The 288,358-nt window shown below is 44.1% G+C and overlaps 2 protein-coding genes across 2 annotated transcripts; one reads left to right on the forward strand and one right to left on the reverse strand.

The window, feature by feature from the left end:
- Nucleotides 1-1,255: 1,255 nt before the first annotated feature.
- Nucleotides 1,256-135,853, reverse strand: Ankh (ANKH inorganic pyrophosphate transport regulator). The gene is made up of 12 exons (XM_047555662.1): nt 135,365-135,853; nt 57,513-57,729; nt 47,371-47,489; nt 43,999-44,082; nt 38,035-38,205; nt 36,177-36,311; nt 34,022-34,114; nt 30,307-30,402; nt 7,670-7,799; nt 4,982-5,105; nt 4,283-4,382; nt 1,256-3,213 (listed from the first exon to the last, which is right to left on the reverse strand). The coding sequence occupies exons 1-12, from the start codon at nt 135,458-135,460 to the stop codon at nt 3,100-3,102; spliced, it is 1,479 nt and encodes a 492-aa protein (XP_047411618.1). The 5' UTR covers nt 135,461-135,853; the 3' UTR covers nt 1,256-3,099.
- Nucleotides 135,854-135,861: 8 nt separating this feature from the next.
- On the forward strand, nt 135,862-140,976 carry LOC124986967 (collagen alpha-2(V) chain-like). The gene is made up of 5 exons (XM_047555815.1): nt 135,862-135,901; nt 136,018-136,331; nt 138,279-138,409; nt 139,511-139,537; nt 140,413-140,976. The coding sequence occupies exons 1-5, from the start codon at nt 135,862-135,864 to the stop codon at nt 140,459-140,461; spliced, it is 561 nt and encodes a 186-aa protein (XP_047411771.1). The 3' UTR covers nt 140,462-140,976.
- The last annotated feature ends 147,382 nt before the right edge of the window (nt 140,977-288,358 follow it).

Here is a 288,358-nt window from a genome sequence, read left to right on the forward strand (position 1 = left end):
CTTGGAGTCTGAAGACCTATCCCAGCTTTATTACTCCCTAGGGAGCCCCAGGTGCCCTTCCTCCTGGGCTTCTGGTCCCCTGCACTTCCAAGGTTGTTCTTGGGAAGACTCAGTGAAGAATGAAGTGCTGCAACTGCCACATCCAAGTTTCACTGAGCCTCTGATACAGCTTAGCCAGTGGAAAGTGTTTACTCCTGAGGCTCCCTGGGCATTCCAAGCAGAACTACCTGCTAATGCTGAAAACCAAAACCAGACCAGCAGCTTTGGCACAAAACAGGCCCAATGCAGGCAGCGAGTAGGGGACTGGCTTTTACTCAGCACTATAAACAGGGGGCCTTGAGTGCCCATGAATGAATCCTCAATGGGTGAGGGTTTTCCGCCAACATGCAAATATCTCAACCTCTCTGAGCTGTGGCCAGCAGGTCCAATCTTTTCATGACTTCTTGGAGCAGGCCTCATCTAGTTCAGTTTGCTCAATTCTCTGGTGCCTTAAAGACACAGTGTGCTCAGAAAATCCTTACCTAAGGCTTTGTTTCGAGCCACACAAATTCATTTCTGACTATTTAGATGGAAATCTGCTTTGTGTCCTTGTAGTTTTTTTTTAGATTGCATTTGGCTATAAGCAATCTCTTTACCTTGAGAAAGACACACAGTCTTTCCACAGTCCTTGTGTGAATCTCACAGGCACAGTGCTCTTCTGAATCTGTCAGCTGAACGAACTGTACTAAGGTAAACATGTTGGAACATTTCTTGGGTTAGCAAATTTGAAGGATTGCCCCTAATGACTGAAAAGTGGGGAGAAGTGCCCCCTCTCCCCTGTCCCTTGTCCCTATCTGGATGATGAAATTATTGGTGAAAACAGAACATGCCAGCTCAGGGTTCTGCCTTCAGAGTTGAGATGCTTGTAAGGTCAAGCTGTCGCAGCCAAGGTGAAGGAAATGCATGAAGAAGCCTGTGCTTCAAGGTAGAGGGTTTGAACAAGTGCTACACAGTCACAGCTCTGGAGCTGCGGTAGGGGACTGTGTTGCTTCTTGGGTCCTTGGGAACTCCAAAGTAACATGATGGCCCATTCATCTTTATCACTGAAGGTGTCTCTGGAGTTATAATTGCATGTCCTAATTGCATGATAAGGAGTCTGATTTCCCCTGGATTGAATGAGAAAGGGTTTGCTTTTTCATTTTGCTTTTTAACCCCAGAAGCATGAAATAGTCACACATGTTAAAAAATACTGCTGTTTAATTTTCTAGTCATGTACTTTTAAAAAGCCAATACAATTAGATTTTTTTTTTTTCATCTTTTCAGATCTGCCCCTGAAACCACCCTGAAGCAGCTATACATCCTAATGTTCAGCACTCATACACGTAAATGGAGGAAAAGCCACTCTGAGGAAGCATGTAAGGACTTGTCCATGTGGGCACATCTGAGGGGCACGGGGTGCCCAGAAATGAGACTGCAACCCTGTGAGGTTCACAGCCAACTTTATGCCCTTACAGTATTTTTTCTCTGAGGAACAGTATGGTTACACAGCACTGAAAACAATAAACACAAAAGGACTGACTTTTTTTTTTTTTTCCTCTTTTGCCTTCCAGCTTACACTTTCATTCCCACTGTTGTCCACACAACAGTTTATTCCTGGGTTACCCATGACCCACAGTAGTTCTCTGGTCATTTACGGACCCTTACATTCATATACAAACAAGGGACTTGGCAAAACTGCTACAAATAAGATACAATGGTCAGTGATACAATACGATTCAGCTGCAGGTATGTGGAACACGCAAGCAATCACCGTATCGTATTAGAGACATTTTATTGAAAATGCGAAAATAGGAAATGTATTATAGCCTAAAATAAATTACATAACATATACAGCATATATTTATATCTTTAAAATATTTTTTTTTGTTTAGGTTCTTTCAGTCTAGTTATTTTGACTAAAACAAGAATTTAGTGAACTGTGTCCATAATTTTTTAAAGGAAAAAACCCGCTTTCCAAAACTTAGAAAAATATACTGCACTAAATGGATTTCCAATGCATTATTTCAGGGAATATCACATAGTGACTTTGATAATTGTTTATAAAATGTCTTGCTTTATGGTGTGTGTGAGGGAAGTACCATAGTACACTCCAAATTACCTGTACCGCAGAGGCGTGCCTAGGAATGGCAGAACCAGGTAATAAATCTACTTTAAAAGTTATGAGACAGCAACCTGGCATTAGAGTGCTAGATATGACTTAAAGCTTCAGTTCATCGTAAAACTACATGGAAAGTGAGAAGGCTCCGTTTAGCTCGCTCTAGTGCCATCTTCAGGAAAGGGGTGAAAAGCAAGCCTGGGGCAAGTCATGCGGAGGGATGCGCTTTTGTGACGGCTGTAAAAAGGTAGCTCGTGTACACACACGTGGTGGGGTCTGACAGCCCACTCAGATCTAGGAAAACGAAAAGTGAGATGCTAGTGATCACGTCAGTTTGCTGCTCCGTCGGCGTTGCAAACGCTCCGGTAGAGTATTTCCGTACGTTGGCCTCGTGTGGTCACAGATCTGTTCCTCAGTGTGCACGGCGGCTCGGCTGCAGCTCGTTGCTCACCGTCTGTAGGTCTAGGACTCCATGGTGGGAGGGAGGTGAGGCTGGCTGCCGGGCTACATCTCTGTACAGCCTTGTCACCGGGAAGCAAGTCAGAGGCTGAACTTCAACCTGCTGATTCTTAAAGCGACCAAGTGGGACAGGAAAGAGTCATGGCCTGCTGGGCAGTGGTGGCCTGAGAGGCGATGGCACAGCCGCAGTCCTTTGGTTCTGAGTGGAGATTGTCCGAGGGAGGAGTAGAAACTCTGACTACAAGGCAGCTATGTCTTCTGGGTTTTCAAGAAGCAGGGGCAGGAGTCGGTGGTTTTGTCTGTTTATAAAGCGGCAGTAAAGACCTTCCTTTAGGTCCCCACATCAGTGTGAGCATACCCAGTATGCTAGAGAATTTACATGAAACCTTTGAATCAAGGCCTCTCGTTACCAAAAAAAAAAAAAAGAACAAAACACATGGGAGAGGGAGGGGATGCTGCTGAAGTGCCATCCAGCTGTCCCTGCAGTGCCCATGGTGTCCTGTGCCTTAGTCATTCTCCTCTCTCATTTCTACGATGTCTGTCACCTCCTCTGTTGGAGGCATGTCAGTCATGGCAGAGTCTTCCCCCTCGGTGGCCGACTCGTTCTCCATCTTCTTTTTCTAGACCAAAGAAGACTCGTTAGTGTGGGGCTGCCACAGGGGACAGGAGAGACTGCCGGGACCTCTCACTGCAGACGCGGGTCTCGTCTAGGGTTGGGGTGACTCATCAGCTGCATCTTAGCTCCACACACTCCTCTCACCTGTGGTGTGCCTGAGGCAGTGCTAGGCACTCAGGGGGACGCCATCTCTCACCTCCCTACCTCTGCGCTCTGGAACTCTGACACTCCTTCCTGCAGCACTTTCAACTGGAGGCTGTTCTTTGCAGTTCTGTCGCCATTGCTCCCTGCTACCCTCATGGCCACCTGCAAACTATTTGCCTCCTCCCCTAAAGTCTGGAGCTTTGACTCTCATGTTCTAGAATACTCCTCCCTGTTCTGTCATCAGTTGGTCCTCTCTGGGACAGCTCTGAGCTGTCACTCTTGCTCACACCCCCGCAGGGCTTGGTGACCCTGCCTGCAGGGTAGGCCAGCCGTGTGCCAGCATGTTGAGCATGTACCCCTGCGTGGGAGAGTGCTGAGGCAGCGGGGAGTGGGGTCTAGCAGCGGCAGGGAAGGCTTCCTGGAGGAGGGCTGAAGAGGGAAGGAGCGGTAGAGGCAAACACAGGGAGAGTGTCCTAATCACCTCACGTTTTCTGAATTAGCCACACCTTGGTGATTCGGCCTGTGTTTATAAGGACTAGGGAGGAATCTGGCTGTACGAAGAGTCACCTTTCCAGGATTTTTTTTTTCATGGTCAAAACTGTTACTTAGTCGCTACGTTTTTCAGTTCTCTAGAGTTAATACCAGGAGGTAGAACTGTACGCGTCCATCCTTTGGTTGTCTCTTCTGAGAAGTATGGCTGCCTTTTGAAACAGGGTGGGATATAAGGAAGAGCCTATTTCAGAAGCGTGGCTTCCCTGCTCTGTTACTTAAAGCTGACCGAGGTGACGTGACACTGGCCCTGAGGGTGCAGCACCCTGGAAGGATGGGATAAAGGTGGAGTGCCCACCATCGTTGTCCCTGTGCACGTGGGGCGCAGACTCAGGACACCTGGGAGGAGGCTTTGCGGTTCTGCTGCCATTGTGTCTCACCTGTTTCCGATAGACGTAGCAGGCTGCAATGGCGACCATGGTGGATTCTCCCACGAACCCTGCGAGGAGGGAGCCCACACCCAGGGTGGCTCCATGCACCCTGGAGGCGAGAACACAAGGTGGTTTATCTGTTAAAGCCAAATTGAGCCACAAAACAGCAGATGCCAAAAACCAACTGAGGTTACTGGAATCCAGGAAAGGTGTAGCCTAGAGAGGGACAAGTGAACCACATTCTTGATTCACTGGGGTCAGAAAGGGCTGCACCTAACAATCACCCATCTGGGAGGAGGAACCTGGAACCCAGGGCTGAGCTGTCTCCCTTGGGACCAGCAGGGCAGGGTCCTCCATCCTCAGCTCAGCCATGCACGGCTCTCTCACTTGTGATCCCATAGCATGTCCCCACACCCAGAGGGATGGGAGCTCTAGGGCAGGGACAGTTCCTCCCTTCCTTTTGGCGTTCACCCTCCTGCGAATCCTGGGGGCCCAGCACACTGCCTGCAGTGCCACAGCAGTGCTCGGCATCCCGTGGGCTGGCATGGGCCTCAAGAGCCTTTTCCTGCTGCCAGTCAGACAACACCCTGCTGAGCGTCCACCTCTAAGAGGCTCAGGGGTTTCACCTGAAAGTGCAGATTTTTAAGGCTCTGGGCAGAGTACTTAAGTGGCAGAAGGCCCCTGGCTGCAAATCCCCCAATGCCATACCCTAAGTAGGGCAGGACCACGAGGCTGGTGATGAGGACGATGATCCGCAGCACGGAGCTAGGCGCCAGGACAAAGGTTTTCTTCAGTGTCATCAGCCACCCTGTGAGATGGGCCCTCACAGTGACTGTGGAGAGAGCGAAGGATTTGTCAGCTGTGCCTTGCTTCGGCCCTGCTTCTCACCTGTCACCTTGACCCAGGGCAGCACCTCCAAGACCCAGGGACAGCCTGGGACCCAGGCCTTCCTGCTGGAGTTGCTGATACCTGCTTCTGAGTCAGGTTGGGCTCAGTCCCCATTCCACCCAGGCTTCCTGCCTCCTCAGAGCCTTCAGTGTCCACATGGCTGTGTGCAGGCAGGACTCTTGCTCTGTAGTGATCACCATCTTCCTGCGGACCCCGCTTGCCCCTGTGATATAGTCCTGCCACCCCTACCCCCATCCTGACCATCCACTTCTAGAAGGCAACTCCCCCCCCCGCCCCCCGCAAAAAAAGCAAATTTTATGCTGGGTGAGCTCCGGTTGGTCCCACAGTTGTCACCACTCAGTAGAGAGGTGTGGGATGTGAGCAGTGGGGAAAGAAGAGGGAACAGTTATTACCCCACTTCCCATCATGTCCCCAGAGCCAGTCCTGTCCACTCCAACCCTGGGCATGGCTCTTTCTCCTCCCCTTCAGGGTGCAGCCACAGTTGGATCTACTGCCTTTTCACAATGACCATGCACACATTCACTGCACCCCCTCCCCACCTAGACTGCAGGAGGGCATGGCTGCCAGCCTGAGTGTGAAGGAGGCTGCAGGTGGTCAGGCACTGCATGGCGGGCGCCAGTGAGAACTGCCCTGGAGTGCAGATCCAGATGGAACTGGACGGGGCTTGAGGGAGAGTAGGGCCAAGACCTGGAAGGGAGGGGAGCCTCAGTCCATGCAGGCAGCACCAGCAAAGGCTCTTGGAGGAGGAAGTGCTTGCTCCTGGGTAGCACTGGCTTCCCGGGCTGGTCTGTCTGGAAGGCAGAACCTGCCCCCAAGCCCTCACGGAGTAGGGCATTGGACCAGGGCTAGGCAAGCACTCTACCCCTGAGCTCACCCCTGTTCTTGCTGTTGTCTTGGTCTCACACTGAGTCTGCCTTCCCAGGAGGTGGAAGGGTTATATCAGTGAAGCTCATTTTCTTCTTTTAGGCACAGACCCACTTAAATTTGGCCAAGGGAGAAGATAAGGGTCAAGGCCTAGGCTGATCTGGTGGTTCAGACACAAGATTGCCACGAGCAGAGATGGGGCCTGACAGCTATCTGGAAGCTCTTCTTACAGGCAGGAAGTGGAGTCAAGAAGAGATTGAAGGTGACTCACACACCAGAGATAGCCTGGTCCCAGCTGGAGCTTCCAGACTCCTTGGCCCCTCCTCAGGTCACATCTGTGGGCAGTTCAACACTGCCTCCCCTGAGTGATACCACCTTCCAAAGCTTGGCTTGGCCAGTGTCTACCCCACAAAGACCAGACACCATCCCACTGTGGTGGTCTGGGTCATTTCCTCCATTCCAGCCATAACCCTAAAAGTGACAAAAGACTTGTCCTCCAAGAAGACTTGGCACCTAAGAGTGGGGGCTACCTGCTGCCTAACTTGAGAACCAAACAAGACTGGGAGATGTGCTGTCAGCCCTGGCCTGGACTAACTCTGCAGCTCAGATGTTAGGCTAATTGCAGCCTTGTAGAATCTGGCTTTGAAGTTTACTGACGTAGGTGGAACTTTTGGCAATTAATTTTTCTTTCTTTTTTAGTTCTGGGAATGAAACCAAGACCTTGCTCATGCTAAGCACATATTCTACCACTGAGCTACACCCCAAGCCCTGGAAATTTATTTTTGACTAGGTGACAGGCACATACTATAGGATTTAAAAGGTACAAAAAGAAATAGAGTATGAGGCTCTTCCTCTGATCACAACTTTCCGGGCCCTTGTCCTGCTTCCCACATGCAACCAGTTACCGACTAGGCAAATTCTAGAAATGGTATAGATATGCAAGCACTTGTCATATACAAACTATAATACAGTACACATATATCTGTGCTGTACGTTTGTTATAGCAATGGTGAAATGCTAACCACCATTCCCTGACCTATTTTCTCATTTTATGTCAAACTACCTCATTTTGTATAATATACCTAATGTTACTAAATCGGCTTAGTAATTTTCAAACTGGCTTATGTTTTCACTCGGGGTATATTCTTTTCTGATCATATGCAAAGTGGCCTCAACTTGCCCCTGGAATCTTTGGTCTAAGAGTTCTTTATTTGTACATCTCCAAATTTTAGCAGTAATTTTACTCTATTTTCCTTTTTAAAAAATTTTTACTTTTTAAATTATCATACTGTAAAATTGGTTTAATATTTAGTGTAATTCATGCATAAATATAAGTAACCACAACCACAATCAAGACTGACGGCAGTTCTCTTGTTGACCCAAAACTCCATATGCTACCCTTTTGGGTCTACTTTCTTTTTATTTTCTTTGCAACTAAAAAACATAAAATAAAATTATGCCTCATTTCTTGAACTCTCTACCTACTGGCTAATATCTTTGCATCTTTTTAATCCACTGTGAAATTTTATATTTCGTTGGTGATGTGGTCACAGACTTTTCCAAAGGAAAATCTCACTGGGCGTGAGGGTCAGTTGGAATGCTCCTTCATTCTCCGTCCCTTACCTGGCACCGGGAAGAAGGAGAAGATGCGCAGAGGAACGACGCAGAGTTCTGCGAAGGCGAAGTCCACACCTATGATGTCTATCAAAATTTTCTCAGAGACGTTGGGGGTCCAGAACATCACAAAGCAGAGCTGAGGGGAAATAATGTTGAGCAGGGTTGTGAGGAAAAGGCATAAATGGGTGGAATAACAGTCCCAGGTGCCATGGTTCCTGAGGAGGTCTGGAAGGTGGCAGAACTGCTCCATCAGGTGGCTGTCACAACAGGCCATGGCTGCACGGCCCTGCCTTGCTTACCAGCCAAAGGAGGTGCTCATCCATCTGCCTCCCCAAAGAGAACCTGTGTGGGACAGAGGTGGCACATCCACTGTGGGTCACATCTGAAGGAGCAAACTGCGAGTGAAGACTAGTGTGCTCTTGTGGAGGCTTAGCCAGTGCACAGCTCAGTTCTAGGTAGACGTGTACATTAATTTTATAACCTGAACAGAATAGGAGAAAGTGACCTGAAAGCATCTGAGCTTGCATAGAACCAGGCTGAATGAGCACCCATGATAACAAAGGAAATACTAATATTCACAGTAATTACCCACTGCTAAACTTTCAGGGCCTAGTTAAGAGAATAAGGGAAGAGACAATAGCCAAACATCTGGAACTTTGGAAAGAAGATAGGCAAGTGGAAAAGAGATTTAAACAGACTCAAGAGAATGGAATCCTAAGCTGACAGGAAAGCCGAGTTCTCTTTCTACTTCCCCTCTCTATAGATGAGGAAGTGGAGGTAAAGGCAGGCCAGAGCCAGCCCTGAAAATCTAGCAGTAAGCAATTCAGGCACAGTTCCCCTTGCATGGCTGGTGGTTATGCCTCCCAAACAGCAGGACGTGGGCTTTATTGCTGGATAAGATAAAACATGAGGTTCCTGGCATGATGGAAGGCAAAAACGGGGACTGAGGGAAAGGGGACATATTAACTATCCCTGCCTTCTTTCACTTGACTCCCAGGACACAGGAAACCAGTTGAGTCTCCCAATAAAGAGAGCCAGAGTAGTTTCCAAGGAATCTGATCAGACCAGGAAGGACGACCTGAAAATTCAAGGCTCCTGAAGAAGCAGCCCCACTGGACGAGCCATCAGTGAGAGATCTATGCAGGTGATAAATCACACCCCAATATCTACAGCTTCTAAGAACTTTCTAAATGCTCCACTTATAGACAACCAGAGGCTCCTGAAGAGGTCAAAACAAACAAAGGAAAGGGGGGGGGGAAAAAAAAAGAAAACAGAATATATACAGAGGAAGAAATAAAATCTTCCCTGTTGACATTCTCAGAGATGAGAGAACTACATCCAGGAAACAAAAACAAAATGGAAATGTTATTTTAAAAAAAGACACAGGACCAAAAAGAACTGGGGTTAGAAAGAAAGGAGAAATGAAGTCATTAGTGACAGTAAAATGAAGTTAGGGAAGTTTACCACTTAGCACTAAAGATGTGAGGAGTACAGGAGAGTCAATTACAATAAAATAAAGGTCCACTATTCAAGGAATTCCAGAAAGAGGGAAGAGTGAACCTCTCAGAGCTGAAAGACAGAAAGGACCATGATGCAGCGGTGGTCCAGGAGATGGAAGACCCCCTAGGGTACATTGCTGAACAATGGTGGGGCCAGAGGAGATAGATTCAAAGAGCTTCCAACCTTAGGCTTCTGAACAACACTAAAACAAGAAGACATGGAACAAAAAGTTTGAAGGCAAAATGATTTCTTAGAACTCTAAGAGGTCAATCAAGTTTTGTTTTTTTTTTTTCTTTTTACTTTTTTTGTGCTGAGGATTGATCCCAGGGTCTTCTGCATTATTAGGCAAGCACACCACCACTAAGCCACACCCCCAGCTGAAGGCTATTTAAAAGTAGGATATTTTTACTAATTAAGGCCTCAAAAATTTTACCTTCCACCGATACTTTTTCAAGAAGCTACTGGGGCCTGGGGGCAGTGTTACATCTGTAAACTCAGCAACTCAGGAGGCCAAGTTTGAGGACAGTCTCAGCATCTTGGTGAGACCCTTGGCAATTTAGTGAAAACTGTCTCAAAAATAAAAAGGAGGGGCTGGGGAGATAGCTCAGACGGTAGAGTGCTTGCCTTGTAAGCACAAGGCCCTGGGTTCGATCCCCAGCACACACACACACACACACAAAAAACAAACAAACAAACAAAAAAAAATAAAAAGGACGGGGATGTGGCTAAGTGGTAAAGTGCCCTTGGGCTCAATCCCCAGTACCAAAAAAAAAAAAAGAAAAAAGAAGTTGGTCCTGGGCGTATGCTCTGAAAAAGCCGGGGAGTCACAGGGGAAGAAGGAAATAACACAGGCTCAGAAGGCAAGAAAAAAGCAGGGGCACCTCATCTCTAGGATGGAGGTGACCGGCAATCCCAGGAAGGCTGCTGCAGGTGCACAAGTCATGGATTTGCATGGGAGCCTGAAGCAAGGTCCAGAGGGTCACTTCCTTCAGAGGGTGGGACAGACAGGAAGCCTACTGCGGCTCTATATACGACAGGCGACTTACACAAACGAGGAGAATGGAATAATATACTTAAGCACCCGAACGGCTAAGAAAAATGATCATTAAGACGAGTTCAGAAAAAAATTAAAGATGTTTGAGAAAGGAAGGGAATCAGGACTCAGCTGTCATGGTGCAGCAAAATGATTTCCCCTCTTATTCCAAGTTTACATAGTCGTAATCCGTCTGAAGAGCTGAAGGAGTCGTGGAGGAAGTAGGGCCAGAAGAAAAACTCTGGGAGAGGAGGGCTGGGGCAGGGCTCTTGGTAACAATCCTTAACAGAATCTTTAAAACTTTGTGCTGATTTTAAAATCCTGAATGAAAAAAAGTCATGATATGACTTTGGAAGATAATGTTAAAAACATGCCAGTTCCATCAAATACCTCTATCCTGATCCTAAAACAAGTGATTCTTCTCTGACATAAAACTGAATATATTATAAAGTGAATTACAGTCATGTATGAAAACAGAATACTGAAATTTTAGAATATAATATCCTTTATGTTTTGGGTAAATTAAGTTTCATGGAATAGGCTGGTCCTATTTACTATGTCAGGTTTAAACATTTAAAAAATACCTTGCAGGATCTGTTATAAATGTTTCACTTTATAAATGCACTAGAATGTTCTGTTTGTATTTTCAGCATCCGGGAAGTACATCCCAGCGGTTTTCAAGAACAGCAGATGTGCTATCCTTTAATCCTATCACTTGCTGCCGTACTCACGCCAATTTTGACAGGAAGGGAAAAATACTCCCTCAGATCTAGCAGCTTGGAGCTCAGGGACTTTATTACTTGAGAGCCCTGGACAAGTGGCCTGTCATCTTTTCCCACTGCAAAGCTACTGACCTAAAATGATATCACTCATGTCCACAGCCCAAACGTGGCAAGAATTTCATATAATAACTCCAAAGCAACCCGATGCATGGTGCTGGGATACAATTTATTCCTGCCTATACCCCATCCTCCAAAATAGGATGATCAACCCTCCTACTGGCTTTTACGTTAGGCCCTAATTTTTTCCCATAGCAGTAAAGCTCTAAACAATTGAGATAAAGGAGCACCATCCCCAAGTGTGGGATGAATCGGTGCCTCAGGACCTAGGGAGGCTGAGCCATTCTGTGTTCCTCTCATGGTTAGAATGACAGACGGAGGCCATATTCCACTCAAAATTTACGCTTCCAGGAGACTCATTAGCAAGCTTTATCTTGTAGCCAAGGATAATCTGAATGTGAGATAATGCCTCAGACACATGTTGCAATCTCCCCGGGGTTTGCAAAATCACTGTAAAGTGGCTTTTAAATTACAAGAAACTAAGGAGAGAGGAGGGTGCGACTGCATGTCAGAGAGAAGGATGCCGAGCGCGCTTCTGCAGCCAACGAGCCAGGTGAGGCCTCCCCTCCTGGGTAATGCTTACCTGGAGGCTTTCTGCTGTCTCATAGGAAGCGAGCAGCTATCCTTTGGAGGAGGGAGTCTAATAAGAGCACACAATGGTGGTGGGCATGCTCACGTCACTGGACACACATACATGAATGCCAGCAAAGCTGGGCGGTGAACACAGATCTGACACTTTGATACAACCACAGTGTTAGGGCTTGATGGACCTTCATAGGAGCTTCCTGGAATGGTGGCTCACAGTGTTCCATGTCTAGAGTTCCACCGTGTGACTCGGACTTCTAACTCACTGTTTTCTATCTAGTATCCGCCTGTGCCAGGCATACCCCAAAAGCCTCTCATCAAGGTCACACGCCAGAGAGGCACTTCTTCAGAGTTTTCAACCACACACACGCCTGGGGCCCAGACTGGCTCGTCCATGAAAACCGTCAGTCTGGCCTGGGACTGAACAATCACTAGTAACTAAGGGGAAGGAACACTGTAGTTATCATAGCTCCCTCTGTCTCTTCCCCTGGAGTCTCTGAAGCCTTTGCCATGCTTCTGCTATGAAAATCTTGCCTTGGTGCCTTCCAGCAAGTTCCTCAACAAATGCATATTTCCTGCAACGTCCTAAATGGAATACAAACAACTTAAAAGCAGGCATGGTGTTTGCTAAAAGCTAAAAGCTGACCTATCTGCAGGACAGCTTTCCCTGAACAACACACTGACTCCTAGCATAATAACTGGACCATTCTTTCAGAAAATAAGAAGCCTGAAAAGTTAACTTGACAAAGAATATTTCAGGCAAAGTGTCATTCTGAGTTCAGCCACCTAGAGCTGCCTCAGAATTTATGTCCTCCCAGTCGACCAGGACACGCTATGTTCTTCAAATATTTGCGGAGCCTGGTGACACCGACTTTTCCAAACAAGAACACAAACCTCATGACCTATTGACAATGAACATGGTTTGTTTCTCTGAACAGCTGAGGGGTTGGGTTTTCTCACTAGGAGGCAGCCTTCAGAACAGGACAGCCCACCCTGTGCCCAGGTCTTGGTTTTTCTATTTATTCTCCGATCAAAGGAAACAGAACTCCTTGGAGAAATGACTTATTCTAGGACTAGGGTTGGGAATATACAAGCGAATCAGCCTGGAGTGTCTGTTGTGCCAGGAAGCAAGAAAGTGCCTACAAGACAAATGGGACATGTCCAGGGGACAAAGGAGCCGGCCACAGGAGCTTCAAATAGCCAAAGCTGGAACATAGTACTAATTATAACCCAAAGAATACAATAAATACTCACGAGTCCATGGTGGCCTACAGCAACAAGTGGAGGAGATGGGACAAATCTCCACAGAATTTTAAATACTCCATTAGCTATTCCTCTGGCTGGCACGCTCCTTTCTACCCACCAGTGTGACTTCCTTCCAAAGAGCCCAGAAGGCAGAGAAGGAAAAAGTAACTTGATGGTGCAGAAACCAAGGTCAAGATCAACTTGACTTATGTGGACAGCAGTTGGGACTAGGACTGGGGAAGCTGGTTCTTCATCAGCATTTGAACTCAGAGAACAGAGACCCAGCCATAGCCGACAGCCCCTTCCTGCCCGTCCTCAGGACCACTGAAGTGCAGCTGGTGCTCTGGTTTTGACTTGATTTCCAAAGGCCGATGGCCGTAGTTCTGGGGAACTCACCAGGCTTTCCCCACTACCCTGAATCATCAGGAGATTCTTATCCCCTGCAGTGAGAAAAAGTAAACCACGTGCCGCTGTTTGGCCCTGGACATCATTTTTACTTGGAGCCTTTACCTAGGAAGGTTCGATATATGTTTAATCACGTTTAAATCCCCACTGGCTTGCCCGCAGCACAGGGCAGAATGAGGAGGGGCTGCGGCTGACCCTGGCTCTGCAGCCTGCCTGCCGGGTTCACTTATGACCTGCGTCTCCTCTGCATTCGCCTCAGGTGTTTCCCAGCGTTCTGGGCCTCAGCCCCTCACCTCTGCAATCACGCCTCCTCACAGGGCTGCTCTCCCCAGGGGAGCCCGTCTGCCAGCTGTTTGGACTGGTCCACACAGGGGTGAGGACTTGACTCCACAAAGTAAATCAACGTCCCAATTCCTCCACTAAGAAACACGCACACAGCACCTGGCGTCTATGCTGGAGCGGGCACATGCGCATGATCCCTCAATGTCCACCGTATGGTTGTAAAAGGTTTCCTTGGAGGGCAAGGAAATGTCGACAGTGGAGTCCTGTGTAGGTGGTGAGATGAGGAATGACCCCATTTTTTCACACTTCCCCATTATTTCCACAAGAGTGTCCACATGTGCACACACACATATAAACTTGTTAAACATGTATACACCTTAGCAGAAAAAAGTTTTAAATAAAACAGACCCCTGTAAGTGTCTTTAAGGGTCAAGTGGATCTTCACATGTGCTGTGTCCCGTTTCAAAGGGAAGGGAAAACTTCAGGAGGTGGCTGACGGATGGGTGTCAGCATTCAGCATCCTGGGAAATTGTCCTGAGTCACTCAGTGTGAAGGCACACTGATTTGCTATCTTTAGAGCTTCTTAGGAAGATCCGGCAGGCAGAATTTTAGCAGACCAAATGAAGTATAGTAAACGAATATATTACTGAGAGAATCCAATAGAGTTGAGGATATGTTTTCTATGCTAGGAAGCTTGGAAAAGCATATGAAAAAGTAGTTGTGTATCCAATATTCTGCTTCTGGCTTGTGACAGTCATAATTATTATTACTCATCTACCTTGAATACTTCTATAAGGGAATAGGATATAACCATCACCTGTTAAACCACGTTCACGGTAAAAAAAATAGGCATTTTAAGATGTGGTTGTATGATCCTTTTTAAAAATATGAAAGCTTAGTCAACCCTTCTATGGTTTAAGTTTAATGAAATAGTCAAATACATGCACTTCATGAAGTTACGGGTATCTTTCAGATCTAAGACAAAATTCTTGGGCACACAGTACCAGTTGGAAGAAATAACCCACCTTAAGCAGCAGGGGGCGCCATGCACCAAGCGGTACAGTACACCCACACAATGCTGGATTCTTTCATATTCTTACCCGACCTGAAGAATATTTAGAAAGTTCCACATAACAGCTTCTGTTAACTTTTCCTTTTCCTTGATTGTTAACAGTCAACTTGGATTTTGACTTGGGGGGTAGAGTTTCAGTTTTGCAACATGAAGTGAAGAGTTCTTTTTTTTTCTTTCTTTTTTGTGGTATTGGAGATTGATCCCAAGGATGCTTTACTGCTGAGCTACACAGTGCCCCGCCTCCTGCTTTTTTTTTTTTTTTTTTTAACATTTTGAGACAGAGGCTCATTAAGTTGCCAAGGCTAGCCTTGAACCTACAATCCTGCCTCAGCCTCCCCAGCTGCTGGGATTACAGGTGTGAGCCACTGTGCCTGGTTTTTATTTTTTATTCTGAGACAGGGTCGAGTTGCCCAGGCTGGTTTCAAACTTGGAATCCTCCTGCCTCAGCCTCTGGAGTAGTTGTAATTTATAGGCATGGGCCTGCTGCCCTGCAAGGTGGCATTCTGTGACTGTGGGGTGGTTATTGTACCACGACTGAATAAGTATATTTAAATGTACAGTCAAGAAAGGTTAAGATGGTGAATTGTATGCTATGTGTATTTAACCACAATTAAAAAAAAAAACACTAAGGAAACAAATTACAATCTGCTCATAACAGTACAGCATGATTACTCATCTGATAATTTTTAAAAATACACATGTGGACTTGCACTGGCATTTTATGCTCAGGGTTTAGGTAGAATTTTAGGCACTAGTCTTAATTATTTTAATCTGTCCTGAGACGCCAATGAATGAATCAATCTCTCAAATCTACAAGGCATGCTGACTTAAAAAGCGAATGTTGGACTATGGAAGCTTCTAGAAAGAAGTATGAGGGAAAGAGTTTCCATGGGAAGAAACTCTTACCAATTACTTTGCACAGGCCAAGAGCTTTCCATGTTTTCTCATTTGATTCCCATACAATCCCGGAATAGTTGAATCATTCTTTGCTCATCTCTGATGAAGTCACAGACTCTACAGGCATAGGGAGACCTGCCCCAGGTCACCTTAGGGCCAAGAGTTTAACCCAGGCCTTGGGGACTTGCAGATCTCAGTGGCTCCCTGTCTCCTGGATGTCCTAAGGCGCGGAATGTTCCTGCCATAGGAAGGCAGCGCTTGGTATGAGAAAGCTGTGAATTCTGTTCATTTACCTTTGCTCCTTTTTGATCCCCATGCACAAGAGAGTTATTTTCTTCTGCTGGATAATGGGAACAATGAGGCAGCAGTCGCCACCTCATGGCACGCGGGCGGGGCACCCAGCAGAAACAAAGCCTGGAACAGGCTGCCTTTGTTCTAGAGCAGTGGCCAGCATGGTGCCACGGCTGGAACAGGCCCGGGTATGGCCCAGGGTGGCTGAGTGACAGCCACGCCTGAGAGTAAGTTTAGGGACAGGAAGGTGAGACCGGGTCATTCTCGGGAACTCAAATTTTAAATGGAAAACAGAGCCACCGGGATGAGGTCCTGTGGGGCAGTGGGCTCTCTGCCTTCAAGCACAGAGGACGGGAACCCACAGGCTTTACTGGGGTGCGGCTTTGTGTGAACAATGGGATGCGACCTAGGCGTGACCCAAGCACTGGAGACCCTACCCGTGAATCATGGACAGCCGGCAAGATGGCAGCTGAGGAGTTCATCCTGAACTGCGAGGGGACGCGGACCAAGGCTGTGGGAGAAGCCTCCTGCCTGGGGAAGCTGAGGACTGCTGAATACCCAGGCAGGTGTTCCAGTCCCGCTGCCTTGTCTTCCAACGGCACCGCAGGCGCCCGGCGCAGACCCGGAGGAGCCGAGGATTGGAGCGGCCTGGCTCTGCTGAGGGCTAGGCCACCATACAGACTGCACTGTCCTGCCCTGCTGCCCCTTCAGCAGGCGCTGCTTCCTGAGGAGTTGCCGAGCAGGAGCATGGGTGAGCTGCTCGGTCACAGGGAGACCCCGGCCCAGCAGGTTTTCCTGAGGCTTCCACTCCTTCCTGGCTGGGTTCCTCTGAGACCTGAAGTCCTGAAACTCTAGGCGCAAGATGATCTAAATACCAAACACCTCCACCTTCAGTTCTGTGGGGACCCCCCTCTCCTTCCTGGCCTGGGGCAGCTGGTCAAGCCTCAGAGAGAGACGGCCGCTGTGGCACGATTCCAGATCTGGATTTCCACGGAAAGAAGGAAACAGGGATCTCGGCAGGTCTGGAGGCCTCATCCCTTCCAGACAGTTGATCAGGAGAAGCGAAGACAAGCCAGGGGACGGCCTCGCTGGACTAATTCTGCCATGAGAGAGGGTGATCATAACCCCTCTGAATTCACAGGGCCGGGGATGGCGGGCAGGGGCGGGGCACAAAGAAAGCATTTCAAAATTTGTCCATAAGAGGCAAGTGTGATCTGAGAACCCAGAAGGAGACTAGAAAGCGCTCAAAAGAGAACTTCTCTCCATATGACCTGAACAGGCCAGTGAGGAGGGAGACAAGCACCTGAAGGCAGCCCAGGGACCACAGTGGAAGGGGTATGGATGCAGCCAGCAAACACGCCCTGCACAGGTCATCTGCTGGGCTCGCTCCCAGTCCCGGCAGCCCAGACGAGTCTAGGACTGTGGCTGTCAGGCTTCTGATCTCCTGGACCAGGCCAGGTGCTAATGTGCCTGACCCAGGTGCTGGGGGCACCTGGGCGAGGTTAGTAAGGAGGCACCTGCCAGCCCAAAAGCATTTGAGACAGAGGCAGAAGCAACTGATGGCAAAGCAGAGTGATGGGCCACCTCTGCCTGAGGAGGGTGGGAGGTGGCCCCAGTGGGGGCAGGCATTAAAGGGGTTCATTTCCAGAGGACCGCGGTCATTTCTGAGTTGACCCTTGTAAAAGGACAAGTTCAGCCCCTTTTGCCTCTTTCTCTCCCACGCCGTGCCCTTCCTCCATGGGGTGATGCGGCAAGATGTGGCCCTACACCTTGGATTTCTCAGACTGAACCAGAAGCAATAAATGTCTATGGTTTATAAATTACCCCGTCTGAGATGCTCTGTTAAGGTGGCACAGAGCAGACCAAGACAGGGGCCACCTTAAATCTGGGAGGGGTAGGAAACATGGCTAAGAAGAGCTGAAGAGGAAAGCGGATGAGAGGGACAGCAGGCTTTTTGCTTGATTTGAGAAGCACAGAGGCTCAGATCACAAACACCCATGTGGTGAAGGTACTCGCAGCTGCGACGGGGAAGCACAGGCTTGGGGAGAGGCCAGGAGGGCCCTGCTTGGCAAACACCCAAAAGATGAGCTCCAGATGGGGCCAGTCCTGGACTGTCACAAGAGTACAGTCAATTGGATCTTACCAGGTGTCATGATAATGCTGGCGAGAGTGCCAAGTGGCTAATTCAAGAACACAAAACAGCGTGGCCTGACTCGTCATTAATGAACAGCGTAAGTCAAACTGGACGGCCCTGGTCCGTGAGGCCCGACCCGGTCAGGCCTGATCCGGGTTGTGCTCTGAGTACTCAGGGAGGCTCAATGTGAAAGAGAGGAGGAAAGGGGAGGAATGCGTCTTGGCACAGAGCTGGGGAGGAGCTGCAGTGATCCTCCCGGCTCTTGCCATAGGAACAGTGCGACCTTCTCCCTCAGGGCCACCTGCAAGGGGCACACAGCTGCTCCACACCCGGGTGGGAGGGCGGGCTGTGTGGATACGAGGGACAGAGGGAAGAGCCACGCCCTGGGCAGGACGTGAGATCTTGGTGTGAAGTTCAGAGGGGCACACAATGTAAACTTAGGCATCCCTTCTTTCTTAAGCCGATCCCCTAAAACCAAAGGTGAACTGTTCTCTCTGACATGCAGAAGCTGGCACACAGAAGGGGGTGGGGGAGGGAAGGACAGAAGTTCAGTGATTAGCCAAAGGGGAATGAAGGGAAGGGAGGGGGAGGGACTGGGAAAGGCAGTGGACTGAATCGGACCTCACTTGCCTGCGTTCACACATGAACACCCGACCAGCGAAACTCCACATAACGCAAACCACAAGAATGGGAAGCTGTACCCCACGTATGCATATGTCAGAACACACTATACTGTCATGTATACCTCAAAGAGCAAATAAAAAATGTAAAAAAAAAAAGAATTATTTCTGTAAATTTTTCCATTTCGTATTTTTAGAAGGTGGTTGACTGCAGGCGACTGAAATGACAGAGAGGGGCTGTACTTAATATTTGTCTCTAAATCATGTTGACCACCCAAAAGACTCACTCCCTATACCACAGTTAGTAAATATGCTTTTTCTGAAGCTATCGAAGGTTCTATACCTCTATTTATCGAGGCACTGGTTTTTTAATACACCCTCAAAACGAATCCACAGGAATTCAGAAGGATACATGGATATTATGCGTCGCCATCAAGTGTACTGATAGCCACTTATTTCCACTCCTCACCATCTTCTCATCATCTAAATTCTGTGTGTTGGGGCTCTGGACCACCAGGTGAGCCGGCAGTCTTTGCTTACAGGATATGCCAGGCACTCCACTAAGCTATCACCCCTTGTCAAAGTCTTTACGAAGTGGGTAATTCGTGCCATCTCCACGTGGAGCTGGGAAACCAAGGCTTACCTCTTTAAGTTGCTTTCTTGGCATTCTCAACGGGTGAATGATGGAGCTGGGAATTGGACCCAGGCCCTGTGATCCCAGGGCCACCTCCGTAAGCACTGTGCCCTGCAGCCCTGGACAGGAGCTTGGACTAGGTGCCCTGGCCTTGCCCCTTCTCTTGCATCAACAGAGAGGCAGTCAAGTGTCAGGAGAGACCCAGGGCTGCACAGCGGGACAAGCAGTCCTGCAACGGAACCAATTCCAAGGCCAGGGATGTGTGAGAGGAGATCAGAGATGGTGACTCCAGTGAGTGCACCTGGCCCTCTGGAAATTTCTTTTTGGTAAGGGTCAATTCACTCTTCAAGGGCATCCGTTAGGGGCCCTGCCCAGGGAGGATCATGGCACCTGACTGGTGGCCAGCCGGGTTCTGAGGCACCATTATTTACCACATGGGCTGTCTTTTTCAGCAGCACATTGTGGTTCTTTTGGGCTTGCAGTGGGCTCAGGAGGGACAAAAAGACCCTCTCATGGCACCATGAAGACCGTGAACAGGGTGGCCACCCGACCCAGAGCTGCCAGTGCAGTGGCGTGCCTTAAGAGGAAATGAATGCTGGGAGCGGAGGCTTTCTTGGGGCGGCCAGGCTAAGTGCAGCCTGCATGACCTGGACACACCCAGCCCCTGGCAGAGCCAACCTGGCGAAGCCCTCTGCCCCTCTGCAAGGCCAGGGAGCTTTGTCATGGTTTCTTCTGTCCAGGGTCAAACGATCGCTTACTGAGCCAACGTGCACAGGGCCCTTTTGGATTCTAACCGGAGGTCCTCCTTGTGCTCAGAGCACAGCTGCTTGACGAACTCCGCCTACTGGGTCGTTTTTGAGATACTGATGTGCAAGTGAATCAGTCAAGAGTTTCAGGCTGCTAGGAAGAGCTCCCAGGCGGAGCCCAAGTGGCCCTGAGCCCCGGGCCAGCGGCACTCCACCACATCCTGTGTTCTCCTCCACGTTTCCCGTGATTGTCAGGCCGAGCCCGGGGGATCTGAGGTCTGCTTCCCACACTGTCACCCCCGCCACGTGCCGCAGACTGCTTTTGTTTTTCTACAGTTAAGCTGAGCTCATGAAAACGATCTTTTGAACAGTCCCGCGGCCTTCTTCCTGAAGCCCGTCATCAGGCCCTCCAGAGGCCCTTTGCCATTGTGTGGGGCAATGGCTCTGGTGAGCCACACTGGCCCTGTGTAAACCTGCTCTGGCTCCAGTGGAGCATGGAGGGGGGCCTGTGGAACAGTGGGACTTGGGTGGGGCCGCGCCAGGCCTTGTGCAGGGAGGCGTGGGCAGACCTAGCCTCCCAGAGTGCGGAGGGGCTGGGAGCAGCGCGGCTTGGCAGCCCAGGGATAAGCTCATTGTCCCCCTGTGCACCTCACGCCACTCAGCACACATGGGGACTGATCCACTAAAGTGAAAATAAGTCATTTTTATAACTCAGGCTATGATGTGGATACGGTGTGCATATGCCCCAGCGGTTCCTGTGTTGAAAGCTTCATCCCCACCGTGAGTACTGAGAGGGTGGAACTTAATCTGACCATGGTGTGTGGAGGGGGCCTTGGGAGGTGACTGGATAAGGTCATCAGAGTGACCGATCCTGACAATCCAATACCGGTGCTATGTAAGAAGAGGGAGAGGCCTCTGGTCACACAGATACATGGACTCCTACCTAGCACTAAGTGACCCCTGCACCACCTTGAGACTCTGTCAGCAGAAGATCATCACCAGATGTGGGCTCCTGACCTCAGGCCTCCTGAACCATAGGCCAAACTAAACCTCCTTTCATTAAAACGTTCCAGGTTTGTGGCATTATGTTATTGGCAGCAGAGCATGTACTGATACAATTTATAAGATTCAAGTGGGAAACAGTGGAAGGATCAAGATTGAGATAATTTGGGAGAATAAATACAACTGGATAAAATACTAGCAACTTGCTTCGTTTTCTAAAAACTGGAAAAAAGATGTCAGCTTTTCAGTGTTACTAGTGGCATGGGTTAGTCCTGGGCTCTGTGAGGGCCCAGTTGCAACACACTGGATTACTCAATTAATGAAAAGAAGAATGAAAACAAGCCAAATAATCTAAATCTACCATTGGTACTTACTTCTATCAGATGCTATGATGCCAATAACCCTCTACCCCAAAGAACCATCAGCAAAGTTACAATTAAACCCATGAATGCGGGCATAGCCCTGCACTGCATGGTATTTCTTAGCGAATCCTCTATTCACATGGAGAATCTGGAAATAAAATAATAGTGTCTTATATAAACTAGAGGAATGGAGAATTTAGAAACAAAAGTCAGTTGAATAGCTAAAAGTCTGGTTAATCAGTCCATTTGGTCTCAGTGATGACAAAACTCCTTGGTCTTGGAAACATCAGCGTATTAGTTTGTCAGGATTGCTGTGACAAATACAAGTGGGTGGCTCAGAACAACAGGAAGTTAGTATCTTACAGTTGTGGAGTGGAAATCACCTGTGGGCACAACCATGCTCCCTCTGCGGACCCTGGGGAAGAGTCCAGGCTTCCCCCGCATCTGGAGTTCCTCGGCTGTGGTCACTGAACTTCAGCCTTTGCATGACGTGCTCCCTGCACCTGTGCCCAAACTTCCCTCCTTAAGAGAACGTGAGATAGCAGTTAGACATGAACAGGGTCAGGATTAAGAAAACACCTAGCACAGAGCTGCTCAGTTAATGCCTCAGTGGTGCCTCAAGGTCTGACCCGATAGCTGCTTCAGGACCCTGGCTGTTCTTTCAGCTCTATAAGCTATTCCTCTTGCAACAGGAGAAAAATAGATAAATTCAGGGGAGGACAAAGATGTTTGTACCGAAGGGCCCAACTGCCAAGATGTCTTAAATTTAACATTCTACATGAACACAGACGAGAGATTCCCAGAGAGGAAAGCAGGATGATTAAGATAGAGCCCACCCACCATAAATAAAAACCACTGCCAGCCAGGACCCGTCAGCCAGGCCCAAATGGCCAAGAGTTGCCCTTTGGTTGTTAGCTAACCTAGAGCCCAGTGGTGAGACTTGGGTGGGAACTTCTAACAATCTCCCTCCTACTTCAGTAAAAATCCGGGCCACAAAGAAGTAAGTTGTCACAAAAGAAGTGTGCCGTCACTCTCCTCTCTGGGTGGATCCACCCTCTCCCTGAGGTGCTCCCTCTTCTTCCTTCTCTTCTAATAAACTTTGCTATACTTTTACTAAGTCTCACTTGAAATCTTTTCATGCAAGAACGCAGTGCAACCTCTGGTAAGTTACCATCTCTGGTGTCATCTTAGCTCCCTTACTAGGAAAGTGGGTCATGCTGGGTCAGGACCCCCGTCACCTGCCAGAACCTCTTCTCTCCCCCCTCTCCCCAGTACTGGGGATTGAACCCAGGGGTGCTCTACCCTGGGCTACATCCCCAGTCTTTTTCATTTTCTATTTTTAGATAGGGCCTCACTAAGTTGGTTGAGGCTATTCTCGAACTTTCAGCCTCTGGAGTAGCTGGGATTACAAGTATGCAACACTGCTCCCTATCTCAGAACCTCATCAAAGCCCTGTTTCCAAGATAAGATTACATTTGAGGAAGTGGGTTTTAGCACTTCCATGCATGGATATTTGGCAGACATAACACACTGTAACCCATAATAATCAGAATAGAAGGTCCTAGGATTGGTTCACGGTCTCTTTTTTTTTTTCTTCTTTCTTACTAACTGCAAAAGGCAAGACTCAGAAAGATCAAGAATGAAAATCTATTTTAACATTCTTTAAAGAATCAGATCCTTCAACAACCTCAGAATAAAACCAGAAAATGCAAATGCTACAGGAAAACTTATAGGGTCAACACTGTAACATACAGGCAGGCATGACTTCCTTGGTAGGACCCTGATAGCTCAGGAAATAACTCCAAGAACCAATAATAGAATGGCATCAAATTAAAAAGTTTTTACACATCAAAGGAAACAACAGTATGAAGAGAGAACTCCAGAATGGGAGAAAAGTTTGCCAGCTACTCTTCCCACAGAGGATTAATATTCAGAATATATAAAGAACTCCAACAAACTAAACAACACCAGGAAACTAAAACAACTCATTCAATACATGGACAACTGTACTAAATAGATACTTCTCAAAATAAGTAATACAAAGAGCCAACAAACATATGAAAAAAAGCTTCAATTTCTTGAACAATCAGGGAAATGCAAATCAAAACTACACTGAGATTCCCTCTCTGTTGGGAGAAATCCTAGTTCTTGGCTCGCAGCAGTTAATGTCTCAAGTGTGTAAACTTGCAGAGAGGAGCATTCCGCTCTGACCACCTAGGAATGTAAACAACTGCCCCCGAATTGACCTAGTGTTACCAAGAGAACCTGTATAGGGGCCTGGTGGTCTGATCCCCCGTGGTACAATGTGATTGGGTTAAAAGTCTATAAAATGTTTTGTTTTTCCTGCAATAAATGAGTTTGCAAGTTGCTCACCACAAGCCTGCTTTTACCCAACTCCTGGGGTCTGGGTTCTGACTCCGTGGCTCTTACCTGCGCCTGAGCTAGCCTGGCACATCCTACACCTCTCCAGTCAGAATGGCAATTATCAAGAATACAAATTACAAGGAATGCTGGCAACTATGTGGAAAAGGAACACTTTTACACTGTTGGGGACAGTGCAAATTAGCATAGCCACTATGGAAATCAGTAAGGAGATTCCTCAAAAACCTCACAATGGAACCATCATAGGACCAGCCATAACACTGCTTGTATTTATTCTAAAGAATTAAAGACAGCATATTCAGTAGTACAGGCCTACCCATGTTTACCAAAACTCAATTCCAATACCCAAGGATGGAACCAGCCTAGGCGTCTGCTGACAGATGAAGGGACACAGAAAATGTGGCATATACACACATGGAGTTTTATTCAGCCACAGAGATGAACAAAATTATGTCATTTTCAGGACAATGGATGGAACTGGAGAGCATCATGTTAAGCGAAATAGGCCAGACTCAGAAAGTCAAGGTCGGATATTTTCTCTTATATGTGTAAGTTAGAGAGAAAAAAGGGAAAAAAAAGAGACCTCATGAAAATGCAAGGGAAAGCCAGTAGGGTAGAGGAAGCCATCAGGGGAGAGCGGGGTGCGGGCGAAAGGAGGTGCTGGTGTGAAATTGACCAAGTTTTGTTTAATGCGTGTTCGAATATGCCGCAACCAGCTCCTCATGAGGTACAGTTGATGCACCAGTAAAAGTTTTTTAAAAAGGAACTGGATCCTTAAATACTGACAGCCACTGACCTCGGATGCCCCTGGGTCCAGCTGTGTGGGGCACTGCAGTTGGACGGCATCTGGGAGGCTTCCCTATGGGCCTTCCCTCTGACAGCGACACCCCCACCCCACACACCCCTCCTCCTCTGCTGAAGTTGAGCGAGGCCAGTTCCTGGGTGGCCCACAAGATGCGGTCTGAGGTCCTGGCACAGTCTCATGACATGGGCATAAACTGAATGTGCATGTGCAAAGCCTGCTGGGAGTTACATACCATGCATGCACTATTTTTTTTTTTTTTTCCAGTTCTGGGGATTGAACCCAGGGCCTCACACACCCTAGACAAACACTCTACCATGGAGCCCTTTTTACTTTTTATTTTGAAACAGGGTCTTGCTAAGTTGCTGAGGCTGGCCTCAAACTTGAGATCCTTCTGTCTCAGCCTCCCTAGTAGCCAGGATGACAAGTGTGTGCCGCCATGCCTGGTCCTCACCCACCTTCTTGGAACAGGTCAGTACGCCAAAAATCAGTCTGCGGAATTGATTTGCCAACTGACAGTTTGTCAAATTCATTGACTTTTTAAAACTACGTCTTTCTTAAATTCTTGTAAGTTTATAGCAACTTGTACTGGAAGGATTGGCAGAGCTGCAGAGGACTGTGAGAGCCTGGAGCCTCTGGCTCTGCATTCCCCCCGCCTGTCTGCACCCCGTTCTGCCCTTCTTTCTGTGGCAGGCTCCCTCTCTTTTGTGAACAAACACTGTCTCTTTCTCTTCTCCCGGCCTTTAGCCCACTCAGTCTCCCTTTCCTGATCTCTGCTCTCTCGCTCCTCTGACTTTCTTGGGGTTGGCATCCAGGGGGTGCTGGGTATGGTTGTGTAGGCTGTCCACTGCATAAAAGTGCCCTGCTGGCTCTGCCTGCCAGGATCCATCTGGACGAATGCCCATGTCCATTGTGTATAGAGGGACTGGGGAGGCCTTGGCGGCAGCAGCCTGTGCTTTGCATGGATTCTTCTCCACGTCCTGAACCAGAGGGGCCCCCGCTCTTGGCACCAGTTCTCTAAAGCTGAAACAGCAGGGAACTTGAGAAGAGAAACACCAAATGCTCTTAAAACGCTGTTGGTGAAGTCAAAACGAAAATTGGTCAACTATAAGCCACCAAAACCGTTCAAGCTTCTCCATTTAGCACGGGTGTCACGAACTTCAGAAAGTTAAAAAAAAAAAAAAAAAAAAAAGACATGTTTTGGGTAAACTGGCAAATTTGGTCAAAATTTAGCAGCCTGATTTGTTGACTTTCACCAAAATGGCCTGAAATCCAGGCACTGGGGGGTCGGTGACCCTTCCGGACCCTTCTCCCCATCAGCAGTCCTGTTGGAAAGACGTACCTCACCCTGGCGCAGCCTGGAGCTCACCCTCAAGTCTAGAGTCCTGGGGGATCAGGATGGGCCTCGCTGGGGCATGCGGAGGCAGGTCCCATAGCTAGCGTGGCTGGTGTCCTTCCCTGAAGCTCCCCTCTGGGCAGCAGGTCGCTGACACCCTTCTCAGCTCACCATCCTGACTGGCTACAGACGCACAGCTTCTCAGGACACTCTATCACTGTGTCTGCAGCCGGGAACACTGGCAACAGGGACCTCCGCTCTATAGGCAGGTTCAGGGCTAAGAGGCCATCTGCCAGGACACCGTACCAGCGCCTCTGCTGCTCCAGGTTCTGCCCTCTCCTCTGAGTCTGGACGGCCGTCTGTAATTGAGTCTCCCCTGCGTGGCGACAACTGGCTTGCTTCCTAGAGCGAGCACACCCTGTGAGGCTGTCCTTCCAGATGGCTTTACTCTGTATATATTTTTGGACCGTGATGTCCTTCACTTCAGACAGCAGCCCGCCGGTCTGCAGTCGCCTTGCTAATCTCAGTCTGTATCGTGCCCACTCCCTGGTGGCTCTCGAGGGGGTCCATTTTTGTATGCCAGTCTACCATTTTAAAGCTAATCTTTTGAACTAGTTAAAGATGCCCCTTTCCCTATCCTCATTCTCTTCGGATAGTGAGATCAGTCAGCACCTCCCGTGGAGCATCTTTGAAGGACTGAAAGCAAGATGCTAACAGAAACAGAAACTCCTGTTTCTCTGCTCTAGGCTCCTCCTGAATTCACCAGTCCTTCCAACTGGGCAGAGGATATTAGTCGCTTTTCTTGAAACCTAGTGATTAAAAAAAACCTTTTTGGGTAAAAATATGAGGGCGGAAGCAACTTTTGGAGTAGGTAGATCCTTCAAACTTAAATGGAAGATCTATAATAGGGAACACATGTCATCGCAGTACACTGAAATATCAGTCTCTCATTGTCAAAAGTGACAGTAGTATTCTTCATAGGTCAAGCCAAAATATCACGGCCTGAAAAGGAGTCCTTTCTGATGGAAAGGATGAATTTTGTTCTGGACAGTAAAAGTTTCTCTTCAAAATGCAGGTAGTGCTGAGCATGGTGGTGTACAACCACAACCCTAGCAACTTGGGAGACTGAGGCAGGAGGATTGCAAGTTTGAGGCTAGCCTCAGCAACTTAGAGAGACCCTGTCTCAAAATAAAATATATAAAGGGCTGGGGCTGTGTCTCAGTGGTTAAGCACCCCCTTGGTTCAATCTCTGGTACGAAAACAAAACAAACTCCCAAATGCAGTTGGCATCATTGTGTCACGGAGTGTCTACAGGGCCAGTGGGTCAGCCCTCTTTAAGACTTGGGGACAAGAGCTAACTTCCCCAAAGAGCCGAGCACAGGAAATCATATAACTGTTCAGTGATTCATAGGAAGCTGTAGAGTCATAATGAGGCTCACACTTTATACACAGAATCACCCCCTGGAATAAACAGAGAGCTCTCTGCGCCTGAGTTTGTCTCCATGACCCCTGCTACGTTAATTTCCACACATTAAGATGTTTTAAAAGTCAAACAATAAAAATAGATTCAAGAGTAAAGGGCTTCCTAGAAGCTTTAAAAATAGAATAACCTGAGCATAAGTTAAGAGGCTGTGGCTCAGGAAGGCAGCGGGGTGGGGTGTGTCTTGCTGACCCTTTCCCCCGTTGAGAGCTGGCTGGTGGCCCACCTACTGAGCCCCTGCTACCAGGCAGGAAGGTGGACCCCAGGGACCACGTGGCAGGCCCCATGGAGCTCAGAGCCCAGGAGCCGCAGCGAATGTGGAAGAATGAATCTGGCAAGTGAAAGCAAGCGTCACGTCAAATTTGTAAGAACCTGGCTTTATGTTTTCCTACATGTGTTTGGATGGCAATTCCTCTAGCCAAGTCGCGGGATCGACTGATTCAATCACCCTAAGGATACCGATTGTGAGAACTTCATAAGCTGCAAACTCCAAGCGCAGGGCTTCTCACGTTGACGAAGCCACCATTTTGTTAAGTATGATGTCAAGTGCTCCGGTCTGGGGCCTGAGGACCAGTGTTTGTTCTGACTCTTTGGGAACAGCACAGTGCACAGGGCAGGGCCCAGGAGGGCTGAGTTCTGACCAGTTCTACTACTGGGTACTTGGACAAGCCGCTTGTTCTGTCTGAGTCATTTCCTTTTCTGAAAAATTATAGGTTTTGACTAGTTCATCTCCAAGTTCTCTTCCAAAAAAGAATTCTGAGTCTTTTATTTCTCAGGTGAAAATTTTCTGAGATACTTCTAGTTATAGATGGCTTTTCAATCTAGGATTAGAATAATTAAATACATAAACCTCTCCACCTCAGAGACGTAAGCATTTTTCCAGATCCCAAGTCCACTTCAAGATAAACTCACTATGGAATATTTTTTTCTATTTTCTTTTTCTCTTTCTTTTTTTGGGGGGAGGGCAGGGTCTCCCCATGTTGCCCAGGTTGGCCTTGAATGCACAGTCCTCCCACCTGCGCCCGAGTAGCTGGGATTGCAGGTGTGCACACCACGCCCAGCACTATGAATGTGCACGTGCAAATCATTCCCCATGAACCACGGGACTGTCCTCAGACTCAGCGCAGTAAAGCTCTCATCACAGGCCATTCCAGCTGTGGGAAGGCGTTCACGTGGGGAGGAAGGCAGGAGGTGGGCCTCCATGGCAGGTCTGGCCTGGGCAGGAGCCGCTGGCTTTCTGTGCGCATGAAGTCCAAGTCACAGAGCCGACTCAACCTTCAACTCCCAGTCATTTAACAAAGTCTCCAAAAGCTGAGGTCTGTTCCTAGAATAGAAACTTCTCTGTTTTTTCCTAAAATACTCTTTTAAACAGTTTCAAAGTTGTTCAGTGTTTTGCTAATATTTTGGGGAACTATGGAAAAACTTGCACACCATAGGAAGAGAGAATGCCAACGGAGGGGCAGGGCTGCCCAGGGTCACCAGCCCCACTCCGGCCGGCCACCAGGGCTCCTCCCAGGTGGCAGCCTGAAGAGGCTTTGGACAGCCCCACCTCCCAAGGGACAGACGGGTGTGAGGGGCCCCGTCAGTGGTGATGGGCAGTTAAGGACACGGGCCGCGACTCAGAGGGGTCAGAGGCCTTCCGCGATGGGCCACTGTCCCGAGCTGTCCCTGTCACAGCCTCCTCAGGTGGTGGATGGGTGCATCGCATATGCAGCTGCAGGCTGGGAGGCAGGGTCTGGGAAGGCTTCCAATGTGTGGGGCTTGATTTTCAAGGCCACTAACAGGCGTAACAAGCTAACTGGTGGTCAGGGTGGGGTGGCCCTCACTGTGGTCCTGCTCTCAGCACCACCGGGCACCTTAGAAAACTTCAGTCCTCACTGGTGGTTGATGACGACTGCGGCGCACCAGGCACTTGTGCAACGCGCCTACATACACAGGGACATATTCTACGGGACTTAACGGGAAAGGGGCAGCCGCGGCACAAGCAAGGAAAACTGAACTGGGTTCAAAAGACCCCCCCCTTTTTTTCCTTTGGTACCGGGGATTGAACCCAGGTGTGCTTGACCACTGAGCCACATCCCCAGCCCTTCTTTTGTATTTTCTTTAATGACAGAATCTTGCTGAGTTGCTTAGGGCCTTGCTAAGTTGCTGAGGCTGGCTTTGAACTCCACTGGAATGACCGGTGTGCGCTACCATGCCTGACCCCAAAAAGTTTTTTCTCCTCGTCTCATCTCCATCTTTATAACCCAAGGGCACAGTTTACCAGGTAAGGTTGCTTAGACATGTTTTTTGCTACAGTTGATAGATGTTATGAACCACCTGAAATTATTTACCATGTCCCTGGATTATAAAACATACATATTTTCCCCATTTTTTGAACTTTATCTTATACATTTGAATTCCTCATGGGACAGTGATAAGAGAAGGGTGTGTGTTGTCATTTAACGATGTGCACCTGGTCACCCACAGATGCCTGAAGAGCCGTCACCCACAGTTGTTCACAGCTCTATCTTAGGCAGACAGGGCTTGGGATCCAGTGGGGGCTCAATAGAGAGGGACAGATTATGGCGACATCAGTATAATATAATAGGAAAGGAACTTTTACTAGGGAAACAGAAAAAATGCCAATTAGATTTGGGAAAGGGACAGGAAACGGTTATAAAGCTGGTTTTGGATGTTTAAAAATTGGGCTGGAAATAGTTTAGCAAGACAAGAGTATTTTTCAAATTGAAGGCAAAGTCTGACTTTCTTGATCAGTTAGAAGCCCCGAGAAATGCCAGAAGGAGGGAACCTTTAATTCTAGATTTGATGGCCTCACTGAATAGCCATTCACATTTAGGGAATAAAATGTTTCAAAGAGGGTATTGATGAATTTGGCATAGCATAGCACCACATTATGGAACACATGATGGCTTCCTTTAAAACAGCAATTCCCCTATTTACAAAACGGGGGTGGGGGAGAGGGAGGGAGAGGGGCTTGCACACTCTTCCCTTACCGTCAGAGACAAGGCCATGCAGACGAACGTGAACTTCTTGATGTGGGCGGCCGTGACGGTGTTGCTTGTGTTCACCAGTTTATTGCTGGGGTTATTCTGGGGAAAGAGAACGAGAGAAGGCCGTGGTGGCGGGGCCCTGGGTTATCCTTGGCTGACCCCCGACCCCCAGGATCTCAAAGAGCATCCGGTTTTCCCTGATGAGCCTGAAGTACCAATTTCAAGTGACAGCAGGGAAGGTGGCTGTCACCTTGGGTCTCTCAGACAGCTGTCAGGTTCCTCCATATTAGCCAGGGCGAATTCTGGACTCACTCAGTCCTTTGCCGAGCGCTGGGTCGCTCACCTCGCCCCGCCAGGAGCGGCTCTGAGGCTGCCCCTCCAGCAGCTGCTGTCTGGCCCCCAGGGTTGCCTCCCTAATTGTCGCGGCTCTGTTCCCTGAGGCTGGGCTCCTCTCCTCCCTACCAAATGGACGGAAATTCCCGGGCACTCAAGGCCCCGCACAGCCGGACCCAGACTCACTTTCCCACTGTCTCTCCACCCGCCTCCCCGGCAGACCTGTGCTTTCCTCCTTCTTGCTCCTGCTTCTCGAACCGCCTCTCAGGAGCCATCATCTCCCCAGCCCATCTGTACCCAAAGCCTCTCTGACCTGCGGCCTCCAGGCCATCCTTCCGATCTTGCCTTCTGGACTGTTGACCGCAGGGCTCTCTCAGGGTGGAGCCCGAGCCCTGGGACACGTTCCGTCCCCGTGAGGCTGCGCACCTCTGTGCGTCTTGCCCTCTCCGGCCCTGAAGCTCCGAGCACAACCTTCTCGGGTAGAGAAGGTCTTCAGAGAGCATTTGCTACACTGAAGCTTCAGCAGTACTGCAGGTGGCTCAGATGTCCTCTCACAGGCTGCTAATCGAGGTCTGCTGAGGCTCTGGCAGTACCACTGCCAAGTACGGTCCTCACCCCATCCAAACCAGTGTCAGCCCCACAGCCAGGAAAATCAGCAGAGGGAACGAACCTCTGCCTCGTTATGGATCCAATTAGTCCCAGAACTGACAGACAAAAACAGTCCACACACCTGGCTCTGCATCCTGCCCAATGAGACCCGCGCACAGCGAGCACAGGAGCTCCGAGGAGATGCCCGCGATTCCTTCACTGTGGAAGTTCAGGTCATCTCCCCTCCCCTCGTGGATGCCACCAGCACAAACCTCTGAGTGACTGTACATTTTAAAATTCTCATCTCTAAAGCGCGTCTGCTTTTCTGAATGAGAGACCACACACATCCCACCGTGCCGGTGACCCCTCATCCACCCCAGGGGCCTGTAAGAGGGTGCCCTGGTGGTGGAGTGGAGGGGGGCCACACCCAGGGGACCAGGCCACCTCACAACACACTCCACCCGTGCTGATGGCAATGTGCTAGGCTTCTGCAGGGGCACGTTTATGGGTGAAACAGCAAATATTTTATTTGTAAAATAGCAAACATTTCTGCAAATATGACTGAAATGAACTCACATGCATCATTAAATTAGCATGGTTCTTTCGTTTTGTTGGCCTGATGTGTTCAGAAGCATACTCCTTCATGGATGATAGCTGAACCTTAGAGAAAATTTAAATCTCCTAATCTGGACCCCACAAGTCTTTTATTCTTGACTTTAATGGTCAAGGCAATAAATTCTAGCAGTTCACCCAGAGGGTCCAAGATATTGGGGCTAGATGTTGGTATTCCCGTCGTGGTTTGGTGTCCTCCCTGGAATGAGTGGAAACAGTGGGCGAGATTTTAAAGGGATTCTGAGTAACTCAAGTTTCTGGCCAGAGGTGCACTCATTAAAGGGATATTTTCATAGTTCCTAACCCCTGTGATTAAGAACAAAGCAATGTTTCCCTTGGATGCTCTTACTAAGCCATACAGTGTGATATTGTTCAGCTTTATTATTTCAAGATGGCCAAAACCAGTTTCAGATGGGACTTTCCTCGCCAGGAGGCTCTGCCGTTTCAGCACCTGCCTATGACATCAAATTCCAGTATATAATCCTATTCTCCAGAGCAAGAACTGAGAATTAGCAAGAAGAATGATACCCATTTTGGTTTTCCTCTATATGCCTGGTCCCTGAAATGAAAAAAGTGATTTTTATCCCTAGACTGCATAAACCCGCTCAACACAGGGTGTCCCCTCCTCCTGCAAGTGATTCAGGCCTCCTCCAGTCCAGTCTCCCCGTGGGGCTGTAATCAAGAACATTCCCAGAAGCTCTGCACCTGGAAGCTGCGTGTGACTGTCTGCGGCAGGCGGTGGGCGCTACGGACAGGCTGCTGAGGAGTTCCACCCGCTATCTCATGCTGGCTTGCCCGCTGGGATCCCCGCTGTGTGGAGGGGGATTAGAGTTCATGGGTGAGCACGGGCACACAGGGACAGCAGAGGAAGGTGACTGGGACACAGAAGACCCCAGGGGGCTGTGCAGTGTGGAGGAACGTCAGAGAGGAGGTCAGAGAAGGGGGCGTGTGTTCTCACACAAGCACGAACTAACATGAACTAAGTCCTGCCTGTGGCCTCCAGGAGCAGAGGAGGAGGTGGCTGAACAGTGAGTGGTCCCTCTCTCTCCATCTCAGCTCCGTCTGAGATGCTCTGTGAGGTGGGGGTGAGGTGGATTTGGCATCTGCCCGGGTCTCTACTCCACAGGTCTTGGCCCCTCTCAGAAGCTCAGGCCCCATTTCAGGGGGGGGATTTTAGAGGAGGTGGCTATGCAAAGGAAAGGGGAGGCTGTAGCCTCTAGCCTGGCCTTGCTTGTGTGGCTCCCCAGGGTCTTGTACCCAGGGGAAATTGGGGTGAAGGAGGGGGGGCAGGAAAGAGAGGGTCCAGTGTTAGCCAGATTCAGAGCCCAAACTGCCTAGTCGGCCAGGCCTGGCCTGCAGTGGACACCGGTCAAGGGCTTTCCTCACGTCCCAGAGCTGTTGTTGGGCTAAGATAAAGCGGTGTTAGCAATGGCTCTGAGCTAGGAAATTAAAGACACAGCAGCACTATTAAGGAAAGGTACCAGGGGCAGGCTGCTTGCTTCTTCTCATTTTTCCTTTTAAAACCTTGCATGTTATTTTTGATGTGTTTGGTTAGTCATTTGGAAAGGCTTATAGATTCAAATCATGTAGCTGTCATGAAACAGATATTTGCTGAATGATAAGCAGGATGGTCAGAAGGGTTAGGTGCTTCCCATGGTGGGGCCAGCAGCCGGGGAGGGACAGAGCTGCTGCCGCCGAGGCTTTTAGCAGGAGTAAGTGGGCTGCATCAGTCTTGCTGCACCGGCCGTGTGGGCGTGCGTGCACCCAGTCACAGAAAGACAGCCACCTATCTGCCTGTGAGCGCAAGGCCCCAGGTTCATGGCTGTACCTTAGCCATCTGGTACCAGGTCAACAAGGTAGTAGTTTAAAGAAACAAACCACAGAAACAAAATACAATATGTTAAGTGTTTTTGAGAGTTTGTTTTTCCTTTTGCAAGCAAACAATTTCTCAATAGGAATAACCTAAAAGTGGCCATAGGCGTATCAGTTTGGAGAAGCATCAACGTAAGCTTAGTGTGCCCTGTTTTCACAGGGAATTCCCCACAGTGGCCGTCAACACCCCCAACCCTGAGTTAACCCTAGAAGGGACGTGGGTTGAAAAACAGCCGTGCTCCTCCTCAGAGACCCTGTCTGTCAAATGGTCGTGTGGAAAGCATGTTCCTGACACCAGCCACTCAGGTCTCACCTTGTCAAAAGCAGGATAGACAGCACGGATTTCTGTCAACCAACCATATGGCATGTGACCCACGGGGTACGTCGCTGTCAAAATTGCCACCGCCTGCAGGAGGAAGAAGGGCAGCATGAGCGTGGGTGTCCACAAGCTCTCCAGTGGCCACAGCACCACGTGACGGGCCAGCAGCAGATCCCACCACACTGGGGAGCAGCATCCTGCAGCCACAGGATGGCTCGGAATGGAGCAGAGGTGGCTCCAGGAGGAAGTGACCCTATATGAATCCAGGGAGACGCGGGTCCGGAGCACTGGCTGGGGAAGCTGCGGTTTCAGCCTGGGTTCCTCAGAATCCAGAATCTTTGTTTTTGCCCTTGGGCCCAAACAAATTCTCTCTATTCCAGGCCAGTTGTTGGGTCTCAAAATGAAATTGGGAGCCCCCGCTGCTCTCTGGAGGCTGCTCAGAACCCACCTTTCCAGCCCCATTCTGTCCTTCACCGTGACTGACACTGTGTTTGTAGCTTTGAGCTACTTTCTACCTCAACTCATTCCATGATACTCAGCTAGCATGGCCCAATTAACATTTTTAATTTAGTAAAATTAATAAATATTCCATATAGGAAAAGCTATCCATATATTTCCACAAAAATGAAAGTTCCTTTTCTTATGTGAATGAAAAGGAAAAGTAGAAGACGGCACCTGGAGCTCCTTCCTGGCCCAGCTGGACTCTAACGCACCTGGAGGAAGAAGCCTGCGCCTTCCCAGTGAGCAGAGCCGCAGGGCCCTGCATGCCAGGAACATGCATGTGCTGCCATGTGGCAGGTGTGGTGAGTGGGGGGCACAGTACAGAGCCGTGAAGAGGCACCCCTCATCCAGCCTCCACCCTGCAGCTCACCAGCTGTGTGACATGAACCCTCCAGGGACTTCCTCTCTGTTCCTCCAGCAGAACAGTGAGAATATTAACACCCATTTCACAGGGTTGACGGGAGTTGATGAAGTGCACACAGATGCCTGCCACATAAGTAGACACTGGCTAAGTGCCAGCTGTGTACCCGGCACGCTGTGCCCCTGTGCCACTGCCGGCAGTTTTCCAATGGCTCTAACACAGAATTTGTTATTTATTTTTGTTTATTTGTTTGAAGGGGAAGATGGGATTCCAGTACACAGGTCATGGGGGTCCCATACTTTTTCTGGGAAATCTGAAGCATTCAAATAAAAAGTGGCTGTGTACAGAAGCCACCCAAGAGGACATCCATGACTCAGAAAACAAAGTCCAGGAGCAGGCCGAGGGGAGAGAAAGCATTCTGCTTTTGATTTACGGGCTTCCCCTGCCAGCCAATGTGAGCAGCTTCCAGGACATGGAAACTGGCAGGATGCTCCAGGCTGGAGCCCTGCGGACAGGCAGGCCAGGGCTCTGGGCTTCGGCAAAAGCCACCCTTATAAACAGGAGGCCCTAATGAGCAGCCACCAGCCTTCCTCGAGAATCGGCCATGCCAGGGATGAAATTAATTCTCCAGAAGGCTGAGGAGGAGGAAACAAATGAAGTCATTCTATTTGTTCATACAGCTTGAAAAGAGGGAAAAAATGAGTCAACTCCGTCTTTGGAGTAGCTGCCAGTTTCCAGATAAACTTCTTGAGTTGTGAGTGAGTAAATACAGGACAGCCAAGAAGCACGGTAGGTCCTGATGGGTGGGTGCACGTGCTGCAGGGGGTGACACGCAGGTGAGGGTGGCAGGGTCAGAACGGAGGCACTGGCCCTGCTCCCTCCGGTACTGTCCCACCTGTGACCATGTGACATATTCCATCATTCTCTGCAATGACAGGGAACAGGCCACGTGCCGCCACCATAGAGGCATGGCAAGCCACTGTGCGGGGGTCAGAAGACCTAGCTCTAATACTCACCCGGGGGCTAGCCACTCCTGTCCCTTCACCTTTCCTTTCTGGGCCTTCTTCTGAGAATGAGGATGAAGCAGATGTTCCATAATCATAAGGGCTTAAAATTACGTGGCCATAAGTCACAGAGCGAGCCCTTCCTGGCTTCCTACTACGGCTTCCATGATTAATATTGCAGAATCACTAGAGCTCTTGAGATGAACTGGAAATCAGTTCTAATCCTCTTTCCCCCCAAGAAGGTGATTGCAAAAGCCCCCCATCCCCACCCCCAAGTGCCTACCTCTGTAGCTGCAGAACTGCCACCAAGGTCCCGGGAAACAAAGAGGTTGACGATGGGCCTGCTGATTCTCTGTGTGGCCAAAATCAGAGCCAAAGGCCACCAGAAGCTCAGCATCTTTCGTATTGTCGCATCTCCCTGCATTAAGAAATGGAGATAAAAGTTTGCTAAACCCTAGAAATACAACAGAAAAAAACAGCTTAGAATCAAAACTTTTCCACTTTATGCTAATCATGAGTCAATTCACTACACTTCACAGTAATATAAGGAAATCTGTAGACAAGACAGATTGAATTAAAATAAAATGGATAGTATTATTAGAAATTAATTCAGACGGTTGGCAAGCTAATGTGAAATCAACACAGACATGGAAGCTTGATGGTTCTCAGCCCCAATCCTCCATACAGGGAATCTCTAGCCAAGGTATAACCCAGGCCAACGGCCTGAGAAACGGATTTGAAATTAGTCTTTGTTTATATCACCACACTGACTGGCTAGAAGCCATGTCAGTAGGAGGCTGCTCTTAGAAATAGAAAATTATTATGAACTATTTTGGAATCAGTCAGCATATATCAATGTGCCTAATTATTTCTGCACTTCTGAGAATTGACTACAGAGGTTCTTACTTTCAAAGTTTTCACAGAAGGCACACAAGCTACTCAGAAGTATAAGCAAAACAGAAGAAAGAAAAGTAATTTCCTGAGACCTCTGAAGCCAAGGTATGTGCTCCTGGTAAAGCCTGGCTTTCGCCGTTCTCTTTGGGTTTTGATTCTTCGAAAGGGTAAGTGTTACGTCATGGAATCATCTCAGCCACTTTGATTCATTTCCCTTTGCTGGTGGTTGAATGTTGAGAGATGGATTGTTACTGTAAGGACCAATTTGATGTGGTTGACCCAGTGGTGGAAATAACAGGGGAGGATTCCCCTGAGGGGCTGACCTCAGGTGGAGGTAAGTGGTCAACGTGATTAGTGTTCTGACATGACAAAAGTGATGTGTGGTCTAGGTGCGGTGGTGGTGGAGAATGGGGAGTTATTCAGGGCTACACAGGGGCATGCTCATCTGCCTGACAGCAAAATGGAAAGAAACCCAACGATGTTTAACACCTGTGGGTGGAAAAATAAGCGTTAAATACATCAGATACTGTTCATACTTGGGACGAACAGACTGGCCATGGGGAGAAGATCTGTATCTGACTCTTGCTTGTTTCTTATTCAACTTCCAAGGCAAGGCCAAACCTGACTCCTCCAAGGAGCTTCCTAGACAGTCCTACGTTCCTTCCCTGGCTTTGGAGCCTCTTATACTCTCATTAAAGCTCAGGTGCTGTCTCAGATTCATGTCCGATGCTGCTTCTGTGTTGGTCCTACCTGCCACGGGGGTTAGAAAGCTGCTCAAAGGTAGAGGCTGTATCTTAAAACCCCTGCTACCCTGAGCTACCTAAGGCTCTGTTCGGTCTCTAGGAAGTAGGTTCGTGAACAAGAGGCTGAGGCTGGCTGAACGGACATTACGAATAGTCTAGATGTCTGCTCTGAGACTAGAAGTCATACAATGTGGACTCCAAGGCGCCATGGGTCCTGACACTTTCTTGACTGCAGAATAACCTACAATGGAGAGTAAACGAGGCTTGAGTGTGGTTCCCGTCTGCGGCCTGACCCAGGTGCTGTGTCTCGGTCTCCTCGCGGGGCAGCGGGGAGGCTGCCCAGTGACCTCTGAGATCACTCCTGGAGTTCACTAACCATCTTTCCCTGAGGACACCGGGCACCAGGCTGCTGGGAACCACCTCATGGAGCAGGTGCCCATGGTACCGAGTGCCTACTGCGTACAGGTGTGGAAAGCAGCCTTCCACTCGCAGGTGAGGACGTACCCCCAGCTCCGGTCCGCTCCGGTCAGGGATGATGTCGTGGATGTTCTTGTAGTAGCCCAGGCACAGGGTGGTGCAGCGCACGAGGGCACCCATGTACAAGGAGAGGATGGGGATGAGCAGGGGCTCCCGGCATTCCAGGTGGCTGTGAAGCAAAATGGCTACGAAAACGACCTGCGAGAGGGGAGGAGGGGCTGGTCAGCGGGAGGAGAAGCCAGGCAGCAGGGCGCACACCCAGCCTCCCCAGCGAGGACCTTGACTTTGATGGAGAGCCCTGAAACAGGAGCGGGGCTCCACGTTGCTCTCCTCCAACTGCAGTGCAGGTATTGGGGTTCACGGGAGGAACTTGCCTTGGTTTTGTTAGATCCACCATTAAGGTTCCTTTCACAGTGCCTCTGGTTAAGGATAATGCTTAAGAAATATCTAGAATCTCTGGCCTCCCAACCTCCCTCCCCAAATGTGGTAGAGCTTCCTCCCGTGGAGGCTGGTGACTGGGCTGCACATGTAACTGGCACCTGAGGAAGAAGCACTGGTGGTCAGTGGTGAAGCACAGACAGATGGACACGAACATCCATAGAATGGAAGTCACTAAAAATGCTGCCAGATGCACCCCCAGGAATTACTATAAAATACTTAAAACTTAAGTACTGACTTATACAAGTAGGACGGGTTGAAATTATCAGAGCCATAAAAGGTGAAAATCATAATAAAACACCAATCTCTATTGAATGGTACAATCTCCAGAGCAAATCTAACAATTTATTAACTTCCCCATCCAGCAGAAATCAGAGAATCAGTGGAGCCTCTGCCCAGAGACTGCCTGGGACCCATGCTCAGAAGATTCTGGAAGCATACTTCATGAAAAAATAGGCTTATTGGGCAGGGGGTTTATTCCTGACCGACAACTTCCATGGCCAAGTATCCATGGGAAAATAAACAGGTCAGATCTGATGCCACTGGGCCATCCTGGCCCAAGTGTCACCGTGACTGCTGCATGATCAAGACGCAGTGAGGAAGCAAGTTGCAAAATGGGCCGCAGCCAGGCCAGGATCTGTGGTCCCAGGAGTCTGCGATTCCCACCGCCACAGGGAACTCGGAGCAGCAGCCATGGACAGAACTCCTCTGAGCGAAATCCAAGTCTCAGATGCCGGGGTGGTTCACTCTTGGCACAGACTGATACTGATAGGCTGTTGTTCTGAAGCCCCGTGAGGGTGACCATGCCCCTCAGTCCTCAGGGCAGCCCAGAGCACAGAGGTGCCACATGGATGTGACCAGGCTGCCAGGAGCACAGGCCACGTGAGTGGACACACATCGGAGCGGCACTCACACTCACTCACACACACTTGCCAGGGACACTGTGCCACTCACTGATGGAAGCAGGATGCCCACGACGCTCCCTGTGATTGCTGCTTCCAAGTGGACCCACCGTAGCGTTAATGGAAAGATGCCTTGCCAGATCGCACGTGTGGAGCAGAGGATTGGAGCTTTGTGACGCAGACACAATGCCGGCTGATTTACCTGATCTAAGTCCCCTAGGGTGCCCTCACGTGCAGACCCGGAGGAAGAATAACCGCAGCAAGCTTCACATTCTGCAAAACCCACAGCCTACACCACAATGGGACGTTTAGGGGTTGCAAACTGTTTGAAAAATGAATACATGAAGATCAATGCATCCTCTGCCGAGTCCAGGAAAGCCCAGGCTGTCAGGATGGCCGTGCAAGACAGAAGCCTGAGGAGCAAGAGGGGCCAAGGAGGTGGACTTGGATGAGAGGAAAGGGAAGACACAGCCAAAGAGTAAATAAGTGGGGCGATGACAAGACAGCGTCCCGAAGTGCCGAGTGGACCGGGTGGGAGGGAGGGAGGGTGCAGGACTCAGCCAGTGGAGCTCCCAAGGCCACGGTGAAGATGTCGCCAGCTACCCTGACTTTCTGACAGATTGATGCCATGTGGCCCAGCACGTGTCATAGGGCTCATGTCTTCAGGGCAGAATGTATCATTTATCACCTCAAAATATCAAGTGCACCCTTTGCATTTCAACCCGGAATTACAATTCTGAATTCGATCGAGCCATCAAAAACACGTCAGGTTGTTTTCCAAGGAAACCGGTGGACAGCATTTTCCCAGGGAGAGCTGGCATCTGCTGGCCCTGTGCCAGGTGCCAGGTTCAGTGATAATAGGGTCTGTTCTGGGGCTGTCAGTCTGATGGAGACGGCAGACACGCTCATCATACAATGATCCAGTGAGTGTCCCCAGCCAGCCCGCAGTGAGGCAGATGAGGTGGAGAAGGACAGAGCGTGGAGCGGCAGGGGAGGAGGTGTCCCTGCTGGGAGCTGTCTGGGCCAGGAGTGGGCAGGGGTCAGGGTGGGAGGGAGGTGGGAAGCCCAGGCAGAGCCTTCCTCCTGGGCAGAAGGAGCAGACCCGCAAAGACCCTGAGGGGATGGCTCTTCCATGCCCAGGCCCTGGAAGGAGGAGCTGTGGTTGGCAGACCAGAGAGCAAGGGGAGAGGAGCATGCTGGGCTGCAGAGGCTGCGGCCTGTCAGTCTTCAGCACCCTGTGAGGCCAAGATCAGGGTTGGGATTTTTATCAAGAACGCCAGGAGGCGATTTTTTAAGCGGGTGGTGAGACGGTGAGAATTCCACTGGGAAAAGTCCACTATGGCCCTGGGGGAAGAGTGGAGGGAGCAGGGGAGGTGGACAGAGGCGAGCCGGGGAGCCTCTTGGCATTCAGCTGGCCAGGGTGGCCCTCAGACCAGGCAGAGCAGCAGAGATGGCAGACCAAGACAGGTCTAGGAGTAACATCTAAGTCCTGGTGCTAAAGGGCACCTTTCAAGGGTGGCTCCTGGGTTTCTGAACAGATGGCAATGCCACCAATTTACTCAGCAAAATGCTGATTTTTAATTCAGGCCGAAGATACCTCTGAAGGATCTGAGTAGAAATACCACCGAGACACTTGGATAGCCTTGTTTGGGACTCTGAGGAGAAGGGAGAGGATGCAGATATTTAATAGGGGAGCATGTTATAAATGTTATTAACCTAGAGTATAGATTCAGTCTGTTTTTGTTGTTATAACAAAATAACTGAGGCAGGCTAACTTTATATGTATGAAAGTTTAAAGAGGTTTACTTAACTCACAGTTCTAGAGGCTGAAAGTCCAGACAGCATGGTGTGGGCTCTAGCAAGGGCTCCATCAAGGGCCCCTCCTCCTGCTTTGGCTGTGCCATATTACGGCTATTATGGCTGATGGCAACCACGGGAACATGGGTAGGGGAAAATGATCACCCCTTGAGAACATGAAAAGAGAGACACTGGAACCCCACAATCGCTTCCAAGGGCATTCCCCCAATGACCTGAGCCCCACTAAGCCCACCAGCACACAGAGCCAGGCCTCCAGCACATGAACCTCTGGGGGACACACCACACTGCTCCATAGTGGGCATAAGTTAAGTTCAATTTTCTCCGTGACGCAGGAATGGAGGTCTTTGCTGGAAGTGAGTGGTAGGTGGAGACCCTCTGAAACAGTTCCTAGGAGACAGCTGTGGGGAGTGAGGAGGTTTGGCACTTGTGATTTGGTCCTCCGTGCCCTGGGCAAGTTTCCGTAAGAAGCATTAGCTTCCCGGGGCAGGTGGAGGAGGGTGCGCAACATGGGTTCCATTCAGGGCTGGGATTTTGCCGGAAGATAAAAAGAGAGAAAAGAGTAGCAGATGAAGGAACTGACAATAATGCTGGAGATTCTGATCTGGGGTCCCGCTGACCTCAGGGCAAGGGCAGATGACAGCACAGAGGGCAGAGGACAGAAGGTCCCAGGGAGCACAAATGACCTCAAGCAGATTCTCACTTCAATATTGAGCAAGCTAAGAAAGCCAAGATGAACATGAAATAAAGCAAAACAGAAATATTTCTCATAAGTCCCTTGGCAATCCCATCAATCCTAACAACTGGAACCATGTTATAACAATGGTGACCCAGAAAGTAACCCGTCTGAACCAAACCAAGGACTTTTTTTGTATTATTGTGTGAAATCAAGTAGCTTAGGGTAGTTGCTATTATTATTTTTTTTTTAATGAGAGTTGCCACTGAAATTCAAGGCATTATTCACAGATTTCATTTTATCACTGGCGATAGCTCACTAGCCGGTGCTGCCTAGATCCAGCTACTATGTATCACCAAATCACTTAACTACCAGACGCTTTCAGGTAACGGGAGAGGTGAAGCTTGGGAAGCGGGAGGGAGACTCAGAACAAAAATGGAATTTACTCTCCCAACCAAGTTGCGGTAGGAACTCAAACAAGGAGGTTTAAAATAACCACTCCACCAGGAACTGCCTGGGGCCAGATGGCATCTGCCGTCAGCCCCACTTGCTTCTTCTAACCAGATCTGCTTATTCCACAAGCAGGGCCAAGATCGGCCGAAACCAGCCAGGAGACGGCTGGGGGCGTTTTCGGGAGTAGCTGTTTCTTCTGCCCTTGGATGACTACTGTGTTTATTTTAGGCAAAGTGACACGCTTTCTTCTGTTTTATTTTTCTTTTTGTCTTCAAAATAATTCACTTGTACAGGTGCTCGTGAGTGGCTGATGCCGAGGTGCTTTCTTCACCTCAAATTAAGGAGCGAGCAAAGGAGTTCATCTCTCAGCAGGTGCTGCAGGCAAGACGGGATGGAGCCTAGGAGCGGGACGCCTATCGGAGCCCAACGCCAGCCGTCCCCAGCCGCGCACCGCATTAGCAAGGACTGATTTAAATGACGCCAACAGTGATCCACGGAGGAAATGCAATTAATTTGGAAGTTTAACTTTTGGTCTATCGGGAGGTAAATCTAACAGCTCAACAGCAGATTATTTCAAAGAGGTGGCTTAGAGATGAGGGAGCAGGCGAGGGGTAATGCATGGGAATGTTCTAGAATGAAGTTTGAGAATTTGGAAGGGCGCTTAGAGATTATGGTCGAACCTCCTCCATAAGAAATCATTCTACTGAGTTCCTGATTGTAGGAACTGAGCCTGACTGACAAATTATAGGAATGAAATATGATTTTCCACTGACGTTTTTGTGTGACATCCTCAGTGGAAGAAAAAGGGAAGAGGAGAAAAGCAGGCCGGGGTGTGGCCCTCAGATCTGGACCCAGCAGGAGAGGGGCAGCCTCCTCCTCAGACATCAGGAACAGAGAGTGAAGCCACTCCTGATTCTTTTTTTTAAATATTTGTTTTAGTTACCATTGGATCTTTTATTTATTTGTATGTAGTACTGACTATGGAACCCAGGGCCTCACACATGCCAGGCAAGTGCTGGGCCACTGAGCCACAACGCCAGCCCCCCCGGTTCTTTTAAATGTGAGAATATGACACCTGAACGGCAGCTCTCCATGGAAATCCGCATAAGAAACACCCTTTAAGAATAATTCCTAAGAGCTCACTCGGGAACTGAGTGACGGGCTGCATACGGCTGGACCATGCCGAGGGCACTTGGCCAAGCGCCCAACACTGTGATCGTCTACCATGTACCAGGTGTGAGGCTGAATTAAGTCTGTTACATGCACATTCTTCAGAAATAATGGTCAGGAGGTGGGGTGTGGTGGGCACATGGGTAATCCCAGCAAGCTGGAGGCTGAGGCAGGGGCATCGCAAGTTCAAGGCCAGCCTCGGCAACCCAGAAAGGCCCTGTCTCAAGATAAAAATGAAAAGACTGGGCGTGTGCTGCAGCGGTAGAGTGCCCTTTGTTTACAGGAGGTTTCCTTCTCTTATCATCTCTGGTTCATCCAAGTCCACGTTTGATGTAACAGTGCTGCTGAGCTAGTGTGAATGCACCCCTCCCACCGGCCCCAGCACCGGGTGGAACCCAGGCCCTGTGCATGCTAGGCAAGCGCTCTACCACTGAGCCACCCCCAGGCCGTGCCTGAATGTAAATATGGCACCCTGGGTCAGCTCTGTTACACCAGGTGACCTCGAGGACCTCTGGTTGACACAAAGACCGCAGTTACCTGAGCTATGACGTCTGAGATTGAGGCACATCCCACCAGGAAACTGTATTTGTGTTTTAAGAGAATGCCAGCATGGGTCCACGCCTGCCAGAAAGAAAAGAATCTGCCATGAGATACACGGTTGGGACTCTCCTGCTTCTCATTATGATTTACTGGGCATTCCAGAAATACACTTTATACCCCCCGTACCCAGTCTTAGCAGCATGGGTTTTGTGTGTGTGTGTATGTGTACGTGTGTACCAGGGATTGAACTCAGGGGCACTTGACCACTGAGCCACATCCCCAACCCTGTTTTGTATTTAGAGACAGGGTCTCAGTGAGCTGCTTAGGGCCTCCCTAAGTTGCTGAGGCTGGCTTTGAACTCAAGATCCTCCTGCCTCAACCTCCCAAGCCGCCGGGGTTATAGGCATGCGCCACTGCACCTGGCAGCAGCACAGATTTGATAAATCTTCAGCTAGCTATGGATCTGGAGGCTAGCTCCACATTCGATTTTTAAGTGGAAGAGTGAGTACAGTTAGATGCAGACTAGTGTACTCATTCTGTTTGCATGCCTGGCAGGAAGCTAAATAAAAAGTAATAGGGGAGAAAACACACTCTTGGAGCAGTGTGAATCCCAGATGCAACCCCTCTTTCCAGGAAGCAAGTTACAACCAGGGCTCTGGCTTGGTTAAGCGGATTACAGCCATGCCTGTTCTCACTAGCTGATTGAGGTTCTGCTATTTTCTCGTTTTCAGGTTTAGGCAAGATCTGATCTGGCCCTTTGTGTCTTTAAGGGAAGTTAAGATGAAAAGAGCTACAACAGTAGGCAACCCAAAGCCCTGCAGCCGGGTTGGAGAAGGCTGGGTGTTCTCGATAGGATCCGCTTAGGGACTGATGGTCCTTCTTACCTTTGGACTGATTTAGAAATAAAATTCCATCTGAGATGGACACAATCAGATAAGTCTGATCTATCCCCCAGGTCTGTGTCTGTGTCCTCAGCTCAGAGGCTCAGGATGCCAAATGTTAAAAGAAATACAAACTGTAGATAACATTTGCAAACATCACCTGTGGGCTGACTGTTGTCGAAAGCCATCTGGATAATAAGCTTCCCAGCTTCCAAATATTATCTCTCCAACTCTCGGGTACATATGTGTGTGTAGGTGGGAAAGGACAGAGATGACCTGCTCATTGTAAATGCTCATTATTTTAGATTTTATTAGCAGTTCTCTTACTGTTATGTTAAGGTCTTTGGGGGACTTCAAACACGGAAGAAAAGTTACCAATCAACAATGTGCTGGTGCTATACAGACTGAGAATCCCTCACCAAAATGCTTGAGACTAGAAGTATTTCAGATTTTGAAATTTTTTAGATTTTGGAAAGTGATCATACATTAGAATGAGGTATCTTGAGGTTGAAACCTAAGTCTGAACATGAGATTCATTTATACATACCTTATATACATAGCCCTAAAAGTAATTTTGTACAATATTTCAAAAAATTTGTGCATGAAACATAGTTTCGCCTTAGATCAGTGTGGAATATTCCAGATGGGGTGTTATGTTGGTGTTCCAGAAATTTTGGAGTTTGGAGCATTTAGGATTTTGGATTTTTGGATGAGGTATGCTCAACCTGTACTGAGTTTTTGAAATTCTCTCTCATGACAAATAAACAGAATTGAAGGACAGCGGGAGACAGAGTATTTTGAGAGTCTGCGAGTCACTTTTGCTAACAGTCCCTGTTCCTGGAATTCACTGTATAATTAGTGCTCTGTATTTAGGTCCCTACTTCCAGCTCAGAAGGAGGACAGACAGTACAGTGGCATGGTGGCCTCAGCCAGGGTCAGGTCTTAACTCTTTCAGAAACGTGACAAAGGTGCTTCGTTCAGTTCTCTAACCCCTGACAAAGGCCTGTGCTCCTGGAGGGCAGGACGGACTGTGGTGATGGTGCCCCCACCCCACTTAGCAACAGGTAAGAAGAAGGTACAGGTGCAAGTGTCCTGATGACCCAATCTCTCACCTACAGGGACATCCCCACACTGAGAACCAGAACCTTTGTATCACAACTAGTTTAATATTTAAGGTTTCCTTGCAGACCAGTAGAAAGTCATCGGAGCCACCGAGGCCAGGCAATAATCTGACCACGGTCCACCTAAGACTTCCGAAGGTCTTCAGCAGGGATGTTTGACCTGCCTGTCTGCTCCGGGGTTTGGGGTGTGGCCTCACCTCTACACAGAGTCCATCTACTTCTGTGTCTAACACACGTGAAACCGGAGGTAGGGAACAATAAAGGTATGCAGACCAACGTATTCTTAAGTCTCCTTCCAAAAGTAATTTAGAACAAAGCCCAAAGAAAGGGCTTATTTTCCAGCATCAGACATTACTGGAAATTTTTGTGTGCTAAGTCTCTTTATATCTGTACCAGATGGAAAGAAAAACAGCACCATTTTTGGTATCGAGATTCACAGACATGAACAGTCCTTAGCTTAACGTAGTAGAGCTGGTACCAAAGTAACGAAATCCTACTGGTTTGTTCAGGAGATTCTTATTTTACAGCTTTGGGAATGTAGGCTACACAGTGGTAAGTTATCAGAGACCTATTCTGATGGCTCAGTCCTGAAGATATCAGAACAGAACTTTATATTTGAATCAAATTTTTCAAATGGGCTTTCTTTCTGCTTGGCAAAACTGGTGGCAAATACAGAAAATTCTCATAAAATAAATTGAGAAGTTGAACTGCTTAGAAGTCAAGGAAATCAGTATTATGGTTCCTCTAAAAAGTAAAAATAGATTGGGATGTAGCTCGGTGGCAGAGTAAGTGCGTTATGAGCACACACAAGGCCCTGGGTTCATCTGTAGCACCAAAAAGAAAAAACAATTACCATATGATCAATTCCATTTCTGGTTATGTATCCAACAGAACTGAATGTAGGGACCCACAGAGGTACTGGTACACCCATGCAAATAGCAGTGTTAGTGGCCACAGACACACAACCATGCAGAAGGAGTGCAAATGGATGGATAGGCACAGCGTGCCATACCCAGGAAGGAAATCTGACATATGCTTCCACATGGATGGACCTTGAGGATACCATGCATAGTGAAATAAACCAGCCATGATTTCACTTATCTGAGGTATCTAAAGTTGTCAAATTCATGGAGACAGAAAGCAGAATGGTGGTCCAGGGAAAGGGGGAAGGGGAAATTAGAATTATTGTTTGATGGGTATGGAGTTAGGGTTCTGCAAAATGAAAAGAGCTCTCCAGATAGATTGTACGAAACCACGAATGTTCTTCATGCCACGGAGCTGTACACATAACAGTTAAAAATGGTACGTTTCATGTTATGCATATTCTGTCATTTAAAAGAGAAAAGTGAAGAGTTTCTCCCACTTACCATGGCATCCATAAAAGGGAAGGCAGCGAGATACAGGAAGGCCCTTCTGGTCTTACTCCCCACCGACTCGTCCACATGGTGCAGTTTGTTGATAATGTAGTAGCCTAAGTCACTATAAGCTGCAAAGGGTCAAAAGACATGTATGAGACTATTTAGAAACAGATATTTTCCCATGCCTTTTAAGAACTTTAAAATAATTTTAAATGTGACATGTGTTTGCTGTAAAAAATTAGAAAAATGATAAGAAGATCATCTATCATCTCATCCCTCTACCCAGAGAGAGTCACAACAGCTAACACTCTGGGCTCTCTTTGCCCAGTTCTTTTATGGTTGGGTAGAGTTTGTGTGTACCTTGACATAATGATGGGATCCTACTACGTATGCTCTTCTGACAACCAGACCGTGTTTCCATGATATGCCTCTGCATGCCAAGTCACTGAATTCTTCTCCATGAACTGAATTCTTTCATGTAGGTTGACTTACTAGCAACCTCCTACTGTTGCACATTTACATTATTTTGATACTACAAAAGAACGCTCGATGGACAGATCTGAAGTTAAATGTTTGCACATATTCGTTATTTACTAAGAGGAAATTTCCAGATGTTAACATGCCTTTCCATACAAGTTCTAAAGCAAGCTTTTCACACTTGTCAGTCCTACTTTGTTTTTCGGCAGGAGAGTGGCAACTCTGGGTGAAGGCTTGCGTGCTGGAAAATGACGTGCAGGAGGTGCTCTGGAAGTCTCTCCTGTGTCAGGGTTTGCCACAGTGCCAGACTGGAAATAGCCGGCCCTCCATCCCTGTGGGCGGTTCAAGGTGAACATGCCCAGTAGTTACGGGAGAAAGACGCACGCCGTCCCAGTGTGTTAGCTCAGCATCCTGACAAATACCATCAGCAAACGTTCAATGAAACATGGGCAATTTTCAACCTCACTGACGTAGCTAAGGCTGTACGTGAAAATACTAATCTATGTGCTTTCGGCGTTTTCCAAGTGCTGCGACACTGTGGTCCCGCTGCTCTCTCTCGTGACTGGGATGTGCATTTGACAACCACAGAAGCCAATCTGAAATCAGGTGGAGCTAGAGGGCAGTCTCACTTTATGTGAAATAGGAATCCTCCCACATCTCAAAATTTGGAAGACAACTTATTACCATCTTAATTGGCAAAGTGAAGTAATGCTCCAATCTTTATGAGGATTAGCCTTGAATTACAGGAATTCTGGAGCACCTGAGGTCATGGGGATGCTGAAATGCTCCCAGAGGCTGCAGGGGGCAAGCAGGTGGCTTCAAGGTAGTGGGCTGGGATGGCCATGGTTTCCATACAGCGAGGTGGGGCTGGAGTCGGCGAGGGCAGGAGGGGTTGGAGGAAAGTTCCCATCCTCCAAGGAGGGACGGAAGTGTAAAACCAAGAGGCCAGTGGCAGGTGGGCAGGGTGGCGAGGCCATGGAGGCCACTGTAGGAGCAAGAGGAGAAAGCTGGAAGAGGGGGCATCACTGGGCAGAAAGAAGAGACGGAGAAGGTGGACGAGGCACGGCAAGGGACGGCTGTGATGTCCCTGTCATTTGGGCCAGAAGTCCTACAAAGATGGGGAGTGGAGAGAGGCGGCCTGAGCTGACCCTGGAAGGCAGCATGGGACAGCGTCAGTCTGTCTGCAGGTCAGGGTGAACCCCCACAGTGCTCTGCCGACTGAGGCGCAAAGCCAGAACGAAGACGCTGCTGAGCCATACACAGGTCTACTCTGGGTGCTGAGCTGTGGAAATTCTGCCTCAAAGTTTGTCGCTGCTGTTTATTTGTGGAGTTGTTTTCATTCAGTCAACAAACATTCACTGTGCAGGAACCTGCAGGGGACAGTTCACCTACTGCTCCACTGTGTCCACCCTGGCAGGGGCGACAAGAAAGGCACCGGGCTGGGGGAGAGAGGGGCACACAGTCACATGCAGCAGTGTGTGCTGGCTGCGAGCAGCTCGTGAGCCACAGTTCCCTGGGAAGGTTACAGTCAGTGCAAAATGCCAGCTGAGTGGCCTTGCCTGAAGTGACCTAAGCGGGGACATGGGACTGGGGCAAGGCGGAGGCCAAGAAGGTAGTGTTGTGGGTCAAACCAGGTCTCCTCAAAATTTAGACGCTGAAATCCTAACCTCCAACCTCAGGATGTGACCTCATATGACAAGAGGGTCACTGCAGGTGTAATTAGGTAAGTGGTGTGGCCTCCCAATCTAGTGTGATGGTGTCCTTATCAAAAGGGGAAATCTGGATACACACAGGGAACCACACCAGGATGAAGGCAGAGCTGGGGTGACATCCTTACATGCCAGCAACACCCCCCCAAGCCAGGGAAGAGGCACAGGACAGGGTCTCTGAGGAGGAGGAAGCCAGCGGCAGGTGGAAGTAGCCCTGCCGACACTTTGATCTTGACCTTTCAGCCTCCAGGATTCTGAGACAGTACATTTCTATAGTTTAAGTCTCCCGGTTTGTGGTACTTTGTTACAGCAGCCCTGACAAATGAAAACAGGCCCTTCTGAGAAAGGGAGGGAGAGTGATTTCCAAGTTAGGTTCTGGGGTGGTGGCAAGGGAAGATGGACACCTGGGCTTGCGGGATGGAGAGCAGGACTAGTGACCAATTGAAGCGAGCTTCTCCCCTCCCTCTAAATGCAGCTACTTACTGGGTGATTTTGACTAAGACATCAAAATGATGCTCGTATGCAGGGAATTGGAAGAGGCTCATGGAGTTTATGGGGAACTGGAGGGCCTCAGGGTTCCCCACCCTTTCTTCCTGGGAGGAGCTCCTGGGCTTTCTGCCCCTGGGAGACATAGGAGCCCTTCCCTCGCTCTTAGCGCAGGGCCTGCGGGCTCCTCCCCACCCCAGGTGCCAGGGCACAGGGGACTTAAGGGCGCAAGGCTGCGTTTGCTTCTTTTCATTTTAGTCTCTTCCCCTTTCAGTTACTTGGGAGAAATTTGGAGGCCAAAGAAAGAAACTTTTCCTCCTTTTCATGGTAGATTTCTGATTTCTACTACAGAGGTTGTTTCCACCCTGGGAGCGGTGAGTGTAAAATCCTAGCACCTGCTTCCATGTCTCCTCCGCCCCCCAACTCCCTCCCTCCAGTGCCAGCCCCTGGCTCCTTCCAGCTATTTCCAGTGAGAGCAGTTGGCTGGGGGTGATTTGCTTGAAGTGCTTTGATGGAGTCCATAATTACCAGGCCAGCTGCCTTAGCCACACTGAGTGACCTTCAGCTTCCATGGCTGCCCTGCCAAGACTGTCCTGAAACAACTTGTGTGTTCCTCATGAAGGGCAGAAAGTTATAAAACTAAATTAAATGAGGGTTCTGAACAGAGGTAAGCAGGTTTTATGATAGTGAAATGCCAAGAGGACGCTGACTTGACCTGTTTACAGGTAGGTGGCTCCAACCCTGCACAAACAAGGAGAGACAGGAGGGCCCTTCAAGTCTACAGCTCCTCTGACCTCAGCCAACCAGGACAACAGACCTTTCTGGAATCAGTGGTTCCCAAACTTGCTCATCCAGTGGTTACTAGCACTTATTGTAAACCACAAAATATTAACATTGATGACAATAGTCTATTTACATTTACTTTCCCATAGGGACTGAGAAAAAGTCCTCCCCTTCATTGCAGAAACAGGATAATATGGGCGTTTCCAATATACAAAATTGACTCCCCTTCTTCTAATTCAAATTCCCAAGTTGTCAATGCTTAAAAGTCTCACCAGTACTGTTTACTGACCCACCAAGGCTGTTCATAGGAACAGGCAGCTTCACCCCCAGGTTTCTAAAGCATCATTTCCAAAGTGTGGTATTTATTTATATGGCTAGTAACCACAATTAAACCACTTCACAAGTATATGTTGAATGACTTTTATGTATTAGCACTGTGCTGACTAGCCCAGCTGTGAAGGTGACGGTTTTCTACATGGGACGCTGACATGTCACCCAACTAGGATCCGTGCCAGGAAAACCGGGGATGGGAAGTGCAAACATGGCCCAGGCCTGGAAGCACTATCATAAACCTGTGCCTGATATAACTAAAGTGAATGTGAAATTCTAACACAAGAACAAAAATATTAAGACCTAATAGAGCCGGGCACAGTGGTGCACACCTGTAATCCCAGCCGCTTGGGAGGCTGAGGCAGGAGAAGGCAGCCACAGCAAATGCGAGGTGCTAAGCAACTCGGTGAGACCCTGTCTCTAAATAAAATACAAAATAGGGCTGAGGATGTCGCTCGTGGCTGAGTGCCCCTGAGTTCAATCCCTGGTACCCCGACTCCCCAAAAAGACTTGATGGAGTGGGATCATACTCTATCATTGGTACCTGCTTCTGTCTAGAGAATGAGTCTGATTCATGCCTGAATACCCACGATTTAGGCCAGTGTTTACCAAACGCACAGGAAGTGTTTGATAAATGTTAATCGAATAAATGTACAAATCCATCATCTCCAAAATGAGTGACTATAAAAATTCTCAATTATCCTTTTGTCCTTACATCTCCACCTTTTGTTTTCCTGTCAAAAGCTGGAATTTATATTCCCACCCCTGGATCCTGGCTGGTCTGCCATGTGCTCAGTTGGGTGGTGTGCACTGGAGGTGATGGAGCGCCACCCTGTTTCTTGGCTTCAGGACGCCTACTAGCCTCTATCCCCTGCTTGGAGTCTGGACAGGGCATCTCCAAAAGTCCAGGCAGTGCCACTAGACCACAGAGACTGTGTGGAAGAGAGCTCAGCTGCCCAGCAGAGTCATCTGGGCCAGCCTGCGGCCAGCTGAGCACACCTAGGAAGCCCCCCCAAGATCTGCCCAGCCACCTCCTGACCCTCAGTTGACCACAGAGGCAGCAAGTAGCCCAGCCAAGCCCAAAAGAACCACACAGTCGACCCATGGTCTGGTGAGCAAAAATAAATGCTTGTGCTTTGAGCCTCTGAGTATTGGTATGGTTTTTAAGCTAACAACAAATGGTGATAGTCTACTGAAACTGTTCATCCCCAGCACCTTTTCAAATGTGAATTATGTTAAATCAGACCCATTTGGACTTTACAGGGCTTGCTTATAACACATGAATAAGGAAAAGTTTAAAAAGAGAAGACTGGTACACAGAACCTACGACGTTTAGTTGCCCAAGTCCTGCTGACTGCCCAGGCTGCTTGGGAACACGGGCGAGGCCTCGCAGGACACTGTGGAGAATGGACGTGGAGAGAAGGCTGAAATCCGCAGCTCTGGTTCCTAGTGCTCTGTGACTCAGGCGGTCAGAAAAGACTAATTTCCTTGCAGGTAAAATTAGTGTGGATCCAAATGAAAGAAATGCAGGGTCAGCCAGTTTTCCTCTCCTAGATTCACAAGAGTGAGAAACAGGGTCTCACCTGCACTGTGACCGCTGGCCTGAATTACGGTGCCGTGGCAGCAAATTGCTGCTCTGTTGCTGTTAGAAATGGTGTCTCACGGGTGATCCACGGCAGCAGTCATGCCTATAATTAAGCTTAAAAGGCGATATTGACTGGCAGTTGCCCAACAGGGCCAAGAAATATTCCCGAGGCCCCTGTCATCTGGTAGCCAGAGCCAGGCTGTGGGTGGGCAGAGAATGGACAGGAGCTTTGGGGCCAGTGAACCTCCTAGGCTTCAGTTCTGTCAGATGCAGCGCAGCTCCGAGTGCCTGCTCATCTGTCCCACTGCCGTGGGGTGGGAGGTGCTGCTGAGCACTGCTCTGCAGCCACCTTCCTGTGAGCCCTATGGGCATTCCCGGGGAAGCCTGCGAGGACATGGAATCTGCTCCAGCCACGCCTGGGGAAACCCATACCTAGGTGCCCATGCCCCAAAGATGGGAGAGTGCTGTGCTTATCTGTGGGGTCCAGAAAGAAAAGTAATTCGGAAAAAATATGAAACACAATGCACAAGAATTCCTTAACTACAGCAAATGTAATGAAGAGAGCCCAGCAAAAGGTCATTTCCTATGTCGGTGGCAAACACAATTAATACCGGATGACACTACCAAAAGCTTTTAGTGCCCTTTGACCTGAGCCTACTTCACTTGTCCTTCTGTGACCCATTAGCTGATGAGCACAGAGGACATCCTCTGTGAAAGGGAGGAGCTACATATCCTGGGGATGGTCACATTTGAAATGGTTTCTAAGTGACGACGATCCCCCAGGGATGGCTAGATTATTAGTAAATACTGGAAAATACTAAGAGCTCTTGTTCATCTGGACTGGTGAAAAGCTAAGCTAGAGAAGATCACACACACTGGGAATCAGAATTTTTCCAAGTCCTAGAAGAATCATGGGAATACACAGACCCTGAGAGAAATCACAGAGAACCCAACCAAGGCACGCGTCTACAACCAAGAAGACGGGCAGACAGACACTCTAATTCCTTGTACAAAGAAACCATGAAGTTATAAATGATGTAATTAAGAAGAACACATTGACCTCTACTGGTTGAAGCTGTGTTAAACATATGTGAACCCAAGAACGGATTTGCCTTATTCAATAAGGTTGTCTCTGAGATATTGTAACAAACAAACAAACGAACAAACAGAAAAGCCCACAGCTGCGCCCCCATGCCCTCCTGATTGGCTCCCTCTCTCTACACTGTGCCTCCTCTGCCCCTCCCTTTGGCTTCCCATGGAGTCAACAGAGCTCTTTCTAGTCTCGGGGTCCAAATCCCCTTTACCTGGTTACCCATCTGCCTGAGCACAGGGCGTCCACTGTAGCCCCTGCTGCCTGCAGCACTGGACTCTGCTGCTTCTTTCCCTCTGGCCGTGAGGGCATGGACCCGCCTGCTTCCCATCGTCTTCTCACCACCCGGGCCACTCTGCTCTCTCAGGGGCAGGAGGGCGTCGAAACGCCCCCGCCCTGGCGGTCCTTTACTTCTGCCTTCTCTGAACGCGCTCACCGGCTGAAGACAGCTTGTGTCGGGGTTCCAGAAACCACACTCGCTTCCCCTCAGCCACATCTGAGCAGGGAGAGGGTGTCTCTGGCCACCCTCTCTTTTGTTCCTGTTTCACGTCTAGTCCCAACTTTTGATCGACAGGCCCTGAAGTGACATGCGCGACTATGTGTTGCTGAACCACCGCACAGGACAGCGAGGACAGGACCACTGCAAAGTGACTGAAACGAAGGGCCGTTCTCGGTCTCGCTCTGGTACAGTCGGGGATGGTGATTCGTGAAATAAAAACCCCCACTGTTCAGAGTAGGCTGGCGAGCTCTAGTGATCCTAATGACGTGATCTTTGTAGTAAAAATGTCTCACTTCATATTTAACAATACCACACGGGGAAATGGATGCATTTACCAGTTTTATAATATCTAAAAAGAGAAATATTCATCAAATGTACAGGAGGCATTATGCTGGGAAGAGAAACTAATACCTGAAAGGGTAAAACCAATAGGTAAAGTAGAAATCACAACAAAAAGGAAAGAAGATTAAACTGAAAAAATGCAAATTGCCATGAACGGTCATGAACCAAGTCTGAACCAAGTCTGATGCTAGACAGAAACAGATGTGAAGTAGGCAGGAAGGGCGACCACTGGGAATTTCATATGGATGTAGCAAAATATTAATTTAGAGCACAGGGTCAAAGGCTTGACTCCATTTTGCATCAAAGAGAAGGCAAAGATTAGAAAGGGTGGTGCTGAAATCCAACTCATCCTCTCCGAGCTAATCCACAAGGCCTTGAGGACCAGCCCTGAGAGAACCTCTTCCGGCTTTATGCCCTCATGTGTCCTTACATAAGTGCCACTGAAAAATGAGACGAACTTGAGGAAAGGAAATAAGTTCTTTAAAGTGATGGGGAAACAGCACCACAAGAAATGCATAAGGCAATCAGACTGTATTGTCTAAAAAAGGAATATAGAAAAATTAAGTTTAAAGCTAGATCTCTCCAGTACACATTTCCACTCTGTGAATCCAGCATGGTGAATCTGTAACGTGTAACTTCTTGCTAACTGCAGCCCCCACTTGGGGGCTGTTCACGCAGAGAATACATGCTCATTTCACTATCAGTCCAGAAAAAGATGATTAGGGAGAAGCCTGAGATCATGCAATGGCTTCTCACGCCAAGCACATTTGGAGTACTTGTGTTTTTGTTTTATCTATGTCAATATTCCCCTGTCACAAGCACAGTTATCCAAGAGCTGACTGTCAAAGAAGAAATGTAAGCAGCTGTCTTTGGTAGTACTAAGAAGTAAAAAGGGGACTAAGTATCTTACAGTAGGTGGTACGTAGAGTAGAGACTGGCATTGGAAGGGGAAATGTTCACTGATGTAGGAAACGGTAACAGGAAGAGGTGGCGGATGGAGAGATAGCAATGTCCCATTATGGATTTATGGTCACGATTATGGAAAACAAAGAGTGGACCAGATCTTACATAGCATTAAAAAAGGAAGTGGGAGAAAGACCAGCATAGACAGTAGAAAATGAGAAAGCAAATGAATAGTGGGCATAAAATAAAATGAATCTGGCAATCTAGGAGAGGGAAAGCCTTAAAATTTGAGTTGTAGGTGTTCAAAGAAATTAAGTACTTTCTTTGCAACTCAAGAAATCATCTGTTTGAGGCAAGGAATAAAAGTTTTAACTGTAAAAAGAAATCAAATGTGATAGAAGTGATTATTAAATGTAACTGGAATGTAGAACCCTTTGGGTTTAAATTTAATACTTTAGGATTCTACTTTAAAAGCAAGAAACTTAGATTTGAGTTGGATAGTGATATTGAGTTTTATTTCAATGACTACAATTTCCTCCACCAGTTTCAATAACACAGTATGCTCAGCTTTTTTCCTCCCCAGTTATTGACAGATAGTAATTTACTATTTATCTCAAAGTCTCATTCACCCATGGTTAAAATAGGAAATGGATGGGTTTATTTAAAGATCCAAGCAAAAAGGGAACTAAATTACTTATTTAGATAAGGCCCCTTGCTTTAAAAATGGATGGAATTTTCTCAATACATACAATCATCTTTGGAAATGGCCCAGATCAAATCTAGCAGCAAAAATTTTCTCCAAACACTCATGGTTGGCATTTAGGGCAAAAACTGAGGGAAGGAGAGGAGACACTCTACCTGCCCACAGCCAGAGGCTCTGAGCTCAGATGGAGTGGTCAGTATCAGTGCTGGCTGGAAGACTGACCCACTGGCAGACTTGCTTCTGCACACCGCCCTCGGAATAGAATTCTATGCCATACGAAGAAGGAAAACCACAAACAGCTCACGCCGTGTACTTTGAGATTCACAATTAAGTGAGTAAACATTAGCTCCTGCAAACACACCGTAAGCGGTCTGGGTTCATCTTCCCACTTCCTTATTCACCACTGACATCCATGCTTCTCACATGACCAGCAACATTTTTAAGGTACACATGGGTTTATGCAGCCAGTTTATGTGACCAGCTTCAGCAGATGCTATGCCAAGGGCAGCAAGGCCGTTTGAAAGCCCAGAAATTCTGAAATCACAATCTTGGGGTTTTATGACCCAGAAGGCAATGGAATGAGAACCCCACCGTGAAGGGATGAGCTTTTCCCTGTCCCGGTGAAGCTGTAGGCAGTTAGTTACTGTAAGTGTGATCCAGCTTGCTTGTTTCAGGGAAAGAATGTTAGGCTTAGTCTCTTGGCTTTGAATAAAACAGCATAGAGGAGCCCTAGGACGAACTGATTTTAATAAATAAAACAACGTCATTTGTCCTCACTATTTTTTTTTTTTTTTTTTTTTCTTTCAGTGCTGGGGATCGAACCCAGGGCCTTGTGCTTACAAGGCAAGCACTCTACCGACTGAGCTATCTCCCCAGCCCCTGTCCTCACTATTGATCAGTATTAATTCTAAATAAGAATCATTCTACTTTTATTCTCAGTGCAATTACACACGCATGTCTCCAACAAATGCTGATATTTTGTGCACCTTACTAGGTACAATCACCTATTGATGAAATTTTCTTCTCTGATTTCAAGAGTCAGAGACACAAAACTAAAGTTTTCCAGAAAAAATACAGTTATTTTCTTGAGCTGGGAACACAAACTCCCATCCTTCTCTCCCCTGAAATTTTCATGAAAATTTGATAATTGCTGAAGAAATCATTCATTTCAGGATGTACGTTCAAATCCATGAAGAGGAGTAAGAAATGACCAAAGCTAGTTGCCTGGCTCCGGCAGAGCTTACCGATCAGGGTGTGAAAGACAGCGGCCACAGCGCCGGCCACCACCATGCACAGGACGGCTTTGGTCCTGTCTCGCTTGCTGTTCACAAACACCAGGCCCACGTTCTTAAAGTCACTCATGGGGCCCGTGAAGAACTTCATCAGGGAATAGGCCAGCCCGTAGCTGGCCAGCATTTCGACTGCATCTTCCTTGACAGCAGCAATGCCCCGGTTCAAGGCCTGTGAAGCGGAAAAAGCCACAAATGGCATTAGAAATGGAGTCTCATCTCTGCGGAATCACACCTCTAACATGACGCTCTGCGGATTGTGTTCCTATAGAAACGCTAAGCAGCTTGTAGGGTAAAGCTCACTGTAATTTGATAAAGGTTTTCATTTTCATCCATATTGGCTTCAGTTTGAGAATCTTTCTGTGGGGGAGATACCTGCTCATTGGGGCTAAAGTAAAAGGGGAAATAAAAACCCCAGTAAGTATTTTGTTAATACTAGAAAACAATCCTATAAAATTTTGGTTAAAAGTTGATCTTAAAAAAAAGAACACCTTAACATGTTAAATTTTATTAGTAGGTTGAATGTACTTAATAGCAACAGGATTCTGGAAGTGAACCAACCTGTTTAGGAGAGTGATGATTTTTACTTTAAAGAAGGTGTATGTGCGCACGTTCAAGTGTTCCTGGGTAAACTGACATACTATGTAAGTGTCCTTCCTGGCAGAATGAGTCCTATGCTATGAAAAAGGCATTGCGTAGAATCATCTGATTCTTGCTGTACTTTAACTTGAAATACGTCTCTGGACTCTGTGCAGACCAATATGTGTGAAAAGAACACCTTTGGAAGGATTACAATGACATTCAGGATGATGCAGTCATTGAATGTTCTGACCACCTTATCATCCAGATACCATTTCTAAACTAACTCTCCCACCTAGCAGACAACTAGATAATGCTGCTGATGGTAGGAACAGGTGTCCAGGTGGATGGCACTCTATGCCTAAAATCCCTCCAGAACATCACCTATCCTTAGGACCAGGCAACAAAGCAAGAAAGTTAGCATCCAAAAGAGTGGATGTTTTTACAGACTTTTTAAAAAAAAATTAATTTGTTCTAATTAGTTGTATGTTACAGTAGAATGCATTTATGCATTTTGATAAATTATACAAAAATGGAGTATAATTTCTCATTTTTCTGATGGTACATATTGAGGATCACATCAGTCATGCAGTCATATATGTACATGAAGTAATAATGTCTGTTTCACTCTACTATCCTTCCTACCCTCATACCCTTCCCCCTCCTTTCACTCCCCTCTACCTAATAAAAAGTAACTCTATTCTTCCCTAGCAGCCCCACCCCTTATTGTGAATTAGCATCTGCATATCAGAGAAAACATTCAGCTTTTGATATTTTGGGATTGGTTTATTTCGCTTAGCATGATATTCTCCAACTCCATTCATTTGAGCAAATGCAACTTCTTCGAAGTTGAGAAATATTCCATCATACACGTGCACACACACACACACACACACACACACACACACCACAGACTTTAAGAGCAGTTTTAGATTCATAGTAAAACTGGGTGGAAATTACAGAGTTCCCATTTACCCCTAGCCCCACATTGCTGTATTTGTTACAATTGATGAACCCTTGCTACATCATTATCACTCGAAGTTCATAGTTTACATCAGGGCTCACTCACAGTATTGTGCATTCTGTGGATTTTGACAAATAGAATGGCCACCATCGATGACATGCTAAAGTCTTTGCCTGCCATTTTCATTCATTCAATGAAGACATTCATAAAACCCATATTCAATCTCTACTTATATAAACTCAAAGTAGAAGAAATGAAAGAAATGCATTTTTTCCTGTCTGCTCTCTATTTGTATTAAGTAGGTAACAGTTCATGATTTTCCCTACGAACATAAGATTATAGTACAGTCTGAGTGCTACCGTGCTATACTTGCTAAAGTTTATTTGCAAACACTAAGTGAGCCCATAGGAGCTTGAAGGAGTGAAGGCTGAATATAACAAATAAATTCAAGGATAAATCTTCAGATGCACATAATATTTAGGAATCATACTATATTACAACGAAATAAATAAACCCAATCTATTGTGTTTCATTGACTCTAAGACACTATCGATCATAAGGTACATTACTAATATACCACCAAGAAAGAAAAAGTGCTCCCAATTATGATTGGAGGCCAATTGTAAGACACATCCAGACTGCAGATGCTAAAATGTGTGTGTGTGTGTGTGTGTGTGTGTGTGTGTGGTGGGGGGAGGCTCAGAATCTATGAAAGGAGGTATTTCATGTACTCTGAAAGCATTCCTCAGTGTCAAAGCCTGATCTAGGTTTTGGTCTCTCATTCAATACACTCCAGCACGCACTGACCCAAGCACAGGTGGAGTGAGCCAGCAAAACCCAAGGGCCCAGTCTCTGCCTGTGCTGTGTTCCATTCACTTTCCCAGGAGACATGCTGACTGATACCATGGACACTGACAAGAGTTGAACAGTCTTTGCAGAGTCTATTAGGGGAAAAGAGATAGAGGGAAATACCAATATGTAAAAATGATTTTGGAAAAGACTACAATAAAAATGTATGCTAGCTGTAGGGAGTCATTGTTATCCTCCCGACAAAGGTGGCATTACATAAGCTAGCTCCTGATAATTGTTTCCAACTATGTCTCTAATTCTCCTTCCCCTTTTTTCCCAGTAATAACCTGAAAACCTCTATGAGCCCCTTCTTTTCTTTTCTTTTTTCTTTTACGTACCAGGGATTGAACTTGGGCACTCCAACACTGAGCCACATCTCAGCCCTATTTTGTATTTTATTTAGAGACGGGGTCTCACTGAGTTGCTTAGGGCCTCACTAAGTTACTGAGGCTGGTTTTGAACTCGAGATGCTCCAGAGCAGCTGGGATTACAGGCGTGTGTCACTACATCTGGCACATGAGCACCTTCTTAGCCTCTGCAGAGCACCCCTGCTATGATGCCTCCCTTAGAAACAAATTTTCCCTTCTGTCAAGCTGACCGAACACCTTAACACCCTAAAGCAACATAAAAGCAAGAAACTCCCTGACAATAAATTCTGTGTTCAACAGGCATATCTAGTTCAAGGACTCCTGCTATGTGTCAAAACTTATCACTTAATCAACGACCAAATCAATTCCTTTTGGACTTGGTACCCCACCTGGACACCCAATTCCAGGCAGTGCACCCATTCCCAGCTGCTGGGAGCTGTGGTTCACAGACGTCTCCTTCTCAGGAAGAAGTACCCAGCCCTTTTGCATGGATTAAACACAACTGAACCCCAGACAGCAGGAAGGTAATGACTGACTGACACAGGGGAGAGAAGATGAGCTCCCTGCTTCTATGTGAGCCACTCTGCTAAGGTTCATGCCCTGGAGTCCCTATGAGACCAGAGGGAAGTCTCCAGGGAAGACCAATCTTTGCTTAACTTCTCCCCAGAACCCCATTCTGACTGCTTCTCCTCCTCCTGAAAGCACTTGCTCATTAAATCACAATGCACAAGAGGCCACGCATACCGATTCTGCTTCTAGAGAACTCTATTTAGGACAGCTTCTAATTACTTGTCTCACAGACATTGAAAACTGTGTCTAGTTTTATTCTTTTTCAGTCCCATCTTCCCCAAATCTGAAATTGTGGATTGTTTACTTGTTTTTACCTGTCAAATGCAAGTTAAAATTTAAACAATAGATATTATTTGACACAAGTTTCAAATGCACCTAGTAGTGCAACTAAATAATACAGGACTAGATTGTTTATGTGTCTTCTTGGCAAAACTTCATTTTTTGCTTAAAAAAAAGAAAATCAGCCCTGGCTGGGGCCTCTGTTGCAATGCTTTCTATTTCCACCATCAGTTCCTTGATTTAAGTCCTAAACCTAGCACTGAAGGGTCAGGGGAGGAGAGAGAACACAGGTAATGATAGCTTGCCCGAAAGCCGAGTGAGAAAGTTTCATTTAGCTCAACAATTATGGCAATTTCAGGAAAGAGCACAAGGTTCAGAGGCATGCAGCCTTGAGATGGAATCTGCTTCCACGCTTAACTGCCGAGTGGTCAAGGAACTTACTCTCCCTGAAGTAACCCTGCTGATCCTAAATGGGATATGGGCAGGTGGCGTACAGGGCACCAAGCAGTGACTGGCTTAGACAAGACATCTGAAAGCAAGGGCTTTTGTCTATTTTCTTTATCAGTAAGTGAAGGACATGGTAAGCCCTCCAATATCTACTGAGTAAACAATCAAATTAGCTGTTTTCTACCAAGAATGTTAATGTTCATACTAATTTTTACAAACTTTTAAAAATCAGCTTTCAACTATGAGATGGTATTGCTTGGAAGATAAACCATTGACTTAATGTTTTTCATGATCAGATAAAATGTGTATATCATCTATAAATCTCATCCTGATTTCAAGAAATATTAAAATGCAGGAGAAAGAAATTTCAGAAACGAGGACAAGCAATATAGTAATGTTATTTGCCTTTTTTAATTCCCATTTATAAAGCAAGTCTTTCCCCCAATTTGTCCACCTATAATGTCATGATTTTATTTTGATACCAGGGATAATAATATGATGTCTACCACCACTTTGTGGAGTAAGTTTCCATACTTCCAGCCTTTGCCTTTCTTACCCATCCTCATATAAGATAACTTCATTCCGGTTTATGGCTTCATTTGCACACTTAACTTTTATTTATTTATTTTGGTGCTGGGCGTTGAACCCAGGGGTGCTTGACCACTGAGCCACATCCTCAAGCCTTTTTCTATTTTTTACTTTGAGACAAGGTCTTGCTCATTTGTTGAGGGCTTCAAACTTGCCATCTTCCTGCTGCAGTCTCCTGAGTTGCTGGGATTGCAGGTGTGCACCACTGTGCCCTGCCTTGCACATCTAATTTTTGACTTCATGGAACTTAGGATGTGAGAGAAGAATCGAAATTCGTTTCCTTAAAATAGTTCACATTTCTTCAGAACCACTTATCAAATCGACCACCCATTTATTCGAGGCGGTTTCTTACCCGTCCTCAGATCCTGCCTGTCCTCAGGCCCCTACTGTTTGCATCTCTTGTCTATTTACTTGTCCTGCTTTTCTTCACAGCCTGTTGTTCACTACCTGACGCACCACGTGCTTCTCTGATATTTGTCTTTGTGTCCACCTCCTCTACCTGAATGTTAGCTCCAGGGAGCAGGGGGCTGTGTTTTACTGCAACACCGCAGACCTATGACACGACAGAGCATCACATGATATATGATGCACAAACATTGAACGAATGGAGTGACAAGCACACAAGCGGTATAATCCTTTACTGTGATGCATCCTGAAAAATAGAAGCTAATCAGCTGGATATTCCTTGAGGAGCTTACGGACATAGACAAGGCGACCCCTCTACAGAGGTGACATTCAAGTTGAGACCCAAAGAACAGGAATGGACAAGAACAAGGTGATGAGCTGAAGGAGACCAGAGGCCTCCAGGAGGTTTGGTGTTGAAGGAACAGAAAGAGGCCAGAGTGAGAAATGAGGGGGAGAAGGTGAGTTTGGAAAAGCAGATGATGTTGAGATCATTCTGGGTCAGGCGAGGAATGTGTCTTGTGAGGATTCAGGAAAGGCCATGGCAGAGGGGCACAGAGGCTCTTGCCAGCTATAGGGACAAGAGTGGTCTGGAGAGGGACGGGCAGAGGCAGGCGGTCAAGAGCTCTGCAGGAATTCAGGCCAGGAAGGAGGAGACTTGGATGAGGTGGAGCAGAGGAGATGAGAGAAGTAGCTTGATGGGAGGGTGTTTGGGCAGTGGTCATCAGATGTGGAGGTGGATGACGTGGTGGGCATGAGGGCCAGGGAGAGACCGTGGATGCATGTTGAATCTTCTTAGTTTGAGTCACTGGACCAGTGGTGAAGCTCTTTACAGAGGTGGGGAGACGGGGGTGGAGGTCAGGAAAGGCCAAAGTGCCCTGGGGAGACTAGTACTGCCTTTGAGATGCCCACTAGATGCTCAAATAGAGAAGTCAAGTAGGAGAGTTGGTTCCATGAGTCTGGAGCGCAGGGTTGCTGGTTGGTGGAGCATGTGCGATGCAGATGGTATTTAAAGTCAGAGAACTAAGTGAGGTCATCTGAAAAGGATACAGAGAGGGAGAGAAACAGCCTAAGACTCAGCCTTTGTTGGGAGAAATCCTAGTTCTTGGCTGGCAGCAGTGAACATCTCAAGTTTGTAAGGAAAACTTGCAGAGAGGAGCGTTCTGCTTCTCCTACCTAGGAAAGTAAACAACTGCCCCAAGTCGACTCAGTGTTACCAAGGGAACCCGTATAGGAACCTGGTGGTCTGATCCCCCGTGGCACATTGTGATTGGGCAAGAAACCTATAAAATGTATCACTGTTCCCGCAATAAATGAGTTTGCAGGCTGCTCGCCATAAGCCTGCTTCCACCCAACTCCCGGAGTCTGGGTCTTGACTCTGCGCCTTTACCCCACGTGTGGGCGAGCCCAGCACAAGAGAAGCTACGAGCCCTGAGGCTCTCTGGAAACACGTCAAGGATGTGTAAGGCTTCTGTGTGAAGTTGTGCGATGGGGCTTCCATTTGGTGGCCAATGGCTAGCTCATTTTCCCACCAGTGTCACCCCCAGCACAGCTGTAGCTCTAGCCAGCTTAGGAAGGACAGGTGCTGCGGCTGGCAAGGAGGACTAGCCGTGGCCTTGAGACTCAGCTGGCAAGGGTCTGAGAGGTCTTTGGAATGAACGAGGCCCTGAGGCAGGGTTCCAGCCCAAGACTTTCATAAATACAGAAGGCCACTTGCTGTTTAAAGGGAAGTTCCTAAATGTCCTTGTGCTTTGCAAAGTAAAGACATGTGACTTCAGATTAGAACAGCTGGGTTCTGATCCCGGACTGTGCAGCCTGGGCCTTTTCTGATACATCAGACCCCATGCCCTGGGGGTGAGGGCCGGGAATGTTTGAGAAGCACAGCTGCCTCTAGAAAGCTCCTAGTGGGTCACATACCCCTTCACATCATATCTCCCAGGTTCACGGTGTTCTGCTGCCCGATCTTTCCCCCCACTGTAAGATTGCAAAACGACAGGATATTAAAAAGTAAAAACTCCAACCTCCATGGAAATGGCTACCAAATAAATCCCCCAGGTATGAACTGATCTCTCTGGTATGAGTTGTCTGGCTCAGTGAAGATTTCCTGACATTTTAAATTTGGAATCTGGAGACCAGCAAAATCTCTACACTACAGACTGAAATTCTTTGGGACAAGTCACCAACTCCCCCCAAACCTGCCAGTCATTTTATGCTGATGTCAGTGCAAAGATCCCTTCAAGGAGGAAAGAAGGTGGTTTTCCTCTGGGGCCACATCGGCAGAGAGTCCTCCCCGAGAGCAGGTCTGGTGCACAGGGAAGACTGAGGTGCTGACGTGTAGACGGGTTATTTTTCTGGACTTGGTACGAAGTCAGAGCCAATGAACTGCAAGCATGCCAGATTAACAGAGGAGCAGGCTTGTCTGGTGATGACCTTCCTTTGCCATTCTCCCTGGGGTGTTGACCTGGTGAGGTCCCTGGGGTATGCCTCGGTCATGCTCATCAAATTCCCACTCCTCCTGAGAGTGGCCTGCACAGCCTTTGGTCCACCCACCAGTTGAAATTCCTTACGGGGTCTGAACAGCTCACCAGAGCTGAGCAAAAGGAGGGTGAGGGTGAGGGCAAGGGCCCCGCAGCTGCTTTGGGCTCAGGTTCCCCCACCTTCCAGTTCTAGAGTGGGGTGAGCAGTCTGGGTTCCCTGTCGGCTTCTAATCATTCCTTCTCCGCTCTTTTATAGAATTGCTGCTTCTGAGAATCTCACCCCACCCAGTCACTTTCCCATCTAATTTCAACTACCCTCAGAGATGCCCCGTAGAACGTCAGATAGAGGAGGCAGGTCCCGTCTAGTCCCTCTGACCGTCACCGGGCATCCTGCCACACGACTCGTGACCCGTCTGCACCTCAGCTCTGGGGGAAAGTTTCAAAAGCTGACAGTCAACCCGCTGACAGCCTGTCAGTTCCACGCCAGTGACCTTCTCTGCGACACTCAAGCCACCACCCTTACGGCGACACCGGCTTCTTTACTTAGAGTTGTTCCGCCACTCAAATCTGGATGCCAGCGGAACCCTCTGGCTGTAATCTTTGACCACCTCGTGGGTCTAAAGTTCATCAGCTGGTCACACTCGACTCCTCCCTCTCGGGTCCCTGGTCTTCCCTCCCTGTTCCTCTAGCCTCTGTTTCACGGTTGTCACCGGGCCACACCCCTCCCACCCCGACACTCGCCTCGCAGACCTGGGAGCTCCACCCTGGATTCACCTGAGCTCCCCGTTCCACTCTCAGAGCTGCTGGAGCCACGCATGACAACACGGCCCCACGCCCCTGCACACGCCAGTCTCGGCCTCAGAGGGGCTGACGGCTGCTCGGCTGGCCTGTGGGCTCCCCTCCCGTCCCTCCCTGTTCCCAGGTGGCCCCACTTGGCGGATGGCCTCAGCCCCTACACCATCTGCAGGAAGGCCTCGTCGGGTAGACTCGATTGCTGGCGGTTCTTTCTCCTAAAACAAAAGAGACCACCTCCCACAACCCAAGACACGTCACCTGGCCCAAACCCTCCTCACCGCCTCGCTGCCGAAACAACGGAGAGGCCGGTGGGACCAGGCGGGTCTGGGGCCACCCATCTGGGGCTCAGCACGGACGTCCCGCTGACCTTGTCAGGAGACTCGGTCAAGCTCAGCATCTTCCCTCCTGTCTGATCTTTGGGACTTGGTGGCTCCTTCCTTTCAAGGTTCACGCTGCAGACATCTCTCCCGCCTCCAAGTCTCAGAGAGGCCTTCTCTCACCTCCACCCTCCCTCCAGTTACCCCGTCCACCTTCCCTCCCTCTGTGCCCTGTGGCCCTCTGCCCACACCCCAGCCCCCGTGCTGCATGCACCAGGGTGAGCCCCAGTGGCCTGTCCACTTGGTGGGCCACCTTTCCAGGCTGTTAATGCCTGGGGTGGGGACTGGTTTTCCTGCATCTGCTGACACCATGAAGAGCTGAACTCGGCACGTGAACGAAGCCGTGCCGCCTGCCCTGGGACTTACACTGGGTTATTCACGAACAGACTCCGCCAACTGCAGGTTTAGTTTTCAAAAGCCACCCACATGATTTCTGGTGGATTCCACATGCTTGGAATAGGCCAAGTGGTGACAGTACTGCTGTCCAGGCTCCTGTAGTTCTGGGATGTTCTCAATGGACAGGCAGGGGCCTGCCTTGCTAGTTCCGGCTGGGCACCCAGGAGGCTGCTTACCTGCAGACCCACAGGCACAAACGGAAGGCAGCCTGGGGCCACACCGTTAGCCTCTGAAAGGTAAAGCTTAAGCACAGAAGTTTTTCGACTCTGTTTTTGCACTTTCTTTAGATATCAGTTGGGATACAGGACAAACTGCCCTTTGTGGAGTCAAACTTTGTAGCAGAAGTTAACTACTGTAAGAAGAAAATCAGGTCTAGATTCAAAGGACGAGACAATTTTTCTGACTGGACCCTGGAAATCCCAGAAAACCCTGTGCAGGGTGGAGTGTGTGGCGGGTGTGTCAGGGGCGGAGCACTTGCCTCGCACGTGTGAGGCCCTGAGTTTCGTCCCAGCACCGCCAACTAAACAAACGAAACACAGGTCTGGGCGTGCCACTGACTGATACCAGGGTGGTAATCTCCATATTCTGAAAAGTGGGTACGTGTGAGGGCAGCTGATATTCAAGCGATGGCTGTGCCACTGAGGAGGTGCAAAGGACCTGGGGCCTGATCCTGGATCTGACATCCACAGTCGCGTGGGGAAACAATCGTGTCGCTCAGATGGAAATGCTTTTCACATTCTTCCACAACAAGGTGTCCAGCTGGAAATGGGTACTGTTCCTTAAATACCAAGAGATTATTATATGAAATACGAAAAGTCCCATTTCAAGATTTTCGGTAAGATGAATCTTTCCTTTGCTTGCCTCATCCTGCATTAGAGAGACTGTTCTCTTTTGTCTTGCCAGGAAATAGCCACACTGTCCTCTAATTCCTTTGATAAAAGATGACTCCCCGTCTACAGCTCCCATCTGTCTGCTATATCTATTATGCCATGAAGTCAACCCACCACTGTAGCAGGTAAAAATAGTTAAAAAAAAAATCTCCCTTAAACCCATGGTAATTAGAAAATTCACATTTGTGGAAGTGTGGGAAATGCAGAAGTCCACATGTAGCTGCAGCCACCTGAGGAGACAGCCTCTTCCCAGGACAGGGGAGTCGGTCACTTTGGCCTACAATCTTCTCCAGAGCTGGGTTCCTGTAATTTTCCACTATTATTGTTCTGTGGGTCTGTATTTTAAAAAGTGGTTTGGGTTAAATTAGATCATTTGTCTTCCCGGTAGTTTTCCAGCTCTGTCTTAGGTCCTCGAGGATCCACACTGCTCCAGATGAGACAGCCTGGCTCTGTTTAGCGGGTGCTCCAGCATGAACTTGACACCCACACAGAGGCCGTGGCCGAGGGGCTGGCAGCCGGGGAGTAAGGTGGCCGCTCTGTGCAGTGCTGTCCCCAGTTAATGCTTCCTGAAAACCCCGATGACCCCAGCAGGCCCAAACACGTCACTTCGCAAACCCAAAGGAGAGTCTACAAAGGACAGAGACAAACCCTTGAACAGATGTGACGAAGTGTGGCTACCTCAGCTTCTCCTGCTGGTCTCTCCTGTGTGTCTGGGGACAAAAGAGGATGCCCTCTTCTTCCCATGACAGGGTATATTTTAGTGTCACAGGACCCTCCCCAAATCCTCCTGATCTTTCTTGGAAACATGAACCTATTCATCTGACCACATTCAATCTAAATTGGAGACGGTGGAAGGCTTAACAAAAAAGGAATATTGCCACAAAAATTTGAGTGTCCTTTTAAACCCAAATGCTTCTGTGCCACCTGAAAACTTGTACCTATTCCTCACCTTGAGCTCACATCTTTACTGTTACTGATTCCCATGTTTTCTGTTAATCTTTTAGATTTTTATTAAGATACATGGCCCCAAATGATATTTCTTGGTTGATATTTCAAGATTATGTCGATTCACTTCAGAACTGAGTTTTAAATGACTTTATGCTTAGAAACAACAACAATAACAACTCTATAAATAATAGTCTGGAATAAAAGATTAACTCTGGGATCCTGGGAGTCTACCATTGTTCATACTTACTTTTCCCCAGGGGGTGACAGATTTTTTTTCCTTGGTTACTCTACTACCTAAACCTTGGCGAGGGGTCTCTGAGCAGCTCTGAACCTCCACTCCTTTTTCTGACTTAGCTGCAACACTGAGCTGTGTCACCTGTAGCCTTCCAATGACTTTCGTAAATGCGTGTGTACCAAGTGAAGGAAAAGGGACACCTATTCGCATTTGGACCTCGTGAAATCCAATGACGCTCACGCTCCCTGGCCTGGGCAGCCACCGCTGTGTGCTCTTCGCCTGAAGACCCTGGGAGGGAGCTGCCATTATTCCGACTTGCTAGTGATGATCTGTTGCTTGGAGAGGCCAGGCCACTTGCCCGGGTGGACATACAGCTGGGAGAAGACGCCACAGAGCTGTCCACTAGCGCGTGTAAGCCTCCCTCTGTTAGCTGAAGACCAAATCCTCCTTTCACTTTGATTAATACTCCAGGTGGGGCCCAAGTCTGCCTCATACCCATACTTTCAACAGAGAGGACTAGCCATCAGATCAAAGAGAACTTTTGGAAAAAGACCATTTTTATGAAAACAATCCCAAAGATCCTAAAGTAAAGATGACTTTAAAAATAGTACTATATGACGATGTTATAGTATAACTGTGAAGGATGAGCCAAGTGTGGCTGAAGACATCACGCATCTGAGTCACCCCGAGAAATGAACAGAAGAGACCAGGTCAGTGATGTTCTGCAATCAGTCTTGTGCAGCTCAAAAGAGCTCGAGGCCTGTGAACACAGCCGTGTGCAGGCGACCAGCAGGGCTCAGCACGGGCTGCGCCATCCACAGCAGGTGGGGATGCTGAGCTCTCTCTACGGAGGCCTGGTAGAGATGTGGGCAAGAATGCTCGCGGGCTCCTTGCCACGTGGGTGAATGCGTCATCCTATCAGCCTCATGGCTTTAACTTGCTTAGTGGTGGCTTTTTTTTTTTTTTTTTTTTTTTTGGTGGGGGGGGTACTAGGGATTTAGCCCGGGGTACTTAACCACTGAGCTACATTCCCAGCCCCCACCCTCTTTAAAAACTATTTTAGTTGTAGATGGACACGATGCCTTTATTTTTATGTGGAGCTGAGGATGGAACCCAGTGCCTCACACATGCTAAGCAAGCGCTCTACCACTGAGCCACAGCCCCAGCCCCATCCCCAGTCCTTTTAATTTTTTATTTTGAGATGGTCTCACTAAGTTGCTGAGGCTGGCCTTGAACTTAAGATCCTCTTGCCTTAACCTCCCACGTTGCTGGGATTATAGGTGTGAGCCACCAGGCCTGTCTTATTTAATGTTTTTATTTGCTTCTCAGTTACAGGACTCATTTACTTCTGCATGGGGGGTCCAGTTAAACTCACTGTTGGAATTTAATATACTGGCACACACCAAGCCTTGTGAATGAATTGCAAGGATCTGGGACTTTTGACACAACTGTTTTTCAGAGATGAGTACGAGAAAGTTACAAGCGGTCACTGAACAAGCTTGTCCATCTGTCCCATGATGAGCCCTACCAAGCCCAGTCTGCTCGGAACAGAACATGGCCCATAACGGTAAAGACAGGAGAAAGCACCACAGAACAAAGCAAGGGCCCTCTGTTCTACACACACGACATGCACACACAGAGGGGCACACGCTGGACAGGGGTCCCAGTGAGCCTCAGACAGACGGTTAATTGTGACGAAGCTGCTTCAGTGTTTTCTACAGGAGGTCTGTCATCCCCCCACCCCTGTGTTACCACTTCCCCACCCCCACTGCCGTTATTGGTCCAAATGATTGGTTTATGGAATTCAAGGCCAAGTAGAATCATGCTGCTGAATTAAGCCATCCAGAGCATGTTCCAGGAAAGAATGAAGGACACTGTCAGCCACAGACGAAGCACAGAAGCAGCCAACAGCCTCATTAGCTGCAGCCGAGATTTGAGAGTTACACAGCCTAAATTTGTGTTGTCTTTAAAGCTATAACCATGGTTTATGCTTAACATTTTTCACCCAGAAAAACCTGATATAATAAAGTAATAAGCTAAAGAACAAGGTAGATAAAATTAAAGTCCTTGAAAATATCTAAAGATAGGCAAATGGACATGTTTCTCCATTACTGGTTCATACACACAGTATAGGAAGTAGCAAATGCACATGCTGAGCTTCATTCTGTCAATCCAAATTCCCTACCATGTAGCACTTGTATCTTTGAAAATCAGTAGCCCAGAATGTCATGAAACCCTCTTGCTCTAGTCCTTTCACCTACGAGGGTGAGGGGACAACAGGACAGGGGAAGGAAACATCTTCCAACCGGGTCCACTCAGCCCACCTGCAAGGGTGCGGCTGCGTCCGAGGGAAATCTGCTGGCGGGGCGCAGCGATCCCTTCCAGGAGCGCTCACAGGTCACAGGAAGGAGGATAGCTTCTTGGGTAGCCGCCCTGCAAGATCGGACAGGAGTTCACTCATGGTCTCGCTGGTTTGATCTAGCACCAAAACAACAGGTTAAGTACTGAAAACTCCCCAACTGTAGACAAGGAAACTGAGGCTCAGAGAGACTCCAGGCCTTGCCCAAAGATCTTGGTTCCTATATGGGCCTGCCTGTCTGGTGTTCGTCCTCCCTCCAACGCCAGCGGGAGACGGTGGAGGGGAAGAGTGCAGGACAAGCACCTTCAGTGCCATGAGCCTGGCCAAGCAGGGGAAGGGGTGTGCGTGTCCTCCTCACACAGCAAGGAGTGTGACCTTCCAGACATTCACAAGGAAATGCTTGTTTCTATAACATGGCTGTTTCGTTTGGGGACCTGGAGGCCCTTACAAAGAACCTGTGTTAACAATGGAATATTACTCAGCCTTATGAAAGATTGAAATTAAGGCATTTGCTGGTAAATGGATGGAGCTGGAGAATATCATGCTAAGTGACATAAGCCAATCCCCCAAATCCAAAGGTCGAATGTTTTCTCTGATATGGGGATGCTTTCTCAATGGTGCGGGACTAGAAGAATAGAGGTACTTTGGATTAGGCAGAGGGAAGTGGGCATGGGAGTAGGAATGATAGTAGAATGAATTGGACATTATTACCCTATATACATATATGATTACACAACCAGTGTGATCCTATATCATGTACAACAGAAGAATGAGAAGTTATACTCCATTTACGTATAACGTGTCAGAATGCATTCCACTGTCATGTATAACTAATTAGAACAACAAAAGAACCTGCATCCAGTTGAGTGAAATTTCCTAGGAGGCTTCGCTCTGAATGCAGTGAAGAGCAGGGTCATGGGATCTAGTGATGGAAGCCAGGCCTCGTCACTACCCTATGTCTTGGCAAAGAAGAATTAATAGGACCGGCAGCTCAATAAAGCTCTTTGGACTGAAGCTCCCAGGATGGTCTCCAAAGAAAAGAACTCAATGTCACGTTCCTCTTCTCTGCCTTCTACTTCTCACTTAAAGGAGCAAGTGAGTCCCTGGAAAAGACACCATTAAGGTCAGTGCTGCCCCAACCAAGCCTTACTGCCTCCATTCAGAGGACAATTGTGATGGTGGTCCCAGATGCAGGCTGGTGGCCCAGAACTACCTGGCTAGAGAGGTGTGTGCTCGTGCCCAGGGTTCTTGTAGTGGCCCCAACACAGGGCTGAATCTTCCACACACAGTAGGTTTGATTTTTCCTCAATTTCTGTCTGTCTTTCCATAACTGAAGCTCCCAAGAACAGTGAAATCCCCAAGAAACTACCCACTGCTGAAAGGGCTATCAAAGCCTTTGTAAGTCCTGTGACATTTCTATTCAGAGTAGAGAATCCAAAGCAAAGCATCCTAACATATACGAGTTCTAGATCTTACCAGTTGAAACTGAAACTATTTTAAAGCATCATTAATATAAATGTGTGCTAGGAGAACAGCATTCTTGGTGTTCCATCAAAACTCCTGTGTGTTCCCTATTTAAAAGCCATCAGTGTCAAGCAAAAAAAGAAAACTAGAAGTCTCTCCATGTCTGATGGACACACATTCTATGTCTCATTAGACTGATAAACTTATTAGAACAACATCAGAGCCTTATAAAAGAATGAAATTAAGGCATTTGCTGGTAAATGGATGGAACTGGAGAATATCATGCTAAGCGACATAAGCCAATCCCAAAAATCCAAAGGTCGAATGTTTTCTCTGATATGTGGATGCTAATTCACAATGGCGCAGGACTAGAAGAATAGAGGTACTTTGGGGGCTGGGGAGATAGCTCAGTTGGTAGAGTGCTTGCCTTGTAAGCACAAGGCCCTGGGTTCGATCCCCAGCACCCAAAAAAAAAAACCCAAACAAACAAAAAAACAAAAAACAAAAAACCCAAGAATAGAGGTACTTTGGATTAGGCAGAGGGAAGTGGGTTGCCTCTCTACCATTACAAGAGAGACAAAACCCTAAATTTCTTGGGAATAACTCAACAAGTATTCCTAAAGGAAAAAAAAAATAACATTTTTGTCAGTATACATAGGGAAAATCCAAATAAAATGAAGAAGCACCAAAATGTGTTTACCGAGGAGCAGACAACATCATGAATATGTCAAGGGATCTTTCTGAATTTAGATGTTCACCTGGACCCAGGCAAAATGATTTTTAACTTCATACGGGAGAAAAGTCAAGAAAGACAAGGAGTCCAGTGAGGGATACTGGCCTCACCTGTCGAAGAACCTGGAGAAGGCAGCTCACGGGGCAGCAGGGGGTGCGTCCACGGGAAAGGGGGCCCACCTCAACCGCAGGCACGGGGACAAAACTGAGGTGAGACTGCTAGCCCATGAAAAAATTAAAACCACTGATAAAATCTAGTGCTCGCCTCGATAAGGGTGACAGCGAATTTCATATTATTGGCAGGTGTGTAAACTGCCATGACGTTGAGGAAAAAGAACATGTCAGGAGGTATTAAAGTGTGCCAACTCCTTGATCCGGTAATCCCTTTGGAAATCTATCTAAACACATGCACCAGGACATGATGACATGCATACAAAGATGTCATTAAAGACTCTTTGTAATGTCAGACAGCTGACAACACCCCGACTGTCCACCACGGGAAAGGCTGAGTAATCATGACAGATCCCTATAGCGGGATGTTACACAAGAAGCAGGAAGTGAAGCCAAGTGTACTGAGCTAGCAGGACCCCCACCACACAGTGGCAAGCCAAGGAAGTCATGCCTCAGGCAACAGAGTGCATTCTGTTAAAAAAAATTCCAAGACTCTCAAGAACATGGAAATACATACATTTGTGTAATGGAGAGAGAGAGAGAGAGAGAGAGAGAGAGAGAGAGAGAGAATCTGAACCAAGCTGCTACAACTGGCTATTTAAGCTCGGAGTAAGAGGCGCAGGAAGGGGGAGTCATTAACTTTACACACATCTGCATTGTTTTACTTGTTACAAAGAGAGGATGTTACTTTTATTGTTTATAATGATGAGAATAAATGCACTTTTATCAAGGCACATAAAATAAATGAAATATCTAAGTTGCAAAGCCAACTAACCACTCCACAGAGAAAATGCTGACGTGTTGCAGCGGGCATGGTTTTAGCGATCACTTGGGAGGACAGCTCCAAGCAGAGGCCTCCCTGTTCCCCTCCTTGATGATTTCCAACGGGGGTGAACACGAGGCTTTGGGCGCTGGCCAAAGGTCAGCAGAGAGGTTCCCAAACCTACATCTTTGGGCATGAAATGCAGGAATCTCCTCTGTGCTCCACTTCCCCTCCTGCTGACACTTGTCCAAACTCTTCAGGGCCTGTTTCCTCAGTTTTTGATGTCACGCTTAAGTCAAGATTTGTTTACAAATAGGTAAAACAATAGCAACACACTTCGGAGCACAAAGTCATCTAACCCAGTCTGCAGGTCACTGAAGGCTTTGCAGAGTCTGAGGAACTTAACAGGACTATCAGTCCTGCCTGGTTAAACCTCTAGATTTTAAAGCCCCCTCTCTGAACTTCCTTGCTGTTATCTTAACCTGGTTGAAATGCCAGCTGAATGTCTGGCAGCACCTGCTGCCCATCCTCCCAGCACAAGATCAAGTCACTGCCCTCCCAGGAATTCCCTCTAACCCAGCTGAGCCCCTCAGCTGTTCTCAGTTCAGGTACCACTGTCATGGTTCAAAGATGCACAGAACATTCTCATTCATTCATTCATTCATTCATTCACTCACTCATTCATTCATTCATTCAGGTACTGTTGTAGTCAGCTTTTCCACTGCTGTGACTAAATGACCCCATCAGAACAATTGTAGAGAAGGTAAATGTTTGAGGGCTCAGCATTTCAGAGGTCTCAGTCCATAGGCAGTTGGCTCCATTCCTTGGGGCTCAAGGTGAGGCTGAACATCATGGCAGAAAAGTATGGTGGAGGGAAATGGCTCATATGTTGATCAGAAAGCAGAGAGAGAGGATCTTCACTCTCAAGATACAGAATACATACCCCATAGACACACCCAATGCCCACCACCTCCAGCCACAACCTACCACTTCAGTTACCACTCAGTTAATCCCTATCAGGGGATTAATTCACTGATTGGGTTAAGACTCTTACAACCCAATCGTTTTTCCTCTGAACTCTCTTGCACTGTCTCACACGTGAGTTTTTGGGGGACACCTCACTTCCAAACCATAACAGATACACTTAGCGAGTGTGTCTGCCTGACACCAAGGTCATGCCTGATCCATGCCCGTGTTGTCTTTCTATGGCCACCACCTTGTGGACCGGGGTCAGTAGAGAGTACAGTCCCAGGCAGACAACGTGCTCGCAAACCTTAGAACTGGGGGTCGGTACGTAACAGTTGCTGATTGATTAACTGTCACAAGGATCAGGACACATTTGTATGAGAAAAAAGAGAACAGACTCAAGGAGCTCAAGATGCAGAAGATGGGGAGGAGACGGGAAAGGTGGAGACAAACACACATGGGACTGCCGCTGAAACAAGCTCAGATGTGGGAGGAAGACTAGACAATTCACAGGTGGGATGAGAACTCCAGTTGACCAAAATGACTGGAAAAGGGATCTTCAGAACTAAGGTTTATGAGCCAGGTGTGGTGGCACACACCTGCGTCTTAGCAGCTTGGGAGGCTGAGACAGGAGGACCACAAGTTCAAAGTCAGCCTTAGCAACTTAGTGAGGCTCTAAGCAACTCAGCAAGACCCTGTCTCAAAATAAAAAGGGCAAGGGTTGTGGTTCAGTGGTAAAGTGCCTCTGGGTTCAATCCCTAGTAAAGAACTAAGTTTTATGGAATGCGCTCCAAATAACCATGCAAAGGGGGGGAAATGCATGTTTCCCATGTCATGAGGTTAACTGGGGCTCTTTAGGTGTAACTTCAACTAAACCCACTTGGCATTATATAGGACCACCTTTCTTTAGGATTTTAAGCATCATTCCAATCTCGATGTTAGCACTATTTAACCAAGTCTCACTCTGGGGCTTTCTCTGGCTTAAGTGTACTTTTTGAAAGCAAATTTAGTAGTCCTGAGTCTCACTTGGGTCCAGTGCAGTTACTCTAAGCCAGTGCTGTGCCTCCAGATTGGCAGGGATGAAAAAGCTGAGCCCCCTTTCCAAGCTGTGTCTCTTCAGAAATTTTCTGAAGAGTTCAGTACTTTGGCTTGGCAACTGCTCCTGGACACTAAGAAATACACCAGAGCAAACATTCCTTCTTATTTTATTCAGAGGACTCTCTCAGGGTTATTTGTTAAACTTCAAAATGACCAAATGCAGCTTTTTTAAAATTGCACTTTAAGGATGAAAATAATGATAATTCTGTACCTTGTGTAGGACACAGATCTTCTCATTGTGTAAAATTAATCATGCTGATGATACAGTTTACATATGCTTTAAAGGAAGCTTTCTGATGCCTTTTAATTCCACAATATAGCATACGATGCTTCTCACAAGTTAAAACACATTAAGATTCCCCCCACCTAGTCTTTCAGAACAAAAATACTTCTCTATTGTTATTTACTCCCAGTAAAGATGGAAGTAAACTAAACAGATAAACCATGACAAGCTATTTTATCACCCTGCTTTTAATCCTCTCAAGCACACAAGGAACCGGAGACTAGTCCTGTGTGACTGTTACATGTTTTTTTGGCTGGTGCAAAAATTGAAGAATTCAAAGAGAAAAACACTGATCTGGGAAAAACAGGAAGTCCTAACTTTGAAAAACACTCAATCCACCTTCTACGCAGACCACAAAAAGATTAGACTAACTAAGTGTTTGTTGACATTGGCTGTAAATTTTGAAGAGGGATAGAACCTTAAAATATATCTGGAATCAGACCAAATTACTTATTTACTCTTCTTGTTCTCTTTTTGTCAAATATCTTTTAAAGAAACTTGCTAAGTAGAACTATTAAAATTATTTTCACATTCATCCCTAAAAAGATTAGCAGAATTGTTTTCAAGTACCCTTAGATGTATGTACAAGGGTCTACGCTGGGCATTTTCTCTTGAGTTATCACATTTTATTTGATCTGAAAATCCAGTAAGAATGGGGTCTTAGCTCTTGTGGGGAGACTGGGTTTATAGGGTTTTGGTGTCTAAATCCAACCAAGGAGTTGAAAAGCCTGTGAACTCCAAGGTTTGTATCTGAGTGTCCCCATATTCCAGCTGTGCTATCCTAGGTGTATGACAACTTCTCTGAGAACCAGTATCCTCAGTGAAATAGGAATGCTTTCCCAAATCTGTCTCCTGGGAGGGGGGTGCGGGCAGAGTTTTGGGTTAGTTAATATTATGTACCATGGAGGCAATCATCAACCCTCAGCCTCCGTGAACAAGGACAGTGGCAATGCCGGGGTTTGGAGGCCTGAGTCCTAAATGAAAAACTCTGGCTTGTCAGGAACCCCAAGGATCCTAGCAGATCTCAGGATGCAGTTTTGGCTCAGGGAAGATGGAACACGAGGCATGAGACCTCTGGCATATCTGGAAGCCTTCTGGAAAGTATTGACTCCTAAGAATGCCACAGCCTAGGGACAGGTTCAGACCAAACGTCACTTCCCCCATCTCTTGGGTCACACTTGCCTAACCCCTTAGGGTGGTCTGGAGGGGGATGGGGAGGCCCCTAACTCTGGGGTGGATGGATAAGCTGAGCCCTCCAGGAGTGCCCATGCTCACCCAGACTGCTTGAGATTTACTGATCCTGCTCTGCAGGAAGGAGAGGGACAGCAAGAAGAGGAACTGCAGAAGCCGACTACATATTTCCTTAAAAATGCAAAATTACAGACTCAACGAAGTCAGTCTCAAAGTGCCTTCTTTCCCCAATCCCTCTGCAGCTTAGCTGGGGTCCTCTAGCTTTGCTGAGCCTTTGCAGATTCTTTCTAAAAACATGGCTCTCTTGCTTTAAAAAGTGAGTAAAACTCAGTTTTGAATAAATGCAGCCACCCAGACAGAAGTTAAGCAAAACCAAGCAAACTTCTCCTCAGTCAGCATTTCTCCTCATGGATCTGACCGCTTGGCAGGTGTGCAGAGTGCGTGCAGTGAAGCACTGGTTTCACGTTGGCAAAAGCAGCTTCCGCCATACCTCATGAAGCTAAGTCTCCCCCAGGCTCTGCGGGGACCAGCCCAACTCTCCCCTAAGAGGCCAGCAAATCTCTGCCACACAGGTGCCAGAGTAACACTGGGCCATGCAGCAACCACTAAACGAATGAGTTTGCTCAGAATCTATCACGTGCCTGGTGCTGTTCAAAGCAAGGACCACAGAGCAGACTCTGTGCCTTTAGAGAGGTTGCAATAATAATACAGAACAGACCAAGGACACTGAGCTGCTGAGAGCACACTGTGTGCTCCAGGAGCACAGAGACGGGTCCTGGATCTGCGGAGGAGGCTGAGGGCTTTGAGCGGGGTGGTGGGAGCGACCAAGCTCAGCCTGCTCTGGGCTCAGGGAGGGGTGAAGGGGAGTCTGGTATCCAGGTAAGAGAAGTGTGCACAAGGGCAGAGTTCAGATTCAGTGTGACAGGCAACAGGAAAGACTGTGGGCCTGGGTGAGGAGACTGGGCCAGTGGGATGTGCACAAGGGACACAGCGGTGAGTCAACAGAATCAGAAGCCAACTCCTGTCATAGCACCCAGGCAAGAGAGGCTCCCCTGGGACCTATGCTGAAGCTGGGAAAGGGAAAGGTGACATCATGTGTTTTTATGTGAGGTACAAGTCTGCAGCCAGCACCCCCTGCCCTGTGCTAATCTCCCCCAGGGAGGACTGTACCCGCTTCATCCTGCATCAAGGTTGTCAATGAACACGGACTAAAGGAGAGAATATTTCAGGGCTGCTGGCAGAGGCAGCAGCAGGGTATCCCCACCTACGACTGGCTACTGGGGAACGCCAGCTGGAAACTTTACCTGGGCTGACTACCCATTCTTGAAGTCACACAAGATGAAAAACAAACCAATACTTTGTTACTGTGAAGCCTAAAATAAAGGAGAGGTGGGCATTCTTATCCAAGTGTGAAGCGGGGCGGTTCAGTCTGCCTTGACCCTGACACCAATCTAAGAACTCTGGGTTTAGAAGATGCTTAGAGGGACACTGTGAGATGCTGAAGACCCAACAAGGACATGCCTTTGTCCTCAGTCAACTCACAACAATTCTGCACATGTGCAGCAACAGTTCACAAGATCCCACTTGTCCTGGACCCCAAGCATGGCCAACACCAGACCCCTAAAGGCTCTTTGCCTCTGGTGACTTCACCCAGTAGCTCATGGGAATTTTCCAGATTCCCAGGGCGCAGAGCCCATGCAGAACTGGCAGCAGGGTAAGAATTGTAGGATCGGAGGCCAGTGAGACCACTGGGCATCTAGTAGAAGAGTTCCCCAGAGGGGCAGTGGTAAAAGATTGAGGTGGAGATGCCTAGGGGAAGAGGAGGCAAAGCAACAGGTAAAGGTCGAGCAGCCAGAACCAGGATTTACAGGAACGGTTGCTACAGGTCTCAGCGTGGCTGTCCCACCTTACTGCCTCAGCAACTCTTGTCCTGGAAAAACCCCCAGTCCCAGATGAGTCTTTTGGGGAAGTTTGCAAGTGGTGACTGTGGGGCTGGTCAGCTGGGTGGCCCGGGAGGTGGCAAACAAGGACCTGGCAGGAGCTGTCTCCTGTCCCTCGCCTTCTTCCTGGGGAAGTGAGACCTCTCCCTGGACATCTGCTATCATTGCATTTTTGTGTTGCTGACTGTTGAACAATGAATGGAGCCACCGCCCACGGGATGAAAAATGTTTTTCTCTAAGTGGAAGAAGTAATGCTAACCAATGATCCATTCTGGCCTGCAAAGCAAATGTGTTTGCTAAGCTAACACTTATCTGATAGCAGACTTGTGCTGGGATAAACAGAAATATCATTAGGATCTGTTTACACGGGTGAGAACCAACTCTCCAAGGCCACGGAGGGAGTCAATGCCACTAACTGCAGGACTCCATTCTTTCAAGCAAAGGATAACTGGTGTGCCAACTCCAGGGAATCCTTGCAAGTTTTGCAGGAAAGCACTGTTGGGGAGTGTCTGGGGAACACCAGCCCATTCTGGGGCAGCAGAACCTATTTTCCAATGACACTGTTTTAGCCACAGTGGAGACTTGAATTTCTCAAGCTGGAACTGAATGCAGCAGCTGCTGGTGAAGGATCCAAGGCATAGTGCACTTCCCTGGGAGCAGGGAAGGGGGCAGAGAGCAGCCCTGACCAGGAAAGGGAACTAGGTAGCTAGTGCAGCACAGGGAGGATGTGGGGGTTTGGGGTACCTGACGAAATAAGTGCCTCTTCTCTCCCTCTCCTTTCTTCTTTCTCACGCTAATTACCTAACAGATTTCCTACCATAAGAACTCCTTTGTTTACTGTTAGATCACAGTCTAAAGATAAATGTCCCCAGATTTATTAACTGCTGTAATTTGGAAATGTGCCGTGGTTAAAAGTTGGCTCCCATAGGCAGATCACTTCTTAAGGTACAGTTAATTATCTTGCTCATGAAGTTGACAAGCATAATAAGCCCATGAGAGAGCCCGCTGCAAGTCATGGTATAATGAGCTTGCTTTTTTAACAGATACGGCTTTCTAATTTGCAATCCAAAGCTTGGAAGCGACCAGTTTTCTTTTCTGGGAATTATGTTAAGGCTGCATTTAGCATTACATTGTCCTAGGACTTCAAAGAAATATATATTGCGTTTGCTTCTGTACAAGGTGAGCAACAGAAATGGAATTCCTTCTGTGCTGTGGAAGGCAGACTCCTATGTTTCCATGGCTGTCCTGTGCATTTTCCAAGATAATGGAACTAGAAGGGGGTGCAGAGAAACAGTGTGTGTCTCATACTGTCTGTCGGAGACAAAAATGCCTGACCCGGCCTGGTCCATTGTGCGCCCGCCCACGGCATCTCACTGGCCATACACCAGGGCAAACAGCTGCTCTTTTTTTGGAGCCGAGTCCTTCATGTTTGTGCACAAAAATATTTTCCATTTTCTTGGTGGCATGCTGATGGCAATCTGAAGTTTAGTCACCAACTTGGAGTCATTACTGCCAAGCATAAAAAATATACTTAACAACACGAAAAAAATGCGCCTTCAACAATGACAGTGAAATTCAGTTGTGACTTCTGGCCACTGTTTGATTAGGCAGAATTTTCTGCATTTGACAAAATAAATAAATACAGCTTTTATCCTGAGTTCAAGAAACCCCTGTAACAACAGTTTGTGGTCCCTAAGTTCATTTTAAGTGAAAATAATAACAAAATCATGAAATTGATTAATAGCAAATTTAAAAATCAAGACAGACAATGCTGAATTTCTTTTTCCTTTTTTTTTTTTTTTTTTTTGACCAGGGATGGAACCCAGGGTGCTTAACCACTGAGCCATATCCCCAGCCCTTTTTTAAAAATTTGAGACAAGGTCTCACTACACTGCTTCGAGCCTCAGGAAGTTGCTGAGACTGTATTTGAACTTGCAATCCTCCTGCCTCAGCCTCCCAAGTTGCTGGGATTAAAGGTGTGCACCACAATCCCTGGCAGAAATGCTGGGTTCTTTAAGCAAACCCTCACTCTTTTCAAATAAGGATTGTACAAGGGATGTTGCAAAAGCAGATTACAGCTAAAAAATGTAGAAAAGCAAATATTTTGATCTGAGTCCAGAGACTGTAGGGTTGATTAATTATTCATTACAACCTGATACCTTACTAGTGTCCTGTTTCACAGAGCCTTTTATAATTAAAATAATTTTGGACACATGTTTCTTCTAGATGAAAAAAATCCAATGTCTTGATTTGATATTTTACAAAGAAATTTATATCTATGCCTTTTGAGATATATATATATGCGTGTGTGTGTGTGAGTTGAAGTTACTGTAGGAAATTAAGTTAATTTTTTTTTAAACTACAGAATTTCTCAGACTTTAATCTGCCAATGTGTGCTTTAAATCTCCAAAGGGACAATGGCATTCGTTTCCCATGTTTTTGCCTTTAGAACCCTGTCTTTGAGGTTATGTCACACAATCATCCTTGGGACACTTTGGGAATGCTGTCCTGACCTCAGCTCCACTGTGAAGCAAGGCAGGGTGGGGCAAGAGGATCCAACTGGAATGCCAGGAAGGAAGATGTCTACACCGGCCCTCCAGAGCTCGGGTCTCAATTTCCATCACTCTCCTTCTACGTAAAGTTGGTTTGATGGGCCCCTTCCCACACTTGCATATTGTTTAGATGCTTGGGTGATGCTTGGGTGTGCACGTACACTGAGTTGCAATGTAAGCTCTATTATTGTCGGGTGGTCAAGATGTTTGAAAGCCCTGTCTATGATGGAGCTGCTTTGTAAGGCAGGAGCTGAAGGCCCAGGACTTTAAGCTCTTTAAGGTCTTTAGTGTCAATGTCCTATTGTATTATCTTTTCTCTTTAGCCTTAAAGTATTGTATCTTATACCTCTTCTTGTTTTACACTCCCCTGATCTTTGTCCTATGACCATGGTGATGTTCACATCTGTTCCCTCTCCACCCAAGTGCTCCTTCCTGAGCTCCTCTTCTGACACCTCTCCAGCTCCCTCTAACTCTACACTCCTTAAAACTAACAGCTGCAGCAGCAGCAGCAGTGGCAGAGGCAACAGCAATGATAACCATTTGCTATCAGCAAGGCACGTGTGACGAGCTTCACCACTTGTCCTACGATGATCTTACGATGAGGTTGGAGCTGTAGCTCAGTGGTAGAGAGCTGGCTGAGCATGTGCAAGACCCTGGGTTCAATCCCCAGTACTGCCAAAAGGAAAAACAAACAAACAAACAAACAAAAAAACATACAGAGTAGATCCTATTATTTGTCTCATTCCGTATGCCAAAGACAAAGAGGTGCAGACCCTACAGAGATCACCCCAGGTGGCACAACGCAGCTGAAATCAAGAGAGCCCGTCTGAATCCTGGCCTGTAGTGGACTCCTCACCTCCATACCTGCCCTCTCGGCTACTCTCTGATGGTGTGCTTGCTGCCTTTGCAGGTGGCTCAGAGTTCCAGGCGAGCAGAGCTGCCTCTATTTGTGGAATGGCAGAATGAAGAGAAGTTTTCTAGTCTCTGATTGGGAGACAAGAATGAAGCAGGGAAGGAGGTGGCCACGGTGAGAGTACGTTCCGGCTCTGATTGCTTGGCTTCTTCAGTGAAGTAAAGTAATTGTCAGGGACGGACTGGAAATGTGGTTGGAGACTCATCAGGGTTGAAGACGGAATAAAATTTTGTAAAATGACTTTGGACTTTTCTAAACAGAATATACTCTCTCTAGGTGTGTATACGGCAGAGGAAATGGATACTTTCATATTACTTGAGCAGGGGATGAAGACTCGTGGTCAGTGCTCACTGACGGTTCAAACAGGGGATGCAGGGTGGAGAATCAGCAGGCCTAGGATCTAGTTCTTTCTCTGCCACAAGTGGTTTTGGGATACTGCGGAAGTCACTGGGTCACCTTGTGTGATTCTGATGTCCTTTGAGGTCCTCTATTTGATTCTCAGTATATGTGAAGGCTAGCCTGAGGCCACTAGAGATGACTAAGGACTGACTTTTCAGCTTAGCCTTTCTTGCTCTCATTTTCTAGGTATCTAGCTTGCAAGCATAGCATTGACCTGACCTGCTTTAATGTCCTTGTTGTTGACTATGGACCCAATGTGTACATTTTCCCCCGCAATCAGACAGTGGTTCACACGGACTAGTTGGCATGTTATCAAAGCTGGATATATAATAATTTTGTAGATGGTTCTAAACAATGCAAAATATCCACCTTCCCTTGTCTCAGAAGTTGAAATAACACTGCCTCTGAACAGCAGGCACTGCTGCTCGCCTAAGTACAGTCAAACTCCCTGTCTAACCAGGGGTGGCTTAGGCTGTTTGGAAGTCTTCCAGATCCAAAAGGCTGTGTGTCTAAGTACCTGTGTTATCACTTAGCTAAGTGTTTTGAGAAGATACATGTAACATTAAGAGGTCATTTCTGACTTGTTTACAATCTAGGTAAGTGTATAAAACTTACATTATACAAAGTAGATACACAGTTAATATAAGTATATAACAGGTAGACACATAGTTAATATAAGTATGTGACACAAAGTAGACACATAATTAGTACAAGTAGATACATAGTTAATATATATATAACAAGTAGATACATAGTTACATACAGCTTGGGAGCAGCTTCATAATCACGAAATAGGATTCTTCCACTCTTCTGCCATTTCAACATTCTTGCCCTGAAAACACTTAGGATACAACCTGCCTAATTCAATAACAACTGAATAAAAGTAAAACATTGGTCAGTTAAAGAGGCTTATCCCCCATGAAGCATCTCTTCCTCCTTCCAACTGGGCTCCTCTTTCCACAAACAAAGTACTCCAAACACACTTCCCTATGTGCATGTATGGACGTGGCATGGTGGATCCCAGCATCAGGACAGGACACTAATGAAGGGAAAAACCGTGGACTGTAACTCTTCAACCATGAGTTGAAGAGGGATTAGCCGAGTGGAGGGAGGGGGTGCGGGGGGGGGCAGGGGAAGTGCTGGGGACTGAGCCCGAGTGAGCTGGGGTCCGTGCTTTTGTTATTATGTCAAGGCATATCCAGGTGTTGTATCATAACTAAGAAGAATTAAAAAAAAAAAAATGGGCTGAGGGGAAAGTCAATCCATATAAGCCTACTGTTTATTCAGGATTAAAACAAGATACTTGAGTGTTTTAAAAGGAATGCTCACCCCAAATTTAATAATTACTACTCAGCAGTTACCTGGGAGTACAACAGAATCCGCTCCCCCCCCCCCGCCAACGCCCATACTGGTCTCTGAGGAAAGCTGCTTCCTTCTCATCTTCGGGCTACGAACGCTCTTCTTGGTGGCTGCAGCAGGTCACCTCCCTCTGCTAGGAGGGCAGGGATGCCTCTGAACTGCCAGGAACAGAGCAGAGTTCCTGTGTCTTCCTCTTGGTGGTCCTGCCAATGGGAAGGGGCCGTGGCAGCTCCTCTATTAGATGTGACCCCTCCTAGGACATTGTTGGTTTTAACTGTCCTCTTGTGACTACTTGTAAGTAGAAAAAGGAAACACTGGATAAGGCGGTGAGTCCCTGAACCGATTCCTGATAAAGTAACAAGAGGAAGAGGAAGAAACATGGCCTGTGGGGCCTTTGCACTGGAGAATTCTCTGCCTCAAGAAGTCCATGCAATTTTTAAAGGTCTTTAAAACTGGTGCATTTCTGATCATACGTAGTAGCGGGATTCATTATGGCACATCCATACGTGCACATGACAACTCCCTCGATCTCATTCCCAGGCACCTTCACTTGCCCTCCCCTGATCCACTTTCTCCCTTCTATTATTATTATTTTAATTAGTGCATTACATATATTATTATTAAAATTATAGAATTAAATAGATTCTATAGACCTAGATTGTGGTATATTTATACATGGACATAGTATAACTGGGTAGACTTCTCCATGGCCTCCCTCCCTCCCACCTTCTTGATTTCCTTCCTCTACTCTATTGGTCTCCCTTCCATGTTGTTTTAGTTATAACAAAACAACATGTTATTCAGAATTAGTTATTCTGAATAACACTGGTTGTCATGTATTGGGGAAATATAGTTTTAACTAAAACAAAAAGAGCCTGGGCATAGTGGGGTGCACCTGTAATCCCAGTGACTTAGGAAACTGAGGCAGGAGGATGGAAAGTTTGAGGCTAGCCTGGACAACTTAGCAAGACCTGGTCTCAAAATAAAATAAAGGTTTGAAAGACAGAGGTCCATAGCACTCAGTGGTAGGGTGCTTGTCCAGCAAGAGTGAGGTCCAGGGTTCAATCCTCAGCACTACACACCACCAACCAAGTCTTATTTTTAATCTTTGATTACAGGTGAGAAAATGTTTCTCGCACCTCCTCTTTCCCAGGCACTACACCACTATCAGCAAGTCTCAGTTACCCAGTCACACCTACATGGCCGTCCTGGGTGGTCTGTCATGATAACCCCCATCATGTGGTCAAGTCAACATGGTGAATCTATGAGGGCTTAGGCATTATACTATCAGCTGAGCATTTTTTTCTTAGGTACCAGTCAATAACCAGAACAGGCTGTGAAATACATTCCACTTTTGTGTGCATGTGTTTACAAGCACTTGCAGAAGGGTCACTGTATAGATGAGAAAGCCCTAGGAGGCACGCACGGGGTCTCCCTGCAGAAAGCCTGCATGCCGACACAGTGGCACACGAAGGGCGAAGGGGCAGAGTGGAAATGCTCTGAGGAGATGAGCACACATCATTACAGAAAGCGCTTGATTTTTTTTCCCCACCACTCTCTATTCCTCCTTAAATCCAGTGTTCATGAAATGAAAAGATGATTTTCCGTAGGTTTGCGATGCAGAAGTCTACAGGACCTGTGAACACTGGATTCTCATCTTCCTGGGTTGCCCCGACCTTCCAGGCTAAGTTCAGGCAGCATTGCAAGGGAGGCCTCCAGAGAAAACTCAGGACCCACAGGAAGTGGGGTGATGACTCAATAGGAGGATCCTTCCTCTGAGTCAGCCTGGTCTCAGGGTGACCCTAGAGTGGGCACTGGCCTTCTGCAGCCAAAACAAAATTAAGATCTGAAACCAAGATTTTGCTCACAAAGCCTACACAGGAAGTTAGTTTTTGGATGCCAGCTGAATTCAAGCCACAGACACGGACTCTGTTTTCAGTCCCTGGCTGCTCCGGTGGCTGTTATTCTGACTTCCTGGGCATTCTGAGCCCCTCTGAGGGGAGGAAGATGCAAGTCTGAATTTCATGGAAAAGAAGAATAACTATTATGAAAGCCTGGGGGTTTGGAACTTTTAAAAATGTAAGCTACAATAGCAGGGAGCATACTTGCCCACGGTTGCACTGTTAAGTTCAGAATTAACTTCCATTGATTTGGAATTTAAAGTGCCTAAGGGACATGACTTACATTAACCATAAACTTAGTGCCTGGTTATTTATCCTGGTAATTTCAGGTTTTGGGAATTTTTTGCAGCCCCGAGAAACCACAGAGACAGCTACATGTTTCACATCTACTTTCTGTCCCCTCAGAAGCCATTACTTGTCTGACTCCCTGACTTATTGTTCCAGGATGGACTTTTCATATCTAAATAGAAAAGTCTGCAAAAGAAAAAGAGACTTAGGGAGAAATGGAACCTTGCAAATCACTGTCAAGGTCATGCTTCAACCTCTTATTCGCCTAGCCCACTGGATGGGACAGTGCATTCATAAAATTCCAGATTCAATGCTATCATTTCCATGGTGACAAAAGGCCATTTTACAGAGAATTATGATCTCATGAGGGCACTGTGGGGTGAAGAAGGTAGGCGAGGAACAAATGGACTATAAAAAATAAAAGATAAATCATGTTTGTGCAAGTACAGGTCACGATCCCTCTGGTGCAGACGACACATCCTCCTAAGTGAATCGATGCATTGCCCTGAGTCGCAGGCTGCGCTGGCAACAAAGCAGGCACTGGGCTTTCCAAAGTCTCCACTCTGCTGGAGACAGAAGCTCAGTTACTTCATGTCCATCTTCACACACAAGGAAAGTCAGGGATGACCTAACTCAGCACAGAGATGGGAAGGGGACAGGAGCAGGGCTTTTCTCTGACAACTGCACCCCCCACACCCACCACACTGCCCCCGCCAAACCTCCGTGTCCACCAGGATGGTGTTATGACCTGCTGGTTTCAGGTCATAAAAATCCCAGTATACTGGGTTCCTTTTGATTTGCCTTGTGGGTGTGCACTGCTGGAACTAACAGCTTAGGAGCATTCTGATTGTGTCACACGTTGTCCTCCAGTATAAGCAAAGAATTAACCTTGCATAGTAAAACAACAGCAAAAAGAATAACTGACACTTTGATTTGCAATCCATGGAAATTTTAGTTTACTAATAGATTAACTCACTTGTATTTCAGGTGAAACTTCAAAACTCCTTCCCCTGTAGTCCCTGGGTTTATCTCAAGGAGGAACTTTATCACCTTCTCCTGGACTTCTGTTTTCGCCTAACAAATGACTGAGCATGATTAAGCTTTTTCCAACCAAAGCACCCACAGCAGCCAGGTCCCAGAGTTGGGGTATCACCTTCATTGTTCCTAAAGAGCCCATGCTCAATGCAACCCGCCTTAATTCTATTCCTAATTCTTCAAGGTTTACAAGCATCAGGACAAATAAATGGTACCACCGATGCTCACCGGGAGTACTTTTTCAAGTCTGACTATAGAAAATACTACATGGTCCTCGTTCAATTCACAGTTCTATTTCTCACGGTTCATTCTTCCCTACTTCCATCTATAAATTTTTTGCTGAGACACTTTTCATCATTTGATCCTGAAAGTAGTGTCTTTGTCCTTTAACAGAAAATAGAAAAGGACCTAGAAAGTTTGAAAATTATGAAGGGAAAACAGATTTTTCTTTAAGGGTTAATGTTTCCTTAGGTTAAAATGAAAACTCTAAGCTTTATTTATTTATTTATTTTTTTGCCAAAATGTCAGTAAAATGAGTCATCGAATTTGGGGCAAGTGCTTCTGATGGGGGCCATGCCCTAGACCTTTCTCTGCCCATGGTAACACCTGGGACATGTGCTTCCCAGAAGCACAAAGTCTATGACACATCCTGGTCTAGAAATAGTACCTGGGCAAGAAGGAACCTCCAGAAACACTTGTTTGAAACACTGACTTGTGGTTGACAAGGCTCTCCCCTTGACTAAACTTCTGTCGGGCTCCCCTGAGCCCCCTCCTTGACTTGCCCTTGGGCCCAGGCTTCAGCTTGCCCAGTCCGGTGGTAGCAAGGACCTTACTGTGTCTATTTTGTGAGAATGCCCCACCTTTAAAATCCAAACACCTTTGCTATTTGATGAAGTTCCTCAGCCCCTTCTCTTTAAAAAAAAAAAAATATATATATATATTTTTACCACTGAGCCACCACCTTGCTCATCCCCTACTCCTGATGCCCAAGCCCTTGATTAGGTTGGTTTAGCGCGAATCTTCCTGCACTCCATGTCTGCTCTTCGTAATCCTCCATTACTGACACCTCACTCTGCTCACCGCTGCCAGGTGCCCTCCAGGGGCAGCAGACTATCAATCTCTACTTCTTCTGTTTGCGGTTGGGATCATCTTGACACCTCTGGAAATGGTCCTGAATATCCATGGTCCTTACTGTTTAATAAGTGTCAGAATTAACTTTTCCCCTTAATGTGAGGAAATAATTTTTCTTTAACTAAAAGAAAGTACCGGCTTGCCCTCTAGTCACTGACAGTCTATCTGTCAGGCATGCGACAAGCAGTGTGAATGCGGGACAGCCTGAAGTGAGTGCTGTCGTGGTGAGAGAGGCCAGGGTTCTCTTCTGTCCAGTGTGATCACCTCAGTCATATTTACACAGGGAGGGGCAGGACCGTGGTTAGCACGACCCATTTCTCAGTACATGTAGCTCCTAGAATGATAGAGGGTGGTTTAAAATTAGGTCCACAGATAAGATAAATCCATAGGTAAAGAGGAGGTCCATATTTAAAACAGATAATTTTGGCAAAAGCATTGTGCAGATTAGTAATAAATCGTCACCTGAATTTCTTAGGAAAATGTTAAGTTCAGGTGTTATTAAAGAGTTTTTTGGCCAAAATATACATTCAGAATATGTATTAGGAAGAAAAAAGAAAGAAAGAAAGAAAGAAAGAAAGAAAGAAAGGGAAGGAGGGAGGGAGGGAGGGAGGGAGGAAAAGGAAGGAAGGAAGAAAGAAAGAAAAAGAAAGAAGGAAGGAAGGATAAACAAATTAAAATGTGTAACAGCCAGGCCCAGCTACTCAGAGGCTGAGGCAACAGGATCACTTGAATCCAGGAGTAAGGGACACAGCCCAGGTAAGACAGCAAGACCATAACCTAGGGGAAAAAAAGTGTACTAGCATCCTCGGCTTTGTATTGTTGAGGTGGAACCCCTGATGTGCAGAGGAGAAGAAACACACTGGTGGGCACCAGGATGGCCGCGAATGCCTGGAGCTTCCCTGGGACCCCCTGCAGGGCACCTCTCAGAGGCTGTGCTTCAGGAGGACAAGACCCCTGATCCGCATGTTGGCCACAGCCTCTCAGTTCCGTCTAGTCTCCCGGCTCTCTAACTGCTTCACGGTGCTCCAGCATCTCCTTCCCCAAACAGACAAGATCCCACCACTTCCAGCTCCAAAACTCTCGAAGGCCTCCCACTGCCAACAACATATGTCAGCTCATGCCGGTGGGTGATCTGTCATGCTCTTTCAGCTTGCTCTACGCTCTGTCCCTGTCTCTGCCCCTGTTCTCCCTGACTACCACCCGGCCCAGGCATACACCTGCCACTGGCCCCTCTGAACTTGGATCACTTCCTCAGGTGGCTACCCTCCTCCGCTTTCCTAATTTATCCCAGTCCCACTCAGACTTACAGTCCCTCACACCAGAACCAACACTGCCTTTCTCAATGTCTTCATAGACAACCGTCAGTCTCTGCATAACTTTATGACCTTTATTTCATTCCTACATGGGCTTTTAAAAGTAATTCTGGGGGCTGGGGAGATAGCCCAGTCAGTAGAGTGCTTGCCTTGTAAGCACAAGGCCCTGGGTTAGATCCCCAGCACCCAAAAAAAAAAAAAAAAAAAAAAAAAAAGTAATTCTGTTTTCCTCCTTCACTAGATCACAAATGACATGAGGGCATGTGTGTGTATGTGTAAGAGAAAGAGGGGGAGCGAGAGACACAGACATCAACATACTAGCTCAGCTTCTGGCAAATTATCAGGTGTCCAAAAATGTAAATGAATGAACCCCAAAGTGGACGGTTTAAGTCAGAGCCTATTTTTTTGCCAGCTTAATGCAGTCTGTTTCTGACACCAAGATGCTTCTCACAGCAGTCCTAGACTCTAATTCAGGGACATGCCTTGGACCCGCCCATCTAAGACTCTACCTGCGCGGCACTAACTTCAATCTCCACACCTCCTGGAGCCACTGAGTTCACTAACAGTAGCCTAATCCAGTTTTCACTCCCTCCCCTCTCTAAAGAAAAGTGTACTTCCTTCAGATTTTATGGAGAGGTTTCTCTTAACCTCAGAATGCCAATATTTACTAAATAAGCCCTTTTTTCTCTCTCATACTTACAGACAGAACTGGAGTGTTTGACAGAGTTCCAGTGTTTCTGGTCTGAAGATTCCTAACCCTGGAAGTATGTTCGTATTTGCTAGCCTCTCATTTCTATCCTTCTGAACATGTCACTTGGCCATCTGGAATTTCTGTAATTCTACCGGGAAAAATCGGGCCCAATGTTCTAGCTCTGTGACTTTCTGGAGCAGTATGAGAACACAGTTTCACCTTCATACCTTCCACATAATGAGACCTCCTGGGCTGGAGCAGTACTCTGAGCTGATTGATGCTTTATAGACAATGTGTCTCCCAGGCCGACCTGCATGCAGACACTTAAGAGCAGATGCCTGTCGTGCTGTTGTGAGAGGCTGTTTATCTCACGGGTCCACCGGTGGGGCGAAGCTCATCTGCATGTATGAGTGTGAGTGAGCAAGTGTGCACGTGTGTCTGGCGAGCCAACGGCCACTGCCTGGCATCTGCCCACTGAGAGTCACACGTTTCATCTGCAGTCTTAGCTGCTTCAACTGTACTTTCTCCACTTGTTATTATAAAAACATAAAGACCTTAAGGTCTGCAAAATTTCCCAGAGAACCTTGTGGTTTCTACATTTCCCAACAAGTGTGCCAGTTCTTTGCTTCTCATGCCTGAGTCAGTTTTCATGAAGGACAAAACATTCCTGAGCTCCTACCAAGCAGTATTCCTTATCAGATGAGTCCCACAGCTGGGCCTTCTACACCAACAGAAAAAGGAATGCCAAGCAAATCCACAGAGACAGGGGCCACGAGCAGAGAGACACAGTGACCACCAGTGTCCAAGAGGCCTCAGCAGATGCAGACCAAATACAAGTCCTCCCTTGAATTGGCTGCAGGACCCCTGCTTGGGTACCAAGATCCAGAGGAGCACAAGTTCCTTATAAAAATTGGCTTAATATTTTCATATGACCTATGTACATCTTCTTGTATACTTTAAATCATCTCAAGATTACTAATAGCACCCATACAACTAAATGTTCTGTAAATCTAAACACTCTAGTGTTTAGAAAATGACAAGAAGTCTGTACATGTTCAGCACAGATACCATTTTTCCCCCCCTGGATATTTCTGATTGGAAGGTTGATTGAATCTGCAGGTATAGAAGCTGTGGGATATGGAGAGTTGACTTTACCACTAAACTCAGGTCAGAAAGGGTCCCAATCTTGCCTGATTGAGTCCAGTCACTCTTGAGGTAAAGATCACGGGCTCTGGTCAACAAACCAGTCACAAGGTCCAAGGTGGACAGATTTATTGTTGGGAATGCCAATTCTGAACTCCAGTCCTCTATTTTTCTTTTTGCACATCCTCATTCACAAGGCTGCTCAATCCTGGTTTCTGACTGAAGGCATTTTTGGTATTAGTTTGAAAAGCTCTGAAGATAAACTGGTAAAAAGTTCTTAACTTAGGTATGAAATATCTCCAGTTCTCATTCTCGTGAAAAGCATGCTATGCTGAATTTCTTTATTTTTCAAACCAAAAAACATTTTCCTTTACCTTGTTGACTTAAAGTGGCTGGAGGAAAGAGTTTGGTGTCTTAGGAGAGACATTTCACTGCTGGATCTGCCACAGTTGAGTGTGTTTCCTTTGGCAAGTCACATCTCTGGGCCTCAGTTTCCTCAGATCCAAGATAAAAGAGAGCTTGGCTTATAAGTTTGAAGAAATGAGACAGAAGCCACCTTCAGAGGATCTGAGTTGAATTCCGTCTGAACCTCAAATCGCTGTGTTGATGATTCTTTCTTTCTCACAGCGCTTTCGCTCCCAAATTTGATTTAGCACCAGAGTGACTGGAGGCATGAGAGGAACAGAACTCGGCAGGAGAGGAGGAGAGTGGTTCAGCTCAGCAAGTGTCAAACTTAGAAGTGAGGATGAATCATGACCATCTGAAGAGAGTCTGGGAGCTGACTCGTGCCTCTGGCTCTACTCGATCACAAAAGGTTTTCTCCTGAGCTGTCAATACCTTCCGAGGCCCAAGTGTTTCCGCCATGTTTCCTGGAACACTCATGTCAAGTGCACCTGACTGTTCCTCAGCAGGCTCTGTTGCAGGCTGGTCTGTCTCTAAGAAAAGCCTCTCAAAAATTCTCCCAACCAAGTGGTAGGGCAGTCGGCACTGCAGGCTCTGCCACAAGCTCTGGGCTGATAGACAATGTGACTGCAAACAAACTGTCCCACTGGGGAAAGAAAAACACTCACTCAGGATGTGACGGAACGGAAGGGAGGGCCACAGACTGGGAGTGTGTGCTTTTACTTTAGTCTATGGATCTTTAATACACAGACTGCCCCACGTTTCTGTTGGGTATAGTTTTTAAATTAAAAATGAATATGAAATCTGCTTTGATGATTCTGGGGTGTGATTTTTTTTTTCTAAATTCAAACATTTCACTGGATAAAATGCTTCAATTCCTTGAGACATGAGTTCTCCTTTTTCGGTTGTTTTTGCCAAACAGGCAGATGGAAAGGATGTATCGTGCGAGAGTCTAGGCTTGGACACTGCAGGGCAGAAATGATGAATCAAAGCTCACTGATTCTGTTTGGTTTTCCGCGGCGCACTCTGGCACCCTGGCGTGAGATGTGTCAGAGGCTGTCTGGCCCCGCGTGGTGCTGCTTGATGGTGGTAGGTGCCTACGTGTGATGCACAAGTGATGGAAAGTGTTACACACGAGTGGAAATCAGTGAAATGCAAGGATCAAAAGAAGAGCAAAAAAGGACTGAAAGGATAAAAAGCTAAAATGAATTTAAGGAGGAATAGAGGTGTTCCTGAACTACTGTAAGAACACATCTGTCGTGTTAAATTGATCTTCCCCCATTTAGACACTGCCTGGAGACAGTCTAACCAGCTTTCTTCTTACTCTCTAACCTCCTCCTGTATTTAACCTCCCCAGAGCCAGACAAGAAGACAGACTTGGCTTCACAAAGTGTGACACCTGCCATCGTTTTATATGTTTAGGTTCACAAGTGTGAAGAATCAAAAGGCTGCTTATTTCCCCAGGGGATTGTGTCAAGAAAGCCATTTTCCAGTGGCAGCCATGTCTCCGACACAGCCACATGCCCTGTAGCATTGGCACTCAGCAGAGACAAGTTCCACCTGGATAGAGGTGTCAACTCGCCACTCCACAGGAGCTTGTTGTAACAGGAACGGTAAGATCTAAAACGCAAAAGTTGCTGCAGAAAGAGCGGGATTTAAAGAAACCCACTGCCAGGAATATTTTGCTCCTCGTCTGCACCAATAATTGTAATTCACTGCATGCTTCCAGCTCACATCTCCTTCCTGCTCTCTTCAACATGGAAGCCCAGAGTTTGACCATCTCCATATTTAAGTCTTAATCACTTTCTAGCAGAACCAGCAGGGCAGATGGTAAGTCCCCCATCCACCCCATTTCTTCCTCCTGGCACCATCTTTTTTTGTTTTTTTTTTAAAGGAGCACAAGGAGAAAAATAAAAGAGCCATACATTCACGTACATTGGCTTTCACATGACCTTAGTCTCAAGTTGCCACTTTCCTGATGGGAATGTAGCAATTCTGCCCTTGATTCTTCTTTTTCACAAAGGTATAAAAAGCCTCAGTGAAACATTATCATTCTGGTCTAGGACATTTTGAAATACGCACACAATGAACACTTAGTAGGGGATACCTTGAACAAATGCCATCACCTACAGTTTAAATTTAAGTTCTGCTTTTGGAAAGAGCTAGTTTCCTGAAATCGTGAAATACTCTAGTCTAAAAATAATTGCACAGCATTTTACTGAGGTTTAAACATAGTGATTGAGAGTGGCCTCACCATGAGGCACTAATGACTCAACTCTGATTAGGAAATTATTGATCAGGCTGCCAGCATGAGTGAACCCCTCGCCCGTCAGGGATGGGCACTGCACCCTGCATTCTGAAGGAACTGATACAGTCTTAAAGAGTAACTCTCTAAGAAGTTTCCATAATTATCTTCAGAAAAAGAATATACCAAGATTACATTATTATTCTGCTCTCTCCACCTATTTCTAAGATAACTATGCACTGAGTAAAGACATTTGGCAGGAAACTGGCCGACACACAAGTCTGTGCATCTGTGTCTATCTGGGATGTTAATACTGTCACATGGTTGTGAAAAACAAGGGCCTGAACTTTCCAATGAAATAAACACTACTAATATTTAAATAAGGAGGTCTTCTCTGTGGTAAAAGGGGCTCTCTGAGGTTACCAGGTAGTTTGTACCACCTTCACTTCAGGGGTGGATTTCTAGAGAGAGCCACAGTGCATGCGCCCTCCCCTGCCCCCTGTGATTTCCTACAAGTGGATTAAAATACACTAAGCCTAATCTAAAAATCTCTGCAACTCGGTGTACAACATCAGCAGGTGATGCCTGCTGAACACCAAGTTGTGAATTAAGGACAACTGATAGAAATGTGCCATTTTCCCACTAAATCAAAACAGTCTGTAAGATTAGGAATAGGGAAACTCAGCATTTCCTAAAAATAATTTTTAAATCTTTAGGTCAGTTTTTACCCTTTCATTCAAGTATAATAAAATATGTATATATATGGATTGATAAACAGTGAATTTTCTAAGTGTGGGCTTCATATCTAACCACAGAATTTATATTAGCCTGACTACGGTAGTGTTTTTTAGCTCCTTGAATGGGGTGAAATAAGAACTTAACTGTGTATTTTTCTACAATAAAACTGTCCTGAAGTTTTAATACATGTGCTTTTTATGCAACCTGTGAGTCATTTTGTTAAAGAAAAAAGGTCTTTTGACACTTGTTAAAATGGTAAGGAAGACTCTATTGTAGTAAGGGTCAGCTCTATGGGACTGGGCTGACTAAATAAAAGAATACGTGGGGATCTATTGTCAACCAGAAGAGTGAAGGGATCTGTGGATGGAAATTACTAAGAGGATATGTGGGGGTAGAGGAATTCTTCCTGAGGACAATCCATGACTGGGAACTTAATCAGATACCCAGGGTGACCAGATACCAAGGGTGGGAGGATCCTCACTCAAGCAATTTTTAGATTCTTAGCAGGATTCTTGCTATAGGCAGGCCAGGCAAGGACAGACCCAGAAGGTCAAGGTTGAAAAAGCAGCTCAGAGGAGCCTCCCAGCAGTTCCATCAAGGAATCATTATCGCTTACTTTAAGAACATGCCAAGATGTTAGGAGACCCAACATCATATGGGAGACAGATTTGTGGTTCCGTAGATACATTTCAAGTTACTTCTGAGCAGATACCTCTATTAATAATCTCTTGATGATAATAATCTAATAAAACCTCTACCTCCAGTCAACAGTCATGAACTCATAGCCATGAATCAACAACCACAGCTTCTGGTTGACAACAACCCTAGGAACTGGCTGGGGAGTCAGAGTTAGTTATCCCTTCACTTGGAATGACCCTCTGAAGATGAATGGCATCAAATAGCCAGCATTCCAGAGACGCCCCGCGGAGGACAATGGGATCAGATAGAACTTGTGACTAGTTCTGGTATGAGTAAACACTCATTGTTTTCAGTAAATTATGGTTTACAAGTATAAGTGAGGGCTTTGAAGCTTTTGAAAGCAATCAAACAGAAACCTTAGTAGGGTGCGGTGGTGCACGCCTATAATTCCAGTGGCTTGGGAGGCTGAGACTGGAGGATCATGAGTTTAAAGCCAGTCTCAGCAACTCAGCAAGACCCTGTCTCTAAATCAAAAATAAAAAAGGGTCTGGGGATGTGACTCAGTGGTCAAGCACTCTGGGTTCAATCCACGGTACAAAAAAACAAAACAAAAACAATACCATAAATCTATAGATGTTTAAGCATGCTTTTCTATTTTCAGGAGAAAAAGGTTGATATAATATAAACAGCCTTTAGTTGAAAAGTAATCTAATAAATAAAGAAAGTACTACACCTATAACTGGAGTCTCGAACTCCTATCCTATCCCATCCATGTGGCCATGACAAGAGCAGACCCAGGTGAGTGAGTGAAGAAAGGAATACTTTACATTAAGGCTCTCTGATGTGAATTTTTAATTTCCTTGAGGAAATGACTAATATTAAATCAGAGGCTTCTTTTTCTTCCCTTTTTTTTTTTTTTTTTTTTTTTTTTTACTCCTTGAAAATAAAGTCAGCTCTGCTGTGGAACAGCATTCAACCTGTGCAAATAAACACCAGAAATAGTTATATTTTCCAGAAAGCCCTGTCAACATTTTCCTTTTCAAGAAGTGACATTTAGTTTTCTGCAAATGAATGGACATGTCACAGGCTCCCTCTCTTCCTCCTGAGGCTGCCATCAAACCATCTGAGGACTCACTTTCTGAGACTAGCAGACTTGTGCTGCCCAGCACCGCCCACAGCTGACTCCCGAGCACTTGAAAAGTGGTCAGTCTGAACGGAGATAGACTGTAAGTGGAAACACGCGCTGGATTTCAAAGACTTGTCTTAAAAAAGGAATAAATGTAAAATGTTTTGATTGCATGTTAAAATGATCATATTTTGGATATGGTGGGTTTAATATAATATTAAAATTTATTTCACCCGTTTACTTTTTTTTTTTTTTAATGGGGCCACTAGAAAATTTTGAGTTTCCTATGTGGCTCATGTGACATTTCTGTTGGAGAGTGCTGCATGAGACATTTCCTTGGGGGAGGTTGTTTTCTCGTAGCCATATGAACAGAATGAATACTTCACACTCCAGAAATAGCACACTAGCAGAATCACATAATGACCCTACAATGGGCCCATCTGCTCTGATAGGGATTCAATTCTGTTATATAATATTTTTACCATAAATAAAAGGTAGTGGCCTTTATTTTTCATGACATACAGCATGCATTTAGAACCAATACTAACCACAGTAGTAAAAACTCTGCCAACAAACAACGGAAATTTTCAAATCCAAGAAGTACACAAAAGCCACTTTTGCCCTTTTCTTGTGCCCTATGTATCTGCCATGTAATACCACTAGTACTAAAATTAATATGAGGTTATCTGGGCTTGGTGATATTAATTACACTCTTATGTAATTTTACAACACTAAATAAAACCTAACACTCACACATTTGACATTGACTATATTTGCCACAAAGGGCAAAGTATGAACTTCAGAGATTACTGGAACAGTTGCCTGGATAATCAGACAGCTGAACCTAGACTGTTTTCTACCACATTATTAGAAAATAAGCTTTGTTCAATTATTTTATTGCTTTGAACTTAAGTGTCAGTGTATCATTCACCCCAAATATCAGGAATAACAAGAATAATTAAAGATAAATATTAAATATGAGAGGTTATTTATAACATGAATAATTTGCCCTGGAAATAAAGAATTTACAAGGATATATAGCAAGAAAGCAATACAGCATGGAGTTGGAGTGGGTGATCCTCTTATAAATAATTCAGTAATTGGGAGAATGATAGAGGAAAAGCAGACCTTTTCCAGAAAACTGGAGATCGAAATTCACAAATGACTTCCAAGTTCATAGCCTATGATGCATACACAGTCGTTTCCACATTTAAACATGCCTTTCTTCCTGTGCTGCTGTAACCCAAATAAACAGCAGCAGCCAGAAGCCCACTGAGCAAGTAGGTGGTTTGTAAGAATATCTCACACTGACCAGGAGTCTGCAGAGCCCCACGCCAGACTGCAGGACAAAACCATCTCCATTACATTTGGCTCCACAAATATAAAGGCCAAAATCATTTTTTTTCCCCCAGCAGGACCATCCTTCCTTGAAAGAAGGGGGGAAAGGTTTCAATGAAATACGAATAGGGAAAAATTTTTAAATGATGGATTTTCCCTCAAATTTTTCATTGGAAAAAAAAATATATGTATATATATGAAATAAGGAAATAGAATTGAGCAGACCTGGCCTGGTGTGATTTATCTGCTGCACATAACTTATTCTTGCTTGGAAACCAAAACCAAAACCAAAACTGGACAAGAGCCTAAAGGGCAATAATGACTGGTTGACCCCCTCCCCAAGAATAGAAGAAAGGAGATATGTAAGGTGGTTTCTTCCTTCCTGTTAAAATTAAACTACATTTGAATTAGGAAGAATAATGCAGGACCAGGTTTATGAAATCTAAAACTCAGCAGCTCGTTATGCCAGAGAACCAAACAAGATCCTTAATACCAGTTCATGGAATGAGAACAGCCATGTTGTAACAATGAAAAGGGCCAACAATGGGGTTAATAAATATGACGAGAAGTCCCGCAGTGTGGGAAGTTATTTAATGACTGATATGAGTAATTGCCGACACTCCTGTTTGCCTCTGTGTTGTAAAAGGGACCCTGGCTCTAAGAATGAGGTCCCAAGTCCGAAGTCCCCACTAAATTACCATGGCTTCAGCCCAAGAAGTTGGCCCTGGAGACTTCTATTTTCCGCCTGGCCCCTGACCTGAAACCTGGCCTGTCAAATATCCTATCAGTGCCTCATGGCTAGATTCCCTTTTCAACTCAATGAAAATTACTTCTTTCAAAGAACAAATGTGATAAAGAATAATAACTTCACAGTGGAAAATGCTTTGATATCTAGAAGTGAACAGGGCATGGGGCTACCAGCTGTTAGTCATGTAGAGATTGGACAGTCTCTAATTGTTCCTCAGGTTTTTATAAAATCTAAACAAAGCAGCATGGAAACCAACAACCACCACCCACATGGTCAAAGAACAAATTCTGAGGAACAGGCGCTTTCTGCATTTGGCTGCCCTTACAGAGGTTTTCAAAAAGTAGATGAGGCCGCAAAGGATAGGGCCGCCCTCACCTGTCCTGTGACTTGGCCAGAAGTGTTGAAGTAGATCGGCGAGCACATAGAAACTCTAATTACTCAGCTATTCCACGGCCTGCCAACGTCTTTGTACTATTACACATCTGGGGCTGCTTCCATCTGACATCTATTTAAATCTCCATGTCTCAGAGCTTTTACAAACATTTCTTAGTTCCATAGAGGGACCTGAATCAATGGAACTGATAAAGTCAGCAAAGGGCTGACTCATCCTAACCGATCAGGCAGAATCTTTTAAGAAATAGGCACCTAATTCTAAGATCAGTCTTAACACTGTCCATTTACAGGGGTTTATACAATTGTGCCTTATCTTTCTTTATCTGTCATACTGTATGCAAAAAATTACAGCTCAAATATCAGTGACTTGAGTCATTTAACTCTATGGTTAAAATAATAACTGCAGATCCAACGAAGGGTGATTTTTTCAAGGAATAACTAAAGAGCACAGTTGTAAAACCCTAAAGCCACTTTTTCAGATAAGTGCAATATATGCATGGTTAACCCGATAAGCAAATAAATGAAAGTAAACCCAATGACAAAGTACACACTACTGTGTGTTTTTCCACGCACATGTGCATTAGATTTTCTAGACATGCCAACCAGCTCATGACAAATTAATGGGAGCTGTACCAGAACAAGTGAACACCCTGTACTGAATAAAGTACTTTATATACACTTTTGCAATATAGCTGGTTTTGGTCTCCTCTAAACAGAAAACAGAGTAAACAACTAAAATTCTCTCACTACCAATTTTTTTTCAGGTTATGGATTAAAGGGACAACAAACAAGATCAACTAACAGCTCTATTAATCCTGCCTGTGATTCTTCATTAACTCACATTCTGTCACTTGGATTAATGATTTCTCTGTGATTCAGTTTCTTCATCAAATGTAGATAATTCTTGTAGCCACCTCATAGGAGCTACAGTGGGAATTAAATAAGTTCAATCTTATTAAAGAAGATCAAACAAGTACGTAAAGTACTTAGTATTTCAGTGCACACCAAGTTCCCCATAGATCTTATTTTATTCATAATGTAGCTGAATTCCCACATGAACATTATAATTTGCATGTTGCCTGCCAAATAAGGGCGATTTTAATATTAACTCTTAAAATAAAACTGAAAAAATTACCCATGCTTTATAGTGAAGCCATTAGTGAAGTGAAAAATCATCAACTGGCTATTGGTTTATCCAAGCTCTCCTCTGCTTCCTGGGTACACAGTTAAGCTACATTTCCCAGTTTCCTCTGTGGTTAGGGGAGGCCAGTGAAAGGTGGGAAAGGTGGAGGGAATAATGCAGTAACGAGCCAATGGAATGCGGGAGGTGTGGGAATGGGGGCCTGGCCCCCACCATCACCCTGCCACCCACTGACTGGCTTCTGCAAATGAGTGCAGAACTCAGAGGCCCTAGAATGCAGAACTATTATATTCAAGGAATCAAGATCCCTGGATGCCTGCATGGAGCCAGGTCACCCCAAATACCCAGGCTATGCCACCAAAGAAGGAAGCTTCGAGTATGCTGGATACCTGAGAAGTCAGCCTGTGGGCTCTGACGGTCAGCAGGGTCAACTCCACAGTTTTCCCTTCCTTCCCTCCCTTAGGCACGACTCAACCGCATTTCAATAACAGTAACAGCGGATGTTTTTACTGGGTGCTGAACATCTCTCCAAGTGCCTTACACACAGCTGTGCACTGCATGATACACTTTGGTCAACAATGGATTGCACACAGGACAGTGGAGTAGTAGGCTAGCCCAAGTAGCCTCGGTGTGTCATAGGCTGTACCATCAGTTTTGTGCAAGTGCGCTCTGGGGTGTTCAGGAAATGACTGACAAAATCAGCTAATGATGCATTTTTCAGAACATATTCTTGTTGTTAAAAGACACGTGGTGCATTGAAACTTTAGGATTTCTCCAACTAGGAATTAAGAGTGTTGGCTGTCAGTTTGGTTTCTAGGCAGTTTTCACCCTTTATTTTTAGGGCTCCTCCACGGGTCTCCTGAGTTAGACACCAGGATGCCAGCTCCATCTGTAGCCCAAACAGGACCTCTTTCACAAAAATGGTCCTGTACCATTCTTAATTTTGATCAATTCAAGAGGAAGTCCTTGGCACCAAAATTCAGGTGGGAACATCACTTTGGAGTGGAGATATTTTCTGAGATTGTTTTTCTTTTCTTGAATCCCTGATCTCTGCAAATGATTAGAATGTATTTAAACATTCACTGAAAGAAAGAGTTCTGGTTTCTCCAAAATTGGTAAAAAGTCTTGACAATACTCAGGCATCCTGGGGTCACTGAGGACCACAGGGGTGATCAGAGGCCTGGGCATTTTGCTGCAAATTTTTGGGGCAAATCATGGTGGTTCCAAGATAAGGAAGTCAGCGCGGTCCTTCCTGGAGGGTTCGCTCTGCCGGAGTCTTTATCATCGTACATTCGCCTCCTCTTTGAAAGCAGGAGGAAAGCCACAAACATGGGAAGCTGGCGTCTCTTGGAGGAGAAAGGAGAGGGGAAGGTTTCCAGGACTGGTAAAGGGGGCCTGGATCCTGGGGATGACTCAAGGGCCGGTTTGCCTCTGACTTGTCCCCGCTGCAGGGCACAGTTCCACTGGATGCTGTGTCTTGGGGCAGCATCTTTTCCAGGGGTTCTCTCGAACCACAAATCGCAACACTGTGCAGGTTTGAGTTGAAAGGAAATTGATTGTGAACATACCACTAATAGTGTCATTAAATAGTAAATCTTAATGTAAAAAAATACTTGAGAGGCTGTCACATGCCTTTAAACACATTTTGGGGATTTATCACCTTAGACATGGTTCAGCATAGGGAATAACTGAAGACACAGTTTCCTTTGGACATTCTCATTACCAAAAGACATCACTTTAGCTCAAAGTATGTCCACAAAAAGAAAAAGGAATGTTTTAACCACCTTTTCACTAAGCTGTACTGAGAAAAAGATTTGACGGGGGTCACCTTGAAAGTGACCAGCTGACCGACTTTATTGAGGGCTTGCAGGTATGTGGGACTTTCAGTGCTGAAACCAGGCTAGTGCCAGGTAAGTCAGGACCACTGGTGGCTTCTGAATGCCAAGCAGGTTAGATGCTGGGGGAAAAGTGGCAATTCCATGCTATACCAGTGAGGGTCAACTAGATTCTTTCCTGGACAGGGATTATGAAAATCATCAGTGGGAGGCAGTTTGGGGAAGAGGCCAACAATCCTAAGATCCTTCACTGCTTCTTGCCATCTTGGTTGAATCTATTGTTGCTGTTCTCTTTTAGTTATGACCAAACTATTTTTCTAAGTTAGCCATGTTGCTTTTTGTCACTAAAGCGGCACACGTACACACAAACACACATTCATTCCCACTCCACTTTTAAATATCCTAACCCATCAGGGAATATCCTTCCAGCCACTTCCTTCCCCCACAGCCCAGAGGTGTGTTTGCTTTGGCCTCTTCCCTGGGCACGGGGGCATGCTTTCCTGACTTCCTATTCATGTCGCCCCCTCCTTGGGTTATTTGTGTCTGTATGAGTGAGTGTAAATGACACAAAGGAGCCAACACTGGGAGCAAGCCGCAAGCAATATATCCTCGGTCTGATATGGCACTGTGCTAGGAAAACACGCTGCTCAGTGAGCCCAGGTATAAAAGAAGATCCTTTTGAAGGGCAGCCTCAAATACACGGGAAAACTTCCATGTAGCAATTTCCGCTTCTACGCCCATTTAGAAGTACATGCTTACGAGTCATCCTTCAGTGATGTCCTCAGTCTCTCCCAGGGCTGCAAGTGCAGCATTCACACTCACCCAAGTGCACAAGGTACTTTCCAAGTTACAACACTGGGCTTCCCTCACGCTAACTTATCCCTCCATCCACCCGGCAGGTCAAGAACAGTAATTGGTCTTCCCCCTCACCTGCAGAAACTGCAAAGCCAGAATCAACCGCACGGTGATAATTCTCTGATTTATACAAAACAGCCAGCTTTCCACTATTGAGAATGAACACTTTAGAGGTGAGGCTGGTGTTTCTGTCTGAAATTATTATTCAGTTACAAGATGATGAACTCCAATGAGAACACTAGGCTCCTTTATGAATTCTACCTTATGTATCCTGAGGATTGGAAGGACAACCTATGTTGTCTCAGGTCCCTGATGAAGGAATACACAGGGAATGTGCTACAGCTCTTCCTATTTAGTGAGATTCTGGGAGGAGGTTTTTTCAACACTCATGATGCGTAATGCCTGAGCAACACTAGCTTGGCAGAAGTGAATTCTAGATCGCACGTCAGGCATTCCTGTTGATTTGCTGCAGGAGAACAGGCAGCTCGCCCAAACACATCCTTCCTAAGCATTTGGCAGTTTATTTATAAAGCAGGGATTTGACACTTTTTCCTTTCGTATCTCAGATCCTGTACTATTTGTACAACTTTGACATTTTCCAGTAGAGGCTGAATCTTAACTGCACGGTATAAGAGTTTTTGATGGTTTGATTGGATTATTTCTAGAAACCTGACCACCACAATTGAGAAAGAAAAACAGAGATGACTTGGGCATCTCTTTATCAAAATAAGCTGTTTCTGGTTACACGCAGTATAATGGTGGCTAAAAGTGAATTAACTGAATTAACTTGAGTTCAGAGCCTGGCTTCACCACCTGCTGGCCACGTGAGTCTCCACATTTCCCCAGCCTGCTTCCTCCTCTGTAAATTGATGGTAAAGAAGTAATAGTGAAACATATTTCATAGAGTCATACTGAATTTTTGACTAGATCAAGCAAGAAGAATGCTTACCTGGTAGCAAATAAGTACTTCTGAATTCTGTTGTTTGCCTCTTTGTAATGGATAAGAGGAGTCATCGACCAACTAAAACTGTAGTTGAGACCCAGGCTTTGGAACGGCTTCCTCTGAATGACTACCACATAAGGACACAGACACGGACTTGGGCAACACCATTTCTAACTTATCCTTTTACTTTTGATTTGGACACAATGCAAGGTGCTGTGCATAACTTTAATAAACTAGTATTTTCCACCATTGTGTCTAGAGTCTAGGCCATGCAACGTTTTCACAAGCATATTTTCCATATCGATGATGGTTTGACTCCATGGTACAGGCCCAAAGAACTGCACTATGATAAAAAGCAAACTTGCTAGGAAATATCCCTGCGCAGTATTCATGCTGACCAGTTGTGTATGGTTAATCTCTACTTGGGAAGTGAGTTTACCTGGGTGCCTTTTCCAAAGTAGCATAAAGTAGATGGTAGCTTGAAGCAGTGGGGTGTGGCTAGGGGTGTAGCTCAGTGGCAGAGCACTCGCCTAGTATGTTTGAAGCTCTGGGTTCAGTCACCAGCACCACAAAAAGAAAAACAGAAAAAGAGTAGGATGTTGCCACAATGCTTGGAAACGTGGTGACATATCTGCAGTTTGTAGGTAACAAGCACACCCTGTGCTGGAACAGGGGCCGTGGTGTGATATGAGGTGCGCACCACGTTCTCTCTGGCCACAGGTGGCTCCTCCACCTAGCTGGAGACAATGACAACCATGTTACCATTTCAGACCCTACAAGCACACCCTGGGCTGAAACAGGGGCCGTGGTGTGATATGAGGTGCGCCCCAGGTTCTCTCTGGCCACAGGTGGCTCCCCCACCTAGCTGGAGACATTGGGAACTGCTGGCAACCATGCTACCATTTCAGACCCTGGCACTGTAACCTAAAGGCCTCTGCTGAAATAAAGATAATCTGAGTGAAGGAGAACCTTGACACAATGTGTCACATTGCAAAGTGATCAGGATCCCAAATAAATAGATCTTAGGACAGTGGTTTGGATAAGTGGAGAACTACAACAAAGGCTGAGACTCAATGCTGTCCAAAGACCATCTTTACAGGGGAGTCTCAGGAAGCCAAAGGAAATGGTGTGCTGTACGTTTATATTTAAAAGTCAGTCTAGACTGGTGGTTGAGGGTATGAACTCTAGGGCTAGACTGCAGTTTGCATCCCCACCCAGGATCCTCAACTTGAATGACTGTGTACTTTAGATTTCTTAAACTCTTTGTGTTTCACTTTCCTTACCTATGGGGGGTGGGAATACCTGCCTCATAGCATTGTGGAGAGAAATAAAAGAGAGAAGATTCACAGTTCTGGGTCACTTAATGATCAGGATAGGTTCTGAGAAATGTATCATTGGGAGAGTCTGCCACTCTATGAATATCAGAGAATGTTCTTTACATGAACTAAAATGACTACAATGTCATTAGACTATGTAATTGCTAAGGGACCACCATCATACATGCAGTCAATCGTTGGTCAGAATGTCATTATGCAGCACCTATTTATAGCAGTGATTACCATGGTGCTAAAGGTGTATACACCCCAGTGCCTGAGGAGGGCTCTGCAAGATGTCCCCTGAGAATCCTATGGCAGGAAACCATCTTTACTGCAGTCAACAGAATACTGCCCAAACTACCACAGGGGTCAAAAAATTTACTATCCTACTGCACACGTAGGAAACATATGCAACTAAGGTATTTGCAGAATTGAAAACAATCTTTCATCAACTAGAAAATTAATCTTGCTAATTGAGAGAAAGAAGTTACCAAACTGTAGATTATTTCCCATAGACAAAAGTCATTCATCGGGGCTGGGGTTGTGGCTCAGTAGTACAGCACTTGCCTAGCATGTATGAGGCACTGGTTTCGCTCCTCAGCACCACATATAAATTAAAAAACTAAACTAAAAAAAAAAAAAAAAAAAAAAAAAAAAAACCATTGGCAACTAAAAAAAAATTTAAAAAGTCATTCATCACTGAATTAAACTATTAACAAAACAAGAAAGAGAAATAACCTTTAAAGAACAAAAATTTATAATTTAGACAAGATATTTTGCTTTTAAAACATTCCCTAAATTTTTTCTGGGAATAAAAATCTTTGCCCACTGAAATTTCCAATTCTCTATGGTATTTCTCAACAGTTCATAATAGCAACTGTGCCAGTTCTACTCAAGATCACAGTGAAATTTCCTGGCAAAGCCCTTCCAAGAACAGGAATTTTTAGATTAATAGTGTTATACCAAATACATGTTTTTAAAATATTTTCTAGTCTAAGAATCATAGTAAGATATCAGTCTTTAAGTAGTGATCTTTCCAAAAGAGAACATACTTCTAAAACCGAAACACATAACAAAAATATAAAAGTGATTAAAAGGTCGCTGCCATGGACATAAATAAAATTTGTCTCGGTGAAAATTCTGATAGCTTTCCAGTTGCAAATAAATATTATTTCTACTATGTTCATGTGTTCTAAGCTCCAAAAACAGACTCAATGAGGGGAAAATATTCCTAGATTGTAAGCAAGCAGTATCCTTTCTAAAAAATTCAACAACTGAAGCCAATCATCAAATTGCCAGTTAATATTTCAAAGGGTAGTTAGATACAGGGGGAAGTAAAAACTAACAGATTGTACTCAGAAAAGAAGCTGATTTAGAGACCTGTTCAGGTCACCTAGAATTAATGGGATAATCTAATAGACTTATTTAAAAGTGCTGAAAGAAGAGAGAGAGTGGGTAAGTTTCCAACAAAGGTTAAGCTAGGTTTTAATTACTATCCATGCTTAGTTTTCAAGCTTGTACCCAGTGCTACCCGTATAGCTTGTGGGACTGTTGGAAACACCATCTTTCTAGGTAACATCTGGAGCCGAGAGGCAGAAACAGGTTCAAAGGAGGATGCAATGACAGCTGTTCCCCTGCCACAGCTGTGAAGAAGAACACGCCATCATCGAGACACTGGAAAACATACTAACACCTAGTCTTTTGGAAAAGGAGAAATTCAATCCACAAAAATTATTTCCAGCCTACCTTCCAACAGACAATTAAAACCTGACTAGCCATACATGGGGGACTGAGTGAGGATTTCTGGGACTACTGCTTCCATCCGTCCATGAAGTCCCAGTGCTGCTCTGCTGGACACAGGGCCTGGCAAGCCTGCTCTGTGGGACACTCCAACAACAGGCCCTGTTGGTCCACTGTCTCAGGTGGACTGCCCAGCAGCACACAGAACCATCACAGGCGATGGTTCCCTCCTGCGCATGGTAGCGCTGGTGACGGGTCGTGTCTTCGGATGTCCCAGAGGCAGGTGGAAACACCTATTCCACTCTTATGTCCCAGCACAGCCACATATTTTGGAAGTTCTACCAGAGAACCAAAACTGAAGAGAAGAACTGGCTTAATAATGAGGTACCTGTCTCAGCAGTCAAAAGCCTCTGGTCTGGAAAGCTCAGGTCATCAGTACTAGGCGTGGGCTGTTCACGGTAACCAGCAGCAGGCTAGCAAAGGCTCTCATTGCTGCCCTGCAGAGCCTGTGAGGCTGTTAGAAAAGCCAGCCTGGGAAACACTCGGAGCAAGGGACATGGAAACAAGATTCTTGCCCACTCTTTCCCTAGTCTGGGTATGGGGTCCAGGATCAGTTCAGAATTAAGGGGGAGGATTCTGTTCGGCATTCACTGTTGCACAATGCCAAAGGCAAGTGGGGATACGTGCCAGAGCCCTTCCAAAATAGCCAAGATGTTTTCCTTTGTGGACTGGCCGGTGTGGGGCTGGAGGGAACGGGGCCAGGTTGGCCTGCAGGCTCTTCTTAGCTTGTATAATACTAGGCAAAATAGCAAACTACCTCATGCAAAACCACACCCCTTGGTGGATCATTCCTTCATTCAGTGAGATAACTACTGATGTGCAAGGGACTGTGGGGGCTCTGTGTCCTCAGCACCATGCCACCTTCTCTCTTCAACTGCCTCAGAGTTGGCAGCAGGAAGGAATCAGGCAACCCAACAGAACAGCCCGGGATTGGGTGGGGTCACGACGGCACGCTCTCACTCTGCACCCACCTGGCCCACATTCAGAACACACTCCCCTCCTACAAATGCCAGCCATCTGGAAACCACAGAGGCAGAGCAGGGCGATTCTGTACGAAATTTGAAAGTACAATGAAAGGACCGTGTTCTGTGACCGTTAGCCTGCCTGGGCACAGATAAGAGCTCTGCTGTCTGACCCTGGACACGTTATCTAACAAATTAACCTAAGTCTCCCCATCTGTAAAATGAGATAGTAACAAGACCTGCATCAGCCGGGACGGCAGGCTCACAATGCCCAGTTTGTGCACTGTCAAGAGTCACATGCCCTTCATAAGTGACCATGGCCATTATCACCACTGATGCCAGCAACAGTAAAGGCAACCAGGCTCAAGGACGACAGGGAGAAGAGGACATTGTTATGATGGAGGAAAGCCCCATATATTCTGGGGATTTACTAGGGACTTTCTTGAGATTCTCAAAAAAAAAAAAAAAAAAAAAAAAAAAAATCCATTGTGAAGTCTTAGGCAAGCCCACGTTTTGTGCCTTGGTGTCCTTATTTTGAGAAAGGATAACAATAGTAGCTGCCCCGTGGGGTTATTCAGAGGCTAAGTTGGTACACAGAAGGCACTAGACCACAGTCAGGCTGTGCAACTGTAACCACTGTTATCACTGCTCTTGAGAAGACAGCCAAAGTAGAAAGAAGTTGCGTTTTTATTGTTAATGTTACTAACTTCAATAAATCATGCAGGATCATCATTACTTCTGATACTAGTGAAATTCATTTTCATTTTTATGGGGATACAGTCTTTTTAACAAGGTTTAAAAAAACATTGTGGATTTGTACTGAGCTTTTTAAATTTTAAAGTGCTTCCACATATATTTTTAATTTTGTTGAGACTAAAGGAGATGAATGTTGCCAGAAGAGATGGATGTGGCACCTCTGGTTAAGCATCAGAATAATTTGTCTCTTGACAGAGCCTGTCCCACTGTAGAAGGAACCCTTTGAAAAACCTGACAGTTCCTGCCCATGGCCAGCATGGTTCGTGTTAAAAAGCTTTCCAAATCCAGCACTATTGACTGGAAACCCATTTTTACAATCGGGCCATTAATCTTGCAGATGTCTTGGTGTGTTTGGTGGCAAATGGAGCGCGAATCCTGGTTTCCATCAGAAACTCTGATACCACAGTGCTGCACATTCTTGGCTGCTATGCTCCTGGCAGATGCTTCTGCTGGCTACAGGTCACTTTTCCTGTTTGTCTTTCTGCTTACCCAGCCGCCCTCTGCCCTCTGTCTCCTGACAGGATCACGTTCCGCAGTCGTCCTTTCCAACTCCCCAACCCACACGTCTCTCCGACTCAGGAGCCGTGCCCTTCTCAGGTGCGAGCTTGGAATGGAAAGGCCTGAGGTGGCAAGTGTGGGCTGCAGCAGCCGGGGCCACACCCCTGTGCGGGTGACCACAGAGGAGACCGAGGGGACAAGCTGCAACAAACAAGCAGGCCCCGGGGGCTTCCGGTCCACACCAACAGGACTGTTTGATTTGGCAGATGACTCTTTGCATGCTTTCGGATAAAGGAAAGTTTAGAAACAGTTTATTTTGTCAATAAGTCTCTTAATGAGCATAACAAAAACGCTCCGTGGTGTGAATTTTTCTGCCAGTGTATACAAACTGCAGGTGTGTCCAGGCAAAAATCCGGCCAAGTCCCTCCTGGCCCCTGAGCTGTGTGTCTGTTGGCCAAGGGACAAAATCACTATCCACATGAAGGCAATGATCACCCAGGGCCTGAGCCCTGGGAACCAGGGGTTGTGAACAACATCACACCTTCTTTCAACAATAACCCAAGTGAAAAGTGATCCATGAAAATCTGAGTGATTCTGACCCAGTGATCCTACTCCATCTTTATGGCACTTTGAGCAAATGGAGCCCCATGCTGTGTTTGCTCAATGCAGCAAATATCTTAAAAGTCACCCAGGGCTGGACAAGGGAGTGATGTGTAGATGGAGCCAGTTTGGCCACCTTGCATTTTCACCTCCGGCCTTGAATCGTTAGACTTAGGCCTAAGAGCTGAGTTCAGGAAGATACGGACTGATGTTTCATTCCCGGAACGGAACAATTACGTTACTTTATTTTAATCCTTAATATCAAATGTAGTGAAGACAGAAAAAAGAGCGCTAACAGAGATGAGCTGAAACTTTATAAGGTGAAAACACACACATGGTTCAGGTCTCACTGGGGCTTCCTGAAGAACAGTACAGGTGTATCGGCAGCTCTGCCATAGCCAAGCATCTGGCCTCAAATCTTACAGTTTTATCAGTTAAGAACAACAACAACAGCAACAAAAACACAGGTTCCTTCCCCCGCCCTTCAGCATAATAAAGGACTTTTGTTCAGTTTTTTTCCAAGGCTGTCTAGATTTTGATCACTGTCCAAGCTCATGTTACCTTCATGTTGCAATCAAGGCTACAAAGCGCCATCCCTAGATTCTCTTTTTCCTAGAAGAAACTATGGAACACAGGATGACACAATCAGACTCCTAATGGCACTTGCTTTTTAGCTTTTCATCCTCCATATTCTAATTTTGCACCATGAATAAGATACTTTATGTACGTTGGGCTGTCTGTGGGACCCGTGAAGGGATATAAAAGTGGAAGCCCATTCACTTCCCATCAGAGGCCAAAACTAACTCAACTGCAAAGAACCATCAAACCAACATCAGAACCAACCACAGAAAGTCACCAGTATCGTCCTTTCTGTGCTTGAACCTAATAAGTGTCCTGGTGGCCTTCTCCAAGACATTCAGCCACCCCTCTATGAGTGTCAGAGAGGGTCAGGATGAGTAAGGGAATACATGAGAAGTTCTTCATGTCTTAAGAAGGTGGCTCCTGTCCCAAGAGTGGCGGGGATTACACTTGCTTTGCTCCTCATCTATCAGGTTTGCTCCTGAAGAGACCCCAACATCTTTTATCCTCAACAAGTGGAGGGTTGGACCAGTGCGAGGAATTTCCACAGCATTTAAATATAAGAGCTTCTTTTTTTCTTTCTGTATCAAAAATAAGGTTTAAAGATTTTAAAGAAGGAATGTTATGTCATTGTCACAGAATATATCTGTCTACCACTTTCCATGTCAGCTTAGGACAGAAAGTTGCTTCTAAAAAACAAAATTGCTTCTGCTATGATTTTCTGGGAAGGAGACTGTTGAACATGGAAAAATCACAAACAGAAATTATTTTCTGGATTCAGAGCTCCATCAAATTTCGACTTTCCTAATTTGGTTTCTACCGTATTAGATTTGGGATCCAAGGTAAATCGAGCTGATCATTTGTTGATTTCTAACAGTTGTTCTAAGGGTTTGTTTACTCGCCTGTTTCAAGCAAAATTCAAATGCTTAGGAATTTGCTTTGTAAGATGGTTTCTAGAAATGACGAATGACTTGATTTAGCAAGTACTGCATTTTCAAATTCTCTGCTTTAAAATTCTACTGATTTCTCAGGTTCAACGAGTTCTCCCTGGATAACTAACAGGGCCGTGGCAGCCTTGTTCATCATCAGCCCAAGAGGAGACACCTAAAGGTAGCCAAGGTGCATCCTGGAAGGTGACTCCAAGGGCACCTACATCATGGAAAATGACTGGAGAAGCGGGATTTCTGAGGGAGCCACAGAAAAAGGACCCAGGCTGCCCCACATTCATGTGCTGTTAGCTGTTTTGTAACCCAACAGTCCGACACCCTCCCTGCGACTGCTCTGCCTTCACCCCTCAGAACAAACATGCTTGGAACTGCCCCGGGAGCTTGGCGGGGGACGTATGTGACGGGTATGCAGGATCCCTCACATGCAACACTGAGGCCACTACGGAGGGGCAAGCACCACCCCAAGGACACTGGCATGGCAGGTCTGAGCCAGTTCAACACTGTCCCTGGATTACAGGACGGTCTTGTGGCTCAGTCCTGGCCGGCATGGCTAGGCTTATGGGACATAAATCCCTTCTAGAATCTCCCCTAGGAACTGGCTATGTGTCGATCTGCACAAAACTGGGGGAACAAAAAGAAATGGATGGTCCACATATGGAGTGGGAAAGGCTTCAGTTCAGAGCGTCCTGAGAAAACACTCAGCTAAGTGTCTTGGGCTGGACTTGGAATGGGTCAAGCTGCGGGGCAGGAGTGGGAGTCTTCTGTCGAGCCCAAGTCTGAATGACAAACGTGGAAGAGTCTCCTCTGTTCACGAAGTGCTCCTGAGCCTGGCAGGAGTGTCAGGTCATGCATGAATGGTGACTATCCACCCTTTCTCTTCTCGGTAACAGCACCCAGAGCAGAATGTTCTGAACATTACAAGAAGTACACGTGAAGATTCTGAGATAGGAAACCCGTCCGCCCAACCACCTCTACCTGGGCATGCTCTGTTCCCTCATGGTTGTGCTGCAGGACCACTAAGCCTGCTGAGAGCTGTGAGGTAAGGGGCCCATGAGTTGAGCTGTGGCCAGATGCTGGGCAGCAACTGAGGTCCGCAGATGTTGCCCCCCAAGCATGATAAACGCCTGCAGATCAACAGCTGAAACTCTCCTGGGCCACTCAGCCTCCTAACAAAGTCTGTCCCACTGGGCTTCTCCTTTTATAAAATGCACCAGACCCTAGCAGTGAGCTCCCTTCCCAAACAACCATCAGGGATTAGCCAAAGAGAAAAAAATAAGGAGCCCATCTCACTGTCACAGAAAAGACGAAGTATGAAACGCCAAAGCAAGAGCGGAGGAGCAGACCCTGATCAGAAGACGAAACTGAACAGGCGGAAGGAGGAAATTCAAGATAGAGGTGGGCTCTCTCCTCTTGTCTCATCCTAACAACCCTGCACTTACTTCCTCCATGTGCTCTAGGCTTGTTCTCGAGGTGAGGGAGGAGATGGACCATCACTACGAAAGAGTGGATAAGACAATCAGAAAGGAAGGACAGCTTAGGACAATAATAAAGTCCTGACTTCCAGTGGCAGAACTTCCACAGCATGGTTCACACAGTGGGCACTCATTTTGCATACAGGGAAGTAGGGATAAGCTCTTTTAGATGCCCAAATGTGATCTTTCTGTACCAGATACTATGTTATAACAGCACCACAGTAGAGCAGACGAGTAAATGGACTGTGGAGCAGAATCACTTTGTCAGCTGGATGGCAGTGATCTGTCTCACCCTGCCTCGGGCCGGAGCTCTGGGAAGTCAGGCGCGACCTAAAGTCTACTTTTTAAACTATCCCGGTTGAATCTTATGTACCTTTCCAATAGTCCATACTCTCTCTGCACAATGAGCAAATAGGCTTGTTTTTTTTCAAAAGCAGAATTTTGTTCCACTTACTAGGTTTCTCTGACCTTACTGTTGACCTAAGGTGTTTCTAGAGATACACAGCATTTCAAAGCTTTTGCCAAATTTCTTGGCTACCAGTTTCAAAAGACGCAAACTTCCCTTCCTTCTCATAAAGACATTAGGCCATTACTGCTATTTCTACCTAAATTGCTGTCTTCCAGTACTCCGCTTGCTCTCACTTTGCTAAGCTTTCACGGTAGCTGTGTAGCCTTCATTAGCACATCTTAGCTACAATTCAGAGATCTGGAGAAACAGCAGGGATCAAAGGTAGCCTCTCTCTTTCCAACTGCCCAGGGAAGCTGGACCAGCTAGACACAGGTGCTGCTTAAAGACAAGACTCTTCCACCATTTCTGACCTTCTGCTTCACAGGGGCACAAAAGAAGCTTGCAGATTCGGGATGCGGGATGTATGTCGGCACTGTCCTCAGACTTTACGGATATGTCGTGTTCATTTTGAGTCTGAGAGTTTTTCTGTCTGTCATGTTCCCCCACTTTTCTTTATACAGAGCAATGCTTTTACCTTGGTCTCAGTTTCTGGGAGTCTTTCAGGGAAGATTGGAACCACAGGGTTGGTATCAATTTTCTACTTAAAAATGTTTCTTTGGGTAGGGGAAGAAATTCCTACCAACCTATCATATTATCAGTTTCTTCCTGCAATTCTATTCCTGCTTACTTAAGCATGCAAGGAAAAAAAAGAAAGAAAGCTCTTTCTCTACATCTGAACTTTCAAAGAAGACTTTTATGAATAAGCTACCTACCCATTTACATCCAGATTAATGGTGTTGATAGGAATATGCTTTCTAATAGACCTACCCCCACACACACATTTTATTTTGGGAAAGAACAAAAGTGAGTATTGTTTTTACCTCTGTTTAATTAGTAAATGTGCCAAGAGTCTAGTCTGGATGAATAAATGAGCAGAGTCCACCTATCCTCTGCCTGAAACCACAGTATGGATGTCTGAAGGTGTCACTATTGGCAGAAGAAAAAAAAAATTTTTTTTAAACCTATTTAGCTTCATTTAAAAAAAACAAGATAGCATAATATGAATTAAACAGAAAGATTTGTGTGTGTTTAGTTGTGTTTGTGCAGCAAGAGCTATCGTGGGATTTCCTTGTAAGATCGTAGTGTCTCCTGCCCCCACCACATGGTCCCAAGCTTGCAGGATCTTCTGAGCAACCTCCATGAGGACTTGAGTTGAAAAGAAGTCTAGTCCTCGGAGGTGCAGCACAAAGCTGGTGTTTCCCTTGGTCTAACCCTAGTTGAGGGAGCCAGGCTGAGCCTCATTTGATTCTCCCTGCACTGGACTCTCAGGTACACCAGAACCTTTAATGACTTAGAACACTGACCAAAGATCATAGATGCAAGATGACCAACTAGCTACGAGTCAAAGATGATACATTACTATGCCAATTCTGCAAACATGGCCACAGAAAACCCCTGCCTAGGCTTCTCACTAACTCTGAACTTCTAGTAAACCTCCTATTTTGATGCAGCAGTGTCATGCTGCTAGGAAGTGGTTACAATTTTAAAAGTTTAAAGACTGTTACCTCAGTGTCTGAGAATACTATTTCTACAAGTCAGGTACTTAAGGCAGCATTGCCACAAGTCACCTTGAGTTTTCCCTACAGCGAGCAAGGCCTCATGCACAGAGCACAGTTAACAACTGCCTTTATAGGCATACAGCCTAACAGCTAGTCAAGTCTGGGCTATGACTACAAGATTTATTTAAGAACTCATGTTATGCGATGCTGAGTCACTCTGTTTTTTAAAGGATTTGTCTTTGAACTGTTTCCCATGTGGGCAATGGAGTGGTGGTAGCAAAGCCCAGGTAAGCAACTGACTGTCCCTTGAGCTGTCTCCACCAGAGATCACATTCACATCAGTCACCACAAGTAACTTCTGAGAAAGTATACGCATCTGACGCATAGTGGCATGTTCTGCTAAGAATGACACTCGGGCTTGGGATTTTCCAACGACAGTTTCACAGTTTACCTTGTAAGGTGCAGGGCACAAGCATTAGGAACTGGAAGGGAGCTGACAAATCACAAAAGGCACGGAGTTGTTGACAGAAGCACAAGGTGCGCTGTGTTATTTTCAACCATATTGGGGGAAAAGTGGACACCTCGAAATGAATGATGAAGAGGCCAGGAGAAAAGACGTAGGGGTCCCTAAGGAAAAAGGGGGCTGTTACTGGTTTTGAAGGAGCCTCCTTGCTGTGGAGCTGAGGTGCTCCGTGATGCCTGACTGCAGAAGACCCTGGGGTCCTCTGGGAGCCCAGGCTGCAGTAGATCAAGGAGCAAGTTCACAGGGCTGCTAGCTGAACAGGGGTTGCCGTCACGGAGGGCGCATCAGGGCCTCCTCTCTGTTCCTGGAACCAGCTCTGGCAGGCTGGGCCTTGGTTTCAGCAGTCCTTAGGCTCATAACTGCTGCCAGGGGCCACCTCAACTGAGTGACAGTCTACTGCTCAGGCTGCCAAAGGATGTGGATTGGCAGACCAAGAGTTGGTTTATTCTGCACCTATAGATTGGGACCCAGTCTCCTGACGACAAAGAGATTTTCTCCTAATCAGTGTAGGAGAACCATAAACTTTCAAAGAACCACTGCTCACTACATGACACTAGGAAAATGAGAACAGAAATTTCAATTGGTATTTCAATTTTCTTTTTTAAACTTATTGCTCCATTCAATGAACTAGAGAAACTTCGTCATTAATGTACCTTTTTGCAAGAAGCATTAATAATTATCAGGAAGAGAACAGTTTATTGTGAAGGAGAGATAAGTTATAAATTATTTTTAGTTATCTGTTGAAAGAGCTAAATTTATTTATTCCCCTTCATTTTGCCCCCCATCTCACTCCTCTCCCTCCCCCCAAGTAAACAAAGACCGATTGACAAACACGCTCCCAAAACCTCTAAATGGAGATGAAGGAAGAAAGATGTTTTCACTGCTGTCCAGCCCTGGGAAAAACAAAAGCACATGGATAAATGTCATTTCTACATTTTGGGAAGTCACAGTGATGTCAACTGATTCTACAGTGTGGAGTCTGGAGTCCCAAAGAACCTGCCTGTCCTCCAGTCTTGGGGGAGCTTTATTTCAGAAGCACCTACTGCTATGTTTTCTAAGGTCTCGTTTTTGCATTAAAACAACAACAACAACCCTGAACTCCATCCCATTTAAAAAATAATCTGAATTATTTCACAGTCTGTAAGTATTTTATATCATGCTCAGGGAAACCTTATACAACAGAAAACCTTCAAAATGTTTCCAAGGTTATGTAACCAATGATTTAATAACCTCAGAAAGGAAACATTGGTTTTAAAATAATCCCAAACAAGTAGGTATTACTGCTCTGGGTTGGGGTGGGGAGGGGCAGGGTTTAGTTTACAAACAGAGCTATGTTGTAAAAACATACGTGCTGATTTCTGCCCTCGTACCTCTGGATTTACGCCTCTACCCAGGCGCTAAGGGACTGGCTCCTGCTAGGGATCAGCTTTCTTCTCTGCTAGACTTGCCCACAGGTAAGTCCCAGCTCTGCTTTCTTTCATCATGCCATCTAGACTTGGGGGCGGGACAGTGTTCTGGTTCTATTTCTGGGCATGCTCTTACCTTTGTGCAACTGTAAGTGATGCAACAAAGTCAAAATCCCTACAGCAGAGGGCTCCCCCCGTGCGATGTGAACTACATACAGCGAGTCAGTCCGCAACCATGGCTGTCCGCAATGCCTGCACCAAAAACTACCACAGCTCACTAAGCCGCACGGTGGGTGGGGGCTCTGTAAGAAGTATTGTTTGCTAGCTATGAGATTACTGTGACTTCAGTGTTACTCATGTCCAGATCTCATTGCTATGACAGTTGATGACACATTAAAAGCTTCTTGGTTTGGCCACAGTCGTCCGGAGGACTTCAAGCACAAAGCATGGCACAGAATGCACTTAGGGAAGACAATGACAAACACAGTAACAACCCTTCCTGTGAATGTTGCCTCTCACACCTGGTTATTCAGTCTGTGGAACCGCAGTTGGATGGGACCATCCTTCTGGCCCAGATGAAGATTTGTACTTGTCACTCAAACAAGAGGGCCATCCAGGAAGATACTGGTTTCATGGTCACCTGGATGTGCATGCTCAGGAGAAGCTGGTCTTCCCTGTGGCCCTTCAGGACTGGGTGGTCCTGAGCCCTCTCTGCATCCCCACCTGCTTTACCCTCTCCCCTCCCCTTGATGGACCGCCAGGGCTGACTTTCTCCTGAACAGAGAGCCCTTCTATAAGCCACAAGTCCCCTGACTTTATTCCCTAAGGTGAAATTGCAGCACACAAAACTCATGTTTCCTTTCACCAGAAAATAACTTCTCCGCCAGGCATGGTGGTGCATGCCCACGATTCCAGCGACTCAGGAGGCTGAGGCAGGAGGATCAAAAGTTTGAGGTCAGTCTTAGCAACTAATTTAAAAAGATCTGGGAATGCGACTCAGTAGTAGAGAGCTTGCCTAGCATGTGTGAGGCCTTGGATTCCATCCCACTACAGCAAAAAGAAAAAAATAAGAAAGGCAGAAAAAAGAAATCTATTTCTCACCAAATACAAGAATAACTGTTTTTCACAGGGGCTGGTCTCACTGGCACCTATGTTAGGACCGGTTAGCAAATGTGTTCAGGCCACCACTAGCTCCCCATCTGGTTCCAGATTCACACTGAAGGGAGCTCCTTGCTGGTGGGGAGGGAAGGAGACGTCCAACTTACACAGTAATGTGCTGTCAGCTTCTTGGCCACGGACCCCGCGCTACGTGTGTGCCAAGGTGTGCGGTTAGGAAAACAGCTAATAAACCCTCCGTGGGGATGGAAGACAGGAGCCTCTGCGCTAGCCTTGGCAAAATCACGTGGGGTGCCTCGTTTCTCAGGCAGCCCTTCGCCTCATTCACTCAAGCCCTCCTGAAGCTCCTACTGTGTGCTGAGTGCGATGGGTGGGAAGGTGGGATCCTACGGCAGCTCTGCCTTGGGCTCATGGGAGATGGGGACAGAGGTGTAACGTCCCGTGTAAGAGGGGGTGCTGTGGCACTGCCCGGGAGGGTGGCAGAGAGCAAACGCAATGGCTCTGCCTCCTCTGGAGCCTCCTGCTGTGGAGAGAAGGCGTGCCACCCGGCGGCGACACGGGGACTTGATCTGAAGCTAATGAGTGCTTGGAAGGAAAAAAAAAAACCCTTTAAAACCCACCTGATTTATGACAAGGTGCCGAAAAGCAGGGAAATGGCCACGTCTGCCAGAGTCGAGGCGACTGAAGCCCTGAGCTCACCTCGGCGTACTTTTCACCCGAGGGTTAGAGTTTCACAACACTGGACTCGAGTCTAGATGGGGAAAGGATTCGTGCTCACCTTTGGGGAAGGGCAGGGGGGCAGGGGCAGGCAGGGCGCAAGTCGCAGCCTTGAGCTCAGAAAGCCTAACCAGAGAGCGACAAAGGTGAGGTGACTGCGGATCCCCGAGCACCAGGGCTGTCCCACCAGCCATGCCGCGTCCTGTGGAGGCTGTGTGGAGGCCACGGCTCAGTGCGGCAGCAGGGACCTCGCTTTCTTCATTGTGATAGAGCACAGCTCTCGAGAGAAGAGGGAGAGGGGACTCAGGACACCTGCACCCACAGAAAGGAGAGGCCGGCTGGGAGCTGGGAGCCCGACTGCAGGCTGTCAGCAGCTCTCCGCTCTCCTGGTCAGGTCTCGGACACCAGCACCAGAGCCCAGATTCCCCACCAGGCTCAGAGAGGAGCCCTGTTAAGAAGCACCATGCAGGCTGGGGATATAGCTCAGTTGGTAGAATGCTTGCCTCACAAGCACAAGGCTCCACTACTACAAAAAAAAAAATTACAGTAAGAAGCACCATGCAGGGTGGAAGGGAGAAGGGCCTCATCTCGAAGGAGGGGAATTAAGGTGGTCTGAGGCCAGTGGACTTTCCAGACGCCCCCTCTGTAGACAGCCTCTGGGACAGCCTGCTCTGCTTCTGGGCAGACCATTGGACTGTGGAGGAACTACTGCAGTTAATGAGAATACACTCCACAAACTGCGAAGAGCTCTACAAATGTGAAGTAGGCACCAGGCAAGGAGGGTAATGCTCCTTTTGTGGCATCCTGAAACGACTGTCTACTTCCGCTGAACTAAAAAGATAAAAGAATGGGTTAAGTAATTGTTTTCTACACCCTCAGTTCAAAACTATTTGTCTTACATTGGAGATGACATGATTGATTCTTAAAAAAAAAAGTATGGCTCACAATACATATAACTAGAGATAGTCCTTGTACAAAATGGATATGGACCAGTTACAAAAAAGATTTTTCACTTACCAAATTCTCATTTTTAAATACTGAATTTCCTAGTATTTTGGGGACCTCTCACATTAAATGTTTCTATTGCCCTATTTTGCAAAAAAAAATACATATGCATATATGTATACACACATACATGCATATCTATCTGTTTATCTGTATCTTAACTGAATGGAGATAACGGTAAGCCTAAACTGATGGATACAGGTATTTTAAAATTTTACTCTCACTAGAAAGCACAGCAATCACACACACATAGAACTGAATGCCACTGAAGGGCTGGTTAAGGAAAATGAAACCCAAGATGGAAGTGGTAAGGTCCTTGGAAACTTGCCAGGCACACAGGACATGATTAGTTCACAAATCAATTACAGGGCAGGAACATGAATTTTAAAGTCCAAGTTGCTACCGATAGTGAAAATCAGAGCAAGCAGTTCTCTAAGAAATGGGAGTTACCTCCAATGCTAAGATATTTTAAGCTGCTTCACATGTGACTCAAGCAGCAGAAACTCATAGCTCCAATATTTTATACTGCAGCAAGTTACAGGCCATGACTGGTGACCCTCAAAAGAAGGTGCTTCCCTGCAAACGGCAGAAGGCACATGCTCTTTCTTATCTCACTTCCCATTCTGGCACACCCAAGCTGCCCTGGGTGCAAGACTAGCAGGCGAGCAGATGCCCTGGAATATTCTGTAGGGCACCCCTGCCCCCGAGACGTTCCCTCAGTCCCACCTGTGAATTCTACTGCAGGAGATCTGTCTCAGGACCATCCTCCTTGCCTCCAAGTCGTGCCCAGGTACCCCTCTGGGAGCGTGACTCCCATTCCTCTCTCCGTTCTGAGCTTCCAAATGATCTTGATCACAGCTAAGAGTCTCGTGCATTTAGATCATCTCTGGATTTTACTTATCTATTTATTCATCTAGCAGTACTGGACACTGAACCCAGGGTGCTCTCGACCACTGAGTTACATCCCAGCCCTTTTTATTTTGAGATAGGGTCTCACTAAATTGTCCAGGCTGGACTTGAACTTAGGATCCTCCTTCTTCAGGCTCCTGAGGAGCTAGGATTACAGGTGTGTGCCCCTGAAACTGGCTTGGTTTTAAATTAATTCAATCTCTAAGGCCTTTGACACCAAACCACTCCCCACAAACTGCATCACCACCTTATATGGTAATTAAAGCAACTTTTTTAAAAGAAAAAAACATAGGTATTTATCAATAATACTGCTTTCCCAATTACAACTATTCTAGCAGTATGGTTTGCTACCACTACTCATTGTAAATGTAGTTTAATAACATTAGGGGGTTACACAACTACAGCAGAGTAGTGTAGAAACCTAATCACAATGTATAACATTATTTTAACAGGGAAATGTATTCCAAATGAATTTTATGTCACCAGTACTAAACTGTAGATAATACTAACAACAACCAACACCTAAAACAAAACCATAAAAGGAAATCCTCTAAGGTGAGTCCACTCCCTACTGTTTACAGAGCAAACATTTAATATACAGAAAGACAGAACAAACCAAGGAGATTGTAAATTTAATTCCAGATGGCATCTCTCTGCTGTCACCAGGCACCTGGTCCAACTGTAATATTATCCTTAGCAGAGCATGATGACGATGATGCAGATAAATTTGCTTTCTCCAACGTCCTAATGTATTCCAATGCCAAATATTCACAAATAGTTTTGAATTTTCCTTATCATTATTTCATTAAGGCTTTGGCTGGGAACTGACAGTATTATAAGAAAGCGTTTTTATATTTTAAAGGAACAAATGAATATTCATAGCATTTGCATTTAGGTAAAAAGAAGATCTAGAAAAGCTTTCATTTACATGGAAGGTACTGAAGTTGTTACGGGGAGAAAGAGAAATCCAGATACTAACTATTTATTGTAATTGCCATTGTTCACTCTCCCTAATTTGCACGCAATTTAAAACATTTCACTAAACCTATTAACAAATTAACAATGGTTGAAACAGGACTCTTCACTCTCACCCAACATTTTAAAAATTCAGTGTTAGGGTCACATACCCCATCCTCTCCCACCCCACCCAAGCCAAGGCAGGGTCCATTTGATTCCAGATTGGCTTCTCTGTCAGCTCCTCCTCTGCCTGACTCTATTCCAGGCTACTGCCATTTCCCTGGTGGTTACCACATACCTCCTAATTGGTCTCCTTGCCTGAGTCTCACCTCCCTCTAATTCATTAACCGCACTGAAACCAAAATTACCTGTGAGCACACCGCACCCTCCTGAGAACACTTCGGCATTCCACGTCGCTCAGGATCAAGGCCCAACTCTGCCCTGACGGGCCCTCCCAATCCAGTCTCCTTCCCCAGTCATCCTCACCTCCTGCCACTCTCCTGGTCCTGTTCCTGCTCCAAGCACACAAAGCATCATTCATTCCTCAACCGGGGACATACTATCCCCTTCAGGTCTCAGCTTGAACACAACATATCCCTAGTCCTTCAGAAGGGGTAAGGACGCCTCCGGCAGGATTCCAGAGCAACCTTCTGTCCTGTCCCTCTTAGCGCCAACCTTATTTGCTGTTCATATGCCCTACTAGATAGAGTTGCTATCCTTTTCCCAAATTATTTTTTAAAAAAATGTTTGAGATGGTGTTTCACTGTGTGGTCCAGGTTGGCCTCAAACTCCTGGCTCAAATGATCAGCCTTACTATGAGTAGCCGGGACTACAGGCATGTACCTCCACACCCGGCTCCCAAACTCTATCTTTAGTGCCTAGTACTGTGCCTGGGCCACTGTACATAGTTGTCCAAGAAACTTTTGCTGAATGAATGAGTTCTGAATGCACTCTTGCCCTCTGTGCTCCATATTTCCCATTCTTTAACAGTAGAAAGACTCCAAAATGCACAAGTGCCTGGGAGAGTGAGTTACATCTTTTAGTTCATTAAGCAGGTATCGTATGTTGTTTAAAAGTATCTTTGTGCGTTACTGTCACAATTGCTGATAAAACTGAGAAAGGTTTGGTCTCAAGGGGTCCATGGACCGAGAGCAACCCTACTGCCATTTTTGCATCAAAAGCAGCCTATAATGAAAAGGAAATTTAACATTTCAAAAAGAATGCTACTTAAACCCTAGTAAACTCAATTAAGAAAGAACTTTACTGAAAAAAAAAAAATCCAGCCTTAAATGTCTTTTCCCAAAAGTGGAAAAAAAAAAGTGACATGCTGACATACATGCTACACAATTTACACAATTTCATTGTCCTCCGCATCTGTCATCTGTATGGTTTTGCTTGTCCCTGACCCAGACGGCGTTTAACAAATCCCCGTAATGTGAATCATTGAATGAATTTTTTTTTAAATGGGGTAGTCCAGTATGTGCAAAAGTAAACAGGTCAACAGGTGTGACTGCAGCGAGCTAGGCTAGGCGGCTTAGCAAAGCTGCCTTCATACAAACTACACTTCTTATTTCTCAAAGCACTTTTGCATCCGTTTGGTCTACATCCAAAAAAGTGGTTCTATCCTTTATCCCCACCATTGGACAGTTAGGAAAGCAGAAGCCCATAGAGGTCAAGTTCTTTGCTCCAGGACACAGTCAGTGGATGCAGACACAGAGGTGGAATCCAGGAATCTGGGTTCTTTCTGTACCCTGTGCTCTGATCAGCTTGCTCACTGCTGCTGGAAGCAGAGAAAAAGCCACAGGAACACAGATGACTCCCTCATCAGCAGGAGCCCTCTCCTGTCTCCCTTTTCTCAGTTCCCTTTCCTCCAAAGTAGGCTCTAATGGGCAAGACCAGGGAAAATGGAAGCCAAGACCAGTGTGACAGAAAAGAGAAAAAAATACCTTGCCTTCCATTTCCTCTAACTATCACTAACTGCATTTCTCTAGAACGTTGTCAACACCAAACATTCCCCTGGGACTCTGAGCATGAGCCATCTATCAGACAGGCCTGGCTCCACAAGCTATGTCCTTGATCCATTCTTCTCTAAGGAAGGGAGGGGGACTGTCCACAGTGGAGGCCCCTTACCCAGGGCAGGGCCTGGCTCAGAGGAAGAGTTGGACCTTTTGCTTTCTTCCCACCTATGTGTTCACAGGGAAGCAAAACTTCCTGAGCATCCAGGAACTCAGAGGAAGAAGGTACTCTTCTCTGCCTTGAAACCTGCTAAAAACTGACATCTTCTCAGGTAGAGGCCTGTGGAACTAACTGCATTTGTGTCTGGTCCTCAGGCAGGACATATTTGTTACCAAACATGCTTACTGAAAAGAAGGAAAGTCCAGGAACAGTTCTAAAATGTTATATTGTGAAATAATCAATTGATCAGCATTAAAGCATGCTTTTCATAAAAGCAATTATATGAAGAAATTCAACTTCCTATGGCTTGAGAACTAAAATGCAGATTCTCCATGTAGAAGTGACATGCCATAAAATAGATCCCAGGGAAGGAACATTCACTGTGTGCCAGGAACAGGAACACATCCAAATTCAGTGTCTCCAAGGGATACCAGGGCAACTTTCTACAGCGAAATTCAGCATCACTCAGCACAAGCCTTGAAAAGGTGCATGCATGTGACCGGGACTCCTCGCTGTTAATCCACAGGAACAGACATGTACAAAGATTTGTGTGCAAAAAAAGTTTCTTAACACCATGTGTAATAAGGAATGAAACAGAAACCACCTGAACATGTAACTCAGAGACCTGGTTAGAGGAACAGTGGCATACCATGTGACAGAATGCCACCCGTCAACCATCACATCTCAAATGAGTATTTCGGTCAAAGGAAATTGCCTATGATGCAAAGTAGAAAAAGGTTACAATTCTGTTCTAACGTGTCTGTAAGCACAGAAACGAGATGAGACGGTGCCCACAAGATACAGGTCTCCAGGGCTGGGCTTGCCTGAGATTCTTCTTTTCTTCTCGATAAACTGTATTTTCTTTCTTTCTATAATAAAAATGAACTATGTCCATAACTAGAATAAAATTAATAAGTTTTATTTTTAATGGGCATCCTCTTTAAAAGGAAGATAAAAGGAGACACTGCATGTTATTACAGTAGCTTATGATGTTACTTCAAGATTTTTTGAGAAAATATACATAATATAAAAATTTATCATTTTAATAATTTTTAAGTGTACAGGTCAGTAGCATTGAAGGCATGCACATTATGGTACAACCATCACCACCATCCCGTCTCTAGGACTTTTTAATCATCTCAATATAATAGGGAAACAATTCCCTATTCCCCTTTCTCCCACCCTGTAAGCGCTGGTCTATCTTCCACTTCTCTGAATACTACCGATTAAGATGCCTCATACATGGAGAATCACACCACAGTTGTATTTTTGCATCTGAATTAGTTCACTTAGCAAATGTCTTCATGGGTCTCCAATATTGTAATGTACATCATAATTTCATTCCTTTTCAAACCTGAATAATACTCCCTTGTATGTGTATGCCATGATTTGTTTCACGTTTGCTTTTTAAAAACAAATTTAATTTTTAACTATGTCTGAATCTTCAAATGATCAGCAGTTCATAACATTTAAGACATTTATCACAGGAGAATTTAAAACATCAAATAGTGCAAATTAAAAGAAGTTAGGCCAATCCTGGTGGCCCACACCTGTAAACCTAGTGGCTCGGGAGGCCGAGGCAGGAAGATCGCGAGTTCAAAGCCAGCCTCAGTGAGGTGCTAAGCAACTCAGTAAGATGCTGTCTCTAAAAAAAATACAAACAAGGACTGGGAGTGTGGCTCAGTGGTTGAGTGGCCCCGCGTTCAATCCCTGGTACCAAAAAAATAAAAAAGAAAGAAAGAAAAAACTCTTTGTCTGCCTAAATGCTACTAAAAGCCATATTTTGGAATAGGGAGGGAAAAAGGCGCTATACACTCTAATAACAAGGAGCAGCCCTGCCCCTGGGTATCCAAGGTGTGCCACTTTGTACAAGTAGTGACAAAGGCCGAGACAGAAATCAGAATAGAGGGGAGGTGGTCAAAAAGTCCTTAAAGCGGGGTGAGGTGGCAGGTGCCTGTAATCCAAACTACTCGGGAGGCTGAGGCAGGAGGATGACAAGTTTGAGGCCAGCCTAGGCAACTGAACAAGATCCTGCCTCAGAATAAAAAATAAAAAGGACTAGAGATATAGCCCAGTGGTAAAGTGCCCATGGGTTCAATCCCCAGGGCTGAAAAAAAAAGGGCAGTAGGGACACCAGGGACCAGGGAACCTTCTGGGCTGATGGAAATGTTCCGTATCCTGATGGGGTGTGGATTGGCATGGCTGTGCATTTGTCATCTCTTAAAACTAATGGACTGTACACTTAAGAGCTGTGTATAACCACTGTATGTAAATTATACTTCACTTTTTTTTAAAAAAAGAAAGAAAAGCAGTGTCCCCAGCCCCTCTTTGAAAGAACCCACATCAGAGTAAACAAGAACTTCAGGAAAACAAAGGGGATCCTGCAATTCAGCTACGGATGCTCACAGCGGATGCTCACAGCGGCCTTAGGCCCGGGGTGGGTCTCTGGTGGCCCTGGAAGTAGGCCCGGATCCTTTCTATTCACTGCCAAAGCTCTGGTTTCCTGGGAGGGTCTGGAAAACATGTGGTGGGCTGACCACCTGCAAGGCCAGGGCACCAGCCCACGCTGAGGAAACAGTCCCAGTGTTGTGAACCTGGGTGGTGGAACGTCTGTGTGGGAGTGGAAACGGGTGTGTCCTGTTGCAGGTCCGGCTCCAGGACAGGACAGGTGTCTTCGCAGGTGATGCAACGCGGCATCCCAATCCGCCCCACCCCAAAGAAACAATGAGGTCTCTGGAAGGCATGAGGGAGCCCGTGCTATCTGGGCGTCAGGTCTGCAGCTGACTCCCTCATCAGGTTGGCTGCAGGCTACCTTCTGGATTTCTGCGGTGCTGGACGTGGCTAGGACCACCAAGAGGTGACTTAGCGCTTTCCTATTAAGCGTGGTTATTTGTTACTCTCCTTTGCACGGTTTGTCTTTACAAAATGTCAAGTTTGGGCCACATATTGTGGGAGGCCGCACATTCTAGCTATGGTGAATCTCCTGCCAAACCAAGACATTTAGAAGTCAGGTTTTGGGGTGTGTGTGTGTGTGTGTGTGTGATCTGCTATTTCAGATTCTCCAAATTAAAATGCATGACCCAGTGGCCAAGAGCTTGCTGAGTTGTTTATTAAAGAGCACACCAACTTCTTATCATCTTAAACACAGTCTTAGAAACAAAACAGCCACACCTAGGCCAAATGGCAAATTAGAACACGACAGTCAGGGACTCAAATACTTCCCTTGACTTAATGTCATGTTTTATAAAAACAGAGCAGGGACTCTGAGAAGCTTGCTGATGTGGACTCACTACCATTTTAGTTGAAGAAAATAAATTGAAGCAACCAAGCCTCGGCATAAACGCCCACACAGAATTACAGCACCCGAAAGCTTCCAAAGATACTGCTCTTTGGGTCACTCACAAAATAAGCTACCTTTACAAAACATTCTTGGAAACTGTCATCCCAAAGTTGACTTCTGCCCTCCTCGTTCTAGCCTGATCTTGCTCCCTTGAAAAGCCTCATTAAACTACCCACAGATTGTTTTCTAGTCATTTAATTCTGGCTAGATGTCTTGAGGTGTCTTGGCTTCATCTCTCAAGTCACCTTCGGCTTCCTATTAGGCATTCCTGCTCTTTAACTCCCGCCCCCCAAAGCCTCAGTCAAAGGTCCTCACTGCTGCTCATCTCGGTGCAGGTGGGAGGGGCCGAGGGGGCCAGGAGGTGACAATCCCGTGTTGCAGGATAAGGAGCTTTACACATCTTGCCTTGAGGCCTGGGAAAGATGTCATTCATGTTGGGAAGAAGACTGGAGATAATTTTTTTCTTTTTAAAAATATTTTTATTTAGTTGTCAACAACCCTTTATTTTCTTTATTTATATGAGGTGCTGAGAATTGAGCCCTGAGCCTCACACATACTAGGCAAGCACTCTTACCACTGAGCTACAACTCCAGCCCAGAAGACTACAGATTATTACCCAAAATGTGACCTCTGTGCAGAAAAGCAGTCCTTTCACAGTGCCAAGGATGTCACAATCACCAGAAGCCTCGCCAAACTAGTCCCATGAAAACACCCTTAAAAATCTAAAAATAAGCTGGGTGCAGTGGTGCACACCTGTTATCTCAGTTACTCTGGAGGATTGAAAGTTCAAGGCCGGCCTGGGCAATTTAGTAGGACCCTGTTTCAAAATAAAAACTTAAAAGAACTGAGAATGAAGCCCCTGGGTTTCATCCCCAGTCCCACAAACAAATGAATAAAAAATAAAATAAGATCAAGAACCTGCAAGCTAACTTAAAGCAAAATGCATACTCCCCAAGAGCTGGTCAATCTGTAGCAAAGGACCCCGTGCCATTTCCTGAATCAGATGTATAGGCTGTTTCTAGGTAAGTCTTTATCTACGGTAATAAATACCTGCTTTGGCTCTGACAAATAACCAAGCCATCTGCCTTCCCAGGATGGGCTTAGAAACACGCTTGGTACAAAGAAGGAATCGTTGTGGAGCCTATACCTTCCAGTTGACTGAGTAAGTCTTCAATGTTGTCTGTTTCACTTGAAGCTCATCTCTTCCCACAGTACCATGAGTGGTATTTGCTTGTTGGACTAGGACCTAAATGACCCCAAAGCCATGGAAATAGCAAAAGCAAGCAAACAAAAACAACCTGTGTCTGTACAGCTTCACAGGAAGCTGCCTGCGGACCCATCCTGTCGTGTCTTCATCTCTGTAGATCAGTGCTAGCCGTCTTGATGACCAGAGCATCGAGAGGGAAGAGGCAGGGCTGCAACCTCCCAGGAGAACTGAACCCTGTCCAGACACCTGGCTGCTTTGCCACCAGCCCCAGACTCACCGCTGGGCAGCAGTGGCTGAGCGCCGGGCACGTGCTGCGCTGTCCAGTGAGACAGCTTGCTTTGGCTCCCTGACTGCAAAGCAAGGCTTCCTAAGTATGGTTCTGTTTGTTTGGCTTTTAACCTAGATCTAAGCAATTTGAGGGTGGGGGCTGTGTCAAAGATGGCAATGCTCCCTTCTCTTGTTCGAAGGATCCTTTAGTGACATTAACTTTAGAACTTTTCTTGAACAGAAGTAAAATTAGTGAAGGAAAACCTGGGCATGGCAGGACATGGACACCTGTAATCCTTTTAAACCCAGCAATTTGGGAGGCTGGGGCAGGAGGATGGCAAGTTCAAGGCCAGCTTCAGCAATTTAGTGAGGCCCCAAGCAACTGAGCAAGACCCTGTCTCAAACTAAAAAGTAAAAAGGGCTGGGGATGTGGCTCAGTGGTAGAGCACCCCTGGGTTCAGTCTCTGATACAGAAAAAAAAAAAAAAAATTAGTGAAGGAAAACAAGTGTCACACTGTGGTACATGTTCTTTCCCAAAGGGGGTCTCCAAAGTTATTCATTCTTAATTTTTCTTGGTATTTTAGAGAATTTTAGCCTAGAGCACACCTGATGAAGAAAATTTAAAAGAATTTAATGCATATTGGCTATTTTTGTTCTGTTTTTGTTGTTGTTATTGAAGTGGTTAGGTGAACATGCCATGCAGCAAGAAGAAAAAAATTAATAGTCAGCAAATGGTTAGGAGAAAAATGATAAAATTGGATACATGACCTCAAAATATTCTTTTAAAACCCCCACCACACATCCAGTGGTCTCACAAGGCCCATAGGAGTAATGGCCACACAGGGCTCAGGTCTGGCCAAAGTCAGTTCCCTCGAGCTGTCAAACTCTGCTCAGTATTTTGCATGTCACTTGTCAGGGTATCCTTGACTGCTCAGCACAAGACAGGCATTCACAGGTCTCCAAAAATGTTACGTCATATTTTACATTTATTTACTAAAGTAGAGAAGTATGCAATATAGGTTAAGATGGTCAACATCATTAGTTCTCATACTAAAAAAAAAAAAAAGAAAAGAAAACTCAATGGTTTACACTTAAATGGGTCAACTTCAATTATCAAGAAAATTCACTCATGTGGGTAGCTCCTATCCAGATAAGGCTGCAGAAAATAGGGTTTTCTACATAGCAACTGGAATCACAGGTGCTCAAAAATACCTGATTTATTAAAAAAAAAAAAAAAATCCAACTTGAGTCACTCAGGTACGTTATGCCAGGAGTTTAAAGATTTTTATTTATTCCAACTCACAGAGGAGACACTCCAGGGTCTCTCCTCCCCACAGTCCAACATGACCTGGCCTATCACTCAAATCCAAAAAGGAAATCAGGGTGCAATGGCACACACCTGAAGTCCCCACTACCCAGGAGGCAGAGGCAGGAGGAGCACTTGAGCCCAGGAGTCTGAGGCCAGCTTGGCTCATTTCAAACAAAACAAAACAGCCGGGCTGGGGATGCAGCTAGTGGTGGAGGGCTTACCTAACAGGCTGAGGCCCTGGGAGCAACCCCCAGCACTGGGAACCAGGGTCGGTGGGCATGGGATCACACACACCAAGAAAATGAAAAGAAATGGAAACCAAATGAGTGACCACTAATGTTAAAACTAGGCTTGTCGCATCTGACAGGTGCCGCGGCATGGGAACAGTGTTGTACCACATGCTTCAAAAACTGCTGTTAGAAAGACACGCAGACCTGTCTCCAGGTGTGATGGACACTCCTGGAAAGAAGCATTCTGACAGAGCAGCGTTTAGGCTGGTCATCAAACCACCTCAACAGATCAACAATGAGTCAAGCTACTAACCACAGGATTATACCTTTGTGGCTCTTGAAACAACCTACTTACCCAAGCCATCTAAAAAGAAGTAACTTTTAATTGTAGATGGACATCCAAAGAGACTTGGGAAACACAGCTGGGAAGTCAAGATCAACTGCACTGAGGAGGTCACAGTGTCCTTGACTAAGTTCAGATAGCAAGGAAGGTGTGACCTCATTTTCTATGTGTGAACGAGAAGCTGAAATAGGGACCAAAGCAGGCTAGGCAGAAGCCCAAGGCGGATGGAGAAAGCACGCCATGCAATTGGCACAAGGATGTCCACTGAAACTTTACATTACCCAAGAACAAACAAGAAACCTCCGCATTTAAACAACAGCACAATACACAGCAAGAGGGATTGCAGCACGCTCAGGTCATCAAATATTACGCTGCCTCTAAAAATCATATTTAAACATTTTAATGACTTGGGAAGAACGCTTGTGTTCTTTGATATCACACACACACACACACACACACACACACTTCCTCAATTTGATTTTAAAAAGCAGGTTAGTAAGAGAGACCCAAATTATTAAAGGAGTTTCTCTTCAGAGAATAATTAGAGGTACTGCCCCCCACCCCTTTTCAGTATTTACCAAACTTTAAACAACAGGCATATATTACTTTTATAATGAGAAAAAAAAACAATTATTTTGAAATTTACTTCATTAATAGAGATTAGACTGGGTGGAAGACAAAAACAGAAGTCTCCCTACAGTACTAAGAGAGAGCTTGAGATTCATATTCCTGTTTTTAAGCATCTTGGAAAGTGGATCAAAAAAGGATGCTTGGATTACTATTACTCAAGGCAAGCTTGGCCTGGGGTAGTCACTCCTCTGGCTCAGTGACCCTGGATGAAGAGCCCCTTCCCAGTAAGGAAGCCCCAGTAAGCTGCTTCCCATTCTATACTCACCCTCTTTCATTCCCATACTTCCTGGTCTAATGGGAATTTTTTGTTTGTTTCTGTTTTTTTTTTTTTTTTTTGGTGTGGGGGGCAGTGTGGTTCTCTACTCAGTAGACAGGAAGAACATGCATTAACCTCTTTTGGGGGTGCTTCTCTCCCTCTCTCCCTTTCTCTTTCCTCTTCCTCCCTTTCTCTCTCCTCTCCCCTCCTCCCCCCTCCTCCTCCTCCTCATTCTTCTCTCTCTCTCTCCCTCCCTCTCTCTTTCCCATTTTTGTGAGATTCATAATTTGAGACCCTCTTATACTTGGAAACCTGACTCTAGAGTTCATTAGAAAGGGTGGGCTGAGGAAACGTCTTAACATTCTTGTTACACATCTCCAGTAACTGTAACAATCCATATGCAAAACTCTTCATTCACAGACAAACACCCTGGATCTTGGAAGGATCCTACTGGACCCTATCAAATTCTGTGACTCATTCAGAGCCATCTGAATACGGGACATTACCTCGTGAGGCTGGAGAGTGGATTATGGGACCCTTTGAAGAACAATTTTCCTCTTAATTGAGAGCAATTGCAACTTCCTTTCCTTTTTCAAAGTCTTTACAGCAAAGGAGTCCTTAACGTTTTAAGTGCTACTAAGTACCTTTCAAAAGAGTTCTCTAATTTATTCTACATAATCTGGTGGTTTTGGCATTAAAGGAGATCAGGAATTTTGTTTAAAGTTTAATTTTAAACAAACAATAGTCCTTTGAGCATGGTGAAATCAAACAGACCCGAGGGTCTTTAAAGTATAGGCAGAATCATTCTTCTTCCCTTAGCAACCTGTAACGACCTAATGATAAACATCAACTTTAAATAATTTTATCTTGCGGTTATCACTTGTTCATTTTCTCCCCTTGATCAATGGCTGTGCCAACTTTTTAAAAATAAGATATAGTTTTGATTTAATTATTTGAATAACAAACATTTTGGTATAATTTTCTTTTCTTGGGAGTCTTTTCTTTCAGATTGTCCTATATCTGTTGAGTCTTCAAAGTTCAAAATATAACAAGATTCAATTTAGACCTAGGCTGAGAATCTGACAAGCTCAAAATTATTTCGAAGTTTCTAAGAACCCTAGATAAATTTAATTGTGTAAACCTAACTAGAGGAAGCACACAGTGGAGGGATAAGGGCCAGGTGGGTGTGAACTTGAACTTCAGTTCTGCCATTTACTGCCTATGTGGTCTTGGGCAAATGTCTTGCCTTGTTTAAAGTTCCTATCCTTCCCTCAGATACAACATGTGCTGAAATATTATAAGCACATACTAGGTGCTCAATGAATGTAAGTGAATAATGTTTTAGATTTGCAACCTGTAAAAATGGAGCCAAAAGGATAATTCCATATGCAGTTATCATAAGGTGTTTTACATACCTAGAAGATCATTAGTTTCTGCAATAATAGATATGTTCTCATTCTTTCCTATGGTATTTATGTTCAATATTAAAAAGCAGGTCATTCTATTCCATATGACATTTTTCTTTGGTATAGAATTCAAGCCCACCCTCAACCTCTGTGTCAAAGCCACAAAAAAGTGATAATACATTTTTTGAGAATAAATACTCCATAATATGGATTTCCTTTCTGATCGAGCTATAAATAACAGAGAAATCTATGTACATTATGATAATGTTGTCTACGCAGCGTCTGGTTTGCATGATCATACAGAGAGATGATGTTGGTGGAGACTGTCAGGAGCACCGCACAGAACACGCTGCAAGGCCTCTTGGTAGCCCCCCCTCCACACACGCTAAGAGCTCTGAGACCATCAGCGTGTGATTCCTTTATGTGGCCACATACGTGGAGCTTATTCAACTTTCAGTGTAATCTTGCACATAGCATTTCCATTCTAAAAGTTCTGTTCACATTTTCTGAAGGCATCACAAATTGGTGTTATAATCATAAAAAAACCCTCAGCCAAGAAACATTAAAATCATTTGCTGTCCTTTTGTTCTTTGACAAGTCAGAGGCGTGAAAGATAATGAGATGCTTTAATTTTTAATTCTGCATTTCTTAACCATCTCCAAAGCATGCAAAACCGTGGCTGCATTTATCTTTGTACTCCCCAGTCACCTCTCCAACTTAGGGTTTGTATATTACTTATTAACCATCACGACAGTGAGGCATAGTACACCTGCCCACTGGGTGGACCGACCTACATGTGTCCATCCCTCTAGAACTACAATTAAAGAAAAAAAAAAAAAAAAAAAAAAAAAACTCTACCAAATAGAAGAATATTTTAGTCTAACTTCTTTGAAGCACAATAAAGAGGAGAAAAGAACCAATTAGCAAAAAGTAGTTGTATGTTAGACTTGTGAAAATATGCAGGTCCCATCCCCATATTCTCTTCCTGGGCCTTAGAAAGCAATTGCATCCCGCCAGAGGCCCTGGGGAAAAAAAAAAAAAAAAAAAAAAAAAAAAAAAAAAACGGTCCCCACAGGCAAAGCGCCTGGTACAGTACCCTGCCGCTTGAGAGCCTGCAGCGCTAGATTTGCAATGACGCCACATGGAGAAAACATAAGAAACAAGGACGGGAAGGCAACACCAAACACAAATGTGTTCCCCCCTTTTTAGTGATCCAAGGCGTGGGGGCGAGTGTCAAAAACCCCAGAGTACAGAGAAAAGAGTCAATGGTCGAAATAACAAGACTCGTTCGGGACACCCCTACTCCTAGGCTGTGTTAACAATTTAAAAATTAGAAGTACCTGGAAAATTAAGTTGTACACATTATAAGACAAAATCTCCCCACCATCCTCGTCCCTAGCAGCCCTGGGTAAGTAAAACCCCAGCACTTAAGCTACTAGAAAGTACATTTGAGTTGAGGACCCGGGGTTTACATAATCTCAAATTACATAATACGCCTCCTGTGCACTCAAAATCCTTCTATAGGTGAAGTTCACACCACCCGGTCTTTGGTCTTTTACCATTTTCCAGAGAGAGCTGGAAAAGTCCCTTGAATAACTGGGAGGGAGAGAGGGAACGGGGTGCTGGAAAAGTCATCCTTGACAAGCTGCAAACCCAACCAAATGTTCCAGGGGAAAAGGGTCTCGGAGCAGGTGATTCCCCTCTGGTCCATCCCCCGGCGCCTGGCGTCTAAGGCCCAGGCAGAGCTAGCAGGGCGCAGGGTGCGGGGCGCGGGCGGCGCTGCCCGGGCGGGCAGGGGGCGCGTCCGGGGCTTACCTGCTCCCCGAAGTCGATCGCTATGTTGGTGATGCCCAGGGGCACCAGGAACCGGATCAGGGGCCAGTAGTGCGTGAGCGCCGGGAATTTCACCATAGTCCCCACCGTGGGCTGACCCCACACACATCTGCCGCCGCGAGGGGACTCTGCAGGGAGGCAAGGGGCGAGCGGGGGGCGCGGGCGGACGGAGGCCGCGTCCGGCGGGGCCTCGGGGCGGCGGCGGCGGCGGCTCCTCCTCGCGGCTGCGGCGCCCTCTCCAAGCGCGGCTGCTCTAGCAGGAGATCCGCAAGCTCAAGTCCATCCCTGCTGCCCTCCCACACAACAAAGATCTGCCGGGAAAAAAAAGAGGAGGGACGGCGGCGGCGGCGGCGGCGGCGGCAGCAGAAGGTTCTGCTGACAGCGGCTCCATTATAAGCGCTCTGGGGCCCGGAAATAAATAAATAACTGCGCGCACGAGGCGCCGCCGCTGCCGCCGCCGCCGCCGCGCGGAGGAAATCATGGGCGGGCGCGGAGGCGCGGACACCGCCGGCGACCCGGGCGGGGCTGGGGGCACCGGGGAGGGGGCCGGGCCGGGCCGGGCGCGCCGCGGCCTCCTCCCCCGCCCGCCGCCGCCTGCGCTCCGCTCGGCCGCCGGGGGCGCTGCGCACGCACAGGCCGCGGGCCGCCGCAGCCGCGTCCGGGCGCGCGGGGTGGGACTCGCCGCGGTGCCTCTGCCGACCCAGGGGCGGCGGCGCAGCCGGCAGGGGAAGCGGGGCCGGGGCGCGGCGCGGAGGCCCGGGGACCCGGCGCGCGCGAAGGGCGGCGGGGGAAGGCAGGGCCCTGGGCCACCTTAAGGCCCCGGGCCGCCTTGGCTTCGCGGCCGGCCCTCGTGTCTCCGCGCCATCCCGGGAGGACCAGGGCCTCGGGAAGACCGGGAACCCAGACAGGCAACCAGAGCGGGATCGCGCGAGTTGGGGTCCGGGCGCAGGTCCGGAGGCTGCGGGACGGGGAGGGCCCCCGACCCCTGGGCGGGCGCCGCCGAGCCCCTTCCGAGGGCCGCTGGCCTGGAGGTGGGCGGAGAGGAGCGGGGAGCAGCTCCCGGCCGGCGCTGCAGACGGCTTCGCGGAGCTGGGGAACCGGGAGAAATGGAGGTGCCGCGGGCCAGAGAGCCTAAGGTTGCCGGGAAGTAAGCCTCTCTTTCAGGATTTCCAGGGGCGGCGGTGGCCCGCTTCCCTTTGGGGAAATAGAGGGCAGCAGGGACCCTGCAGGCTCCCAAGCCCGGGCCGGCTGCCTTCGGAGGAGCTCAGACTTGTCTCTAGCAGTTTGCTAACATTGTGCAACTATTGTTCGAAGAAGAAAAAGCCACCTCAGAAAGCCTTTCTTTAAAGAGAAAGAAAGAAAATTCCGTTTTATAATACTGTGTCCATGGTGATTTCCAGATAATTAGTTGACGTGCTGAGAGGCTCACCTAAAACTCAACTGTACGCCAAAGCCAGCATCCGCCCCCACCCCAGCACACTACCAGGGGAAGGTGCAACCTGGGGAATGACAAGGGCCTCTTTGCAGGATTGGCTTCATGGGCATGTGACCTGTGCAGTCACCTCGGGCCTGGCACTTAGCAGGACTTGTCATTGGTGTAGCCCTCTGCTGTTGTGCTCTTGAAACTCTTTAATTTGAGCACAAGGGGCCTTGCGTTTTAATCTTGTACTGGGCTGGGCAAGTTATGTAGGCTGCCCTGCACTTATTTTGTAACCCCTTACATTATTTTTAAGTTTAATAAGCATAACGAATTAAAGTAGCTTATTATTGAAAATAATGATGTATTTTATGCTTAGAAATGAACCTATTACCTCACATTTAACTTTGTAAAGCTTTATGTGAATAGTGAGCTTGAGACCTCAAGGTTCTGATGCAGGTATTTCACAACAGTATTGAAAGTGTTAAATATTGCCGAATTTTTTGCCCTTTGAAAATACTCTTTAAATTCCACATAATCTGAACAAGGAAAGCTAATTTACCTCCCAAGGGCATGTAACCCCACATAATATTGCCTATAATCAAAATGAAGCTTTAGTCGTTATTTATTGTGTTAAATGTGTCAAACAGTAACATATAAAAGATTTTCCAGCAAACCAGGAAGTTCTTGTGTAGGTTACTCTCTGTAGGAGCAAGTTCCTGAAAGGTGTGTTTCAATGGAGTTGACTGTGACTTTAAGTATACAGAATTATTTAAAGGAATTCTCTGGGAAAGAATTCTTTTTGCAAAGCAAATATGGCCTCCTGATTGAGTCATTCTTTTAGTCTAGGTTTTCACAGGCTCATTTCACTTAAAGCGATCTAATGACACGACCTTTGTGTAGAATATAGGATTGATGAGGTTCTAGATCGATCCTCATCAAGACCAGTTTGCTTTCACTGGTCTCTGGACAGGGTCCGCCACTTCCCTGCAGTTGGTAATGTAAAAGCACACTTTTGATCAGAACTGTGAGAAATTTCTAGTGATTCAAAGGCTGTTATCCAGGGCTGGGATGTAGTTCAGTGGTAGAGTGCTTGTCTAGTTTGCAGAAGGCCCTGGGTTCCATTACCAGTATCAAAAAAATAAAAAATGTTATCCTCGTGTATTTTAAAAGCATACTTTTAAATGAGTGATTACACGTCATCTTTAATTAAATCAAAGAATACTTTTGAGGTTTGTGAAAGTGAATGTAGCATCAGTCAAAATCAGATAACAGAATTTAAAGGGAGTTCTGTCTGCTTTAAAACTTTGCAGTTGTTTGAAAAGATAACTCTATAATACAAATAATAACAATGAGTGGAAAGTTTTCCAAATTACTCAAAAGTCAAGAAGAGATCCCAGAGTTATTTAAATTAGATTCACCTTTTGGACGATACGGCTTTGTCTTCTCTTTTTAAAACTTATATTTGATTACTTTTAGCCAAGTACAAAATTTAAAGACTCTACATTCAACAGTGTACATATGTACATACAGGAAAAAATGCTGGGAGAAAATAGAAAATATGCTCAACAACTTACAGTCATTATGATAACTGTGTGGAATGAATACAGGTAATTATTACTTTCTTTTTGTACTTTTCTATGTTTAACATAATGAGAATATGTAAGTTTATAAAAAGACGTTTTTAAAAAATATTTTTAGCTAGGCTTGGTGGTGCATGCCTGTAATCCCCATGGTTGAGAAGGATGAGGCAGGAGGATCGCAAGTTCAAGACCAGCCTCAGCAATTCAGTGAGGGCATAAGCAATTTAAGTGAGACTGTCTCAAAATAAAAGGGCTGGCGATGTGGCAAAACACACACACACACACACACACACACACACACACACACAAAAAAAAAAAAAAAAAACAAAGAAAAAAGTTTAGAAGACCGAAAGAGCAAATTAGCATTGATTCTGGAGCATGAAAAGTTTCTTTTTGCCAAACAACTTCATAATGATCAGCAATATCATATCATTTTAGTGCCTAAAATTATTGTTAAGCCCAAATTTTGAAGAAGCTAATGCAAAAAGAATAAACATAACAAAGGTCTGATTCCCCACCCCCACCCGACACCCAATCCCTCACTTGCTCTTAAATGAATAAGTTCCAGTTACCCACAAGGAGCAATCTGTTCTCAAGGACGGAATTCAGTATTATGCTTCTGATTCTCCGGTTCTAGAACTCTGTAACTCAGACCTTGACACGAGTGACCCAATGGCATCACATTGGGATTGAAGTGGTGAACGTGGTTTGGAAGCAGATGCCATGCAGGTCGGTATAAGCTTGATCGGATGGAATTATCTACACTGGGCACACCTAATTACCCTATATTCTGTATTTAGTATAATCAATGTATTTAACAGTTCTGATGGAAGACTCAGTCCTGGAGATTGATGTCTGATTTTCAAATGCGTCATGAGCTGCCCACATAGAGTGGACAGATATAAATCCAGGCCTCAGAGCTCTGCACCTGGACCTAGTACGGTTTGCTCCATGGCAAGGGAAAGTCTTCAGTTCTAACCTATTTAATGGTGTCCATGAAACATCATCCTCTAGATGATGTCATGATTTCTGTCCAGATTTTAGCTTCCAGAGAGAGCGAGCAAGAAGAGAAGTGTCTCCCTTTCTCCAATTGTAACTTTTACTTTTGCTATCTCTGTGTCGTTTCAGCCCAAATCCTAGTTGCAGTTTGCTGGGGTGAGTGATCAAAGTCAGTTTTTATACTCCCAACACATGTCTATAGTTGGAGGCAGGAGGTGATTGGCAGGAGTAAATTATCCCCAAACTGAAATTTTCTGTAGATGAGCTAGAACTAGCTAGTAAAATTCTGCCAAGAGTTACAGTTCTTACTTTTAATGATCTTTCTCTCTCCCTCTCTTTTTCTTTCTCTTTGGTCCTGGGAATTGAACCCAGGAATGCTTTACCACTGAGCCACCTCCCAGTCTTCTTTTTTATTTTTTTTATTTTAAGGCAAGGTCTCATCACTAAGTTGTTTAGGGTCTTGATGAATTGCTGAGGCTGGCCTTGAACTTGTGATCCTCCTCACAAGTTCAAGCCTCCCATGTCACTGGGATTATAGGCATGGGCTACCACACCGGGCTTAATGACTTCTTTAATAATATTTCAAAGAGATCACACAAAGGCTTCAAAATGTTGTGCTTTCAAAAGAAACATACTGATTTCTACATACTGATAATGGAGTGATCTACAGAATATTTTAAGTGAGAAAGCAACATGCCAGACCATAAACTGACATACTATTGGGGGGTGGACAAAAAGGGAGAGAAATATGAATGTAGGTGAAAAGAGCATGTGTGCATGTGAATTTGCTTATATTTTAGAAAAGACACACTAGAGAATAAGCCCAACATTGATTACATGTTTATCTATAAGGGGAGGAAAAGAACAGAGTGGAATAAGAATGGAAGAGAGACTTCTCTGAATGTACCTTATTATCTGATTTTGGCTTTGGAAACATTCATGTTTTACATGTTGAAAATAAAATTAAATAAATAGAAAAATTGTGGATTGCAGATGAAAACATACAATTTTTTTTCCCATTTTATCCCAAGGAAAGGATTTGACGCAGCTTCAATCAAATCACAGATATTTGCCTTATGAACTTTTATGAATTTTTATGTCTTTGTAATTGCTAGACAATAAAACACTTGGAGAGTTACGTTTGCCAGGTCATTATGTAACCCGACAGCATTGTGCATTAGTAAACCATTAACTCACTCCTACCACTAAAAAGTGGCCTAAAAGCAGAATCAAATTTTGGAATGATCTCTGTCCTTGCCACACAAAAATGACACCACTTCCACAAATTGACTTGGGATTTTGGAAGTAAGTTGCTTTATACAGGTGAGTATTTGATAATTCAGGGCTTTGTATTTGGCTCATTATGGTGAAATATAAAAGTAATTTTTATGATGAATTTTTATAATTCATCCTGGCTGTGCAAACCTGAGGTTTGGCAATTCTTCATGAACGGAATGGAACAGAGAGTTGTAACCAAGATCAAAATATAAATGCTTTCCATTCTCCTTTTCCCTCTCTTCATCTTCTGCTGGTTTTATTTAAATGACCAGGCTAACAAAAAAGTGCTGTATTTAAAAAATATTTAATAAAGCTTAAATTTTTATTCTTGCTGTATCCAGGGTCTGTTAATTTTTAAAAGCTCTTTGAAATATTATATCTTTCACAGAGATACCTTTAGCTTCACTTTGATCATTTCTTTTTCATTTTATGTTTTGGCAAAAAGAGTAATAGCTGCATTAGTTTCTATTTCTAGCATATCAGTCTGCTGTCTACCCCAAAATATTAACTCTTGTGAGGTGGGGCCTATTTAAAATGCTCTTCCATCTCCTTTCACCTCCTCCTGCTTCTCACAACAATAATATATGTGAAATAATACATTTGAGCTCAGTTTTCCATAAGTTTTTATGTTTTTACCTTTAATCTCTGGATGACAAGTATGTTATCTTTTTTACCACCCAGTTAATACTGACCATGTCTCTTTAGCATTCTGATAATAGATAGAGACCAGATTCTCCTGCTCCCTCAGACTTTGGATCTCAGGAAAGAGATAGAGCAGCCACAGTTTTCTGGACTGTCCCTGCATTTTAATCAGAACTGTTTCTCCTTTTCAGGGTTACTAATTCGGAGTAGGTGTGAATTCATCAGCCAAGCAAGCCGTGTAGTATCAGCACACGTGACGCACATGGCTTATCCCTAAATTCCTGAACCCCATTAGGAGATTTTTTTTTTCCATTAGAGGATTTTTACACTTGGAACTGCTCCTGATTTCAAGATGATATTCCCCTACTAATTATAGGATTTTATTTGTGACTCGATTGGTTTCATTTACAATGAGACCAATGTCATTTTTATTTCTATATAGATCAGTTAACTTTGCTTAATTTATTCAGCAACTTCTTCGGAGTTGCGCTATGTGCCAGGTGTTGTACAAGATGCCGAATGTGTTACAGCATTGAACAAATCAGACGTGATCCCCTAAAATGAGGAACAGGGCAGATGGGCTCTCTGAGTACTCCGATACTGTAGTGAAGATCCTAGCCAGTGAAACCAGGCACATAAAGCAAACAAAAGGCAAACATTGGAAAGAAAAACTAAGTTCTTATTCATAGATGACATGATAATTGACATAGAAAATCCAAAAGATTCTACAAGAAAGCTACCAGAACTAATGTGCACTTAGCAAGGACAGAGGGTGTAGTTTTGTAATCTCGTTAATCCTCAAAGTAATCCTATGAGTTTACTACCATTTCTTTCTTTGTGTGAGTATATATTTGTGTAAGTAGAAGTATTTGTAACAAGGTTAATTAAATTGTCTAGAGTCTCACAACTAATAAGCAGCAATGTTGGTACTCCAATCCTGATATTCATGACTTAAAAGACATTAATTGCTGTGCTAGGACTTCTTAAACTTTGTACGTTTAGTGTGCGGTTTCAACCCTCACCTAGGGTTGGTGATTGAGACTCTAGGATGGGGGTGAGTCCTGGGAGAACTGCATTTTCACAAGAACTGCAGGAGATTCCGATGCAGGTCACACAAACAACCTCAGCTGTATGGTCTGTGGATTCTGTTTGCACCTTCCAAGACCCTGCGTGGAGACCTGAAACCTTGGGTAGCCCTATACATACCTATGACAAAGTTCAGTTTATATATCAGGAACAGTAAGAGATTGATAATCTCTTGTTTAATAATGAATATTATTAAATATTATAATAAAACAATTAAAAAATATACTGTATTAAAATTATGTGAACGTGGGTTCACTCTCAAAATTTCTTCTGGACTTTAAGACAGTGGTTGGCTGTGGGCACTTGAAATCATGGAAAGCAAAAGCATGGGTGGGGGCGGGGAGTTCTGTGCCCTGTGTTCTGCATACAAATGCTATTTTAAATAGTAACTCTAAATGGGGAAACAGGATCTCTCAGTGGAAGTTGGATTTGACAGGAAGCAACCCAACCCTGCTCAGGTCTCATCAGTAGATTTAAAGAGAAACAAGAGGGGCTGGAAGAATCCACAGCTGAGAAGGCAAGAGGTGGCAATGTTTCCAAAGATGGTCCCTTGGTGAAGCCCACCCGGGGCTCCTGAGCATAAGCTCGGTGGCAAGGACCTTATGGAGAATACTCCGACCCACAGCAGGAGGTGTGTTACGTTTCCATCACTATGACAGAAAAATCAACTTACAGGGAGGAAAAGTTTATCGTGGCTCAAGGTTTCAGTCACTTGGCCCTGTTGCTTTTGGGCCCCTGGTGAGGCAGTACATCACAGCAGAATCGTGTGGCAGAGGAGGGCTGCTCACCTCATGGTGACTAGGAAGCAAAGAGACACAGAGGGGCTATTTCTCCAAGAGCAAATCCCCAGAGACCCATCTTCCTCCCACAGGGCGCCACCTCTTAAAGGTCCTATCACCTCCTAGTAGTGCCACAGGCAGGTGACCCAGTCTTCAACATGTGGCCTTTCGGGGACTTTTAAAACCCAAACCATAATAGGAGGGGTATCACAGCATTAACCAAAACATGGGCGGGTCAGAGAGAAAGGGGAACCTGAGGAGTGAATTCAGAGCTCAGCAAAGGTGCCAAAGGAATGAGATTATGGAGCTGCTATTTAGCACATAGGTGGCTAGCAAAGGACCAGTGAGGCTCAGGAAAGGTTGGAATGTAAAAGTGTGCACTGCTATTTCCCTGTTATTGACAATTCCTGGCCTGAGCATTTTTTACATACCAGGAAAAGTGCTATGCACGTCACAGTCATTGTTACATGCACTCCTCGAGAACCTCCAACGTAGGGATTATCACCCCCATTTTGTACGTGATGAAATTGAGGAACGGAGGCATTGATTGAAACTACACATTCTTCCTCTTCTTCTTCCTTTTTTTTTTGTACTGGCGATTGGACTCAAGCCACACCCCGAGCCCTTTGTCTGTTTTTATTTTGAAACAGGGTCTCAGTAAATTGCTGAGGCTAGCCTTGAACTTACTATCACCCTGCCTCAGTCTCCTGGGGTTGCTGGGAGACTATGCACTATGACATCTGTCCATAGCGCTTCTTGTCTGAAATTACTTTGCAAGGGAAGCTAGACTCTGTGTTGCTTAGAAGGGAAGGATTTACTTGAGAGATTCCAGAACATGTGCAGCTGGAAATACTTAGGAATGACTGGTAGAGTGGTAAGGACCATGAAAGAGATTCAGAATCACAAAATAGCAAGATTTCCAGGAATTTTATTTTATTTTATTTTTTGCAGTGCTGGGAATCAGATCTGGGGTCTTGCACATTCTAAGCAATATAGACTGAGCTATATCCACAGCCCAACTTCAAAGAATTTTAGAAATGATTTAGTCCAATAGTATAACCTGTGCTTTAGTTTAAAAGGAAAAGGCAAGGAGAAAGAGCAGCCACGGAGGTGGTGTCTCAGAAATAAAGGAGAGAGGGACAACTTGCAATTAGACTCTGTGCTGTTGGCATGGGAGAAGAGACAGGAGGGAGTGAGGGTTTCCCAGAAGGCAGGGGTCACCGGCTCCAGCTGGAGAAGTGATGAGGTTGCCTTGACCGTAGACCTACCCTCGGCCTTTCCAGTGTCTCTTCATGTTGGTCGCAGGCGGGAGCTGTAACTCCGGGGTAGGGCACTTGCTTAATGTGCTAAGGCCCTGGGTTCAATCCTTAGTACCACACACGCTCGAAGTCACTCTGACTTTCCATAACTAACTTAGGAAAAGAATCCTTGTTGATTCTTTTGATAGAAGGTAAGAGAAATCAACTAGTTCTAGCTTCTAATAAAGCCCAACTATCCCAATTATACTCCGTCCACCAGAATGAGTCAAGGTCACAACCACTCACCCTGTACATCATGGAGATACTGACATCAGGTTCATAGTCAATCTCAATTTTTTTCCATAAAAGGAAATATTGACCCTTTTTCCACATAAAGTGACATTCTCAGGTTCTGGGAATTAGGAAATAGATATGCTTGCATGGCAATATTTAACCTACTGCACCTAGTTTCATTAAAATCATAAAGTAAAAAGGGTAGGATTAAGTTTAATGTATTTTGTTTAACCAAATGTTCCAAAACATTATCATAACATCTAATTAACATGGAAACAGTAATGGGGGAAATTTCACATTCTTTTTTTCCTACTTAATCTTCAAAATCCTGTGTGTATATTTGCAAAGACTCTCTGTTCTCTCTTCATCTTGTGGTGATTCATTCTTAGGTTGGACAGAGCTGTACCCACCATGGGGTCATTTTCTAGTAGAGGGACCCCACCCAGAATCTCTCTTTTTACAGAAGAAGCAGAACTAATCTAATCATTCCATCTCCAAACCTTCTTGCATTGTCTCACACCTGAGCTCTTGGGGGACATCTCACATCTAAACCATAAGTGGCCACCTTCAGCTAAACACATAAGCAGAGTGCCTAGTGACTGACTCTTCTGCATTTCCATTTCCTGGTAATAAGGTAGTAGGATCCAAGGACTGCACCCTGCAGACCATCCCCTACACACACACACATACACACACACACACACACACACACACACACATACACACACATGACTGCCAGAGAAAGGGATTGCACCTGAATTCAGCTACCCATGGGACAAGGCATGGCCAAGGTGTCCACAGCTGACCTTTCACACTTCCCCTAGATAGCTGGCACAAAACATAGTGTTCCAGGTTACTGAGCCCAAGGTGTTTATTCCTCTGCTTTCCCTTTTTCTATAATCAATGGCTTAACCCACTGATATGAATTAACTGGGTGGTAACTGTAGGCACGTAGGGTGTGACAGGAGGAGGTGGGTCACTAGGGACTTGCCTTTGGAGTTTATATTTTGTCCCTGGTGAAAGAAGTACTCACACCCACCCCCCTTCCTCTGCTTCCTGGTGCCAGGTCCTGAGCTGCTTTTCCCCACCACACTTTTCCACCATGATAGTCTTCCTCACCTTGGGCCCCGAGCAATGGAATTGGCCATCTGTGGACTGAGACCTCTGAAACTGTGGGCACCAGATAAACGTTTCCTCCTCTCCTTTGTTCTTGTCAAGTTTTTTGGTCACAGCAGTGAAAAAGTTGACTGACACATGGTAGAAATGAGATTTTTGGTCTCCAATTCCAAAGCCAGCTCTCTCAGCTGCTAGACTCTTCTGCTCCCCCGACTTGACCATATACATCCATGCAGGGTTTGGGCCGTATCTGGAGGTGGATTGCTTAGGGAGGCAGCCCCAACCAGACTGAGGTAGGACACCACACAGGCGGGGGGCCAGGGTCGGGAGCAGGCCAGAAGTTGGTACAAGCCGGGCTGTGGTTCACATGGTCAAGGTGAGGACTGGAGCTTCAGGAAGAGCCTTCAGGTGTGGCCAGACCTGGGTGGAGGCAGTGGCTGGGCTGCTCACAGGGAGACTTGTTTTGGATGGAGATGAACCGTGAAGTTGTTTGTTTTTCAGTAAAATGTCCAGCCCAAAATGTTCCAGTCATGCTTTAAAGGGATCAGCCCCTCCAGAGGGTCTGGTTTCCTTGAGTCACGGCCAATTTGTCTCCCCAAGAGTGTTTTGTCCTCAGGGTAGATGAGGGATCAGCTGGCTTGGGGCTGTAGCCAGTCCTCCTGGCCTTTGGTTCAGTAACTTTCCAGGTCCCTCCCAGCACTGGGCCCACAGGTGGGCGTTTGATTTGAACCTGACACTAGACCGGACACTAGCCGGAGCTGTCTGTCCGTAACGGGTGTCCACGAAGCACGTTGACTGACAGTCGTTATCTTGGGGTGGTTTGGCTGCAGACCAGCTTGGAGGGACTGATGGTGAAAGGTCACATCCCAGAAGGAAAGAGAAGCATCTTGTCCCTGCTCCAGTGTCTTTCAAGGACTCTTCTATGCTCTTTGAAAGCAATGGTGTGCAGAGTATGTGCTTGCTTCTCTTTGATTTGTTTATGCAGAACAAGTAGCACAAAGCTCAAAAAAAAAAAAATGCATGGATCAATAATGAGTTAGATTTTTATCCCAGTTACCAATGTGCATAACCCTACAAGTTTATTTGGTTTGCTTTTCTCAGGGTTTTTCTAAGTTAATCCCACAAAATTCCACATATTTAAATTTATACAATCTCCAAAACAGCATAATGGTCATTAAAAGGAAGATGGATTGTGTGTTCTGAGCAAAAAATACCATTTTGGGCTACTTTTCGGCATCAGTCTGGAAGGCATCATGGGAGGCAGAACTATTTAAGTTTTGGCTAGTATATAAAAATCACAGAACACATTATTTATAGTGAGGCTGTTCAAAAAACACATTCAGGGGCAGGTGGGTGGCATACACCTGTAATCCCAGCAACTGAGGAGGCTGAGGCAGGAGGATTGCAAATCTGAGGCCAGCCTTTTCAGCTTAGTGAGACCATGTTTCAAAATAAAAAATAAAAAGGACTGGGGATGTGACTAGTCTATAGTGTCTCTGGGTTCAATCCTTACTACTGCAAAAAACCAAAACTAAACCAAAACCAAAAAAGCCACAGAAACCCACATTTGGAGCATTTGGTGATTCTACTTGAAGGCCATCTAGTCCCACCATCCGATTTCTGTGTCTATCTGGCAGAGTCAAACCTGGTGACAGAGGGCTGTCACCTGGAGAGGAGGGCTAGCCAGGGACATTCTTTCTTGCCATAGTAATCTCTGTCACTTTCTTCTTACCATTCTTAGCCTCTAGTGGAGAAGAATGGGCAAGAGAATGGGAAGGCCAAATAGTTGTAGGGCTAAGAGAGCAGGCGAGGTGTGCAGAGCTCCTGGGCACATGATCACTACAGATAAAAACAAGGAGGCCAGCAGCAGGTGACATTTATCAATTATATGCTTCATGCCAAACTTTACATGCATTACTTCACTCATTCATTCATGCAATTGACCAACGGTTAAAGTATCAAACAGTTTTCCAGGTTCCAAGGACACAGCAATGAGTGAAAGTCCCTGATCTCATGGAGCTTGAGTTTTAGTAGGGAAAGAAACAGACGACAAACACATACATATACAATACCAAGTAGGGGAGTTCTAAGAGGAAAAATCACTGGAACCAGGGGATAGGCAGACAGGGGCTCCCAGGGAGGTTGCTCTGTGGAGTGGGTGTCCGTGTGCTTTCCAAGCAGAGCTGACAGTCTGACCCTGACTGGGAAGACTTGGCAAGGGGAAGGAAGGTGGTGGGGGATGAGTCCCTGGGGTGCTGAGGGTCTGAGTGAAATGCGGAAGCCATTAGAGTGTGTTGATCAAGAACATACACGGATGCAGATTTTAAGGAATCACTCTGCCTGCTTGTGGGAAAAAAGACAGGGTAGGCCCAGGGGTTGGAGATAGGAGGCATGTGAGAGGCTACTGCAACAGTCTAGGAGGGAGATGTGGTGGCTTGAAGCCCTGAGCTAGAACTTCGGAGGAAATGAGGAGTGGCGGATTTTGTATATTCTCCCAAGTTGCAGCAAGAATAAAGACGGATTTGGACTGGGGATTATAGCTCGGTTGGTAGAGTGCTTGCCTTGCATGCTCAAGGCCCTGGGTTCAACCCCCAGCATCACAAAATATATATGTGAATATGTGTGTGTGTGTGTGTGTGTGTGTTAGCAATAACTATAATACATAAATCACAGCTATGAATCTCCAAGAAGATGGATTTGTGGATTTGACCCCAGTAGTCAAGCCAAACCAAAACCAAACCTGTTAAGATGGATTTGAATGTGGTGTGAGAGCAACAGAAAAGGCTCAGATGACATCTACGTTTGGACTTGAGCCCAAGCTAAGGGTACCATTTCCTGTCATGCTTAGCATGGGAGGAGGAGCTGAGCCAGCCTGGAGGTGGAAATCCAGAGTTTGGAGCAGATGTGTCAACTGTGTGGCTTGCTCGACAGCAGGTAGAGCTGTCATAGAGACTTGAGGGGATGAAGTAGCCTGGAGCTCAGAGAGAGGCGGGATCCCAGTGCAGGAATCTTCACTTGGAGGTGACAGGTAAGGCCACAGGCTAGGAAGAGACAGCCCGGAGAGGGAGAAGATGTGGGGTCCAAGGAACAAACGCTAAGTGCTCCCATCTCCACCTATAGGAGGGGCACAAATGCTAAGGGGATTCAAGGAGGTGGAAAACCAGGAGAGCTCGTTTTGATAGAAAATGAAGAAAGTGACCGAGAACACTAATAAACTAAATGAGAACTGAGATTGACCACAGGGTTTAGCAACATGGATTTCAAAACTTTATGAACACTATTATTATCTTTGTTTTACAAATGAGGAAGCCAAGACTCAGAGAGGCTTACGTAACTTGCCTGAATGGAAAAAAGTATGGAGGTTCCTCAAAAATTAAAACCAGAACGACCATAGGATCCAACAATCCCACTACTGGTTATATATCCAAAAATCTAAAATCAGTGGGATGAATAGATGATCTCTTCTCCCATGTTCACTGTAGCATTATTTACAATAGTCAAGATTGGGAATCCACCTACTGTCCACCAACCAAAGAGTGGCTAAAGAAAACGTGATATACACACACAATGGGATACTATTAGGTCTTCAAAAAAAGAAGAAAATTCTGGGATCTTAACATAAGTGAAATGAGCCAGTCAAAGGGCAATAAAACACCACCTGATCTTACCTATAGGGGGAGACTAAAAATGTCAAACTCAAAGGTACAAAATCTATTAGCCAGGAGGAATAAGTTCAAGAGATCTATTACACAGCATGTCGACTATAGTTAATAATGACATATTGTATATTTGGAAATTGCTGAGAGCAGATTTGAAGTGTTCTCACTAAAAAATAATAATAAGAAGAATATGAGGTGATACATATGTTACCTAGCTTGATTTAACATTCCACAATGTATGCCTATATTAAACCTTATGTTGTACACAAAAATATGCGATGTTAAATTATCAATTAAAAAACAAAATGCTGAGTGCAGTAATCCCAGAAACTTGGGAGGCCGAGGCAGGAGGATTGCAAGTTCAAAGCCAGCCTCAGCAACTTAGCAAGGTCCTAAGCAATTTAGCAAGACCCTGTGTCTAAATTAAAAATAAAAAGGGCTGGGGATGTGAATCAATGTTTAAGTGCCCCTAGGTTCAATTCCTGGTATGAAAAAATAGAAAAGAAAAGAACTTGCCTAGGACCACGTTACTAAACAATGAGGACTAGAGTCACACTCGGACTTTCTGACCCTGGAGTCCCCTGCTCTGGGACCAGGACTACCCAGAGACACACATTCCTCTTCCTACTTCTGGTTTGTGAGTTCTGGGACTTTGTGACAACTCCCAGGTAGCATGTGGCCATGCTCCAGTGAAGAAGCCTAGCTCAGCTCCGTTTGGAGGATGAAAGATTATTGCAGAGTTTCCTGAGAATGATTCAAAATGAGGCCAGAGTGAAGAGAATGTAGAGCATTTAGGAGAAGCCTGCTTTACCACTTATCTTCCGTTTTAGCTCATGATTGCTTAAAAATTTCTTATTAGCATGAGAGAGAAAGGCTCAAAATAAAATGTGTTTGCACCAAAAAATTCAGCGGGGGCTTTGCAGGCTTTTCTGACAGATTGCAGGCTACAACACAGATTTGTGGGTGAAATCTAAGCTCTTTCTGTTGGTTTTGTTTCGTTTTCTTTCCTTTATGCTTAGTGCACATTAAAGAAAAGCTAATTAGGATACTGTAGGAATAGCATCAATAATCCTCATTCCTAAATAATGTTATCTATGCACTATAAAATATTTTGCATAAAAAGGCATTTTCTGTTTCCTCCTCTTGAGAACAAAGTGGTTAACAAACTGCCCTACACACACACACACACACACACACACACACACACACACACGCATGTATATATACACATATATACATATATTAATTTCTTACTGTATTTCTTACTGAAATTTCTCAATATTTTGAACATAGATTTCCAAATCTGGGGTTTCCTATTCCAAAGATGAATGGATTTAGAGTGAGTTTTATAGGCTCTTGGTGCCAATATAGATTTTTAGATGATAGTTAAAAAATGAAAGATTGTTAATTTTGGTGTTGAATGGGTTTTCTAGGGCTGGCTGCTGTAATAAATCACTACAATCCTGATGGTTCAAAGCAATAAGGATTTATTCTCTCACAGTTCTGGAGGTCAGAAGTTCAAAATCACAGTGTAAATAGGCCATGCTCCCTCTCAAGACTTCCAGGGAGAATTGTTCCCTGCCTCTTCCAGCTTTGGGTGGTGACAGGCATTCCCTGGTTCGGCCATAGAAATCCAAGCTCTGTCTCTGCCCTCACAAGTTTTCTTCTCTGTGTCTCTGTTAAATTTCTCTCTCTGTCTCTCTCTGAAAGGACACTGTGATGGTATTTAGGGCCCACCCTAAATCCAGGACCATCTCCTCTGGAGATTACTAACTTAGTTATCTACAAACATTGTTCATTTGAATAAGGTCACGTTCACAACCTCCAAGACTTAGGATTTGGGCATATTTGAGAGGCCACCATTCAACTTACTATGCAATATTATACTCCGAAATAATGGGAGCCAGGCATGGTGACTCATGCCTGCAATCCCAGCTACTTGGGAGGCTGAGGCAGGAGACTTCCAAGTTGGAGGTGGGTCTGTGAGACCCTGTCTCAAAAAGCGAAATAAAAAGGGTTGGGGCTCTTTCTCCTCCTCCTCCTCCTCCTTCTTCTCTCTCTCTCTCTCTCTCTCTCTCTCTCTCTCTCTCTCTCTCACCCTGAAGGCAGACACTCTGCCGGTCCGCTTAATAAAATCTCTATGTGAAAAACAAAACAAAACAAAACAACAACAACAAAAAGGGTTGAGATATAGTGCTTTCCTTTCAATTCAAGGCCTTGGGTTCAACTCCCAGTACTGGGGTAAAAAAAGCGAGGGGAAGGAATTAGAAGTTGATGGTGTAGTCTTCTTCAGGTGTCTGCTCTTGCAAGCATTTGTATAATCCCCATTCAAGAGAAAACAGTTTGAACATCCCATATCCAGAATGCTTGAGACCAGAAGGGTTTCAGATTTGGGATTTTTGGAATATTTGCACAGATATTCCTGGTTGAACATTCTTGATGCAAAAATTGGAAACACTCCCTGATCTGAAATTTGGGTGCTGGAAATTGAACCCATGGCCTTGATCATGCGAAGCACATGATCCACCTCTGAACTACACCCCGACCTACAGAATATGAGCTTTTTTGAGCATCATGTCTTCATGCCAGAGATTCAAAAAATTTTTTTTGAACTTTTTTGATCCCTCTGCAATCCCTCCTTGCAGGTCTCTGTGTCCCACAGTGAAGTGGAATGAGAATGTGCTCAGCATCAGGCCCCTGCGGGGAAACTGATTCTGCCAGTTACTGCTTGTCTGACCTTGGCAATTTCCCTTAATTTAGCCTCAGCCTCATGTGACATGTGAGTCATAATACTGACCTTGGAGTGTCACAGGGAAGTCAAAGAGGTGCCAAATGTAAAGCCCCTAGCTCAATGTCTAGATGATTCTACCAACATTGAGGTCCTCCTTCTGCCTGTGAAGAGCCAGGGTGCCTGGATTCCCTTCCTGATGCCATGCAGCATTCCATTTTAATCCTTGGAGCCCCCTGATATGGCAGGAAGCAGGAACCCTGGCTTGTTTCCTCAAGTCCTACCTTTGCCAGCCAGTCTGCTCAAGTCTCTGAATTTCAGGAATTTAAGGGCACTTAACCACTGAGCCACGTCCCCAGCCATTTCAAAAAAATTTTTTAAATTTTGTCTTACTGAGTTGCGTAGGGCCTCACTAGGTTGCTGAGGCTGGCTTTGAACTTGAGATCCTCCTGCCTCAGCCTCCCGATTCCTGGGGTTTACAGGTATACGCCATGGGGCTGGCTCAGGGTGTTTCTAATTCACTCAGTCCTTGACCCTGCTGCCCCCGCCCCCATGTTGAGGATGCTTGCGTGTGCAAGGTGAGCACTCTGCCACTGAGCTACACCCCCAGCCCCAGTTCTTGCCCTTACTGCTTTTGCCTCTTGTCCAGATTGTTGCAGCTTTTCTGGTTTGTTCAGTAGCAGCCCTAGTATCTGTCAGTCTCCACTACTCAACTCCGCCCCAAGAGACAAGAAGTAGGTTTGTGAGGAACATAAAGAGGAATCCCATAAGGACCTTGCTAACAAAATTCAAAGTCTCTGAGTTAACCAACGAGGCTACCAAGAGCTGGTTTCTGGTAGTCATATGTAAGCTGTACTTAAAGGATGAAGAATTGGAAGTAGTGAGGAGAAGGCCTGTCAGGCAGTTTAGAACCCATGGACTGAATGGTGCTGATAATGGAAACTCAGGGTCTGAAGATAGGGGCAACAGGCTCTGAAATTGACTGGTCCTGGTTCACATGGAGTCTGAACCCTGCAGGTGGGGCCATTTTCTCAGCTTGGCAGGTGATGGTCTGCTTGGCTCAATGAAGGAGCCTGAACTTGAACCAGAGGACCCGTGTAGTCCCAGCAAGCCATGTAATGTCTCTGAGCTTTGTTTTGTAAAAACAAAAACAAAAGAGTCAGAAATTATAGGTGGCCTAGAAATATAAATAAGGTCATGGTGGGAGTGGTAAGTAGCATAGAGTCCTTCTCTGTTTGACAGCCATTCACCTGTAATGCATGCAGACAGCAATAAATACAAGCAAGTTAAGGTTAGGTCCATCCAAGTCAGATTGAAGGGTTTTCATGCTGCTCACTTTGGGGTGATTTTTCTTTTATTCTCCAAGACTTGGGCTGTGGTGCTGCTTTTCAACCCAGCGCTCGAGGGATCTCATTTAGATGCAGACTTTTATCAGTACTGTTGGCTGGGCTGAGTTCCGGGTGATACCACACTGCTCGACAGAGGACCACCCTGAGTAGCGAGGGGCCAGGTACCCTGGGGCTCAGTCTCCCAGATACCTGGTTTTCCCTAGCAGTTTTATGTTGAGGATTTCCTTTAAAAACTATCCACTGCAACTTCTCTTTCCTTTTGAACTGAAAGCTCACTTCTCTGAATTGTCAGGGAGGGATTTCCTTAAGGCAACTAGAATAGAATGGAGGCTAGGAGGCCACAGAAATGGTAGCTGTGATGAAAACCACTTCTTCACTCAGTGGCCCAGGATCACGGGGGGCACTCAGTCTGCCAGACCTGCCCATTTTGGGCATAGCAAATTCTCAGTTAAGAGCCTAATTGGTTATTACTGTTTTGTTTTAATCTTATGTCCCTTAAGAGTGTGCCTGGACCTCACAGTCCCTGAAAGGCCTCTTATTCACTTTTCTTTACTCTTAACCTCTAAAGTCCCCTTGGTTTCCACAACAGCATTTGTCTCTGTCCTAATGCTGGTTTTGATATCTCTGGCTGTCCTCGGCAGGGGCCTCCTGTAGATGGTGGACTCTTTGAAGGAAAAGATCCGTGTTTTAGGGGTCTTAGTAACATTTGTATTTACGAATTACAGTCCCAGTAACCATTTCCAGACAGTTCTAGTTACAAATTACTGATTTGTTGAAGCAGAGAACTCTGGCTAATCCTCATTTACTTTTTTATTTTTTAGGTACTGAGGATTGAACCCAGGAACAATTTACTGCTGAGTCACATACCAGCCCTTTTTATTTTTATTTTGAGACAGGGTCTTGCTAAGTTGCAGGAGTGGAGGATTTGGGCCTCCCAAGCAGATGCATTTGTCTCTATTTTTTGAAACTTCCTAAACTCTTTGGGATGTCCAAATGAGTAAATGCAACCACAGTGAATCTCGTTCACCATTAGCTGCAAAACAGAGGTGGCTAATCTTAGCTTTGGCTAAATGTGCTGATATCCTGATATCCTAATTCTGGTCCATGGGTCGGTGCCAGCTCAGAACCAAGTATTCATCAGTCCTTGATGAGGGGGAAATAGCAATATAACGTTAAATTTCTTCAATTAAAGAACTACCTTAACTATGGAATAATGTCCATTTTTTTTTTTCATGTAGTAATTGGCCGTGGTGGTTGTTTCAAGCATTGTTTTCTTTGTTTCATTCTTTTATTTTTTGTTAAATTTTGTTCCATTTTGGAGATGGAAACCAGGCGTGCTACATCCCCAGCCAGCCCTTTTTATTTCTTATTTCCAGACAGGGTCTCTCACTAAATTGCCCAGGCTGGTCTCCAACGTGTGATCCTCCTGCCTCAGCCTCTCGAGTCACTGGGATGACAGGTGTGCGCCACCCTGCCCAGCATTTCAAGCATTCTTACTTGGCAAAATAGACTGACCATACTCATTTGGAATCCTATTGTTCTTTTTTTAAGACTATGAAATCCCAGTGTCTAGGAATGACTACGCTAGAGAAAGCAGGAAGCTATAAACAGCTGAGCGCCTGTTTGAGAGTAAGTAGGCAGGTAGCTTTAGTGGATGATTTTGAGACTGCAGTAAAAATTCCTGCTCGTAAATAGCCCTCTTCCCACCATACCTTTGTATTCTGAGCAGCCCTTGTTTCAAAAGCCAAATCCACTAAAGGAACACCCCTTTGATTTGAGCAAAATGGCTGAGGGCTTTTTCTTTGAAAAGGTGCTTTTTGAGTGGGCCCCTTGTGAGTGTGGGCTGGGTGGGAAGAGGACCCTGGGTGTCGTGTGCCTTTCTTCCACCAGCACGGTGTCTTAGTCTCCTTGGGCTGCTATAACAACACAACCTAGACCCGGTTAATTTGTCATTCACAGTTCTGGAGGCTGGGAAGTCCAGGGTCAAGGTGCTTGCAGATCCAGGGTCTGATGAGAGCTCATACTGTTCTCCAAAAAGCATTTTTTTACCCCGTCCTTCTTACATGGTGGAAGGGACAAACTAGCTCTCTGGGGTCTCTGTTGTTAGGACACAATCCCATTCATAAGGGTGCCACTGTCATGACCTATCACCTCCCCAAAGGCTCCACCTCCAAATGCCAAACTCTGGGGTTAGGTTTTTTTTTTTTTTTTTTGGTTGTTGTTGTTTTTTGTTTTTGTTTTTATTTTTTAATTTTTTTGTAGTTGGACAGCATGCCTTTATTTTATTTGTTTCATTTTTATGTGGTGCTAAGGATCGAACCCAGGGCCTCACACATGCTAGGCAAGTGCTCTGCCTCTGAGCTACAGCCCCAGGCCCTGGGGTTAAGTTTTAACATATTTTTTTTTTTTTTTTTTGCGGGGAGGGATATAAGCATTTAAACCATAGCCCACAGACTACTTCATTTTCTTGGAAGGAATAGAAAATTCCTGCTTAGAGAGTTTCATTTATAGAGGTTTAGAACAAGGCAGCAAGAATTTCTGGATAGGGTGAAGGAGAAGAGGTGAGGAGAGGGAGGGGAAGGGGCACTGCCTGAGCAGGCCAGGATCTGCAGCTGAGGGAACAGGGCTGGCAAGAGTGTCATCCATAAGGGGAAGCCCAGATGAAGCTGAACAAAAAGGATAAAAACATGGGGAAGGCAAATTTCACCTGTTGATCTACCTTGAAGCAAAAACCCAATCCAAAATAAACACAAAAACCATATACACACCACCACAATCAACCCCTCATGAGGTCATCAGAAATAGTCCAGTTTCTAAGTGGAAGTGGCAGAGGAGCTGATGGAATTCCTAAGGTTTCTCTAACCCAGAAAGGGTAGGGTCACGGGCCTGCCTCTCTCACCATCATCAGGTGATTGGAATGACAGATACAGGTGATCTCGGGTTCCCTTGCCCACACTTCACATCCCTCAGCCCAACAGAGCAAAATTAATCTGGTGTCACAACTACAAAAGAATATGGTCATGTAAGTGGTAGCGCAGAAGATACACTGCCCGGTGATGCGCTAACCATGACCCAAGGAGGCCTCTGTGTGGGCTGACCTAGTTTTTATTGTCCCCCAGGTGAGTCATGAATCATTGTACCCAATAAACTCTTGACACAGTTTATAGCCAACAGTATTCTATGCCATGATAGTAAAATTACCCCTCATTGCTAAGTAGCTCAAAAGTTAAAAGCCACCTTTATGAAGCTTTAGAGCAGCATTGGAAAGATTGAATGTGATTAAATTCTCTGGGACGATGATGTGATGTAATGCTGTAATGGGTTTATTGTTTCTGTTGCATACTGGTTCCCCCCACCCCCACCAAACCAGACGATGTTGAAATTACTTATGGTCAAGTGTCAAATCTGGTAACAGTCACATCTGCTTTTCAATAATGATAGGGTTCTGGTTGGCAAAAGAGATAATAGTCCAGGAATATCATTTCACTGTGAGAGATGTGATCCAAGGATAGGGACCAAATTTATATTGTTTTCTTGACTCATAGGGGAGTGCAGGATTGAAGTATTCGTACATTTTGAATACAAGTGTTCTCTGAGTTCAAGACACCAAGAAGATGTATGCCCTCAACGTCTGTCTCCCCGGAGCGAACCTGATATTTGACAAGGTGGTAACAAGTTAGATGGAGCTCCTGCTCTTAGGGGACTCACAGTCAAGAAGGGGTATGAGACTCATTTGTGCGTAACTCTAGAAAAAGGTAAAAAAAGGATGGAGGGCTGAAGAGAGATGCAAAAGAAGCGAGAAGGCCGAGGTCTGACTCAGCTGGGACAGGAGGATGGCTTCACAGAACACGAAGGGTTTGCATTGAACTTTCAGGAATGGGGTCCAAAAAGATGACCTGAAAATATTTGCTATCTTAGCCATTAAGTAGGGCAGATCGAGTTGTAGTGCGTCTCTTTCAGATGAAAAGGAGTGCGTATGAAAGTGCAGGGCTTTTTCTGTGGGATCCTCTGGGGCAGATGGAACACAGGGTTTCCTGTGATGCCGATTGCAGTGTTTGGTTGGAAGACAGGAAGGACTTAGACTCTGAGCACCTTTGAAACCAGACCCAAGAGTCTGATTTTTATTCTACATGTTATTGCTGCAGACAGACACTTTTGTTTGCCTACCCAACAGGTACTATGCCCTTTTTTCTTTGCTAACAGGGCCATAATGATCATGAGCTTCACATTTTATAGTCTGGGAGGCTTTGTAAAGTGTTTTTGCAGGTGTTTGGCTAGAAAAATGGGGCAGCAGGCTGATTAGTCCTTTATATAACCCTGGAGACAGAATGGAAAGACTTCAGACACCCAAAAATCAAAACGAAGCTGTGAAGAGTGGTAGAAATAGGACACAGCTGAAACCTTCCCAAAGAAAAAGCATGCACAGAAGTCACCGCCCTAAATCCGGGAAAGGCAACGGCATCCTGATTATGATAAATGGTAACAACACATTTACTTCAATTTGTGGTGTTCTAATGGACAGCTTAACTCCACTGAGGAGCTGAAAGGGTGGATGCTTGGCTTCTTGTTCCCTTGATTGAGGATATACGAGGAAGGTTCTTCCTTGAGCCTTCCAAGGAAGCAAAGTCCTGCCGCCCCCTCTCTTTTTCCTCTATGAAAATAGTAAGTCTATTGGTTTAAAAATGACTGCATTCTTCTTGTATTTTTAAATAATCTGCATACTTCATTTTATTCACCCACACAGCAGAAGCTTTGGAAATGAGAAAAAAGGAGAAAGTGTGGCCTTTAGACAGTTAGCGCTGCCACCCAGTAAGTGCCGGTCAGCCTCTGACTCCGCTGGCCCCGGGAGGGCGGAGGACCTGTTCACTTGGAAGGCCTTCACGTTCAGCCTCACTCCAACTCCTGGGGCAAATGGGGCTTCTTGGTCATCTGAATCCTTAGGACAGGTCAAGACTTCGATGAAAGAACCTAAAATGTCGCAAACAATTGTTAACATTCCATGGTGTTTTTCCATAAGGAAGGCTTAGAGGCAGGAAAGTCACCTGTTCTTATTCCTCTTTTTTATACACTGTTAGTTTGGATATTTTAAAATTCATTTTGAGACCGGGTCTCACAAAGTTGATTAGGGAAACTTTAAAACCAAACAAAACAAAGCAAAAAAAAAAAAAAAAAAAAAAAAAAACCAACTAGTAGCTGGCGCAGTGGTACACGTCTGTAATCCCAGCAACTCGGGAGGCTGAGGCAGGAGGGTGACAAGTTCAAGGCCAGCTCCTGCAACTTAGTGAGGCCCTGTCTCAAAATAAAAATTAAAAAGGGCCGTGGATGCGGCTCAGAGGTTAAGCATCCCTAGGTTCAATCCCCAGTACCAAATTAATTAATTGAAGAATAAAGAAAACCAGGAAGGTATCTGGATAAACGATTGTTCATCTGGAACAGCCTGGCCCGGTAGAAAGTTCCACCTGATCCAGTGCTGTCACCACTGCACTGTACAACATGGGGCCCTATTTGGGACATCTTTAGAACCTGTGAGAAATACTCTAGAAGCCACTCCTGGATGACTAGAAACACTTTCTGAAACAGGCTAAAGATATCTGGATAATAGAGCGGAGAGTCCCTTCTCAGGCACCAGATGAGGGGTGGCATGAGCAAGGAGACTGAGCTCCAAGGCTGGGCACCTTCCTGGAGAAATGGCAGGGTCCCCTCCAGTTCTGAAGAACAAGCTCCCCCCAAATTGGAGGCTAAGTGCTTTATATAGTCACATTGCACACGTGGGCTAAGAATTAGAGTGCTTTCTTGGGTGGAAAATATTTTACAGGGTCTTGCTGAAGCCAAGTGCCTCAAGGAAAAAAGTTTAAAAAGAAAGGAGTTCCCACAGTCTCCTGCCTCAGGGTGTTTTTGAGGACAAACACATAAAAAGACAATAGGTACTTACTAAATTCTGCTTTCCTTTTTCCTCTTCCCTTCTCATGAAATGGCAATGGAGTCTAAAATTTCATGTGCCACACCCCGAAACTCCTCTTCTGGGTTTCTTCTTAGGTTCCACAATGAAACCAAGACACAGGCAATCAAGAAGACGGACCCACAATGTATTTCTGGAGGAGGAAGCCAAAGAATTCTGGTGAAATCCCATGTTCCGAGTCATCACAACACCTTGATTTTGGATTTGCAGCACCCAGAGCCCAGAAGAATAAATTTCTGAAGTCACTGAGTTTTTGGTAATTTGTTATGGCAGCCCTAGGAAACTAGGACAGGGACCAAAGACTGCAGTTAAAAAGACAGAGATCATTGTGCTGGAGGAGAAGCAACTTCAGGCTCTTTATATGACACATACTTTATTCTTTTTATGTTTTCAAAATTAACTTATCTGGAGACGCAGAATTGAATATAAAAAAAGTGGAGAATAATAAAGCACGAAACAATAGAGGAGAATATGGAGAATAATCAGCAAACCAACAGAGGCTGCCGTGGCTGTTAGTGCCAGATCGAGCAGACTGCAGGTAAGGCCCGTCAGGAAAAAGGGACGTTTCTCGCTGGTGAAATGAGCTGGTCCAGAGGAACTCAGAAGTGACCTGAAGTGTGTCCAACTAGTAAAATAGCTTTAAGCCATGAGAAGCTAAAAGGGCAAATAAACAGACCACATCACAGCTAGGATGTTCACAGCACTCCTCTCTCAGTAACTGATAGAATAAGCAGGAAAAAACCAAACTCACTACACATAAAAGGATTTTGAAAAATAAATTTGAGCAACAGGACTGCCCAACTTTATCTTAATGACTGACATCAAATGACTGACTGCAACTGATTTTTTATTTTATTTTATTTTTTTACATTTACTGGTTTATTGCAAAGGATGTTACAAAGGATATGGGTGAACAGTACAATGGAAAGCAATGTATGGTGTTTCCATGACCTCTCGGTACACAATCCTCTTAACTCCTCCAAATGTTCTGCTTTCCAAACACTGCTCTCTTGTTGTTCCTTAAATGGAGTCTTCCTCACACAAGCATCTTGATTAAATAATTGGTCACTGGCGAGCAGCTCGACTTTTAGCCTCCCTCTCCTCCAGGATAGCAGGGCTGATGACTGTAAATCTCCAATCATTTGCTTGGTTCCCCTGGAAACCAGTTCCCATCCCAAGGCTGTCCATAAGCCCTGTGTTAGTCAGTTTGTCATCACTGTGACAAAGTAACTGGAAGATCAACTTAGAGAAGGAAATCTTTATTTTGGTTTATGGTTTCAGGTTTCAGCCTATGGTCACCTGACTCCATTGATCCTGGGCCTGAAGTGAGGCAGAAACATCATGGCAGAGGGGCAAGGCAGAGCAAAGCTGCTGACCTCCTGGAGCTGGGAAGCAGAGAGAGTCACAGGAAGGGGCCAGGGACAAGATAAGCCCTTCCAAGGCATGGGCCCCCAGTGATCTACTTCCTGGAACTAACCATACACCTACAGTTTCTACGACCTCCCCAACTGTTAATCCAGCAATGGGTTAATCCATTGTTGATGTTAGAGCCCTTATGATGGAATGACTTCCAGAAGTCCCACCTCCGAACACTGCTGTGCTGGGGACTAAGCCTTTAACTCACCAGCTTTGGGGAACATTTCTTTGTAAAAACAAAACAAAAAATCAGATATGTGTCTTTCTCTTCCTCTCCCCCTGCTCCTCCCTCATCTCTCCCCCTCCCTAATCTCAGGGGAAACAGGATTTTTTCCCCATTCCAGGCAGAGTCATCTGTCCTTGAGCACACACCTACCCTCATGGAGACAAAGCAATCCAGGCTTTGGGGATGGAAGAAGATCTCAGAAATGATCCTCTCTCAGATTAACAACTCTGACAGAGAACATGTGGAATGCAGCCTTTGAGTCACCTCTTTAAAAGTCCCTATTCCTGCTGATGGGCAGAATCACAGCCTCTGGAACAGGAGTCCCCTGTGCATCTCTTTGCCAGCAAAGAAATAAAACTTTTTTCTTTTTCTCAAAACCCCATGTCCTTGTGACCAGATTGGCATCCTGGGCAGGTTCCAAGTTTTCAGCAACAAATTGAGCAATGAGCTCGACCACCGCAGAGGAGTCTCTGACCCTGACAGGTGGATGTCACGGCACGTGTCTCCCACATGCTGGCCTGTTTTTTATTTACTTCCGTTGTCAAGGAGATTCCTCCTTGCACCATTTAGACAGACTTTCAATGAGGACCCAAGGATCACCTGCAAGTTTCCTGCTTTATTTCCTATTCTCCCCTGTTTGGTGGCATGACATTAGCACCACAGGAGAAAGAACCAGGACTCTGGTCCTTGTCCCCAATGCCAATCCAATAATGAGGACACAGTTTTGAGAAAAAGGAAAAAGAAGGTGTGTTGCTTTGCTAGCAAAGAAGAAACACAGGGGACTCCTGTCCCAGAGGCTGTGATTCTGCCCATAAGCAGAAGAGGGGGGTTTTTACAGAGTTGATTCAGAGAGGATAAGATCAGGGAGGAGAAGTTTAGGGAAAAGAAGGTTAGGGAAAATAAGATCAGGGAGGAGAAGTTTAGGGAAAAGAAGGTTAGGGAAAAGAAGATCAGGGAGGAGAAGTTTAGGGAAAAGAAGGTTAGGGAAAAGAAGATCAGGGAGAAGTTCAGGGAAAAGGTTTGGAAAAAAGAAAAAAACATGTAAGTTTCAAAGTGCCAAGGGATATAGTCAAAGCATCACGTGAACCCGTGTTACACACTCAGGATTTGAGTGGTCAACAAATACATAAATTCTGCAAGATTAGAATTAAATACAAACATAGATTCGGGGGAGGTGTGGGGAATAGTGATCAAGAGGACAAAGCAGCAATTTGAGCACAAGTAGTTGGAGTGGTTGATAACCAAGGAGAGGAGCCAGAGTCCAGATCCAGGATGGCCTCGCTCCTCTCCCTTCAAGCAGGGGAGAGGCGAAGCTGTAAAATAGAAACTGAGATAAGGTTTGGGCCTGCGGAACATTAAGGGTGGCAGCACCGAGGTTAGGAATGTGGACTTTGGAGTCACTGCTCCAGAGGGTTTGAGTCTAGCTCCACCTCTTACTGGCTGTGTGACTTTGAAAAAGGTCTTAACCTCTCTGAACCTCATCCTCTATTGAAAAGTGGAACTCACAACAGTACCAAGTCATGAAGTTGTTGTGAAGATCCAATAAGTTGATAAGGTGGTTGTGTTTCACATGGTCTTCAGCTGTTTACAACTTCTGGATGGAGGCATGGGGGAGCTGTTCCAGATGTCCAGGCCCAGCAGTGGCTTGGAAAGTGAGTAAAAGCCCGGACTGGGGAATAGGAATGTTCCTTCAGTAGGCTTAGCAGAATCCTCCGGCACCTCTCCAGTTTAGACTGCTGGTGTTTTAAACCTAAAACTCCTGGCCCCTGATTATGGAGACTCTGAATAATTGCAGCATTATTTGTAATAGGTGAAAATTGGAAACTGTCCATGAGCCAGTGAACGGGTAGGTTAAGTGTGGGTTATTTGTTTGATGAAGACTCTGCAGCAGTTCAAATAAACGAGTTGGTCTGACACAGAGCACATGACAAGGCTCACAGAGGCCTTATGGTTAGTGAAGAGAAAGCCAGAAAAAGGAACACTGTCACACTGTTGGCAGGATGTAAATTAGTACAACCATTATGGCAATTGGTGTGGACATTCCTCCAAAGACTAGTCGTGGAACCCCCAGTGACCCAGCTATATCACTCCTTGGTGTTTATCCTAAAGAGTTAAAGTGCTCATACTGCAGTGATAAATGCACACACATGTTTGCAGCAGCACAGTTCACAATAGCCAGACTATGGAACCAGCCTCAGTGTCCATCAGTGGCTGAATGGATAAGGTAAATGTATAGAAATACAACAGTTTTATTCAGCCCTAGACAAAAACAAAATTATGTCAGATATAGGAAAATGGATGGAACTTGAGAACATCATGTTAAGTGAAATAAGCCAAATTCAAAGGGCAAGGGTCATGTATATTTTTTCACATGTGGAAGTTAGAAAGGAAAAAGGAAAAGAAAGGTAGAGGGATCTCACGAAAATTAAAAGAAAATCAATAGCGTAGAACAAAGGGATGGTTGGGGGAGGAGGGAAGGAAAAGAGAAATACTGGGGAGTGATAGGATACAGGCCAAATTATATAGCTCTATTGAAAACATGTATGGATGTGTAACAAAATACCATGATTATGTACAACTATTGTGAACCAATAAAAAATGTAGAAATAATAAAATAAAAAAGAAAAGAATAAGCCACAATGTGAGAAAATTTACAAAAACCTTTGAAGAATACAAAGAGCAACATTATGTTTTTTGTTCAGTGCTGTGGACTGAACTCATGACCTTATATGGACTAGGTAAGTGCTCTATCACTGAGCTATATCCCCGGCCCTTTTATTTTATTTTGAGACAGGGTCTTGCTTAGTTGCCAGGTTGATCTTGAACTTTGTGGTCTTCCTGCCTCCGCCTCCTAGTAGCATATGAAAGAAGGAGCTTCTAAAAAGTACAGGAGCACAGGGTACTCCTGTAGTCCTGTACTCCTGTACAGAAGGGTACTCAGTCAGGGTGGAACTGGGAACAAATGGGACTCAAACTTCACTTACAACATTCAATTCCTCTACTAAACATCTGAAACAAAACAACTGTTGATTCTTGGTTGGGGGGAAGGCTATTATTTCCCTGTACTTTTTTCCCCAGCCTTTTTAAAAAAACCTTTTGCTGTGTGTGGGTACGGTGGCGCATGCCTGTAATCCCAGCAGCTCAGGAGTGAGGCAGGAGGATTGTGAGTTCAAAGCCAGCCTCAGCAAAAACCAAGTGCTAAGCAACTCAGTGTGACCCTGTCTTTAAATAAAATACAAAATAGGGCTGGGGATGTGGCTCAGGGGTCGAGGGCCCCTGAGTTCAATTCCCAGTACTCACCCGCAAAAACAAACCCTTTCATGCCCATTGTGGAAAATCCAGAAAATAAAAAGCATTTAAAAAAGTAACCTGTCCTCAGATATACTCATATAATCATTTTGTCCTACTCTGATGTGTGTCAATGTGTATGTGAAATGGCACTGTATATAGTCTTCTACAGTGATTTTGACCTTTAGGTCTTATATTTTCTCATGTCATTAAATATTCTTCAAAGACAAGATGGTCAGCTATTCTTCCCACTTTCCCACTCCCCAAAAGCTTGCTCCTGGCTCCTGCTCAGCCAGGACTGTCTTCCTCTATCTGCCACTGTGACCCTCTACCGTCAACCACCAGGAGATGTTCTTTTGCATTTACAAGATCCAGGAGATGGTGGGCAGGCAGTGCCTGGAGGTGGCAGGGAAGACCATCAGTAGGACCCAGGGAACCCCTAGGACTCACTCATGGTGGAAATGCCTGAGGGGTAGAGCCTAAGGGTGAAGGTTCTGGAAGCACGGTGATCCCTGCTGTTGAATCCTGAACCATCACGAGCAAGAAACCAGCTTCAGAGCAGAAGCCTACAAGAAGCACGTGGAATCGATCGTACGTGGAATCACTTGAAGGTGTACTTGAAGGCGGAGACCAGAGAGTGTGAAGACTTCTGACAGAGACTGCAGAACAAAGTAGACACACCCTTGTTAACTTCAGAACCGCCCGATGGTTGTTGGTGAAAACGAGACTCCAGATGGCAGGGCTGTTCCCTGACTGTGAAGGTGGGGTGGCCCTGTGTGTTCTTTCCTTTAAGGATGGCTTAGAGATGCAAAGACGTAAGCAGACTTGGCAATTACTTTGGCTCTGCCAGCTGTCGTCGCTGGCTGCTGTTTGTCATCCACATGACACCAGGCTCCAGACAAACGGGTCTGACCCAGCATTGAGCTCTTGCTTTATCTTGACCATGATTGATTTGGAGTGGATGAGTTGCTTTTAAAGAAAAAGAAAAATGTGTCGTGTATGTTGTCTAAAAATAAAACAATTTGAAACCCAAATCATGATTATTCATGGCTACAAAACAATTCCTCTTTTGCACATCCTAAAATCGATTCTGTTATTTGTCTGTAACTGGACACATACACTGTTTCCACCTTTCGGTCACTTTGAATAATGGGGCTGTGAATATTGTATATTTCTGATTATTTCCTAAGGCAAATGACTAGGAATTGAGTTATAGTTCAAATGCATGTGCCCTATTTAAGACTATTAAATTACTGAAGACTATTAAGGTCTGTTGACAAACTGGTTTTCTAAAGGGTTAGAGCACTTCACTCACTCGTCAGGAGCACATGAGAGGCTTTCTGATTTTAAAGTCCTTTAATCGGAGGTGAAGACTCCTGAACTCACCCCTCTCTATTACTAATTTGTTTTTCCTGGTCCTCTGGGCCTGTTTTCTTCTGGGTTTCTTCTAGCAGTAGTTCAAAACTCAGGAAGGGCGTGGCTTCTGGCTGGAGCGCAGCCCTGGTGGGCGGTTTCCCTCCTGTGGAAACCTCAGAGCCAGCCCCCTCCCTGGCGAATGCAGTCACTTCCAGTCACTAGGCTGAAGGCCCGTCTTGTCACTGCTCACCACCTCCTACACTGTGGCTAACACACAGACTACAGTCTTCCTTCCCAGAGGAAGGACAACCTGTTATTTTGTAGTTGTGGCTGTCTTGTATCAATAGGAAGCCAGGGACAATATTCTCAGCAAAAAAGATGTATTCATCCTAAGTGGTTGTTCAATAATCCAGCTGTGTTCACTGTAAATGGCAAAATTCCCTTCTAAATGGGAGCACCTCACCATGTCCCAAACTGGTTCCATTTAAGGGGTATTGATGAGTACGGTGTGGGTCAGTGGGGGACCTAATGGTTCAGTCCCAGCCTGTTAACGTACATGTAACATGTATTTGCTATAGCCACATATTTATTCCCAGGGTATTTGTAGAAATATCCCCCCATCTATTTGGACAGAGCATTTCATCTTCTTAGACTGAATTGCTTTTAAACTTACACATCTATAAAGCAGGCATTATTTGTACACCCAGCTGTAAGATTTCCATCTATTCAACATTTTAAAGTAAAAAGGTAGCTGCCTTCCTCTGCTCTCAGGATAAATAGCTACAGTCTCACCATGATTCACAAGCCTACCCAGTTTCACTTCATGTGAATTCTCTCCTCTAGCCTCCTTGACCTTCTTCCTTGACCTCAAACACAGAACATTTCCCTGATCTCAGGGTCTTTGCACATGCTGTTGCCTTGGTGTAGAATAGGCTGCTTCTTCCTGGAAATGGCTCCTGACCGAGCAGATTCCACCCCAGCTCTCTCCCTAACCCTGTCTCACTGGAATCATCGAGAAGGGCTTAAAAACTTCACATCTTCAGAAAATGTTGTCTTTGATCTCTGACTATATCTGGACTCTGATTTATAGTATCATAGCATCTTGCGGTTTTGCTTGGGATGCTTTGTAGTTTGTGATTCTGGCTTTATCTGGGTCAGTGGTGTTTGATGTCTGTCTCCCCATTGATGTGTGAGCATCATGAGGGAAGGATGGTCTTTCCACACACGCATGGCTGCCAGTGCAAGGACAGGTGGACCATGAGCTTGTGTTACTATTAATGCTGTCCTTTTTCTGTAAGCTTGTTTTTAGCCTGTGGGTTGTATTTCCTCAAGGACATGCTGCTTTGATCCTTCCCTTTGACCCCCAGTATTCAGTGAGATATGGTGAACACAATAGTTGCCAACAGTATGGATTAACTGAGCAGTTCCAGCCACCGAGACCAGAGCTGATTGGTCTTTGCCTCCTGCATCAAGGGAAGAAGCCCCGGCCAGGGGTCTGGCCCTCTTCAGACGGTCCCTGGCTCCTTTGCTAAACAGCTAAGGGAAGAGAGACCCCCTATTTGGTGGGCCTGCGCTTGCCGGTTCTCTGTTGTGGTCAGGATGTGATTGCCGTCCCTTCTGTGTTTCCACTGAATAACATGGGAGCGTGTTTATTCTGAGACTGCGTAGGGCGTTCCCAGCGCCACGGGGCCCACCTGGCCCAGGCCTTCATTACTTCTTGCCTGGTGCCGCCCAATTTAGTTCCCTGGCTACGTCAGACTCCCCCCGCCCCCCACCCCCGCAGTTGTCCTTTTTAATTCAATTTCATGCCGAACACATGAGCACAGAGTTGTCCCTGGAGTCATCCATCTAAGCCACAGTATGTTCATCTCAGTCTCTGGCCTGCTGCAGAGAGTGGCTGAGCCAAAGGTCAGGAGCCACCTAAGGTGCTTTTTCTTTCTTTCTTTCTTTTCTTTTTTTTTGGTACCTGGATTGAATCCAGGGGCACTTAATAACTGAGCACATCCCCAGTCCTTTTTAGTATTTTATTTAGAGACAGGGTCTCATTGGATTGTTTAGGGCCTTGCTAAGTTGCTGAGACTGGTTTTGAACTCTCCATCCTCCTGCCTCTGCCTCCCAAGTCGCTGGGATTACAGGCATGGGCCACCATGCCCAGCTAGGGTACTATTCTTATTACCCTGTAGAGAATAAAGTCAATTCCACTAGTTTGTCTGATGCACAAAGTTTTTGAATGTCAGGTCCTTCTGCTCAGCCCTGGCTTATTCCTGACTCCCTGCCTGGCCTCAGTTTCAGTCTCCTCTAATTTCTGGGAGAATCTCCCACACGCTCATCTCCCTCAAGACACAGTCTGGGTGCACCCTACAGCACTCAATGCCATCTTCCTATTTCGGAACTGTCAGACATGCCCCAAGCTGGTTTCCTCTCTAGACCATAAACTCCTGGAGAGCAGGGGGTCCTCTTTATTCATCTCTAGACTGTAGTTTTTACACAGAGTGCACACACAGCCAGTAAATTGCCTTTTGGTTACACAACATCAAAAGGAATGTAAAGGATTTCAGCTCAAAGCACTAAAAAGAGTAACAAGGTATTTGTCACATAAATCAAATCTGCAGACAAAATACAAGGTGTCCAGTGAAAGTATCTTCTTTTGTGATGGCAATTTCCTTTTTGTGTACGGAGTTGCTTTGAACTAGCTTGATGGTGAAAAGGCCCTTTCTGTTTTCTTATGGCTGGAGGGGTGTCCATACGAGGCCAGGTTAGGGTGAGCCATGTGGTCCTTCACGCACACCTTCAATGCTTAACTTGCACACAGCCTCCAGTTTGAAATGGACTCTGGTGCTTTTCTGTATGGAGGATGGAATTCAGACGCGAGGCCCAGGAGCTGAAGATAGAATCACTCTGACTGAGTGACCCGGTTTAAGTCTCCTTTGGGCAAGATCAAGCCTTGTTGCCTTCTCAGTTGCAGTTTCTAGGCCACAGAGTGAGGATACCCAACTCCTCATACTTGAGAACTGGGCTGACTCCACCAGCTTTCAAGAAAATAGGTGTCCCAGGGGATTTTTCTAAGCCAGTGTCTATCATATCTGAAGGTGGAAGGAAACTCATGGTGTTTTAGGGAGCCCTAACCAATTATTTGGTAAGCTACATGGCCTCTCGAGGTCTCCATATCACATTTCAGGGATCCCTCAAGTTTTAGGTATTTCTTTGAAGATAACTTTTTTGGGCACCTTTAAAATTATGTACATTTATAATGTCCGAATCCAACCTTTTTTGTCAGTGACAGTCTTACATTCATAACACTATCTTGTAGCAGGCACAGGTTCCAAGTTCAGTCACTGAACAATAAGCAATATGGTTTCACTGCTTCTTAGATGACTTCTTAATTTTTTTTAATTATCAAAAAGTCAGTTGGTAGAGTGCTTGCCTTGTAAGCACAAGGCCCTGTGTTCAATCCCCCAGTACTGAAAAAAAAAAAAAAAAAAAAAAAAAAAAAAAAAAGTCAAAACAGTGATTTTTGAATTTTAAAAGATCAGAAAAGCCCCTTTAAGTGTTGGAATAAGATCAAGGATCAGGGGACATGAGTTCTAACCTCAATGTGGAGTTCATTGAATTTGGTGAGCTTGAGTAGGCTCTTTCCTCTCTTGCAGTGTCTCCGGTTACAGAGCTGAGTCAAAGACCCCACTCAGGGATGTGAAGTAGATAAAATAACTTATGGACACATTTAGAATAAAGGTCACATGTAAGTTTGAATGAAGTAGTGAGTCTAAATTGTCTTTAGGTGCTGTTTCTTCTATGCAGATCCCTTAGAAAATATTTCTATCTCAGTGACAGGTGAGAAGTTGCTTATCTGTCAAAACTATTCTGTAAAAAATCATTTATCTTTTCCTCCTTCCCTGCATTACCAGCTTCACTTTTAGGTGCTGCAAAAATGGCCTCATTTTCAGTGACAGATGCTATGTCACTTGCTCTGTGTTCCATATCACCCGACTCTTGGTAGCTATGAGCAGGTCCCTGTGAGGTTGTTTATCAGTGGGATTTTCCCTCCTCAGGGCTGGCCTCATGGGCAACAGTAAATCTGGGAACTGTTTCAGAGCAAGGTGCTCTTCCTTTTGGGTGCATATTAATTATGAATGGTGACTTGTGGTGGCACATAGACACACGACTATACCATAATTTGACCTGTTTCCCTCTCAGTTCTGCTCATTACTCTCCTCTCCCCTCCTGTCCCCTTCTTCTAACCTACTATTATTCTCCCTTTTACTTTCATGACATCTTTATTTCTCTCCTTGTCCTACTAACATCCACATATGAGAGAAAAACTTACAGTTCTTGTCCTTCTGAGTCTGGTTAGTTTTGCATAACATTATGCTCTCTAGTTTCATCCAATTTCTTGCAGATCATATCATTTCTTTCTTCTTTGGACTAAAACTCCATTGTGGAGTAGAGCATGATGGTGTTCACCTGTAATCCCAGAACCTTGGGAGGCTGAAGGAGGACCACAAGTCCTGGGCAGAGGCCTGGCAACTTAGGGAGACCCTAAGCAAAAAGAGACCTGTTTCAAACAAAAGGGTTGGGGGATATTACTCAGTGATAAAGCACCCCAGGGTTCAATTCCCAGTGTTACAAAAACCAAACAAAACCTCCATGGTGTGTACACACATCTTCTTTATTCGTTCGTCTGTTGATGGATGCCTAGGTAGATTGCATACTTGGCTATTGTGAACTGGGTTTTGTCGAACATGGGAATGAGTGTATCTTTATTTTTTATTTATTTATTTTTTGCGGTGCTGGGGAATTGAACTCAGGGCCTTGTGCTTGCAAGGCAAGCACTCTACCAACTGAGCTATATCCCCAGCCCTGAGTGTGTCTTTGAAGTAAGCTGATAGGACAAGGTGTTCTTGAGTTCGGTTTTCCTTGCTTTTTTTTTTAACCAGGTGCTAATAAAAATCAACAGGTGGGTAACCTCTCATCAAGCCTTAAGAAATCCCTGCCTGATTTCTTACAAGTTATAGAATGAGAATTGTCATTATTGAGCTCTTTCTTAGTCTTGTGACTTTTGTCAAAATAGAGTTAGTTGCCTTAAGGACTTTTCCAAACCCATTACTTTTCTATAAAAGACTCTCAATTGAAATAATACATTTCCCATTATTTAGTTACTTTCAATGCTGGAGACTCAAACTACTTGAAAAATATTTTAAATTTCTATTCAAGGACCATTTTAACCATTGTAAAATTCACAAATGGTGATATACAGCAGCTATTTTAATACCTTGCTGCCATATTAATAGAATCCAGATGTAATACGAAAAGAAAGGATCGTATATCTTAGTAATAATCCAGTGCTCTTTTAGAAGTGCTGACTAATCTCTGGCTGGAATCAGAGCGACAAAGGCATTATTTGAAGAGCTGCATATGATGCCTAGGACTTAGAAAAATCATGACCAAGTTTTCCCTCTAAACTGAAGGGCACTCCACCTTCAAGTGACCTTTGTGAGGATAATGCTCTCTAAGGCCACATTTTCTCATTTGCCTCTTTCTTGTAATTATGTAAAAGAACCTGGCTTTAGAGGAGTTCTGGAATAATCATTGGTGGAATTTGGCATTTTGGTCTGGAAAGCCCAACTTCAAAGTGTTCTAATCTGATCTGCTCCTAGGTTTGCCTGGTCCATCAGAGGCACCAATCTCTGGGGAGATCTGAAGGCTTATGTTCTTCAAATGTCACCCCTCTACCATCATTCAGAACAATACTTTGTAGAATTTTAGAAATCTGATATATTTAAAATTGTCTTGTAGTGGATGATTTATTAGTATCGCCTGTAAAGAGAAGACACTTCATGAGTCTATGCAAGTATTAGCTGTGTAGTGGAAAAGGAATCCCCATAAGGGCTTGCTCTAGAAAAGTAGGATTTCTAAAACTGAAATCTTTTTATTTATAAATGGTTGATAAATAAATGTTTAATTTTCTCTTGGAAGAACTTCCTGGACATTAGAAATATTTTAGAGTTATATAGTTATTTTAGTCGCAGGATGTTAGTGACTGAAACAATAAATTCCAATGGGGAAGGAATCTTTCTTTCTAACTCTAGCAAAAAAGGGTTATGGCCTTTGCTCAAGATGGGAATGAAGGTAGTGTTAATTGTATCACTGAGATACCTGATGCCCTTTATGATGTTATCATGCATTTTAGCAAGGGATTTGTATTTGTCTTTGTACTGTTGTTGTACTGGTATGTTTTGCATAAGGACGAGGCTGTTAGAGGCTAGGGGATGAGGAGGACAACTGAAAATTCTTTTGCAAACTGTCTTTCAGCACATGGAGTGGTGGGCGAGCAGTCTGAGCTTGCCGGATGAGTCACGCCAGCTCCGGGCACTGTCACGGAATGTCTGCCAGCATCAATGCGTCACAGACTGGGCTCTTGCACTCGTGAAAACTAACACTCAGAGAGAAACAGTTATGCATGTATAATGGGACAGAGTGGTGCCAGTGAAGAAGAATCTTTTAAAAATTCCTGAACTCAAGCTTACCCTTGTGTCACAATTTTATTTTTTGCGATATGTAAATGAGTTAGCAACTCTGGAGGGGTGTAGAAATTATCCTGAGAATGGCCTGGTGATAGGAAATCTTCACAACCGGTGGTGTTAAAGAATTGCTCTAGAGTTCTTCGCTCTTTTCCAGATCCCCTTCTTACTGATACTCTGTGTTTGTAGACAACACGTCTTCTATTGGGCTCTGGTTTATGGTGTATTTCCCTAGGCAATTATTCTTTTTAGATTCCTAGTGTATCACCAAAGGTTAATAGTTGTTTCATGAAGAAAGCAAACATACTTTTCTGCTGTCCTAACCAGGGTTACTCCATCTGACTATGGAGACTGAAGTCCAAAATCCATGATAGGACCAGTAGGCTGGAGACCTGGGGTCCCAACGGTGCTGAGGAAATTGGAAGGCTGTTGCTGGAGAGCCCCTTCTGGCTTGGGGAAATCAGCCTCTCTGTTCTGTTCAGAGTGTGGGGATGAGGCCCCCCACAGTAGGCGGAGCAAATTCTTTTACTCACAGTCCACTGATTTAAATATTAATCTCAACCCAAAATACTCTCCAAAGTGACACATAAAATTAACCATCATTATGAACAAGGAGGGCAATGGGGAGAGAAGCCCTGCATATTATGGCCGCTTTATGGAGGGAGAATCACAGTACACCTTAAAATAAAGATGAGGAGAAGTCCTGAAGCAAGGATATCTTTTCATATCTGTATAATCCTGTCTTTTTTAATATTGCTCACAGAGGTGCTTTAACAGTTCCATTCCAAAAGACTATTTCATATGAATTTCAGCAAAAAGATATTTACAAAGTGATATTTTACAACCTCCACATTTTGCATACATCGGGCACTTCTAAACATCAAGACAGACTCGATGTTTCAAGTAAGGACTCAATTTATACACTATGTACACAACAGTCTTGAATAAACTGCACCCATGTAACAATAGTTCTAATTTGAAAATGTCTTCAAAATATAAGCATTCTGGCCCTTCACCAACTTAGTGGGCTATAATGCTCAAATTTTCGGAAGACGATCCTTCCTAGGAATTTTAACACAAAATGTACAAAATTTATTTACTAATTCTACTTTTGTCATAGACTGGCAACCTTGGTAACATCTAGGAAGACACTGTAAATTAGGGCTCATTTGTCCTTTATATACACTATGTGCACAGCAAAGTAAAACAAAACCCAGAGACATAAGGTATAACCCTCAGCTCATGGTAAGCGCACCCGAGGACCAGCACACAACTCCATATTACTCGACAGGGGGTTTAGTGATTGCACCCCAAAACATTTCTTAAGAATTTTAACAAAAAGAAATCTACAGAATGTGTTGTATTTTATCACTTCTACTTTTAACATACATCAGGCACTTGAGAACATCTAGAAAGCTAGATATTTCAAAAAAAGTACTTAGCATTTTCAACTATATATACAGTAATGAGAAATAAAATGCACTCACAAAACAATGGTTACAATAGGAAAATGTCTTTTCATAAACCCGGTCTGCATAGGACCTCCTTCTTCTCACAGTCAAAGTCTTCTCCCCGTCCTCTAGCCCACTTAACAAACGTGGACAAGTGCCACTCCCAGAGATGGTCTCACAAATCCAAGTCAAAGTCACTTCCAGAAGACATTTCTGTATATAATCCTGTCTTTCCCAAAACTTATTTGCTCATGGAAGCTTCCCCAACTCCCTCTCGTTATTTTCCCCTGTGAAACTTACTACCATTTTTTTCTGGATTATCAATGGTTAGAGGAACATAACCAGGTAAAAAATGGGGTCCATGAAACGGTGTCTGTTCAGTCAACGGAAGTTGATGGAAGACTTGGAGTTTAAAGTACTGAGATCAGCATCCTTAGCAAAGTTGGGAACTTAGATGGGTTTTGATCCATTTGATTTGCTGGATGCTCACCAGCAGCCATGTCAGATAATGCATGGGGCCAGTGAGTGGGAAGCGAGGTGTAGAGATGGAGAGAGGAGGCACAGAATGTCCCAGGAGATGGGGGAGGGCCTCGCTGGTTTTACCTCATCCTCTGATAAAGCCCAGTCAAGCAAAAGGCAGGGCACAGAGGACAGGATGATCTCTCGCCAGGGTGTCTACAGAGGGTCCTGGGCTGCCATTCCACCCACAGCTGGTAAGATGTGAAGCCAGATGCCCTTGGAAGTATCTCCAGCACTGGCCCGGCGTGAGCACCTGACAAAGACACAAAAGTAAGGAGAATCCCAAGGAGACAACATCCCCACTGCTGTGGTGTGGGGGTAGCTTCTGTGTCCCCCAAGGGTTCACGTGTTGAAATTTAGTCTCTCTCATGAGATATTAAAAGGGAAGAAATTTAATCTGATTATGGTGTTTAGAGGTGGGGCCTTTGGGCTGCGATCCAAGGTCATCCGGGTGGCTCCCCCATGATCACATCCTGGTAACTTTATAAGAAAAAGAAAAGACCAGAGGAGACACATGTGCTTTCCCTGCTTCTTGTTAATGTGATGTCCTGTGTCACCTTGGGACTCTGCCACACTAAGGCCATCACCAGAGGTAGGCCCTCAAACTTGGACCTCTAAAAGTGTGAGCTAAAATAAGCCTCTGTTCTTTATAACTCACGGAGTCTCAGGTGTTTCATTAGAGTAACAGAAAACAAACTAAGAGATAAAATTGGTACTGAGCAGGGGTGTTGTTGCTAATAACAAATAACTGAAAATGTGGAAGTGGCTTTGGAATTGGGCAATGCGTAGAGGCTGAAAGTGTGGAGGAGGAGGCTAGAACAAATTTAGAATGCTGTCACTGGACCATCACAAGTGATTCTGGTGAAGGCTTGGAAGACAAGTGGACAGGGAACTAATTTCAGATGGAAATGAGCGCTCTGTTGAAAATTGCAAAGGCCAGCCTTATTATACCACGGCAAAGAACTTGGCTGCATTGTGACCATGTCCTAAGACTATGGAAGCCAAACCTGAAAATGATGAACTAATTTGTCTGTTGGAGGAGAGTTCAAGGTAGGAAGGATCCAGGCTGTGGCATGGGTATTATTGTTTGCTTTGGTCGGATTGATAGTGAGACTCAGGAACAAAAGAAGCATAGCAGAAAGGTTTGGAAAATTCATAGCCTGGTTAAAAAAGGAGTGTTTGGGAGAGGAGGGCACAGACAAGCAGCTGCTTTCTAAAGAGAATAGCAGGAATGCTGCTCACAGGGACAGTTGGAAAAAGCCTTGGAGCATCTCGGAAATCTTTGAGGTTGCTCCTTCCTCCCTTCACAGACCCAGAAGACTTCCAGGGAAGAATGGTTTTAGGGGCTGAGCCAGGGCACTCTCCATGGAGTTGGGAATTTGCCCCTGGATTTCAGGGGGCCAGGTGCTCCGTGTCTGCAGTGCTGTTTCCAGAAGGCCCGGGCACAGTCTCCTCAGCGGAAGACCCTGATGTCTGCATGGAGCTGGTTTTATAGATGTGCAGAATGCAAGGGTTGGGGGTCAGGGTGGCTTCCACCAGGATTTCAAAGGAAAGCCTAGGAAGCCTGGAAGAAGAGAGCTCCTGATTGGATGATGCCTACTGGAGTCACGGTATCGGAGCCACACAGCAGGGCCCGAGAGGCGCACACACATGTGCACGTGTGATCCCTGTCTCTTCCTATGTGTTGCCATGTGCTGCCGTGGGACTCTGTCAACAAGAAGACCACCACCAGACATGGATTTTTTGACCTAGTCCCGAAACCATGAGACAAAATAAACCTCCTTTTGTTTTTTAAATAAGTTACCCCGTCTCAGATATTTCATTCAAATGACAGAGCAGATTGACAGCCATTATTTTTTCTCCATTTGTATACTCATCAGCTTCTGATATCCATTTTTAATGCAAGAAAATAATCTTTGATCCTATGATTCTGGAAAACTTGATGAGTGAATGAAGAAAGACATGGAAATATGTTATTTGATAAAAATTTCCTGACACCTACGTTCCAGTATGTGGCAATCCTAGGTGAATCACGGAACACTTTCAAGCTGCATCATTTAATCTGAGAACAGATGCTAAGTCCGTACAGTTAATCCGCAGATAATGATCAGGCTCATCAGGAATGTGATCCTTGTTTTATCCCTTTCTTGTCTCCGGCCTGCGGTCCTTATCCCTGGCCTTCCCTGGCAGAAGTGGGCACTGGGAAGAGTCAAGAGGAGCAGGGAAAGGGGATGGCAGGGAATAAATGATGGAGGGCTGGAGGGCTATTGGGTTTGGTTTGGAAAAGACGCCCTTGGAAAGGACATCAATGAAAATGTGACTTGTGTGCGAAATTATGGAGCATGGATTTCATCCGCCACAAAGGTCTGGAGGGACACTGAAGGCCTTTGACCAGGAATGGTTTGCCATAGTGTTAAAGTCATCCTGCTGCCCACTGAAGCACAGCTTAGGGGCGAGGTAGGAGAATGCAGGTGGAATAGTCCCAGTAAGCTTTGTGGGTACAATCTGATGCGCTGCACGAATACTGGCAGGTACACCGGCCATCTAGTTTACTGTAATGTGGGCTTTTGAGACCTGAGTTTCCTCGCCTGCAATCTGTGGCTAAGGGAATAACGTCAGCACTAAACTCAGTCTGTGCCTTTCCAAATCTGCTCAGCCTCTTTTTCCCCTTCCTGGTCAGTGAAGCCTAGGTGACAGACAGTGCTACTGTGTGGGAGTCATCTTGGTTCCTTTGTGACTTTTCCTACACCAGGAAAGCCAGTGGAGTTAACACCTTCATCAAGAAACCTTCGACTCATCCATGTCCAAGTAGCAAGAGACTTTTGGCTGTATTGTAAGAGAATTAAAAGAAGGGCCTGTTTCTGGGGCACCTCTTTTGAGAAATGGGACTCTGGGCCCATCTCCAGGCAGCCCACAGGCTTCCTCTTCCTGCCTCCTCTGCATGCCTCTGCACTCTACAACTCTGCTCTAAAGTGTTCAAGTGTTGCTAACTTGTGCACCCTGCCACTGTCCTGGTGATTTTATTTATTTATTTTTTGTACTGGGGATTGAACTTAGGGACACTTGGTCACTGAGCCACATCCCCAGCCCTCTTTTGTATTTTATTTAGAGACAGAGTCTCACTGAGTTGCCAGTGCCTCACTTTTGCTGAGGCTGGTTTTGAACTTGCGATCCTCCTGCCTCAGCCTCCCTAACAGACCTTCCCACTAGGCTTAGCTGCCTTCCTGGTCTCTTCAATTTATCTCCCCAGGAACCAATTATTGCTTTTGTGAGGACTCCGGTTACAAAGTTGCATAGTTTTGGAGAGGTCCACCCAGGCTTCTGTAATTTTCATGCATGATTTTTGAAAACGTGCAGAAGCAGAAGTTTCAGTGCAGCGGAAATGCTGGTGTGGCAAGCAGACATGACATCAAGACTTCCGAAGGAACACAGTGCAGTCCAACTTATTCTAGGGATTCAGAAAGTGACATCTACATGATTATATGGTTGCTTTTTAAGCTTTCTGTGTATGTCAGAGGATTTTAAGCCATTACACTGTAACTAATTAACAAATGAATGACTTTCCTCATGGCAACGGTCTATCACTGGACGGTGGGGTAAGAATATTTTGTTGCCCCTCAGAATCCACTCTTTTCCTTTTTTAGTGTGCCCGTGCCCTGCAGGTCTGGTTACATCAGTGGTGACTCTTGCTGCAGGGCCTCCTGTTGGGTCCAATCAGTGGGAGGGAAGAAAAGGAGATTGGAGGTGGCGGAGGGGTCAGGCGAGTATTCACTTGGGGTTCCCCTGGTCTGCGTGTTCCATCCACTTCCTGCTGAATCTTTGACTACTGAACAACCTTCTTTGAAGGGTTGTGTTTTCTAACCTTGAGTGGGTGAACTAGCGAGGAAGCTTCATTAACTCTTGTTAGAGTTAGAGATTAACAAGGAATGGGGTGGGGTGGGGAATTTGACTAAGTCTTCAAATAACAGAAGGAGTATCCTTGGCAAATGTGTATCCCCCAAACAGCATAACATACTTTTGAAAACATGCCACTTAAAACATAATTCAATCTGTTTTTTTCGATGATTCAGAAGATAACTTCAGTAGACAGCAGTGGCTCAAGGGTCACGGTATGACTAACAGTTATAATTGTACTAAAGATGTGTGGAAGTCTGGTTAACAGGATACTGGAGAGCAGCAGAATTTTCTATACTTTGGGTATAAATATCCTTTATGCCTCTTGTAAAAATCCCTTATGAACACCGCTAAATTGTAAATAAAACGGAGACCTGGAAAAATGGTCATATCAAAGGATTTGAACTTTTTAAATAAAGTCAGATGTATTTGTTGAATGTCTCCCCGGCTCCAGACACTCTTATGATATTTCCTTTCAATTTTGAAGCAATCCAGCAAAGTGGTTTTGTTCCGGCTGTTTTGTCGATGAGGGGACAGGCCCAGAGAAGTTCAATTACAGGGTCACGGCCACCCATCTGGTAGGAGACAGAACGGAGCGGAGGCCAGGGTTGTTTGATTCCAAAGTCCAGCCTCCTTCACTAGACCAGCGGCTCTTCCAGGACGGTCGGGAGAGAACTAAGAACGCACAACGTGGCTCTGCAGGGTGCTTGTCTCGAGCAGTCCTGAAGAGGCTGGTCCCAGCTGGCTGTGGAACGGATTCCTATGGCTTAAGCATTGCTCTGCGCAAAGGTGCAATGCGCAGATATCACCTTGCAAGACCACCCTTCGGTGGTTTTATGGTAATGGCCAGCAGTCACCAGGCTGCCAGATCCCAGAGCCAAACCTTTCACCACAGCCATCTTGCCAGGGAGGGTCTGCAGCACGGCTGGTTGGCTCAGGGAGCCCCGGGGCTGCAGGGGGCAGCGATAAAGAACGCAGTGCTTTTTACTTACTCTTGAAGAGCTGCCTTAAAGTAGCAGGCGACACTCAGCGAGCAGAGGCACGTGTGGCTCCTCATGTCCCATGGGGCCACAAGCTCTTCTAGGAGGAGGTAAAATAAAGGCTTGCTTTTCAATATTTTAGGTTCCTTGTACTTTGTCCAAGTGCATTTGAATCCCGAAGGGCGACCCAGACCTGGAAAGTTCATGCCAGCTTCTCTGGAGGTGGTGGGCAATGGTGGCGAGTGGTGTCTGGGAAGCCCTGGTGGTCCCCAGCTGCCCCTCACGTGGAGCCTGTTGTCGACAGGCCAGAAGGCGAGGCGGTAGGGCTTCTGAGAACTCGGGCTCTGGAGAAAGAGTGCCTGTGTTCCTCCTATCCCAACCCTGGAAATCACCTCTCTGTGCCTCGGTTTCATTCATCGCCTGTAAAATGTCCTCTGAGGGGACTTTGGGAGCCTAGGGTTGGGTAATGTTTGTGAAGCACAAAGGACAGGGTAAACTGCATGTTTGTGACAGTTCTTACAATTTTCTGTTTTCAGAGGTTCAGAGATGTGAATCAACTTGGCTAAGGTCACACAGCTGTTGAGTAAATGAGGGTCAGAACTCAAGTCTCCGAAAATTTAAAGCTGTTTTCACACTTCATGGCAGAAAAGAGTGACCCTGGGAGATCCATTTTGACAGCTGATGCCCAACTGATGTCCCATGGTGATACTTAGGGCCAAAAGAGGGAACACTCTGGACAGAACAACCTCAGGGGCTGCCCAGGATAGGCGAGGGTGTCGGTGTCCCCGTCCTGAGATGGTCCAGGAGCCAGGAAGTTAGACCAGGGGAAAAGAGAGACACGCGTATTGTGCCAGATGCACAAGCCAATATTGAAAACCAGTTCCAGGTGAGTTTCCCCTAAGAGAATTCTTCAGACCTGTGGCCTCAGTGCAGGCCAGTCACAGAATATTCTTTCTTTCTGGTCCTGCCACTCTTGTGCTGAAAGTTGCTCTGCCGAGAAAGGCTGCGGGTCATGGCAGTGAGCCATCCAGGGTAGAGGCCACCACAGTGCTGTCAGTACTGGCTTAGTGTGCTACCCCAAAACCGAGAATCTAGGCTGGCACGTATTATGCAGCCACTGATGTTTATTACAAGAATAAAAGGAGAAATGAAGGGACAGAGGGAAAACTTAATGAATTGAAGTTTTGCATGCCAGAGGAGGACAGAGAAGCGCTTCATAAATACCACCCCTGTGCTGGAGCCAAATACGAAGCCCAGGCGGCTGAGCTAGGAGCCCAGCGCAGGGCGGGCGTGGGATGGCAGGTGTCTTGCAGACCGCACACATACCTCTTCTCCCCTTCCACAGGGTGGGCATTGCACGTGTGCACAGGGGATCCACCCACCTGGGACCAGGAGGGCTTTCCGGGCACAGGAGAGGGAACCCCTGGTGCACCAGTTTGGTACTTCCATGGTGCAGAGAAGCCCCTGGGGGTGGGGGTGGAGGGGTGAGGTCGACCCGCATTTGGGAGGCTGTTTCTGTGATTCAGGTGAGAACTCAGGAGGGCTGACTCAAATGCAGGGGTGAGATGGGTCTGGAGGTGGTGCATTCTGGAAACGTTTGCAGGGAGGACCATCCGCACTTATTGGACTCCTCACATCCTGCCCTGAGGCCTTAGATGTCCCCAAATAAAGTGAGTTTATAGTTTCCAGCTGAGAATGTTGGCCAGCCACCAGCAATTGCTAGGAACCGGCTTTTTGAGAAGGCTGCTATATTCATTGTTTTTGAATTTCTGAGCACCATCTGGTTCCACAGTGTCTTTCTTTCCATACTTATTAGAGACCTATCGAAATGGCATTTAATCCCACATTTTTGCACCTAGGAAGTCATTGTACCTTTTCCAATGGTCCTAGTATTACAGCTTCTAACTGTCCCTGTCTCTGTCTCTGTCTCTTCTTTGGCTATAAATGGCCACGATTCCAGGAGCACACTGCCCTATAACTTTGATTCTCATGCAGGAAGGCTGTCGTGATTAGAGGCACCTTAAAATACATGAAATCCTCATTGGTCCTAACTCCTGTGGCTGCAGGCATGGGTGGCTCTGGCAGAGATGGGGGACGCCTGGTGTCAGGATCCCCTTCGATCTTCAGGCAGTGTGGCTTCCAGTTGCTCCTGAACTCCCATGAACTCCCTGGCTTTCTGCTGGAACCAGGAAGCTTCCCCAGAGATTTGCTGCAATGGCTAACAGGGTCAGGCCTGTCCCTCCTCTGGTGGTCACATCTGCCTGCCAGCCATTATCTGCCCTTGCCAGGAAGGTTGCTTGAAGTAAGTCAGAGGGCATGCCATGGCCTGTCCACTTCCAAGAAGTCACTTCATGCCCTGCCCTGTGGGCTGCCTTCTTGCCTTCAGAGTCCCGAGCTCAGTCCCAGCCTCCTGCTTGCCTCTGACCTGGGCTTTCCTGTTACCGCGGGGCTTGGTCCTGACTCCCGGCCTTGGCTTTGCTCACGTTCTGACCGGCACCTGTGAGGGCCACGGTCTGACTTCTCCACAAGGACCTGGAAGCTCCTCAGGGCCCTCTGGTCTAGTCCGGGTACCTGGGCTCTGTCCTTGCCACAGCTCTTTCCTGCTGGTCCTGCCCTGTGGCGCTTCCTGTCCCTGGGCGGCGGTGGAGCCCATTTGGTTTGGCTGTCCCCACAAGGGCCTGTTTGGCTGAGGGAGAAGCTAAGGCCCAGTTCCTATGTCGTTATGCAGGGCACTCCCTCTGGGCGCCTTTTGATTATTCCACATCCGGACCCGAGATTTTTGAGTTCTACCTCTCGTTATCATCACATTTTGAAAACCAACATTTTATCCAACATTTTAATTAGATAAAACTAAGTAACTTGATGATCTTGATGATATCTTTTTTTTTGGTACCAAGTGTTGAACCCAAGGGTACTTAACCACTGAGCCACATCCTCAGCCCATTTTTTAGATTTTATTTAAAGACAAGGTCTCACTAAGTTGCTTAGGGCCTCGCTAAATTGCTGAGGCTGGCTTCGAACTTGCGATCCTCCTGCCTTAGCCTCCCGAGTCACTGGGATTGCAGGTGTACGCCACCGCGCCTGGCACTTGATGACATCCTTTAAACTGTGCTCATTGGCCTGTTTAAGGAGAGTGTCTGCTCTCTTGGGTACAATGGGAGTCATGCTACCCCAAATACGGCATCTGCCATTTGAGAAAACAGCAGAAGCCCGAGGACCACTCACATCTTCCCCTTTTCCCCTTCCTGGAAGCATGTCATCAGACTCTGATTCGAGAGGGTCTTTTCCTGCTGTCCTTGGACTTGCAGGAGAACAGCATCCTTGTCTTCAAAGACACAGGACACAGAAGAATTGGGTTTTTACATTTATCCAGTTGTATTTCTCTACAACTACCTACTTTTTCATCAAACCTAGCATAAACAAGACACACTTCACTAGTGGTTTTAGGTCTTAATTTCTGAAGGTTCCCATACCTCCTGGCAGTTATATTAAATAAATTCATGTGCGCTTTTCTTGCTAATCTGTCTTTTGTTGTGGGAGCCCCGGCCTGAACCTTAGCCATAAGAAAGAAATTGATTCTCATCCCTGAGAGGCACACCTTCTGATTTTAGGGTTTGTTTGTTTTCTGGAGGGTGAGGATTGCTTTTCTGTTTAAATTACTTTGTAGCATAACTAATGACATTGCAATGCGGCCAGGAATAGGCTTGGATTGGTTAGGCTTGGATGGATGCTCATGAAGGGTTTCTTTGTGAAACAGAACACTGTTAGGAAAAAGTCTCATGTGCTCTCTATGTGCTCTTTTTGGTAGGTAACCCAGTCCCTGGTCTGCCCAAGGTATCTGCCTCTAGGACTCAGCCCTGGGATGAGTAAATGGGATCTGGAGACCTAACAAAAGTTGTCCAAGGAAATTTAGGCAATTATCCGCTTCTGACATTCAAAATAGGCTTTTGCTGCCAAATAATAGGCTTGAAGACCAAGTTTTGCCCTGGATTCCCCCAAGTAGCACATCATGGTCTGAAACCCGCCTCTTCTGTTCAGGAGTGACTTGGGAGAGGAGGGTGAGAAAGACCCAGAAAGGGAAGGAAGAAGACGTCTTGTGTTTCTGGAAGAGAATCCAGAGAAAGGAGCAAGTCGTTTAATTGAGAACACTGAGAGCTGGGGCTTTTGCTCTAGTTTATGTTTGGAGCTCCTGGAGATGGTCTTGTAGTTGGTTGGCTTCCTGGGACAGCTGGGGACCGCTGGGGACAGCTGGGGACAGCTGGGGACAGCCACATTGAAGTGAACTAGGAAACAGGGAGGGGCCAGACTTGCATGTGCCCGAGTTGCTCCAGCTTCCGAGGTGTGGATGGGGCCTAGAATTTTCTTCGTGCTCCTGTGCGGGGCTGAGGAGGGGGGAATAGTTCAGCAGGTAGGTGAGGAGGAGAAGGAGGTGTGTTGGCGACTCCTGTGCTTATGAGAGATGGGGAGGCCAGGTAGCCAAGAGGGAACACCTTGCTGACATTAATCATTAAATTTGACGGGAGACAGGGAGATGATAGCAGAGCGTGCAGGAGCCCAAGTTCCCTAACAAGAAACTCTGGAAGGATGTACTTCAGGAACTTGATGGTCACACTTGTTGGAATGATAGAACTTTTTTTTTTCCTTCTGCTTCTATTTTTCCCATATATTTTGCATTGAGAAAGTGTTCATTTTATAAAAAGGACTAAAGCGATCTTCAAAAATAAAAAAGAGGATCATATTAGATGTTTCTCTGTAACATTTAAAAAATATTCCAAAGCCATCCCTATACGTTTATGGATATGTCTCTATTCTTTCTAGTCTCTTTAATACACGTACGCATACACATATATATATATAAAAGTATATATATATACTTTTACACAAATGGAATCATGCTTTTTGGCTCAATCTCCTTTTTCCTTTTTCTTCTACCCTTCTGTACCTATCTACAGTTCCCACCTTCTAACTCCCCAGGAAAAGTGCTAGCAATCTGGTGTGCACTCTTTAGTACTGTTTTCTACGTAACCGCATATATATATATATATATAAAACCATGTATGACTACACATGTAGACACGTTCATGTCACAGGAATACATGTATATGGACATTTAGACACAGACTTGATTAGGTTCTTTATGAGCATTTTTGTAGATTACAGAGTTGGGCTCACACTCTGAATCTGCCCCTGCCGCTTACCTTTTGCACTCAGTACCGTCCCTGGAGATGTTCCAAGGCCATTGCTCTACCTCCTCTTCACCTTGCCGATGGCTTTGTAATCGTCTGTGATGATGCTACATTATAATTCCATCATCCACAGGTGGGAGTTTTGAACATTTTCTTTTTCTTTTCCTCCTCATTTTTAACTGGTGCATTTTCGTTGTACGTACTGATAACATTTGTTGCTGTGTCTTCCCACTCGTACACAATACACAGTATAATAATATAATTTGAACAATATCACCCCCCAGCACTTCCCCCTTCCTCTTTCTTGATTCTTGGAGGCGGTGGCTATTTGACCACTGTCATTTGAAAGTTCAGTGCTCTATATTTCAAATAAATTGAGTTGTATTGATTTGATGATACCTAGGTTTTTATCCATGTATGTCTAATGACATTCAAACAGGCTACTCTATTTTGGGGACAAGACAATACTTTTTGGTTAATGCGAGTGGCATAAAGTAACATTGTAGGATAGTTAATCAACAAATATTTGGGAGTTTCTATTACATAAGATCTAAACTTAGCTTGAATTGGTGGTTTGCCACACTCTTAAATAGAACTTTTGCAATTTTCTGTACAAGGATTAAAAATGGGAAAAATCAAAAAGGTGGGGAATTCTATTTGAATTAATCAATTGTTGGAAAATGGGCTTGATCTTCACTAGGCAATACAGTTTTTATTGTTTTATTAAACTTTTCATTGCAATGATTGCATTTAGTATTTTACGTTCAGGTGTAGTCCATATCTGAGTTTTAGAGGTTAGTAAAAATAACATTAGCTTCTCATTGTCAAACTTTCCTCGTTCTCTCTAGCAATTACTTACTCCCTAAAGATTTGAGTTATAGACAATCAGCACCTAATTGAGACGACTCTCAATTTTACATGTAAGTCTGCATTTTAAAAAGGATACATATAATATACATTTTAATATATAATTAATATGTAATATTTAAATGTAAATATTTAAATAATATAATATTTAAATGTAGATTTTAAATATTTTATATATACGTACACACATATTTAATTCTCTAAATTTTTAAAAACTTTTTGGAATTGTGATTCTCTTTTTTTTAAAACAATAAAGACTATCTTTTTATTTCAGTTTGCCAAGAGTTTTAGATCATGCTCACCAAATGCAGCACAAGGTGATGCTGCTTCCCTGAGCTGACCCTGATGTAAGCTTACAAATCACTTCCTATCGTTTCAAGCACAGGAAGGAGAGGGTGTCAGCTTGTTATTCTTGCTTTAAACATCTACCTGTGGCTTCCATTACAAACAAAAATTAGGAAACACACTCCTCCACTGTCATAAACTTTGGACTATTGAAAACAAATACATAATAAAACTTTTTACTCTTCAGCTAAATTTAAAACCAGGTGCGAGGGCAAAGAGGTTTGCTCATGTTGTTGCACACGGGTCTTCAGTCACAGGGACAAGGTGCAGAGTATGATGGATGAGGTGGCTATTAAAAAAAAAAAATCCACTTTCTTTTTTTCAGGAAATAGATCAGAATTATCTGGGGATCTGTATCAGTCATTTCACCTTTGGGTGGAAGTCTGGCATCTTTCACATACAGGCAAGAGACTGAGATGTCCGGAAGCCCTGGTGAAGTTAATGGCTTCACCACTGGAGAGTGGCAGAGTCCCCTTTGTAATTAGAGGGCTTAATCACCACCTTTTCCTTTTGAATGTTTTTTTACTCATTGCTTCTCATCTCCAATGGGCAAGGAAGGTGAAGTACAGACAGCTGTGGTGAGAGATCTGGTGTGAGAGAACAGTTCTCCTCCACCCACACATCCTTACCCAATGTGGGCCGAGTTCCGGCTGGCCGGCCTCTCCTGACCTCCAGGCTGACTCACCCTGTGCTTGCCACCTAGTCATCGCCTCTGTCTGCCCTGTTTGTCCACAGGCAGAGCTGGCCTCCAGCTCACCAGCAATGGGAAGGCACCACCGTCCTCCTGGGGTCTTCCGGTGTAGAATGGTAGAACTTCGAGACCATCCCTTCAAACCCCTTGCTTTGTAAAAAGACAATGGAATCAGGGTTCAGGAAGAATGTCTGGTGGTCAGTTCCAAATGGGTACAGATTTCCTGCCGTCCAGATGTGTCCTTTCTAGCCTACCAGGCTCCCTCTACTACTTCCCTACAATTCTCCCTAGGAGAGGTCAATTCTTTTGGGAGTCCAATACCCTTTGGAAGAGGTACCATCTTAGTCAACGTGAGAGCAAAATTGTCAGATGCCTACTGCGATGGTTTGAATATGGTTGTTCCCACTAAACTCATGCAGGAGTTTAATCCTCAAAGGCTTAATGGAATAAGAGATTGGAAACTTTATCCAACTATGGCTATAGAAGTGGGATCTTTTGGAAGTGATCAGATTGAGCCACTTGGATGGAGACCCCATGATTGAATTCTGGTGTCTTAAAAGGAGGGGGAGAGGGACCACACAGACCCATGCATGTGCTCCAGTACGCTGTAATGCAGTCAAGGGGCCTGTGCAGAGCCTGTGCACGCTGTTCAGGAGGCCTTCACTCTCCAAAACTGTGAGCTAAACAAACCCCTTTTCTTAGTAAAGTAGCTTGCCTCAAATTATATTGTTATGCTGTTTGGGTGTACAAACACGTAACAATGAATTCCACTACTATGTAAAATTATAATGCACTAATAAAAAAGAAGAAACACATGGGGCTGGGGTTGTAGCTCAGTGGTAGAGCACTTGCCTAGCACATGTGAGGCACTGGGTTTGATTCTCAGCACCATATGTAAATAAGTAAGTAAGTAAATAAATAAATAAAGGTCCATTGACATCTAAAAATATATATTTTAAAAAAAACCAACCAGCCCCTGCCTCAGGAATTTCATTATATTAAAAAATGGGGTAATAAATTATTAGGGATGGTGACACTAAATTAGGATGGGACTTCTGCTGAACTGGGTGACAGGGTTTCCTCTGGGGCAGAGGCCCTTGCTTGGGGCTCTGCAGGGGACCACTGGCTCCGAGCTTGGGAGGGGAGTGAGCAAGAAAAGTGGAAGTTGCCCGTTTGCCTGCATCACCGTTTCTTCTGTGGCTTTCTTCCCTCCAAACCTGCTCTACCACCAGTACCCACCATCGGCCTTCACCACCTGAAGTCCTACTCTGTGCATCCAAAGAACTTCTAGAGGACTGTGTCTCTGACTGTTCTCAGCTATGAACATCTTGGCTGCAAGTTGCTCCATGGAAACAAAATATTATTATTGGTACCTTTGGATTGTTGAGACTTCCAGATGTTTTAGCTGCTTAACTCCTTTTAGCCTCCTCTGACCCACAATATTTTTATTATTGAAGGGAAGACTGACTTCCAATCCTGGATAATGTCAAGTCATGACAACTTTATCCGGATTGAAGAGGATTACATTTCTTTATAAATAGTTTAAATTCTAATTATTCCCTATTAACCCATTTTTCCTTACTATAATGAAATTCCTGAGACAGGCTGGTTTTTCTTCTTCTTTTTTTAATTGGTGCATTATTATTTTATACAATTGTGAAATTCATTTTTACATCATGTTTGTACACGCAAATAATGTGACAATATAATTTGAGGAAAGCAATGTTATAAAGTGCAAAATCTGAATGGGCCTATATTTCTTTATTTACTTCAAAAAGATCAGAAAGTGAATCACATTTTTATCGTCTCCTCTTAGAGCTTTCCAAAAAAAAACAATTTCTGGGGGATTCCAGGTCTACATAATGAACGACGAAAGAAAGTTTTGGGAATATAGTCTTCACAGTAAGAACAAATGACTCTGCTTTAAGTGGAAAACATGCGTACACCTAGCAGGAGACAGGATTCTCACTGCTGTCTCCTTGTACCGAAGGGGTTTACTGGCAGTATTCTGGGTGAATTTTCATTCAAATGGTTTAGTAAAAGTTTCCATTTGGTTCTATGAGATGCCATAAGCTATTCCATATAAAGGAAATGCTACCATGGAATTTTTTTTTTCTCCCTAAATTGTATTTAAAATTTGGATGTCAGAAGACTTAACATGCATGACATTCCATCTATCAGTGAGACCATGACAGCCTTCCACTGGCTCATTATTTTTTCCCCTGCGGCCCTGGGATTGAACCCAGGGCCTTGTGCATGCTGGGCAAGTGCTCTACAGCTAAGCTCATCCCCAGGCCCTGAATACCATCTTTGAAGACCACTGACCTGTGCTATGTTCTGATACTCCAATTATGTCTAATATAAAGGACCTAAAATAGGAATACTTCAAAGACAATAATCAGTCTGGTTTTTATAAAAATTATTCAGAAATGAATAATACATTTTAAAGTAACAACTTATATTTATACAAATATCATAACACCAGCAGTTGCATCTTTTTCTTTGTCACAGTGCACCACTAAGAAACAGGATTTTTCAAGTTATAAAAGTGTGGACTTGGAGTTTTTGAGATTCTGGGATTTAGTATAATGAAATCAGTTCAAACCCAAAGTCCAGTGACTCATGTTCACTTTGAGCAAGTTATTTAACCTGTCTCATTTTCTTCTTCTTTTTATTTTTTAAATTTTTTTTATTTTTACAGACTGCATTTTGATTCATTTACACAAGTGGGGTACAACTTTTTGTTTCCATGGTTGTACACAATGTAGATTCACACCATTTGTGTAATCACACATGTACATAGGGTAATGATGTCTGTATCATTCCACCATCTTTCATACCCCCACCTCCCACCTCCTCTCTTTTCCCTCTGTGTAATCCAAAGTTTCTCCATTCTTCTCTCACTCCCCACCCTTCACCCCATTATATATCATCATCCACTTATCAGGGAAAATATTTGGCCTTTGGTTTTTTGGGATTGGCTTATTTCTCTTACCATGATATTCTCCAATTCCATCCATTTACCTGCAAATGCCATAATTTTATTCTTCTTTATGGTTGATAATATTCCATTGTGTATATATACCACAGTTTCTTTATCCATCCAACTGTTGAAGGGCATCTAGGTTGGTTCCACAATCTAGCTATTGGGAATTGAGCTGCTATAAACATTGATGTGACTACATTACTGTAATATGTTGATTTTAAGTCCTTTGGGTATAAAACAAGGAGTGGGATAGCTGGATCAAAAGGTTATTTATGGAGTGAAATAATCAGAATCAGAGACCTCAAAGAATTGTTTTTAATGTGAAATGGAAACCAGTGCAGTGTCTGGTAAGCAGCAAATGGTCAGTGCTGATTATCCATGTGTAGCAGTTACTATTTATGCTATACCTTAGATCAAGACTGGACTTCACAGTCATTTTTCCTTCTAACTATATCTTAAAAATTTTAAAAATTCCCAATTTTTTTGCTTTCTTAAAAAGTTTACAAAATGTCAATTAAATTTTAAAGCATTTCTTGTAGCAACTCAATCACTATTTTACTTTAGTTCCTGCTAGGTCATGAGAGTGTTTCTTGGTCAAGTGAACTTGGGAAATGGTCAAAATAGCTATTATTTATCTATACCAAGATTGAAGGATTATTAAATGCAGTAATAAAGTGACTAAATAGATTTATGCCATTATTTGGCATTCTTGATTTAGACAAATCAATTTATTCTAATATTTATTTCTTACTTTTTGTTATTATAAATACTGTAGAACATGCAAAATCATCAGAAAACAAAATAAAAAATCATATTGGTTGAAAAACCTTCTGAATGACTTTATAATGGACCCCCAAACTTGAAGACATAAAAAGTGTGACTCATAGATTGCTAGTGGGAATCTAAAATGGTTTAGCCACCGTGGAAAGCAGTTTGGTAGTTCCTCAATAAGTCAAACATAGAATTGCCATGTGACCCAGCAATCCCATTCCAAGATATGTATCCAAGAGAATCGAAAACAGATGTTGAAACAAAAACTTGTGCATGAATGTTCACAGAAGCACTATTCACAATAGCCCAAGGTAGAAATAGCTCAAATGTCCATTAAGAGGTAAATGGATAAATGGACCTTAGTAATTCATATGCTGAATCATTATTCAACCATAAAAGAATGAAATACAGATACAAATCCCACAACAGATGAACCTTGAAAACATTATGCTAACTGAAAGAAGCCAGGCACAAAGGTCACATATTATAAAATTCTATTATAAGAAGCATCTAGGGAGGCTGAGACAAGAGGATCACAAGTTTGAGGCAAACCTCAGCAACTTAGCTAGACCGTAAGCAACTTAGTAAGACCCAGCCTCAAAATTAAAAAAAATAAATAAATAAAAGAGCTGGGGCTGCTACAAAGAAACTGTGGTATATATACACAATGGAATATTATTCAGCCATAAAGAAGAATAAAATTATGGCATTTGAAGGTAAATGGATGAAATTGGAGAATATCATGGTAAGTGAAATAAGCCAAACCCCCAAAACCAAACGCTGTGTTACATCCCAAGTCTCCTGCCGTCCCCACCCCAAATCCAAAATAGGTAAATCCAGAGAGGCCAAAAGCTGGTGAGTGGGACTAAAGTTAGGCAGGACTTCATGACTGTTTGATGAGTCTGGGTTATTTTCTAGGGTGATCAAGTGCTTAGGAACTTGATAGTGGTAATAGTTGCATAGTATTGTAAATATACTGAATGACATTGAATTGGACACTTTAAGTTAGTGAAATGGTAATATTTTATGTTATGTGTGTTTTCCACAATTAAAAATTAATGGATCCAGTCACATCGTGCCTTGGTATATATGTCTGAGGGAACTAAATCCAGGGTACTGTGGTGATACTGCTGCTGCTTCATCATGGCACAATTCATGATCGCCACATGAATCGACCTAGGTGCTGTCCTTAGATAAATGGACAAAGAAAATGTGCCTGTGTGTGTGGGTGTGTGTGTGTGTGTGTGCGCATGTGCGTGAAATGGAGTTTTATTAAGCCATAAAGAAGAACAAATCCAATCAATAAATGGGCTAAGGAACTGAGTAGTCACTTCACAGAGGAAGATAGACAAGTGATCAACAGATAAATGAAGAAATGTTCAACACCTCTAGTAATCAGAAAAATGCAAATCAAAACCACCCTAAGATTACATCTCACCCCAATTAGAATGACTATAATCAAGAATATAGGCAACAATAGGTGTTGGTCAGGATGTAGGGAAAAAGGTACACTCATACATTGCTGGTGGAGTTGCAAATTGGTGCAGCCACTCTGGAAAGCAGTGTGGAGAATCCTCAGAAAACTTGAAATGGAACCACCATTTGACCCAGTTTTCCCACTCCTCAGTCTATACTTCAAATGAGCATATTACAGTGACATAGTCACATCAATGTTTCTAGCAGCTCAGTTCACAATAGTTAGATTGTGGAACCAACCTAGTTGTCCTTCAATAGATGAATAGACAAAGAAACTATGGTATATATACACAATGGAATATTATTCAGCCATAAAGAAGAATAAAATTATGGCATTTGCAGGTAAATGGATGAAATTGGAGAATATCATGGTAAGTGAAATAAGCCAAACCCCCCAAACCAAACGCTGAATGTTTTTTCTGATAGGCGGATGCTGATATATGGTGGGGTGGGGAAGGCCTTAGTGAAGAATGGAGAAATGTTGGATGGTATGGAGGGCAATGAGGAGAGGGAGGGGACGGGGAAGGAAAGATGGTGGAATGAGACAGACATCATTGCCCTATGTACCTGTAAGATCACATGAATGGTGTGACTGTACGTTGTGTCCATTCAGAGAAATGAAAAGTTGTATCCCGTTCATGTACGATGAATCAAAATGCATTCAGCTATCATGTATAACTAAATAGAATAAACAACAAAAAAAGAAGAACGAAATTATGTCTTTGTAGGGAAATGGATGGAACTGGAGATCATCCATTAAGCAAAATCAGCCAGACACAGAAAGACAAGTTTTGTGTGTTTTCTCTCCTGTGGAATCTGGGGTTTGGGGCGGGGAAGGAGGACACAAAACTAGAAGGGAGGCTATTAGAGAAGAGGAAGTGTGTGGGGAGCGCAGGACCAGGGGTCGAGAGGGGGTGGACACGATCCAAGCGTGTTCTACGTGGACGTGAATCCGCCACCCTGAAGCCCATTCCGTAGGACTGACTGCACTAGTGAGAGAAAAGAACAGAGAGCAGCCCATGGCATCCACCAAACACCAGCGGAGGACAAACCTGGGCTGGAGACGTGGAGAAGTAGTTTGTCCCCCATCCAGAGCTCGGCTCACCCACGTCGCCTTTGTCCACATCATTCCCTTCCCAACTGGAAGGATCCTCTCTTCAGGAAATGGCGCTGGGAATTTTTGCCCCAGCCTCCTGGCTCGGACTTAATTGAAAGGCATTTTGATGGAGATCAGGAATCTGTAGTCCAGTGAGGAGCAGCCAAGGAACCCGTTTTCCAGCAGTGTCTCTCCTTCACATTTTTACCCAGTCTCTTATTTTTGTTCCCTCCTCTTCTCCCTTTGCATTTGCTGCTCATGTTCGAGTCCTCTGAGGAACATGCAAGGACTTTCTCTGGGTGGCACTGAGAATTGGGGGGTGGGTTGTGTTCTGATTTCTTTCTTTTGTAGAGACAATTCAGTCACTGCAAACACTTAACAGGCAAATTGGGCTCTGACAAGAAATTTTCCACATTTGGGCTCATGCCAATATGTATATTGTGGGCGCAATTTTCTTTTTAAAAAAACACTGGGAAAATGCCTTACTTGATATCTATTTTTGGTCAATTCTTTCAACAACTTATTGTCAGTTTTAAAAGTAACTTTTCTTATTATTAAAATCTTTTTTATTTTTTCAGACTGCATTTTGATTCATTGCACACAAATGGGGTACAACTTTTCATTTCTATGGTTGTGCAGGATGTAGATTCACACCATTTATGTAATCATACATGTACATAGGAAATACTGTCTGTTTCATAATATGTTTCTGTTCTCCACCCACTTCCACCCCATTTTCCTCTACACCTTCTAAAGTTCCTCATTCTTCCCTTCCCCCCATCACCCTCCCTCATTATATATTGTCATGCACTTATCAGAGAAAACATTCAGCCTCTGGTTTTTTGGGCTTGGCCTACTTCACTTAGCATGATATTTTCCAATTTCATCCATTTACCAGTAAATGCCATAATTTTATTCTTCTTTATGGCTGAGTAATATTCCATTGTGTATATATATCACAGTTTCTTTATCCATTTGTCAATTGAAGGGCATCTAGGTTGGTTACACAATCCAGCTATTGTGAATTGAACTGCTATGAACATTGATATGGTTGTATAACTGTAGTATGCTGATTTTAAGTCCTTTGGGTATAAACCGAGGAGTGGGATAGCTGGGTCAAATGGTGGGTCCATTCCAAGTTTTCGGAGGAATCTTCATATGCTTTCCAGAGTGGGCCTACTTTTTCTTCTATTTGGTGAAGGGTCTCAGATCTAATTCTTAGATCCTTGATCCATTTTGAGTTGAATTTTGTACAGGGTGAGAGATAGGGGTTTAATTTCATTTTGCTGCATATGGATTTTCAGTTTTGCCAGCACCATTTGTTGAACAGGCTATCTTTTCTCCATTGTAAGTTTTTGACACCTTTGTTCACTATGAGATAACTGTACTTATGTGGGTATGTCTCCGTGTCTTCTATCCTGTGCCATTGGTCTACCTGTCTATTTTGGTGCTAATACCATACCATTTTTGTTACTATTGCTCTATAGTAGAGTTTAAGATCTGGTATTGTGATACCTCCTGCATCACTCTTCCTGCCCAGGATTGCTTTGGCTATTCTGAGTCTTTTCTTCTTCCACATGAATTTCATGATTACTTTTTCTGTTTCTATGAGAAATGCCATAGGGATTTTAATTGGAATTGCATTAAATCTATATAGCGCCTTTGGAAGTATTGCCATTTTGACAATATTAATTCTGCCTATCCATGAACGTGGGAGATCTTTCCATCTTCTAAGTTCTTCTTCAATTTCTTTAATGTTTTGTAGTTTTCATTGTAGAGGTCTTTCACCTCTTTGGTTAGATTGATTCCCAAGTATTTTATTTTTTTTGAGGCTATTGCAAATGGAATTGTTTTCCCCATTTCCCTTTCACATGTTTCATTGCTTATATATAAAAATGCTTTAGATTTATGCGTGTTGATTTTATAGGCTACTATATTGCTGAATTCATTGGAGAGTGCCTCCTAACAAATGGAGCTCTAAACTCAATCACATGTTCATATATACACACACACACGTCTGTGCACACACACAAATGTAGCAGAATAAAGGTACACATGTAGACCAATGGTTTACAATTAACAGGGCTGAAATGAACTATAATATTTATGGCCAGTTACTCTTTGACAAGACTACCAAGATCATTCCATAGGAAAAGAATATTCTCTTCAACAAATAGTTTGGGAAAAACCATATAATTATATATAGAAGAATGAAGTTGGACCCCTTCCTCATTCCATGATAAAAAATTAACTGAGAGAAGATCAATGACCTAAGGAGATAAAAATATAAAAATATTGGAAGAAAACAGAGGTGAATTTTCATGATTTTAGATTTGGCAATGATTACATAGATTTGACACCTAAGTCATCAGCAATAAAAGAAAAAACAGATGATTTGGACTTCATAAACACTAGAACACTTTTGTGCATCTATAGGATGTTATGGAGAAAGAAAAAAGACAACCTAAAGAATTGGAGAAAATGGTGGTTCCATTCCAAGTTTTCTGAGGAATCTCCATATTGCTTTCCATAATGGTTGCACCAATTTGCATTCCCACCAGCAATGTATGAGTGGATCTTTTCCCCCATATCCTCACCATTTGTATTCTTGATAATTGCCATTCTGACGGGGGTAAGGTGAAATCTTAGTTTTGATCTGCATTTCTCTAATTGCTGAAGATGTTGCACATTTATGGAACCACCATTTGACCCAGCTATCCCACTTCTTGGTTTATACCCAAAGGACTTAAAATCAGCATATTACAGGGATGTAGTCACATCAATGTTTATAGAAGCTCAATTCACCATAGCTAAATGATGGAACCAACCTAGGTGTCCTTCAACAAATGAATGGATTTTAAAAAATGTGATAATACCCATTCTAATTGGTGTAAGATGAAATCGTAGAGTTGTTTTAATTTACATTTCTCTAATTACTAGAGATGCTGAACACTTTTTCAAATATTTATTAATTGCCTGTATGTCTTCTTCTGTAAAGTGTCTGTTCAGTTCCTTGGCCCATTTATTGATAGGGTTCTTTGTATTTTTGGTGTAAAGTTTTGTAAGTTCTTTATAAATTTTGAAGATAAGTGCTCTGTCTGAAGTGCGTGTGGAAAAGATTTTCTCCCACTCTTCACATTCTTGATTGTATCCTTTGCTGAGAAAAAGCTTTTTAGTTTGAGTCCATCCCATTTATTGATTCCTGCTTTGATTTCTTATGCTTTGGGAGTCTCGTTGAGGAAGTCTGACCCTAAGCCAACATGATGAAGATTTGAGCCACTTTGTCTTCTATTAAGTGCAGGGTCTCTGGTCTAATTCCTATGTGGGGAGTGAGAGAAGAATGGGGGAACTTTAGATTGTGTAGAAGGAAATGAGGGGGTATGAAAAATGGTGGAATGAGACAGACATCATTACCCTATGTACATGTATGATTATTTGAATGGTATGAATCTACATCATGTACAACCATAGGAACGAAATGATGTACCCCATTTGTACACAATGAATCAAAATTCAGTCTGTAAAAATTTTTTTAAAAAATAATTTTTTAAAAAAAGTAAGATATATATATATATATATATATATACATATATATATATATGATGGAATATTACTCAGCCTTAAAGAAAAATGAAATGATGCATTTGCAGGTAAATGGATGGAGCTGGAGAATATCATGTTAAGTGAAATAAGCCAATCCCAAAAAGTCAAAAGTTGAATGTTTTCTCTGATATGCAGATGCTAATTTATAATGTCAGGGAGGCTAGGAAAGAATAGAGTTATTTTATATTAGGCTGAGGGGATTGAAGGGAGGGAAGAGGGTACAGGGATAGGAAGAATGGTAGAATGAAACAGACATTATTAAACTTAAAAATAAATAAATAGAGTATATCCTTGAAAAAATAAAATTGGAGAAAAGATATGTAAATCAAATATCTGAGGAGAGCTTAGGACCCAGGTAAATGAACAATTGTTGTAGCACAAGAACAAAAAGACAAAAAGCTTGGTTTTAAAATGGACAAAGAACTTGAAAGATGTTTCTCTAAGGAAGATATACACATGGCTAACAAGCACATAATAATATTTTAAAGCATCGGTCATTAAAGAAATACAAATAGGGATTCCACCTTTGGGTCCCCTTCTTCCACCCGGGAGAAGTCTGCTTTTCCTTTTCTTTAATAAAGCTGCATTTTCCACTCTACATTTGCCTCGGCGTGCTTCTCCGGCGTTATACTTCAACACCTGAGGAAGCAGGACTCGTCACCGGGTAAAAAGCGGTATCAGATTTGGAGGTCCCACCGAGATCTACGCCGAGGTAAGTGAGCTTTTCTCTTCACGCACCCCAATCTGTCCGAGGTGCATCTTTCTGTCTCTTTCTTTCTGGAGGGCAAAATGGGCACCCGTCGGCTACTTAAATGCAACTAGTGCAGCCGCCATTCTTAAGACTCGGGTGAGAGGTTTCTCGGCTCAGGCAAGTTTCCAATCCCCTGCTCTGCAGGCACGTTGGGGCTCTGCTGAAGCCGTTTCCTACTTTTCTGTCCAGGCCCGGAGCGCAATTGCCGTGAGTACACAGTGTCCCTAGTCCTGATCTGCCCAGGATGCGTGGAGGCGGAGGAAAGGTTGGAGCAACTGCGGGGTTCTCGGCCCGGGCTACTCTCGGGTGGACCCCAAAGGTTCCTTCTCCGGACTCCCCCTCCCGACAGCCCTGAGGGGTATCCAAGGTGGATCAGTAGACAAATGGCACCGAGGGAAAGCGCCAATTACATTTGCCTCCGTATGGGCCGCGCAGCACACCGCACACATCCATTCCCTCCTGGATGTTTTCCCTTCGCTCGCCGATCAGACATTAAACATTCAGATAGTAGGATCATAGGAAAATCAATAGGAAAGTACTCAGGTTATCTTTGTTTGCATATTTAGCCTTTGTTAGTTTGTTTAAAGTTTTCCTGTGCTTAAAGGTGCTCAGTGTGTTCTAAGCTGCAAGGAGGATGTATACTTTAATTCAACCCCTCCCTTGAATCCCTCAGAGAACAGGGTATTATATGTCTAACAATCAATAGGTGTCCCCCTCACCCTTTGGAGATCCCTTTAGTCTACAAAATAGGCAAGAAGATGTACAATTCTTCTTTTGTTGTAGGAATTTATAGTGGCAGGGAGGAAAGCAGTAATGCCCTTAAGTCTGAATCCTCCAAGGGTCTCTAGCACAGGGCAAACTAGAGCCCCAGCACTTTGCCAAAGGAGGCCAGAAATACTTTGGCAAAGCCAGGTAGTGAGAGACGGGTTTTCTGGACCGGATTGAAGCTCAAACTTAGGGAGACGTCCCTGCACATAGTCTCCGGCGCAGGCGCCTGAGGTCTATTTTTCTTTTCTTCCACTTAGATGGGAGCTTCACTCTCAACAGTATTGCCAGGTTCACCACTAGCCTGCATACTGAAAAACTGGGACAAATTTGACCCACAGACACTCAAGAAAAAGCGCCTCATTTTCTTCTGCCACCAGGCCTGGCCTCAATACAAACTCTCTGATGGAGAATCTTGGCCGCCAGAGGGAAGTACAAATTTTAATACCATTTTACAGCTTGATAGATTTTGCAAAAGGGAAGGAAAATGGTGTGAGGTACCTTATGTTCAGATCTTCTTTATTCTAAGGGAAGACCCCAAATTATGCCAACAATGTAAAATAGATTCAGCCAGAACCACTACTCTAAAGGAAGAAAGCCTTAAAGAGTCACCTACTGAGGGAAAGGAATTTTCTGCTAAAGTCCATCAGCAGGCCTCCTGTCCTCCATACCCTGGTCCTTCTCCATCTGCCCCAATGGACAGATCAAATGTACTACCTCTCCAGGAGATGCCGGGAGGAGAATTTGGACCAATTAAAGTATACAACCCCTTCTCCCTCCAAGACCTAAGAAAGATAAAAACAGACCTAGGGAAATTTTCAGAAGATCCAGATAAATATATTGAGGTGTTTCAAAACCTATGCCAGGTGTTTGACCTCACCTGGAAAGATATTATCCTGTTACTTAACCAGACTTTAACCTCCAATGAGAAGGAAGCCACCCTGAAAGCAGCTGAACAATTTGGGGATGACCTACACCTTGCTCATGCCCCAGGAGCCCAAACTAGATCTAAACCCAACTATCCATCGGGAGCACAGGCAGTTCCAAGAAATGACCCCGACTGGGACCCAAACGATGAACAGGATGCTTGGAAGATCAGACACTTCCAGATGTTAGTCCTTGAGGCCCTTAGGAGAATCAAACAGAAGCCTATTAACTATTCTAAGATTTCTGAAATTACACAAGGTCCCGAAGAAAGCCCGGCTATTTTCATGGAGAAACTCAGGGAGGCAATGAGAAAACACACCACCGTGGATCCTGAATCCACAGAGGGCCATTTACTTTTAAAGGACAAATTTATCATTCAGTCGGCCCCAGACATTCGGAGGAAATTACAAAAATTGGCATATGGCCCTGATCAATCCTTAGATGATATCCTCCGACTTGCAACTTCGGTTTTTTATAATCGAGATGTAGAGGAAAAGAAGGAAAGAGAGTGTAGAGACAGAAGAAAAACTGAAGCGCTGGTCTTAGCCCTAAAAGGAGTTAGCTTCCCGGGTGATGAAGAAAGAAAACGGAATGTACCTCAGGCCACAAAAGGGATTTGTTTCCCTTGTGGAAAGGAGGGACATTTCAGACAGGAATGTCCCCAAGCCAAACGGCCACCACCAAAGCCCTGCCCCAAGTGTCAAGGCAACCATTGGAAAAGTGACTGTCCTCAGGGGCGTAGGTCCTTGAGGCCAGACTCTTCCACACAGGCCTGACGGGGCCCGGGGCCAATTCTAATGGCTCCCGTAACTCCTATCACTACGCATGAGCCCCGGGTATGCTTCTCTGTAGGGAGCCAAGAGGTCAACTTCCTCTTAGATACTGGCGCCAGTTTTTCAGTGCTCACCTCTTATCCTGGACCTCTTTCCTCTAATACTATAACGGTGCAAGGGGTGTCTGGACGGCCTATTACCAGAAAGTTTACTCCCCCACTGAGTTGTGAGTGGGATGGGATGATGTTTTCTCATGCATTCCTGATAGTGCCAGAATGCCCTACCCCTTTATTGGGAAGGGATTTACTTTCAAAACTTCAGACTTCCATTACAATGAATTTGGGACCACAAGGATCATTATGTTTACCTCTACTAGAATGTGATATAAACCCTGAGGTATGGGCCACTGAAGGCAAGATTGGACGGGCAAAAAGAGCAATCCCAGTTAAAATAGTCTTAAAGGATCCCTCTGTCTTTCCACATCAGAGACAATACCCGCTACGCCCAGAAGCAAAAAAGGGCTTATTAAAAATCATCCAGAACCTCAAACAGCAGAAACTTTTAGTACCTTGTAACAGCCCATGCAATACACCAATTTTGGGAGTTCAAAAATCAAATGGAGAATGGCGTTTAGTCCAAGACCTCAGAATAATTAATGAAGCAGTTGTTCCCCTCCACCCAGTAGTTCCTAATCCATATACTCTGCTATCTGAGATTCCAGCAACTGCCGCTTGGTTTACTGTGTTAGATTTAAAAGATGCCTTCTTTTGCATACCGCTGGATTCTCAGTCTCAGTATCTGTTTGCCTTTGAGGAACCAGATAGTGGATCTCAACTAACCTGGTCAGTACTCCCCCAAGGATTTAGAGATAGCCCCCACCTATTTGGACAAACTCTAGCTAAGGACTTAGCAGAATTCAAAGATAAGACAACTGCAATTGTTCTCCAATATGTGGATGACATCCTGTTATGCGCCTCCACCCAGGAGGAATGTCAAAAAGCTACTACAGAGCTCTTAAACTTCTTAGCCAATCAGGGTTATAAAGTCTCAAAAAAGAAAGCTCAATTATGTCAGCAACAGGTCCAATATTTAGGATTATTAGTCTCTATAATCATCATCATACTCATTGGTGTGTTCCTATGTTGTGGCATTTACTGTTGCATTAATCTTATCCCGGTACTCATAACTTCTTGTTTCTCTTATAGACCGCCCATCTCTCAAATGACCCTCCAGCCTATTACTCTTCAACCAGACTTTTACCATGGACCCCTCGATCGACCCGATTTCTAAAAAGGAACTCCAAGCTGCTTGCCCCTCGCCGTCCACTTTCAGCTCGAAGAAGTCAGAGCGGTCATCGACCCCCTTCCCCAGCAGCATGGAGTTCCTAAAATTAGAGGGGGGAATGAAGCCAGAATTGGGGACAGGTAGTTAGTGTAGAAATAGGAAATCGGGTCAGATCAAGAAAATGGAGGCCATAAAGTCATCTGCCCCTGGAAGAATGGAATGTCAAGGATCTCCGGAGCCCATTGATTACCAAATTTACCTGCCCTTGTCAGAGACAACAGGCAGGAAGATGCTAATTAATGCCCCCTGGGCCCTTGCCCATCTGGGTCACCTTGACCCTCCCCCTGCCACATCCGCTTTTCACTTTCTACATCTTACCTGCAAAACCAGGCCTAATCCGGTAGGCAGGAAGGGAGGAGACAAGGGAGAAAGAATGGGAGAATGAAACCCATAAAAAGAACGAGATTTGCTCATCCCACGGATTCCACCTTTGGGTCCCCTTCTTCCACCCGGGAGAAGTCTGCTTTTCCTTTTCTTTAATAAAGCTGCATTTTCCACTCTAAAAAAAAAAAAAAAAAAAAAAAAAAGAAATACAAATAATAGTCACAATGGAATACTTCTTTGCACACCAGAATGATTGTACCCAAAATAAGAAAAACTGTGTTGGTAAGGATGGGAAGAAAAAGGAACCCTTATACATCGCCGATGGAAAGTTAATGCTGACCACTGTGGATAGCAGTTTGATGATTCCTTAAACGATAAACACAGAATTGTCCTGTGACCCAACCAGTGCACTCTCAGGCGTATCCTAAAGAATTGGAAACAGACCTTGAAACAAGAACTGGTTCACAAAGGCTCATGGAAGCACTAGTTACAACAGCCAGAAGGTAGAAAAAAAACCAAATGTCTATCAAATAATGAATGGATGAACAAACGGTGGCCTATTCCTACAGAGAAATATTATTCAACCATGAAATAGAACAAATTACTGATCATGCTACACATAGGCAAACCTTGAAAGCATTAGGCTAAGTGAAAGAAGCCAGGCACAGAGTTACATACTATATGATTCCTTTAAGTGAAACCCCAAAGCACAAATCCCCAGGGACAGACAGCAGATAGGCAGTTCCCAGGGATGGAGGAGAGGAGGGGGAGTGAACGCTATATGGTCTGTTCTTCTGGGGTAATGAAAAAGTTTTCAAACTAGAGAGAGGAGGTGGCTCATGACATTACAAATGCACAAGCACCACTAAGTTGTGCACTTCTAAACAGTTCATTGCAGATTTCACTTGGGTGAAAGATAAATCCATTACTTTGTTGGTAATAGTACATTTTTTTAAAATTTATTTTTATTGTAAACAGATGGGATACTGTTGTTTCTGTTTGTACATGGAGTAACCAATACTATTTGCATAATCATACACTTACATAGGGTAATGATGTTTGGTTCATTCTGTTATTGTTTCCTTCCCCCCCAACCCTCCCACCCCACTTTTCTCTCTATACAGTCCCTCCTTCCTCATTCTTGCCCCCCTCCCACCCTTCATTATGTGTCATCATCCGCTTATCAGTGAGATCATTCGTCCTTTGGTTTTTTGAGATTGGCTTATCTCACTTAGCATGATATTCTCCAATTTCATCCATTTGCCTGCAAATGCCATTATTTTATTATTCTTCATAGCTGAGTAATATTCCATTGTGTATATATATATATATATATATATATATATATATATATATATATATACCACAGTTTCTTTATCCATTCATCAATTGAAGGACATCTAGGTTGGTTCCACACTGTTGTTTGGGTCATAAATATTTACAATCCTTATGTCTTCCTGATTTATGGTTCCCTTAAGAAGTATGAAATGTCCTTCTTTATCCCTTCTAACTTTGGCTTGAAGTCCACTTTATCTGAAATAAGGATGAAAACCCCCACTTTTTTATTGAATCTGTGTGCGTGGTAGGTTTTTTCCCATCCATTCGCCTTTAGTCTGTGGATGTCTTTTCCTATGAGATAAGTCTCTTGTAGGCAGCATATTGTTGGGTCTTTCTTTTTAATTCTTTCTGCCAGTCTATGTCTTTTGATTGATGAGTTTAGGCCATTAACATTCAGGGTTATTATTGAGATATGATTTGTATTCCCAGTCATTTGGCTTATTTTTGTTTTTTAAGTTGGCTTGGTTTCTCCTTTGAGTGGTTTTTCTATATGGTAGTTTCTCCCTTTGCTGACCTACGTTGTTGTTTTTCATTTCCTCCTCATGGAATATTTTGTTGAGAACATTCTGTAGCACAGGCTTTCTATTTGTTAATTCTTTTAACTTTTGTTTATCATGGAAGGATTTTATTTCATCTTCAAACCTGAAGGTTAGTTTTGCTGGTTATAGGATTCTTGGTTGGCAACCATGTTCTTTCAGAACTTGAAATATGTTGTTCCAGGCCCTTCTTGCTTTTAGAGTCTGGGCTGAGAAATCTGCTGCTCTCCGTATTGGTCTCCCCCTACATGTAATCTGATGCTTTTCTCTCGCAGCCTTCAAAATCCTATCTTTATTTTTTAGGTTAGGCGTTTTCATTATAATGTGCCTTGGCGTGGATCTGTTGTGATTTTGTGCATTTGGGGTTCTGTAAGCCTCTTGTATTTGATTTTCCATTTCATTCTTCAGGTTTGGGAAATTTTCTGCTGTTATTTCATTGAGTAGGTTGTTCATTCCTTTGGTTTGTATCTCTGTCCCTCCTCCATCCTGATAATTCTTAAATTTGTTCTTTTCATGATTTCCCATAGTTCTTGGAGGTTCTGTTCTTGATTTCTTACCATCTTCTCTGTTTGGGCAACTTTATTTTCAAGACTAAATATTTTGTCTTCATTGTCTGACGTTCTGTCTTCCAAGTGGTCTAGTCTTTTGGTGATGATTTCCATTGAGTTTTTTATTTGGTTTATTGTTTCCTTCATTTCAACGATTTCCGTTTTTTTTTTTTATTTTTTTTTAAGAATCTCTATCTCTTTGTTGAAATGATATTTTGCTTCCTGCACTTGCTCTTTCAACTGCTTATTGGTGTGATCATTCATTGCCTGCATTTGCTCTCTTATCTCATCCTTTGCTTCACGAATCATCCTAATCATATATAATCTGAAGTCCTGACATCTCTTCTAACATACTGTCATTGGATTCTATGAATATAGAATCTAGATTTGTTTGGATCATTTTCTTCCCTTGTTTTTTCATGTATCTTCCCCTCTAGCAGTGCAGATCTGGGGAATTGCAGATTTCCCCCTATAGGCTAATAGTGGCTCTATAGGTTTCCAAAACCCTTTCTTTAAGGGGAGATCAATATTAGCATTGCCCAAATCAGACACTATGCAATCCTAGACCAAATAGCCCCTATGAGGACAATAACAAAATTGTCATAATAAAAAGAATGAGTTCAAATATTATCTTCAGTAAAACATACAGATTTTTAATAAAGTCTGTAGTTTCAAATGGAGGACAAAGAGGATGCAGAGGGATGTAGAATGTGGCTGTTAATGGGATAAGAAAAGAATATACATAAGTTCTAGATAATAGAAAGGATGAGAGTGTAATCCCAAGAAATTGGATGCTAGCATGCAAAAAAGGGAGAAAGAGACTCTGAGGGAACAGGTAAACAAAAGGAAAAGAGAGCAAGAAAAGTAAAGAAATAAAAACTTAAATTTTTCAATAAGGAGAAAAAAGAAAATCTACAGTATAACAGTCATATAGTAATAATACCTCCCAGAGTTCAGTGGCCTGCTGCATGAGGAGTACCTGACAATGAGCTTCAAGCCTCCAGCAGGCGTCTCAGGATGGGATTCGCCCCACCTAAAAATTGGAGCTATGGCTTCCAGGATTATCCAAGATGGCCGCTCTGGCTTTGAAACATGTTGGCAAATGGGGAGCCACAGCTCAGGGTGTGGACGTGGTCAGCAGGAGGTCCTGGAGGCGGGGTGCGGTTGGTCAGGCTGGGGTCCTGGAGTTGGGGTGTGTTTGGTGTGGTTGTGGGATCCTGGAGTCCAATTGCAATCAGTCAGTCTGGGGTCCCAGTAATAGGGCACAGTCAGTTGGTCTGGGGGTCCTGGTGGCAGGGAGCAGTCAGTGGATGTAAGGGCCCCAGAGGCAGGGAGTGATTGGTCGGGCTGAGGGATCCTGGAGACGGGGCTCAGTCAGTCTGGCCAGGGGTCCTACGGGGCCTGGCTGTTGTCTCAAAATGGCAGCAGCCACGTGTAATCAAACCTGCAGGTACTGTGACAGAGAACTTCCAGGCAACAGCAGGCAGCTGGTGCTCCACTGGTGGTCCGCGATCAGTTTGCTGACTGTTGTTGGACGATCAGGAGGTGAACCTCGTGAGTTAGGTGATGGATAGGTGTAAGGCAGGCGATGGACAGGCGAGAGGCAGGCAAATGGTGAATGATAGGCGCCTGACAGTGAGCAATCTGCACTCAAAAAATGTGTCGATATGCTGGCAGACTGCAGGTGATCACAGCAGACAAATGGGGTGAACAGCAGGGGATTGATAAGCAGCAAAAAGTGCCTCACCAAGAAACAGATATCCTCTGCTTGAAACCGGAGTTACGGAGCGACAAGGAACACAGCCTCCCTCCAGTCTGCCATCTTGGATCTCCCACATTTCTTTTGTTTATTTTTACAGACTGCATTTTGATTCATTTTACACAAATGGGATACAACTTTTCATTACTATGGTTGTACATGATGTAGATTCATACCATTTGTGTAATCATACATGTACATAGGGTAATGATGTCTGTCTCAGTCCACCATCTTTCATTCCTCCACCCCTCCTCCCTCTCATTTCCCTCTATGTAATCTAAAGTTCCTCCATTCTTCTCTCACTGCCCCCACCCCACTACTCCCATTATGTATCATCATCCACTTATCAGGGAACACAGTCAGCTTTTGGTTTTTTGGGATTGACTTGTTTTATTTAGCATGATATTCTCCAATTCCACCCATATACCTGCAAATGCCATAATTTTATTCTTCTTCATGGCTGAATAGTATTCCATTATGTAAATCAATGGCTCTTATGCTCTCTTGCAGTGAATATTAACCACATTGACTTCTTTCAAAAATCACATTCAGAAATGAAAAGCTTAAAAAACAACAACATGGAAGATGGTGGACTAGAGGGAGGCTGCATTCCTTGTCACTCCATAACTCGGGTTTGAAGCAGAGGATATCTGTTTCTTGGTGAGGCACTTTTTGCTGCTTATCGATCCCCTGCTGTTTACCCCATTTGTCTACTATGATCACATGCAGTCTGCCAGCAGATCGACACCTTTTTGAGTGCAGATTGCTCACTGTCAGGCACCTATCATCCGCCAGTTGCCTGCCTCTTGCCTGTCCATCGCCTGCCTTTCACCTACCCATCACCTACTGCCAGAGGTTCACCTCCCAGTCATCTGACAGCAGTCAGCAAACTGTAGACTGCCAGTGGCATGCCAGCTGCCTGCTGTTGCCTGGAAGGTCACTGTCACAGTACCTGCAGGTTTGGTTACACATGGCTGCCACCATTTTGAAACAGCCAGGACCTGTAGGACTGTCTGAGCCCTGTCTCCAGGACCCCTCAGCCCAACTGATCACTCCCTGCCACCAGGACCCCCAGACTGACAGACTGCATCCCACACCAGGATCCAGCGACAGACCGACAGACTGACAACTCTCCACCTCCAGGACCCTGGCCCAACCTGAGCTGCAGCTCCCCATTTGCCAACACAAAACTACCTTAAAGAAAATCATTCAAGTCAAGTTAAAAACCAAAAATAAGCCAAATGACTGGGAATACAAATCATATCTCAATAATAACCCTGAATGTTAATGGCCTAAACTCATCAATCAAAAGACATAGACTGGCAGAAAGAATTAAAAAGAAAGACCCAACAATATGCTGCCTACAAGAGACTTATCTCATAGGAAAAGACATCCACAGACTAAAGGCGAATGGATGGGAAAAAATCTACCACGCACACAGATTCAATAAAAAAGTGGGGGTTTTCATCCTTATTTCAGATAAAGTGGACTTCAAGCCAAAGTTAGAAGGGATAAAGAAGGACATTTCATACTTCTTAAGGGAACCATAAATCAGGAAGACATAAGGATTGTAAATATTTATGACCCAAACAACAGTGCATCCATGTACATCAAACAACTCCTTCTCAATTCCAGGAATCAAATAGACCACAACACAATAATTCTGGGTGACTTTAACATACCACTGTCACCACTAGATAAATCTTCCAAACAAAAACCAACCAAAGAAACCATAGAACTCAATAACACAATCAATAACCTAGACTTAATAGACATATATAGAATATTCCATCCATCAATGAGCAAATTCACTTTCTTCTCAGCAGCACATGGAACATTCTCAAAAATAGAGCATATATTATGCCACAAAGCAGCCCTTAGGAAATGCAAAAAAATAGAGACACTGCCTTGTGTTCTATCAGATCATAAAGGACTGAGAGTAGAAATCAATGACAAAATAAAAAAACAGAAATTACTCCAACACCTGGAGACTAAATAATATACTATTGTATGAAACATGGATAACAAAAAACATCAGGGAGGAGATAAAAAAATTCTTAGAGGTCAATGAGTACAACGATACTATATATCAAAATCTCTGGGACACTATGAAAGTGGTACTAAGAGGGAAATTCATTGCATGGAGCGCATTCCAGAAAAGAATGAAAAGTCAACAACTAAATGACCTAACATTACAGCTCAAGCCCCTAGAAAAAGAAGAACAGAACAACACCAAAAGTAGAAGACAGGAAATAATTAAAATCAGAGCTGAAATCAATGAAATTGAAACAAAAGAAACAATTCAAAAAATTAGAAAAATAAAAAGTTGGTTCTTTGAGAAAGTAAACAAAATAGACAAACCCTTAGCCACACTAACAAAGATAAGGAGAGGGAAAACTCAAATTACTAAAATTCATGATGAAAAAGGAAATATCACGACAGACACCACTGAGATACACAACATAATGAGAAGCTACTTTGAAAATCTATATTCCAACAAAATAGAAACTAATGAAGACATTGACAAATTTCTAGAGGCATATGCTCCTCCCAAACTGAACCAGGAGGACATACACAATTTAAATAGATCAATATCAAGCAATGAAATTGGAGAAGCCATTAAAAACCTACCACCCAAGAAAAGCCCAGGACCAGACGGATTCTCACCCGAGTTCTATAAGACCTTCAAAGAGGAAATCATTCCAATACTTCTCAAAGTATTCCAGGAAATAGAAAAGAAGGGTACCCTACCAAACTCATTCTATGAAGCTAATATCACCCTCATACCCAAACCAGGCAAAGACACATCAAGGAAAGAAAATTTTAGAACAATATCCTTGATGAATATAGATGCAAAGATCCTTAACAAAATACTGGCAAACCATATCCAAAAACATATTAAGAAAATTGTGGACCACGATCAAGTGGGGTTCATCCCTGGAATGCAAGAATGGTTTAACATCCGTAAATCAATAAACGTAATCCATCATGTCAATAGACTTAAGGATAAGAATCATATGATTTTTTCAATTGATGCAGAAACAGTGTTGGGACAAAATACAACACCCCTTCATGCTCAAAACAATAGAAAAAATAGGGATAGTAGGAACATACCTGAACATTGTAAAGGCTATTTATGCTAAGCTCATGGCCAACATCATTCTTAATGGAGAAAAACTGAAAGCATTCCCTTTAAAAATGAAACAAGACAGGGATGTCCTCTTTCACCACTTCTATTCAACATTGTCCTGGAAACTCTAGCCAGAGCAATTAGGCAGACCAAAGAAATTAAAGGAATATGAATAGGAAAAGAGGAACTCAGGCTGTCACTATTCGCTGATGACTTGATTCTATATTTGGAGGATCCAAAAAATTCCTCCAGAAAACTTCTAGACCTCATCAATGAATTCAGCAATATAGCGGGCTATAAAATCAGCACGCATAAATCTAAAGCATTTTTATATGCAAGTGATGAAACAGCTGAAAGGGAAACGAAGAAAACAACTCCATTTGCAATAGTCTCAAAAAATTAAAATACTTGGGAATCAATCTAACCAAAGAGGTGAAAGATCTCTACAATGAGAACTACAAAACATTAAAGAAATTGAAGAAGAACTTAGAAGATGGAAAAAATCTCCCATGTTCATGGATAGGCAGAATTAATATTGTCAAAATGGCTATACTACCAAAATTACTACACAGATTCAATGCAATTCCAATTAAAATCCCAATGATGTACCTTACAGAAATAGAGCAAGCAATCATGAAATTCATCTGGAAGAATAAGAAACCCAGAATAGCTAAAGCAATCCTTAGCATAAAGAGCGAAGCAGGGGGTATCGCAATACCAGAACTTCAACTCTACTACAAAGCAATAGTAACAAAAACGGCATGGTATTGGCACCAAAATAGACACGTAGATCAATGGTGCAGAATAGAGGACACGGACACAAACCCAAATAAATACAATTTTCTCATACTAGACAAAGGTGCCAAAACTATGCAATGGAGAAAAGATAGCTTCTTCAACAAATGGTGCTGGGAAAACTGGAAATCCATATGCAACAGAATTAAATTAACCCCTATCTCTCACCCTGCACAAAAATCAACTCACAATGGATCAAGGACCTTGAGATCAGACCAGAGACCCTGCATCTTATAGAAGAAAAAGTAGGTCCAAATCCTCAACTTGTTGGCTTAGGATCAGACTTCCTTAACAGGACTCCCACAGCACAAGAAATAAAAGCAAGAATCAGTAACTGGGATAGATTCAAACTAAAAAACTTTCTCTCAGCAAAGGAAACTATCAACAATGCGAAGAGAGAACCTACAGAGTGGGAGAAAATCTTTGCCACTCATACTTCAGATAGAGCGCTAATTTCCAGAATCTATAAAGAACTCAAAAAACTCTACACCAAGAATACAAATAACCCAATCTACAAATGGTAAGGATATGAACAGATGCTTCACAGAAGATCTACAAGCGATCAACAGATATATGAAAAAATGTTCAACATCTCTAGTAATAAGAGAAATGCAAATCAAAACTACCCTAAGATTCCATCTCATCCCAATTAGAATGGCGATTATCAAGAATACAAGCAACAACAGGTTTTGGAGAGGATGTGGGGAAAAGGTACACTCATACATTGCTGGTGGGACTGCAAATTAGTGCAGCCACTCTGGAAAGCAGTGTGGAGATTCCTTAGAAAACTTGGAATGGACCCACAATTTGACCCAGCTGTCCCACTCCTTGGCCTATACCCAAAGGACTTAAAATCAGCATACTACAGAGATACAGCCACATCAATGTTCATTGCTGCTCAATTCACCATAGCCAGATTGTGGAACCAACCTAGATGTCCTTCAATTGATGAATGGATAAAGAAACTGTGGTATATATATATATATACACACACACACATATATGTATATATATATATACACACAATGGAATGTTACTCAGCTATGAAGAATAATAAAATTATGGCATTTGCAGGCAAATGAATGAAATTGGAGAATATCATGCTAAGTGAGATAAGCCAATCTCAAAAAACCAAAGGAATGATCTCACTGATAAGCGGATGATGACACATAATGAAGGGTGGGAGGGGGGCAAGAATGAGGAATGAGGGACTGTATAGAGGGAAAAGAGGGGTGGGAGGGTTGGGGGGGAAGGAAACAATAACAGAATGAACCAAACATCATTACCCTATGTAAGTGTATGATTATGCAAATAGTATTGGTTACTCCATGTACAAACAGAAACAACAGTATCCCATCTGTTTACAATAAAAATAAATTAAAAAAAAGTACTATTACCAACAAAGTAATGGATTTATCTTTCACCCAAGTGAAATCTGCAATGAACTGTTTAGAAGTGCACAACTTAGTGGTGCTTGTGCATTTGTAATGTCATGAGCCACCTCCTCTCTCTAGTTTGAAAACTTTTTCATTACCCCAGAAGAACAGACCATATAGCGTTCACTCCCCCTCCTCTCCTCCATCCCTGGGAACTGCCTATCTGCTGTCTGTCCCTGGGGATTTGTGCTTTGGGGTTTCACTTAAAGGAATCATATAGTATGTAACTCTGTGCCTGGCTTCTTTCACTTAGCCTAATGCTTTCAAGGTTTGCCTATGTGTAGCATGATCAGTAATTTGTTCTATTTCATGGTTGAATAATATTTCTCTGTAGGAAAGGCCACCGTTTGTTCATCCATTCATTATTTGATAGACATTTGGTTTTTTTTCTACCTTCTGGCTGTTGTAACTAGTGCTTCCATGAGCCTTTGTGAACCAGTTCTTGTTTCAAGGTCTGTTTCCAATTCTTTAGGATACGCCTGGGAGTGCACTGGCTGGGTCACAGGACAATTCTGTGTTTATCGTTTAAGGAATCATCAAACTGCTATCCACAGTGGTCAGCATTAACTTTCCATCAGCGATGTATAAGGGTTCCTTTTTCTTCCCATCCTTACCAACACAGTTTTTCTTATTTTGGGTACAATCATTCTGGTGTGCAAAGAAGTATTCCATTGTGACTATTATTTGTATTTCTTTAATGACCGATGCTTTAAAATATTATTATGTGCTTGTTAGCCATGTGTATATCTTCCTTAGAGAAACATCTTTCAAGTTCTTTGTCCATTTTAAAACCAAGCTTTTTGTCTTTTTGTTCTTGTGCTACAACAATTGTTCATTTACCTGGGTCCTAAGCTCTCCTCAGATATTTGATTTACATATCTTTTCTCCAATTTTATTTTTTCAAGGATATACTCTATTTATTTATTTTTAAGTTTAATAATGTCTGTTTCATTCTACCATTCTTCCTATCCCTGTACCCTCTTCCCTCCCTTCAATCCCCTCAGCCTAATATAAAATAACTCTATTCTTTCCTAGCCTTCCTGACATTATAAATTAGCATCTGCATATCAGAGAAAACATTCAACTTTTGACTTTTTGGGATTGGCTTATTTCACTTAGCATGATATTCTCCAACTCCATCCATTTACCTGCAAATGCATCATTTCATTTTTCTTTAAGGCTGAGTAATATTCCATCATATATATATATATATATATATATATATATATATATATCTTACATTTTTAAAAAATTATTTTTAAAACAATTTTTTACAGACTGAATTTTGATTCATTGTGTACAAATGGGGTACATCATTTCGTTTCTATGGTTGTACATGATGTAGATTCATACCATTCAAATAATCATACATGTACATAGGGTAATGATATCTGTCTCATTCGACCATTTTTCGTACACCCTCATTTCCTTCTACATAATCTAAAGTTCCCCCATTCTTCTCTCACTCCCCACATAGGAATTAGACCAGAGACCCTGCACTTAATAGAAGACAAAGTGGCTCAAATCTGCATCATGTTGGCTTAGGGTCAGACTTCCTCAACGAGACTCCCAAAGCATAAGAAATCAAAGCAGGAATCAATAAATGGGATGGACTCAAACTAAAAAGCTTTTTCTCAGCAAAGGATACAATCAAGAATGTGAAGAGTGGGAGAAAATCTTTTCCACACGCACTTCAGACAGAGCACTTATCTTCAAAATTTATAAAGAACTTACAAAACTTTACACCAAAAATACAAAGAACCCTATCAATAAATGGGCCAAGGAACTGAACAGACACTTTACAGAAGAAGACATACAGGCAATTAATAAATATTTGAAAAAGTGTTCAGCATCTCTAGTAATTAGAGAAATGTAAATTAAAACAACTCTACGATTTCATCTTACACCAATTAGAATGGGTATTATCACATTTTTTAAAATCCATTCATTTGTTGAAGGACACCTAGGTTGGTTCCATCATTTAGCTATGGTGAATTGAGCTTCTATAAACATTGATGTGAATACATCCCTGTAATATGCTGATTTTAAGTTCTTTGGGTATACCAAGAAGTGGGATAGCTGGGTCAAATGGTGGTTCCATAAATGTGCAACATCTTCAGCAATTAGAGAAATGCAGATCAAATCTACTCTAAGATTTCATCTCGCCCCCGTCAGAATGGCAATTATCAAGAATACAAATGGTGAGGATATGGGGGAAAAGATCCACTCATACATTGCTGGTGCTAATGCAAATTGGTGCAACCATTATGGAAAGCAATATGGAGATTCCTCAGAAAACTTGGAATGGAACCACCATTTCCTCCAATTCTTTAGGTTGTCTTTTTTCTTTCTCCATAACATTCTATAGATGCACAAAAGTGTTCTAGTGTTTATGAAGTCCAAATCATCTGTTTTTTCTTTTATTGCTGATGACTTAGGTGTCAAATCTATGTAATCATTGCCAAATCTAAAATCATGAAAATTCACCTCTGTTTTCTTCCAATATTTTTATATTTTTATCTCCTTAGGTCATTGATCTTCTCTCAGTTAATTTTTTATCATGGAATGAGGAAGGGGTCCAACTTCATTCTTCTATATATAATTATATGGTTTTTCCCAAACTATTTGTTGAAGAGAATATTCTTTTCCTGTGGAATGATCTTGGTAGTCTTGTCAAAGAGTAACTGGCCATAAATATTATAGTTCATTTCAGTCCTGTTAATTCTAAACCATTGGTCTACATGTGTACCTTTATTCTGCTACATTTGTGTGTGTGCACAGACGTGTGTGTGTGTATGTGAACATGTGATTTTGAGTCTAGATTTCCATTTGTTAGGAGGCACTCTCCAATGAGGTAAACTCCTACCTCTGCATTGTTTTGTTACAGTAGCTTAGCAGGTTTGAAAATCATAAAGTGTGAGTCTTCTAACTTTATTTTTTATTATTTTGGCTATTCAGAGCCACTTGTTATTCTATGTGGATTTAAGGATGGAATTTTTAATTTCTGTAAAAATTGCCATTGGAATTTTGATAGGGATTGCATTAAATGTGTAGCTCTCTTTGGGGAGTGCAGTCACCTTTACAGTCTTAAGTCTTCCTTTCATGAACACTGATGTCTCTTCATTTATTTAGTTCTTTTTTCATGTCTTTGAGTAATGTTTCTTAGTTTTCAGTGTACACCTCATGGGTTAACTTTATTACTGAGTTTCTATTCTTTTGGATACTACTGTAAATGGAGTTGTTCTCTTAGTTTTCTTTTTGGATTGTTGAATTTTTTTTTGAAATTATATATTTTCCTTTATTTGTTTTTTGGGTTGTATGTTTTTGTGGTGCCTTTGTGCATGCAAGGCATGCCCTTTGCCAACTGAACTATATCCCCATTCTCTTTATTTGTTAAAAATTGGATTTTTTTACTTAAAATCTTTCTTACAAAGAAAACTTTGTTTCCAAAGGTCATCCTGGTGCATTATATATAATATTTTAAGGAATAGCACAGGTATTACACAAAGTCTTTCAAAATGCAGCTTATTTTTCTGTGTTGGTTTTGTACCCTGCAACTCTGCTGAATTTATTAGCTCTCATAATTTTAAATAGTTTATCTGGGATTTTCTATATATAGAATCATGTCGTTTGCAAGAAAATACGGTTTTATTTTTTCCTTTCCAATTTGGGTAACTTTTGATTGTTTTCTTGCCAAATTGCCCTGCCTAAAACTTTCATTAAAATACTGAACTGCAGTGGCAAGGCAGGAGTCAGATAAGGGTGTTCGTTTTCACCATGGCTATTCAACTTTCTACTGCAGGGAATGGATTTTGCAGGAAAATTCCCATCTGTTACAATTCACGAACTAAAGTCAGTGATTTGACAATGTTCCACTTTTTCTGAGGTTAGATTTTTGGGCAAATTTACTGCATGAGATATACATCATTAAGGACATAGAAATATTAGAGGGGCCCCCCAGCGGGGACACCACCATTGACTCAAGGCTGAGTCTTACTCTAAAAGAAGCAGATCTCCTTTCTGATAGGAGCCCACTGACTCAGGATTGTTTTTAAAATTAGGGCTGCCAATCTAGTAAGCGTGGTGATTTCCTTAGAATCTTCTTGTTCTTTTTAATTACGTATAATGAATTTTAAAAGGGGATAGAATTTGGAACTGCCAATAGCAGACAGTAGGAGAAATGGCAGTCGGCAACAAGGGAGAAGAAAAGCAGAGTTAAAAGGAATTCAGTGAAAAGTTAAATGACAATTATTCCTTCAGTGGCCCCTGTGCATTATCATATTACCCCCTAATGCAATAATGCAACCGGCAACTCTCCTCCCCCTCCCCCCTCCTCCCCCCTCCCCTCTCCCCCCTTCTCCCTCCTCCCTCCTCCTCCTCACTCCTCCCCCTCTTCCTCCTCCCTCCTCCTCCCTCCTCCCTCCTCCTCCTCCTTCCTCCCCCTCCCCTTCCCCCTCCTCCTCTCCTTCCCCCCTTCTCCCTCCTCCCTCCTCCTCCTCACTCCTCCCCTCTTCCTCCTCCCCCCTCCCCTCTCCCCCCTTCTCCCTCCTCCCTCCTCCCCCTCCCCTTCCCCCTCCTCCTCTCCCTCCCCCTCTTCCCCCTCCTCCCCCTCCTCGTATTCCTCCTCCTTCTTCTAGAGTCTATTTCCCAGCCCTACTCCTGGGCTCTCTGGGGCACCCTCCCCATGGACCTCTGGCCACTGCAGGTGGGAGTGATGGGGATGGGACATTTTGGGGTACTGGGGGCTGTACAATTAATAGCCTTCTATCATAACTTTGATTTAGATGAAAGATAAAACTATGTTTAACATGAAGTATTCAGGATGCATAGGAAGTCCTATAAGCAAAAAATTTTAAAGTTCTCAGAAGGGAAAGTTTTCAGGTTCATGGGTTTTATGTTTACATTATATATTTCATTCCTTGTCAATGTTAGGGAAATTAGTCCTTATGGGAAATGATAAAACAATCTTAATAGAGGGCTTTCCCCCCTCCCCCAGTACTAGTTATTGAACCCAGGGGTCATGACCCCTGAGTTACCTCCCCAGTCCTGTTCTGCTTTGAGACAGGACCTCACTAAGTTGCTCAGGCTGGTCTCAAACCTGAGATCCTCCTGCCTCAGCCTCCCAAGTTGCTGGGATCACAGGCGTGCACCACCACATCCATCTAAAATAGAGTTCTTCTGGTGCTCTTCTGATGAAGAAGAGAAAGAACGCTGAACATCACAGTATCATCCCTGTAAAATTGGATTGATATTTTTCTTCTACAAGAGCCTTCATGGGGCTGATTTGAAGATGGCTCAACTGGTAAATATTTAGACCAGGGAATAGATGGTCATTTCCTAAGCAACTCAATCTTGGGAGACCTCTTTCTTCATTACTCAAACCAAGAAACCATTAAGGAAGGAGGGAAATATTATTAATTATACCAGGACAATAGGCATAAACTAGGACTGTTTTAGGCACACCGAGAGAGGTGGCTAGGTATTTTAACTAAAACCATTAGGATCATTTGAATTTTTATCCTCATCATTGTTACTACCTTGTTATGAAAGAAAAGTTAGCAGCAAGAGAAATTTTTGCTCTTCTGTGCTATAAGCCGAATTGTCATTGGTGAGGAAAATGAGGTCAGATCCATCTTCAGGCTGCTGCCTTTCCAACCTCCCAGGTGCTCTTCCAGAGTGGCCCCTCCTGGTGTCCTGAGGCTGGACTGAGGCCAACCCGAATCCAGTGTGGCCAGGACTGAGCTGCCTGAGGGGTTTAGGTTCACGCTCAACAGGGTGAAGAGGAGCAGGTCTCAGCCTAGATCTTTTGGGCCATCTTTGAGCCCCTCTCAGATGTCACGCCAATGAAGCCACCCAGGACCACCTCAGAGTCACCAGGACCCACACGTGTGGGAAGTCCCTAAGATCTGACTGTAACTGGACTAATTTCCAGGAACCAGCAGGAACTGAGCAGGATAACTCTTCTCATTAGGAATGGTTTTACTCCTGGTCCTTGATAAGTAACTTTCACAGCTAAGCAATCAATGAGATAATAAAAGCTCTTCCATGAACATGCTTAATCACGTGAATGCCATTTATGATTGCAAGGGCTAAAGGTAATGGTGGTGAAAAATCAGGCATGGTTTAATTTAGGTGAAGGTTCTGAAGGTTACTTGTCTGATTTGAGCAGGACCTTACAGTTAATAATCCTTCTCCCTTATTTTCAGGAATCCTCTGTGGGTCTCGTAACATGTCCCCCTAGCAGAAGGGGAAATTACTGTCATGAAGGTCCCCTGTGAGCACTCTGCACTAGCTACAAGAAGTCAGCCTAAAGGACTGTGGTCAGTCTGTCATGGTTGGTGCAGAGCTGGAATCAAAGCTCATGCCATTTTCACTCTGCTACTGAACCCCAAGCCACAGACTTTGGAAAACAGAAAAAGCATCGAGAGGCAAACCAGGGGATCTAGGTGTGCCTTCACTAAATCATAGTTTATTTTATTTTTTTTGTTAACAGAAGTTAGTATAGGACCTCCCTGAATCCCAGGACAATGGCCATGAAAGCACTTTGAAATCATGCTAAGTGAAACAAGCCAATCCCAAAAATCCAAAGACCAAATGTGTTCCCTGATAAGTGGATGATGATACATAATGGGGGTGGAGGGGTGAGGGTGAGAGAAGAATGGAGGAACTTTAGATTACATAGAGAGAAATGAGAGGGGGGTATGAAAAATGGTGGAATGAGACAGACTCGTTACCCTATGTACACGTATGATTCCACGAGTGGTATGAATCTACCTCGTGTACAACCATAGAAACAAATCGATGTACCCCATTTGTGTACAATGGGTCAAAATGCAGTCTGTAAAAAAATTTTAAAAAAGAAAATACTTTTCACAGCATAAAGAACTGTGGAAAGAGTTATTTTTTTATTGTAAACAAATGGGATACATGTTGTTTCTCTGTACATGGCGTAAAGGCATACCATTTGTGTCATAAATTTACATAGGGTAATGTTGTTTGATTCATTCTGGAAAGAGTTATTAAAATGATTTTCAATCACACTTGCATCAAGCTTTTCTTTCAGCCTTTAAACATTTTTTTTGTTTTGCATGTGTAAAAGATAGAAAAAGAGGTCTTTTCCCCTTCACTCATTCCAGGTATTTCTCCACCTCTGAAAGAGACTGTGGGACCCTGGTCCTGTTCTCTCTTTCTGCTTCCCGGATGGGGATGTGAGCAGTTTGTTCCAGCATGCTCTCTCTGCCTTGCCCTCTTTTACCCAAGGGCCCAAACCCATGGGGCTCCTGGGCCTTGGAATTGAACTTCCAGAACCATGAGCTAAGTAAATGTTTTGTCTTCACAAGTTAATTGTTGCAGTGTGAAGCTAATACAACATGGCTAACCATTGGAGTAGAATCTATTTTAGGGAGACAATCACCAAGACCTCTGCATACTGCAGATTGGAAGAAGGATTGAGCCATTTGACACCACGTAACTTCCATTCCAGCAGAGAGACTCTCAGAGGTCTGCTTGATTGATGGAGACAACAAAATATAGCTGTCATTTTGTACTTTTTTTCACCCAGGTAAAGAAAACTGAGAGTATAGTCCCTGTTCTGTTGCCACTCTAGTTGGCTTATTTTGAGATTCTTATGTAGTGCCCTTTCCTATTGTGATGTGGGAGGACAGAGGTTGGAGAGACACAGGGTTGAGGAACTGAGCATCTTTGTGACAAGAAACTTATCATTTCTTGGGGAAATAACAGGCTGGAAAGTTTGGTGGAGCCAGGAAATGTCAGCCTTATTTTGATGCATGAAAAGACAAAGTCCTGTTGCAATACATTTTAAGCCCTGCACGCAATCCGTAAGACTGGGTCAACAATTTTAATTGAAGGCATTGAGATAAAAGAGAACGTCTACTCTTTTGGCACTTGTAAGGGAAAAACTATAACTGAAGTATCCCAAGAGAGGATTAGTTGTATCTGATGTGACTTTTGCAGTTCTGAAGTTCTTGAAAGGAAAGAAATGCACCTCTGAAGTCGTGTTTCCTTAGTCCTGTGCAATTATGGATTCTCCTTCAGCTACTACCTGTGTAGCAGCCTGTAGTTAATCCAGAGGAACACTGTCACCCTGTGTTAATGGACAACCCAGCAAGAAGGGGCATTCCTAGCTCTTCCTTGGTGAAGGAACGATTACTACCTGATAAAAAAGCTGTAGTCAGTGAGACTATGTATTTTTTGGGGGGTTACCAGGGAATGAACTCAGGGGCACTTGACCACTGAGCCACACCCTGAGACCTATTTTGTGTTTTATTTAGATTTGGGTCTCACTGAGTTGCTTAGTGCCTCATCATTGCTGAGGCTGACTTTGAACTGCTGGTCCCTACCTCAGCCTCCTGAGCCACTGGGATTGCAGGCGTACACTGCCATGCCTGGCTACATTATATATGTTTTGATGCAATGGAAATGTTCTTCCTAATGGAAGCTTGCTGGAACAGGAAAATCCTTATTTATTTCATGTCCTCATCTACATATCCAACCAAAGGAGGTTTTTTTTTTTTATTGTAAAAAAATGGGATACATGTTGTTTCTCTGTTTGTACATGGCATAAAGGCATACCATTTGTGTAATAATAAATTTACATAGGGTAATGCTGTTTGATTCATTCTGTTATTTTTCCCCTTCCCCCCACCCCTCCCACCCCTCTTTTCTCTCTATACAGTCCTTCCTTCCTCCATTCTTGCCCCCCTCCCTAACCTTAACTCTAACACTAACACTAACCCCTCCTACCCCCCATTATGTGTCATCATCCACTTATTAGCGATATCATTTGTCCTTTGGTTTTTTGAGATTGGCTTATCTCACTTAGCATGATATTCTCCAATTTCATCCATTTGCCTGCAAATGCCATAATTTTATCATTCTTTATGGCTGAGTAATATTCCATTGTATATATATATACCACAGTTTCTTTATCCATTCATCAATTGAAGGACATCTAGGTTGGTTCCACAATCTGGCTATTGTGAACTGAGCAGCTATGAACATTGATGTGGCTGTATCTCTGTAATATGCTGATTTTAAGTCCTTTGCAAAGGAGGTTGTTTATGGTGTTCGTCATCTTAGCCACACTGGTATGAAGAACGATTTCTAGAGTTCAGTGCCCTGGAGGAAATATTTGAGAACCCAAAGCTGCCACTACCAATGCAGATAATCTGGTGAATTTCTGGTCTGGACAAGCTACCTAAACTGCTATGATCTGCTTCGCTGGATGATTAGAATTTGGTCATAGTATCACGTGCAGCTCAGCTCACAGGCATTTGGCTTTTACTGATTTCTGTCCCTTTTTACATTTGAGTGAACTTTTGATGTTGCAGCAAAATTAACTCAGTGTGCTTATGACAAAGCACACAAGCTCTCCAGAAAAACATCTAGTGATCATTTAACCATGAACTATGACTAATAGTTATCTAAATGGGACAGAGGGTAATGATTCCAAGAGGCTCTAGGAAAAAGTTCTCCATGTTTCCTAGCAGTCGTACCTGAGTAGCTTTTTCTCGTTTCTTTTGTAGAAGCTTCCATCCTATAATCTTAAAATGCCTAGCAAGAACCCTTTGACAGAGCCTGGAATATGTCTTTTTGAAAAACTCTGTAATGTTGTCCTTACAAGCATCATGATATCATGGTAAAGAGTTTCAAAATAAGAAGAAGCTTGAGGTTGACCAAATTAATCAAGAGAGATTATTTTTAAATGCTCCTAACTCAAGTCATTCATTACATTAACTTTTTTTCCCTATTGGAGAACAACATCTTTATCATAAGCTTCTATGAAAATATTTTCTGAAAATTTATATTCACAGCATGTTCCTTGCCTTTTATTTTTGTTTTTAATATAGAGAAGGTAGAGATCTCTGACAGACACTATTCTTCCATTATGCTTTGGAATTAGAAGAAGATAAAAGTGGTAGATACTTCCTTCATTGACTGCAGTCATCTTTTTAGCATTATATTTAGCTTCAAGGGAACATTAATTCCTCCCAGAGCACATTATGGCTTGAAGGTACAAGGAAGCGAAGTACCTGGTGTAATATCCTGAAACAGGTACCTGGATGCTCTGCTTCTCTCACCATCTGTGCTTAAATGAAGAGACCACATCTAGATGAAAATCTCCCCTCCTGTGCCCATCGACCCAGGATGCCTATAGTCATGGAGGGCATGTTCTTCATTTGCTGTGGAAAACTATTCTATCCTATCAAATCAAATGTACTTTTTATCTTAGACATTATTTCTGGGTTATCTTTTTCACTTCTCAGCATAAATGACAGCTCAGTGGTTTGGAACTGTGACATCAGCTTGGTTCAAAAATAACCTTCTGAATTCATTATCCCATTCCCATTTAACAGGCAGAGTCTGAGAATAAGATCATGTGATATACTTTTAGTTCCATTAAGCAAAAATAAATAAACAGTAGTTAAGGTAAACTGAAAGTCTGAAGTTCATTTGACAGCCAAATCCTAGTGCCCTCATTCAGAGTTTTCCCCTCCCCAATTCATGGTCTTGAGAGCGTTGCGTGATCCACAGGTATTCACTGAAACAGCAGCGCAAGGGTTACCTGACTTCAAAGCCCCCAGTCTGACAGCTCCTTACAGAAGTCACATTAAATATAGTTTGGCCTCTTCACCTTACTCACCAAAGTGACATTTATCAAATCCTCAGAAACGTAAGTTGGAGAGATAACAAGATCACATTATTGAATGGATTCCTAAAATCATCTAGGAATGTTGAAGTTTAAGTTCAGATTTGTTGTTGTTTAGGATTCAGATGAGTTTTCACCAATATGTACATACCACTTGAGGGATTCATGCTTAGGAAATGAGTTGTTACCTGGAGTGATTTGTACTTTGAAGTACTGGTGTGAAAAAGAACTGCATTGGGGTTGAACTTTCCATAGAAGTGAGACTCTATTTAACCAACTATGAGTGATGTACCTGAACAGAAACACCAAAGCCTTAAACACACATGCATTAATTCAGCCCAAGGGCCTTGTAACCAGTCAGACAAAGCCGCCTTTACAGTTGCAGGGATTCGTACATTGTTCAAATTCTCACCTTCCCTAACTCTGCCTCGCTTTCTTTATAACACACATCAAATGAACAAACAGACATAAGTCAGGAGCACAGAACAAAGGACTTTTCTGAGGAAAATCTGTCAGGTCTCTGATTACTCAAGCTGCTGCCCCTGGTAGCACTTACCTGGTGTTATAAGAATGTGTATTATGCCCGGCATAGTGGCACACACCTGAAATCCCAGTAACTTGGGAGGCTGAGGCAAGAGCACCACAAGTTCAAGGTCAATCTGGGCAACTTGGTAAGACCCTGTCTTAAAATAAGAAATAGAATGAGCTGGTGATGTAGCTCAGTGGTAGAGTGACCCTGGGTTCGATCTCTAGTACTGGGGGAAAAATTAAAAATTTTTTTTGATTTGTTCTACTTAATTAGTTGTACATGACAGTAGAATGCATTTATTCATTTTGATAAATAGAGTGTAATCTCTTGTTTTTCTGATTGTACATATTGTAGGATCACATCGGCCATGCAGTCACTCATGTACATAAGGTAATAATGTCTGTTTCACTCTACTATCCTTCCTACCCCATACCCCTTCCCCTCCCTTCACTCCCCTCTGCCTGATCTAAAGTAAATCTATTCTTCCCTAGCGCCCTCCCCCCATTATTGTGAATTAGCATCCGCAGATCAGAAAAAATATTTGGCCTTTGGTTTTTTGGGATTGGCTTATTTCACTTAGCATGATATTCTCCAACTCCATCCATTTACCAGCAAATTCCATAATTTCATTCTTCTTTGAAGCTGAAAAAAATGTTCTTTACACAGACTTCTTAACCCTTTGATCTCTGTTGTTTCTCCTAAAAGTTGCACTCTGTTCCGGATCAATGGTGCGGGCTTTCAGACCCACGGTTCTGCAGGCAGGCGATCCGGATCTCACAGCAAGCCTTTCTGTCCAGTGCAAAGCACAACATTTATTTCTGGGTTGTAGTCTTCTTTCGTTGTTTTTTTTGATTAGAGAAATATATGAATTATGTCATGGGGTTTGTTTTAAACAAATCATAACATACGTACCCATTCTCAAAGTGGTCATCGTACTTGATCAAATAATAGAGCATTTTTGGAATTCCCTGCAGAGGGTTGTTTGCCCACACAGGGAACGAATCAGCACTGGACATTGAGAGTGCCAGAGTCTGGTTGTCTCACTCCCTGCCCTCCGTCACTCACCTGGCCTCCACCCGGCCTCTCCTGCATTCTTGGCCACTGGTGTTGGCTGCTCATGAGCCCTGGAGCCGCTGACTCTCCCTAGACTCCTCCTCTGGGATCTACAAAAAAAAAAAAAAAAAAAAAAAAAAATTGAAAAACTTTGTAGGAACTAAGTTCAAACAAAGATCCAAAAGAACTATTCTTCTTCTCCACCAATCAGAGCATCTTCTGAACTCCATCGTCATAAATCCCTTAGCTTTCTTAAGGGTCACAGATTGTACCAGCCCAAGGAGGTGACAAAGACTCCTGCTTCTATGTGTATCTGTTCTTCTCCAGGAAAGCACTGTACTTCTTAAATCTTAATTATCATGACTTAGTTCATAAACCTCGAGTATGAGTTCTTTACAAGAGACTGTTTTCCTGCTGCATATCGTCTTTTTCATTGGCGTCCTTTGAGTCTTATATGGTCGGCCTCAATAACATAGAAGTCACCCTGGACGATAATACTGCTTCCTCTTCTCAGCCCCCAAGTCCTAAATTAATGAGCTCTTTTCAAAACTGAAGATATAGACAGGCATTCACTTAGTCAAGAGGAGCTTTGATGATGGTTGATTTTAAACATCGTCCCTGAGTATCGTGCCCATCTAGTCAACAGTTGTGACTATTTTTGTGCATTGGTGTATCTCCCGTGCTTAGAGGAGTGTTTGGCACCAGTAAGTTCTCAATGACTGTGCAGTCTGCCCTTGGGCTATTTTGAGAAACTCAAAGCTGTTGATAGTACTGGCTTGTGAAGTGTGAAGAGTGGAGTGTGACTTGGGATGGCAAGGTAGCCATCTGTACCTGGCCCCTAGTGATTGGGAGCTTGTAACCACATTGGGCAGATCATGCTCACAACAATTAAGGTTGAAGGCCGTCTAGTGGGTCCATACAGGGAGAAGCGAGTAGACAGATTTCCATTTCTATAACATGTTAATTGGATACAGGCTTTAAATTTTGCACAGAACAATTTAACATGCCCCTAATTGGAAACCATATTCTGTCCAAATATTTGGGAAAACAGAACCAAAAATTTTCTTCCTGTTTAATGATCATTTAATCAGTTGGATTAAAAGAATCGTGCTTTTTAAAAATTTTTTTGGCTTTGTTTAAGAATACTATTTATTACTGTGGACTATTTAATTAAGTGCTATGTGAAAAACAAAAACAAAAACAAAACAAAACAGAAGTCAGGGGCTTCGACAGTACAAATGCCTGGTTGGTCTCCAGCAGAGGGAACACAGATTTATGTTCTCAAAACCCGAGTTCCCTGGCAGGGAAGACGTGAAGGATGGCGGCTTTTCAACACGTCTAGTTAGTGTTCCAGAATGTGTGAGGAACCATTGGAACGAACCATCCCGAGAAGAGAGCCAGCACGTGGTGCTGCCTCAGAGCCCGAGTGCTAAGGTGTCAAGTCTGGGTTTAAGACCAACGAACAACGCCAACGAAAGTCACCTTGAAGGCTCCCCCAGGGTACCAGAGAACTTCACGCTGGGAAGGGAATTAGTGACCCTGCAGGCAGAGGTCCACTTTACAGAGCAAGACACTGAGTGCACACAGGCACCATGAGCTGCTGCTATGAAACAACTAGTTAGAATTTAAATTCAGGAGCGTTTCCCCGGTGTGTTACCCATTTCCTTCTTCACTCTCTCCTCGGAAACCTAAAAGAGCTCTTTTGTGCAGGGGATCAACATAGGCCATGCTGGAAGGGCCAGGATGAGGGCGAGTTCTTCCTGTTGAGGGACTGTGCCCTGCAAGCCTGGCCCTTGGCCATGCCACAGTGAGTCCTCGTGACATCCCTCAGCACAATCGGCCAGACACAGGTTTCCATTTCTGGGCCCTTGTGGTGCTTCCGGTGACACTGAGAGAGTTAGGGGAGGGAGATTTGGGTTAAGAGTTTAATTATTTTTGCTCAGGCCTGGATGTGATGTCAATGATCCAGTGACAAGGAGCACACTTTGTTTATTGTATTATGTAGATTTCTTAGGGCGTTTAGAAAATTGGGTGGAAAGAATGGAAAGAGAAATAAAGCAACAAAAGGTCACTATAAAGACTCAAAGGAATTGTGTAATGACTTTGGAAGTAATTTGAGCATTTGTATAGTCTCCTAGTCTCCCAAAGTTCCCAATTCAAATTTCAGGCAAAACTAACACTTCCTTAGTCCTACATTTACGTATTTTTAAAGAAAATTATTTTCCTTTCACATTTACTGTCATTTTTATACAGTAGTAAACATGCATTAAAAAAATAAGCTTTTGGGGTGGGAGTATAGTTCAATAGAACATGTGCTTAGCATACACAAGTCCCTGACTTCAATCCTTAGCAATAAATAATAAATAAAAAGAACTAAATAAGAATAAACTTTTTATTAAAGTGTACAAGAGAAGAGGAACGCATGTGGTGAATTTTGCAAGGTGAATACATGTTATAAATGCCACCCAGGCCAAGCTATGCAACATTTCTGTCAACTCAGAATCCTCCTTAGAACACCTCCCCAGGATTTTCCAGCTCTACTTCCTAAGTGAATTAATATCCTGATTTCAGTCACTGATTATAGTTTTGCAGACTTTTGAATTTTGTATAAATGAAGTCAGAAAGCAGGTATTCTTCAGGGTCTCTATTTTTTAAAATTTATTTATTTATTTATTTTTTCACTTTCACAGGAGTGTTTTTATTTATTTTTTCTTTTTTTTTATTGTAAACAATTGGGATACATGTTGTTTCTCTATTTGTACATGGCACAAAGGCATACCATTTGTGTAATCATAAATTTACATAGGGTAATGCTGTTTGATTCATTCTGTTTATTTTTTCCCTTCCCCCCATCCCTCCCACCCCTCTTTTCTCTCTATACAGTCCTTCCTTCCTCCATTCTTGCCCCCCTCCCTAACCCTAACTCTAACACTAACACTAACCCCCCCACCCCCCATTATGTGTCATCATCCACTTATCAGTGATATCATTCGTCCATTGGTTTTTTGAGATTGGCTTATCTCACTTAGCATGATATTCTCCAATTTCATCCATTTGCCTGCAAATGCCATAAATTTATCATTCTTTAAGGCTGAGTAATATTCCATTGTATATACATACCACAGTTTCTTTATCCATTCATCAATTGAAGGACATCTAGGTTGGTTCCACAATCTGGCTATTGTGAATTGAGCAGCTATGAACATTGATGTGGCTGTATCTCTGTAGTATGCTGAATGTAAGTCCTTTGGGTATAGGCCAAGGAGTGGGATAGCTGGGTCAAATGGTAGTTCCATTCCAAGTTTTCTAAGGAAACTCCATACTGCTTTCCAGAGTGGCTGCACTAATTTGCAGCCCCACCAGCAATGTATGAGTGTACCTTTCTCCCCACATCCTCGCCAACACCTGTTGTTGCTTGTGTTCTTGATAATCGCCATTCTAATTGGGGTGAGATGGAATCTTAGGGTGGTTTTGATTTGCATTTCTCTTATTACTAGAGATGTTGAACATTTTTCCATATGTTTGTTGATTGCTTGTAGATCTTCTTCTGTGAAGTGTCTATTCATTTCCTTAGCCCATTTGTCAATTGGATTATTTGCATTCTTGGTGTAGAGTTTTTTGAGTTCTTTATAGATTCTGGAGATTAGTGCTCTATCTGAAGTATGATTGGCAAAGATTTTCTCCCACTCTGTAGGCTCTTTCTTCACATTGCTGATAGTTTCCTTTGCTGAGAGAAAGCTTTTTAGTTTGAATCTATCCCAGTTGTTAATTCTTGCTTTTATTTCTTGTGCTATGGGAGTCCTGTTGAGGAAGTGTGGTCCTAAGCCGACATGTTGAAGATCTGGACCTACTTTTTCTTCTATAAGATGCAGGGTCTCTGGTCTGATTCCGAGATCCTTAATCCATTTTGAGTTTAGTTTCGTGCATGGTGAGAGATAGGGGTTTATTTTCATTCTGTTGCATATGGATTTCCAATTCTCCCAGCACCATTTGTTGAAGAGGCTGTCTTTTCTCCATTGCATATTTTTGGCCCCTTTGTCTAGTATGAGAAAATTGTATTTATTTGGGTTTGTGTCCGTGTCCTCTATTCTGTACCATTGATCTACCTGTCTATTTTGGTACCAATACCATGCCGTTTTTGTTACTATTGCTTTGTAGTATAGTTGAAATTCTGGTATTGCGATACCCCCTGCTTCGCTCTTTATGCTAAGGATTGCTTTAGCTATTCTGGGTTTCTTATTCTTCCAGATGAATTTCATGATTGCTTGCTCTATTTCTGTAAGGTATGTCATTGGGATTTTAATTGGAATTGCATTGAATCTGTATAGCACTTTTGGTAATATGACCATTTTGACAATATTAATTCTGCCTATCCAAGAACATGGGAGATCTTTCCATCTTCTAAGGTTTTCTTTAATTTCTTTCTTTAGTGTTCTGTAGTTCTCATTGTAGAGGTCTTTCACCTCTTTTGTGAGATTGATTCCCAAGTATTTTATTGTTTTGAGGCTATTGTGAATGGGGTAGTTTTCCTAATTTCTCTTTCTGAAGATTCATCACTTATGTATAAAAATGCATTAGATTTATGTGCATTGATCTTATAATCCCGCTACTTTACTGAATTCACTTATGAGTTCTAAAAGTTTTCTGGTGGAATTTCCTGGTTCCTCTAAGTATATAATCATATCATCAGCAAATAGGGATAGTTTGAGTTCTTCTTTTCCTATTCGTATCCCTTTAATTTCTTTGGTCTGTCTAATTGCTCTGACTAGATTTTCAAGGATGATATTGAATAGAAGTGGTGAAAGAGGGCATCCCTGCCTTGTTCCAGTTTTTAGGGGGAATGCTTTCAGTTTTTCACCATTTAGAATGATATTGGCCATGGGCTTAGCGAAGATGGCCTTTACAATGTTAAGGAATGTTCCCACTATCCCTATTTTTTCTAGTGTTTTTGAGCATGAATGGGTGCTGTATTTTATCAAATGCTTTTTCTGCATCTATTGAAATAATCATGTGATTCTTAACTTTAAGTCTATTGATATGGTGAATTACATTTATTGATTTCCTGATGTTGAACCACCCTTGCATCCCTGGGATGAAACCCACTTGATCATGGTGCACTATCTTTTTAATATGTTTTTGTATGCGATTTGCTAAAATTTTGTTGAGAATTTTTGTGTCGATGTTCATTAAGGATATTGGTCTGAAATTTTCTTTCCTCAATGTGTCTCTGTCTGGTTTAGGTATCAGGGTGATATTGGCTTCAAAGAATGAGTTTGGGAGGGTTCCCTCCTCTTCTATTTTATGGAATACTTTGAGAAGTATTGGAATGAGCTCTTCTTTAAAGGTTTTGTAGAACTCGGCTGAGAACCCATCTGGTCCTGGACTTTTCTTTGTTGGTAGGCTTTTGATGACTTCTTCTATTTCATTACTTGAAATTGGTCTATTTAAATTGTGTATGTCCTCCTCGTTCAGTTTAGGCAATTCATATGTCTCTAGAAACCTGTTGATGTCTTCGAAATTTTCTATTTTTTGGAGTATAGATTTTCAAAATAGCTTCTAATTATGTTTTGTATTTCAATCGTGTCTGTTGTGATATTTCCTTGTTCATTCTGAATTTTAGTGATTTGGGTTTTCTCTCGTCTTCACTTTGTTAGTGTGGCTAAAGGTTTATCAATTTTGTTTATTTTTTCAAAGATCCAACTATTTACTTTGTCAATTTTTTGTATTGTTTCTTTTGTTTCAATTTCGTTGATTTCAGCTCTGAGTTTAACTATTTCCTGTCTTCTACTACTTTTGGTGTTGGTCTGTTCTTCTTTTTCTAGGGCTTTGAGCTGTAGTGTTAGGTCGTTGATTTGTTGAGTTTTACTTCTTTTATTAAATGCGCTCCATGAAATAAATTTTCCTCTAAGTACTGCTTTCATAGTGTCCCAGAGATTTTGATATGATGTTTCTTTGTTCTCATTTACCTCTAAGAATTCTTTAATTTCCTTCCTAATATCATCTGTTATTCATTCATCATATAATAGCATATTGTTTAATCTCCAGGTGTTGGAGTAGTTTCTGTTTTTTACTCTTTCATTTATTTCTAATTTCAATCCATTATGGTCTGATAGAATACAAGGTAGTGTCTCTATCTTCTTGTATTTGCTGACATTAGCTTTGTGGCATAATATATGGTCTATTTTAGAGAAGGATCCATGTGCTGCTGAGAAGAAAGTGTATTCGCTCTTGGTTGGATGGTATATTCTATAAATGTCTGTTAAGTCTAAATTATTGATTGTGTTATTGAGATCTATGGTTTCTTTGTTCAATTTTTGTTTGGAAGATCTGTCCAGTGGTGAGAAAGGTGTGTTAAAATCACCTAGTATTATTGTGTTATGGTCTATTTGGTTTCTGAGATTGAGAAGGATTTGTTTGACATACATGGATGAGCCACTGTTTGGGGCATAGATATTTATGATTGTTATATCTTGCTGATTTATGCTTCCCTTAAGCAGTATGAAATGTCCTTCTTTATCCCTTCTGACTAACTTTGGCTTGAAGTTCACATTATCTGAAATGAGGATGGATATTCCAGCTTTTTTGCTGAGTCCATGTGCTTGGTATGTTTTTCCCCATCCTTTCACCTTTAGTCTGTGGGTTTCTCTTTCTATGAGGTGAGTCTCTTGTAGGCAACATATTGTTGGATCTTTCTTTTTAATCCAATCTGCCAGTCTATGTCTTTTGATTGATGAATTCAGGCCATTAACACTCAGGGTTATGATTGAGATATGATTTGTATTCCCGGTCATTTGGTTCATTTTTTAAAATTTTATTTATTTATTTATTGTTTTGACATGACTTGGTTCCTCCTTTATTTGACAATTCCTTTAGGATAATTCCTCCCTTTGCTGATTTGCTTCTTTGTTTTTCATCTCTTCCTCATTGAATCTTTTGCTGAGAATGTTCTGTAATGCTGGCTTTCTTTTTGTAAATTCTTTTAGCTTTTGTTTATCATGGAAGGATTTTATTTCATCGTCAAATTTGAAGGTAAGTTTTGCTGGGTATAAGATTCTTGGTTGGCATCCATTTTCTTTCAGAAGATTGCTAGTATATCCCCTCTTATCCTTTCAGAGCTTGAAAAATGTTGTTCCAGGCCCTTCTAGCTTTTAGGGTCTTGATTGAAAAATCTGCTGATATCTGTATTGGTTTCCCCCTGAATGTAATTTGGTTCTTTTCTCTCACAGCCTTTAAAATTCTGTCTTTATTTTGTATGTTAGGTATTTTCATTATAATGTGCCTTGGTGTGGGTCTGTTGTAATTTTGGGTATTTGGTATTTGGGTATTTGGAGTCCTATAAGCCTCTTGAACTTGATTTTCCATTTCATTCTTCAGATTTGGGAAATTTTCTGATATTATTTCATTGAATAGATTGTTCATTCCTTTGGTTTGTTTCTCTAAGCGTTCCTCAATCCCAATAATTCTCAAATTTGGCCTTTTCATGATATCCCATAGTTCTTAGAGATTCTGTTCTTGATTTCTTACCATCTTCTCTGTTCAACTTTGTTTTCAAGGCTAAATATTTTGTCTTCAATATCTGAGGTTCTGTCTTCCAGGTGTTCTATCCTATTGGTTATGCTTTCTATGGAGTTCTTAATCTGGTTTATTGTTTCCTTCATTTCAAGAATTTCTGTTTGGTTTTTTTTCAATATCTCTAACTCTTTATTGAAATGATCTTTTGCTTCCTGTATTTGCTCTTTTAACTGTTGATTGGTGCGATCATTCAATGCCTGCATTTGCTCTTTCATCTCATTCAATGCCTGCATTTGCTCTTTCATCTCATCGTTTGCTTCCCTGATCATTTTAATTATGTACATTCTGAACTCCCTTTCTGTCATATCTTCTGCCATGCTGTCATTGGATTTTATTGATGTAACATCTAGATTTGTTTGAGGCATTTTCTTCCCTTGTTTTCTCATATTGTTCAGGTATCAGTGGACTGCTGAGATGTTGCAGATTTCCTCTATTGACTTATAATGTCCCTGAAGATTGCTAGTATATCCCCTCTTATCCTTCAGTAGCCTGCAGTCTTGGAGGAAGTTGATAATGCGGTGCTCCACAAGGAAGCTGCCTCTCTAGTGGTGGTGACCTTCAGGGGGTATATTCCCTGATAGTAGGCAGAGGTGCCTCCACTTGTTGACCAATGGTCATCCAAAGGGGAACTAGGCTGCGGGCTGAGGCAAGGCCTGTTTGTGCCTGTGTCTCTGGTTTTACTGTCCTCGTGGGAAAACCTCACCCGGCAGGGAAGACTCACCCGGTGGGGAGGTCTTGCTGGTCAGTTCCCCTCCTAGAGGTTCCCCTCAATCTACAACTACCAACTGGGCTGGGCTGCCTTCCTCTGCAACATTCCCAGGGGCCCGGACCTACCTCCTGGGCCTGGGAGCCTCACCCTTCGCAGACGAGTCTCCTTAGGCTGCCTCTCCTCAGAGAATCTGCCTGCAGTCCTGGAAACTTTGCTCCACCCCTAATTGTGTCTCTGTGCTTCTCTTCCACCAAGAAGTCGCCTAGGTCCTGGGACCCAGCTCTGCACTTAATTGCCTGGCTATGCGGCCCCTCCTCTGAGCAGCCACCTGGAGCCCCGTACAGTTGCTCCGAGTCCCAGTGACCCGCCACACACCTCTTCCTCCAGACAGCCGCCCGGTGTTCCGGCACGGTCACTAGGAGTCCAAGCAACTCACTTCGCATCTCCTCCTCCCGCCAACCGCCCATAGCCCTGGGCAGTACCTCCAAGTCCAAGTGACCCATCTGTTCCTCCTCCTCCTCCGGGTAGCCCCCTGGGTGTTCAGGAACGGTTGCTCTGAGTCCAAGCGACCCGGCACACGCCTCCTCTGGGCAGCTGCTCGGAGCACTGGTGCGGCCGCTCCGAGACCAAGCGACCCACCGCACTCCTCCTCTGGGCAGGTCCCCGGGTGTTCAGGAACAGTTGCTTTGAGTCCAAACAACTCACCACTCGCCTCCTCCTCTGAGCAGCCACCTGGAGCCCTGATGCAGTCACTCCGAGTCCAAGCGACCCGCCGTGCTCCTCCTCCTCCTCCTCCGGGCAGGCCCTGGTGTTCAGGAGCAGTTGCTCTGAGTCCAAACAACTTGCCACACCGCTCCTCCTCTGGGCAGCCGCCCGGAGCCCCAGTAGTTGCTCCGAGTCCCAGGGTCATGCTAAGTGGCCTCCTCTATGATGCTCCCAGTTGTGCGAGTTCACTGCTCCAGCGGGGGGATGGGTGTCTCGTTGGGCAACTCTACTTCACAAAGGTCCCTGCGTTCCGGGACTACCGCCCCATCCGGGACGCCTCCCCAACGGGAGAGACTACTCAGCGGCTTTGAGTTGGTCCCAAGTCTCTCACTATCTCCTGTTTTGAATCCTGCGTCCTGGAGCAACATGAAATGCAGCCACCCTCTAGTCTGCCATCTTGAAAAACTAATTTATTTTTTATTTTTTACAGACTGCATTTTGATTCATTGTACACAAATGGGGTACACCATTTCGTTTCTATGGTTGTGCACGATGTAGATTCAAACCATTTGTGTAATCATACATGTACATAGGGTAATGATGTCTGTCTCGTTTTTTCTTTTTAAATCCAGCATATTGTCTTGAGATGCATTTATGCCATGACACATGGTGGATTTGTTTGTTCTCATTTTTCCTCAGCTTCTATTATATGAAATAAACCACAATTTGCCAGTTCACTGTTGGTGGACTTCTGAGTTGTTTCTAGCTTTTGGTTGCTATGCAGGGTGCATCTCTGAGCACTCTGGTGCATGCCCTTTGCTACACACATGTACTCATTTTCTTTAGGGATGTACTTGCAAGTAGCCTTGCTGCCATGGGGAAGCATGAATTCACCATTGGTGGATATGGCCAGGCTGTTTCCAATTGCTTGTACTAATTTACTTTCTAAGAGCAGTCTTTGAAAAATCCACTTGGAGTTGGGCATGGTGGCACATGCCTGTAATCCCAGAGGCTCGGGAGGTTGAGGCAGGAGGATCTCAAGTTCAAAGCCAACTTCTGCTAAAGTGAGGCACTAAGCAACTCAGTGAGACCCTATCTCTAAACAAAATACCAAATAGAGCTGGGGATATGGCTCAGTGGTCAAGTGCCCCTGAGTTCAATCCCTGGTACTCCCTCACCAAAAACAGAAAAATCTATTTGGTAGATACTCTCGCCTGAAACTGGTGTCAGGTAGGTATATGGTGACATCTCATTGCACATTTTCATGACAAATATTGACGAAATTTTTTGTATGTCAAACAGTCATTTGGATGTTCTTTTGTTAAATACGTGTTCAAGTCTGTGTATTTTTCTATTGGTTTCTGGCTTATAAGAAGTTTTATGTTTTCTATATATGAGTAATTTGTTGCATATATGCACCTTACAAATATTTTCTCCAGTCTGTCCTTTCCATTTTCACTTTACTGATGGTGTCTTTTCTGTGAACCAAAATTATCAATTTATTTATTTTTTCTATTATTCTTTTGCAAATATATTTTACAATTTAATTGAATTTGTATATCAAAATGTTTCCTGTTTCCCATTGAAATAAAAAAACAAAGCAAAATGCATACACACACAGAATAAATCATGTTTATATTCCATACTCTTGAAATTCTTATTTTTTATATATTTTTATTTGTTTTAATTAGTTATGTATGACAGTAGAATGCACTTTGACACATCATACATAAAGGGAATATAATTTCTCATTCTTCTGGTTGAAATTCTTATTTTTAATGTAGTTGAATTTATCCATCAGTTCATTTATCTTTATCACTGTGGTGTCTTTAAAAATTCCTGGGCATGATGGTGCATACCTATAATCCCAACAGCTCAAGAGGCTAACACAGGAGGACTGCAAGTTCAAAGTCAGCCTCAGCAACTTAGCAGGGCCCCAAGCAAATGAGTGAAACTTTGTCTCAAAATAAAAGAAATAAAAAGGACTGGGGATGTGGTTCAGTGGTTAAATGTCCCTGGGTTCAATCCCCAGTTACAAAAACAAAAACAAAAGCAAAAACAAAAACAAAAACCAAAAAATACTTTTGCCTACCTCAAGGTCATGAAGATATTCTCCTTCTCCCATCCCTAGAATTTCTATTGTGTTTATATTTACTTTTATGGCTACAATCCACCTGGGGTTGATTTTTAGATAAGATGTGAAGTAGAGATTTTAAGATTTTCTTTTTCATAGATTCTAGTCTGTCCAGTGCAGTTTATTGAAAAGGTCTTTCTTTCTTCACTGGACCGGTGTGTTACCTTTGTCAGCAATCAAGTGACAGTTTCTGCTATACCCTCTGTTCCATAGGTCCATTGTTTTGTCCTTGAACTAATACCTTACTCTCTGAGTTGCCTTAGCTTTATAATGTGTCTTGGCATCTGCTCATGTAAAACCTCAAGTTTTTTCTTCTTGTAGATGGTCTCAATTGTTCTTGAACTTCTGTATTTCCATGTAAGTTTTATATTAGATTGCAATTTTCATAAAAAAGCCCTGCTATTATATAGATTTACTTGGGAATAGCTTATACCTTTGTACTATTAAATTTTTCAATTCATTAGAATGGCCTAACTTTTTTGGCATAGCTTTTTACTAATTTAGGTTTGGGGGAAGGAAAGATAGTAATGAGACAGACAGTATTACCCTATGTATATATACAATTACATGAATGGTGTGAATCTACATCGTGTACAACCATAGAAATGAAAAGTTGTACCCCATTTGAGTACAATGAATCAAAATGCAGTCTGTAAAAATAAAATTTAAATAAAAAATAAATTTTAAAAAAGGTTTTAAATATTTCCTCTCAATATTTGTAAATTTCCATGTAAGAGTCTTATAAATCTTTGTCAGGTTTTTTTTCTAGCTATTTTCTTGCATTATAACATTGACTAATATCTCTAGTTATTGTGATCAGTTAAAAGTGATCATAGTGGCAATACTTATTTTATTCTCTATATTGGAGGAAGTTTTTTTCAAATTTTACCTTGAAGTTTGAGGCTTGATGCATAGTTTTTGTAGGTCTGTATGTTAAGACAAAAGAAGTTTTATTCTAACCCTGCTGAGTTTGCTTTTTTTTTTTTTTTTTTTTGTACTGGGGATTGAACCCAGGGATACTTACTCACTGAACCACATCCCCAGCCCTTTTTAGTATTTTATTTGGAGACAAGATTTCAGTCATATGCTTAGGGTCTCACTAAGTTGCTGAGGCTGACTTTGAACTCTTAATCCTCCTGCCTCAGCCTCCCAAACCACTGGGATTACAGATGTGTGCCATTGTGTCTGGCAAGAGTTTGCATTTTTGTTAGCATGAGTAAATACTAAATTTTATCAGCTGCAATTTGTGCATTTGTTACTAGGATCATGTCACATTTCTTTTCTTGCTTATGTGATGAATTGCACTGATTTTTTTTCTTATAAAGAGCAGAAATTTATTTCTCACAGTTCTGGAGGCTGGGAAGTCCAAGACTGGGGCCTCTTCCCGGAGCACATATGGCTTTCAGATATGGCCCTTGTCCTCACAAGGTGGAAGAGGCTAGGGAGTTACCTGGGGCCTCTTTTCTACAGGCACATTGAATGACATTTGAAGATTAAGCTAATCTTGAACTCCATTCCTCGAATCCCCCTAACTTGGTTGTGATATATTGTTATTTTTGTGTGCCAATGGATTTGATATGTAAATGTTTGATAAATGCTTTAGCAAATGCTAATACCCTTTAGTCAAAGACCACCAGGAATGCATTTGAAGTCTAAGTTGGATTTATTGCTCATTGTCAGAAGAGAGAATGTGCATAATAGGAAGCATGTTTCAGAAAGAGGGAGTTAGGAAGGTTTTACTATAGGATTTGATGTTTTCATCAAAACATCAAAGGAAGGAGAGCTTTGCTCCCATCATACTGTCAGATAGTGAGGAATTCTATAATAGAGATTTTAATAATCTTACCTGAACAACTGGAAGAGTAGATTGAAGTCACAGTTGTAATTGGTAAAGAAGCAGCAGGTACGGTTTGAACGTGTCTTTGTATACTGCATGGACACGAAGTGGGATTACTTTGTCTTGATCGGTCAAGGCTACAAAGCACCCTTATATGCTGCTCTGTAAAATGGGTTCTGTTCAGTGGGAGAATATGGAGTCTTGATGTGGGTGCCAGGCCAGCTCTTGGAAGAGCAAGGCCAAGCCTTGGTGCCATCCTGCTCCTAGATGTCATGCTGCTTTTCTCTAGGGTCCTCTTCCTGATGAGAGAGATTGATGTGCAATTTTTCTCTTTCTTCTTCTTTTTTTTGTGTGATGTGTTTTTCAGATTTTGGTGTCCAGTTTATGCTGGCCTCATTAAACATGTAAGGAACTGTCGCTTCTTTTTTTACATCCTGTAGAAAAGTTCGTTAATGTTGGCATCATTTATTCTTTAGCCGTTTGGAGAAATCCCTTCTGGAAGTCATCTGAGGTGGACAAAGTTCTCTCCTTGCTCACACTTTCATTAGGCTCCTCTGAATCCTCTTCTCCACCAGATCTTGACCTTAGCCATTGTCCTTGCTGGGTCTGCAGAGTTCAGTGGTGGCAGAATCTTGCTGAGCCAGTTTAGAGAGGATCCCCTCTAGCTAGTTAGAGAGGATCCTTTGATATCCAATCTGCCTCCTTATCTGATGGAATTGCTCACCTCTTACCCTTGGCATGTGACCACCCTGGCCTGCCTTCGACTAGAACCCTGCTATGTCAGTAGAGTGGGAAGCTCCCTACTCTCCACCTCGGCTCCTCAAAATGCTCCATGTACTTAATTAACCCTTCATCCTTCCCATTTGGACATTTTCTCTTCTAAGTGTCTTAAATTTTTTTCATCTTCCCCTCTAATAATTTTTTTTAAACAAGAATTTTCTTATAAGTTGTTCCTATGCTATTTTGTGGGAAGCTGTCCTAGGGATTTAAAAGCTTGCTCTTATTCCAGTCTAACATGAGCGCTTTACCTCTTCTAAGACAGCTCTAAGACTTGAAAGTACTTCAGTTCCATGGACCATGTCTTTCATTTTGCTATTTTGTCATCACAGTTCAATTATCCATGTATTTAAGTATCCACGAGATATTATTACTATTTTGTAGAATTACTATTCGTTTAGATTTACATAAATGTAAACCTCATTGATCCTATCTGGATTTTATGTCTTTGGACACATGGGGAAATCCACTGCTGACAGTTGGATTCATTCTTGTCCTCCTCTTCCCTTTGGCCTCTCAAAGCTGCCTTTGTAGTCTCCAACCTCATTCTCTCTTCCTACTCCCGTAAAATTGCTTGAAGTTCTGCTGGCTTCTCTGACAAGAGCACCTTCTGCCCAATTTCTCAGGCTCTAGTTCAGTACCAAGAATTGATACCTGCCCTGAAGGTGAACTTGGGTTGTGAAAGTTGGTTCACTCCTAAGGCGTCTCTTCTTTGAAGTAGTGTTCACATTTTGCCTGGATGTCTTGGCGGTTCTCCTTTGCCTTTAAACAGAAGAAGATTTTATCTGTTATTTAGTTTTCCTTTTAAAAGACTACTCCATCAGATGTTGGTATATGTAACGATTTCATGAATAAGACTCCAAAAGTAAGGAAATAATATCAAGAGTTGACAAATGGGATTACCTCAAAGTAAAAAGTTTCTGCTCAGCAAGGAAACAACCAACAGGTGAAGACATTGCCTACAGAATGGGATTAAATCTTTGCTAGCCTTTAATTTGAGAGGATTAGTATTCAGAATATAAAAAGAACTATATAAATACTCTTTTGGTAATTCAGTCAATAATTAGGCAAAGGAAATGAACTGAGACTTCTCAAAAGAAGTACAAATTGCCAATAAATAAATGAAAAAAAAAAACTCAACATCTGTAGCCATCAGAGAAATGCAAATCAGAATTGCATTGAGATTCTATCTCACCCCAGGTTGAATGACCGTCATCAAGAAAACAAAAGTAAAAAATTGCTGGTGTAGATTTGGGGAAAAAGGAACACTTACACAGTATTGGTAGGAATGTAAATTAGTGTAACCACTATGGAAGACAGTGTGGGGATTCCTCAAAAATTAAGAATAGAACAACCATATGATCCAGCTATCAAAATCGCATACAAAAAAAGACCTGCACACCCATGTTTTCTTGGCAATATTCACATCAACCAAGTCATAGAACCAGCTTAGAAGCCCCTCAACAGAAATGTGTAAAGAAAATACAGTATGTATACATAGTGGAGTACTCTTCAGCCATAAGAAAGAATAAAATTGCATTATTCACAGGAGAATGGATGAACTCAACATCACGTTAAGTATTAAGAACAAGCTAATCTCAGAAAGACAGGTATCGTGTGTTTTCTCTCATGAGGAATCTAGGGGAAAAAACAAGAGGGCATGAAAGGAGAAAGGGGACTATCAGGGAAGGGAAAAGAGACTGGAGGAGGGGAGGTAAGAGAAAGTAACGGGAGGGTGAATACAATCAAACCATGTGGAGTGCTCATTTGAAAATGTCACAAAGCAACCCACTGCTTTGTGCAACAATACATGCTATTAACTATAATAAAATCATTTTAAAACAACTCCATTACAGCCAGCATTGAAAGTTCTGTAATTATGCTTTTCATGCATATATCTTCTGATGTAGGGGAAACCTTGGGTCATTTAAGAAACCAACTAGCATGTGTGGCTTAGAGTTCATATGTGGAAATACATGTGGGAGAGAGCTCGCCTTGTTCCAGAGACCCCATTGCCAGCTCCAGACCCTCTTTCTTCCAAGCTGTCTTACGGGATAAGAGAGCATCTCCTTCCTAGACCTCCTGCTACAGCTCCAGAGTGACACAAATAATGCAGAGGTGACTCTGAGAGCCTTCCAGGAACCCGGGAGGTCCTCTAGCCATAAATTACCTTCTCACCTTCCCCACCCCAACCTCTACCGATGCCAGAAGTCCCTCCTGTAAGGAACAGATCCTACAGCCAAGAGCCCACGGAAACACACGGACCTCAATAAATGACAGATATTAGATTATTCCTTAAGAGCAGGAATGGCGGGCTGGGAGAGGCACCATGTGGCAGAGAGAAAGAAGCAAAAAAGAGAAAGGCAGTCTGCCAGTAGAGGATCATGCCTGGGCAGTGTCCAGAGCACACAGTAGGGATCTTTCCATTGTTCCCACAACCAGAGCCACAGGCGCTCAGACGGCCCGGCAGAAGCTGGACGGATTGCTGATGGTGTTGCCGACCCATTTTCTGATCACCTTTGGCGCTTTGTCACCACCTCCTCGGCTGCAAGACTGGTCCAGGGGAAGTCAGGTGGTGGGAAAATGACCTCATTTTATGCTCCTTTGATATTTGGGGTTTTCTCTCACTGATTATTTGTCAGGGGCACAGGCCTTTGGGCAAATCCACTACTGCCGAAGCGCGATGTGTTTTCCCGTGTATAAATACTCTTCCCATCTGTTGTGTGTTTGTGCCTGGTATTCTATAAATACATTAATTGGTGCCACTTTCCATTTAACTGTCACTGCTGTCTCTTTTCCTGACAAGCTTATATTAAACTCTCTTATGATGGAACAAAATAAAACCACCCAGTCCTAGGGGCCTATTTTGGCTAAAGAGGAATGTAGCAGAAGGAAAAGTTGTAGTTTTCGTGGTGAGCACAGGACCGTTAAGGCGCATCAGTGATAGTTTGTGTGTAAAATTTAAGAGTAAAACTTCCTTCTTAGACACAGGGAGAAAAACCCTCCAGGAAAACTACCGAAATAAGGAAGGTTAGGTGGAATTATCAGAGGCACAGCTGCAATTTGGGAAATGGGTTGAAACCAATTTCAATTTCATTTAAGCATTCATAGTCAAACTTATTTTAGATGACTTTGGTTTTGGTGGCATTTCAGAAACCAAATTCCATACATGCTCCTTTCCGCCTTGAAAGACGGAAACCATTTAAAAATAACGGAAACCAACTGGAATAAGGAGCTATTTCAAGTGTCTTTTAAACTGGGTAGGAACTGGGACTGGTTGGTTGTGCAGAGTATATTCTTACTAGCTCTCATTTAAAGGTCTGCTTTTCAGTGTTCTACAGCTTTAAAAAATCAATGTTTCTGGAGTTGGCACCATCTAAAATTTAGGGCATGAAGAGAGACTATTTTTAGATGAAAAAGATTGATAGCATCTAAGACCAGTAGACGGGTGTAGCAGTCAGGATTGCGCCAGAGAAACAGGACCAGCCACTGTGGGGTTGGTGGGTCTGCCTGCTTACGGTAGGCCGGCAGGAAGAGTGGAATGAACTCTGCCAGGCCAGCGCTGGTGCTGTGGTTTACAGGTGGGATCTCTTCTTTCACTGGGAAACCTCCGTTTCTATGGATTGGCTGAGGCCCACTCAGGTTATAGAGGATAATCTCCTTTTTCTAAAGCCAACTGACTGTAGCTCTTAACCATGTTTGCAAAACAGCTTCCAGCAGCTCCCAAAACAGTGTTCGATCTAATAACGGGTGTTAGATCCTTGCCATGTTGACACCTAAGACTCACCGTCTTCTTTGATCATGGGAACCCTCCTCTGGCTTGAGAGGCATTACCTGGAGATGCCACTGAGGGTGCTCATTACGGGCAGCAACAGTCCTGAGGGTCGCTGGCACCCCCTGGCTCTGACGCCCCATGGAGTCCTGGTGTGAGAGAAAGCCCAGGCCCTGCCCAGCTTGTCATCATGGTCCTTATGTCTTTGAGCTGGGGACACTGGTGCCTAGGGCAGAACTTTCTCCTTTATCACACCAGCTGGGCAGAATGCGTACCTGTCTTCTCAGCCAGCCTTCCCCTTTCTTCTCTTCCTTTGCTTCCGGTGCAGGGAATGGCCTTGGGCATGTAGGATCTGGATTAGTTGTGAAGAACCCTGGATTCAAATGACATGAAAATGAACGAGATTTTTGTGAGAATGCATTCCTTACTGTCAAATGTTTCCTTTTAGAGAGAATGTGTGTGAGTGTGTGGGGGTGGGAGAACAGAAGGACAAAAGCGTAAGATATTCATGTGGCCCACCCATCTTTATTACGCAGAAACTTTTACCGTTGCCTCATTTCCTTTTCTTTTCATTAGAGCAGCAGAGTTATACACAGTGGTTGGTTTAATTTTGACAAAATCCTCCATGCAAGGAATTTGATTCCAATCCCTGCCACCCCTGGCTTTCCTCCCCTCCCCCATTCTCCCTCCTCTACTCAACTGGTCTTCCTTTCACTCCTTTATTTATTTATTTATTTTCAATTGATGCTTTCTACCTATACATAAAGCTGAAATTCCCTTCGGTACCTTTATATATGCATATAACATGATTTTGTTAAATTGAATCTATATTTCCTCCCCTTTCCCATCCCTTCTCCTTCCCTCGTTCTCTACCTTCTATTCCACTGATCTTCCCATTCCCCATTCCCCCCTCTTACTTTGCTTTAGCTTCCACCTATGAGAGAAAACTTTCAACCCTTGTTTTTCTGAGTTTGGCTTATTTCGCTTAGCATGATGTTCTCCATTTCCATCCATTTACTGGTAAATGCCATTATTTCATTCTTCTTTATGGCTAAGACTCCATGGTGTATGTATACCACAATTTCTTGATCCATTCATCTATTGATGGTATCTGGGCAGATTCCACAATTGGCTATTGTGAATTGTGTTGCTATAAATATTGAGGTGATTGTATAGCTATAGCATGCTGATTTTAATTCTCTTTGATAAATACCAATGAATGGATTGCCTCATTTTTTATTTTTTAAAAATTTTTAAAATTTTTTATTTGTTCTAATTAGTTGTACAGGACAGCAGAATGCATTTTGATTCATTTTACATGAACAGAGCACAACTATTCATTTCTCTGGTTGTATGTGATGTAGAGTCACACCATTTGTGTGATCACAAAGTCCCTAGTGTAATGATGTCAATCTCCTTCCACCATCTTTCCCACTCCCTTGTCCCCTTTCCTCCCTTCACTCCCCTCTACCCAATCCAAAGTTCCTCCATTCATCCCTCCCCTGCATTATGGATCAGCATCATTTTTAAAACAGGCAGAATAATGTTAAATGTGACTCGATATAATTTCTTTAGTAATTTTATAGTCTTTAGTGTATGTTGTATTGGAATATACAAAATGAATACAATGAGAATGCATGTAATATGCTCTCAATAAGAAAAGAAATAAATTTGAATTTAGGCTTAGATTCTATTCTGTGATCATTAAGTGTTGACTTAACAAAGTGCAACATGAACGGAAGAAATTATTCAAAATTTGTTAAATATGGTTTGTCAAGTGGGATTGTAGAAGTTCTTCTGTCAAAACCGATTTTGATCCTCTCTTCTCTTATGTAGCTGCATTTTGTCAAATGTAACTTAAAAACCAAGTTCTGTGTTATAACATAGTAAGCACCTGGTGAACTTCTTTGATGTTTCCTGAGCGTGGTAAGTGTTTCTGTAAAACCCTGGACTTTTTTTTAAGGCCTCCGAATCCTATCACTGAACATAAAGAGGAAAGGGGGAAGGAATGATTTTGTTCTTTATTCTCATGACAAAATTATCTTGAGAGAGTTCTAAGAAGGATAAAACAGCAGCAGCTTTGCAATATTGTTGCCTGAATAAAGAAGGAGACTTGCTCGTCGTGTGTGCCGGTGGGCAGGGAGCGCAGGCATCCTCAGTGCACATCCGGGAACTTCAACGCAGGAGCGGGGCAGAGCCGCGGGGAGGGGTGAGGGCCTTCTGCTGGCCAGTCCTGTGTCCTTTCAGTGTGTGGTGGTAAACCTGCTGCGGAGAAAGGAAAATTTTCCTAACAGCCCTTTGGTCTTGATGGAGGATGAAAACACAAATGGGAATGTCTGGTTTGAACCGCCTGTAACCATTTTCTTGGAAAGTAATACTTAAGTGTTTTCTTAAAACAACATTTGTAACTGAAAATGCACACTGTGCTCATTGGTTTGCCCAGGGGTGGTCATCAGAAGCTGGACCAGGGCAGGGTGCCTGGGTGTTTGCTCATGGGGGCTGAGTGAGGTGTGGGGAGGCCTGGACACACTATTTCTGAGAAATCTTGAAAATAAGTCCTGGGGTTTGTCTGATTTCTCCTCCTTCAACCCCAGAACATATGGTTCGACAATATTCCGGCAGGGCCACAGTGCAGAGAATCACAGTGTGGAGAAGCTCTGCTCAGCCACGGTGGGCTCCCCTCATTTCCCAACACTGCTGGATAATCACGGTGATGAAATTCTAAGACAACACAAGCGGTTCTTTATCTAAGAGTGAAAGACTGGAGACCACCAGTCTTCTATCTAGTGAAGTCTCGCTGCTATGCTGTAACTCATTTTTTTTGGCGGGGAGGGTGGGTACTGGGGATTGAACTCAGGGGCACTCAACCACTGAGCTACATCCCCAACCCTATTTTGTATTTTATTTAGAGACAGGGTCTCACTGAGTTGCTTAGCACCTCGCTTTTGCTGAGGCTGGCTTTGAACTTGAGATTCTCCTGCCTCAGCCTCCTGCACCACTGGGATTATAGGCATGTACCACCACACCTGGTATATGCTATTACTCATTTCTACGATCAAACTATTACCAAACTTTTTGATTATGAAAGATCCATTTTACATTGCAGCTGAGAACATAATCACATTTGTGTATGTATGTACACTCAACTACACACCAACCTTCCAAGTCTCACAGACCACCTCTCCCCTTTTTTACACATGGTATCTCCTACCCTATCCTATCCAACATCCAATCCATTTTCTCCAGTCCAATCCGGAGCATCCTCTCCCCCCGCATCCTATTCATTTTTGCCTCTCCAATCCATTCTCTATTCTATCCTATCCAACCTGAACTATCCAATCCTATCTGATCCCATCTATACCATATTATCCATTCTCTCTTCTCCTCTTTCCTTCCTACACATCCTATCTCCTTCCATCCCATCCTTTCCTATCCACCTTTTCTTATTTTATTTATACCCAAAGTGCTAGTCATGCCTTTCTAAATTTATATTATGACACTTTAATATCTGGTATAAAATATTGGATTTTCTTCTAGAAAAGAAAGCCAGCATGTTGCAGCTTCATAGCATTGACAATGAAAAAAGTTCTTTTGTGCAAAACAGTCTGCTACTTGCAGATGCCCAAATTCCTGCTGCCATGCCCAGTTCTTCTCCCAGGGTGAGAAGGATAAAGAGGAGAAGAGAGGATACAGGTAGATGTGGAACACTTGCATATATTTACTTATCTTTTCACTTGCTTATTTTTCCATGCATCATACCCATTCTTGACTTCCCTTTCCTGGAATGGGATAGGATGGAAATAAAAAGTTGAAACTGGACAGTGCAGGAGTTGGTGCTGAGAATAGGGACTATCTTCAGTTCTTGGACCTCTTCGAGGTCAGTAGTAAACAGACGTTACTGTCACAGAGAACATGGTGATCTGAAATCATGCCTGGATATGGTCTTAGGCTGCACTCTGCTCCATGGTCAATTCTCGGAGATGTTGGAAAAGACCTTAGGAAGGAAATTAATTGCCTACTTTTCCTGCAATGGTAATGCTGCTCCCTTGGGCTTTCAAAACCAACTTTCAAAGAAGAATGTGATTTGGCCTCTAGTTCTGTTTATTTTTGGTTTTCCAGAGTCTGGACTTCTTTATGAAAGGCTTTCAACTGAGGGTTTTGACCACAAAGATTTAACACCATGTTTTTAAGAAAAAGAAAGTCAAAATTGGGGTTAATGAAAGTTAAAACTCTTTGAGTCTCCCTGTAGGTCTCCTGTACAGACACTTGTTTTGCAACCGTCTCTCGCCTGGGTGCGCCGGGTCTTTGCAGACCAGCTTGACCAGAAGAAAGCAAAATAAACATTAGCAATGGTGGCCGTCATACAGGCAGTCTCCTTTTTCCCCTACCAGACAAATCTTTTTTTCCTCCATTAAAATTTCGTCTGTGTTTGACATTTTGAATCACCCGCGAAGGTGGAATATTGTTTTTGTTGAAGCCACTGGGTAAGCGTCTCCTTCCTATGTTATCTGGGAAAAGCTCTGGGCATCTTCTCATTTGCCCTTGGCCTAGATACTGCTTTTCCTGGCCTCTCTGGGTCCTGCACTGTGACTCACAGGGGCCGAATTCCCAAGTGTGGAAACAAATACTCTACTCAAGGTACCTTAGACTCACGTGCTCCAAATCGCTGGTAGTCCTGGTCTAGGCGAGCTGTTGAGCTGCAGCGGGTCTGCCTCTGTTTCAAATGCTCCTAAGTACTGCAGAGGTTAGTCTCACAGTAAATGAAAATACAGAGATTCTCCAAGGAGGCAGACTCATTGAAGGGAAAATATCTTGTCATCTCTGCTTTGCCGGTAGGTGCTGGCACTGGGACGGAATCCTTAGGCTGCTCCTTTGTCTTTTCATCTCAAAATGTCTTTATACTATGCAGTTGCTGGTTCTCCCAAGAATTGGTTCCAACCCTATACAACAACCCTTTCTGTACATTCATCTCTTCTTTTTAAGCACTACTTCTTTTCCTCAAGGCATGCCAGCATATGCAAAATCTCTGCCACTTTGGAAAACAAACTTTGCTTCAACCTTTCCTTCCCATTGTGCTTCTTCTTCTCTGCAGGTGAGAACTACTCCAGATCTCTGTATCTCAGTCTTTGGCGTGCACTAGACTCCCCCACCCCAAACAAACATACACACAGAACTCGCAGAAGCACTCATTACTGGGCCTCATTCCCAGGCTATGATTCAGTAGGTGTGGGGTGAGGTCTGAGAAAGTGCATTTCTGCCAAGTTCCTGGGTGCTCACAGTGGAGACCCGCTCTGAGGATTTCCACCCTGAAGACAGCCTTTATATTCATTGGCCTCAGTTCTTTTTTCATGCACTTCCCAACCTGCCCCCTGTCCATGGCTCCCCTGGCCTCCACGTGTCAAATCCTGTGGATTCATGTGTGAAGTCCTCTGTGACACTGGCCACCTGACCATGTCCTCTTTTTCTTCCGTGGTGCCTGACAGCACTTTCTCTTCAGCTGTGTCCTTCTTTTCTGCCTTCTCTTTTTGAGTTGCTCTTTCAGGACCCTCTTCCTGCTCATGATGGGTGTCGATCTTCCTTGCTCACTGCTTTCCATTCCGTATTCTTCCTGGTATGTCTCACCTGTGCCTATGGCTTTGGTTGGTGCACCAACAACCCAAGCAGACTCCTCCAGTGCAGGTCTCTCTTCTAACTCCAGACCTCTATATTCACAGGCTCATGAAGTTAGACATGTCTCTAGATGGGCTTATAAAATTGACTCCTAAATCGTCCCCTCTCATTTTCCTTATTTTCACCAATGATAGTCATTCTTTTGAGTCAGGAATCTGTGTGTGATTCTTATTTTTCCTCCCTCAATCTTAACCCCGATTTCCAACTCATTTTTAAGATAGATCTGTTACACACACACTCCTTTCACCTGCCTTTGCTAATGCCTCAGGTCACTGCGGTTTGCTCATGTGACTGAAGCATGTTTTAACTGTGTACAGGCAGCAGAGTAGTTTGTGGATATTTGCTTTTCAGAGTTTATAGGTATTTTTTAAATACGAGGAAAAACATAGGTCCTCAAATCTTGTATCATTTCGCCATTCTTTAAATTCCTGTTTTGCCACTTGGTGCTGCACCATTTTATACAAGAAGAAAGAGTTTTCCAAATGCCATTGCTCGTCATTCTGACAGATCTGGCACTGTGGTTCACTTGTGGTGAATCTCTAATTTTTCCAACACCAGCATTAGTTTGCTCTTGGCATCTGTGGATTATCTTTTCTCATTCAGTGTGAGATTTTCCTGGTTTTGGGTGTGATGAGTAAATTTTAAATTTTGTCATAGGCATTTTGGGTACAATGTTAAGGGACCTTGGTTCTTACTTAACATCTCATATTTAACTTGGTGTCAGTGGAGGCCTTAGGGGGATCCTGGACTTCCATTCCCACCCAGAAGCACCTGAAGGTCTTAGGAGGCCAGAACTTTCACCACCATCCAGTGGTAAGCACACTCCCACGCTGTCGGTGAAGGCCAATCCCTCTCCTTCCCTGTCAGGGTGGTATCTCAGAGGTCTGCTAGCCACCTGAAATCCCCCTTCACCCAGCAGCTTGAGGATGCCCTGCCCTGGGACAACTATGGGAACCAAGTGGGAAACCTGGGGTTTGCGTCTGTCGGGCAGTGTCAGGGTGAACCCTTTCCCCCTATAGCCACGCAGGCATCACTCCATTTGCAAAGCTTCCCAGGATACTGTGCTTCTGTCACTGTGCTTGGTTCAAGGTGTTTGAGTTATTTAGTTTACACATCTGCCTCTCCTGGAGAGTAGGAATGCCCTCTGACCATGTGGCTCACAGTGTAGTGCTTAACACCAGGATGCTGGAGTCCTGGTCTCAGGTAAGTTAGTTGACCACCTTGCATCCCAAGTTGGTTGTGTGTGAACTGGGGCTTGTTATGAAGGTCAAAGGACAGAATACATCTAAATTGCACACTGCAATTCCTCGCACAAAAACTCTTCATTGACAATTTGTACTATAATTCATGAAACTCTCCCCTCATTGTTAAGTATTTGATTTGCTTCCTTATTTTTTCCTTTTTGGTTTTATCACTAATTCTGACAGAAAGCGTAAAAAATTAACAATGAGTGATTAGAGTCGGGATTGCTTCTGTGCCTTTGTGTCTGAACTTGACAAAATCAACTTAATTTTCCATCTGTGTCTGAAATAGTTGTTGAAAAACCTTGAGATTACTTTTGGTCTTTTCTATACCACATGGCACATTTGAGTTTTTAAAATTAATTAAAATATTTTCCTCATGCTGAGCTCTTGGAGGAGAAAAATCATCATAGAAGCATCTGAGAGATGGATTTATCCTGGAGTAAAGTGTGTGGTGAAAGCCCTGTAATTCTGTTTTTGAATTGGAACTGTTCTGTTCTTAGATGGCAGCACTTGAGGTTTTCATGAACATTCTGACCTCGTTTCTTCTGTACCTTTGTCTCCACCCCAAGGAAGGGGCTTGTAAACATAGATAAGTGAATGGCACCCACCTCGTCAGTGCTAATGAAAGTTCATTTAAGGAGCTGAGACTCCTCTGTCAGCATTGGGGTGATACCGGTTTAAGCATCACAAACACCATGATATCTCACAGTTCTGGAGGTCCAAGATCAAGCTGCTGGCCAAATGGATTCTGGATGAAGGCCTGGCGAGAATCTAGATGTACCCTCATTTGGCAGAGGAGGATTCTCTCTCCCATGTCTATTCTCATAAGGGCAGGTATCCCATTCATGAGGGCTCTACCCTCAAGAATTACCTCCTCAAATCCTCACCTCAAAATATCATTGCACTGGGGATGAAGGCTTCGACCTATGAATTTGGGGAGGGAACACAAACATTCAGTCCATATAAACCTCCTTCAAGAAGGGAAGGAGAGCAAGTTTTGGGCGAGGAGAGCCTCTGAAGTGGCAATGTGGTCTCATGGTAGTTTTAGGACTACACCATCTCGGCTCAGGTCACTGCAGCATGTTTACTTAAAACTGGAGTTTCAAAGGACCTACCTCAGCCTGTTCTATCTCTGCTTTGAGGGTTCTTTTAAATCTGAACTAAGGTGTTCTCATTATTTCCTGTGCTTATTGATGAATAAGCTTCCAAAGTTTGAATGCTCAACCAAACTCTATCCTACAATAGTTTGGTGTTTTGCTCCATACCCTTCTTAGGGTGGGATAGAATGATGATAAAGATGAATGATTTTCGGCTTTAGAAGTTCCCTTAGTATATTCTTTCTACACATGAATTATTAAGAGGTCATTCTGTTTTCCCCAAAGTGTCTAAGTGCAGAATCGTTTCATCCTTTGGCAAAATTTCAGCGTTAGAACCATTTAATGGTCCGTGACTCTCCCGTGAAGTTCATCCTTTGGTCTTTGGATCTCTCCTTTTGCATACTAGGTTTGAAAATCAGCTCCATTTCATGAATAGCCATTTTTAAACTAGGCACTGTTGTGAGTAGGTATTTTTTTCTTTGCTGTGAATTCTACTAGGAAATGGTCTAGCTGTATCTTCTGCTTGGGCAGATTTTTTTTTTTTTTTCCAGAGTAAGGGCCCAAAGACAGGTGTGTGCCTGGTGTTCAAATAACAAGAGGCCCGGGGTGAATTACGAGGGGGAGAAAATGTGGGGCAGACATGGAATACCTTGATAAGGGTGGGTAAGGTAGTTAGTATGTGTTAACTCATCCAAATCCAAACCATGGAGTGCACTTAACATCAGTGGCATGTGGATTGTGTCTTTACTCCTTATTAATTCTTAATTATAGGTTCTTTCACTTATTGAAAAATCCAAAATCTTTATTTACTTATGTTATTGGCAATGGCAACTAAACTGATAAGCCTATAACTCTCCCTGGACGGTCTTATTATATGAATTTTTATTGTCTTGTTTAAAAACAAACACAGGAAATATTTATAGATGAGTCTTTCTTTAGAACATATGCCAATGGTTTTCACAGTTCCACATCTTGGTATGAGGAGAAATAAGTGAAAATCTGTTGATTCAGACAACATGAGTGAAGCACTTACTTATTTCTGTAAATTTTAACATAAGCAAATGTCACTGTTTTATGAGTGACTGATCACAAAGCAGCTGTGGTAGGGACACATTTCCCAGCTGCCTTTGCAGTTAGGCATGGTCATGTGACTGAGTTCAGCCAATGGAATTTTAGTGGAGGTGAGGGACCACTTCTAGGTATGAGCCCTTAAAACCTCCCAGGTCTTTCTCCTGCAAGAGCCATTGTGAGGAAACTGAGGCAGACAATGGCACCAGTTCACCTGCGTAGATCCCTGAATTACTGGTTGAAGTAGAGTCCTGTTGATCAGAAATATCCATTTCAGAATTTAAATCAGAGAAAAGTAAAGCTCAGTTACATTAATCTGCTGAGATTTGGGGGTTTATCTGCTCCTCAGCTGGCAATTCCTCAAACAATGTCACAGACCTTGGGTGTTGGCTCAGATTTAGTTCTTAGTGCTTTTGCTAAGACGGTGAGATGTGGAATCAAAGTGCATGTCATCCTCTTACTAGCTTTGTAACTATTCCAACTTTTCAGAAACTCAGTTCCTTCATCTTTAAAATGGGGATATAATATCTGCTGCTTGGGATTATTATGAGGATTAAACAGAAAATACTTTTCACAATGCTTAATTCATAATAAAAAACCAAGGATAGGAAAGTAATAGCATTTTATTTTTATCCTCATTTTAATGGCAGAATGATTCTGAAACAGCAGATTTTAATATTTTTCCCTATGATTTCGATATTATTTATGGTCAGATAATATGATATGCATTTTCACCTATATGGTTATTTTCTTCTTCTATCAAAACGTTCCTTCACCTGGAAGAACATTTTTTGTACTTCAAGGGTCTAGTTCAAAAATTATCCCCTATGGTAGATTTTACTTCCCCCAAATGGCCATACCAATATTTCCCCATAAACTCTTCTAGAACCTTGCTATTTTTCCATCAGGTGGTTGCCAGATCTTTGTGACTATGTGACTAGCATGTGGCAAATTGATGCTATGCGACTTTTGAGATAGGTCATACATGGCAGTATTGTTCTGTCTTTCTCCCTCTCCCTCTTTTCTTTTCTCCTTCCTCCCCCTTAAACCTCAGTCATGTTGTAAAGGAATCCAGGTATCATGGAGGTGCTACACACAGGTGTTCTACCTAACAGTTCCAGGTAATGTCCCAGGCAATAAGCACCAATCTCCAGAAAAGTGATGAGCTCACCTGATACTGAGTGGAGCAGAGACCAGCCACCCTACTGAGCCCTGACTGAATTGCAGATTCAGGAGAAAAATAAGCATCATGTTTTTCTTCAGCTACTGAGTTTTGGGGTAATCTATTAAACAGTAATAAATAGTGGGACACCTCCTCTGGGCCATCACCCTCATGACCTCTTGGTTTTATTCCTTCCCCAGAATGAATTTTTTTTCTCTCTGCTCCTTGAGCACTTAATTTATTTCACTAGCACCTAATAGTTTGTTAAAGTTTGTGAAACCCTCACGTCCAATGTCCAAAGCTGATTCTTTCTTGTGTTACTTGTAGCATCTAATACAATCCTGGCTATAGTGCAGGTACTGAGTGAATGCTGGTTAAATGACATTTGAGCTTATTTTTCTGATGCCATCCAGTGGAGTCAATTTGGTGTGGGAGATAAACGAATAGTGAGGCTCTTGAATTCGGAATGGTTTATTGTAGATTCAGGAAACACGGGAACGGGAACGGGAACGGGAACGGGAACGGGAACGGGAACGGGAACGGGAACGGGAACGGGAACGGGAACGGGAACGGGAACGGGAACGGGAACGGGAACCTGGGACCTCGGTGCTCAGGAGAGCTGGCTTATATACCCTCCAGGAGGTGAAGGGTAGGGCTGACGACAATTATGGGAAGATCAGGCGAGGAGCCAGCTGCCCAATCATGGTAAAGGTCAAAACGAGCAGGCAGGATCAGGAGCACTCGGGAACACCTGTGCATGCGTTGTGTGCTGGACTTAATTGAATATGGCCAATGACAAAACACCTGAGTGTGCTTATGTTAATTAACCTCCTCACTGCCGATGTGACCAAAACAACTTCTGGCTGGCTGCCAGGCGCCATCTTGGCGTAGTCCGCATGGCATAGCCCCCAACATTTTTCCTTTGTTGGAACTCGTGAGCGGTGCACAGAAATTTCCAGTCTGCATTCACTTCTGGTGTGAAATGGCATCTGGAACATAAGCAAAGTCATGAAGCTCAAGGATGGTGATGGTCATGGTTTTAACGAGATCGATGGGAGAGCAACAGAATGACATGAAAGAATGCCAAGCAGCCACCAGCAATATTCACCAGTCATTTCAGGCACTCCATAAAGCAATTTTAAAATGTGATCATTGCTGTCGGGGGGCCAAACATTATGAAACCCTCAATTACCCTTATCAGAATATCCTTTGTAGAAAGAGGTCTTAAAATTTTTATAAGCTTGCAATGACTTTCAGCGATGCTAATTGGATCACAACTGTGCTGCAAAATGTTGTGATATACAGAGAAATCAAGGTTCTCATTCCACATCTGTTTTCCACATTCTTTCTTTTAAAATTTTTTTATTGGTACATTACATACATAGTAGTCCACATTCCTTCATTGGCACTTTGGTACAAGGAAATACAAGCTTATTTCAGAAATTTCAAGGTTTCTTAGTTCTTGTAAACGAGAGAGCACTCAACTGTATATCCAGAGACCCAGCTTTGCATTCTTGCTCTGCAATTGACTGAGTGTGTGATCTTGGGAAAATGTGTTTTTAGCCAGGCATGGTGGTGCGCACCTGCAATCCTAGTGACTTGGGAGGCTGAGGCAGGAGGATTGTAAGTTCAAAGCCAGCCTCAGTAATTTGGCAAGGTCCTAAGCAACTTAGTGTTATGGTTTAGATGTGGTGTCCTCCAAAAGCTCATGTGTGAGACAATACAAGTAGGTCTGGAGGAGAAATAATTGGGTTATAGCATTAACCTAATCAGTGAATCAATCCCTGAAGGGATTAACTGAGTGGTAACTGGAGGCAGGTGGGGTGTGGCTGGAGGAAGTGGTTCATTGGGGGCCTGGCTACGGGGCGTATATTTTGTATCTGGAGAGTGGAGTCTCTCTCTGTGCTTTCCGATCATCATGTGAGCTGGTTCCCCCTGCCACCTCACCCATCATGATGTCCTTCCTCACCTTGAACCCCAAGAATGGAGCCTGCGTTATGGATTGAGACCTCTGAAATGGTGAGCCCCTAAACAAACCTTTCTTCCTCTACATTGTGCTGGTCAGATCTTTTAGTCACAGCAGCAAAAAGTTGACTAAAACATTTAGAGAGACCTGTCTCAAAATAAAAAAATAAAAAGGACTGGGATGTAGCTCAGTGGTCAAGTACCCTTGGGTTCAATCCCTCTACCAAAAAAAAAAAAAAAAAAAAAAACAGTGTTTTTAAAAACTTCAAATCTCCATTTCCACATTGGTGAAATGAGGATTGGTGGCCCCTGGGGTCTTGTCCAAGTCTAGCTCCATCATTCTATGAGAAGACGAGGAGCTTCCCTGACAGATATATGGAAACTTAAAGTGCTTATCTTACTTTTTGGGTCATAGGGTAAACAAATGGATGACATAAGGGGTATTAGGGTTTTGAAATTTGGCCTCTCTCCTCAGCAGCTGCTCAAGACTGGGCTGCTCTTTGTTAATTTTGTGGATTGGAACAGTGCGTTTTAACCACTGTGATATGGTTACAAAGTGGCACTGTTGTGAAGAGGAGATCACAACAGAGGATTGGGGGCAATCTTTGATGTAGCATAGCATAGTCTTCCAACGGCACACATTCACTGTGCTCAAAAGGAATGAAATTTCTATGACCCTTTTAAAGCTAACTTCATTTTAGGTTTGTTTTTAAGAGAGATGGAGTAAAAGCTAAAACGTTAACCCAGGGTTCCATTTTGAGACACTAAGAATATTTAGCAATACAATGCAGATAATAAGTCATAACCAAGATTATATTTTTTCTGGTATGTCCTTTTGAGTAATAGCAAAAGAGAACAGAAGTTGTCTTACACATTTTTCAAGGTTTCTAAATGGTCCATAAGATATACCATTGCCAACAGCATTTTGTCTCACTCGTTCTAGGATGATTTTCCTTTTGGCATTTTTAATACTTCATTCATTGTGAAGTGTTTTCACCTTTTGTATTTACCAATAGTAAGTAATGAAGTGCCAATTAGTGTACAAGCCCTGCAAAAAGAGCTTCTTCACAGAACACAAATGACTGAATACAGAGCAGGGTGTGTGGCATACATTTGACAGCGTCAAGTCATTAATAGACCACTTCAGGTCTGGACTCGCATCTTCTAAACCAGCCCATTTTTGCCCCATTCCATTATCGCTCCTTTTCTTCACCTGTTTGTGGAAATTTTTTGTGTATTTTAGCAGGGACGAAAATTAAAATAGTTTGAGGCTTGGAGTCGCATCATTTTTCAGGCCCTAAGAACACAGCTCCTGTTTTCCAGGACACACAATGCCTACCCCATGCTAGAAGCTCTTTTGTCCTGGAAATCAGGGCCAGACTTGGTCTGCCTCTTCTCCCTGTTTTATGATCTTGTTAAGGTTGACCTGTACCTATCTGGTGGTGCTTTTTCAACCAAAATAAAATTCTTAACTGGGCTGATTTTTATGGCTGACTGTAAAACCTTTCCTTTCAACCTCACTTGCTAACAAGGAACAAGCCCTTCCGTCTCCTGCATACTTGAAATAAATAGAATAGAAAACAGCAAACTAAATAGCTACTGGAAATATCGGACTAAGTGAAAAAGGTATTGATCTATTGTTAAATTGAATAAGATTCTTAAATAGTCCTCAAATACGACGTTTAATTTAAAAAAAAAAAAAAGCTATGTTTTAGTTGAAACATTTTTTTCTCTGCCCCTCCATCCCACCATCTTGGGATTCCTCTACAATAGAGAACTTTCCCTGGTAGAATTTTAATTTTAGATGTGTTATTTTAGGAACAACGGCAGATGAATTGATTAATGGGTGGCTGGGGTAATCTTTATCATCAGTATTGTTATCCTTAAAAACTTGGAAGATAATTGTCTGGATTTAACTTGTCTGTTAAACACAGTACCTTTGATAAATATCGCCAGAGGATACAGTAATGCATTCCTCTTTCAGAACTATAATATTTCACTGGAGGGTTTCTTCAATCAATAAGGAGTAATTCAGACCTCGGGGATAGCTGGGAAATTCCGTTGATGTGTATGCAATTCTTAGGTATTTTTTTTAGAGTGATGGGTGGTAGTTTAGTGTTTTTTAGAAAGAAAGTTATATTCTTGGGCTGGATATTTTATGTTGGAGAGAGATGTCTATAATAGATGAAATTGTCATGGAGGTCCCTGATGCTTCCTGAGTGCCCAAACACCACTGGATGTTTGGCTTCTGCTTCCAGGCTGAAGAATTTTCCCTCTTGATATTCTGTCATATGCACTCTGGAGTCCCTGGACAGTTATGTAATTTACTGGTGTGAATCTTTCAGTGAATTATTGTATGCTGGTGCTTAATATGCTGTCTGACACATAGAGAACACTAGGTGAGTACTAGAAATAGTTATCACTAGTCATTCTAAGACCAGCTGAAGCATCAGTTCATTAACCAGTTAAGACGGAAATACAAAACACAAATTGGGAAGGAAGGTGCATCAGTTGGTGTTTGTTGTGTAACACAGAAACCTCGAAAGTGGTGGTTTCAATAAAGCAACCATTTACTTAGCTTCCGATTCTGTGGGGCATCAAGTTGGAGTGGGCTTAGGTTAGCACTTGTTTTGCTTTTGACTCTTCTCTCGTGCCTCTGTGGTCAGTTGGAAGTTCATCTGGTGCCTGGCTAGTCTAGGAGGAGTCAGTGGGACAGCTTGTCTTTGCTCCACAGGTTAGCCTGAGGGTTGTCTCATGGTGAAGACAGAAGTGACCAGCAGTCAGAGAGGCCAGCTCAGACTGGCCACAGAAAGCTACAAGTTCAACCCAGATTCACTGGGTGGGGAAATAAACTCTGCATGTTCATGGAAGGAGTTGTCAAATCACAAGGAAAAAAGAGACCCATGTGGACGAAGGGAAGCACTCAGGTGTGAGACAGAGGGAAGCATAAAGAGGATTCCAGAGTCATGGCTGCAAGTGACTGAGAACATGGTGGCACTACGTAGATTAGTGGAAAATACAGCAGAAGTGCTCGCCTTTGACTGTATGGATTTGGACTTACAAGTCCCATGTTTTAGGACAAAATGTCAAGTAAGGGGTCCAGAAACCCTCAGAGAAACCAGCCCGACAGATAAGAAACTTAGGACGTGAGCAGCGATGAACGCGTGCAGAGAGTAGCAACTATGCTCTTCCCCAGCTCGCGGCCACTCCTCGTCCCCGTAGCCATGGGTATGTGGTTTTCGTTTAAGTTTCCTAGTGGGGCCTCTCCCTCTCCATTGAGCTGATTTGGATCAGCTCAATGCCAGCCACTTGCCCTCCAGGCCTGGCCCATCAGCGTATCCCACCCTCTGCCCACAGCAATTGGTTTAGAAATGTCACCTGACCCAATTGGGTCTAAAATAACCAAATCCCAGCACCTTTGTTGGGACCTTTAGAACTTTAACTTCCACTTGAGCAACCAAGCCAGGGGGCTGTAGAGCTGTTGGAGACCATCTGCCCAGCAGAGGTACCTAGGAGCTAAGCCAGCGGAAACAAGGAGACCTGTGTGTGTGTGTATGAGAGAGAGAGAGAGAGAGAGAGAGAGAGAGAGAAGAGAGATGTAGACCCCTAAATTCAGCTTTACCTAAAGTTGCACCTTTAAACTTCAAAGGGAACCATTAAACTCCCCTTCTTTTTCACTTGAACTTATCTGAACTGAGTTTCTGTGCTATGTTACTAATATGAAAAGAAAACAGAATATAAATATTTGGGAGGACCAAAGAAAAATTAAGGAGTAAGTAATCAAAGTTTATGGAGACAAGAAATCTAAGAAGAAGAGGGAAAAAAAGAAATGGTGGTTAACAGTGTGACCATTGTCCCCGGCAAGGGCTCTGTGCACATGGCTGACTCGGGGGCCGGGACAACCTCCGGGGAAGCTCTTGGCAGCAGGGTGGAGTGGAGGGCACTGTCAGGAGCTGAGGAAAGAGCGGGCAACTTCCTTTGCCCATAAAAGGGACTCCTCGTCCCTGGGGCCTTCGACCTTGGAGTCACCTCTCCCGCCTCCCCTGCCACAGCCCACACATCCAAACAGTCATCTCGGCCTGTAAATTTTCCCTCAGTTGCTCTTGGACTCCTACTTTCCTCCACATTCCACTGCCAAGAGTGTGGTCCAGGTGACCAGTATTCCTTTCCTGGAACCTGCCAAGGCCTCCCTTCCTGCCCACAGTCCTTCACCTCTGTCGTCCCCTCTTTATCCTGCTGCCAGGTGATGTGTCCTAAGGCTCTGTTCTGTTGTGAAATAGGCACTCACTGTTGGGAAGTGGCCCTGGACTGGGAAAGAGCCAGCTCTGCCGTGCTGTTGGGTCTTGGGCGTCTCCTAGCCTCTCTGGGTGTGGGGCTCTAATCTCCTGCGTGAGGGATGGAGCCAGGTGTTTTGACATTCATTGCTTCCTTATTACCTGTAAAACAAATTCTATCTGCAATCCAATTCTGTTAGCTGCACTTCTTTTAACACAGATGTACTTGAGCCAAAATGAACTAGTTCTTGTCCCTGAATGTCCCCACATTGTGCGTTCTTACCTTTCCTCATCTTACCTGGAATCCTTTGTCTTTCCACATGAAAATCCTATCCACCCTCCAAGTCCAACTTCAAATGTTGCTTGTGATACTTCCCTGAACCTCTCCTCCCTGTCCGAGAGCTGCCTCACCCATAGGTTCTGTCAGGTACCTTGCTCTTTTCTGCTGTTTGCATACACATCTTGCCTTCTGCCAAATTGCCCGTGACTTGAGGATTGGACCCCTCTCCCTTCATTGTTGTAACTCTGGAGGCATGTAGCTCGGTCGCTGGTTTTCAGGAAGTGGTTGAACGAATGCAAACACACATTTTGTTGCTTCGAGGCCCACTGAGCCATCTTGCAAAGCCCCCCAGAGCAGTGGGATGCTGAATCAGGACTTGTGATCATAAAGACGGAGGCCTTTTGAGCTTCATGGTAAGAATCTCTGGGCCAGGAAGGTGTTGGCACAATCAGCGTTGGGTGAGAGTCTCACAGGGCCCTTCTAGAGTTCCACGTGGAGACCAATCCAGCAACCTTCTCGTTACTGCATGCGAGGGAACCGTGAGTGTGTCCTGGGCCGATCAGAATGGTCTCCTGCTCTAGCTCCTGACCACAAAGAGGAGCATGGCTAGGCCAGTGTAGAGGAAAACAGCAGAGAGGGAGACAAGGGAGAGGAGGAGAAACCAGAGGGTGAGAACCAGCACGGAGACAACAATGTTCCCCATCATCCTTTTGTAACCAGCGGATTGAGTCCAGATCTGTGAACTCAGTGCCCTGTTGTGGCAAGGCGGGGTACAGACAAAGCCAGTGCCGGAGCCAGCAGCCAGAATTATGTGACTGTCTCCTACCTTAAACCCTGAACCTCGAGACCTTCCTCTGGAATGCTGGTTTTTCTACAAGCCCGAGGGGAAACAGACAGTTGTACTTGGGTGAACCTTTGCTCCCTCCTTACTGGCTTCCCCTCTCCACCCACAGCAACTTAAATCATTAAAATCATGTATAATTAAAATTTCATCCAAGTTACACCAGTTATGTTTGCTGGCCACAGAGGGGAGTATAAATATCTTAGAAAGGCCAAAGACAGAGGCCGCTTCCTGCCTGCGGTTTCCCCTTGCACAGGATGCTGTCTGCTACTGTGTGTGCCCTCCACAGCCCTCGGGAGCAGAGCACCCTGCCCTCCGGCCCTGCTCGGCTGAGCCGTGTTCTACAGGTGTATTTACAGGGCTCCGGCTGAAGGGTGGCGAGTTGTTGGTTGGGTGGCTCTGCTCTTCTCATTCTCTTTCTTTCTCTTATTTGGTCTTTTGCTTCCAAATATGTTTGATTAAATATCTTCAGAAATGCTTCATTCTCTCAGGTAACTGGAAAGCAGGAGTTTATTCTCCCTTCCTGCCTATTCTTCATTCCAGTGTGAGATTAACTTCCCTGAAACACAATTCATATTGCTCTTTTCTCGCTCAGAACCTCACAGTGGTTTTGCTCTACTTACCGCAGGAGACCGCAGGCCTCTTGTAGGTTCAGGCACCGAGCCACACATCGGGCCTCAGGGCCCTGGGCGCTCCCTTGCCAAAGACTCTCTAGAAGCTCCAGGGGGTCACAAAGGGACTGGCCCACAGATAGGTCCCTAACGTGAGCTTCTGGAGCCCTGTGAGTGGGACCATCTGTGTCACGGGCAGTGTGTGTGTCCCTAAGTCATCTCCACTGCACTGCTGCACTTGGTGTGGGCTGTCATCACACTGGATGCTGTTGAGTCATCCCGCGAGATGCTCCGAGATTTGGGGTCAACATGAGCCATTCCACGGCTTGGGTTTCCATGTAGCAGACCTTGAAATAAGCGTCTGAGCACAATGTATCTGGAAGATGGACCTAGGAAGGGAGTGAGGAAGTGAGATAGGAAGTGAAGCCATTGCATGTTGTTATAAACCAGTTGCTACTATGGACAGTCAAAGGTCAGTTCCTGGGATGGGAGTGAGCCTTGGAGAAGCAGCGTACAACTTGCCTCAGTTGCTGGGCCTGGGGTCACCCACCTATATTGCAGCTACTCAGAATTACTCAGTAATAACTGAGGCAGGAGGATGACAAGTTTGAGTTCAGCCTGGGCAACTTGGAGGATCTTGTAAAACAACAACGACAACAAAGGTGTGCCTCAGTTATTCCATCTGAGGCTCCAGGAAGCTGGACGTCACCTGTCTTGTCCCCAGATGGCGTCAGATTGGAAGTAGTCGGGAGGCTAAAGCTTTTGGGCTGCCTGCATGTTCCACAGTCAGGTGAAACCTCAGCCAGGGAGCTGCCAGGATTGAACTAAGCAACCTCCTGCACACAGGAATGAGGCTCGTGGGGAGAGGGCTGAGGACTGGTAGGTTTCCTAGAGCAGGGGAGATCCCCACTTTGTGCTTATAGAACATTCTATACGGTGGATTCTTGTTATTTTTAATAGTTATGTTCTACAGAGTCCCTGTGAATACTGAATTAGCAAATACCGGACCACAGCTTTTAGAGGGAACACAGACTGAGGTACCTGTGAGTTTCTGGTCACAGTTGGTTAACTGATCAACACACAACTTGTTTTGTGTGTTGTGTTTTAAGAGCTTACTTGTAAGTATTACATGCTAACCAACTGTGCCACTGGAGCTTCTAAAGAGCTCATTTAATTAGTACTGCTGATTCATTAACCTTGAACTCACCACCAATAGAACTGCAATTTATGTCTGAGTGGCGCTTATCGAACACATTTTCTCTGTAAGGCACATCATGGACTTTTGGATTTAGGAACACTAGGCAGCACTTCAGCCCCATGCTTAGATGTCATCTAACAACAGACCAACAAAAAGATAAAAATGTGGCACTAGATAAGCCACAAAACAGACACTCATTTGTAGTAAGAGAACTGAAACAAGAAAGCGGAGCTTCACCCTGTCTGAACTTAGCTAGAAATGTGTGCTTTGGGTGACGCAAACCTTCGCTAGTCTTGTACAGGCCCACAAATGACCAAGAAAGTGTCCTGAGGGTTGCTTGTGGGGTTGCAAATACAGTTGAGGGAGGAGATGAGTTGGAAAATACGGAATCCATGAAAAACAAGACTCATTGTATTTCACCTTCTCACCAACAGGGTGAAAGCCTGCTCTAATGGTAACTGGAGTCTAGGAAACTGCACCACTTAAAGCGAATATGGCCTTTGTATCATGCTGAGGCCAAAGATGTGATAAGGACAAGCTTGCCAAAGAGTACTCAGTCCACGCTGTTGTTTCAAACGTCTATAATGGGGAAATCTTTTGGATTAGAATGATTTGCCTCTGGAAAATTTGAATTTTCTTGAAGACACTGGTATCTTGATTTGCATAGACACAGAGAAGTTAGTGACTGAGTTAGATGGCCCTCTATTGGATTATTGAACCGAATGTATTTTCTGTCTTTTTAAATGTGTTATACCTGGAAGAAGAAGTTTAGGATATGACCTGGTTCAGGGATAAGAAAGTGAATCAAAAGTTACTAATTTGTATAAGAGAGGAAATAACAACATAAAATTAGCAAATTTTATTTTACTTATTTTTTTTTTGTGGTACTGAAGATTGAATCCACAGCCTAGCACCTGCTAGGTAATCAATTTACCCTGGAATACCTCCCCAGCTTAGCTTGCGAAATCTTATAAAAGTAAAATATAGACATCTATTATAACATATTTTAAAAGTCTGCTAGACCAGTGAAAGGTATGCTGTGCGTGTGTGTTTTCAGTGTTGGGGATTGAACCCAGAGCCTTGTGCAAGCTAGACAAGGACTCTACCACTGACCACATCCCCAGCTGAACGCCATGTTTGCTAAAAGCAATGGAAAGTATTGGCCATGGGGAACTAAGTTTTGTGATTGACTTTGGCTGTGTCTGGATGTTACATGATCTGGTGGGGTTGGTTAGAAAGTTAGAGAAAAGGAAGTGCTAAAAAAGTTTCCATTTTCTTTTGACGGTTTTTTTCTAGTATCTCTCTTGGATTAATTTTGACTGGTGCTCATTTATGCACAAATTCTAAGGGTAATATGGCCACAATTATAATATAATAAAACATAACAATGAACATCAACTGTGAATTTCTGTTCATAAAATCCCTCTAAGATATGGTCATCAGCAATACTTCAAAATGAGTGCTTACGTGCATGCCTGCATTTTCATATGCTAAGTGCTTCCTCTGTGCCAGAGAGTCTCCTGGGTACAGGGTTACAGAAGTAAACTAAATCTGTAGTAATTTCTGCCTTTTATATTGCTTGCAGGAGTGAAGGAGAGAGAATGAATAAATATATACAAATGAATAAATATATACATAATATGTTTTACACATTATAGCCTTCATTGAGTACCTACAGGGAATTGGTTCCAGAATTCACCCCTTCCACCCCAGGATACCCAAATCCACAGATCCTGAAGTCCCTCACATAAAATGGCATAGTATTTACATATAACCTCCTTATACCTTTCACATATTTTAAATAATCTCTAGGTTGCTTATAATACCTAATACAATATAAATGCTATGTATGCAGTTGTTACATTACATTATTTAGGAAATAACAACAAAGTCTGTATGTGTTCAGTACAGATGCAAGATTTTCTCAAATGCTTTTTTTTTTTTTTTGGCGGTGCTGAGGATCGAACCCAGGGCCTCATGCTTGCAAGGCAAGCACTCTACCGACTGAGCTATCTCCCCAGCCCCCCTTTCTCAAATGCTTTTAATTGGAGGTTGGTCGAATCCAGGGATGCGGAATCCATAGATATGGAGGGCTTCGACTGGACTTCAGATGCTGGTGAGAACGATGGAGACATACCGAGTGCTACTTCAAAACTCTTCACACTCCTCCCTTTGACTCCATCTGCTGCTGCTGAGAGCAGTTCCTTGCTAAATTTGACCAGCTCCACACAGGGCAATAGGGTCTTGCCTCTGGCCTTGTCCTTCTTGTTTGCTTTCCTGGGGGCTTCTCAGATGTTGAGCCTGGCACATCTTTGGGAATCGGCTCTATCCTCAGTCAAGCACACCCAGAAGTGTTGGCAGTTAGTGCCTACGGATCCTCCTTGAATGGTGGGGGTTAGGAAGGGATCAGTAATGCTTCTTGCTTTTATCTCCTAGAGGAACAGTTCAGAGACACTTTTCCTAAGTCTCTTCAGAAGGTGCCTGGAAGGTTCAGTCATTGCATGGAGGCAGCCAGCTGGATTGCACATCCTTGCTGATCCTTCCTCCTTTCTTCTTTCATTTCCCTGGTTCTGCCCTTTGGCAGCCTGGGATGGAAAGCTCATTTAACCCTCAGCATTGCAAGTCCTTGCTCAGACTCTATTTTGGGGGGCCCCAGGCTAAGAAGGGGAATGCAGCATTTGAGATGGCATTGCAAATAAAAGCAATATAAATATAAATAGGAAAAGGTGCTGTCGAGAAGGTGCATTTGAGCAAGGTCTTGCAGAAAGGAGATATAGTACATGTGCAGTTGTCTGGGAAGAGCTTTCCAGGTAGAGAGGACATAGAAAGGGCAAAGACCTTTGCATCACTGGGGCTGAAATGGAGAGAGAGCAGGAGAAAAAGGAGATAAAAACAGGGAGGTGAGGAAGACTTATTTCCTAACCCTGGGGCCATTGTTGGAACCTGAATTTCATTCCAACTCAGGTAAATAACTTATTTTCAGAGATTTTGCAAGTTTTGTCCACTTCATATTTACTCTATTTTATATTTACAGGGTACTCTAGGATCCTTAGTTTATACACAGGCAAGTTGAGTCTTCTAAAAATATTTACTTGATAAAAGCTGTCTGTTGTCACTCTGAGCTTCCTTAGGTTGCTGATGAAGTTGATAAGTTCTTTGGGGATTGTATTATGGGTATTGGTGTACTATGTTCATGGATATCAATCCTGGAGTATCATTCTTCATTTATTTAGAAAAATTGTATTGAGTATTGCTAAGTGCATGGCATTGGAACAGACTTGGGACAATAAGTAAGCCTGACTTCATGTACCTGAGCATGTGGCAGTTCACAATGTTTTTAAATTAGCCAGAACACAATTCCTAGAAATTTTCAAATTCAATATCTATATTCAAATGGACTCTTGTACATTATTTTCTTTCTTTTTGCTTTTGTGAGAACTTATATACATCAAACCATATTCTTGCTTACTTCAAACCTGTAAAGCCCAGTGTTATCTTTGGCTGCCTTGCTATCACCTCCAATTTACCCCTCCAGACTTCAAATTTAATTTGTCTTGGGAGCGTTTGAGGTGATGGAGAGAGGGGGTAGAGGGAAAGGGATAGAGAGAGAGAGTGAGGGAGAAGACTAAATATAAGGTGAGAATTCTTCAGTGGAAATAAATGCTATGGTTTGGAGAATATAGAAATTTTAAAAAATGTAGATTCAAACTACTACTTCTTTGAAAGTTTATTGTAATGACATATACATAACACAAAATTAACCATTTTAACCAGTTTTAAGTGTACAATTGAGTGACATTAAGTACATTCAAAGTGTTGTGCAACCATTACCACCATCCATTTTCAGAGCTTTTACAGAAGACTCTATACCCATAACACACTAGCTGCCTGTAACTGAGACTTCCCTAGCCTGAATTGAGACAGGCTCCTAAGTCATCTTCCTGACTAGACCTGGACTTTGGCCTCCTCCTTGTCAGACTTGCATCATCCAGGTGTAACCAGAATCCTGGTAAGTCAAGTCTAGAGGGAGCCCTTCACCCTTGATACCTGATCCCAATATCTGATGAAATTCCTTACCAACCCTCTCCATCCTCCAGGTGCTATCTAATCACACTACCTGCCCTTAGCAAGAATCTTGTTAGGTCAGTTTAGCAAGAATTCCTCCCTATTGTTCATGTCTCTTTTTAATTTTCTTGGCTGTAAGTCCCCAATTATCCTTGGTGCATTTGAAATTGAGTTTCAGTTCTATTCTGAAGTTTTTTCCCCTATTGCATTAGTTCTTGAATAGAATCAATTTTTACTGCTCATATACTATTGTCAACCTCTGAGTTTCTTAAATATCTCCAACCCTTGAAAACTATTCTACTCTCTTGTCTCTGATTTGCCTACTCTAGGGACCTCATTATCATAGTCCACTCTGGCTGCTATAACAAAGAATTGGGTGACTAATAACATAAATTTATTTCTTATTGTTCTGGAAGCTGTAAGTTAAGAATAAAAATTGTCTGGTGATGACCCATGTCCTGGTTCATACATTGTGCCGTCTGTGTCCTAACACAGTGGGAAAGGGCAAGCAATCTCCCTTGGTCTCTAGAAGCCCTAGTGTCATTCATGGGGTCTCCCTTTTGATCCCATCAGCTCTCAAAGACTCTCTCTTTTTTTTTTTTTGTGGTGCTGGGGATTTGAACCTAGGGTCGTGTGCTTGCGAGGCAAACACTCTACCAACTGAGCTATATCCCCAGCTCAAAGGCTCCTGTTAATACCATCACATTGGTGATTAAGTTTTAACATGAATTTAGGTGATATTCAATCATTCAAATAATAGTATTCCTGTAAATGGAATCTAATAATACTATCCTTTTAGGGGCTAGGGAGATAGCTCAGTCAGTAGAGTGCTTGCCTTGTAAGCACAAGGCCCTGGGTTCGATCCCCAGCACCCCCCCCCAAAAAAAAATATATATATATATAATAATAATACTATCCTTTTGTCCCTGGCTTCTTTCACTCAGCATGATGTCTTTAAGGTTTATTCATGTAGTATGTATCAGAATTTCATTCCCTTCTAAGGCTGAATAATACTCCATTGTACATAGACACCACATTTTGTCTATCCATTCATCTGTTGATGGGTACTGGGTGGTTTCCACTTTTTGGCTATTGAGAATAATGCTGCTATGAACATTGATGTACAGGTATCCATTGAAGACTCTGCTTTCAATTCTTTTGGGTATACATCTAGAAGTTGAATTTCTGGATTACATGATAATTCTATGTTTAAATTTTTGAGGGACTGATAACACATTTTCCACAGTGACTGTATGAGTTTACTCTCTTATTAGCAATGCATAAGGATTCCAATTTTCCACATTGCCAACACTTGTCATTTTCTATTTTTTAAACAGTAGTCATTCCAATGGATGCGAAGGCTTCTCATTGTGGTTTTAATTTGCTTTCCTTTAATAACTAGAGATGCTGAGCATCTTTACATGTTCTACTGGGAACTGTATTAAGTTTATGTGTCAATTCTTCTGGGTCACAAGGCACCCAGATATTTGGTCAAGTATTGTTCAGGGTGTTCCTGTGTAGGGCTTAATTTGGCAGACCAAAAAAATTAGATTGTTCTCCCTCATGTAGGTGGGCCTCATTCAGTCTGTTGAAGACTTGAAATGAGCCAAGAGGAGACTATATACCAAGTAAGAATTCTTCCTGCCTGATTGTCTTTGGACTGAGTTGTCAGCTTTTCCCTGCCTTTGGACTTGGATTGAAACATTGGATCTTCCTGGGTCTTGGGTCTGCTGTTTTTGGTCTAGACCTATACAGTCAGCCTCCATAATTGTGTGATCCAACTCTTTTAGATTAATCTTTTATATATATGTATACACATATATAAAATATAAAAATGATTATATATTTTATATATATAAAATATATATATTTACATTATATATGTAAATGTAAAACCATAATTCTGCTTCTTTGAGTTCAGTTTCTTTTGGTTTTAGAAATAATTTGTTGTTCATAATAGATATAAACTGAAACCTATATAGGTTATTATGAATTAAAATGAAATGAAAGTACTGGTGTATCTTTCCACTAGTGTCACTCTGTCACTCTTTGGGTGACATTCTGTCTTTAATCTTAGGATCGAACTGCCACATGATGGATTGAGGCAGTTACTAGATGTTGGCATGAGAAGCAGACCATCCTTTATGGACCCTAAATGTCCTCGTGCATTTGACATTATCCTTTGAATGAGCACGACACTTCCTGTAGTGATGAAACAGATGAAATCCTTGGTCTTCTTCATGATGTTTTCCTAAAACCAAATGCAAATATTTTATATTATTATTATTATCATACATTAGTTGATCTTTTGAGGAATAAGGGTTGGAAAATTGATGTTTTAAGCTCCTGATAAGATTCATTTTTGTCCTATTTGTTCTGCATGATTGCTTCAAAATTTGGCAATAATGCCTAAGCAATGAGTGTTTCTTCTTGAATCAAGGAGGCTGCATTCCTTCAGAGAAGATTTGGTGTGACTACCAACCAGCAGCATTAACGCCATCTATGGCTTTTTCTAAAGGCAGAAATGTTGGCCCACCCCAGACCTATCAAATCCAAGTCCATATTTGAATAAGACCCCAGGTGATTCATATTGCATATTAAAATTTAAGAAGCCCAGGTTTAAGGAGTTCGTGAGTCTTGTATTTTTTTTACTGGTAGTGTTTCAATAAAACCAAGTAATTTTTTACACTTTGAGGGAGACTTGAAAGTTATCTGGTCTCAGTTTTTCATTTCATAGAGGAAAAAAAAATAGAGTTCAAAGAGATTGTCACACAATGGGCTTAGATACAGGACTTGGGACTGCTTCTGGGATTTTTTCTATTAGAATTTATTCTATCTCCAAATTATTTTTTCCCATTTTTTAAAAATTAGAGCATTATATTTACATGGAGTATTTGGGTTCATCTTGACAAATTTGTACATTTATGGGATTCTGGTAAAATCTTCATAGATTTTAGAGTTGGCAAATACCTGACACCTTCATTTTGCAGATGGGAAGAAGGAGGTCTGAGGAGATGAAGTAACTATTTGAGACAACAGAGTAGATATAATCAGTTAGTATAGACAAGATTATGCTGCATAACAAACAACCCCCAAATTTCAGTGGCTCTAAACAACAAAGGCACTCATGCCCACCCAATCCATGTTACACATTTACATGGATTGACTTGGGGCTTCAAGCTCTCTATCACCATACTATTGTCACTTTGGGATTTACCCTAATGGGACAGGTACTGATTGGAGCACTGCCAGTAGCAGTGGCAGGGGGAATAATACAGTGAAACACACAATGGCTTTTTAAAACTGCCTGCAAATGACATGTCACGTGCTCTCATATCATTGGTCAAAACAAATCACGACCATGCCTGAGAACAATAGGGCCAGAAATAAAATCAGTGGTGTACCTGTAAATATTTAACAACAAACTGCTTTGTAGCCTTTGCTGGCTTCTTAGTATAAATAATTCCTTTATAACTGAGATCAAGTTGCCGACATGATGTCATTGAAAGTGTTGGTGCAAAGGAATGTGTATGCTTGGCTCTTCTCAGCTGACATGAGCTGCTGTGAATTAACTCCACAACACCCCTGAATGGTTCTTTTATAGGAAGGATATTGGTGAAGAATAGCACATCTGGTAAAAGGAGCTTGCATATGGAAATAGCAGGGTATAAATAAATACCAGTATCAAATCCAGCATGGTAGCTCATCAGAATGAGTCAAGGACCCATGGAAAGATCAGTGGAGAGGATCACTTTCACCACAAGTTAGTATTTTTGCTGCACAGACATTTGCACTATTAGGTATTGTGGTGCTAGTCAGGAAACCTAAAACTTAAATCTCTTTTACCTCCAAACATTTCTGTTTGTATGGTCAGGCTCCAAGCAATGACATGTCAATCAATGACAGATCACATATAGGAGTGAGGTCCATATGGCTGAAGTGGAGCTCAAAAATTCTTGTTGCCTGTGATGTCATAGCTGTAATGTCACACCAAATGCATCAGTCATGTGCCCGTGGTGACGCTGGGGTAAAAATGCCTATTACACCGACAATCGGTTATGCACACAATACCTGATGACAAATGCCTGTTAGTGGGCTGTGCCTTTACTCAAATTCCTCATTGCCGTGTTAAAGTGTACTCCTTACACAGACAAGTCGGCTGTGAGACAGTCTGCTGTGTTTCACTGGCTGCAGACTCATCCAGCTTGTGTATCGTGTCTATCGCGTATATCATTTTCTCTTGTGTTTGATTTAATCTCATTTTGTTCATCGTGAGTCTAGAAGCGGAAGAGTATGCAACATAGGTTTATGAAAACACTATGATATTTGCACAATGACAAAATTGCCCGACATCACGTTTTTCAGCACATGTTCTTACTGAAACCATACACAAGTGTACTTGAGGTGGCATTACACCTGGATGACCCCCAGGACTTCCACCTCTCCTTTCAGGATCTTTCCTTTCATTGAACTTTTCCCATTTTATTCATTATCAGTACTGGATCATCCAATGGGAACAGCACGTTTTCTTTTGTCCCTTTGTAGATGCTAGCAATGGGCTTTGTGCAACCACAGCAAGGTCAGATGGGCACACCTGCAGACAGCCTCTTATAAAGAGGCCTCAGTTCTCTAGAAATTTTATGAGCAAACCAACAATAAATGCACAAATGCATACCTGGGAATGTAAATTGATTGCACTTGACAGTGATTTTTCAACTTAAAGTCTAAAAATGAAATTGATCAGTTATAGACACTCCCTCCTCTAAATTCAGTTTTGAATTTAACCCAAACAGTTACATTTTATTATATGATAGACATTGGCACTCTTTACATAGGTATCTCATTTAATTCTTGTAGCAACATGAAGGGGGGGTACTATTATTGTCTCCTATATTTTGCTCATCATAATACAGAAATTTGGAGGTTAAGTAATTTTTGAAGGTCACAAAGCTAGTGAGAGGTCATGTTGAGATTCATGACAAGACAGATGGGGTGTCCAGGTTCTTGACCACTGTGACATTCTCCTCCCATAGAGCAAGAGTGTCCCTGTTGGGGCACAGTGGATCATGGGGTTTTCTTACCATTTAAAGTAAGAGGACAGAAGTTGAGAGCTGATGGAAACTTTTGAGTCATCAAGTCTATCCACTCCATTAATGCTCTGGTCTCTTCAAAACCATCTTTGCTGTTCCCTAATTCATATAGTAGTCTGTCTTCTTCTAGAAGATGATTTGAAGTGACCAACACCTCCACAAAATGATGTTTTCAGTCTTTGTTTGCCTAATGCCAGGAAAGGGGCCACACTGTGTCCTGATACCTCTCTGGGGACAATACTAAACTTCAGGATGTGTGAATGTCTATCAAGTCAAAACTCAAATTTCTAATTTTGTTCTCTGATGCCTAGGAGTTAGTTCTATTCCTTCAGCAATGTTCTTCAGGTATTGGAAGGCAGGTACCATCTTCTCCCTCAAGGTTTCTTCATTTTTCCCGTCATTCTCCAGATAATACTCAATCATTTTTTCTCTTTAACTTTTAACTATATACTTGAAGTATAGTTTGAAGTATATCAAGATCATCACTCTTGGGATGTGGTGGCCCATGCCTGTAATCCCAGTGGCTCGGGAGGCTGAGGCAGGAGGATCACAAGTTCAAAACCTGCCTCAGCAAGTTAGCAAGGCCCTAACCAACTTAGTGAGATCCTATTTCAAATTAAAAAAATAAAAAGGGCTGGGGATGTGGTGTTGTGGTTAAGCACCCCTGGGTTCAATTCCTAGTACCAAAAAACAAACAAACAAACAAACCCCGATCTTCCCAGCTACCAATGTAACAACACTATAGACAAAGAATGTGTCAGCAAAGCAGAAATAGAGCTCTACACTAAATCCTTGTGCTATCCCTTGACTTCTGTGCTCCTTTGTGTGACAGGGATTCTTGAAGGGTAGGCGTATCAGGGAATGTCCCCCATCTTTGCTCCAAAGGGAGCCTCCTCTGCAGCTCCAGAACTTCTTGCCAGCCCTGCCTTGTCTTGGATGTAGCGTTTCCAGCTGTAGTTCATGTCTTTTAAGGCTTGTGCCCTTGACTGTGCAGACTGTCAACTGTGGTCTGCTTTTCATGTTCATGGGCTTCTCTTTTCAGCTGCCTCTGAGTGGTTCTACCCTCTTCTCGTGGACACTGTTGGGTTCAGAAGCAGATCTGCCTCCTTTGGGAGTTCCTCGTTAGGAGGGAGAATTATGTGCAGAGAAGCAATGTCTATCACTTCCTGTACTTTCTGAGAAGTGAAATTGTAAGCAAGGAAGTAAAATCCATACATCTATCAGATGACCTGATTTTCAGATGGAAATTTCCAGCATTTCTGGACAATTAACCCACCAATGTGCCAATTTTATGATCAGTGCCAGATTATATTAACCTATTTCTCCAGGATACTCCCTCCTTTATTTCTCTCTATTTTACATAAATACGTATATGTATGCATGTATATATACGTATGTTCATGCATATATATATATATATATATACATATACATTTAGCCATTACCCAGATTTCTCTACTATAATTTCATTCCTGTATTCATAGATTCTCCAAATGTTAAAGTGACCGTATGTCCTAGTTTTTCTGGGATGGCTTACCTGGCATTCCTGGAGTAATTAAAAATGAGTACTTCCTTTTGTTGTTGAAGTCATGCTAGTGTGGACTCTATCAGATGTTTCCTTCCCACATTCTGCGTTCTTTTTTTTCCCAGAGTTGAGGATTGAACTCAGGGTTTTGCTCATGTGAGGCAAGTACTGTAAACTGAGCTACACCCCTAACCTTTCACGTTCTGTATTCTCTCTCAAAGTCTGAATTCTAATTGGAAAGAAAGATAAAAACAACATCTGTGCCTCTGTTCCTTTAATTTCCTTTGGGCTCTTGGAGATTTTTCCTGTCACACGTTCCTGGCAATGTTAAGTCCTCTATGGCTAGAGGGTGTCTTCACCCCGAGTGTCTTTCTTCTTGGATGCTTTGACCCCTTGTTTTCAACATGCTGGTTCTCAGTATTGTGTCACGCAGGATTCGAGGTCAGGTGCTCACTGTCTGGGGAGGATGGACTTTACCTGCTGTACAGGTGAACTCGCCTGGAATGCCTTCTTTCTCACTCATCTGTGTCTCAAAAATCTTGCATGCCCTAAGTGATCGTTTTCTTTATTGTCCTGGAATGTTTTGTTGTGTGTAAGAAGCAGGTGGGGGTTGTCTGTTTTTTACACCTGCCCTTCAAGCAGTGAGACCAGCTTGACCAATCGGCGGCCACCAGCAGGAAAGACCCCAGTGAAAACCCCGCGGGCCACAGAAACAGCTACTTCTCTGCTTCTTGGAATAGATGGCCTATTGGGTGCCAAGTACTTTGCTTCTGGGCTGACAACTCCTGGAGGAAGCTCCTCTCGCCTTTTCAGTGGGGGGCAGGCGTGTACTCAGCGATCAAGGTCACGGCAGGGCTCAGCTGTGGGTTTCGTTCCTCACTCTGTGGCTTTATTTCCAACTCTCCTTTTTTGTAAGATGAAGACAAGGCTTCTCCCCTTATCTGATTTGAGGGAGAGTTAAATGAGGTCATGTACAGAACACCTGAGCCTTGCGCCTGGCAATTACTGAATTACTGCCTACTTAGTAAACAGTTGTTCTTACAATAATATCAGCAACTATTATTTTTTAAAATATTTTTTTAGTTGTCCATGAACCTTTATTTCATTTCTATGCAGTGCTGAGGATCGAACCCAGCGCCTCACACGTGCGAGGTATGTGCTCTGCCACGGAGCCCCAGCCCCTGCCAGTAACCATTATTATTGATTTCAGTGTCAGAAACAGCAAACCATTGATTTATCAGCGTAGCACAGTGTCCTAGCACAGTGACACCGATCCTAGAGTCACCAGGATTCCGAGGACAGCCCTGCTCTGTTCGGGGTGGCTGTTGTTGGCTGAGACCACCAAAGCACATGTGACAGAAACCCTATCCTCTCTGAGCGCTGGGAGCAGCTTCGGATTTCCTTCTGCCCAGCCTCCTTCTTGACTCCACAGGGTTTATGTCCCCTGTGGCTCTTCTCCTGAAGGAAGGACAACACGGAGAAGCTGACCAGTAAAGAGAAGCTGTGACCTCAAGTGGCCCCACCAGATCACCCCTCCCAGGAGGTCTATTTGTGTGTCTCAGAGTGTGAACCCCAAGCAACATCTGGGCACTTTTGTTCAGTGACACTTTCCCTGGAGGCCCAGGGAAGACCCCACATTCCTGGTGCTCTTCCCTGGAGCCTCGGTTCTTAGATTTTCTTTCCATCACGAATATTTTTTCCAGATGCCGATGCATCAGTACCCTTCTCCAGTGGAACCCACATGTACGAGAAGCATTTTTGAGGACTCCTTTCATTACAAATGAATTAGAAGGTCCTGTGTTTCTTCTGTAGCTCTTATCACCCATTTCATGAAGCCTCGTATTCATATGGTATATTTCTTTTTAGAACCAAACTCATTTTAAATTTTACATCGTCAGATGACCTGGTTGTTTTTGAGCAACATCTTTGGGTAGAGACATGGGTAAACTGAGGCTCACAACCATTAAGAGACTCTCCTCTAATGTCTTATGATGAGTCAGGGAGTGAGACAGGAATAGAAGCCACAACTCTAGTCTCCTAAATTGTTTTTCTGACCACTAGACCACACTTCCTCTCCAGACTATGAGACACTGGAAAATGAGAGCCAGGCAGTGAGTAAATGTGGAGGCAAACCCACAGAAACACAATTTTACTTGTACTTAAATCATGTCATTTAGCAAAGGAAAACAGCAAAACACCCCAGTCCCTTTGCTGTCATCCAAAATTATAACCTAAACCCACAATGGATATAGAATAGGAAATGAGTCTGTCCTGAATTGACATACTTTTTCCATTCAAAATAAATTTGAAAAAAATCATCGATTTTCCAGTTCCGATGTGTTTTTCCCTTATACAAAAGTGGAATCTAAGCAGTCCGTTTTATTTAGATTTCAAGGTACATATATTAAAAAAAAATCCTGATTACTCTCTTTACATGATGAAAGTCTAACCAACGGTTGTATGCTGGGCATTTTAGGGTACGCAGGAACGGCAGATTTTCTAGGGATGTCACTGTGTTAGACAGAATTGAGTTGGACAGAGGCTGCACATGGCCATGTCAGGTGGGTGGCGTGGTCAGGGAGCAGCAGGTGATGGACATGGTCAAAACCAAGGCAACTTTGTATAAAGACTTGGGTTCGGGGCTCAACTGCACCACAAGCTAACCTTTGGCAGGGGTCTGGCCACCGAATGCTTTGTCTACTCCTGGCATGGGTGTGGAGACCAATTTGAAAAATGCAGTGCAGATGGTGAGCTGGAAGGTGAAATATGGAGGCATCTCTCTCCGGCAGAGGCTAGGCAAGCCCATCTCTTTTGCATTTAGAATCTCCACCGATACAGCTTTGAAGGGCTCCTTAGAATGCTGAGACAGAATTTAAAACAAGAAATTAACAACACACTCCTTTTGAAATTAGTTTTTTGACTGTGACAACGCAAAACAAGATACTTCCCTTTGACCAGTTGCTCCATGCCTCACCATTTGGCGTATGTGTGAGTGAGAGGTCCCAACGCCTCTGAAATCTGGTCATGGGTGTGGAGATGGCTCATTGCTACTTAGAAGAGCAAGGCCTGCGATGTGGGGAAGTTGAGACCTCAGCTGACCAGCCAAGAGCCTCCCCACCTGTGGACCCCAGGAAGCCACAGCTGCTGCTTCCACACAGGACAGTGGCGGCCATCAGGAACCCTGGAATGACCCTTCCATGAAATCAGGCCTGAAACTGCCGTGGGTGGAACAGCCCACTGCCCATGCAGGAAACTCCAGAAAAGCCAGGAATTTCCTTCTCAAATTAGTCAGGGAAAGTTCACCACAATTATTGTTCAATTACAGTCTGAGAGGGCTTTTTAATTCCAGGAGTTGTGTAATTTTTTTTTTTTTTTCTTAATGGAGAAAAAAAACAACTGTTAAACTTTTAAGACGGTTTCACCAATCTCTGCTTGCATCAAATAAATCACTGTTTGAATAGCAACAATTCATTACACTCTATATTTGGCAGAAAGTACAGATTTTTAAAACTTGACTGCCTGACCCTAATTATGATCTCAAAAGACAGGGATTCAAGTTGTCTTCTATCTAAAATAAAGCAATTGGAATACAATCCCTGTTTTTTGCTTGGGGTGGCGCTTGGCCTCATGAGAGGAGCACTGTAAAGCCCTTGTGCCAGATGCAGAATAATGGGCAATAGTTAGAAAACAATGCCCCGGCCCCTGCCAGCCCTCGGGCACATTTTTTATGGTGCTCTACATGGAAAGCGCTGTGGCGGGTTGTAGTGGATCAGCGCCACCTAGTGGTGGCGGGCAAAGCCGGCTCTCTCCACCTCCCCCACCGCACCTCTGCGGGAAGAATTACAGCCCGGGCGCTGCTGATTGTGCTCTATTTATAGTCCTTGATCTAAATGTGTTGCCACTTTCCACTCTGGAAGCTAAAGGCACTGCACAGCCGGAGTAGGGAGATGGAGAAGCGTCGTAATGGTAACAACTGCAGTGCCTGCGGGGGCTGCCTGCTGATCCCTAATGCTTCCCACCTTCTCTCGTTCCACCCTCGCAGGACTCCATAGGAGAGCTTCAGTAACTTGTCCAGGTGACACGTCTGCCGTTTAGAGAACAAACATCTTTCTTGTCTCCCACATGCCGAATTTCCAGCCCGCTTCAGGTGGGTGCCATTAAGTGTGCGACCACTGGCATGCTAAGGCATAGGTGGAGCTCTGGAGCTTCCAGAAGGACAGAGTCTCAGCAGAAACCGAGGAGTGGGGCACGCTCCAGGCTCCAGCTAGACCTGGGTTCGAGTTACAACCCAGCCAGTTCTGAATTTTGTGTCCTTGGACAAATTACAGTCTTCTTTCTGAACCTCAGTTTCTTCTTCTGTAAAATGAAGTTAACAGTACCCGACGCATGGAGGAAAAGTTGGTAATAGTAGTTTAAATATATGTGCAGAGGGTCTGGCTCACAGGGGCCTTTGATAAGATTTCTATTTTATTTTTTTAAAGATTTGGAATACTTACATCTTAATTTGAATGTCAAAATTTTATATTTTGAAATTCTACTTTTCACTTGGGATCTCAAAATCTCACTTTGTGGATGGAACAAGAAGGATTTGTTTTAGGGTTCAGTAGAAAAATCTGGGTTGAAAGAAGTAGTACAACCCCATGCCTGTGTCGTTGCTTATGGTAGGAGGAAGACTCACTTGCTGACAATCACACAGCGCGCAGCTGGTGGCATGTCTTGCTCTCAGAGTCCAGAGGAGGAGGAGACACACAGCACTCATGTGTCTTTTCCAGTGGGGAAAGGGGTGCTGAATAGGTGGGAGCAGCTCCTTTTCCTCTGAAGGGTGCTCTCTCCAGCCTGGCAGGGGCACTCGACTTTCATTTTGTACTCTCAGGGTACCTCAGGGGTGACCACCATGGTCAGCAGAGACACCGCTCTCCTGGGCACTCTAACTTCTTTGTGATGTTATCACAAACCCCAGCACAGCCTGGGTTTGAGCTTGGGGAGGCAGAGGATTTCCGTCTGGAAGGCCAAAGAAAAAGACAAGTATAAGGGCAGAGAGAATACACTTTCCACATGCAACAATCAAAGGTTACTCCCATTCGACCGCTGACTGTGGATTTCTTGGTGAATATTCACCGCTATTAAAATTAACCTAACATGCCCATAATCCTAGCTGCTCAGGAGGCTGAGGCAGGAGGATCATGAATTCAAAGCCAGCCTCAGCAACAGCAAGGCTCTAAATGACTCAGTGTGACCGTCTCTAAATAAAATACAAAAAAGGGCTGGGGATGTGGCTCAGTGGTTGAGTGCCCCCCGCCCAAAGTTAACAGACCAATATATTTGCATGAGAGCAGACAAATAATATCAATATAGCATCCCTAGGATGTACTTCATAGAGAACAGAAAAAGGTTATGCCCCTGTGTGCTCAGTAGGACAGACAGAATTAAAGACATGCTTTTAGTGTGTGCTCTGTGTAATTAAAGTACAGGGAGAGTCCCTTTCAATAGTGTGCATTTCCTTTTGAGTTCCTTTCTGTAAAGTTGTTACATTGTATTCCAATAGAGAAAATATCCACTGAAAGGAAATACAAGAAGTAATAGTACCTAATGAATAGACTTCCAAACCACCATCTACTAACAGATTTTGCTTCTGACTCTTTCTGCAGCTACAGATAATTCATTTTAGCTAATGTCTCAGTTTCTCCATACTCAAAAAAGAGTAATAAAATTTGCCTTTAATTAAAGTCTCATTTTGTAAAATAAAAGCTCTTGGGAAGTTGAGCTTTTTCTACTGGAAAAATGAAATACTTGATGATATGATTTAGCCTGTGCTGGGAATTTTATAGGCAGTTCACCAAGGATTTTTTTCCAAGTGATTTGCACGATATACAGAATGTATTTTAAGCTGAACAACTCGGGCGAGAAGGCGTGCACCGTAACCTGTCCCAAAAGCAATTATCACATCAGGACACACCCGTTGGGATTCAATGCTCCTATTTAAAGTCTGTCCAAATACCACAGCCCACGTCTATAATGGCTTTGGCAGAAGGGTGATAACAAGCATGTGCAGGAACCATATTTAACTGAGCAGGAAATGGATATTTTTTGTACCAAAGTTTTGAAAGTCAAGAAATACCTATTTTGTGAATGGGACTTAATGGTTTCATTCCTATGAGAAGAAGAAGTGAAAGTAAATGGGCAAAAGTTAATCCCACAAAGAAATCTCACCTCTGGAACCTGTTTTCTAGTGGGAATTGAGGGTGTTTTGGAGGCTGTTGGCTTGAGAGGTAAGCTCCTTGAATACAGGGGCTTTCCTAAGTATACACACACCTTTTGCTCTCTCAAGATCTAGGAGAGTTCGTGTGTAAGAGTCAGTTCAGGTTTAACTTTTTCCAGGAGGTTTTGCTAACACCTCCTCCCACGGTCCCCTGGGTTAGAAGTTCCCCTTTGAATCTTCTCCCTCATCACTGGGTTTCCATACTGTCCTGGAGTTGGTTGTGAGTGACTGACTGTCATGGATCCCCTTCAGTCATCCCTGGCCCTGGCTGTACCTGGCACAGGGTTGACAGTAAATGCTTGCTGATTCTATGCAGTGAGGAAAGCGCCATGGCCACCCTGGGATGGGCAGAGTGTAGGTGGTGACACTCGGATCCAGGCATGCAGCTAGTCAAGGGCTGCTCTTGTTTGTGCATGACTGACTTGTCCCACTGTCCTGCATCATCAAGCCGCGTGCCCGCCATGCCAGGAAGCACTGTGGTTCCGCGCACTCCGTGTATTTTGGCCCTACGGGATCCTGGTAGCTGCCTCCTGCAGTGATGTGGGTAGGCAGAGAGGAGGGGTGGAGAGAAGCCAGAGTACTTTCTCAACAATAAAAGCCTGTCTTCTTTAAGGTCTTCTCTTTCCTTACTTTAAAAGAAAATACCACCTTAACACATCAATCCTTAAATTACTTTCTAAGAGGAGAGGAGTGTGGAAAATTAACAAAGATGGCCAGAAATGACTGGTTCAGCATGATTCTAGGTTTGAGGCCTGGGGAGTCTTGCATCCCTGTGGAAGATGAGTTTGAGAAGTCTCCCTGTTTGGGCTGGAATGTTTAGGCTGACCAGGCAGATCATAGGTGGGCTGGGGTTCTGGGTGAGAGCTATCCTGGACATAAAAATCCAAAGTGGTTTGGTGAAGGGCAGAGGAAAGGGGTGGAAGTTTCAAAGGCACCTTGTGGACTTGAGAGAGAGATGGAAGTTAACATTAAAATGCAACAAAAATGACTTGGTTTCCTAAGCAAAGGAAGTGTGAGGTATAATTTTTCCTTAAGGAAAGCTCAAATTAGCTAGAAAATATGGCTGATTTACATTACAACAGTGCATTTAAAATATTCCAATTCTTAAAATACTAAGTAAACTTTTGTGAGAGTCTCTTTATTTAAAACTGCTGTTCCCCCATTACACAGAAACAGATGACTTTACATAATCACAGTAGAAACGCCCACTCTACACAAAAGAATAGAACCATTAATATCCATGGCCACCGAGGTCTGCTTGGTTTTACCTCTGGTGAGTTGGTTTCTAAAGCCCCAGATCCAAGAAACATCAACTATTGTCATTCTCTGCCCCTCTCTGTATTTACTCCCCAAATCTGTGACATTTACTGATGGGGTAAGCAAAACTGTACGGCAACAACCAACCTACTTGTTCATACAAAGGCATTTTTTGAGTAGATAAAGGAATTTTAAAAGCATCTGTTCTTGTTGCAACTATAATGAGTAAGTTAGTAATTTCTGTGGTCTTACTATAGCTTACTTTGTATAAACTCTTTTTTAGGTCATATTCCTCTTACCAATCAACCAGTGAAGAGGAAAAAATATTACCCAAGCCAGAACACTTTATACACATAAGATATGAGTCTTATTCTGAATTCAGAATTCTCTTAGGAGTTGCAGGGGCGATGGTGGTATAAGATCAATGTATCTATATCCATGTCTGTCTGTCTATCTATCTGTACCTACATAATTCTTCTATGTTTCTGGCATCACACTGAATATTTTGCATTTCATTCATTCTTCCCAACAGCCTGAGTGTGGTTATTTGTACTTGGGATGTGTTATAATAAACAGATGTGGAAACCGACCCAGAGAGGGCAGAGGCTTGTCCCTGATGCCCTAGTTTGTCAGTAGCAGGGCTGAGATTTACATAGAGGTCTGGCATCCACCTGAGCTTGAATTCTTACCCACTTCAATATATTGTCCCTCATATACAAAGCCCTGTATGAGGCATAAAACATGAGATGTTTTCACTCTCATTTAGGAAACAAACACAAAAGTAAAACATCAAATACACATGGGAGAAGCATTAATATAACAAGCCATGCTGTATCCTACCTTACATTAACACGGTAAGCCACACTGTATCTTAGTGTGCACACTTAATATTTGCAGGACATCTTCAAGTGAGTTTCAAGTTACTTCTTGGATCATGCCTTTACTTTCTAGAATATTTAAAAATAGAATCTCTTCAGGCCTATGGAATTTAAAGAACTTAAATATTTGTTTCCCATGAAGATGGGAATCATTAACCTCCCATGGTTGAGGCAGATGGGAGGAGGTGGGTAAAGATAATGAGCAGGAGAGTTTGAGGGATTAGAATGCCATCCATTAAAAGAAATCTCTCATCCTTCCTAACCCAAAAATTGAAGGGGAGAAGTGGGTTGATGGGTATGAGCAGCCCACAGGCCACCTTTTAAAGTGATTCTGCCTTGTTATTGTGTGTTTTAAAGTGATTCTGCCTTGTTATTGTGTGTTTTAAAGTATCCTGGAAAGACAGGCATGACTCCTTTAAGACAAGACTGTAAATGGCTTTCTTATATCCAAAATGACAGCTGGTCATTAAAAATGCGTGTCTTGGAAAGATGTTCACTTATTGGTGCATGCAGAGACCCACTGGAAGCCACTGTGCACAGTAAGAGCCACTTTTGGAAAAGATACAGAGAAGGGACACGCACGTGACTGCTGGTGTAGTCGGCTGCTAGGGCTGCCATGACAAAGTACCACGGGTGGTTTAAACCATTCTGGGAGTTAGAAGTCCGAGATCAAGCTGTCAGTATGGTTGATTTCTCCCAAGATCTCTGTCCTTGGTGTGTATGGATGGGCACATTCTTGCTTTGTCTTCACATGGTCTTCTTCTATCTTTGCATTCCAGTATTCCAAAATCTTCTCTTCCTATAACACCACTCAGATAGGAATCAGATCTCATAATCACCTTTGTGAAGAACCCATCTCTGACCAGGATAATGTTCTGAAGTCCTGGGGCTTAGGACTTCACCAGTGTCCTGGATGGGAAGGAAGGGCACCAGCCCTCTGTTTCAGGGCTTGGAGGGCAGCGCCGGCCATGGTTCCTAGCAAGTCTGGACAAAGGGACTCACCAGATCCAATCCCCTCCAGTCAAGGAAGCTGCAAAACTTCAGACCTTGGGAAGCTGTCTGAAATTCAGTCAACTCTTAGATCTCTATTTTCCTAGCCCAGTTACCACAAAATTTTGATGATGTACTTTCAAGAAATATTTCTCAAAAGTCATTAATTATGAAGCTAAAGACTCAACCCCTTTGAAAGGCTTGCAAAGCAGAATAATGAAAGAAACTGCAGATGGGCTGGGGAGAAGATCCAGAGGTGAAGATGAAAATCTTCATGAACCCGCATTCAGCAAACAGCTTTGATGCCCTGTCATCTCAGAAGCACCAGGCTCTTGGGACAGAAGGAGGGAACACAAAACCCCCACCTTCCTAGCTCAGGGGAGAAGGATGAGCAGAGCGTTCCAGCACTCTGTAGGACAGGACTGTCTTAGAGATGTATCCTTACGGGGCGGAACTGAGCAGGGGTTAACTACGCAGGTGTGGATGGGGCAGGAGGGTTGGGGCGGAGGCCACGGCACCGGCAGAGACAGATTAGGGCCTGACACAGTTTGGGAGCCAGTAGTACTTTGGCTCAGTTGGAGAATCCAGGGGCTGATGAGGGAAAGGTGGACTTCTGACCCTGCAAAAGAGGCCAACCTTTGCGTGACAGACAATGGGAATCTTTTAAAGATTAAAAGATCCTTTAATCCTCGCTAAACTCACTTCGCAGAGTTCTTGCTGAAGCCGGATTTAACAAGAAAGGGCACAGGTGGGCTTACCAGAAGATTTAGGAGCCTGACCAAAGTTCGGTCCAGTTAAGGATCTTTGTCCATGGAGGGAGAGGGTGAATTAAAGAGAATCAGGGCTTGCTGACTGTTGGGAAGTGGGGAATGAGAGAAAGGAAAGAATCTAGAATGTTCTCAGTGACATTTATCCAGCAAGACTCAACTAAATACTGAGCTTCCGGCAGGTACGGTGCCAGATTTGAGGACACAGTGGTGGGTGAGATGAGTCAGGTTCTTACTCCCTCTGAACTGAAGTCAGATGAGGATGAAAAACAACCAGACATTCAAAGTGAATTGAGAGAAGCATGGCGGTGGGCGAGTGCCTTCCAGATTTCTGTCTTGGTGTCTGCCAGTACTTCCAGCCCAGTTAGACAGCCCGGAGATAGAATAGAGAATGAGCCTGGTTTTGGACGTGTTAAGTTGGGGGTAGAATATACAGAATCAGATCATTATTTCCTACTGTCATTGGAAAATAGAAATATTTCCCCAAAGGGAAGTCTTAAGGGAAGACATAATGGACACCCCTAGTTTTTCTCTAGCGTATGCATTTGAGGACCAATGTCGCCCTCTGGTGTTCAACCTGTGTCTTTGATTTCATCCTGGGAAGGAAGGGTGGCGCAGGGTCCGGGCAAAGACAAATTCACTTTATCTCAGGTCTTTCTGGCAATTTTGTAAGTAAGGGTTTCAATTTCACAAGAGTGAAAAATTTCATTGCTAGTGCTTTCTTTTGGTTACCAGAAATAGTCCACTAATTTGAGCAGAACAGGAAGAAGTCCACTTTGAACAATGACAGAAAGCATGCATGCCCATCCAATCCTTGGTGGGGACACAGAACCAATCGAGTGTTCAGGATGGCCAGACAGTTTACACTGCTTTCAGACACTTGTAAAACATTCAGGGTTTCCCTTAGTGTGTGAAGTTCTAGGTACATGATACACACATACACACATGCATATGTAGATATATAATTTATATATGAATGCATGATTATATTATGTATAAAATATATAATGAAATATATATAATAAATTATATAATTCACTTATAAATTTATGTATGTATTCATATCTGTAATTTACATATAAAATATATTTTTTTCATATAGATGGCAAGATTTTATACTCAATATGTACAATTTGATTTTTATGATAATTGTTTTGACACAGATTTCTTGAAATAAAGTAACCTATAACCATATTTTTCCTTATCTTGCTATGGTCAAATAGCCAGGCCTCTCTGTGGGAAATCGTGTGCCACAGGGGTTCACACTACAGGCCTCAGACATACTTACATGAGCCCTGGTCTTGCCAGCTGTCACTAAGATATTGGACAAGTTGTCTAGACTCCGAGTCTCGATTTCTGTAAAATGGGAATAGCAATCTAATTTACACCCAGAGACACAAGGATTATGTGGGGGTAAGGATGTAGAGTGTTGTTGATCAATAACAAAGGAGGACATGACACATCACAGATTATCAGCCACAGAAGTTTTGTAGACAAATAAGAAGGTACTCCAGGATAAAACAGGCTTTTGCTTTGGAGTTTTTTTCAGCAATGGTATCAGTACGCAGTCTAAATCTCAAAGCAAATTCTAGAACTCAAACTGTGAACCCTGCTTTCTGTCTCCTGTAGTCAAAGTAGTCATAATTTTTGTTCCCTGGACTCAGCAGTTTTCACTTTTCTGTTCCTTCCAAAATTGCTCTGAAATGATTACCAGAAAGTCCTGGATCATATATGCAGTCCAAGACGACCCCTTCCATAGGGCTAAGTCTCTCTTTCTTCACCTTTTGCCTTTTAATTTCCAGTGGACCTAATCTTTAGGATTATCTTCTTATCAAGGGGGCCTGGTATCTTTCCCAATTTTGTTGTTTTCCACAGTCTTTGGAACATACTTTCAGTTAACTTAAATTTTTCTTTGGATGTGGTCTTCCATCAGGGGAACTGAGGCCTGAGGGTCAGAATCGGCTTTATCTGATGAGACCCACATCTTCCCTTCCAAACACTTTACTTAGAGTCCATGGACACTCCAGTATGATGAGGACTGAGATTGGAAACCACCCTTTCCATCAACCACTGACCTCAGCACCTCTCTACAATTTAGGCTTTTTTTTTTCAATTGAATGTTAGAGTCCAATTCAAATTTGAGCAGTAGAGGGGATTAATTTGACTTGAGAGGCTTAAGTGCTTAGAGTAGACAGCCCTTGGGGTATCTGCTCGAAGAGTACTCTCAGGATTCTAGCTGGGGCACAGCAGTTTGTTCTGTGTCTGCTTTGTGGACTACGCAGATTGGATTTTCTCTCCTTCGGCATGTTTTAAGATTCCGTCTCCTGGAGAGTGATGAATCTAATATTGGGTCCCTTCCAGCTTTGTGAATGGACAGTACAACTCCCAGGACTCCCTTGAACACTGCTTGCTGTGGGAGCAATTTCATTCTTAAATGATTTAGAAGGCTGGCTACATGATTCATAGGGTTCAGTACAAAATGAAAATTCAGGACACTATTTTTTTTTCAAAAAGCAGAAAAAAATGTGCCACAAAAGGGACAAAATATGTCTTTCCACCTCTTTATTCTGTGTTCTTCTTACCAACAACTTTCAGGTTTCCCCTTGAACAAGGAAGGGGAGACCCTCAAAGCAGACTAGCTCACTACTCAACCTCTCAACTGGTGAGCAGAGGGGAAGTTGTAGGTATAGGATAAAAGAAATGAGTGGACATCATTACCCTATGTACACCTATGATTACACCAATGGTATGAATCTACATTGTGCACAACCATAGAAACAAAATGATGAACCACATTTGTGTACAATGAATCAAAAAGCAGGCTGTAAAAAATTTTTTTTAAAATAAAAATAAAAAAATAAGAAATGGGGAGGATAAGCTAATGAAGGGCAGGAACGTTCTTGTCTTTTCTTGGAATAAATAGAGATTTTCCAGGAATTGGGGCACCCCTCTTCACTCCTTTTATGATTCTTTCCAGCCATTGGCATGGCACTTGTCAATGGTCATGGCTCTGGGGGTTTGTGTAGTTTATTAAACAGATGGAATTATAATAGGGTTTGGGGTCTATTAGAGGTCATTTAGGCACCATCTTGGATCTGGTTGGTTTCAAGTGGTCTGTGAACAACCTGTTCTTAAAGATAAGCAGAGTGAGGCACTGGGCAAGAGTTCAGCCAGGCAGTAGAATTATCATACTGGGTAACAATTTTTCTTCATCTTTCCTGGTATTTTTTATTTTCTATTTCATGTCATGTTCTCTTGAGCGAATACTGACCAGGTGGATCTGGACCTTCACAGCACTTGGGGACTTCTACCTTGTTACTTGCAAATTCCTGATGGTTCAATCAGTTGTACCAGCTGCTGAAAGAAATGCAGTTCTTGTGGGGATAAGGGAGGGAGCAAGTGGGTCAAACTCTCCCCAGTCACTGGCCCCAATCCATGGTGAAGGGGTGAACTTAACCTCAATGCCAGAAGGGCCCTGAGGTACTTGATGGGGGTGGGCCCAAGAGGCTACGCTGCTGACACTGGGTGAAGACAGCTGCAGCCAAGGACAATCAGATGCTGCAGGGCACATGCACCTGGACCCTACCTGACTCTCCCTGGCATCTGTGCTTGGACCCAGGCCCCACGGGGGTAAGAGGTGGCAGTGGTGGCTGTTTGTGGGCTGGAAGGGGAAGTTCTGTCACTGACGGGGAACATAAGAGGGGTCTCAGGTGAGTCGAGGCTCCAAGCTCCTGGGCATATTTGTAGTTATGTTGAACTTCACTAATCGCATGCAGATTCAAAGATGGAGATAAAGTTTTTAAAAGAACTTTGAGGCAGTGACCAAACAGCACCAAACTCCAATTGTGAGGCCCTTCTAAAAGGTAGGGTATGTTCGCACGGGTCCTGTGCCTCTGAAGCCGGCCCTGGTCCTGAGTTTGCGTTCTTCTGAACTTTCTTCCTTCCATTTTGGCCCGTCCCATTCCACACTAGGAGTGGTTCTGCACACTCACAGGTCTCTGGGGGTCGAAGCCCCAGGCTTGTTAGCACTGGGTCTGTTCCAGTGATGGGCCTCTTCTCGAGCTGTTTCTTTGTAGGACTCAGATTGTTTTTGCGTGAAGTCAGGGTCATTTTCATAACAACATGGCTTCGACCTTATCATGCACAAGCTGTTCCTCAGAAGCTGCAGAAATTATGGAAGGAAAGACTGGGCTATCCTCTATTTTATTCAGCTTTTTCACTGCCTCGACAAAAAGACCTGATATGATCAGTTAGAAGAGGAAACGCTTATTTTGGGGCTCACTATTTTAGAGGTCTTAGTCCACAGACGGCTGAATCCATTCGTTGAAACTCGAAATGGGGCAGAACATCATGGTGGAAGCGCGTGGCAGAGGAAAGCAGCTGTGGGCACGGCTCCAGGAAGCAGAGGGAGAGAGACTCCCCTCACCATGGACAAAACATCAACCCCAAGCCACACCCCAACGACCCCCCTCCAGCTACACCCAGTTAATCCCTCTCAGGGGATTAACTCACTTTTTGGGTCAAGGCTCTCAGAAACCATTTATTTCACCTCTAAACTTTTTTGCATTGTCTCACACTTGGGGGACACCTCATATCTAAACCATAGCATCCTCTCATAAAAATATTAACATAAAATTGTCTGGACCTTGATTGAGTGAGTGTCACCAGGACTGTGGAGCTGCCTCTGCCTTCAAATGCTCAGAACTACTTACTGCGACAGGCAAGAGGGAAATGAAAACCATCCAGCAGCCCTTTGGATGTTGCTTTTTCTTGCTAAGTTGCTGAGGCTGGTGAGGATCTTGTGATCCTCCTGCCTCAGCCTCCTGAGCCACTGGGATTACAGGGGTGCACCACCAGGCCTGGCTTCCACTTTGGTTTTTAACAAGGGTTTGGTGCATCTTCTCTGAACCACATGGCTGGGTCATTGCTTTCCATTTTTTTTTTTTTTTTTTTTGTGCTGGGGATCGAACCCAGGGCCTTGTGCATGCAAGGCAAGCACTCTACTGACTGAGCTATCTCCCCAGCCCTGCTTTCCATTTTTTAAGTCACTCCTACAGGTTTTAAAAAATGTCCTGCATCGCAGTCCTAGATTATCTTTTGCTCCTGTTTGACTGGGTCTTATGAAAGACATCTTTTATCCTATTTAATTCAGCGTCATCTATCTATGTAGACATGCAGTTTTGATGGTACTGGGGATTGAACCAAGGGCTTTGTGCATGCTAGGCAAATGCTCTACATTGAGTTACATTCCCGACCTCCCTCCCCTTTTAAAAATTTTAGAGATAGGGTCTTGCTAAGTTAGTTAGGTGTGGCTAAGTTGTGGCCTCAAACTTTTGGTCCTCCTGACTCAGCCTCCTGAGTTGCTGGGATCACAGGTATGCACCAGTGTCCAGTTATTGCCTAGCATTTTGGAACTAGGACTTTGAGCATGAAGGGCACAAGGGGGACATGGTTTTGGTTGTGCCTGTATTGCCATCTCTTGGCAACACTGAGTTTAAGACAGACGATGTGGTGACCTTGTGACCTTCCCACTTTCCAGGCCGATTCTAGTATCTTACTGTATCTGACTTTTGCCGTTCCAACCACGTAGTGTCTTTGAGGCACTGTTGTGAGTTCCCAACCTCTGAAGAGAACAATACAACAAAAACGTAGACGCCACCTTTCTTCCACTTGTTTGAGACGGTGAGATAATTGGAGCATTTTTCCTCAAAGTGGAATCATTGTTCCTGAGGAGTGGAGTGGAAGGGGACCAAGCCTGTTAGAAGTTGGATCTGTCTGCCACTTGCCTGGCTCCCAAGACTCAAAGAGCCAATACTCTTGCCTGGAAAGAACACCTCCCCTATCTGAAGGGTTGCTTCGTGTTCCACTCTCCAGGTCGCTGCTGGTTGTAGACACATCTTTATATCTCTGTAGTGTACTTCTTTTAAAATTTTTTTATTTTTGCAGACTGCATTTTGATTCATTGTACACGAATGGGGTACAACTTTTCATTTCTATGGTTGTGCACAATCTGTAGTGTTCCTGATGTGCTAATAAACTCCCTTTCCAAAGCCAGACTCTTCAGATAGGCCATGAGTTAGGACAGTGTTTGCCTACTATTTTCCTGGGGTCTCAATATTCCACTGAAGACCCATTTCCTTTCAAACTTTCAGAAGACTCTTATGGAAAAATTGCATTTATTTTTCACCACTTTTCCCTATATAATCATGTACTTTAATTGAGCACTCATGAATTTATTCAACTTACAGGATTATAGATACTAATTTGTATCTTGAGTCTTTAGCTATTAAATATTATATGCTTCTTTTAGATAAAGATTTACAGTGAGGAATTCTGTTAGCTTTGCAAAGAATAGCCCTTGGATTCTTGTTTCTGCAAACACTCTTCATTTTGAAAATGGTTCAACTCAGAAAATATATGTGATGGTTCCAAACTGCATTATAAGCATGTTGGGAGCAGTAGAGAGCGTGTGTAAATCCAGTGATAAGAACTCTTGAGGAAAAAATTTGGAGAACTGAGAACTAGAATAATCCTAACCATTGAGGCCTTTTATTAGTTTCCCTTTTTGCAAAATAGGAAAATTAACAGCAAAACCAATGTTCCAAGATCTGACCATGATATAGAAGAGATAGGCAAAATGAAAGGAATCAGGATTTGAGTTTTATGAAAGACCAAGGCAAAACAGCAAAGTAATCTTCTGATGAATTTAATGGAGCAAGTTCTGTACTTTCTTTAACAAAGACATGCCTGATCTGTGTATGTTAGCTCTATTTTCCTGATGACGGTTGCTAGGTACAAAACACGTTTATGGGAAAAGAGAAGGTGAAGGGATGTCTGAGGCAGAGGAGGGTCTGTTGGATAAGTACCATGAGTTATCCTTTTACATCTGTGAAGCAGATAATTCCTCCTTTGTCCAGGAGAAGTTTTGCTCCTAACATCTGAAGTAAAAACAGAATGAACACGTGTGCCAAGCCAAGACTGCACACGCACTTTGGGCAATGTGGAACGTGCAGACCCTGGAGGTAAGAGGAGTCTCCATGAGCAGCCGGGGCTCTTTGGCAGGTTTTCTCATAAAGGAATTGCAGTTTTGGTTTTGAATTTGGGGATACAAATATTTTCAACACTATCCTTTCAGTTGGAAGTGAATTAATGCATTAATTTTTTTCCTTTTCTTTTTTTTTTCTTTTACTTTTTAATTTTTACAGACTGCATTTTGATTCATTGTACACAAATGGGGTACATCATTTTGTTTCTATGGTTGTGCATGATGTGAATTCTTACCATTCGTGTAATCATACATGTACATAGGGTAATATTCCATTGTGTATATATACCACAGTTTCTTTATCCATTCATCTATTGAAGGGCATCTAGGTTGGTTCCACAATCTAGCTATTGTGAATTGAGCTGCTATGAACATTGATGTGGCTGTTACTATAGTATGCTGATTTTAAGTCCTTTGGGTATAAACCAAGGAGTGGGATAACTGCGTCAAAAGGTGGGTCCATTCCAAGTTTTCTGAAGAATCTCCACATTGCTTTCCAGAGTGGCTGTACCAATTTGCAACTCTACCAGCAATGTAAATGTGTGCCTTTTCCCCCACATCTATGCCAACATCTATTATTGTTTGTGTTCTTGATAATAGCCATTCTAATTGGAGTAAGATGAAATCTTAGAGTTGTTTTAATTTGCATTTCTCTAATTACTAGAGATGTTGAACACTTTTTCATATATTTATTAATTGTCTGTATATCTT

This window comes from Sciurus carolinensis, chromosome 6, assembly GCF_902686445.1.
Source record: "Sciurus carolinensis chromosome 6, mSciCar1.2, whole genome shotgun sequence".
NCBI lineage: Eukaryota > Metazoa > Chordata > Mammalia > Rodentia > Sciuridae > Sciurus > Sciurus carolinensis.

Bases quoted from the DNA above. Each gene is read 5' to 3' on its own strand.
- Ankh (XM_047555662.1), bottom strand. From the start codon at position 135,460: ATGGTGAAATTCCCGGCGCTCACGCACTACTGGCCCCTGATCCGGTTC. The intron at 34,115-36,176 runs GTAGGCACTTGG...TTCCTCCTGCAG, and splicing joins GCAGTTCTGCAGCTACAGAG to GCGGTGGCAATTTTGACAGC. The intron at 4,383-4,981 runs GTATGGCATTGG...TCTCGCCTCCAG, and splicing joins GTGGTCCTGCCCTACTTAGG to GGTGCATGGAGCCACCCTGG.
- LOC124986967 (XM_047555815.1), top strand. From the start codon at position 135,862: ATGGGCGGGCGCGGAGGCGCGGACACCGCCGGCGACCCGG. The intron at 135,902-136,017 runs GCGGGGCTGGGG...GCGCACGCACAG, and splicing joins GGACACCGCCGGCGACCCGG to GCCGCGGGCCGCCGCAGCCG. The intron at 136,332-138,278 runs GTCCGGAGGCTG...GATTACTTTTAG, and splicing joins GAGTTGGGGTCCGGGCGCAG to CCAAGTACAAAATTTAAAGA.